A 287,376-nucleotide genomic window follows, 5' to 3' on the forward strand; every position below is an offset into this window, starting at 1 on the left:
TTCCTTGTATACAGATCTAACAATGCTTTTCTGTTTGCTTCCTTGTGTATAGATCAGTTCATCACTAACGTCCTTCCAGTTCTAAGTGAACTACAACAGTGCTAGAGGATTCAGAGTCAGGAGGAAGAAAAGCACAAAACATTTTAGCGCAGTTCTAAACAGCTACGTGACTATCAAGTCTAGATGAACATAAAATAGTGAAGTTTATATACAACCCTTTCGTATTTCAGTACCTCGTTTTATTGCCCAAGTAGTCAACAGCAAGTAGAGAAAAATAAGCTGAAGATTACACAAATCTTTAATTACAACTGACTACTTTGAAGTATGGCTTATCAGTAAATCAGAAAAAATGGCACATACTATTCTAACTATTTTTTTCCCTCCTTCGAAAGACTGTCACACTGAGGAAAGCTCTTTTACTTGATAATTCACAGGTGAGTATACCTGGTCATATAGTCATCATACATGATATGCATCTTAATTATGGCCAATTACTGGCATAAAATAATTACTGAAACAAGCAATAATAACAGGAGCCTAATCCTTCCCTTTAAAGCTTTCTGAAGAATTCCATCATAAGTATCATTGTATCTTCAGCTCACTGACATGATGCAAGCCTAAGGGAAAACAATTCCAACGGTGGTATACTCCTTACTGAAATTTTGCAGATATTCAGCTGTAAGACTTGACTTCATGGGACAGTGTAAGCAAAAGAAGTAAGTACCTGCCCTGGCTTATTAATGACATCATTTACAACAGAGTGGTGAAATAACCACACACTTTCTAGGACCCATCATTTGTCCTCCAATCCAGTCAATATATGAGAATTACATGGCTACCTGCTAAACCTGCTAAATGCAATTATTCAGCAATATACACTTAATGCTAGCCATTGACCATATTTGAAGCTATCTAACGTCTATGCAATACAGCATTTAATGTCAGTGAAGCACTTTAAATGCAAAGTAATCTTTATAATAACTCTCTAAAGAAATAAAAAGTATTAACTTCCCTTTAGAAAAACAGGGAGAGTGAATAACAGGTGAAAGAAACTGGCCAACACCACAGATTTATTTAAATGCCACAATAATATATTGACTGACATGGAGCTCAGTACTGCACAAAACAAGTCAAAACAGTGTCTTAAATTAAAGGCTACAACTGCCAACCTTCAAACTGGGAGACTGCATTGCTGACTCCCAAATCTAACAGCCTCTGTAGTGATTCTTTACCAATCAAACTAAAACCACGGCTCATTTTTACATTGTTGATTTTGTGCATTCTTCTGTCCAATGACTTTCCCTCAACTAAAACTGCAGGCTGTATTAGAGTGACTAAGCTAACCTAGCGTGACAGAATACCATTAAAATCCATTAAAACTCCAGATAGTACCGCAATTAACAGCTGAAAACTAGAATTACAAGTGCAAAATAACGTGAATTTCAGGACCTGTCTGCACTCAGATAACATACCTGAATTTAAATTACTACATCCCTAAGTGACAATGGAAACAAGAGACTACTTCAGGAAATACTTCTGTTGATTGAAGAGGGATAGTGAAGTTTGCTGGTCATTCAAAGCTTGATGTTAACTCAATTTTAGAAAAGCAAAATTGAAATATTGTTCATTCTGCTGTTCAAATGTGTGAAAAATGATGGCAAAGGGTCAGCATCAGGACCACACTTCCTGCATAACAGCGTGGCCATCAGCTTGCAGGTCACACTATGCCAGGATTCTATATAGATATTTTTCACCTCCTAAAAGTGAAAGTCACATGAGATCTGAACTTTTAAAATATTTACAGATTGACTCCAAAGATGAAGAGCTGCATCCCAAATTCCCCAGTTCCTTCTCAAGCTGAACAGCTCCCAGAGTTAGCAATTCTCCTACTCTCTATTCTGTGATAGATACTAACTCAAGTCTTAACTACAATCATGTCCCAGTTCACCCCTTGCATCCCTAATCTCTAGCAATCATAGAAAACACAGCCAGAAGGGACCTCAAGAGGTCATCTAGGCCCTGCTCTTACCCCAGCAAAAGATCATATGTCATTCTTGACAGATATTTGTTTAATGTGTTCTTAAAAGCCTCTAATGATGGAGATTCCACAACTTCCCAAGGTAATGTATTCCAGTGCTCCACTATCTCTACTGCTGGAACTTTTAAAAAATGTTTAACAGAGATATTTTCCTGTAATTTAAACACATTATTTCTTGTTCCATTTCGTATGGATATGGAGAACAGATTATTAATGATGCTCCCTGCCTTAAAACCTTCTGCATAATTAAAGACTTGTGTCTCCTCAGGCCTTCTCTCCAGATTAAATCTAGTTACTTCAACCTCTTTATGTCGCGGTAGGCTATCACCTCACCCTCATTTAAGCCCTGCAAATTGCAGTCAAGCATCTACATGTAATTCCTAACAACCCGTTTCAACCAAGTTGAATCCAATCCAAACTTTGTTTTTCTTCCCCTTGACCTAGCTCTTTTATTTCTGATTTTACTTACACCTCACTCCACATCTAAAGTGCACTTAACTCATCCACTCATGCAGCCTCTGAGAGAGGATTCTCTTCCATTACTGCTGTAGCTGCTGCATAAGTCAGCAACATCACAAAAACCATGTTCTAGGCAGCATTTTAGAGATGATGCCTTCTGGTATCGCATACACTAGCTTACTGCCTTTTCTTCCAGGACATCCCTTTTGTTTGACCTGACTATTCAAGTCTGCTAATTCAGTATCCGAGACCCAAGATCTCAGGTTTCATGCACTGTTAGATTTTAATATAACAGGTAGGCCCTAAGATCTCAGATGCAACTGTAGATCACTATTGTTTAAAAGAATGCTATGCACTTCCCATATAGAAATTCATATCCAGAATGTAATGCATAAAAATAACCTATACTGGAAAGGTGAAATGCTTAATACTTAGAAGACTGGTTCAATTACTGTTAAAAGCTAGTTTTGATTATTTTGGATGTTAGAAATAGCAGCTATTTCTAGTTAGCTTTGCACCCAGGTAGCTTTAAATTTTATCCTTAGCTAGTAACTGTTCAAGGATTTTGTACAGTATGATGTAGTTTTCAAAATAATTCAGGTTTGCCCATAAAAACTCATGTCAGACTGCCCTCTCCTGGTAAGCCAACATAACTGCTATCCCAAGAAGATTTAACCCAAGTAACTGTTCCAATCCTGTTTCCCAATCCACAGTTTTCATTGTGACACAAAAGCAAACCCCAAAATAAAATCAAGGAGACTGTTTGGATTAAAATGTTTCTAAAGCAGGACAAGATGAACAGCATTTAATTAAGTTCCTTTCAAGTTGCCTTAAGATTTGTTGTCTTGGGAAAAACTGATGATGCCTGCAGAGAGAAGTAAAACATGCATAAAAATGAAACCGTTCTGTTTCTTTTAAGCTTCATAAAAGCAACCAAGGACATAAAATACTTTATTCCACATCAATAATGGTAAAAACAAGGTCACAACAGAGATCATTTTCAACATGAAGTTATTTCCTGGAAGCTGGCACAGGTTTTTCACTAGGGCTGAAACAGAATAGCATCAGAAATGAAAGTAATGTAGACCACCCACAGTCATCATTTTTTATTACATTATTCAAACTAGACAAAAGAAAAGAATAAGATGACAGATCAACCACCGAATATTACACACTATATTTAGTACATATTTAGTACTGAAGATTGAAACATTCATCATACAGTAAAGCTGTACTTCATTTCTGGATACTTTGACTTTTCTTAGCCAAACTAATTTTTAAAAGTTAATGTTATATACAATAAAGATGTAAAAGTTTTCTTTTAAATGATTAACCTTTCCAGAGAATCATAATTTAGTAAATCCAATACAAAATTTGGCCCTTAGTTACATGAACTCTACCCCAGCTGGTGCCCAGAAGGTAAAACAAAGTCTCTGCAGAAGATGGGAACAGCTTCCCCCTTCTCCCCTGCCCCTCCAAGGCAGAGGTTTCTTCTTTGTTATCTTATTTGTAGAGAATTTCAAATTTTTTAGGATGTTTTTGCAATCTGCAAGAAAATATGGACTCCAAAAGCATTTATTTATAAAAGCAATATATAAAGAAAGATCTAGCAGATGGGAAAACATCAACATTTCAAGCAACTATAGCTGGAAGGGCATATATGGCCATACAACATCATGGTTTAAATACTAAAGACAAACTCAGATTTTATCTACTGTGATTAATCTTCAAAATATAATAAAACTTAGTCTTCAATCCTGTTCTTTCAAAAAAAGGAAAGAGCCCTATCAGCAAAAAATTGGACTAGTATCAATTCACACTTGTCTAAAATGTAGCTTGTCACTATAGTTTGTATTTTTGGAACTATCAGTTTTGTTCCTCTTCACTTAAAAGAGCCAAGAGCCACATGCATTCGCTGGCATTTCTCCATTTAACAACTTCATATCTTGTGCCTTAGTGAGTGGGGCACATGTGCCAAGATGGCCTATAAAACAAAACCCATCTAATAGTCACTACTAAGTTTCAAGGGCAAAAAAACCCCACACTGCTGTGCAAGTACCATGATTAAGTGTATCCCAGTTGGGAAGAAATTCATCTCTTCCTTCGTGAAACGACCGAGCTTGGCATTGCAGAAAAGATCAGTCATTTGTTGAATTTTTATAACGTGTTAGCAGCATTTAATTGCTATTGCTCTGAAGACAACACTACGGTATGAAAACACACAAGGAAGGATGTGGACTAGAATAAAGAGGTGGTATCAAAATTCAGTTCATCATGGGAGAAAAAGTTTTATCCTCCTGACTGCCTGTCACTACTGTCTCCTAAACAAATTCTTGAGCCAAGCTAGGTCTTCCTTACAGTTCTGATTTTCAAGCATTTTAGCGTCATCAAGACAAGGAAAAGCAACTTATTAAAAACTTAAAGCTATTCAGAAAATGAGTAAGGAAATAATGTTTATGTAATGCCTTTAAGTGGAAGAAAAAAGGAATGTCTTATTTCTTAACAGCACTTAGGATAGAGAATATCTATATTAAAATACTGACCTTTTCTTTACAAATCAGACGAAGCTGAAGTTTTGCTAAATGTCAGAGCAGTTTTCAAGAGAGACTTCTACTTCTTCACGGTGTTTTTGGCTACTTCCGTCTTTCCTGTATGCAAATTCTCTTATGCTCCTTTTCTGGGTTTGAGACCAATTTCTTGTTTCTTGAGGTGTGGATACACACATGCTTTTCCTCCTCCATCTTTTGGAAGGACCATCAGCAAGATGAACAGAGTTATTGTTTTCCTTCTCTGGTGCTGAAAAACGGATGAGATTTTCTTCTCTATGGTGAACATTCTCAGATTCTTTAAGAACAGATGTGCTTATTGTTCTTCTCCTAATTTTGCAACAGGAAGCTAACAGCAGAGGTTTTGTTTGAATCTCATTGGGTACTTGAATCCATGCAAGCCCTTGCGTTTCTGTATCTTTCTGTAGTCTCATGCTGCGTCTCACCCTCCTTTTCCCACCACTATCACCACTCATTTTTCGAAAAGGCTCTTCTAAGGAGTCATTTGTCAGTCGAGGAGCAGATAGGACTTCTTCTGCATTAAAAGAAGAAACTGGAAGACTGTTTCCAGTTGTTTCAAAATGGGAGTTTTCGGTATAAGGAACATAGACACTACTACTACTTCCTCTTCTTGGTTGTCTGCCTCTTGAGCAGTCTTTTGGTGAACACTCCATTCTTTGGGCGTCCTCGCCTACACCAGTGTTCTGAGGTTCCAGGAATTCTAGCCCTGTTAGCAGCTCTGCCTTATTTAGGCAATTTCCCCGTAATTTCTTGTTTTCTATCAATGAATCGCTTTTTTTCCCCTCTTCTATACATACAGTCTCTTCACCTTGCTGGATCTGGTCAGACGTATCAAAAATGCACTTTGCTTCTGGCACAACAATGTTTGGAAACTGCAAAAAATACAGATTTATTTTTTAATTACAGGTGAAAGGTAATCCACTCAAAGATAACTGGACTATTGCTACTTTTTTTCCTCACTAGTCTAATCATTCTCAAAAATCAGAATTCTGTATGTTGGAAGGAACCTTCTCCACAGTGGGAGCCACTTAGATAATGTGAGTCAAAACTCAACAAGGCATTGAACATCTCCAAGGTCAGAGATTCCATGGCCTCTTCAGGCAGCCTGCTCCAGTGTTTAGCCACCCTTACAGTTAATTTTTTTCTTGCCCCAGAACATTACTTTGTTTGATCTAACAACATAAATTGTAATTCGGACTTATTTTCTAATGACGTATCCTTAAACGGATCAGTTACCTTGTAATCAGTGCTTGAAACAGACTTTGGATCACCATCTGAAGTCTGAAACACTGCATCATTGGAGCTGCTGGCTTCCACAATGTCCAGGTCCTTAGAGTTTGGATATGTGTGAACTGCATGAATGTTTCTCTCTCTCATTCTTTCCACCACTTTTTTCTGTTGAACAGCCTCATAAACACTCCTGGATTTGGAATTATCTAAAAGTCATTTCAGTTAGAATAAACACAGAATTACTTCAATCTACTTGTGAACGCACACAATCATTTTTTGAAATACTATAGTAAAAACTACAGCATTTTATACATAAAAGTAACCTTCTAAACAATTATTTTGGATAACCAACATCAACAAAACCTCCCCATAAAGGTCTTGGTCATTATTCACCTATTCAGGCCCAAATTATCAGTTTTAAAGAAAAAGAAAATATCAGGGTCCAGTCAAATTAGAGAGGCTTTTTTTTTTTTTCCTTCGATCTAGCTGCCAGCTTTACACTGGAGTTCTGTAAGAGTTAAATTTATCCAGTTTGAAACTAATGACATGTTAGGTCCTCTGGGCTCTACTATTACAGATTACTATTTATTTCTCTTTCATTGCACTCCAGAAGCCATTAAAGGTCCAGAAACACACACTGGGCTCTACCTATGCACAGAACATGATAGTTACCAACAGTTTTATAAATAGCAGCGTGAAATAAAAAATTAGAAGCAATAGAAAAAGTAAGGTAAAACAAAACTAAGCAGCACATTACCTGGAAAAAGTGCATTTGTCTTGTGTTTGTCTTGCATTTGTCTTGGTGTGTTTGGAGATGAGGCAGAAGAGAAAACCTCTGGAATCTCGGGAATTGGGCTGAGGAGAGGTTTCTTGGAAGCCATTTCCCTTTCCCCATATAAAGATTTCTTTACCTTTTTCTTTCTTCTTCTTTTTCCAAAGCTTGTACGTTTTACTCTCTGAAGAGATCGAGAAGACTCAATAGAGCGCAACGCAATTATAATGATCCTTTGCAATATTTTCAAACGAGTCGCATCATTTCTGGATTTTGATGGAAAAATGACTTCCCTAAAATTAAGGTTCCACCTGTTTTACCACCTGCCAATTAACCTAAATCTGCAGGGCTTAAAAGAATTACTTCTCAAATATGAGATTCAATTTTTGCATCACTTAACCAAATCCAGAAAACGCAGAGAAGAGTTTTTGGGCACAAAATTATAGATTTTCCATTCACGATTATTTGTGTCTTTCCAGTTTAAAAATAAGTATGTGCTTTCCTTTCCAGAACAAGGAAAGCTCAAACACTTTAGAAGTCTCACACCTTTGCAATGCTTAAAACAAACTGGCATATAACTGGGCAAGTTTAAAGAGTTACCGCTACATACTCTTGAGAAGAACCTTCATTTTCTGTCAGTGAGGTCTGAAAGGTAAAGTATCCTTCATCTCTGTAAAGTATCCTTTTTGCCCTACAAGTAAAAAGTATCTAACCCGCGACTAGCCAACCTTAACAAACAAGAAGAGGTGTGTGGCAGGGAATCTATGTAAACAAGATAGAGCGGAAGGAGGAAGAAAAATACTGGCTGCAACAGGAAAACATACTTACTGGAAAGTCTTCACTACAAAGATCAAAACAACCATGAGAAATATGCACAGCAAAGAAAACTAATTGCAGAAGACACCTGCATAGAGAAATAAAGGTAATCACAAATTACAGTGGGTTGTCACTTACTGGTGTCTTCTTGGCAGCAGACGTGGTTATGTCCTTTTGTCTTTGAAACTTGTTCTTTCTTGGATTTTTAGCATCTTTAGTATTCTTAGCACTTGTGGCTTTTGAGATGCCACAATCAATCCCCTCTGAAATGGTGCTATACTGTTGAGAAACGTGAATTTTAAGTTGTTTGGGTGCGTGTGCGCGCACACATAGGTTTTTTTTTTTTTTTTTTTAAACAGTCCAACATCCAAAAGAATCACATTGTAATTAGTCTGAGATACTTTATACATGAAGTCATGGAATTTAAAGATTCAAATTCAGAAAGTAAGACTTACACACACAGTACAATACAGTTCTATTTGTGCAAAAAGGGTATTCTAATGAGAAAATAGTAAATGTTCATCTTGCCATTTCTTTCGGAATTCTGTTTTAAGACATAAAACTAATCATCATCACTAAAGAAACTTACCTTTCTTTTAGTACAGGACCGAGTTCTTCCCATAAAAGATCTGTCAGTTTCTGCTGTTATATATATGAATAAAATAAAATACTGATTCAGTTTTAACATAAAGTAAATCACATTTCAAGGAGGCTATCCAAATAGTTATCATCATCATGCATAGCATGTTGAATTATCTTAGCCTTGAGTAATGCACATAAAGGGCTAATATGAAGACATATAAAGCTTGGCAGTTCTCCTTACAAAACAAATCAAAACAGAAGGAAACAAAATCGGTAGCGATTTTTGGTAGGAATCCTTCCTTTCTGTTTTATTGTTTTGCTTGCTATTCTAAAAATATCAAAACCAAGATATTGGTATTGTAGATATTGTATATCTACAATATCAGAACCAAGATAGTAAGCCTGATCATCTGAAATTTCAAATGAATTTACAGAACATCTGCAGCTTAATGCCATTTGACTATGGCATTTGCTAGGGTCTACTGTATTCATCTTAACCCCAGGGAACTGATCCTGTACACCTGCTAGCAGTGCTGAGATGCGTGTACTCATTAGTAAAAGTTAGCACTGAATTTTAAAAAGTCTAAAACTGAATTCAAGATGATAAAAGCCTTTACACTCTTTCACATCATGTCTCTCATGTTCAGTTCATGTGAAGTCCTAAATTCAGTGCTCTGTTAAGAAAACAGTATTTCACTAATACGTAAGCAGCAAAAGTCTAATCAGATCAGTCAGATCAGCCACTGCCACAGAAAAATACTAGAAGTTCAAAAAACATCCATTCAAACTACTCAGTGAACAAACACTGCAGCTACAGTGAAGAGCTTTGTGAGAAGGCAAGACATGTAAATATTAGCGTTAAATTTCAATACATCTCATTCACATATATCAATATTCATAAAAATCTGTGGCATCTCTCAATTTTCAGATACAGAACGATGCATAGCACAGAGACAAAACGTGACTCAAAGTTACCTCCCACATTTTCAGTGGATAAGAAGTCTTCCGCAGCAACATAATCCTCCACTAACTCTTGAAGAGGCTCAATGCATTCCTTTAAGACAAGCAATAAAAATTAAAAGTTTAATTTACTACCAACATACTATACCGGAAGTATACTGAAAAACATTTTGTCCATTAGAATTTGGAACAGCCAGATAACATGTTCTGTCTTAAAGGATGATGCATTTGCTACATATAACAAAAAGAAACATGATATCAGAAGTGGACACATAAGCCAATTCATAGAGCAAAAAAAGAAAAAGGTTCTTAAAATGTCATTCTAAAGCATGAGGCAGTCTGTATTTTAGTGTCTGGCAATTTCTTTTCAAAAATCAAAACAGTCTGGAAATAGTTAAACATTCTAGGGGAGTGTAAGAAGCTGTTTTTATAGTTTTAACAAACTTACATCCCTGCAGTCAAAGTTTGGCTGGGATAATGGTTCTTCAGTCAAACTTGATCTTGTAAATGGACTGCTGCTTTGTGATCCTGGATGACGGACCGGCGTTGCTCCTTTGCGCAATGGAGTATTTGCGGGCAAAGTTTTGTCAAATATTTCTGGACTTAGATCTTCTCCAAAAGTAACTTTTTTCTTCTTTGACTTTTCAGAGCTGTGTTGTTCAGTTTTCTCTATTGTAAGAAGATATATTGACTGCTTAGTGAACTTAAAATACAACTTTCAATTCACAGCTCTCCTCCAGGGTCTTAATATTCTCTTAAAAACCGTCTCCCAACCAAAAAGCAAAATAACTCTTAAAGGCCTTTGGAGTCAAACAAAATTTTCAGTCTAGTTTTGTTACAGTACCAAGAATCAAGGAAGGTGGAAAACAGAAGACTAGAAAAATCAAGATCAACTATTCTACAAGTTCTAGTTGACAAAAGTGCAAAGTTTCTTGTAAAAACAGGTGATTCCATAACTCCTGCTATTAGACTCTTTCTGAAGGTTTTTCTTTTTTTAGCTAGACGTTATTTTCCTTTAGAACCTTATTTTCCACTTCACACAGTAAGAAGTCATACAGGAGCTAACAATGCAGGAGCTGTGTGGTTCATGTGCACGTTGTTCTTCAGACACTGTAAGGAGCAAAACTCCATGATCCTATGAAAGATGGTGCCCATTTACAGAAAAACACAAAAATGGAATCTGACCTTTTTGCAATAATTCAGAGATATGCGTAGGACTGCAGACTGTGAGAGATTCACCTCCTCCTCTGTCAACAGGATTGTTTGATACCTATCAGATTTAAGTGATATTTCTACTGATTGACACGCATATAAAGCAACCACCTATTCAATGGTATTTAAACATTGCCCTGGTTCAAATCCAAAGTGAAAATAATTTTTAAATAACATTTAATAATCGGTCCAATCATTTAACAAATCTACTTGTTTTCTAAACAAATAAAATTCAACAACATACACATACAGCTTCTTGTAACCTGAACATGTATCAGAAAAAACTTCTAAGATTAGCAAACAGCAGACAGAACTTGGTGCTATCCATGAATATCTTTCTGAAGCACGGTTTTATCAAAAAGTACACTTCAAAAGTATCTTTAACCATGATTCAACTTTCAGGAGTTCAATAATGACTGCAGAAGTGCATCCTTAGCATTAGTATCTACATACAAGTCAGTTAACCAACCTTCATGCTATCCATTATTTGCTTTACTGGTGTTTTCTTCAATACAGATCGAAGACGGGAGCCACCCTGTACAAGTTCATTTAATAAAACATTTCCTGTCTGTACTGATATGATAGGTGGCTTGGGTTCATCAACTGTTTCCAGGCTCAGTTCTTCTGCAAAGCTAACTTTCCTTCTTCTTAGACCTGATGTAACATTACTTCTATCTTCCTTAGTGACATAGTCAGGACCGAAATCTTCAGAGCAAGTACACAGATATGAAAATTAAAGACTGAAGTAAAATTGAGAAGACTTTAGTTCTAGCAATGCAATACAAGTTATAAATATACATGCCTCTGTTGACAGACTGCGTGCAGCAACACCACCTAGTATTTTATTCTTCTAAATTGCTAAATTCATTCTCTCTAAATTTCTGCTGCTGCTGCTCATCATCTACATTTCATATTTCAGAAATTTACAGAACATACAAAGGTGAAAAGGGAGTATTACATGAAGAGATTTTGCATAAGAAGGATCTATATCTCCTTCATGCAAACCAGCAAAAAAAATTGTATTCCACCCAGAAGGGCTCTCTCTAAGTTAACATCCTTCTCTGCTTCTCAGAGATGAACTGCTCAACTACACTTCCTTAAAAAATTGTCTAGCTAACAAAATTAAGGGAAACACAGAGCCATTATTTCCAGCCTGTGTTTAGTTTTGGGCTTGCTTTTGTATCAGAGTTAGAAAAGGGCTTTGCATACTCAGGAGCTTGCCCCACCACCCCCCACAAAACATTTCATCTTCTCTAATAATAGGTATTATCTCTCTCTGTGAGCTATCCTTCAACAGAACACCTGCATAATGCTACGCTGCACAGGAGCTATGAATTCAGTTTTTAAACTGGGACCTGAGCCTTTTCTGCAGCACCACTTAAATAGATCATTTACGGTACTTATTTTGTTCTTGTTATCATATACCCAGACAGCCTTTTTGCAAAGTTGCATCAAGTTTCTATTGCACTATAAATCGTAGACAAGACAACACACACGGGATCACTGCTTCTGAAACATTTCCTCACAAATACTCTAGCTTTTTTAGTTTCTGTTAAGAATATAACAACAGTTAAAATAGTGATGAATCCTCTTACCATGGCTTGTTTCTAAGATATCTTTAATTAGAACAGCCTCCAACAACTCAACGGGATTTTGCTGCTCACCAATCGGTTCCTAGAGATAAAGCGATAAGAAGAATAAAAAGGTATTACATGTAACGATACAATAAAGAAATTAAAAATATAATCTGTTGGCTTTTTGTGTGAAGCACTTGATATTAATCTGTTTGGCCTCTCTCCTCGTTATCCATTTTTTGAAGTATTGCTTCAAACGGTAATTTACTAATGTCACAAACGTCAACTACCATTCTTAAAAGGGAAAAAAGCACAGAAGAATACTGAGGTTTCTCAATCCTCAACTGCAATAACAGCTGTTAAATACAGTAGAAAAATATTTCTTTCATCTGCTTGCTGAACATTTTAACCTAAAAAGAATATTTCACACTTACTGACCAAAGGATCCTAAGTTTCTCAAATCAATCTCAATACTCAAAGAAAGGGCAGGATAGTGTACTATCACTACACACCATGAATAACCTGAAACCAGACAAAACACAATAAAGGATGAACTCCAAGTCTATTAAATACAGGACTTCAACAATAGGGAAGCACTCCTCACCATATCTGGTCCGTAACCACTTGCAAATGGTGCCTTTTAAAACAGCATGAACTACAGAGCTTTTTAACACCTTCAAAGATAAGGATTTCAACATTTTCTCAATCATCTACTGCTTTAATTGAACTAGTTTTCCCAAAATAGCAGGGCTAAACGCTTAAAGAATCAGATGTCAAAAATGTAATGGTTTTTCATGCTCTTTCTTTCATTTTAATCACTAATTTAGGAAATTTCTTCCTAATCTCCATACAACTGTTCACACTGTTGCAGGCGTTTTACAACTCAGGAGTCCCGCAACATCAGAGCAACGTGAACGTGTCTGGCAAAGACGGACCCTAGCTTCGCTATTTTTATGTATGACGCTAATAAAAAGATCACTAGAAATATTTATGGGCAAGATATTTCCCACAAATGAATTTCTCTATCTGTATGCAATACTTTGTTCTTGTCTTTGCATGGGATATCAAATAATTGCCAAACATAAAAGATGAAGATGAAAAATTGCATTCAAAGGTCATCCCAATGGTTAACAAAGTTGGAGCTGACTTTTGGAAAAAGCTGTACTTGCCAAATCTGTGGATTTGAGATTCCACACAGTTGCAGCTATGAATTCAAAACCAGAATTAAGAAATATTTACATTTTGTTAATAGAATAAAATAAATTTTCCCTTTGATTATCAGAATAGAACATAATCTTCTCGAGGTGAACAGCTTATAGCAACTACATTTAATATTTGCGCATAAAAGAAAACTGAGCATGGCCTCACAAGAGCCAGCAACAGATATCTTAGGTTAGGCTATATTTTCTGTCAGTCCAGACAAAGCAGTGTCCATACCAGATTGCTTCCATCGACTTTCCATAGTAAGAATTTACTTCTTACAAGGAAAATTTGCAGTGCCATTTATCTTCTCCAGGTCCTCTACCTACACTCGGATAAGTACCTTCGAAACAGCAGCAGCAGGTTCAGTGACAATCACATCTTGGTGTAAAGACCAGGTACTGCAAACCTTGATACCAGCCTCATCGTTGTTGGTGAAATTTTGCTTGGAATCATCTCCACTGTAGACAGACTTTAACTTTTCACTCCACTGATCCTCGTTGCGCTCTTTTGCGAAAGGTACTTTGTTCTGAGCTGCATCAGTTAAAAAAGAAACAAGAAAACCCACCAAGCCCACACACAAATACAAACGTCAGATTTTTCATAAATGCTATTTTTGTATTTATTTATCAAAGGGATGGTGAGATTCAACAAGCTGGATTTTTTCCCTCCCTCACTAGAAAATAAGCATGAAATTTTGTGTTTTATTTTGGAAATAACATAAATTACCAAATCTCCAAAACAGAGTCATCTTTTTCATATGAACGTTATTAAGAGCATCAATACTAGAAAAGGTAGAGCATTATAGTTTACTTTACAGTATCATCTGCCCGTAGTTACCACAGTACCACTGTGACTTGCTTTTGCAATATTTAATATTTTCATCCAGAAATAAGGAATCTAACTGAACACTGTAAAACACGGTTTCTGAAGTTACTGCACTTAACAGTTATTATACAAAAGTCTCCACCTTGTGATCAACACAGAGACCAGTTGCAAAACTTATAACAACTGGTGTTAGCTCTTAAAATCATTACTGCTTTTACGGAAGAAGTGAGAAAATGCAAATACACTAATGCTTAGTGACAAGTATAGTGGAAGTTATAAATCTAGAAAGTAAACCTTTTCTTCAGGGGTTATTCTGAGAAATCACTATGCAGGACACACTAAGAAATAAGACAAGTTTAAACCCACAAAAAAACCCTTCAAACTAAACAAAAAAAACCCCCACTATCAATCTGTGTAATGGAAGATATTTTTGTTCTAGAGTAAGTGCTTGTTGTTTCACTTTTTTTGCACTAAAGAAAGAACTAATGTTTAGGATAAACTTTTGACCAGAAATAATTAAATAAAACTTACAACAGCCTACTTCCTGGGAAGCATCAGCCACCTGTGAGAACCCAGAGAAGCCAGTGTTCCCTTCATCTTCTTGCACTGATTTAAAGGATGTTTGAAAAGCAAGTATTTTGTCCTTTAATGATCCAGCATTTTGATAGTTAAAAGGATTAACCTGCAAAAACAAAATTAAACCTCATGAGTCTTTTTTTCCTAGGATGAGGATTTCTTTATTACTTTGTATTTATACTTTAGCATAACACAAACTGGGAGAAGAAGCAATTCTTGTGTTTAATCTGGCTGCTGCTTTAGTTGTATAGTAAAAATATATAAGAAAAAAATTAGAACAAGAAGTCTGTTAAGTTTTATTGCCCTTTCACGTCTCCCTCTAGATCGTATTCACAATTTGTTTTCTGACAGCATCTGTTAGAGTTAAAAATGAGTTTAATTTAAAAAGTCATTTATGCTAGTATTTACTTCACTTTGAAGTATCAATGCTTTAATTACGTATAGATCAAGCATGACAAATGCAGGTAAATAAAGTTTACGTTAAAAAAATTAAAATATATGAGTACGTTGGACACGAAGAAAAGACTCCAGACTATAATCAAACAAAACCTATCGCATTCCCTATTTTAAAGTAAGGCGCCCAAAAGAATTCAACAAAATTAAGGCCATGGTTATTTATTATATTGCTTTCCTTAAAGACTTACCTTTTCTTCCCATCAGCATATATTAAATTTGAAAATTTACATGTTATTTCCTAGAGGAATAAACGGACACATTAGATATTTGACAAAGATTCTCACCTGTGTAAAAAATTCTTTCTGCCTGTTCTTTCTCTGCTGTGCAAGGTATCGAATAAAGGTGTTATTTTCTGGGGACCCCCGTACTCCGATTGTTGACCTTCGTCTAAACTTTAACGGTGTCGGAGAGTTCTCTGAAATCAACATAGGAGGAAAACATACTATTAAACGTCACATGTTAAAACACTTAAAGCTTTAATAGCAGAGAAAAAATAAAAATTAAAGATTTTTTTTTTTTTAAGGATCTATACTGTTTATAGAAAAATCCAGATTGAGCTGTTCAGCTCAGGAGACATTCCTTCTATGCTATTTTTCAACAAGGTCCCTAAAAATAGGTTCTAGAACTCTGTTCAACTAAGATAAAAATAAGAAACTGGAACATTCCTTTTCTATACAAATAGGAACTCAGACCTTTTTTTTTTCTCCTATGCACAAAAAAGAACACTGCAAAAAAACAAGTTCATAGTTACACTATATTTCTAGTGAAGGGCTCTGTCTTTCTCTTTTTCAATGGCTAATTGAGGAACTGCCAATAATACTTGCACAATTTTTGTCTTTCTACTCTGTTGAGAAAGTCACTGACACCAAGCTGAATAGAAAAAAGTTTAAATTGAGAATTAAAGCAACATTACATCAGACTCAAATCCTTAGATATCTGAAACTCAACTGGACATCGTCCTGAGTAACCTGAATCTGGCCTCATTTTGAAGCTGATCCCATTCTGAGAAGGTGGATCAGATGACCTCCAGGGTTCCCTCCCAGAAGCAAACACACTTCATTAGTCACCCCAGCCTTACCTATAGATTGTTTAGTAAAAGATTCTGGAGTAATCCCAAATTCAGCAATTGTTACAGTTGCAAAATCAACAGGCTTTCTCCTCAGTCTCTGTGATATTCCACAATCATGTTTTTCTTCTGCTTTATCTCTATTTGGTGTCAAGTAGCTTTCATCCCCTACAGAAACAGGCCCACTTTTTGAAAAATTTTCCTTATTGCTCAAGGGCAAGGTAGGTTCACCAAACGTCTCTCTATTTGGTGTATCAAAAAAGCATTCAGTGAGCGTATAGTTGACAACATCCTTGCAGTTGTGGTATGATTCTTTCTCTAGGTCTTTAGTGCATTTTGATGTGGATTTCCGCAACGGTGCTTGGTTCCCATCATTTAAATTCTCCTTCTCAGATGCCTTTGTGATTTTGGATTCAGTCACTTTGCAAATCTTCCGGTCTTTTGACAGAGCAGGGAAACAGGCCTCTTCCTTCTCTTCAGTACTTCTACTCTCATTTTCTTTCACTTTCAAGGTAGCATTTTTATTTTGTCTGTGCATTGTTAGTGATTCTAAGACTACTGAGATATTTAATCAGTCTCTGTCTTCCTGTAATTACAGCTCCCTACCAAAAGGGAGAAGAGATTTAACAGGTATTTGGTAAGAGCTACCGTTTGCAAACTTCTACCAAACCTACGAGTTTTCTGAAGGCATTTTCTAGAGCTAGGGGGTTAGCAGAACGCATGGAAAGGAAAAAAGCGAATCTCAGGAAGGCTACACAGAAAGGCTACCTAGGGCTGGTGCTAAACAGAGAAATTCACGCTAGGGTAAACCTATAAAAGAAATGTTACAGAAGTAAGGAAATACAAGGCTATTCTTTTATCCTATACCAAACCTAAATCTTACGTTAACATAACACATATTAAGCACAACCACTTTTGTGATTACTTTGTTGCAAAAACTGTTGCCATGGGTATCAGCACTTTGAGATTACCTTTGGCAAGTTTAAGATTCGAACATATTTTGCATTCAGCTTTCTAGATTTAAAAGCTATGCACACAGAGTTGAAGAACATCACTCAAACTTCAGCTCCAAAAAACGTCTGTTTCTGTATTTTGCATACCCAAAGTGAAGCCGTTAAACACCGTGTACACACTTTTTTCTTTTTTTTTTTTTTTAACGTGAACACCAGAAGTTGAAGCCAACACCTATCTGGTCAGAGAAACGAGACTCGGTTACCCAAGCGAGAAGCGTCCAACGCCGGCCGTTACCAATGACGCAGCCTTTTTCCACGCGCCCCTCCAAAGCGCAGCCCATACACCCCCTTCCCCAGGCACCCCGCTTCCCTCGCGCGTCCCCTTCCCCGGGCGGCCCCTCCCCGAGCACGCGGCCCCTCGCATCCCCCAGTACCCCCTCGCACTCCCCGGGTCCCCCACGCCCCTCCAAGCCCTCACCAGCGCTCCCCCATCCCTTTCTGCCCCGCAGCACCCCCCCCCCACCGCTGGTTCCCCCACCGCTGGTTCACCCCTCGCCGGTTCACCCCCTCACCTCCGCCCTCACGCCCGCCCCAGCGCTTCCCCACAACCGCCAGCCCCGCGCCCGCCTCCCACGTTCAAACCGGGCCGCACTACTGCGTATCCCTCCGCGCCTCCGCCCCTCTTCCCTCCCGCTTTGCGCCCAGCAGCCGGTAGGCGTCAGGGCCTGAAGCGCACGAGGAAAAGGCGGTTCACAGGGGCCCGGCCCCGTGCCTCCCCCCCCCTCCCCGCCCCTCACGCCGCTAGGGCTCCACAGGGAGGAGGAACTCTTTGTCTCCCTGCGCGGAGGCATCAATCACACTCCCTCACGCGGTGAAGTGTCTTTTCGATAACGGACCGTTAAACGAACACCGCCCACGTGGCCGCCCTGCCAATCAGGAACTTAGGCTCTACTTCCACTCGCATGCAAATATAGCACTTTGCTCCTCCCTTGATTGGCTACGAGCAGCGCTACTCCCGCCCCGCTCCCCGCCGCTCCTATTGGCGCATCGCCGCCCAACCCACCGCCCCTCCACCGCGGCGGGGCGCGGCTCCGGTTGGCTGCAGCCCATGTCGGTCAGCGGGCGCAGCCTTCTGGGTGCGGCTGGAGGAGCGGGGCGCTGCCGCTGCCGCCGCCGGAGCGGCAGCAGCAGCAGTATGAGGCGGGTCACGCTGTTCGTTAACGGCAGCCCCCGGAACGGGAAGGTGAGGGGCGGCGGGCGGTGGGGTTGGTCCGGCCCGGCCGGCACCGCGGGGCGCTGGGCGCTGGGGCCGCCGCGCGGGGGCTCGTCTCTAGCTTGCTGGCGGAATTGAACCCCGTTCCCCTCCCCGCTCCGCCCAAGCGCTCGGCGGAGCGCCCGGGCCGGGGGCCGCCGCCGTCCCGCGGGCGGGTTCCCCGCCGGTGCCGCGAGGAAGCCCTGAGAGAAACCTCTAGCGCGGGCGGCCGCCGCCGGGCCGGCGGGGCGCGCTCCTCCCTTCTGCCCCCGGCGCTGCTCCCCGGCCGCTGGTTCTGTCCCCGTTTAGGGCCTAGTCCTCGGGCCGCTGCAGCGCACAGAAAAGCTTGCGTGGCCCTCGGGGGCAGTGGGGTTTTATTCACCGTAGTCTAGCCTCGAGTGACGTTTCTGCACGTGAGCGCTGAAGAGAAGCACAAACAGCTAAGATCCGTTTACTAACGTTGCAGTGCAGTTAAAGTCACCTTCGTGCTGGCATTATTAATTCAGGCCCTGATGTTCTGGCAGCAACAGGAAGCACGTAAATTAAGTCCTGCGGGCTGTTTATGAAGCTGTTTTTTGCGAAACGGCCATCTGAGTCTGCATTGGCCGTTAGTCTTAAATTCTGCACAGCAGAAATGCCATCAAACCAGTACAGTTTACTGCAGGTCCTACTGCCAGGTCTCTGCCATGTCTAACCGGCACTGCATGTGAATGTTTTCTGTTGGCTAGCCAATAAATAATCTTGCTTAAACTTTTCTGACTTGTTAAAACCTATCTAGTCTCAAGAGTGAGCGTAGCTCACGTTTCAAGGTTCAGCTGCTGCACAAGCAGAACGGGAAATGGGCCCACTGTACAGTTCTACTAAATGTAATCCCTGATTTCCTTAGAGAAATTAACAGCTGAGTCATAACATCCCTATAGTACTGACATTCTTTTCCTGATGCTACCACTTCTGTACAGGGAGTCTTGGCTGAGAGATGTGTAATTAAGTCACCCCATTTTAAGGGACCTATGTTTCTTATATCGAAGTTGACCCTGTTTTTTTAAGGAAAGGTCCATACATGTCTTCCTCTCCCCAGGGAGAAGACATGGCTAGCCTACTACTCTGAAATGGCAGAAACTATGCATGCATGGTATCCACAGCAACCTCTCTTTTCTTTCACAGGTTGTGGCCGTGTATGGAACTTTATCAGACTTGCTGTCTGTGGCTAGTAATAAACTTGGAATAAAAGCAACTAGTGTTTACAATGGAAAAGGTGGACTCATTGATGATATTGCCTTGATTAGGTAAGGCTTGTCCAATAGAAGTTATCATGGATGAGGATTTAAGACACTCAGTATATCGTATTTATCCTCTGACCTTAATCAGTAACCAGTGCTTTCCTTAAATCATCTAATCACTTCCAACCAATATGCGAGAAGTCCTTTTATGCCTCCAGGAAAACAATAGTCTCTTAAACTTCTTAGCGTTTATATCTTGATGAGTCAGAAATTGATACAAGTTGCATTTTATGCCATTTAACATCACTCTGTGCTGATCCACAGCACAATGTACATACCAGGAGCATCCCACTATTCTAGTCTTGCATGTCATTCTTATTTTTCTGAAAATGATGGGATAGCGTTTGGATGAGGTTTTTAGAATAGGCAGACAAACTGTAGCATTGCATTATCTTCATTTAAAAAAACTCCCAAAGTGAGGGGAAAAGCAACTTCTGTAAAATTTAACTGGCTGAGTAAAGGAAGCGATCCCTACCAGGTTCGTACAGGTATGTATCGGTAGCATCTCTAGTGAAGCTGATAGTATTAAGCTCTGCTGAAACCTGCAAGAGTAAAATAAAAATGAGATACTGAACTAACTAATGGCAACTGATTATTATTTACCTGAGACTAATCAGGAGGGGATCCCACTGTCACTTATATAAAAGAACAAAAAAGCATGGTTAATAATTTCTCTGCTCTTTCTCTCCCCCCTGCCCCTCCCCTTCCAGGGATGATGATGTTTTGTTTGTCTGTGAAGGGGAACCGTTCATTAGTAAGTGTGTGTAATTCTTAACGTTTAACATTTTGCTTAATGAAAAGAGGTTTTTGTTTTGATGTAAATCTAAAACTTTATTTTCTGATATTTTTCAAAAGAGACCGTTACCATATGGAAGATTCAAAAATATTCACGATTCTTCTAATAATTACTGCGTTGTTCTCACTTGTGTAGATCCTCAGACTGATGTGAGACCTCGTGAAGAACTAACAGGATCACACACAGATTGGTTAACACTCAATGTTGGAGGCCGGTACTTCACAACTACGCGGTAAAAGTACAACTAGTTTGGTTGTATTCTGAAAGGACTTGATTTCAGTAAAGTAGTTATAGTAGGTTGCCATTAGTGTACGTTCATTTGGTGAGGCTTCAGATGTTCTTGAACTAGCAACATCTTTGTATGGGGCAGGGGGGCTTTGACTTCTGCAGCTTTCTCAGGATTAGGTATTTGCTACTGCAGTTTTGCAACAACGTAATCCTTTAACAGTTTACATGTGAAATAAAACTGGTGAAAAGGCTGAACAGGCTTGGAATTATCTCTGGAATATTTCAGTTAACTAAGTGCTTTGTGTTTGAGGTACTTTTGCGATACTTTAGTTTACTAGGTCAGAAATGTATTTCTTTATCACATCATATGAAATTAAATCAGTCTAGTATTGTAGCTGTTAGAATGCGTATCGTGTACCATTATTGCCGGCAAGCTGCCGAGGGGAGGAAATGCACTCTAACCAGCAAGTGCATCTCTTAAGCAAAACTTTCCGTTTGAAAAATAAAATTGTGCTGCCTTTATTTTCTAGGAGCACTTTGGTTAATAAGGAACCTGACAGTATGTTGGCTCATATGTTTAAGGACAAAGGTTAGTATATTGAAATAAAGTTTATCTTTTAACCTAGGAATTAGCAAAAGGCACTATCAAGGTAAAACTCCTGTTTGCATGTTAAAGTATCAAAACAGAACATATAATTTATTTCTCCAATGCCTATGTGATGTTTATCAGACATCTCACACACTGAGAATATAATTTCTACCCATAATAAATACTTTGGGGGTTTTATTTTCATATTGGATTTTCTTCTTTTTTCTTGCACCTTGCTCAGCTTTGTTAATAGTAGTCACAGAATCACAGAATGGTTGAGGCTGGAAGGGACCTCTGGAGATCATCTAGTCCAACCCCCCTGCTCAAGCAGAGTTGCCTAAAGCATGTTGCTTAGGATCGTGTCCAGATGGCTTTTGAGCATCTCCAAGGAAGGAGACTCCACAGCCTCTGTGGGCAACCTGTTCCAGCACTCTGTCACCCTCACAGTAAAGAAGTTTTTCCTCGTGTTCCGACGGAAGAACATGTCAACAGAAGCAGCTGGCAAACACTGTACAAGACAGCCTTTAGAAGCAGGGGCAGACTAAACACTGCTTTTATTCTGGCAATGGTTCTTGTACCTGTGATAAAATGTCTTTAGGTTATGTCTCTACATAGAAGAGAGATTTTTAAGGTGATTGTTTCCTTGCTCTTATTTTCTTTCCTTTTCTCTAACGAAATGCCCTTTAAAGTGAAATGTTTGTCATCATAATCCAGGACCCTATGGTAGTAACAATCTGAGACTGAAGCAAATGCTCCTCTCTTAATACATCAAATTTAATTACGTATATCTTGTGGAAACAGATGCTTGGAGAAATAAGCAAGATAATAGAGGAGCATTCCTAATTGACCGCAGTCCAGAGTATTTTGAGCCAATCCTGAACTATTTGCGTCACGGACAGCTCATTGTAAATGATGGCATTAATTTGCTAGGTAGGTACTACTTGTATGACATCTTCTAAATTATTACGCTTTAGAAGTTGAACTTTGCCTGCGGATAAACATGATAAAACCAGTGGGACTTGTTCACCTTAAGATTTGGTGCATTTTATTCTGGGTTCAATTCCACATGTTTGGCTAAATGAAGATATACTGTTTAAACTTATTTATCCTGAGAGCTTTAAAAATTCTCCATGTTGGATTAATGGTGTGGCTGTAATTTTGGATTTGCTATCTTTAACCTACTGCTGGCGTTGGAAACATCCTTTCTGAGTTATTTTTTCCTTTTAGCCGCAAGCAAACTAACTTTACCCAATTACACCTAATATAATGTATGTGGTTGACAGTTTTATTAGCTTAAGAATTTCTTAGAGACTCCTTAGACTTCAGAAAGTGATCTGCTTGTCTTTTTGAGTGTTGCTAAAATGAAGAGTTACAGGAAGAAGTGAAAATCTGTTGAGTTCATCCTTCTGCAACAGTAAGGATGGATTAGCCTAAAGTTTCTGGCATGTTCATGGTGTGGCTATACACTGTCTTCTCTAGTAAGGGAAGAATGTTATTTTGTTTAATGGCTGCTTGTTGTAAATAATTAATGCTGCTTTCCTTTGTTAGGTGTTTTGGAAGAAGCCAGATTTTTTGGTATTGATTCATTAATTGAACATCTAGAAATAGCTATTAAGGTAACTAATTTTTTTTTTGGTATGTGACTATGCATGTCCTGTTTTTCCAGGCAATATATATTTTTAGTCCTGTCCATATTAGTTCTTAAACAACTCTCTCAACAGAATTCGCAGCCAGCTGAGGATCATTCTCCTATATCTCGAAAAGAGTTTGTTCGATTCTTGCTGGCAACCCCAACCAAGTCTGAGCTGCGATGTCAGGTGCGAAACTGCAAACTTTGTCTTGATCTGTAGTGTTGGGGTTTGATGGTGATATACCCTGCCAGCGTCATGTGACAAATAACATGAAATTCAAGCCATATGTGTGCTTTTTTCCTCTCTTTCTCTTTTTAGTTGAGTTTGCATTCCGAGCTATGGCAGCCTGACCTTAATATGCAATTAAAGTATGCAGTTTGGGGTGCTTTCCTTTAGAATGACGGTTTCCTGGAGCAGCAATTTGTTAAGCTATTTATTTGTTAAGCTGTTATTTAAATGTAAAATGGACTAGCATAAGAAGGACAATGCTTGATAACTTTGCATTTGCATTACATTAGTCTTCTGTAGCAGAATAGCTAGTCTTGTTATATATATCTGATACAGGTTTTTTCCTGGTATGGTGTAAGTATTGCAAATTTTGGTTTGGTTTGGTTTGGCTTGAGGTGCCTTATATTTTGCTTTCTGAATATCTGAATTTAAGTATAATGAGCATATAAGCTTTCCATTTTTTTTTATATGAGAGAAGTTTGTACGTGGGAGACGGTCTTCTGAGATGGATTGTAAGAGTAAATGTCTGGTGTTCCAAATGCTCCAATAACTATTCTTACGCATGAATGGGAAGACTGTTGTAGAAAATAAATTTTACAGCTGAAGACAAGTACTGAAGGTTGTATTGCAGTTCTGATTCCCTTAACTGTTTTGGTGTCAGAGCTACACCTCATTTTATCTAACTTTTTTTTTTTTTTAAGGGTCTCAATTTCAGTGGAGCAGATCTTTCACGTCTAGATCTTCGATACATAAACTTCAAGATGGCTAACCTAAGCCGTTGCAACCTAGCACATGCCAACTTATGCTGTGCAAATCTTGAAAGAGCTGACCTCTCTGGATCAGTGCTTGATGTAAGAATTGTTGTGTCTTGGGCTGTCCTTCAGTTATTTTAAGGGAAGAGGAATTGGAACAAGCAGATAAGTGTAAAACACTTGTAGTTCTGTTTTCTTGAAATTATTGAATTATCTGCCTTCTTACAAAAATGGAGAAGTAATAGTACAGCAAGTACTTACACTGCCTCCCAATAACAAGACTATCCTGTGCTTTAATAGGATTCACTGCATAAAGAGAAATGAAGAAAATAATCTGATAATCTTTGCTTTGCTAATCCTTGCATTTTTATAAATGTCAGTGATACATCTGTCTCTTATCAGTGTGCCAATCTCCAAGGGGTAAAGATGCTGTGCTCCAATGCAGAAGGAGCATCTCTAAAAGGGTGCAATTTTGAAGATCCATCAGGCCTTAAAGCTAATTTGGAAGGTAAGAATTCTTTGTCTGTTAGCTACTGTGTGGAAACTGAACCACGTATGTTTTTAAATAAAGGAACTCCATATGGCATATGAAAGGCTCAGCCATGGTTTGTGTAATCCATGTTTTCATGAGAAGATGCTACAAATATGGGATTGAGTATGTGATTGTACTATCATTAAATCCCAAGTTCTACCCTGACCTCTATCAATTTACATGGGTCTGAGCAAGCCTCATTGGAAGTTATGGAGTTTCTGACTGTTCTTTCTCATAAAACAGTATACTCTTTATGTATTTTAGGGGCTAACCTGAAAGGTGTTGACATGGAAGGCAGTCAAATGACAGGAATTAATCTAAGAGTTGCAACGCTGAAAAATGCAAAACTAAAAAACTGTAATCTTAGAGGAGCAACTTTGGCGGGAACTGATTTGGAAGTGAGTTATGATTCATTTCATATACTAACTAGTCAAATGATAAAATTTTAGGGATCGCTGGCTTTTGGCTGACTTCGGCTTCAAACTAGTCATAATGCGTAAGTACTGAAGGAAAACAGATTAGCTTTTTATTACTCTTAGTGAGATATGCATTATCGGGGAATCACATTTCGTTTCTGCCTGAATTTGTAAGATAAGTCTTTAAAGTCTTGGATTTGCCAACTCCACAAAGGCACAGGAATGGCTTGAATCTTCTCAAAAATGGTGCATGGAAAAGCTAAACTTAACTGCTCATGTTAGATCATGCCGTCACTGAAGAGAGATGCAGTTGCTTGGGTTTGTGTTTTTTCTGCTGGGACAGCATTTGTACAGTAATGAGAGAATCTTACCTGACTGTTGGCACGTCATATATACCACTGTCTCTGTTACAGTAGAAGGACAAATTGGCTCATTTTGCAAGCTATTTACAAGGCAGTCCTTCCTCAAGTATTAGAGAAATATTCAGAGTAATAACTGTTGAGATTGCAAAAGGCAGTTTCTTTGTAACTTTTTTCAGTATGCATTAGTAACCCCTGTAAGATAATTTGATATGAAGAGTGTAAGTTTAACAACTTAAAAATAAATCCAGCCGTTACCGTGAAAAGCGACTACTCTCTTACAAGACATAACTAAAACTCTGAACTAGAATGATAGACTACAAGAAGCTGAAATTAATGGAAGTGTACGTGGCTTTTGTATAAACATATTTAAGGTTAAAATTTTGAACTAAATTCTGGGTATACTTCAACTAATACATATTTTTCCTTCTACCTTTTAGAATTGTGATCTATCGGGTTGTGATCTGCAAGAAGCTAATTTGAGGGGTTCTAATGTAAAAGGAGCTATCTTTGAAGAGATGCTGACACCTCTGCACATGTCTCAGAGCGTCAGATAGGGAAGAGAACTTGCTATAGATGAAGCAATCAAAACACTTATTGTGACTTTTTTCACCTGCTCCCCTTATTAAGTTAGAAGCAATGTTTATTAGACAATTTATCTTTGCAGTAGTGCCTAAGTAAACTCTTCTCCGATCACTTTTGGGGGAGGGAGCTTTTATTTAAGAGAGAGAAATAGATACTGTTTCTACCTTTGTGAACAGAGTGGGGAAGTGGGCCGGTTCTAGAACCGGAATATGTGGCTTTTAGTTTTTTTTAATAGATTCATTGTTTAGCATTGCCTCACTTGGGAATGCGTTTTAATTTATAAAGCACAATATATGCAATTCTATTTATTAAATCTGTAGCTGCAATATGAATAGAAAATGTTATTCATGTACAGTAGCAAAAAAGTTCAGGTTTACAGTTAGATTAGCGTATCTACAGTTAGTTTAATACATTGTGCATGAATGAAGAAAGGACAGATGTGGTTGAGACAATGTCCACAGGATACTTTCAGGTACTCTTTTCTTTTGGGGTGAAAACAGTAGATAACTGTAGTCATGGGTAATGTATTGCCTTGTAGTAGTTTGAATTCAGGTATAGAACAGCTCTATCATGTTCTAAAATACACAGCGGAAGTCCCTTCCGTTGCAGAGATCTGCATTTAAAAAAAGAAGATCTTTACGTACATAGCAGATTGTTATAACTAAGACAACACTGTTCAAAAATTGGATGTCTCATTTAATCCTTTCCAAACTAGTGTGGAATATTGCAGTATCACAGCGGGTGAGAAAAATCATCTTGCTTTCAAATATCCTATCTGCTCCCAGGCTTGAGTACCTGCAGATATTTTGTTCTTAGTGGGCAATTAAATGTAGAGAAATATAAACTACTGTCACCAAAGCAGAGATAGGCATTGGGGCCCCCAGCACATACTTCTTCCTCCCTGTCATTACTCCACTATATGCATGAATGGCACCTGTTTCCCTCAATGTACTATGCAAATACGCTTGTACACTGAATCCTTTAAAGCATAGGCATAACAACCCTTTCCCAGCCGAATCTTATATCCCTCTTTAGGCCTGCTTAAAGTGGCTGTGGAAGCCTCTTGCATGGGGCAAAGCCCCCTTGCTACAACTGCTTTACTTGTGAGCAAATAAGGAACTACATGACTTCTGCAGTGCAGAAAGTGGTGCACTTCATTTAATAGGCTGTTTCCGCTGCAGTAGCAATCTAGGAGCCCTCATCTAACTTTTATTTTATACACAATCAAAAAGCACATGAAGAAACTATACCAAAAAAGGTGCATCAGTTACCTCAGATGCTTACTCAAACTACTCCAAAGTTGAAACTAACCTTGAATCTAAGGAAATACAGCTATTACTGGAAGTTAAGAGCAAACGTATCCCAAAACTTGCAGACTGTGACACTGTTAGCAGTGGTTTGAATTTCCACAGCTGCTTCAGTGGGTTGCCTTTTACTTCTTGCAGTGTGGATTTACTGCCCTCTGAACAGAAGTTGTATTGATTCACTTGTAACTATGAAAATGCTGCTTTGTCGTTAATCTAGAAACATTAGTTTAGGAACGATATATGACTTCTATGGGGGAATTGCAGGATTCTCCCTTATTTTCAAGTTGGGTTGACTCAGGCATATCATGTGAACTTCTGGGACTCGAAATCCCATAGCCATGTGGTTCAGAATTGGGTTTTTTTGTTGTTGTTGTTGTTTCCAGATTCCCAGGCCTCTTGATCTGGCTCTAGGACAACACTGTGTCCTTGGTAAAATACATCTGTATGTTCAAGGGAAATGTTTCATTAGGATTTTTGGAGTCCTTTCTCGCACATCATCGCTTTCATTAAGAGTGATGTTTATGTTGTAGAGGGAAAAGATTCCTAGGGCTAGAGAAATAAATGATTTATTTTTCTTCATCATATTTTGTAGCTGGCAGAAGTAAAATACTGTATGGAAGAAATCTATTTTCATAATCACTGTGTATAAAATATATTGGAACTTTCACTGAAGCACTATGTTTTGAATAATCACAGCATGTGACATTGTTCATTCACATACAAACTTAAGGTACCTCTTTTGCTATGACAAAGCTGTATGAATAGCCTAAAGTGGCCTATTCAAAAATTGCAGGTTCCTGCCTAATTTAAACTGTATTAATAAAAGTGTTAAATATAAAAATGTCTTGGTGTTCTTAATTTAAAAAAGAAAATCTTAAACTTATTTGACTTTTAGTGGAACGACAATAAGTTAGAAGAGAATGGCAAATTTTAAGTTTGATAAAAAAACTGAAAGCTGGTGCTTTTCTTTGCATACAAACCTAAGATATTTCGTAGCTGAAGTTGGTATTTGCCTTTCATGAGTCCTTGACTGTCACCTTAGCCTGTATTTGTATGTAACCAACACTTTCTTAAAAGGACTAGTTGCTGTACGGTAGGAACTATCCATGCTCGATTACTCCTTTTATGAAAAGACTGAGTTTCAGATGCCTTTATTTCTGCACAAGCAATGTGCACTTGGGCAGAAAGCAAAAGAACCATTTTTGCTTTCAAACTTAAAGCTTATTTGTTAGAAAAACAAGTAAACGTACCTTGTGTTGTGGCAATTGCTGCGATGTTTCTGATTCATTCAGTTCTAGAACTTTGTGACCTCTTTCATGGTGCTTTGACTTCTCATTCATCTGCAACGTGTTTCAGATTTTCTTTGTCCTCACCCATCATACTTGCTTAATAAATATTTGGAGTCAGAAGTCATAAACACAATTTACATAGTGCACATGCCTATTTAAAGCACTCTTTCCACATTAAAGAGCATCATCACACAACACAAGCAGCTACCGAGCGGTAATCTTGACTATGCCTTACTGTACTAAGCAAGGAAGTGCTAAAGCACTTACGGAAGGAAGGAAGGAAGGAAAAACAAAAAAAACCCTTTGATTTATGAAGTACTTAATGATTTTAGTGTAGCAAACAGCAGCACTGCTGTGACAACAAATTCGGCAGATCTATATAGATGCTAGAAATCACTTGGAGAACAAAATTGGGAAAAACCTTACTGCAGTGTTTTAAATACAGTGCACTTCTGTGTTTGGAGTGCTCTCTAAAAGACATGAGAATGTCTCAGTATGTTGAGATATGCCTTTCCAGCATTTTTGATGGAAGAGATTTCTTGACTCTTGCAACTGAAAACCACAAACCCAGATTTTCCGAACAGCTCTTAGGCTTCATTTAGGTATCTAATTGCAGGGGCAGGCATTACAGTGGCTCTTCCTGAAAACAGAAGAATCTAGTGCATTTGGAGGTCTGAACTCATCTGAAAAGTCTACCTCAACCATATTTTCAAGTTTCTGAAAACTAAAGAGAAGTCATACTCTAAACCCAGCTTTGCACCTCGAATTTTTTTGACAGCATAAAGTTGGCACCTATCTGACAAGCCCAGACTGAAACGCTCCCAGACCTTGGATCAAACTTCCATTCGGACTCTGCCTGCGCCAAAATCTGAGCACAGCTAGCTGGTTTCCATTATGCAGGGCTGTAAAAGTATTTGTGAGCTGCTATGCCATGCAATAAAACAAAAAACGGTTGTAATTTTTTTTCTAAACTTCCCAGCTTCTTTATATAACTTGTGACTGCAGCCTACAGTCTAAGAGAAGACATAGGAACACTCACTATCCAGTGCAGTTCATAGTGCCCTTTTTGACGTGCTTCAGTAGGTCAGCTCCGTAGCTACAGCAGAATCCTGTGCAGAGATGTACTGTTGAAAAACGTTAAGGATAGGCTGTCAGTAGACCTCGCTTAACATGGTGGGTTAATAACAGGTGCAATTATTGGGCTAAACAGGACCCCTATGAGGATGAACAAAATCTTCTTTAAATACCTTTAAATAACCTTAATTTTTGGTAGGCTGATAAGGGAAGGCAGTAGCCGTAAAACACTACCACGGGAAAACCTCCCTTCTAAAGCGATTGCCTACCCTGAACTAACATTTCTCCAGCGGAAACAAACCATTTTCACAGCTTGATCGGTTTTATCAGCTGAAGTTAAATGTTGGCTAGTCTTGCTGTGATGTTGCATCAGAGCAGGAAGAATTACTTTTGCTAGAGTCACTAAATCCTCCTTAAATTATTTACTTATTCTTTAATCCATTAATCTGAAAAAGGTCATGTGGGGACCCCATCCGGGAAAGAGGAGCTGTTAAAAGACTACTAAATGTGATACGTTTGTATATTATTATATATTATGCATTGATACATTCAATTGCACATAAAATGGCACATAGCACTTCAAAATAGCTGTCAGAAGGATTAAAAAAATCAGATTTCTGCAGTCAAAATTACTGAATTTAACTCAATAAAGTGGCTACCAATCCCTTTAAAAAAAAAAACTACAGTGCATGAACTCTCAGAATGAAGAGCTCCAAAAGTCCATATATAATATTACATATGTATACACATATATATATAAAAAACGTTAGTGCCTAGGAGTCCTGTTCATGAAAGAGGCCCCATCTTAACAGAACAAAGAGAAGATCCCTTCCCCAGCATGTTTACAATCATCTATTCTAATTGTCTATTAGATCCATTTAACACTGCTTTGCAGTTTACAGAGCAAAGACTGTAAAGGCATTTCAAAAACTTTTAAGGGCTGGACTTTCAAAGGGGCATGCAAAATGCTCCGTGCACTTGTGCAAACTTAGGCTCTTTTTACGGTCCAAAAGGCTCTGTTTCCTTCAGGCCTGACACAGACTAAATTGAGTTCCTCTGTTTCAACTGCTGTAAGCTTCTCTCAACAAATTCAAACACACCAAATTTATTTATTTAACAAATTAGAAGCCATTGAAAAGAAAGTTTGTGTCTTTTCCATAGGGCAACAGCAGTTGGCTAGACAGGCTGTTACCTTTATGGATTTTAGAGAAAAGAGCTGAATTTAACAGCTACACCAGGGATGTTCCAATTATGTGCTTTACTTCTGCTGCATTACAGAAATTTTAAGAAGAAAATTGCAGTCCATGAGATAGAATTAGATTAAGTTACCTGCTGTGAAAGGTTTGGTGTTGGGGTGGTTGAATATAAAAAGGGAGATGAAAAGGACAACATGCAGGACATTTTCCAAAGGGGAGGAGCTGGAGCTATTCTGCAGCTTTTTTCATCAAGCAGGTAATGTGCTTGAACAACACACCACATCCCCTTTTACTTGGTCAGTCCTTACAGATGCTTGCTTTAGAAGTAACTTGCATTGGAAGAGAATGCAAAGAGCGCTTTTATAAAGAGTCGGGACGTTAGAACTGGCTAAACAGAACATATCTGTCAAACACTGGCAGGGACTTTCACTAAGCCTTTGAGGTTCCAGCCCTCCTAAAATTGTGAAAGGGTGCTTAAAAAAACCTAACTTAGAGCTCCATCCAACTTTTTCAAGTATCGGTTTCTTGATAATGGGCTAATCACATTCTGAGAGGCTCAAAATCCAGGTGTGGCTCACACGTTGGCATGATACCACCGGAACGCCGAAGATCAGAACTGAAGATTCACTCCAGAAACGTAACATTTTCATGATTCTGTAAGATACAAATTGACTTATAATGCCGGTATGATGGGAAAGGTGTTTTGCTTTCTCATAGAATGGAGAAGTCCAGGAAGATCTTTGTCAGCGTCATCCTGTTTATCGCAGCTGTGGAAATGTGTTTGGCTCAACACTGGTCTTATGGCCTGCAACCAGGAGGGAAAAGGAATGCCGAAAATCTGGTAGAATCATTCCAAGAGGTAAGTTCTAGATTTTTAAGCAACTCTGTCCTTCTAATTAGGATCCCTTGCACGTACAGGATGCAAGGAAGACAACCATGACACTATCAGAGGTGAAACAGGTTTTGCTGTGTATATATGTATTTTATATGCACACACTTCATTATTAATTGGAAAGCTGAGTGACGCAGTATTAGGGAAAGATGACATTTGGCAGGATCCGTGCTGTCTATTACAAACAGGTAGCTTGGGTAGCCTGCTCTAAAGGCAAGATGGAAGTTTTAATTCCAAATTAAGCCCAAATTTACCATCTCCATATTTTCAGCCAATAGTCTGAGTGGCTGTTTTATGACAATGTTCATCCATTTCAGTGTGAATGTAGCAATGAGCAGCTGTCATGTGCTAACTAATTAGATAGTAACCACTTAGATGAAGTATTCAAGCCATAAGGCAGATGTTGAAAGGCTCCATCCACCCGTTTTTCCTATGCTTTCTAATACTCCTTTGCTTCATCCGTAGTCCCTCAAAATAGCAGCTCCTACATCATAACTTTAAATTTACTGTAACATAGTAATACTAGTTGGGAAGAGGTGAATTTAAATCGTCAAGTGGAGCAGTTTCATTTTCATCTGTAGCTAGGGTGTGCTTGCTTTGGAAAAAGAATCTCCTTTCATGAAGGCTGCATCCTTTCCCAATTCAGATGGAAAATGAAATGGAAAAACTGGAGGAAATGCAGAAGACTGAATGCCCAGGCCCCCATCAGCCTTCCAGGTTTAGCGATCTGAAGGGAGCCCTGGTAAGTAACATGTTTGTTTAGCATTACGGGAAAATTAAGGGACTGTCTTGGGCTGGAAAAGGGTAGGGAGGGAGGAGAAAAAGTGGTGGAGGATGAAGAAAAGGCATCTAGGTTTAGTTCATACGTGGCAATACTGACTCTACCCTCAGTATCTGCATTATTATCAAGTACCTCAGAAGCACAGTCTGAGAACAGGACTGCATTATTCTTGATGCTCCCATTCTTGCAATGTCATTTACTCACCAAATTAAAAACAAAAAAATGAAAGGAGTGAAACACATTCTAACTTCATTCCAAATCTTCGCAGCTTTAGCAGATGCTCAGCTTCAAAGGCAGGCTTTGCCAGCTGAAGGATCAGGCCATATGGAAGCTGCTACTCCCAAGGTCCCTAGACTGGGAAATGTATTTTCCATTAGATGCCGTAATGCAATGACAGCAGAGACTGTGTACAGACTAACTGCCACAAAAAGAACACTCTTGAGCAAAAACGTGCTCTTTAATTAATGTAGCAACACCTTAACTAGGGCAGACGCTCACTACTTTCTGGGAAGTGACTCTGAGCTGCTCCTAAAAATTGAGGCACACAACCATCTCTACTTCATTTCTGAAGTCAAGCAAAAAAAAAAAAAATCAACTACATATTCTTGCCTTTCACTGAGGAAAGGCTGGTCTGAACAAAGGCTCATAAAGTCAAACATGCTAAAGCAGACTGAAGTTTAACTTCAATTGGATTTTCATGCACAAATTACCTCCAGTTTTGTTTAGATCATCTTTAACCATGTTTGTACTGAAAACATCATAAGGGGGCATTCATCTGGATCTCTGGCTTCTAACAGCACTAATAGCAGTATGAAGAGCCAACAACAGTAACTTGTTTAAACATCTTGTTTACACATTTTTTTTTTAATTGCAAGAGACTATATTGGGCAGGGAAGAGACACCAGAAAAATTGTCAGAATATTTCAGATGAGTTCTTTGATATCTCTTGCTCGCTCAGGGAAACTTGGCTTTCCTTTGCAGAGCTGAAGGCTCCCCAACTGGATGTTTAGTTTGCTGGTTAGAAATTGCTGGTAATCGTGCATGATAAGCATAAAAAGTGTTTGATTCAGAGGCTTAAGATCTATTTCGCATCTCCTACTCCTGTAGCATATTCTGAATCATGAGGCCTTCTCCTTGTTTTTAACTGCTTATTGACACTGAGAACAAATTAAACCTTTTCCAGATGCAGCTTTCCGGTGTAACACATTCCTGGAGTTGCTACAGGAATGTTGCGCAATGAGAGGGGATGTGTCAGGAAATGGTCCACCCCATGGAAAAAACTTTTCAACTTATCTTCATCATTTCCTGGAGAAACTAATAGTGTGTGCAAATAAGGATACACCTAGCTAACACATGGAAGGAAAAAGATCACATAGTCAGAGAGCACTTCTATGCAAAACACCTCCAGCTACCAACCCAGAGACAACAATGTAAACAAACACTCCAGAAGACAATCAGATCCAGTAGGATGTGATACAAGAATATGCTTTCCCTTCTAACAGCACTAAAGTTTGCCATGGAATGGTAGTAAGGCAACTGCCCCACACTCTAATAACCTTCTGACACTTCTGCAAGCAGAAGTCTCTTGTCTCTGGCATCCTGGCCAACCGCTGAGCTCACAGAGACATTTTACATACTGACGCTTTGTATTAGCCCATGCTTCTTGTTTGAAACTGCTGTTACAATGTGCTGTTCAACAGCTGTTGGGTTGTACTCCAAGAACTGCTGCAGTGGTGGGCCCATTAACAGATGATAAGTTGCTCATGCACTTTGGGATGAAAAGGGCTATTATAAGTGTCAGTTACATTACACTATGTTCACATCCACAGGCAGCGGCATGGAGATCATGCCGGGTCAGATTTATGTCATTCTAATCCTCCTTCCAATGGAGACCATAGGATGAACATTTCAGCACCTAAGCAGGCTTTAAAATTCCATCAAAGTAGCTTTCTTCCTTCTAAATGAAGTATATCATGTGTGTTTACAGGCAAGTCTGATTGAAGGAGAAGCTAGCCAGAAGAAGATTTAAACCAACAAAGCCAAATGGAACAACAAACTCAGAGTAAAATTTGAAAGCAACATTAAAAACAATTCCTTCTAAGATGACCTCTGCTTAGACTGCATTATGTGAATAAATATTCTGAAGTTACATTTAAATGGTGGAAGATATTGTTGCGTAGACTACTAGCTTACTGGTAAAAGAGAACATATTCTAGTGCAGTGGCAGGAACTTAGCAGCGTAACATCTGTGTCATGGCCTGCAAGGAAAATTCAGACCTGACAGCTTTTGTTTCACGTGTATAGACAATGCCCAGGCAGAGGCACTGTCTAATCTCAGAGTCTCTGGATACAACGGTAATACAAGTTTGCTAAAAATCAAAGATAAACTTACTGTTGGAACGTAACTGTAATTCCACTCACACTTCAGTAGTCCATGCATGTATGAAGGATATTTTTAACAGGTTTTTTTTTTTTTTTTTACTGGTTCATTCAAAAACTACATTTATTTTAAAAAGGTATTTACAAACTTTACAATAGTTAATACATTTTTAAAAAACACAAAAATGTATACACCTTGCTTTACAGTCTTAGTGAATGTCATTTACCCAGAGAGATGCAGACTCTCTTTCCAAAGCTTAGCTCCTACTCTTTCTTCAGTCAGATTAAAAGCTGTATTTTTTGCTGTTTCAACTGCAGAAGAATAAAGAGAGAGAGAAGAAAAGAAGGTATCTGCAGACCGTAGAGGGGAGTTTTTATAACTAAACCATCACATCCAGGATCTCAAAACATTCACAAAGGCATGTTAGACAACATACATATATTCCTGAATTCAAGACAGACTTGTCCCAAGCCTCATGGCATTAAACCCTTACAATACCAACAGTGAAAAACTACATCAATTAATACCATGCATATTAGGACTGAATTTCAGAAGTGCTGAAGGCCTATACCTCTGTATAAAACAAACAAAAACTGGAGACCATGCTTCTGAAAAACAGTTTCAAAGTATGCAGTCATGCACATTCAGTGTTTTCAATGACAGCCTTAGATCAGAACAGTCAGACAGAAGCTGCATAAATAAGTTCACTTTTTTTTTTTTTTTAGCTCCTCTCTTTCCCAACCGTTGTGAATCCTTTGTGTACTTACTACAGTGCAGATGCACACTATCCTAAGGGTGCTTACCGCATTTTATTTTCCGTACTGCCATTGGGCAAAGTACTCCTCAAAAACTGTGATATGCAGGCACAGATATTAGCATGACCTGGCTTTGTCAGCTGGGGTCAGATTTTCCAGAGCACCTACTAGTAACCTAACTGCTCCAATTAGGAAATGTACATTAGTATCAGAATCAGTTGAATATACATTGCAAGCATTAACAGGAATGTTAAGATGAGCCAGAATGAGGTGAACCTCATGTGCTTTTGAAAAGCCCACATCCTGCCATGCCATCAATGGTACCACTTTATGCCTTTTTGTTTCTGATTCAGTCCTAGGGAAAGCTCACCCTGGGCCACCAGATAATTTGCTCTAAAATAGTAAATATAGGATAGAGAAGCTTTTAATAAATTAAAAAAAAAAGGAGGAGGGAAGCAGTAATGGTCAGGAATGTTTTTACTATAAAAAAATTGCAGTTAAATTATAGCCGTCAAACTTAATATATTCATTTACAATTATATAAAATAAATAAGGAAAGAAAATTTGAGCCATTATCACTATGAGACTAACTTAGTGTTAATCACTCACTGCAGAACATACGCTGGGCTGCATAGCGTGACGGTTATTAGATGCAGATTCTCAACAACCGCTCCATAAACACTACTGTATTTTCTGCCACTGCAGATCACGGAGCAGTTCTCACTGGAATCAGTGTCCTTTCCTAATCCAATAATCCACTGAAACAGAAAGCTCTCTGCTTCTTTCTTCCCCTGATGTGGATTAGAGCCTGTAACATTTTTAAAGGAATTTATCACAGCATGACAAATTTTAATTAAAAGCTCCAGAAAACAAGTGCTGAGCATATTTCTCAAAAGAAAGAAAAATCCTCTAAGACTTGAAATTTAACACGAGCTCTGAACAGCATGGCTATGAAATGAGATTAGATTTTGCCTTCTCTGCAGACTGGCTATTTAACTTCCAGATTTGTTTTATTCACAATGACGAACTTGCTTTCACTTTTGGTATGCAGAAGTATCATCATTATGGACTGTTCTCCCCTACTCACATTTTTAGCCCTACAGTTTAGAGGACATTAGATGACATTTCCAAAAGCATCCAAGTAATGTGGAAAGATGATTCTTATTTTCAAAACTAAATAGTGATACCTTAGATCATCTCTGGAATTTAATCTCAGAACTTAAATTGGATAGGTACTGTAGCAAAAACTGATTACTAAAAATCATGACACAAGAAAACAGGAGAAATCAGAGGGCTGGTGGGATTTTTCAAAAGAATCTGGGCGCTCACTTCCACTGCAATGGACTCAGTCAGGCCCCATGCTTATTTACACACTTAAATGCCCAACTGCTTTTAAAAATTTGCCACTTTGCTACTTTTTTTTCCAAAAGTGGCAGAAAGCCCCTAAATCATCTAGGCACAGTACAGAAATTGCTGCTTTTACCTCTAAGGAAGCTATGGTGACTTGTATCAGCCAAGAACATGACCCTTCACTAACAACAAATCCCCCAACTTTTAAGTCCCTTTCTGGCATAGAGAATCTACCAGAGAAAATGCCCAAAACATCATGGGAGGGGAAGACTCCTCCTCACCCTCTGCTCTTTAGGCATCAAACAGTTGTTGCTTTCCTTCTAACAAGGGTGAGGTCTCAGCTACAACAGTCTCCTTGCTGCCTTTGTTGTCGGGCCAGCTGAAGAAGAGCCTGAACTGCGCAGACAGCATACCAAGAAAAACTCTAAGGTGAGACAGTGCAACTGCAAGGCAGACAGTAAGATTACATCTTCACCGCTTTTTAAGGAGCTTGGCTCTAAAGTAAAAGCCAAAGATCAAAATACAAATGAGAGGCCTGTATCAGGTGCTGCTCAAATTACACAAACCACTGGAGCTTCCTAACATTCCACCCACACTAGGATGGGTTAAAACAACAGCCCTGCTGGCTCCCCTGACTCTCTAGGTGGCTCGGGTGTCTTGCTAGCTCAGATATTAGCACCTAGGAGCAGCACACAGGAGAGAGGGAGAGAGGGAGGGAGAGGGAGAGAGGGAGGGAGAGGGAGAGAGGGAGGGAGGGAGAGAGAGGGAGGGAGGGAGAGAGAGGGAGGGAGGGAGGGAGGGAGGGAGGGAGGGAGGGGGAGGGAGAGGGAGCAACTGTTGATATTCCTAATGACTGGCAGCTGCATGATCCAAGGGAGGGGAAAGGGGAGGATAATTAACCACTTATACACCAAGTACTTTGTCCATAAATCTAGTCTATAATGATAGCAAAGAACAGGAAAAAAACTGAGGGGGGAGAAAAAAGTGGTAGGGAGATTACTAGCAATGGACTCCGACCGCAAAAAAGCAGTCAGAACCAAGTCTCCTCAAAGTTCAAGCACATTATGTTAAGGGTCATTAAAGATCAGCTGAAAAATCCTTCCCAAGGTCAGACTCATTCCAGTGCAGTCTTTTGGCTCAGGTCAGTACCATCCTCTAGGAAAAACATGTAGCGAGCACACAAGGTACATTTAAGAGTTAAAGTTATTAAAGCAGATCAGAAAGGCAGGGAAACAAGACTCCACAAAAGTTACCTGGAACTAAAACACCCAAACCCGATCCCTACAGTAGATAAACCATCAGCTGGGATTCCTGCACAGTCTCCTTTGCTTCTGCTGACTTACTGAAAGACTTAAGAGGCAAATCTGCTCTGAAGAGGAAATGCATGTAGGAATAAGGTAACTGACAGACGCAGAATGGAAAAAGAGACTGAATTAACAGTAGGTGATGTGAACATAAACATTTCTTCAGATTCCATCCTGCCATTCTGCCTTAAGCAAAATTTGCACCGAAGACAAAAGGTTCTCGTTCAAGCGAAGAGTTTGAGAGGATCCTTTAGTTCAACTGCGCGCAACAGCGGCAGAAGGAAGACACAGGTTACAAGAAGAGGAAGAAGTAGATAAAAATGAAAGAAAAGAAAACCCAGTGGTTTTCAAGTCAAGCAGTGTCTATGTCCAAGGACATAATGAGGAGCTGACAAGCCCTACAATTGGGGGGCGGGGGGGAGGGAAGGGGGGAAATACGGTGAAGCTGTCCAGAAAGGTTTCTAAGATTCCCCCTGAGAAAGCATCAGCCCAGAAGACTGTTGTATGTGCACTATAAGCAGACATGGCTGTGGATACATATGATGTGAGTGCAGTGCAATTTCCGATACGTCTACAACCTCTTTTGTGATGTGAATCTGATATGACCCTTTAATGAATGCAATGTGTTTACAAAGCCATAATACAGGCAGCGAAATAAATGCAGTTTCTGCAAGTTTCTTCAGATGCAGTTGCATAGAAGCCAAAGGAAGACACAAGGACTAAAGACAGGACTACTTCAGTCTGAACAAAAAAAACCTTAAGATTTGTTTTTTTGAAGGTGTTGTTTTGTCTTCTGAAAAAGGCTTTACTGAAAAGGCTTTAACTAGGTTTTGAGATCTTCAAATTTTCAGTTAGGTAATGAAATCGGTTTGAGTCACTTAAGTGACTCAACCTTATGGTGCAGTAACATGTAAAAGAAAAGTATATATATTGATTACCATAAGCTACATTTTCAGCAGAGTTTTTAATGCATCTCCACAGCCTATTCCCAGATAATCAGAAGCTAAATGACAGTTACAGTTAATAAGCAAAATCATTTCTTGGAAGAGACATCCTATGACAGAATCTTCAGTAATACTGATGGTAAAGAAATGGTCCACAAACTGCATCCAAATATCCCAAATTTTGCATGGGTTTGGATATAAAATTAGATCCAAATTGCTCAGCTGGTTCCTCTTTATTATGAGTTTTAAGAAACTCTGAACTTCTGAAAAAAGTTTGATCTGGATTTTGTAGGCAAACTCTTTCATGTTTCCACAGATTCACAGTGAAAGGGAACAACAGCAATTCACTGAGTGTTTTTTCCCTTCCCTGGTGGGGGGGGGGAGGGAAATCAGTGGAAATAGCAGCAGCTACAAAAGCTATATTTATAATATTTATAAATAGGCTATTTGCATAGGCAGAATAGCATGACAAAAGAGTCTGGCTGAACGTGACAAGAATAATTCTTACATATCAAAAAACAAACAAACAAAAACACTCAGGACCTCACTGGCTTTTCAGCTGGTGGTATATGTGGCACCAACTGGAAGTTGCAATTTTGGGGAGGTATATAAAGAGAGTTTTAATTATGTAGTTTAAAAATAAAGGAGGAGGAAAGTTCTTCAATGCATTAATTCTGAAATAGGCAGTTCAGGAATGTCTGCTCAGCACAGCAAAAAAAAGCTGCTGTAACTATATTTGGAGTGATCTAAGTCTTATAAGAGTAGAGCAGAGTAGAAACACATTTTGCAAGAGAGAATTTTAAACTGAATTTACTTCTGCCTTAAGTGCTGCACAAACCATCTGTAAGCCTGCTGCAGAATAGCAAGTCCCCACCCCAGGAGTGCAGCGGTTCTAACTAAGCAGCGCTGCCTGTACTCTGAGACAAGTAGCTGAAAAGAAGCCTGTAAGGTGCAAAATGGCTCTGCCAACTTTAGGCTTATTAATCATAAATGGTGATGTCCTATTTTTTTTTTTAAATCAGCAATTTTCATGTGGCAACTCAGGCATAGAGGAGTGCTTAATGAGTCTAAGGCCCATCTGATCCATAAATAAGGATGACACCTGTGCTGAATTTTCAATCACTGCACAATTGTGAGGAAACGCTACTCTAATGGTGTGCAACAGCTTTTTCCATAATGGATCACATGAATTTAAAAACATTAAAAAAAGACACATGAATTTAAAAACATTTTTAAAAGACACACGAATTTAAAGACATTAAAAAAAAAAAAACAAGATCATGTTATTTTTTTTTCTCTCTAGACAAATGGAAAGAATGATGCTGACATCCAGACAGAGCAGGGAATAAATAAAAGAGGAATTAGATTAATAACATACTTATAAACAGTACAACTATCCCCTCCTCCAAGAAAAAGCTGCAGAGAGCTGGAGTAATCCAAGCAACAGTAAACTTCGTGGTTAATTGTCAAGTCTTTCACATGCCTCCTAGATCTAAACGGCTCCTTATAGTCTAGCGACTGTTAAAAAGCTAGATCAAGGGAGGCTATAAAACACAAAGTGCAAGAACTGCAACAAATGGGAGCGAGGGGCAGGGGGGTAGAGACTGAGGATTGTTTGTTTGTGTGGGTTTGGCCAGCCAAAACACAGGTTACAGTAGTTATCAAACTTGGTTTCCGAGGTCAAGATATATAGCTAGCTTTACACACACTCCATCCTTGAAGTTGTTGATATCAATATAGTGCTGGTATCAATGCAACTTCCGCAACAATTGTAATGGGTTCACAGGAGAGAGGCAACTTTTTACATCCTATTAAAAAAAACACAAAGATGACATACGGTACCGCGTCCCAGATGTGTGCAGAAGCCAAGCAGGTAACATAATTCACTGCTTTGTAGTGAATTAAAACCAGAACAAACAGTGAAATTATGACAAACTACTGGTGAACCTAAACTCTCAGGAGTGAGCAACTACCACTACCGGAGCAGAGAGGCTGTAACGCAGAATGTCTGTCTTCACCTTAAATACACAGGATGACTGCCGAGAAGAGACTTCTTACTCTGCCAGCAATGCTCAGGTCTCTGCCTGCAATCTGAAGAGGCGACGCATCATATGCTGACATCTGACATCTCAAGACCTGACATTTTACAACTAGGAATGGCTGCGATCTGTTTCACTTCATGCAAACGAGGACTTCACTACGCTTTCACAGGCAGGAGGAAGGATTGGTGCGTTGGAGCAACTGTACAGCTGTAACGAACCTATGTGAAAATACCATAGGAAGTATATCATAATGGCGTGGCTTACCTTGGTTCAAATGCTGAAGCAAATCACTACTGTGACAGATTTATACTAGGAATGAGCTGATGAAATTGCATTGGAGAAAAACCCCAGGACAGACAAGACTATGAAAGACAGGAATTTTAGTAGTGCGACTTCTCCCCCCATGTGATTAGCGTCTCACTGTTGGAAAGGTAAATCAGAGGTTAGGAATACAGTTCCAATAACAGCTCCTTTTGGTATTTCCCAGGAAAAACTCCAAGGGAAGTGAACAGAATGGGAGGTGGGATCACTAGTCTTTAGGGTCGGAGAGCCCCAGCACGTCAGTAAAAGGAAAGCAGCCATTTCACTCCAGGCGTTTGCTGTTTTGCAAGCAAGTGATGATCTTCACTGCAATCCTTGCTCTGAAGAGAGGACACTGGATTTTCTGGTTTTTGGGGGTGGAGGGGGAGGTTTGGCTTCACGTCTGCTGGGCAGTGGTGGGGCAACCTGAGAAGATGAAGCAAAAATACACAGAAAAATAAACCATGACCAGGCAGTTAAGGCATTCTGCTTTCCTAAGCAGAAGACATCCAAAAGGTCCTATACTTCTTGACGTTTCTTTCGGGACTAAATCCTCGAATTCAACCTCTCAGTACTACAAGCAATCAATGAAGGGACAAACACATACACATCCCCAGGAGATAACAGAAGCAGATATGCTTTAGTTGCTGGAACGGGAGACTGCAATTCTTTCTGCTTCTGATCTGCAGTCTGACCGAGTCAAAGTCACTTGCTCCTCTGTCCCATCTTTTGTTTTTTAATAAAACGGAAATAAACCCATTTTCCCCTCAGCATTTTAAGGTTCAACTATTTTTATCTTGATGGCTTGATTTTCCAGCGAGTTGCATCAAGTAAGGGCCAAAAGGATGCAAAACACTACCAAATCAGAATGCTGCAACTAACTCCACATCCTTCTTGCCCAAGACAGGGGCTTCTAGGGTGTTCCTCGTTCTTGAAGGAAACTGCGTTAGTGGGTTCTTCCAAGTTTTCCCTTTGCCTGCTTTAAGGGGCATCTTGTAAACAAAGGATATGTGAAAAGGCCAGGTGAACAAGAGGCTTACGTGGCTTATCACCTGCTCAGCCTAAAACTTAAAACCGCCATGATTTCAGGACTATTTTAACTAAAGGAGGAGGGACTCAGCTGAAAAAAGAATGCCCAAACCCTTCAGAAAATACTTCTACAATCTCTCTTTATAGCCCTTTGAGTTCGTTCCATTTGGCTGCAAGCCAAGCTCAATGTTGTGAACCAGACCATGTTAGTAATTTGTTTTCTTACAAGACTCGAGGGAAGGAGTATCTTTATTAATCCTCTTGAACCAGTGACTCCCACAGCATTCCTAGAGCTGGCATATCTCCTGCAGTCATACCACCTACAGCCACTATACTGCCCCTTTTCAGAAGCTCAGTCAATTCTGACCAGATTAAGGTTTGAGCAGAAAACCTCCCACTTATCCCATGTTTCAGGGCTTCATCAGAAATAAACAACGCTGTCAGAGGTAACATCTTTTTGGAATGGATGTTAAGTCTGACCGTTCTTTGAATTCACTATTTTTGGTCAAGTTCCAGTTCAGCTTATTACACTACTCTGTAAATCCCCTTTGCAAATTTAACTGGGGAAGATAACCATCCTTTTCACAGTTCCAAAAGTTGGAACTTTCTGTTGCTGTGCACTAGTAAGCAATTACAGTTTCATACCATAAGCATCTACACTTCAGGGGCAGATGAAATGATTCTGACATGTAACCAGGGTATTTGCATATTAAGAGCTGCAAACCATTTGGAATTCTGCAAGAGTAAGAGACGCTCTAGTGATACAGCATAAAAAGCAGCAACATGATGGTCCTAGAAGGCAACTGACTTCATGAAAGTGAGGAAAAGACTATGGCTAAGATAGTGATATAATATCTGTTTTAAAAGACTGATGCTATGCACGCCTCGAAAATCAGATTTGTCCGATCTGAGGACTCAGAAGTGGAGACAGTTATTTAACACTTTTGAAAACACGGGAATTCTTTTTCCTCCTTCTTTTTTTAGTAACAGATTACTGTGATATCTTACATGTTGATCCTGGTTTTTAAATCCTTCAATCCTTGTGCCTGTTTTTGTTTTCTATATAAAATATACTTTAATCACAGAATTTGCCTAACCACGGACAACACAACCCTTTCACTTGGAAAAGGGACTGCACTTGATAGCCTTCTCTAAGTGAAAAACTTCTTATTCTTTCGTGGTTTCAGGGAGTGAACCAGTAAAATGATTAGACAAGTTTCAAGTAGCACCACCCTAGAAGTAGCTTGGAAAATTCCACTGGTCGGTCTCTCTCAAAAGCTGGTTTCCAAAAAAATGTCAGCTCTTATTTCCTTACCTCCACAGAATTCCTTGAGTTGCTATTCTCATAGGGTTTGCTTTTGGGTGGAGGTGGGGGTGGCGCGCTCTGGAAGTTGGCAGTTGCCAATCCATCAGCTTGCAGTGAGGGAAAACCTAGAAGCAACAGCAGAAAAAGGTATTTAAGGCAAAGAAGGCTGAAAAGCAGTGAGAACGGGATTGACCACATGTGATTTGAAGGGAGAATCATTTAATATTTGCACTTTAAGTCTGCTAACACATCTCTGTTTTAGCAGCTAAACCTGAACAGATAAGTCAAAGCAAAATCCCTTAAGTTCAGAATACCCAGAAGAGTTCTATCTTCGTAAAATGAATCTAAGCCCATCTGAAAAACGCACACTTGGGAGAACAGCAAATTGAATCCATTATCACATCTGAAGAGTTCAGGGGGGTTTCCTTTCAGCCTAGGCCTCAACCTGAGTATTCACTTTGATTTTAACTCCAGTTGACGGGGTAAATAGGCATCCACACTTTGGAAGAATTCCTGGGGAGCTGTCCTGCTACTAATAGCAACTAAAGCCACTTGCTAAGTAGTGAAGTAGTGAAGTTTTGGGTTCCTTTCACAGATCCTTTTTCACATACTGTTCCTGCATTTGTTTGCATTCCTGTTTTTTCCCCCCTCCACTTAAAAGCATTTTTTGTTTTAATTCTCTCATACCAGTTTTATGCTAGTTTATTTCATTATCTACAGCTGACTTGTTCTGAATTTATATCCATGTAAGAGGAAAGAGAGTCAGGTTCTACATATGAACTTCTGTCCCTTAAAAAAAAAAGGGGGGGGGCAGTAGGGTGAGAAATGCAAGGAAGAGCAAGAATAGCAAGGAAGTCTTCAGTGGTGACACTTGTCGCATTTTTACCTTGCGCGTATATTTGTATGTTGCTTCAGAGTTAACTACAGAGCCTACTGGATATGCAAGGAAGGTACTCAGCAAATTATTTGTTTTGCTAATTCTTCAAGACATATTCTCTCTCTTTCAGGTGTAACAGCTCTTATGAGCTGAATTTCCAGCAACATAGGAATGTCTCCTCCTAAAACATTTTGCCACATGATGGAGTTGGGAGTTATTCAATAATTAACATGAAAGCCTCCAAGGCTTGCCTAGAACATTTAGCCAGAGATTTGTTCTGAAACAAAACCACCACGCTGGATTGAGGCAGTTCCCCTTCTATTCAGTGAATTCACTAGAGGTATTCCTCATTTATGGTATCTGAGATTAGAAACTGGTTTTACGAACAGAACACATGCTGTTGTGCCATCTGACTTGACTTCCAGAGCAACAAGTTTTTAAAAACATCAATTACACATGGTGCTCACCTTGAGATTTAATATTCCTTCCCACAAGTCAATAAAGGAGAAAAACAAGATAGAAATTGAAAAAGATAAAATTTTATCTGAACTTCATCTGATTTCCTGATTTTAACAAGCGATATGTAAGTTACAAGTATGATATCAGCCCCTTTGAAAACATTACCAATGTTGCCTGACAAAAACTTTGACAGAAACATTAACAGCCCGGGATTGCTCTTGGTGAATTACTCCAGAGTAGTTCTTTCTTCCGTCCCCAACTTCCCAAAGTGAGGTTACCTCAGCAAATGGTGATTCCTGCTATCACAGATACTGTCCTGAAGGATGTGCCAATTGCCACGCGACAGGACTTACTGTGGGTTCTTGGGGTTTTGGGAGTGATGGGTGGTGGGCTGAGTGGCGTTGATTGCTGGAGTGAAGAACTCTGAAGCAAAGTCAGTCTGTTGTCTCCCAATTGAAGACTCTTTGGCCTCTGCGCTTTTCCTGACATGCTCTGGTTGAAACACGGAGTAAACAAAACCTTTAGCAGTCAGCAAGGTTGCTGCACACGTATCAGACAACCGAACCTGTCAGAAAGGCATCAACATGCTCCAGAAGAGCCATGTACATGAAAGAAAGATGCATTCAGGTGAAACAGAGTGCAACACACTCACAGAACTGGCTGAGCCATGTCAAAAGGCATAAACAGTGCTATGACACATCCAGTTTTCTGTGGGACCTTACTAAGAGGGTAGCAATAGCAACCTGGTTTTTATGACCGCAGCCTATTAACTAAGGAGGGAAGAGGTCAGAGGAGGTGAGGCTAGAAAATGGTTGTACTTGACTAGCAGATCTGTGAACAAACTTGAGAGAAAATGTTTCAAGAAGAGCAGAGGAAAAAGTAGAAAAAAAAAATCTGTTCGATGGGTACAATGACACACATTTGCTCTGTTGAGATACCATGGGGTATTGTTGTTACTCATCCTGACAAACTTCAATCATCACCCATGGGACATCTGTACAGAGGTCCTTATATAGACAACCTGCCATAAATTTGCTTGGTCTTAACAGTCTGTAGTGACAGATGGTGCTTTGGCTAGCTTGATGGAGACTGCAGTATTCATCTACCTTCAATCAGCAAACTTTCCTCCTCCCAAAGGTACATGTCAGTAATTTAACTGCCATCAGTAGCTTTATTCACAGCCTAAATTCTGCCTCAGCCTCTGTGCCCAGGGTTCCCTACTGGCATGATATGCCTAAAGATTTGGAGGTTGCCAAAAGGAAGTACTAGTCAAAGAGATAGAGGTGGAATTTAGGTCATCTGAATATGGTCCCAAGAGTCCACTATATGAAATATTTTGGTCCGTTTACATACTACTTTATTGCTTCACAGAGAAGGTTGTCACGCTCACACATGTAACTAAAGTCAATGGGCTCTTTTAGACATTAATTCTCCATTATTGAGCAACGGAGTATTTCTCACTGCACAGAAGGGGCAACACGTTGGTATACAACGAATATAAAGCATATCAATACCAAAGCTGCTGGACACACAGCAAGCCTTTGGTTCCCTCTGGCTTTCCAGCTCCCAAGCAACTTAGTCAAGAGCTGTATAATACTAGTCTGCCTAATTTCTGTGCTGCACCATGCTGCTATGGAACAGACCAGCTATAAAAACTAGGTTGCTGTGTGCTTCGCAATGTTCTTCAGCATGAATATAACCCTTAACTGCTCATATGCTTCAGCAAGCTGATCACACATGCCATTTGCCCTCAGAGATATGGGGGGAGAAAGGGAGCGGGTGTTCTGTTTTGCATCTCTCAGCTCTCTGCAGTGCTAAGTCTCGGCTCGGACAGGCACGTCTTACAGTCCTAGGAAACCGGCTGATACAAGTGGGCTTTCTTCTGGACCTTTTTCCACTAGTTTTACTTAACAAAGTGATCAGCAGCTGACCTCACAGTTTGTGGGTTAAACCCATTTAATTCAACAGCAGCACTTCAACGGCAGAGGCCAGGTATCCTTAATCACTAATATTTACACTCCCAGACTCTCTTCTTGGGTGGAAAGCCTGTCAATATCAAATGGATTCTAGAGCCACAGTTCCCTTCTTTAGAAATATCCTGCAGACTCCGAGTGCTGGCAGTATCACTGAGATTTGATGAGGATTCCTGAATCTAGCCAGATCCAGCTCGGAGAGAGCTGGGGAAGGAAAGGGAAACAGAAGAATTATTAATTATTTATACAGAATATGTTAGGTCAAATTAGTACTACTGAGCCACAAGCTTAAATACTCCGACACCTAGTTCTCACGTACTCTCTGACAGCGTAAGTTAGTCTTAGTGTAAGCCAGGATAAAACTCCAAGGTCATACAATTCTATTTCTGGGCTGAAACTCACCTATTCGTATTAGGTGATTAACTGGACCCCACTGTCAACCTGAATGCCTAGCAGTCTCCAATATATTCCTTGTTACAACACTGTCAGGGTGGAGAGTCTCTTTTATTCCTCTTTTGCAAGTGATTTGCATAATCATTTTGAGTAAATACTCATGCAGGCGGTTTGCAGCAGAGTTCAAACTTAAGACAATCAGTTTTTCAAAGTCCAAGCTGGTGACCTAACTACCAGACCATCCTTTTGCAACTCCCAGATCTCTCAGACTGATCTTCACCTTGTAGTACATTTGATTTGTGCAGTGATGCTGACTGATAGCAGCTGAGCACCTGGATTGCCAGCTGGATTTTGAATGGACTAGCAATATCTACTTGCTCCAACACAAACAGAACAATTCTACATGGTGCTGAGTGCATCGCATAGCCCCCAACTCCTGCAAGAAACAAGGGTTCTGAGCACTTAGATGAAACATCGGTGCCTCATGCTTCAAATCTGTACTTTAAGTCAAACTGCAGTCCGGTCTGACACATGTTTTCCAAATAAAAAAGCAAGCAATTACTCAGATGACCAAGGCTTTTGGTATTTGAGCCCCTCCCAGTATTTAATGAGCTTCCCAATGGCAAGCATGCCTGAAAGCAAAGGAAACACTAAAATCTCCTGCTGTGGATTTTATTACTATTACTATTATTTTTACCATTTTGGAATTGAGTTCAGTTTCTGGCTCCTTCTCTACAATAACCTGAGACTTGCTAATACTCCAGTCCTTCCGCTTGAATTTGTTAATCCGGTTATCACCATCTTCTTTGATGGGCAGTTCCTCAGCTCTGGAAGCTGTCGATATTCTTCTCTCCAAGAGAGGCTCCAGAATAGATCTGCAGCCCACACCGAAAAAGTGAAAAAGCAAGAAGCATTAGGCCAGTCAAGTCATTTCACGCACTGTCTGCGAAAAGGCGGTGATCTTTTATTGTGTGTAAGAGGTTACTGTAGAAAACCTGAGTTACGACAATGGAATTTTCAACAAGATTTGTGCTCCTAAGTTACTCAAACAATTTTGAGTATTGTGTCTTATGCACAGGACAAAGCGTAATCTACTTGCAGAGGGAGTAAGATCTGTATTTTATGCTGAACTCTGCCACTCAGTCTGCTGTGAGACCTTGAACGAGTAATCTAGACTCCCTGGCAATCACAGATATAAAGTAGATGCAAAGAGAAGTAATATCAGGAAGTGTTTCGTGTATGGAAGCTCCCTTTAATGCCACATAAGCAGCTGCAAGCAGGTGGGTGGAACTAGTACCATATGGTACCATTCCTCTTTGCAGACCACATTGAATTCAATCACATCACAGTAATCTTACACCTCTGTTTTCCAGGATCCCAGAGGAACAGAAACAGTGTACATCTGAAATACACTGCCTATAAGCTTCCTCAGTAAGGCCTAAGGAATTGGGTCTGAAGAGGCAGAGTCTCCTGGGTTTAATTCCCAGATCCATCCCTTTTCTACCCCTCAAAATCCCTATCTGTAAAAGAGAATAATTTGACCTCCATTTAAAAGCTCTCTAAAGGCATAGGTATCGTTATTTTTATGGAACAAATCTTCGTTTTTAAAAGTGTCTAATTATATTGAAAAGTCTAATTATTGAAAATACTGTAAAAAAACCCCAAAACATTGTGGTGAAAGTATATCCCCACTCTTGTAAATCACGTTTAAAAGCTGACTACTGACCCGTCTGAACCTGGCCTGGAAGAAGTGCTATCAGATGACGTGGAAGATGTAGAGACCACGGAAGAGGCCACAGATGTCACAGAGAGCCTTCTCAGTGTGGAAGACATGATGTAAGGCAACACGACAGAGCCGGACCTGCTCTGTTTCCTTTCGGTGAGGGAGGGAGGCTGCAGACAAACACACGATAAACCAGGTAACACTAACTTACAATCTGGAAGAGGAGAAGAGTATTTGAGTGTGTTCTTTTAAAGCAAAACACTAGACAACAAGATATGTTTACCAAAGTTATTACACCATATTGCTTCTCCACCTTCTTCTTCAGATCTTTGAAGCAGGCAGTTAGTCTCTCATGCAGAGGCTTCAGCTGTTCAGTCAGCTTCTCACCGTGGATCCTAATCCCTTCTGCCAACAATGGCATCTGAAATGAGCAGCAAAACTTTTGCTCCGAAAACTTTTGCTCCGAAAGGACTCATCTGCTCTCCTGCTACAGGAAGGAATTTTCTACACCCATCTCAGATGCAATTAAGGGATTTAAAGTCAATGTGTTTTAAGTTTGCAGAGGAGAAAAGCAATCATACAGTACTGAAGCTCAGTTCCTGACTCCTAACTTGTGCACGATAGTAACTTGACTATCTATCTGAGCTCTGTATGTGTACTACAAAGAAATACAAACTTTTTCCCCACCCATAGCCATGTGCCCTTCTTCCTGATACAGATTCTATATTCTGCTTCGGTATACATGGCATGTAAAATGTTACATTATCACTCCCTTGGCCTGCAAAGCAATATGACTGGGAAATAGCTGCAGCTTGGCTCTGTTGTATGGAAATATACAAAAACTGGTAAATAACCTGCATGGATGGAATTTGCATTACAAAAACAGGATGATTTTTTCACTGCTATTCACTGCTGTGCAGGTCAAAATGGTCAGAGTGACAAAATATTAGGTCTGATGATTTCATACAAAAGATAATAGACATTTTGTTAGACTCATAAGGGGGGGGGGGGGGGGAAATCTATGCCACATCGGCAAATATTCCAGAGTAACAGTTCAGAGCAACACAGAGTGAGTGAAATATTCTAGATCACAATTCTACAGTACGACAGTTCTCCTTAAAATAAAAAGAATCCTATACACACATTAAGACTTGTTCTTATAGTACTTATCTACAGTCCCTCCTCCAAAACAATAATGCTGGAAAAACAAAAACATCTGTACTCACAAATATCTTTCCCATCTTTCACAACATGATACCTGTAAAGCAATTAATTGCTTAAGCAGTTCAATTTTATCTTGGTCTTCAGGATGTTCTTGAAGATACTGATCTGTGAAAAAAGCCTGAAAGTAAAGAAGAGAGAAGATGATATCTGAGACTATGATACTTTCACAGCTAGCTTTGAGTAAGAGACAAAGATCCCTGTACTTCAAGACCAATTCATTATTGCCCTTATTCTTCATAACAAGATTGTTTTTAGTCTCTCCCTGCCATAAAGCTGAAGGATAAAGTGAAGAACCATGATTATTTGTTGAAAATTGGGAAGAAAAATACTTCTCTTTTGTAAAGACAAAAAAGAAAAAAAGATTTTACTATTTTTCCTCCGAACCACTGATATGTAAAACATTGCAGTTACTTCATCAGAAGGGTGTTTTTTCAATTCCAATTCCCTTCTCATAAAATAGTATTGATTTGAATAATCAAGGTTACATTACTTGTCATTCAAATGCGAATACCAGAACCAGTCTCAGCATTCTCACTTAAGAAATCCCTTTCATTTTTAGTATTCAATAACCTATAGTATACAACTGCATGTGAACAACCCAACCTCAGCTGCAGAAAAGTGAACAGGCTCTCTCTTAACTGCAATTTCCTTCATCAGCTCTATGATTCAAATCCTACACTTCTGTATGTATTTACCTTTAATCAACAGAATCATGTACAGGCTTAAAGTTGAACAAATGCATGTATACTTTTCTGGACTGAAGCCTTAAAATTGTGCCAATTCATACTATGTGCTATAGAGCGCTGCCTGGAAGCGTATCACAATTCCGAGTCAGAGGAATTTAATTGTTCTTTTCCTAGATAAAACATTTAATAATTTTTCATTCAGTTTTAAAATGCGCCTCTGACCTATTTTAGCCTCTGCATAAATTTTTTCAGTTCTGCATCCCATTAAGTGGACGGTATGCAGAAGTGTTTATAGGCCTGGTGGTATGATTCTGAAACAGGCTAATGTCAAGTGGAGGTTAGCCTGTGAAAGGACTGCCGAGTAGGTCCCAATGGATTTTTCTTGAAAGTGTTTAATTATTGCGAGAAGAAAGCCCACGTTCAAAATGCAGACTTTGGCTTTTGGCTACAATGAAACAATTAAAACCCAAGATTCTAGCCGCCCACAAGAGCCAAATGTTCTCTGCTGATCTTTAGTTGAAGTAGGAAAATATGAACCAGAAATGAGTATTTCCAGATGTGGTAACAGATACTTTGCCTTTCCTAGTTTTAACTGCTTTCCCACTTTCATAATTCTAAACTTTATGTCAACTTTAATTCATAAAAAGAGTATTTAGGGCCAAATTCACCCTAGTGAAGTTTGAGGCTCCTCTGAAATCAGAAGAGTTATACCGCAGGCAAATCAGACCCCCTCTCCCATTTAACTTTTGCACTTCACTTCATGTGATTGCAACATAGCTGGAAAAAATTAAACATTTTAACACCATCCATTCAGTGTACGGAAACAAACAATATATTTCATGCTGGGGTACCATAATTAGATACTAGAAATAAATAGCTTAAGTTAAACATCATAAAGGAAGAAGAACATATACCATGTCAACAACTGAACAAACCTGAATAGTAAAGACTGCTTTTATTCTGAAATAACATGCTCTTTGTTGCAACACTACAAAGACAGAGCATCTGCCGGAAAGAAAAAGCCTTATTTGCTTTATCATTCTGTATTAATACAGTGGAGAAACATAAGCCATTTTGCTTCTATTTCTGGTACTTGTACTGTTCACCGGGATAACTACGCAACTCCACAATGCCCCCATGAGTTGGGGTCATGCTGTTATCACCATTGTAAAGACTAGAAAATGAGGCCCAGAAGAGGTAGATCACTTCTTAATTCTAAAGCAGCGCACAGCTCTGAACCTAAACACTAAAAATGCGTGGGTTTTCCACATTCCAGTTTAGCGGATATCTCTCATCCTTGTTCTTTTCTCTCCATCTTTGAGCTCTGAGCAGATGCAGATAGAGCTACAAAGTACACTAAATCTGAGTAACAGTTAAGAATTGAACTCATTTCTCCCATGTCTCAATGCAGGCCTCTGATACTGCTGAGGGCAACAGACCAAGCTACAGATAAATAGGAAAAATAACCTTTTCATAGTTGGCATATCCCCCCATGACCGCTGGGTCCACAATCCCATTCAGGAGCATAGAGAGAGGATGTACAGGAAGACTCCGGTCCCAGACATGTTGTTGGACAATGTTGCTAATTTTCTCATTGGTTAGCTCCATGGTTTCTATGGCGTTCTCCAAGGGGCTGATCTCTTCCTGAGAGAAAGAGGAACTGGAATTAACCTTCATTCTCCTCCACTGAATATGAAGTTAAGGAACTCCCACATACCAATGGCAGCTCAATAGTTTCCAGCAGAGGATTCTGGATTCCCTGTGCTAACTACTTTGCCATTCAGAGAGATAAAGGCAAGAATGACCTCACACCTCACCCTGGAGAAGCAACAGTTTAGGAACTGGCTGCTGACTGTGGAGTGTGTTACAGAAGTAACCACTCCCCCAAGCATGACAGAGTGAGTCAATGTAGAACTTTACTGCCTGGGATAGAGCTGGCTGCAGAACAGTATAAAAATATAAGCATGTCAAGCAAGATACACGCTTGCTTTTGTCTAAAGCAGAAGCTATTGGTGTGCCACATCCAACAGCGGAAGAGGTAGTCCCAAATGTTGCAAGGCTCTTCACTCCATTAAAGACTGGGTGGATTCAGCCCATAGGCAGAACTCACCGTTGTAATCTGTTTGACTTCAAACCACTTGAGGATGCCTGGGAATGAATAAGCTGTTGTGTAGGTTGTCCTTTCTATCCACATAGTCTAGTTGGAGAAAGAAAAAATTCCAAGATATAAGGAAAATACTGGTCTTCCAGTTCAATTCTCTCCTCTACTACAGCATGGAACTAGGCTGCAAGCACTAGCAGGCAGGACTGAGGCAATGACTTTCACATTTCATTAATTGGGATGGAACTCTGTTTTTGACAGCAAATACCATCTCTACTACTTAAATGTTATCAACATAAGTAACAGTAGGCTGTTTTCCTCTGTGTGGACCACTACTGGTAGGAGTGTGATTACAACATATTTAGCTAGTTACATGCATCATGCACGATCACTACATGCAAGCAACAATATGCCTCACAGGCAGCAAGGAAACATGCTAATATGCTACACCCATGGCTTACTGTCCACTGCAAATCTTAAAAGTTGGCCTAAACTTTAACCGGTCCCTCATGGTTAGAGGTTGGCTTTCTTAAGGACAGCTACGTCATCCACAATTTACCAGGCGCACAGCTGCACTCTGCAGGAAACTGTGGTTAGAGAGCACAATATTTATGCCTCCTTAGATCAAGGTTTTTGAGCTTCAGCTATGGAGCTCCTCAACATACCAGATTGGCTCTGCATAAAGACTGCAATATAAAGTGCAACCCTTTGCTCCTCCTGCATTTCAGTAACAAAATTCCATTACCACAGGCAGAGAAAAAGAAATTGTGACACTGCTGTTCAAAATGCCACTGATATAATAATAAATAGATAAATACACAGAACAGTTTTCTCATCACAAACACTCCAGGCAGTTGGAATGAGAAGTGAAGGACTCACAGCAAATTCATTCTCTGGATCTTTTTCTCCTTTCCTGAATGGCCGGGAGTGGGTGAACTGCTGTACCTCGTTTGCTCTGTAGTAGCTACAAAGAAGCAGAGTAAATGGTGAGTCTTCTCACCTTCCCTCCTCCTTGCACTAATGTTCTTTTGTTTCTTTTCAAAAATAACCAAGTTTAAACTGGGCTGTGAAACAAATCTGCAGATGAGACACAAAAGCACTCCACCTTGTGCCTATGCTATTTGAGGAAAAAATGTAGAGAGAAAAGGAAATTACTTTAAGATCTGCTCAGGAACAGGTTTGTCTTTATAGTTAGGTGGCAGGTTCATCACAGGCTTCACTATAAAGCACTGCACATCTGAGCAGTTATGGTTAAGGATGAAAAACTATGAATCCTTTTGGAAAAATACAGGGAGAGAAATACCCTTCCTGTTTTCATCAAATGTCAAACTTCTCAACAAATCCCTGTGCTCTTGTCACGTTTAAAGAAAAATACTTAGCTGCTCATCAGCAATTCCTGGCATTATATTGCTTGTCGTGGTTTGTGTGCTAGTCATGAATGAAAAGCCCAAAAAGGTAAGGGCTCTAGGAATACTTCCAACTACTGAAATTCCCTCAGAAGCTTGAGTGTTCCAGATTTCTACTTTGGGGAAAGGAAAATAGGATTCTGGACTAGGTTCCATAACGGATCTATCTGTCTCTTCCCCCCTCTAATTCTGTGTCTCAAAACCTTCCAGTACAGTCAAAGCCTCTCCCAACCCTTGAGGCTCAATAAAGCTAGTTGAAGAATGCAGGCTATTATCAGTACACATCTATTCCATATTCAGCTTTTGCTTTTTGTGACCCTTGATAGAAATTCAACAAAATTTTGTAATAAAAGCCCCAAGCACAACAGCTTACAGTGTTGTTCCTGCAGCAGCCTGTTTTAAGGACTGTACTGAAGACTTTACAGCAGTAAAAACCCATATGGAAAAGCAAAGCATAAACAAATTGACTCAAATGAACAGATTCTTTCTGTGAATCACCTGCCAACTTCACTCTGAAATGCCAGTCTTTTACTGACAGGTGTGGTAGCCCCATAGAGCCTTTATTTCACTGAGGATATTTCTACATAGTATTTTGAAAGCAAAGGCAAGGTCATTCTACCTGCACTGAAGAGCCAGCTGGATATAGGCCAAATCTGAACCCCAAACCACACAGACACATTAGATCAAGCACTGAGCCCAAGCTAAAATACTTTCTCTCTCAGGAGAGCTCATTAGCTTGGGCTTTGCACCACGAGAAGCATACAGTTTCTAGTTCAGAACTGGTGCAAGACTAGCCAGTTTACGCATCTAGGCGTTCCCTAAGAAGTTGTACAGCTTAATTAATGCCTCCATTACACTATTACAAACAACCAAAGCAAGGAGGAGACACTGCATCATAAGAGTGAGGAAACCCATTCCAAGTGGGGGTGGGGGGGGTGTCTGACAAAGGAATAATAAGAAAAAAAAAAGTCCCATACACTACAGGACCATCAATCCCTGCCTACTGCAGTGATTTGGGTACTCAAATACCTTGTCTTTTCAGATGGTGTTTGCTAGAGTCAGAGAAGAACCTGTATCAAATCCAAACTATGCAGCTGCTCCCCCTTATAACAGGGCTATGCCAAAGACCTGGAACCAAACACCCCCAAACTTTTGGAATAGTTCAGATCTGGATCCAAATTTTGCAGTTCAGGTTCATCTTGAGCCAACAACATTAGAACAAACACAAACAGATGCAAAGGAAGTAGCTGAAACAAATGAGAAATAGAGGAGGAATCTTTAAACACCAAGTTTGGTCCTGAATGAATTTTCATTTCCTATGTGTATTTAGTGCTTGGCAGGCTCATTGCAAGGGAATCAAGCATCTGCTGTCACTGCTTGAGTTGTGCCTTTGTGCATAGATTTTTAAGGCCAAAATGGACCGTTAGATTCTCTACTCGCCTGTGCTATACAGGCCAGACAAGCCCAATAACTTGGTGTTTACTAACGTACACCTTCCAGCAGCACATCTGCTATCGACTTGAGCTCACAAAGAGAATTTGAAGCATCTTCACCAGGTTGCACTTGGTCATACTCACAACTGAGAGAGAGGTCTTAAGCCTAATGGTCTTCTCTGTTGTGAGCCAGCGTGAAAGCGTGCAACCAGAAATCTATCCCTAGGGCCATTCATCAATCAACATAAACAAACATATTAAACATCACACTTCCTATAAAGCAATTTCTAGGTGGAAAAAGTGAAAGCAGACACTTCATAAGTCCTTGTTAACTGCAAGGAAGTAGAGAGAACACCTCCTTTTTTGTATCCCGCTTCCATTGCTTGTATTTTTCCTCTTTGACCTGGAAATACTAAACCGGATCACATAGTACAGCAGTCAGTACTACCTGCTTCAGAGGAAGATACAGGAAATCCTGAACTGTAGCCTGCTAAGGTTTCAACCTAACAGCAACTCATTCAATCCTGACAACATCAAGTTCTCCTTCTTTTCCAGTACGTTTTTAAATTCACTATTCCAATTCCAGATATTCTTATTTTCATGTCCAGAGCCTGTTTCAAAGACCTCCAGGAGCAATACGTTCCTTGCTCATTGATCTGTTGCTTACTATGTCTGTTATTCAAGGAAAAACGAGGCAGACCAATGTGCCAAAACATATTACAACTAAAAGATACACTGTTTAGGAGAAGACTTGATCTCCTCTCCTGGGGGGGCAGTGCTGGTCATCTTCTCAGCGCTGGGAAACTGGGTCAACAGCTTCAGGTTGAAGTCTTCCCTTCGTTCATACTCTTTGCCACGGTAGATAAAGATTTTGTTCTGTGGGTAGCAGAAGAAAAGGCAGATTAGCCCTAAACAATGCAGTGAGAATTACCTTTCCAAACACACACACACACAGTAGTCTCAGAGGTCTAGTTTATGTCAAAGGTTGTTTCCTAGCTTCAAAGGCAGCTGGAACCAGTGAGAGAGAAACACCGGCTGGAAAGACAACAAAGCAACTCATAGGGGCAAGGCCCTGCAGCGACATCCTTACGTTTGTCTAGAAAGTTCATTTTTCCCCACAAACAAGCGTTACTGAACATGCTCACGCTTTCTGGTGATTTTTTATCCCACTCACTGTGTACTGTTGCATACTTATCTAGCACACATACTGGATACATTTGCTGCTGGTAAGCTGCAGCCATAATTGGTCTGCACACTCTGCCAGCAGTATTGTTTTGGGCCTATTTTATTTACCAAGCAGGAGGTTTCACCACAGCATTTGACACAGACTGCCCCATTGACAGCCAATATGGACATGCAGAGGCATATTTGGGCAGGTGAGATGATGCATTTTCTGGAGTGCCCCATTCCCTCCATGCCTCAAGTCACACCAGCGAGCTTGTGATCAGAGAGTAAGACAGCTCTGGGGCTCCCTAAACAAGCATCAAAGACACAACAATTGATCTTTAAAGGACAGAAGGTGGAACTAGGGTTAAATAGTCCAACTTTATCCTTAGCAAAAGTCACGATGTGATTTTGATTTTCAGGATGGGCATCATGGAACTTGTGCACTGTGAGATAATTCACAACCTAAAGCAAAGAATCTCACCTTTCCTTTGCTCCTCACTTTCAAGATCACTGTAAACTCCCCAAACTCACACATTCAATAGATCAAAACTCAGTCAGAGGTTTGATTTTTTAAGAGAATGTTGTGTCCCAGAAGGTTCTTTAAGGCAAGGAACTGCATGCTCCTTGCCAGTCCAATTTTGATATGACATGGACTTAGGGACCTCTTTACGCACAAAGATATGAGTTCTACCTCCATTCCATTTCTGGCTCTCTTCAGCTGCAGCTAACAAAATGATGAGTTGCGTTGGCAATTTTGCACCACAGACATAACACTAGACCATGGCCAATTTATTTCACGTTGGCCACCAAGCAGTGGCAGTTTCTGAAGGGGCTGGATTCAAAATACATGACCTTGAGGTGAAAGCCTTCTATACCATCCAGTTCCACAGTACTAACTTTTTTTTTTTTCTTTTTTTTTTTTTTTAATTGAACTTGGGTTCCATTTAAGGACAGCAGCTTCAAACCACTGCAGTCTGAAAACGTATATGTTCCTTGATTTTAAATAATAGCTAGGAATATTTTCGACTATGCTGCACACTCCCGATCTGACTTGTGTTGGCTAGCTTCTTGTATTACAGCTAGCATACATTCAACAGTGCTTAGCAGCGATATCAAAGAGGTAGCATCTTTGCATTTTTATTCTTCTGCATGGGTCAGACTCTCATAGATGTGCTTTAATGCTGAAATGATCCACATCCTTAAAAATCAGGTTGATTCAGACTGAAAAGAGATGGGTAAGTTCTTGTCAAGCTAAAGATATTCGAACAGCAATAACCATCTTTCTGAAAATCACTAATACCTAAGACAGATTCTAAGTCCATCTAAGAGCGTATTAATCATCTAACAAACCCAATTGCAACCCACTGACTTTAGCAAAGCTGGTAACACAAAAAATTTGGTCCCTTGTCTTTCTGTCTTTCATAGCCTGGAATGCTTCAAAAGCTTAAGGGATTCAGATCTCTGAGTTTAACTCAAAGGGAAAGTAGTTTGGTATCTGGATTTTTGGGGGAAGCTCTAAAAATTCATCAACTGGGGCTTTTGGGGAACCTGCCACTCCAGAAGTTGAATGCTTACCCGGAGGAAAGAGGGGAAGCCCTGACCATAGTATCCAACAGCAAAGTACTCTGGTTGAGGTCTCATTGCCTTCATGATATTCTCATAAAAAGTAGCTCGTTTTTTCTGAAAAAGAAAGAGGTCCCCAGCTTTTTCACTTTTGAGTTCTCAGAGACACTGCCAAACTACAGCTCACATTCACAGTGACAATTCTTAATCTATTAGTTCTCCTCTATAGAATATTTTTACAATGGGTTTTGGAATATCTCATATTTGTCTTCTTACTTGTTTAAATATGGGACTTGTTTGGGCCAGAATCAACTTCATTTCCTGGTTTGCTGATATGAGAACAATGCCATATTTTTTGAGATTCCAGGAAAATATTTAAAACCCTTGACTATTGCAACACAAATTAAAAATAAAAATGTTAGGAAGCTGAGCAGACACAACTGGTGACAAATGTCAGAGAACTGGCAGAAATAAAACTGGGCAGATGACTCTCATATGAAAGAACAAAGAGCAGCTGGTTACATCTTTAACCTTAAAAACAAAGCAAAACAAAAAAACAAAAACAAACAAAAAACCACACAACACAACCAGCACAGAGGCTATTATAATTCTATGTTTGTACATGAAAGCTTTACCACTGAAATAACAAGGTGAAGAGATATGTGGAACCTGATAATATACTATGCAAATGTTAGCTAATTTGATTAATAATAAAAATGCTAAACATCTGCACATGATATTATCATACTAATAAAGTCAAAAAATAAAGACTTAAAAATAGGAATTAGGAAAATACTCCTCTAATATTAAGCTTGAGTTGAGGAGTTGTTGAGGAGTTATGTTTGTTTGTTTTTAACATGTGTTTTGGACTGAACCTGCTCAAAAACAGTAATTTAAGCAGCCAGTAGCCTGCTGAAACAGAGAAAGAAACCTTACCAGGAGATTACCAAGTCCCTCATAATCAAAGACCTTGTTTTCATACATGTTAGCCAACTCCTTGCTTAGTTGAATGGCTTTTTCCCACATCTCCATTGGGGATGAAGGGAGGCAGGCGGGGAAAGAAGAGCACAAGCAAAATAAAACTCAGTTAAAAGCATTCATTTATCACAGAAAGGTAAGTAAAAAATTCAGCTGATTTCAATTCAAGTAGTATTTTAATGTTCTGCCAACTTTCCCTTAAGACTCCACGCTATATATTTTTACTACAACGATCATAGTCACACAGCTCTTAATTTATAGATCTCAACGTGATTTATAAAGTAATGTTACTATTGTATCTCCTGATAGGGAAAATTGAGGCACAAAAGATGGAAGGATATGCTTAAAAAGCAAAACAGAGAAGCCTCCTACACTAATACTTCAGTCCCTGTGTCACACCTCCTCAGGTGTGTCGCATTTAGCTTTTTCCCCTGCAACAGACAGCTTCTCATAAAAGGAAAAATAAAACATCTGTCTCTCATAACAGCCCCTTACAGTCAAATTCTCTTCTCAACATATGCTGCAAAGAACAGCCGCCTCAAACCTTCCCTTCCATGGCCTCCACGCTCACAAGCGGTGAACAAAAAGAGAAGATTGCAGAACCATCTATCCAAAGTGCAACTAACAAATTTCAGTATCAGCCAGACAAGCCACATTTATTGCAAAACTCTGACAAAAGCCATTGCCCAGGGAAAATAAACAAACAAAAAAACCAAAAACCCACCTATCGTTTTCTGATCTACTCAGTATTTGGAACGTGATTAATTTTACAGATACTCTTTGAGTAACATAGGAATGAAAGGATTCAATCATGTAAGACAGATACCCTGCTTGTGCTAGAACTCTGATCGTTCTTAAAAAGTCAAGCCTAAAGCATCAGACTTGTTGTGGAATCATGTTTGCTTTTCCCTCAAATCCTACTTCTACCAGCTATGTTCCCCAAGCTAAGTATTTACCACTCGCTCACTTAGACTTAGACTCACTTTGCCTCTGTCGAAGAAAGAGATAATTTCTTGGTAGAGTTTTTCCTTGAGTTCCTGTTGCGAGTAGACGTAGTAGCTGTCCCTCTGCAGCAGATGAGCAGCACAAGGCTTCTCAGACCACTAGTATACAGGAAAATAGGCAACATTAAAAGAACTGGCACATTTTAGGTAAACAAATCCTACAGTGGCTAGACTCACTTTCTGCATGGATGTTCTCAAGACAAACCCAGCATCAAAGCAAAGGGAAATCAGGTGATTTTAGCAGTGATATAAGCAGAGTTGGCTGATTAATATAAATTAGGAATGCACACACAAACACTGCATCTCAGCTGCACAGTTAGTAAAAAGGAGCCAGTAAGCAGCAATTTCTTAATCACTCCAGCCAGTTGCTCAGAAAAACCATTGGGATTATTATACCCGTTCTGCTACACAGATCAACGGTCAGAAAGTTTTTTCTGCATGCAAAAGTTAATATTAAGTGACTTTTAGAATTCATCTGAACTTGTACAATTTGTTTGCAATCACATTTAAAAAATCACCTTAAGATTTTAATGTAAGTTTTGTTGCATCTGCAAAATTGGTATGATTTTGGCTTAAGACACTATCATCAACTGAGACACGGTAGTTGAATGCGCATGCTCTAGTAACCTGTGGTAGACGCGAAGTACAAGAGGTTGACTTCAATCCAAATTAGAGATGACATAAACTAATGCAATTTTACAATGCAAATTGTTCACACAGAAGTGAAAGAAACAGTAACGTGACCCAGAAGATGTGCAAGCCTCACATTTCACAAAGACCACGTGATAAACTGATGCTAGGAATGTTACAAGGTTTTTCCTGTGGCTTTTGGTTTTTTGTTCCCCCCCCCCCCTTTCATCCATCTGTTCAGCTGCTATGTAATTTATAAAATTATGAAGCTCCTTAATGACCTCTAGAACCTAGGTTATGCAAAGCCACACAACAGCAGAGAATAAATTGTTTATTTTGAGCTGTTTGCGTTTCATTTAAAACCTATACCCTGACAGTAGAAACTGAAATTGCCTCTAATGTATTACCTGGAGCAGCTCTGCATGGAGGAGGAGAGTGTATGCTGCCTCTGTGAAGTTCTCACAGTCTGTGTGCAGGTCCCGGAGTTTATAGAGATACCTAAATGAATGAAAAGCAATTGTTATTTTGTAAGGAGGACTCCTGTAACACTGTACAGAACACCAGGGGAAATAAAGGCTTCTACACAGGTCTGTGGAGGGAGCCATCTTACCTGATATAAATATCCTCCCGTTTCTTCTCCTTATAAAAATTCTGCCAAGAATAGGAAAAGGTAAATCAAGCTGATGTAAGCTACCATGGCTTCCCATAATCATCTCTAGAAAAATAATTTAGGCATCACTCAGATGTTCCAATGATCTTCACTATCACTTTGCCCACGTAAATGCATATATCCCTGCAACCATCCCTTTGGTATAAAGGAGGTTTTGATATCATCTCTAGAGAAGGTATTCAGTCAAAGAGAGAAAGTGATTGTCCAAGGTTACACAGACTCTCTGTGGTGGAACAGGGACTTAAGCTCAGATTTCTCAAATTATCAGCTACCCATTGTTCCTGCCGGTATTTCAGGACCTCAGATTAAACAAGGACCAGCCACATGATTTCATTTTGGACTGTACATCTTTCAAAGGCTTATAGCTGCTGATAGCCAGTAGCCTGATTTCGGCCCATCATTAACCAGAAGAGGCACGAAGAATCATTTACAACCCTGAAATTTTCCTTCAGTAGGCTCTTATTCAATAGCTTCCTTCCTGGAGGTATACAAAAATTATTTTCCAATGAATTATTTTGCAAGGTAAACTGAGTTCACCATATTCATTCTAGTGCACCTCATCTTCCCCAGGATCGCATCACACAAAGCCAGGTCAGTAAGGAAGCACCCATATCCAAATTCAACCTTCCCCATACCAGCACGTTGACGGTGCAGCTCATACGGTTCTCCTTGCTTTCATCGTGCATGATCGTCCTGTAGTCTAGCAGATTCTCCAGCAAGCTGCTGACCAGCAAAGCAAACACTTCTCCAGAACCAGATAGATATTTATGTTTCCGACAGTGCTCCAAGAGACTGCAAGCATACCCGGAGAGAGCAAGAGAGATGGAAGGGGATACTCAGTTGAAGTTCTGAGTGGTGATAAATAGAACTTCAGTGAAGTTACCCAAATAGCCCCTCAACTAAGAGTCAAACACATTTCAAGAACAGAGATTCTCGCAGTGCAGAACAGGACACAACACACACAGGCCTGACATATCCTAGTTAGGCAGGTCCCAGAGGTCAAAGCTTGCCTTGTCAGTCAAAAACCCGGGTCATGCTTTTAGTGCTAAAACAAGGCTCTGATTTTGGTTTAGCCTCCAAGCCTGCTGTTCCAAGCTTTTCTGCTCACAACCACCTTGCCAGCTTGGCACCTTCTTCTAGGCTTACATCCCCCAGTTTAGGATTATTGTGTAAACTGCTGCTCTAGCATAAAAGTATCATTTTAAGGTAGTCGGGCTCAGCATACCTGCTTAGCATTAAGATTGCTGTCAACTACACTGTCTCCCTGCTCACTGGACTAATGAGTTAGGGTTTCCTTGCATTAGAAAAAAGCCAACTAGGCTGGAAACATCAAAGAGCCTCCATGTTTGTCACAGAACTTACAGTTTCTCCAGCAAAATCTTGTACTGTTCATCCCCTCGGCCACCCTCCACTTCCTGGTCCAGCTTGGTTATTAACTCGTTTTCAAACTGGAAAGACAAAAAACACATCAAACGGACAGTAACTCTCAAGAGCATGATTGGAACATTAGTCACTCTTGTGGCTGGTGTTTCTGAACTGCCCCACCATCAGGCACTGGTTTTACAGGCCAAGCTAGAGGATGTTTTCATTACTGGAGCAGAATAAAAATGGTACGAAGCCACTATAACAAGGACAGGGCAAACAAATGAGTCCTCTCACATCTTACAGTTGCTGGGAGTTGATGCTCTGGTGCAGTGTTTCTCCTTCTACCCCATCCACTAGCAGTTCAGTTTTGCTAGAATGGAGAAGCATCTGTAATGACCAGCCTACAGATGATAACAGTCATTCACTCACCCTAAACTTAACGATTACCATCAGTTAAAGGTAAGTCACAGTTCCCTAACCAACATAAACAGGTGCAGCTAATAATTAAAGCCACTTCTCATGCAACGATAAGCGAGTGCTGTGTGATTATCTGTGTTGAGCCACAGAGACACACCCCGTTATGTGCAAGCATGTCAAGTACATGAGTCACTTAGAATTCAGTTACCAAGATTTAAACATTCAGGCTCCAAACTATCAAGGACACTAGAGCTAGTATATAAATATCACTGGAATGGAAAAACCCACGTCACACATCCTGTTTCCTTCTGCTGATTCCAGAACCCCCGAGACCCTGGGAGCAACAGTGCCAAAGACTGATGACCCCAAGGGAAGAAAGACCCCATGCACACACTGAAGTTAGGGCTTAAGTTGGTGTGAGTAAGGTGCTTAAGGAAATTCACATCACATTTGACAACAGTCTGAAATGCCAAGGCGGCTGCCTCTTGGATGGATGGCTCCTACCCATCTCCAGGGAGAAGACTGTCTACAGCATAACTAGAGGGTCCCCTGCCTGCCAGCTGAGATGTTAATATCTGATATCCCTAGAGGAAAGCTGGGAGAAAAAGTCCGTAGAAACTGCAGCGAAAAGTTAACATAAGGGCAAAAGAGAGGATCCTCTTTTTCTTCCTTCCTGTTTTCTCAGTAGCAATAAGCAGCAACTTCCAGAGGAATTAACACAGGTTTGGAAGTCAGGGACCCCAGGTCCTGTTCCCAACTCTGTCCTTTGACTTGTCTAGCCCTCAGCAAGTCATTTCTGTCCTCTATATCTCCATTACATAATGAGGACGTCAATATTCACAAGTGTGTTGTAAAATTTAAAGTTAACGAAGGGTTAGTCAGTATGTAAATAGCTACGTGGTGTTATTAATAATTGAAGTGGGACACTTGACTGTCCAGTAGTTTTCTTTACAGAAACTTACATATACAGTCAAAAATACGCCTTAGGGGAATTTATATTGTTATTATAAATGTAAATAGCAGACATTACTTTGTAGAGTATCCTTTCAGGATCTCAAAATTGCTTCACAATTTAGATGTGGTATTTACACATCTGCAAATGCATAATGACTTGAAAACAAAGATGTTCATTCAATCACCCAAAGTCATGCAAGGGTACAGTTAGGGACAGAAGTGAAGATTCCTGGCTCTTAGTCTTCCACCTCAATTATTACGTCAAACCACTTGTCAACAACTTCCCAAAGTGTTTGGCACAATAGTTAGGCTTTTGGTTTGTTTATGTTCTCTCCTTCTTCTTCCTCCCAATGTGTACTGTGAAACAACTGCACTGAAGATACCAGGCTTCCTTACCATATGGAAGTTTCCATTGCCACTAAAGTTAAACTCGCACTGCATCATATCAAAGAAGATAGGAATAGTAGCTTTCCGTAGCTCAGGCTCTGGAACCAGAGTTACCTCCAGGATTGGGCCTACCATTGCTGGAATAAACTTTATTTTGTGGGGACCTGCAAGAGAGACAAAGTCAGACATAGCCTAATGGAACACGGCTGCTTGAAGGTATGCGATGTGTGGGTATCCACATGTGTAAGCACATTAGTCATAAAATAAAGACAATAAAACACAGGTATTCTGATTAGAAAGCATTTTCTATGTGGATAATGGCCATGTAAGGTAGATTTAATATGTTATAGCTCCAAAATTCAGAAATAGTCCAAAAAGGAAGGAACTGAATTGTATGCACGTTGTTAAACCATGAAGGCTCTTCAGAAAATTCTACTCTTGTCCTTCATATGGTAGAATATCCTTTATGTGGAATCTCTAAGAGATCATCTCACCAGCTGACATGGAAAAAATATCTGCTCTTCCAAACTGGTTTGTTTCCAGAAAAAGGAAAACAGACTTTGTGCTCTAGAACAGCTGAGCCTATGTACATTTTCCCCACATTAAACATGACTGGCTTTTATGAAGAAATAAGGGATTTTATTCAAGCTCTGAAGCTGGATTTCAAGATAACTGTCTTTAGATGGAACTCACCCAAATTATACCACATATCCCTTATTTTGAAGCCAATTTCTTTCCTTATGTCCCCGTACCTAGAAAGAAAAAGAACGATGAAAAGGCCTATACACTGGAATTACCTTTCAAAGGCTCCTGAAGAACTTTAATGGCACAACCACAAAACATAACCCTGTCTTTAAAAAAAAAAAAAAAAAAAACCCACGCATAAACCTGAATATGCTGGACATTTATGACAAGAATTTGAGCACTCACGGATGATCTTCCATATTAAGCATCTGCCAAAAGGTTCCTCAACACCACATACCTTCTGTTAAGGACAGTTAAGAAGTTCAACCCTTCCTTTTTAATTCCTCACCCTGCCCAGTACCAATGCTTAGTGCACAAAGGAAGAGACTGGCCATGTGCCCTTCTGGCAGAAGACTGCAGATTCCCTGAGAGCAGAATAAAGCTGCAGTCTTGCTGCTTCATGCAATTTTACCTAGAATTTTGCTGACATCAAGAGAACGGAAGAATATTTAATTACCAGGATCTCTAAAACCTTTATTATTGCAGAAGAATGCTGGCAAACATAAACAATGTATGCTGTCACAAAATTCCATGCCAATATCCACAAAGACATCTAGATATTGGATTCCAGTGTTAAGTATCTTTGCGAATTTGGTCAAGTTACTACAGATTACACATTCTGCAACAAATTATAACTATTTTGTTCCACTTAATTCACATAGCGTTAAGCTCATCTCATGACTTTTGGGGCTGATGAATGCTTCCTGAGATGCTCTGGCTTTCAAAGCAGAAAAAGCAAAGAGAAGGCTTTAGAAAGTTGCAGGGCTTTTAGGATTCTTGCTTACCTATCTTACGTTATGGGCGAGGACTTGCATAAAATATTGCTTTGAGAACTGTGGCAAGCCTTCTACTGCAGATCTTAGTGGAAAGACTCTTTTGACAAGGTGCTTAAATTCATCTCAAACAGTTTATGGTCTGTCTAACCAGACTTAGACGTCTACTGTGTAACAGCTTAACATCTGCACTAGTCACCCCTTCTCCTTTTATCATCATTCACTAATCGAGCACTTCCACGGCATGTTCATCTCACTTGAAGACTGTATAGGACATATCTGGAGAAGCACAAATACGGTTTCTTAAAAGTAAAAAGGCCTGGCCACTTCTTAACGCTTCTTAACATAAACTCACTTCTTGATAATTTTGTTGCGTTTGGCTTGCGAGAAGGTCTCCAACTGGAGGGATTCATGAGTGAGAAAGGCCACTGCCAAATGGAAATAGTTATTCCAGAGCTGTGGAAGAGAAACAAGTCTAAAATAGCAGAAGACAAAGGAAAAGTAACAACTAGCACAAAAGAGCTACGCAGCCCCAAAGGCTGCGGTCTCCCAGGTAAACGTTAATGAGGAAGTAAGTATACTGACAGGGAGTACAGCATAGCTCAGTCAGTGTTCGCAGCCATAACAGGCAAGCAAGAAGCATACATCAACTCAGAATTTTTCACTCATTTCACTTGACCCAGCAGGTCGAGGGAGGTGATCCTCCCCCTCTACTCAGCCCTGGGGAGGCCACATCTGGAGTACTGTGTCCAATTCTGGGCTCCCCAGGACAAGAGAGACATGGCACTACTGGAGAGAGTCCAGCAGAGGGCTACAAAGATGATGAGGGGACTGGAGCATCTCTCCTAGGAAGAAAGAGCTGGGCCTGTTCAGCCTGGAGAAGAGAAGACTGAGAGGGGATCTCATCAATGCGTACAAGTATCTGAAGTGGGGGGGTGTCAAGAGGATGGGGCCAGACTCTTCTCCGTGGTGCCCAGTGACAGGACAAGAGGCAACGGGCAGAAACTGAACCACAGGAAGTTCCATCTGAACATGAGGAAAAACTTCTTTACTGTGAGGGTGACCGAGCGCTGGAACAGGTTGCCCAGAGAGGTAGTGGAGTCTCCTTCCCTGGAGATATTCAAAACCCGCCTGGACGTGACTCTGGGAAATATGCTCTAGAGGACCCTGCTTGAGCAGGATAGGTTGGACTAGATGAACTCCAGAGGTCCCTTCCAACCTCAACCATTCTGTGATTCTGTGATTTCAGCTTGGACTTTCCACCTAGAGGAAATGACGATGGGCAAGTCCACACAAATTTTGTTCTTAACTAGCCATGCATAAGTCAGCTTTAGCCAGCATGCCACTGAACTTGAGCTTGTAAAGCCTGCAACAGTTCCATTTGCTTGCACTTGTTGCTGCACTAACCACAGTTCTGTAATTCAGAACTGGTTTGCATTCAGCTGCTTTTCTGCGCAAGACTACGGGTATTTCTACTCGCATCCTCTGTATCAACAAATCCAGTAACAGTAGGATTTGCTTGTTTGTACTGCCTTTCAGGAATCAGTAGGGTCCAAAGGAAAAATCCAGAAAAAACAGAACTACTACCTGGAGTTCAAAATTTGCCTGATCCAGAAAGAAACGGTTGAGTACAGATGTAAACTGGTTCACTGCGCGGAGGAAAACCCTGAAAGAGGTAAAGAAATCAATTAAAAAGGTGGCTCTTCAAAGAATAACATTGTAGTTCTGGGATTAACCCCATGACCCCTACATGCAAGCTCAGAAGGGCACAAGAATAGATGGTCCCAATGAGACAAGTATTCCATTATAATGCTATTTCACCTCTTTCCCATTATAAGGACATTCACGGAAGCTTATTTCTCTGATTCTGAGCAAAAGAAACCTTTACTGGGGGGCGTAAAACAAATGAAAGGCTTTTTGGGTCATCCAGTCCCTATGACAAGGCAGTGTCATTCCAGATGGTAGTTTCTCCTATGCTTAGCCTATCCTCAACACTGAAGCATCCAAATAGCTTGCCACCTTCATGTCCTTTTCCACATTGCACCCCCTACAATACAATGGAGCAGTACTGTCTCCATTTTGAAGATGAATGGTGAGAGAAAGAGGCAATGAGTGGGCCAAGCAAACAGCAGTTACACACCTGTTTCCTCACTCTACTCCCTGTACTGTCAGTACTACCTGTGGGAACATTAAACATGCAGGCATACAGGCCCTGCTGCGTCATGGATAGCAGGCTTTGGCCACGCTTTGGAATTTATCAGAGTAGACAGCAGGTGAGTCAAAGGCTTTCAAACTGTAAGGACTTAGTGAGAGAGACTTAATGTCTCACACATGGCCAAATAGAAAGCCCACAGCAGAGGGGAGAGATGAGCCTGGGTAGTTCCAGTGTACATGCCAGCACACTAAACCCTTGATCATCCTCTTCTCCACTGTAGCTTTGTTGGCCAAGCGGTGGTGATTCCCCCAGATCTGAAACCAAAAGGGCTTCTCTGATTTATGTTGCACTCTTTTGCAGATAAAGAAGTAACTGGATGAAAGACTTCATGGTTTGGACTGTGCGCCTTTGGGCGGAAGAAAGATTTCCAGTTCCATCAAAGAAGTGTTCAGGCACCAGACTTTACCGAAACCTAATCTAAATCACCCTGAACCTGTAAAAGAAAATAAGCCTACATAACACAAGCGATGTACAGGACTGCTAGTATGAATCACCCTACTTTTAGGGCCAGAAAGACTCCAAAGTAGTCACAGGACTTAAAATAGCAGCAACTATATACCTGCTCTGCATCATATTCATGACCATCCAGTCACTCGCGTAAACATTTTTTCCAATCAGATCCTTAAACATAATGAACGTTTCCATCAGGAAGTCCTGTCAGAAAAACAAAAAACCACAGCCCATTAGGCTGAAGAGTGTAGTCTTTAACCACATGAAAATACAGGAAAATACAGATGTGGAACTGCATTGATTAGAGATTGCATTGGTTAGCAATCAATACACAGTACTTCTAAGAAGGATCTTTTATTGTGGGAGTATATTCCAATAACTACATTATTTCTGACATCTCATACATCCAATTACAGTAGGAAAAATAATTCCACAGAACAGGCATCTAATCTTTTTAATTAAATCTGTCTTTACTGTTTTGAATTAAGCTGTGGCACAGGGAGCTCTGCTGCACAAAAGTGGATTAAAAAGCAAAACCAGTATTTGAGGAGTTGTTTCCAAATGTCTGAATGATGACAGTGAAACAGCCCAAAGCAACATCTTTTATAAACATGAAACTCTAAAACGCATTGTCACTTCTCCAATTATCTATGTCTTTTCTAGTCTTTTTTTTTTTTTTTTTTTTTAACAAGGGTTGTTAAGAACATGCGTTCAGATACGTGGTTTAGAACTTTACTGTAGAAAAGATACTGTTTTCACTTATGCAGAACTGATCCAAATAAAGCTATCACACCTTAAGACTTGGGCAAGGTAAGGTTGAATTGCAGGATTTATATATACATATATATATATGTATGTACGTGTATATATGTATATGTATATATACACACACACAGACAAAAGAGACAGAGTGATATTAGATAATAATATTGACCTTCAGACAAAAAAAAAGGTGATCTCTACAGATATAAATGCTACCTATGAGCATTTAAATGGATTCTGTTCTCTGCAAAGACAGCATATTTGCATTCAAAATAACAGGAACACATGAAGGTCACCTGAGAAATCACCACCTTGCAAAGATCACCAGCAAAGAACAAGTCCATTGAGCTGAACAGCTTGCTCTAAAGAATTGGCAAGCGACGTTGATGTAGGGAGAGAAATAGGCATTTGGTGCTGCCTCAGTAAAAATCCTTTAGGCATTATTAAATCGGAGTTGATGGAAAGGGTTGGACTTGAGAAGGGGCACCTTGAAGATGAGAATTAACTTACAACAGTGTTAAACCAAACAAGTAAAGACGCAATGTCAGGGCTGAAAATACCACACCAAATAAAAGCCAATAATAAACAACAAAAATAAACAGCAATAAAAACAATTACTGCAACAAAATCAAATGCAACTTTCTATGGGTAGTACAACACCACAAATATGGGCTTGCTTCTGTGGTAAAAATTAGATTGCAAATTGGTATTTTGGACCAGTATCTCTTTAAAAAGATGTTCAGGTGGTTTTAATGATTACATAATTCATTCTCCTGATATGTTTTACTGCAGAAACTGTATATATACACATATGTATAAAATTTAAAAGAAATATTCCTCTAGAAGATGCACAACTAAGGCAAAACAGGGCAAGTCTTCAACTTGTAAACTTCAGACTGAAGTTTAGTTTACATGCCAGGGAAAGCTTTAAGCAGCTGCTTAACCTTACCTCGAGGTCTGAAGTTATACTTGTTTCCTATTGACTTAACTGCCCTTCAGGAAAGCGGATTTCTGAACTGAGGCCCACTCAACATAAAATTTGTTTCTATTCTGCCTTGAATCCATCTTTGTCTGAAATCTATCAGATTCGCCTTCTTCATACTCTTCCAATGGATACAACATTTCTACATAACCCTGTTGAAAACCTTTTTTCTGATTTATTTGATGAACACCACTAAAATTCCTAAATCTACTTGTTTTTTGTTTTCTAACGAGCATGTCACAAAAAATTGTGTGATATAAAAAGCAATTCTAAACAAAAACTGAGTGCTTTCTATAGACTGTCCAGCTGAGAAGCCTTTTAGACACAGAAGTGAGAGAAGTGTGCGTGTCCTGCAGGTGGCTGTGTTGCTCAACAGATTGCAAGCAATTCCAACTGTGCAGGGAAACAAAGTAGTCACCTTGCCATCCACAATATACCATAAACACCTCCTTGTGGGTTTGATCTAGCTTGTACTGGAAGAATACAACTCCAGGCTCTTCCCCAGCCAGTATTTAAATAAGCAAGTACATCTAAGTTGCACAGCTAGGAGGAAAAAAAAAAAAAAAAAAAAAAGCCAGAACAGTTGCTGCGTCATGCTTTGGAGACTTGCATAAACACAATTTTTGGTTCTGACTTTTTCTGGGCAGTTTGAGACAAATCTAGACGTACTAGTCAGTTCTTAAGCCCACTGCCCCCATCATAACCTAATGTTTTAATTAGTTTCATACTGAAAGCCTTTGGGAATGTGAATTGTACAGGACTTCTAACATGTTTCTAATCTGCATTGCTGTCAACTGAAGCAGGACACTCAGCTCTTTGGTTTGAACGGAAATTCGAATTTTGGTTTTTGGCTACTATCTCATTCATTTATTAAAAGAATACTTCCCTGTTTTTAGAAATTAATATAGATTTTCTTTCACACTTGCCATCTTCTCTTTAGCTTAAATGTCTTTTTAAAAGCTTTCCAATCTCTTAATTAAACCCTAGAGAGGAAAAAATAAAAACGGGGTAGATAAACAAAACAGGGGCACAAAGATAAAGAAGGAAAAAAATGGGAAAATGAACTCTCTTCCCTTTCATCTTCATTCACTCTTCTGGTCTCTGACCTTTTACTTGTGCTGACTTAAAGAGCCATTAAACATGTTTTTCACTCAATGCTACAAATGCTAATCTCAGGCTCTACTGAGTCAGCAACAGCCAGCCTGTGTACCCAGCAGGGGTGATGTGAATATATCCCTAATGACTGTGGCATTAGGTGCCCATAACTCACTGCTGACAAATGCAGTATAATCACTCAAAATGGAATACAGTAACTTGAAATGACCTTTCAGAAGCAGAGAGCAATTCTTTATGGACTGAGCTAATCCCCCCAGCAAGGCTGACTTACAACAATGTCCTGCCTAGTTTTGAAAGTATTGATGTAATGGCTGTAATGGAAATCATCCATCTGTCTCATGATAGCTGTCATGCAGGCCACAAAAATACCCTAGAATAGAAATAAAACAAAACATTTGATTATTTTTCTGTGTTAAGCATCATAAGCTCAAAGTATAGCATGTGCTTTCAGGGTTCAGCCTAATCAAATATCAGAAACCAAAATCCTGCTGATCTATGTCCTGACATCACTTTGTGTAACTGTTTTCTCCTCTAGCCCTAACCAGTAAAGACTTGCTGAATTTCAAGTATGAAGCCTGGGATTAACTTTGTTTTTCCCCAAGGATCACAGCTTGCAAGAAAAAGATACCTTTCAAGCAATGGAATATACTTACATATATGGATGATATACTGGTATTAGCACTGACTTGACCTTTGTGCCATTAAAAATAAATACATAGAACGTTACTTAAGTATTATTTTTCTATTTTTCTGAACGCTAAGCACGGTGTGGATTAGGATACACAGATTTTCCTACACCTTCTAAGCATGGTGCCACACCATAGAGTTAGAAATGCAACTTAAGAGATGTCTCATCCTTTTAACCCTGTTTTAGCAAAGAGAGCAAACGTGCATCTTTTTGGCCAAAAAAGTTGTGTATTATTTCTTGTGTATTAGAAGCTGGGATGAAACCAAGTTCTCTATGCATAGGGGCCAAAGGCAATCTGAAATCCCAGTCAACTATGGCTCAGTTCAAACTGCTGCTGCTGCAGTAGGACAATTTGTACTTTAATATACCTGTTCCCAGAAAACCACCAAAAGCCATGCTTAGTGGCACAGAAACACTGCAGGAAGCAGAAAGATTATTTCAGAAGGTACTGCAACACATTGAAATTCCCCAGAGAATAAACTGTACCATAACAAAGTGTAATAGCAAGAGATTAAAAAGGTAATATCTGAAGTAAAAGGTTCTCACAATGTGTGGAGACTGCCTGCTCATTCCAATCACTGTGCGGTTTATTCTCCTTAGCAAGCGCTCCATGATCAGCTGGATGTGGACAGCAGTGGGCCCCTGGAGATATTCAGCAAGGACAATTTGAGACGATTCTTAATATGAACTGTTCTACAGAGAACTCCTTCATTGGGAGGACTGTCCTGACCGTGGCTAGCTGCTGCCAGAGGGGGGCCAAAAGGGGGCTTCCTACATATTAGCAATTGATTCAAATACTGCAGGTTTACACTTGGTGAAGAGCTAGTATAACTGATCTGTACTGATCTGTTGTTTTAGTTCACCCTGGCAGAGCTAACCTGAACCTGGCACCTTGATTTGGCGGTTGTTTGCCCTGAACAGTTATTCAGTTCCAACTGTTCTTTTCAAAGCAGCGTAGAATCAATTTCCATCCATGTCCAGCACCATGGGTGATTGTGCATTCTCCTAACTTAATAATGAGCGTTGTTCCTATTTCATAACAGAGGAAAACAAACTAAATATTTAGATGACTTGTTCCAAGTAATTCTACTAGTCACCAAAGCAACTGGGAGTAATATTTTGGTCCATAACAAGGACTGCAATTGCTTCTTGTACTGCAGTGGTAGCCATTGATTCAACCTTTGCACTGCTGCCCTTTAGGCACAGCTGATTTATCTGTAATGAGATGCAAAGTAGTGCATGGCAATACAACACAATTTCTGTAAACATCTGAACTTCGTAACTCTATAAAGCATAAGTCGAGAACAGTTCTTTGCCATAACTTCTCAAAAGAAGAATTATCCTCAATTTCCACCCCTCATAGTTCACACTCACCACATCTTTTCGATCTAGGACTTCAAGAACGTTGCTAAGTAGCTGTGAGCAGGCCTCATGGTCAGGCTTGTTTGAATTGTCATCCAATTGGCCACTTAGCTGGTCTATTAGTAGAGGAAGAAGAGCATCTCTGCATTCTAAAAAAAATGAAACGGAGCGCCACAACTCGTTGGTCTCAGAGTGCTCTTCAGCATTCAATTTACATAGGCCCTATATGATGACTTTCTGCTTGACTTTATCTTGGTCACCAAAATGCATGCTTAAATCCACCTGAGTTACTCTTGACAGACTAGAAGGGACGCAAATAACCTGTAATTGTATATGTTGCATCGAATAGCTCTGTCTCTCCTCCTATCTCTTTCTAAAGACATATATTGGATCAGGATCCTACTGATCCTAGGCGCTACATAAACACAGAACAACAACAACAACAGACTGGTTGTTCCAGTTCTGGTATCATTTTGCAACCACCACAGCAAGGAAGAATTTTAAATATGGATTTAAAGGTAAGAGTACCAATGATGACTTCAAGGACATGTGAACTTGAAAGACGTTTTTGTTTGTAAAGGCATATGGCTCCAGACAGAACCCAAAGACTGCAATTTGTTACTTACCAGATTGTTTAAACAGGTCACTCTCCACTATCTTGGTCATGCAGTTTAGCTTCTGCCGAACTAACTGGTTGTCAGGAATACTTTGGATAAACTTGCTGAAGAGGATGCTAGCATGCAAACCATAAAGCAGATGGTCAGCGTTTTTACCCAGTGTGATACCTTCTACACTCACACTCTCCTGCATCTGGGCAAGTCAAGCATTTTTGTCACTTTGTTGACATGTCACCTTCAAGTGGTCCACAGGCCAATTACTATGGAGCCTGACGTTTCATTCCCTTAATAGAGGGACTCGCACTAAAACCAAACAGTATTCAGAAACTGCAAAATGAAGCTTGCATCACAAGACACACAAGCTTATGCATTGGGAATACTATCTACCTACTCTTTATGGCTAACATAAAACAATCATACGTATATACAATGGGCAAGCACAATTTTGCAAAGCTTCAATACAGCGCTGCTGAAACTTGAAACACTGTTACATATGATGTCAAGAGCATATCCTTCCAGATGCCCCTCTCATCAAGAGTGATTGCTCATTTTAATCCTAGAATTCCATTAAATTAAATTCCACATACATTTGCTGTCTGTCTGCTGCTTACTAGCAAATTATTTGTGCCAGAACAAGGAGACGTTGGAACAGAGGTTCTAGGCAAAGCTATAAACAGTGACGAGGAGCAAGCCACAATGTTGTTGTTTCCTGAACAATTACAACAAAGATCCAGCCTTAGCCACACATTTGGATTTGCCTCAGAAGTAATGATTAAGAATTGATGAAAACTTGTATGGTCTTTCATGATACGGCTTCTGAGTTCTCAAAATTTTGTTTTTGAACAAAATCTCAAAGTTCATAAGAAAGTACAGTTGAAATGCATCGATTCCTTTGAACTAAACTGACGTCCTCCAAAGCCCTGCAAACAGCTTCCTCAAATTCATGCAGCATGTGCATCATCATGTCATAATCACAGTGGCTGGTTTTAAGAAAGTTTCCAAAATACTTCCCAACAGATGAGTTTGATTTGGAAGACAAATAAACTTAATATACCTGAGCTCAACAGGGTCAAATACTAGTTTGACATCATTTATAATACTTGGCAAGTACTTTAAAGCTGCACCCTGCAAGAAAAAAAAAGAACAGAGAACAAATGGAAACAGTTAGATTAGCTGGTTCATCCGTAAAGCCTCAACAACAACACACATAGCTCACATGACCCATGGCAAATCTAGCTTTGTTAAGAGCTAATATGCAGATATCCGTAGAGAACTGGCTCAGGACAAAATTTACACATCCAAAGAGCCTCCAGCAATCCCATATCTGCAGTGCAGAGTGGAAAAGGTGAAGGAGGAAGGATTCCTTGCCAAGTTCTTTAGTTTTTGCAAACATCCTGCAATTCCAGGGATTAAGCTCCTTGTAGTCTGACATGAAAAGCCCTAGTTAATTAAATTGACTTAGTGTTCTGTATACTTTAGCATCGTCTGTGTACCCAGTAATAAGTTATCTAGGTACTAGTTTGGCTTTTATCAGCGCAGCATCCAGGTACCTGTGTGCAACAGCAACTAAAGGTCTCTGGGTGATGCTGCAGAGAGGTGTTCTCCTATTTACTTTATTGCTCCATGTTTGCTGCCAGCAGGAACTCTTATTGCACAAGAATCAAAATTGGGCTTTAAATCACCCAAACACTAATTAAAAAGAGTTTAGAATCAATCTTTCCTGCAAACAGAGAAAGGTATGTTTGCTGAAAGAACTGAAATAAAGCAATCCAGAGGCCTCATCGCATGGCCGTTCTGTTCCTTCTCAGAGCCCAGACAGAAGGCCCATACTCCAGGCCTCACCAGAAAAACAATGAATTACAAAATCTAAGACACATTTATGAGCCACTTGGCTTGTCATTCCCTAAGTTATGTTGATTATTGCAGTGGCCTAACATTTCCATCTCCTTCACTCTGAAGCTTGTGCCACTGGCTAAACTATCTTCCAAACTGCACTATGTTACATCTTGGCTGGTTGTTAGCTTTCATCCTAGGAATTGCTGCAGGGAGCTAAGCTACAGTTATGGAATGGATAAAAAGCTCTCATCTTTATTTGATAAATTTTGGGGTTTAAATACTGTTTTCCTGCCACACACAGTTCATTGAATCCTGCTGACTGTCTGTTTTAGATAAAACTCATCTCAGTGGGTTTGCGTATCTCAAAGCTTGTCACTCTACCTAACCTCCAGCTGATCAACTGATCTAAAAAGAAACGTTACCTCTCCCTGCAAATTATGCATACCTTAATCTTGACAGCCTCCTCTAAAGGCCGGTCCATGAGGACATTGAAGGAGAGGAACAGCTTGCGTATTGCATCATTAAATTCATCCCCATCTTCACTTTTCCCATAAAACCTACAGAGAACAGAAAGAGCTAGTTGCACATGTAAATTTAGGCTAGGAATAGTGTCACAGTAGCTGAGACAATTTTGTCCTTTGGAATAGCATCTTAAAGCAATTTCCTTCTACAAAGGAACGAGTGTAATGGCGTTGTGGGATTCTGCTGTTACTGCAGCAGTAATTTCCTGCTGAAATCCTGTTTTAAGTGAAAAGCTGCACTTTTCTAACTGCAGTTAGAAAAGTTAGAACTGAGGCACTGCCAGCACCTCAAACTGCATTTGTCTGATGCAAAAAGCTCAAGGAAAATGAGAGAAGGCACTGCACACATCTTCCCTTTGAAGAAGATAGTATCTATGGGAGTCATTCTCTGACACCACTCAATAGAGTAGTTTTCTTCAGGATATTTGAAAGTATTGTTGCTTTTTAAGTAGTACACCTTGAGAAGTCTTTCAGAACGCGTAAGTTTTTTTAAAAAGGAAGTCATTCCTTTTTTTGTATTTTTAATGAAGCAACAGGTTCCTTTTCAGCAGAACACTATGCAGCTTATAGCATGTTGCAGATAACTAAACGGATTCTCCTCTTCGAATTAAGCAATTCAATCTTCACTCATCTTTTTGTCTCCAGCTATGGACAAAGGGTAGAAGGACACACTTCTTGATAACTCGAGGATGAAGGATAGGCTGAAGAACATCCTCCACAGTGGTGCTGATTGGAAGTAACTCTGGAAGCTACTCCACTGACTTCCAAAAGGAGGCAAAATAAGGATGGCAAGGACCTTTGCCTCACCTCAGGTACAATATTCGTGACTGAACGATGAATCGGAATAAGTACTTCAAGGCTTTCAGAGCAGCAAAGAGCAATTCTGTCTTGCTGGAGTCATCCGCGTTTCCCACATAACAGTTCAGCACTTTGGTGAGTTTCCTTTGAAAGTAAAGAATAAATATAGCCACAGTTAAATTTTGCTGTAAAAGTCTAGTTTCCTTATTCCAGAGATGAACCACAATCCGATGTTCAGATAACGGCAGGGATTCCTGTTCACATTTACTTCTTTCTGAAGCCTCGGGCTTCATGCAGTACCAGATTTTCAAAACCAATTCATGAATTCCCAGATATCTAGCCCAAACCACAGCTGTCAACTGCATCTACAAATTCCAGCTTCTTGATCTGTTTTTCATCTTCTCTAAAATGAATGGAGGCTGGAAAACCCTCTACTACTTAAGTGGGCCCACACCTTCTCCATATGTTAGCATCCTCATATGCACAAAGGAAAAAATTTATGTGGAGCAGAGAGGGCTTTTGAAGGAATATTTACTGAGTGCTTTGAGAAGTGTGGACAGAAGCTGCATGAGTACATTATTATTAGTTGCTGTCTGGTCTCTGCCCAAACAGAAGCTCAGGATCGTACAGCCCTTTATCAGAAGGGCAGTGAGAACTCTGGCAGTTAATATTCAGGCAAAACCCTCTTCTCTTTATTAAACAACTCACAGCATCCAAAGTGGTGTATGAGTGATAGCTGAGTATACAACAGATTTTGCTCTTGCTTGCTCTATTTGCCACCTTGCCAGCATCCAATTTGCTTGGTCAAATTTTGGCATGAGGAGCACACGAAGGGCACTACCTAATATTCTAGTCCACTTGGTGTTAAGCAGATATCACGTTAGCAAGCCAAGCTGGAAAGCAAGGCAAGGGAATGACAAAGCTAAGACACAGCGTGCCCATTAATCAGACAAAGAGGTTTATTTATAGTAGAGAGAAAGAAGAATGATGAATCTTCTTCCACAGGCTATCGGGAGAAGAAACCACACACAAGCAGTGATTGCGCAGCTAGGGCAGGGAAGAAAGCAACCCAGGAAGAGAGGACTACAGACCTTTGTCATATTGTGTTTACCCAGAGATTTCTCTTTAGGTTGACAGCAATCACTAGAAGAGGCTGAATGTTCAGGGTGGGAATTCATGTGTATTAGTAAAAACACAGAGAGATTTTAGAGGGGAAAGGAAGTTTGTTTTTTGGTTTTGTCCTCCCTACTGGACTCAGTTTTAACTTTTTAGTTTCCTGCTACCGTGACAGTAATGACCTTTGGGTTGAGGGCCCCTAGAACAAGGACAAGGGCTGGAAGCCAAGAGATCCGGATGTTACTCCTGGCTTCTTCATCAACATCCTGGGTACCTTTGGACATGTAAGCCATGATTTGGTGTAGCACTTAAATGCCTCACTTTCAAGCACGTGAAGTCAACAGGGGAACTAACAGGACTAAGTTTTAACAAGTATCTAATCAAATTCTGTGCATCAACTCTTTTCCCTTCCCTTATAAAACAGGGCTAGTGATCGTCAGCTGAATTTTTAAATTGCTTTGAGATCCATAGATGAAAATGCTACAGGGAAACAGAACTACTCCCACTGGCTATGCCCACACATCTGGATGTGAAGAACTGCAAGTTTCTTTTAACAAATGAGAGCCTATGTGAGAGAGTTTCATTGTAGAAATGTAATCTCCATGTTTAAACCCCACACTGATATTAGCACTTTTCTGAACTCTGTGGCCTCAACCACCTGCCTTGTTGTAGGCAGACAGTAGGGGCAAACACCTTTCTCTGCTATCATTAATGACAACGTCGTGCCTACCATTTCAGCCATGTATGGTTTCCGGTTCTCCTCCCCATGACCCTACTCAAACATGCACTTAAGACTGTAGCACTGAGTATACAGATTGTACTATTTCAAACTTTCTTCTGCTCAAAGTACTTAAAAAGGGTTGGGCTGACAAGTCAAAGCAGCTCCATGAGAAGCAGTACCTATCAGACATGACTTCTCATATATTCCGTGGTCAACAAATTTCCCCACCTCCCCAAAACTGAGTAACAGTATTTTCCATTACCTTCTGCACATAGCCATAAATTCCCCCATCCCAAATTTTTCAGCAGCAATATCAGACCAAAGTACTCAAGAGTGATATGGGAGAGATGTACACAGACTGACTGCAGTAACCTTGTTTTCTATATGAAACCAGGCTGCAAAGCATGAAGATGATTTTACCACACAAAGAACAGAGACTAGACTTTGGAAGGGTCTGAATCACACAGACTGATAAAGGATTTTCCATGACTGTATTATCTTCTCTTACAGAAAACTCTGACAATAAAAATTTCTTACAGTAGGTAGTTACAGGGGTTTTTCTCTCCTGAAAGGAGGCAAGAATAAGGTGGAACACACAGCTACACATTCTCATGCAGTCTCTGCTGCTGTTACTGTATCAGTGCAGTTTACCAAAAGCATCAGTGAGACATAACGCCTGTGAAGGTACCCTGTGGGTTTGTGGTTACCCATACTTACACATACGCCAGGGTTGCACTGAAGTGCTTGTAAATGTAAGTTTCAAGTACAGGGTTAAAATGCTGGAACTTGATGTCTCCGATCAAAGAAATAATAAATACCTGCCAAAAATTCAAAAAGAAACAGATGTATAGAGCTGCACAACCTTTAACTAACCGCAGCATAACTCAGTCTCTAATCAGGTTGTCTGTTTTGCTAGCTCACTGTACTTTTTTTTCCCCTCAATAGCATTAACGTTACAGATAGTGTTGTTCACATTCTAATAGCGACTAAATACTGTGGTGTGCAACCACATCATTTCTCAGACAGAAGGTAGATAGGTTACATCGGCATTTAGACAGGAAGTCTTAGAAAATAAGGCAGCTGCTCCTTGAAGTGACAATGGTGATATAGGAAGTGGCACTACCTGCAGTCATTATGTGATTACTGCCACAGCATAGGATTAAGTAGGCACAGAGCTGCTGGGATCGGGATAAAGAAAAGAAAAAAAGTTCTCGTCATTTATACTCAAAAATGAATCCACATGAGGTCTATAGCACTCCTAATTCTGCTACTACACAATGAAACGTATTAGAGCAAGGACATTCTGTCTCCCTGTATTCACCCTCACCACCAATGTCAGCTGCTTACATCTGACTTCATGTTTCTCCCTAAACTGCTGAGTACATACTTGTTGAGCAGCATCAAGCATACAACTTCCTTATTGTGCTGCACATCAAAGTAGTGCCTTTCAAACACATGTTAAGCAGCCTCTCTAAAGAAGCAGCAAACTCTTTGTGAAGTCTTTTGCTCATTTATTACAATCCTTCCGTAAAGGTTCAGGGAAGCACTGACCCGTATTGCATAAGCATTGGGGTAGAGCTTAGGGTATATAAGGGTTCTGTTCCCACCATACCAACAAACCCTCCACTGTGAGCCTGGGCAAATCATTTCCCTTTGTGCTTCAGAGAGATAATACTGCCTTTCTCTTTTGCAAATTGCCTTGATGAGAAAATTATCTGAAGAAATTACCTGTTTATGTAAATGCTTATTATTCTCATTGTGGTCATTAAAACGGTCATGGCATATCTCAGTCCTAGCTCCTGAAAATACGTGAAAATGCCTTAAAAGAATATCTAAATATAACCTGTTTCTCAGAATGAAGTACCAATTCACCTATTCAATGGAAGCAAGCAGCATGAAAAGACTGAAAATGGGACTTAAAAACAGATACTCTAAATCCACAGAAAAAAGTCACTCACCAGTGCATCAAACACAAGGAAGTCATAGGTTTCATTGTCTGACATTTCCATCATTATGTTGAAAAGCGCATCAAGGGTGTCTTGCAAAAACTAGAGAAAGAAAATACTAGAAGGGTGGGAAGAGACTACTGCTACTGGAATCCTGCACAAGAGCCTGCTCTTTTGGACTCTTTTTCCCCTTTTGGCCTAGCCCAGTTGAATTGTTAAAGTTGCACATGAAAGTGCATTTTGAAACAGGATCTTAGTACTGCATTCATTTACATGCTGGTCATGACTGCCAAGCTATTCTCCTAGTTATAGGAGCAAGGCCAGAAGGAATGCTGCAGGTAAACAACTTTGCTGCAGAAGGATCTTATCTAGCTGAATGTCCCCACCGTCTTCTCTGCCCTGCTGCAGAACAGAAGTGCAAGTGCAAAGGTAGCTGTCCGTACAAAAGCGCTATTGATGGCGCTTCATTTTGTCCATGCACAGTTTCAGCTTGCACTGGATCTAATCAATCACATACAATGTACCAAGGCATGACATTTTACGTAATCACTGGTTTGCAAATACGCAGCATTTACTTTAGTTGCTCAGAAGTTAAAGCAGGTAAAACTGTACCTTGCATAATCCCAGAGATCCACACTTGGAACCACAGGAAGTCTTAACAAATCATCTCCTACCTCCCTCATAAAGCTATGTGCTGTGCCACTTCCCCACATTTCAGGCCTATTCCCCAAGCTACTCTGACTAGAAGCTCTTTGGGCCTTCTCTGCATTCTGTTCCTAGCACAGCAGGACCTATTCACAGAGGAGGCTCAGAGCCACTATTGAAAACTAACAGTTGGGCTTTGCAGGCATCTCCTTCCCCCATCCCCCTCCCCCCCTTTTTTTTTTTTTTGTTTGGTAAGAATGCAAGGAAAAGTGAGGGATCACTCCCTGATCCTGGAAACATCAAACTTCTATGCAGATGAATTCCATTAAAGAGAGATCCTGGGCCAAAGGATATCTTTTTGTTCTCCTGTCGCTCAGCAGCTAGAATAATAGCTGTCCTAATTTACATACAGAGCTTTTGGATACAGCACAACTATAATCCTTCAAGGTTAACGTCAAGCACATATGTAAGTGTCTGCATAACAAGATGACTCAGATCTCTATACATACCTTTACAATTTCTCCTCCTTCCACCTCCATTAGCTTCTTTAGGTTGTGGGCTATGTTCTGAGAGTTAGAACGCCAGTTCAACAAACCTAGCAGGTCAACTAGCAAGGACAGAACGCCAGCAATTAGAAACAAATCACAACAGAACAGCTGACTTCCTCTAATGGTTGCAGGACAATAAAGTACTAGAGGTTATATTTAGATTCAGCCTAGAAAAAGCCACACTGCAACGTACAGAACATTACCTTGAGATGGCTCTTTTTGTCTTTGCAAGAAAGTTAATTTTGCTATTAATGGAAAACCTTGGTGTGATTTTATAACCTAAGCCATTTGGTAGACAATTCTGCAGGCTTTTCGTTCACTCAAGAGAAGATACCTCAAGCTGGGAAACTTATTATGGTGCACGACTTTTCTGACAAATGCTCTGTGTTTACTTCAGAGTAGCCTCTTGGAGATGTTTCTTCAAATTATAATTTAAACAACTTGTATAAAATACATTAAGCTCAAGACTGTTTATCATAGTTCCAGGCTATCTCAGGACCTCAAGTTTAGGTACAGACTACAGTTGAGGCTTTCAAAGTAGTTCAGCAGTTCACACACATCTCCAAGTTAATGAAAGATGTACACCAACGGCGGTCTGCAACTAAACTCATTTACTACCTTTGAACTTAAGAATACATGCGAAATATACAGCCTTGGCAAAGAACGTCATATTCAGAAATATAGTATATGTGTGGGGTGGGGGGGGGGGAGTGGAGGGAAGGGGAGAACAAACAGAGCAGTTGATGCCCATCTCCAGCAGCTATGTAGATACATGCTGATGGAGCTACAGCTGGGGGTCAATTTTCACATGGCTCTTTCCCAAAGTCACAGATTATGTCACACCAAAAGCTGAGCTACACTGGGTGCCTTAACTCATTGACATCTCGCATCATTTATGAGCATAAAATATATTCACTCACATATATACAAACCCTTTAATTTGGCCACTTTGGCTGTATGCAGAGCAGATTTATTGCATAACAACACGCTGAAGAGATCAGTTCTAATTGCTACACTCTTAACAGGCAGAGGTAAGAAGATAAGTAGCCTTTAATTTAAAGGAATCTAAAAACACATTTACACTGTCAGTGACGTTTCTATACAGGGTGACAAAATTGTTAGATTTAACATATGCAGTTCGGGTACAACATCTCTGTGACATGGTCCGCAGTGGCTGTATAAACATCTTATAGTTTGTACAGGCAATACTGACACACAAGAAGCATCAAGATTAAAGCTAAAGGGGTATGTCCACATGCTGTGCAATCCAGGCAAGCTTCTGGGTAAAGAAAGTGCTCTCTTACTTCATCAAACATACAGCGTAGTACTAGCAGGGTGCTAATGCAAGACCTACCATTCTGGGTGAGCTTGGTGGAGCAGATCAGAGTAGCAATCTGGAAACTGTCCTTTGTACTGTCTTTTGTGGGTGTGAAGGTAGCTAGATGGTGCAGATTTTTCCCTGAGGGAACCTCCTTCTCCTCCATCTCCATTTTTGTACAAGGAAGAGTTAAATAGCATTTAGCATCTTCCATTTTCTTGTTATCACCCTGTTGGTTGAACATAGCAAGGACAAGGGTTATCCTACACTTTGATCATACCTTATCTGACCTCTTGCAGTACTCATCTGCAGACACACTAATACCATAACACACTTCAACACAGTGACAGCCAGGGAGGGCTTTAAACATGTTTCCATGTCTATAGTTATTTATTCACATTGTCTGTTTGGGCATCTAACTTTAGCAAATGAAAGCTGCCCATATAGCCAATGAATTAAGCTCTTTTACGGAGTCATTCAAGCCACAAAAATCAGTTCTTTGTCACTTTGTAGGTTCCTGCAGCAAGGCATTAACTTTTTCCTGTTACTGTGATTAAAGACACCATGTCTCTCTTCTGGTCAGATACTGATCCTACAAAACAGGTGTTCACCAGGCCCACTTCTTGCACATGGTCTAGATGAATGATGCTAGACAAAAACATTCCATGCAGATGCACATACATATAAGGATGTAACAGATTTGTGTCCCTGCAGTCAGAAAACCAGTGAACCTAGAGCTGTCAGTGACTTACAAAAAAAAAATTACTGCCCCATTATCCTGCAAAATATTAAGAATCTCTGCACCGGTGCAATAGAATTTGTGTTGTTAGGAAAGAAGTTAGCCAAGAGTTTTTCTGGCTACTTAAATAGAAATGAAGATTGCAAATGCCCAAGCTACCTTATAAACAATCAAGTTGTGTTTGCCATCCTGCAATGTTGTTCCATCTGCATTCATCAACTTCACGAAGCTCATGCCAAAAGCTCTCTCAGACTTATCCCTAGCTGCAAACAAAGAAAAATCTTTACTAGGATCGGTCTCACGTCTATGCTGTTCATATGCAACTCCATAACTGCATGTAACTTCTTCTTTAACTGCTTTTCACTTTATGTGAAAGAGATAGCATACTTTGTGACCCAGTGTTGAAAGAACTGTCTGTCTTTCCCTCTCATCTCCAGGCTTTTAGGAAGTATCTGCAGTTACACAGAAAAACTTCCTCTCTGAAGCGTCTTTCTCCACACAATTCCATTGGTCAGCTGTCCTGCTAGATGGACATGTATAATTTCATAGCCAGCTTTTGGTTGGGATTTAATCTGTGAGACATTTAATCTGAGAGACAGATATTGAATTCAACAGTTTTAATCACAAGGTGGTTGACTGATTTTGGATGCTCTAATATTTTAAAAAATAAATTAAATAATACATTTTGAAAGGTAGATATTAGCACCACACTAGAATCTGGAATCCCCACAGGCAGGCCACATCACATTTAGCAAAACGAAAGAAGAGGTCTGAATGCCCAAAAAGTGCCCCTCCCCCCCCCCCTTTTTTTTTTAAATTTGTGTCTACTTGCTCTAGCTTTGAAAGTCTGTCACTGCATCTCCCAGTTACCTTAAGAGATCTTTTTCTTAGAGCCTTTTAAGAGATCAGTCTCGCATTATTCAGTTCATATCACCAGATTCTGAAGTAGTCCGATAAAACTTCTAGCTCTAACTTTCTTATTAGCCTGTCATTAACTTAACTGGAAATCTTCCCTATAGGAAGACCATTAGGGCCCTATCAGGTTAAAGCCTTGCACTGAATTTTGTGAAGGACTTGAAATGAATTAAGAATAACACCATACACCAAGAAGCCAAATTAGCAATAAGCATGGACAATTGTCTTTCAAGGGGGATAACACCTCGCTCTCTATATAGTTTCAGTTTTAGAATCAAACCAACACCAAAAGATTTTTTTTTTTTTAAATGTTGCAAACAACATTTTAATTTCCTGCTTCAAGGCGGAAATACCACAAGATAGGCTTCTGTTTTACTTTTGTTCCTGGTAGGAAAATCCACAACACTGGAAATAAGTAGAAATGCAAGGACTCCACCTTTGTTGGATTCTCAAAAAAAAAAAACCTCAAAACGAGACAAGGAAGAGTACAGTACCCTGCAGGTCTTAGTTTCTAATACTCACATTCCTGTGACGACCGATGACGGAAAGTGAATCTCAAATGGCAACGACTGACTTCCTCTATTGCAATGGACACCTGCACATGATAACACGAGAAAATGCCGTGACAGCATTCTATACCTCCAATCCATTTACAGGACATTGTTATAATCTACTGCTCTCATTTGCTACACAAAGGAAGCAAAACCAAAATACACACTCTTACCTTTACTGTTTCATACCAACAAGGTTGCTTGACTTGATAATACACAACAGATTTATATTCGGAGACACCTTCATCACCAGCACCTGGATGGATAGCTTTCTTTGGACAAAAGGACAAGGGGGGGAAGAAACATAAAGATAAATTATAGGAAGAAAGAAAAAAATATGTTAGGATGGAAGTTTTCAAAGAACGTAAATGGCAGGGTTACACAAAGTCCGTGTTTTTCACAGTCAAAGGAACTCAATGCGTGCCACTGAAAATTTTACCAAATCTTTAAATCTGTTATTAATGTGAAAAAAAATCAGTGAGTCTTCAAATTTGGTCACTGTGATCTTCTATAATTTCTTGCTCATTATTACATAGCTCTTGCATATAGCTGAAGAATGAATAAGATCCTATGCACCAGAGCTATCATATACCAAACTCAGCAGCCTTGCATCTCCTGCAAAGTCCATCATACCTCTTGCAGATTGCCATCTTCATCGTGTACAGACATGGTGACTTCTACATTCTTGGGAGTCTTCTTTTTCCCTTTGTCAAACTCCCCTTGCACCAGGGTGACATAGATATCATTTCGAACATCACCTACAATTCATAGCCCTTAATGAGTTATTTTTCTTGTACAGACAGCTCTAAAAGTTTATACAAGTTATATAAAAGTTTTTAAAATTCAGTCTCACCAAAAACCTCTCTGCCTTTACGTAACATTTATTTTTTGAAACGCAATCAGCTCCATAGACCTAACTCCGCTCTAAAAGGATTAAATAGAACAGGTTACAACTGTATGTGATAAAAATGGCTTTTTGACTAAAGTTTTCTTCCACAGAGTCCGCTCACTGTAATTTGTTCATATTTCTCAAAAGAAAGGAAGTTTTTCAGCTTTCACTTATTTGACAAGAGATATAGAGATCAGCTAAAAACTTCAAGGAGAATGAAAAAAATGTTTTTTCAGCTAGCTTTAGGATATATCTGTTCACAAAAGAAATACCAGAATTTCACCCGCCTCTAATTCATGGAACCATCCGGGTTAGGCATATGGGACCTACCAGGAAGGATGATCTCAGGGAAACCCATTTTGCGAGCCACAGCTGTTGATCTGTCTATAAGGTGGGAGAAATCCTTTTGAACCTGTGATAGATCGCCAGGAAGCAGTTTCAGGGAAACCCAGAGGCCTAAGGAGAAGAAGAAAAAAAAAAAACCCACATAACGCTTCCTTACTAAAAACAAAAACACCATGTGAACACACAAAATTAAAACCTATGCTCAAAGACAGAAAATTGTTGCATCGTGTGATCTCCAAGCTACGATATCTCAAACATCCCAAGCTGGTTCTCAGTTGGCCCAGTTCTACGAGTTTCTCTTGTGCTGAATAGGACCTCACTGCATAAGGAGATCCTCTGAAGTCAAACAAAACCCTTCTGATATGAACATATCTAGTGTATTTGAGTAAAGGCCAGATACATAGGCAAGAGCAGGAGAATCCAGGACAAAGCATTTCAAACCCACCAAAGCCCTTTAGAAGATGCAATCAGCTGTGTTCACTTAAAAATAGCACATGTCCATATGAACGGGCATATCTTTAAAATATTACATTAGCAGCAAATTAACTACAAGGAGTGTAATAGGGAGAGAGTCTTCCATTGTCTGAATAAACACCGAGTGACTGTCACAAGACATGTTTCATTCTAATCCAAATGATATGAACCGATCAGTCATCAGCTAGAGGAGCAGTTTTTTTTTTACCCAAGTAAGAGCAGCTCCTGCTTTTATTTTTTTAGTTCCCAGTGCGCTGGGATGACAGCCATCACAAAGAGTACAGGTTTGGCTCACAAGCTTTGATCTCTGGACTTTCACAAGCCATTTACTTTTCTCTGTAAGCAAGGGGAACCTTTCCCCACATCAGGTTTTTACACTAGCTTCTCGCCTGACTGGTGTACCTTGCCCTTTATGATTCACTTCCTTTGCAGCAATGACTTTGTTGAAGACAGAAGTGAGAGGCTCATTTTCTCCGATCACATGGGAAGTTATCAGAGGGGACATGATTAGCTGTCGCTGTCTGATGTATGTTTCCACGGCAATCCTGCGAAAAACAACAGAGGCTGAGAGGCTGACAAACACCAAGAATGTGCTTTGCAAGACAAGGGGTGGCCAACAGCAGCCTTTGTTTTCTTCTTGTTTTCCAACAGATTTTTTTAAAAAAGATTCCACAAGAATTATTTTTCCCCTCACCTGCACAAACCCAACAGAAACGCTTTTAAACTCCTGAAGTATGAGCTACATAAGTGCTTGCTCAGGCTTAGAATAACTACTATGGGCCAATCCAAAGAATACCTGACTACGTTTCTATCACATTGAAATAGCAGCCTTCAAAACAACCGTAAGCACTGCCTGCACTCCTTTTTGTTTTTCATCCACAGATTGCCTTGCAGACCTGTGAGAACAGGCGACACGTAACTTGCAGGAAAAGCTCAGCACATAGGGCCTTGCACTCCCATCCCTGACTTCAGGTGTGCCTCAGAGCTGTCTCCGGGAGACTAAGTAGAGGAACTGGTCTTCAGATAACGTAACTCAGTTACTGACTGATGTGAGATCACAGGAGCACTGAACCTATCCCAAAGGAAACCTTCGTCACAAACACGTCTAGTGAGCTTTGGATCTACAATCAGATTTCCCTTCTGCTCCCACACCATCAGTAATGAACCCAAGTACATATAAAACAGTTTCTCCACAGGCTCCCTGTCACTAAGGGAAAAACGAAAAGACAAAAAAGGTACCAGACTAACATCATTCTGCAAAAGAAAAACGTCCTTCTTTGCAACCTTTCAGGCCCTGAAAGGTAGGGAAAAAAAAGCAATCTCCCCTGAAAATAATGACACACAGCTTCACCAAATAGATTGCTATATTTAAGACTGTAATAACATGATTGAGTCTACTCAAAGAAGCTTATTGTTTCTGTACTGTAACGTGCTGAAAAAGTGAGCAGTCTAATCAGAAAGCAGGAAGAACATTACAGGTCGTTCCAGAAATGCATAACATAACACAGTGGGGCTTGAACGTCTTTCCAAGACAGAGGAAGGTATCCCTTTCCCAGGGAAGGATCCTTCCTCTCTGATTCACCCTTTCAAGATAATACGGAAAGGGATAGGCCAACAATACACAGGGTGCTGTACAGTAGCAACAATAAGAAGCTGTGCTCTGTGTGCACTCAGGTGTTTCTGAAAATCTTGCCTCTCACACCTATAATGGTTTTTAAGGGACTCCACATCATCACTTTGCCTTGTGCTCTTCTTATATACCTCAGATGATATTGGTGTCTAACAATTTCAGCCGCAGTGCCAAGATTCTCTAAGCTGTTTAGCTTACCATACAGATATATTAATCAAGGAGAATGAAATCTTGCTGATAATATAAAGGATCTTCTGGTGAATGTGAGGCTTCAGAGGACTGACAAAAATCTTCTTGTTCAAAGACCTGACAACTGCCATTAGCTAATCTACTTGTAGAGGTGGTCTTGGTACACAGCCAGGCTCCCACGCAAATTTGTCCTTCTCTAAAGGACAACTGTCCTGAATAAGCCAGAGATGTCATCAACTCTGAAGTCTAGTACTTACTGCTGAAATGGAATAAAATGTTGCTTTTCCTCATCGTCCACCTTTCCATGTATGATATCAGTTATGTCCATCACTGCAACAACAAGTTCAACACATAGTTCTGCAAAGTTGCTAAAGGGAATCTAAATGGAAAACAATCTTTCCTCAATCTAAAAGGAAACAGCAGTTGCTTAGTTTTGGTCTAAAATCACTCATGACAGCAATACAGAGAGCAACTCTCATCTCAATTTTTTAAATAGAACCTGCTCATGGATGCATAAATCAGCATATGGTAGAGAATGTGAATACTCTGTTGAAAGAGACAGGTGGGACTCAAACATTTCTATGCAAATAAATTATATTTAGGTTTCAAAAGCTTGTTATTTTGAAGTTGTTTTCCCCACGCAATTTCAAATGAAGGAAATCGCAAGAATTTAACAGGAACTGGATGTCTTATTCACTAAGGCTCCTTTGAAAACTTCAGCTTTATCCCATTAGTCATGAGGACCAAATCCCTCTTTAATAAAGACCTGAAAGTCTACCGCGCTGATGGGAATGCATTATCTTTTAGGGGATGACAAAACCAGCAAGCAGAGACAGTATTTCACCTTCACATACAACTGTCATTAAAAGATCTCAGAGGAGAACCATATGCAGAGCTCAGTATCAGCATCTCCATTCTGGAGAGGGAGAGATGCTGACACCAAGAGGCTGATAGGCTTTTGCTGGCATATAGCCTAAGTTTCCTAATTCCTAGCCTACCGTCCCAGCCACTGGATCATCACGCTCTTCTCTCCAATGAACTAATTCAGCAACCGAGCGTTTCTCAGTTTCATACCTGCCACACCAAATGGTCTCCGGAGTCCACAGGTATGTTTCTTCCCATCTTTTAGCTCCATATGCCCTACTCTCACGATCTGACACACCAAGCTGATCTTCGGTCTGATCAAGTCAGAGCTGCTTAAATCCTAGGAATCATTTAAAATAAAGCAAGCTACATCCATCTTCTTCATGAAGGGGGGGGGGGGAAGCAGACAGAGAGACTAAAAAACTTTTTTGTTAGGTGGTACACATTATGAAAGGAAATCTTTCCAAAATAGATTTCCAAGGAAACCTTTCCAAAAAATTTTCCAAAAAGGAAAAAAGTGTTCCCTTTTTACCCCAGGAAAAACATACTGCAAAGATAATAGCAATTTCCAAACATCCCATTACTCTTTGATAACTCATCCCAGCAACGATGCTGAAAGGAGACTAAATGATGTTAACTGTCAGAGTACTATATCCTGACAGAGTACTATATCCTGATGACAAGGCAATTAGTTTGTGTCACCTGCAACTTGTCAAAGATTACTCCATTCATGTGTTAGTCTTCCATTAACATTTTGTTGCAAATGACAAACGCCAAAACAGAGGAGGATCAGCAAAGCAATGAATAAAAAAAAATTATGATCTCAACTCTAGATTTTTCAGTACAGTTAAGCTCCAAGAAGAGAAGTGTCTAATAGGATTTTCAGAAATGCAAGAAACACCTATTGACAGTACCTTTTCAAAATAACGTCCCTTTACTAGAGCACTGTGCTGACATAAAAAACAAAAACCTTTTCAGAAGCAGTCTTCTGAGGCTGCCTCCAAGATCTTAACTGTCCACCAACCCCCCCGCCCCCAACCCCCCCCCACATCCCCTCTCTATTTTGGGGGGGGGGGGGAGGAGGAACAGGACAACCACAATTAAAAACAAAAAACCACGAATACTCAAATGTCTGCTATATGGGAAGAATTTCAAGGATACAAACACAACTTACGGTAAAGACTGCTTGAAGATTATTTAGTTTCTCGATTTCTTTAGGCATCCCATTACTGCCCCAACGAACCAGGTAATTTTCACTACAAATAAAGGCAACAAAAATAATCAACACCTGATATTCCCATTTCCTGCATAAAAACTCAAAAGCATTCTGATCTTGCAGTAGGAATATTTGAAAATTGCTGCCAAAATCCTCTATCCCAAGTGAATCCTCTATCCCAAGCGGAAGTGATTTCAAAGTGACTCATTTCACAGAAGGCAGCAGCAGGCAGGCACGATGGGAACGGGCATTCACAGTTACTTCTCTGCCAAATGTCTCTGGCAGCATATGCGATACCCAATAACTTCAATGAGGGAGACAGAGGGTGCCTGACACCATTGTGCCTCCTTGACAAAGTTCTTCATTTCTTCACCTGCTGGTGTACGACACCCAGCCCTTAGATGTGTGAACCTGCACTGACTTGACAGCAAACACCATGCGTACATAAGTTTAAGGGAAGCAATGAATCAAATACATCAAGTCTACTGACAATAATAGAAAAACTTATGAACATGAAGAGATAATCTGGGATTTGACTAACGTATCACGGAAACACCCTGCTTTAAGAAGGGGAGTGAACGGGTTCAAGATCTTGACTCCCTATCTCACATGAAATTAAATAATCCTTCCCAAACCACCAGAGGGGGCAGAAACCAACAGAACTGATAAAATGTTATGCCAGTTCATCTTTTTTAACCTGTATCCTAGGTTCTTTAGAAAGAACACTATTATGATTATGCATCTACAAAAAAACACCTGATGAATTTGGAGAGGTCAGGATCGTAGAGGCTCATTAACAGTTCTGCATCTTCTCCAATATTGCAGACAAAATTCTTGAAGTTTACATACAGGCTATACGTGTGTGTTGTGTTGAATACCGGCTGCCCTCGAAGGTCCAAATTCTGTTGCAGGGACTGCAGAGCATAAGGAGAGTACGCCCATTAAAAACAACACAGAATTTAGCTCTGCTACCAAAGCAGCACAAGAGAGATGTACAAATAGAGCGGGCACAAATTCCTTGAAGAGTACTAAGCTAGCAACAAGAAGTACCTTCTCTTCCTGGATTCTTTCATCAATCCTTTTGGATGCAGTTTCATGGGACTTGAAGAGAGAGATTGTGCTAGTTTCATCTGGATCCAGGATGTTTCCATTGTCATCTCGTACAACCAGATCCAAGCCTAGGATCCTGGGTAGCATACAAGTCAGAGAAGGAAAAAAGTGACACAGTCTGTTGGAATCAAAGATAACTGAAAGAGCACAAAGAGATCCAACTGCGGACTTGCACCAGACAGCCAGTGAGAACTGACTCCACTCCTCGCAGCAATCACGTTGGTGGTTTTCCTGCCCAGAAATCCTTCCCCGCCCCACTATTTTCTCTTTAAAAGAAAAACAATTATCCAGTTATCCAATGACTTAATTTTCAGATGGTATCATCTTTGTTCTCACTTCAGGTGTGGTTTTTTTTTTTGTTTTTTTTTTGTTTTTTTAAGTTCTGTTTATCTTTGCATCTCTTGTATCTATGAAGCCTATGGATGATGGCTAGTTATTATTCTTTGCCATAAGCTTTCTTTTCAATAGACTTATTTGATCTGAACGGTGTCTGACAGGCAGATAAATGAGCTACGGAGACAATTCTTATTCTGCACAAACCAATGAAAGGAGGAGTTTTGGTGGTGTATAGAATTGTATTACTTAACATGCTAATAAAGCAGTTTAGTTCCTAACTAGCATCTAAATCCTGGCTCCAGCTAGCCAGCACAAATGGTGCTCCACGGGAGATGCCATGTGCCAGTATGTCTGCAAAATTAAGACAGGTAAGATTTCCTGCCAAGTAATGGAAAGTGTTGGCATACGAAGAACCAAATGCTACACGCCCATCTGATAGGTTAGTCAAATTCTGAGGGGGACTGAAAACCATAATTATCTCCTTTCCAAGAAAAAATTTAAGGCCTGATTCAGTGTTGCCATTGCATGGCCATTTTAAAAGTCAAGTATCAGAGCCTTTACTGGGATTTGGGATTCTCCCCTGCCCTCAGACCATAGTTTGGAGTTTACCTGTTGCCGTAATCAATTTTAGCAGTGACTTTCTTTTTGAGTTCAGCCAGCTCGTCTTTAGGAAGGGTCCCAGACAGTATCTGTGACCTCCATTCTATCAGGCTGTAAGTCATTTGTTGTACATGACGGAACTGTGTTGTCTTGTTATCCTACAGGGGAAAAGGGATAGTTTCAAACTTGCAGTAGCTTGAAAACTATGAGCTCAGTAAACTTTCTGAAATGTATTCTACCGAATCACTAACACCAGTTGTGTTTAACTGAATAAAATACCTGTGAGACTGGTACTGCATGACATTGCAAGATTAGACCATGGAGAATATTCTCCAGCGCTTTGCACTCCCAGGGTATAAGTGTCTCAAGATTTAGGGCCTTCACCATTTCAGATTAAAAATTCTCTGAATCAATGCTGTTAATACTTAACTATGCATCCCAATTGCTCCCAAATAGCAGAGGGAGAGACACTTATTTCAGTTATTTCCCCATTCTGACCTCTGCAAAGAACAAGAATGATATCAACTACTCATAATTTGCCCCTTGAGAACACAAATCGAAAGGGAACTATGAAGAGCCACCTTCCATTTGATTTGGGAGAAAGCGAAGGGGCAGAGAGAAGCTAGATTGATCTTTAATTTCTATAGGGAAGACACTACAGACATGTTTACTAAAAAAAAAAAAAAAAAAAGTGTGTTCTTAACTCAGGTTCAAATAACTATATGTTATTTGCATATGATCTGCCCTGAGTTATCTCCACAACTGTTTAAACTAGCTAAGGCATGTTAACTTAACATGTTAAAAACTCCCACCCATTTTTATATTTATTTTGCAGTGGAGATATAACCACTGGTACAATGCTTGCTGGAAAATGCAGAAATTAAAAACGTGACATGAAATGCTGCCAAAGGGAGAAATCCCCTCTATTTCCTTTCTCTCCTCGTGTACCTCCCTTTTCCTTTAGCGTTTTGTTTTTCTTTAATATATACTGCAGGAGAAAATAAAATAAATTCAAATCCATTTCAAACCACAGTATTTTCCAAGACTATTTTAAGACTTATGTGGGTTAAGCAGAGACACACAAAAGATTTCTGCTCTTAAGAACAACAGATTCTGAGGCTAGGACCTTAAAGTTATTCAGAGAATAAAAAAGCCAGGAACAAAACTCTCTCTTCACACAGTAATTACGTCACATATGGCTTCTCATTAAATTAAAAGGGTGGAACAAATTCTTGTGGTTTCATGGCCTACAAACAAAACATACTTACGGCTTGGTGAAATTTTCAATAGGAGAGCTTGCTCTGGTTAAACTAAATGTTTAGAGCTAATTTAAAAAAATTCTCTCATCTTACTTAAAGTCTCAGAGCACATACTGGGCAGGCAGAAATCACTACTGACTGAAGAAAAATCAAGTTTGAGTGTTTTTAATCTGCCTTAATAATCAGCTTTGAAAGAAAGCAATTCATTGTGAACTCCAATTCCTTGAGCAAGCATTTCACCTACCTCAGCAAAACTACCCAATCTGTGCAATACCTCGGGTTCTGACTTCTCTGGGATAACTTTATCATATGGCTGGGCCGCTAAACAGAGATTTAAGAGATGAGAGGTCTCTTCCCAGCTCGACTGAGAACTAAAATAGTATGCGACTACAAGCAAGTCAGTTTTCCCCCACCCCCAGGCCCTAGTTCTCTTCCCATCCTTTGTCTATCTTGTCTATCTGAACCAGAGGCATTCTGGGGTGAAGACAGTCATTCCGTTAAGTATCTACAATGCATTTAGCAAAGATGGGGCTCAAACTTGTTAAAGGTGCTGTTTAAACAAGTGTGGTTTCTGCAGACACAGCCAGTGGTCTGTGGGGGCCCACATGAGATTCTATAAAACTGATACTTGCAATTCATAAGGAGGGTAGACAACAGATGCTTTAAGATGAAGTGTAAAGAATTGCTTGTTAAACAAGTGTTAAGGGTCAATTTAAAGATCAAAGACAAGCATGCTGGTTTGCTGAGGTATCCTGCCCTCATACCAGACAGATGGGTGCATAACAAGCAAGGCGGGAATCCTTATTCTGCTCGTGAGCTGTGACTCAAAACACGTAGTCCCTACCAGCTGACACGATGCTGAGCATGACTTGTGCCAGTCAATGCTGAAAGTCAAGTGTGTGTAGTGCTGTATCATCACACAATTATTCAGGTACAGCAAATCCTTTGTGGTACGGACCAAATTGCAGTTCTGTCTGCGCTCACACATCTTGTTCAGCGGAGAGCGGACAATTTTTAACCTTTCTTCAGACCTATTTTAGAGTAATGGTAATTTTCAATTCTGCGTCAGGTTCTATTCAAAGATCTTAAAGTTCCACGCAAAATGTTCAGTCTCAACTCATCTGAGGTCATTTAATATTCTGTTCATTCATCAGAAAACTGAAATGCAAAGAAGTTATAAGCCAAAGTACAGCAAAGCATATAAACTGGTTATTTACTCAACAGCTGAAGACAGTTTTGCTTATGGATATGCTCAAGACTTCCTGAATCTTGTATTGAGTCTTACATGACTCAATATCACCTGCTGTGCTACTAAGCAAGCAAAGCTCAGTTAATCTAAATCACAACTTGCTTTCTCTAGTGAGCCTATCATCTAGATAACACTGCCTCTAGCTAGAGACCCTTTCCTAAAGTTGGGAATGATCCAGCCTAACCCAACCAGATCCCTTCTGCCCCCCTTTCCTCCCCGTCCGTAATTTGAAATGCAGATCTGAGTCTCCTAACAAAAAGCATTATCAACTAACTGGACTCTGAAACTCCCACTCTTAAAAAGCCCTGATGCTTGCAATGTATGCACAAATTTCTGGCTGCACAGATGGCAATAAATAAGAGCCTTTAAGTGTCTTTCACATTGTTTGCATTTCAGCCTGCTTACCTGAATGGAGCAGCGCTTCTCCCTCTCCCTGCACCAAATACCAACCACTGAAGAAAACTTACCACGTATAACTTGTGCCAGATAACTGCCCACTCCCTCAAAGTGGAAGCGAGTTCTTGCCCGAGGGGCAATTCACCTGGAATCACTGTTTCATGCTGTCTAGAGGAAAAAAGAGAAAATAAAAAAGGGTGCTACACTCGAGATTAAAACCTATTAGTAAGACATCCTTTTTTGAGAAATGCTTAATTAGAAATTAGAAGCTTGTATTTTCATACAGTTCCTTCACATACGATACCAGATTTTTAAGACGTTCAATTGGTTCTCCAACAAATACACGCACATTCGTTATCCATTTTTAACACAAATGTATTTCTAGTTCCTTTTGGTCTTGTTCGTCCCCATGGATTCACTCTAGAAATGTAGCACTAAAATGGACAGAACTTAACTTTTGAAGAAACACCACTTGCAACGGTAACTTGGCCACAGTGGTGGTGGTAATAAAAAAAAAACAAAAGTACTTTCTAAGGTCACTTCCTGTTGCTACTGCTGTTTCCCCCTCACTAAAATGATCAGAGAATAAGCTGTAAGAATCCAATGAGGAGTGATTTCCTTAAACGTTTTTCAAGACAGGAAGAGATCCACACTCCTGCTGGATACTTGGCAGCAAGCAAGAGAGCGTGATGACTTGAAGGAGTCCCCAGAGGAGCTAAATGTAACTTGATTGACCTGCTTCACTGCTAACGCGTCTAGCAGAGCTTTATTTTTGCAAATAGAATTCTTTTGCACCTATGCCTAGAGCTGTTTTGGGAGGTACAGCATTCTGGGAAAAAGGAGAAGCTATGCAGCTCCAGAAGTCTAATGTTGGTGAGATCCCCTGCTGCACACCTGCACCAGTAGCATTCATTACAAGCAACACTATTTAAGTTTTCTTAATGAAACAGCATTCTATTTTGCTTCCAATGGTACATCTCAAGAAACTCCAACCTACCCCCGGTCCTCCACAGTTGCCTCTTTTAAATGAATATATGTTTCTGGGAAAATACCCTAGAAAAAAAAAAAGACAGAGGAAGAGAAATCATTCTCTAAAATGACATGAGAAAAATGCATTCAACAGAAAGCGACGTAAGGGGGTAAGACCACGATCAGCAGAACAATAACTGACTGATATTATTGTTTATCTACAATAGAAATATGTTAGGTCAGTCAAACAGTCTGGACATCACAAGAAAAAAAATAAAGGAAAGGTGCTTCAGGTTACAAATTTGAGCTCTGTCTGTGATATTAACACCTCAGAGAACTCACTTCTTTGCTTCACTGTAATGATACTTATCTTCCTGTATGAAATGCTGTAAAATCTTACAAACTATCAGTCAAACTTGTTTGTCCTTGCTACAAAACATTCCAATAGTAGTTTGTCAGGTTGCTCTGGACCTGCGGTTGTCTACAAAAAGCTCACAAATGACAACATTTGTAGGAATCCATTATTTAAGTGAAATAACCCTTCTAGGAGTGTTGCAGTCCTTCCGCAATTCTATTTTCTTTTCATTCCCATTTAGGCCTGGAAAAATGCAGAGGTACTGTGAAGGAGGTTATCCCATGAGAGGTGCCAGGATTCCTATGGGAAACCAGATTTCTGTGCAGTTTTCAGTCTGGTCTTGCAAACTTTAAGCAGTTTGGCTGAGATCCATCCGTGCATAACTTTTGGAATATTTTCCAAGTCAAATCCAAACTCTAATCTCAGCATTATTTATAACCAGTGGTGCATGTGTACAGGTCCCAAGACCATAATCACATGGCAAAGAGCTGGTGCACATGCATATGCAACAGTCGACTTTATAAGGAAGCGCAATGTAGTTTGAACCAGTAATGGGGAGTACCCACTTAATGGCTCTGAAGCATTTAGCTCAAGGATGTTTATTTCTACCACTAAGGAAAAGGACCTTGATGAGGAGACCTGCATAATATCAAGGTAAGAAATAAAACAGGAGCATAGCTGATCACAGCAATGGATGGGGTCTGGCAAGGTGTGAAATAAAAGTTACAGTTACCAAAAAGGGTGGTCATACCTTCTTAGATTTATTTCGGAGCGTGTATCCTCGGTACCAACCTGTCGAAGGGACACAAATATTTTTCTCTGTATGCAGCAATTAAATATCCATCGTCATTCTCATCACAGTTCAACAACATAAATCCTATTGATCCTGCTCATTTGAGATCTGCTACCACAAAGGCACCTCTACCACATTCGTGGGAGGCTTTGTTCCTAAGACAGTAGAGCAGAGGGACATCTCTTTCTACTGTGAACTAACACTGTCATTCTGCTTTGTATTTCTATTTGAGTTGTACCAATAGGGTTGAAAAGAGAAGCAGGCCACTCCGTACTATATAGTGATAGCGATGATCCTTGCTCTGCAAAGCTTGCAAATGAAATACACAGAACAGAACTACTGCTATGATCATTTGACAGACATGGAGGGAGGAAGGGAGGGAGACACAGCTGCAGGCCCACAGTCACATAGGACATATCTGGCAAAGAGAAATAGATTCAAGTGTCTTAAGTCCAATTCCATTCCATCCACTGTAAAGTCTCCTTTCCTACGAAGTGTATTTTCATCCAAATCAACATACAGATTGTGCTGGAGCTTCATGTTATTAGGTCAATGACCCAGGCAAAAGTCTGAAGACTGAAAGGGAACACTTTATTGGATAAAGAAAGAGATGAGAGAGCGGGGAGAGAAGGGCGAGGAGGGGAAGAATTGCTCGCCCCTGTACAGATACTGTTTTTCAATATTATTTTGACAAGATCTAGTAAAGTTTAAGATACAACGTAATAACTGTGCTCCTAAAGACTCAGAAGCGTATGTCACTTTCAGATGCACATTTCTTCTCTCTTCACACTTGGGGTTTGACCAATATTTTGATTTCAAGGACAAGGAAATGCAAGTGTATGAAAAGAACTAGTGCATTCTGTTTGTCTGCCCTCAAGTGATCCTTGCTTAATGAGAGGAGCACAGCTGTGGGCAAGTCACTCCCGTTCTTCTTCTGCCATCTCTAAACTGTGTGAGGTAAAGGGCTTTTTCCTCTCCGCTCTCAATTGTGTCATTTATCTCGACTACTTCAGAGCATGTGCATGATCAAACATTTTTCAGGGTCTTGCACCTTGCCCTATGCAATAGTCTCAGTCGCCTTCAGGCCTTACAAAGTAAGGTACTGCAAGTAACAACACTAAACATTTCAAAAGAATCTGTCCCATTTTGAACACCTATGTGCAGACAACATCCCTTGTATTGTTCTAGAATAGGACGTGAACTTGCATTTTCTTAGTGGCTCTTTGCCACTAAAAATACCATTCAAGACATGTCGAGACATTTTGTTGCCTCAGCTCTCAATTAACCACACTCCTAGCACAGGGCTTTTTGAATCTCTCCTAAGCTTCTACTTGCATTGCAACTGAAAACATTAACCCTAGCTGCTAGCAAATATGAAGGGTATAGATTATGGTCCACATTGCATGAATAACGTTCAGAGCTACGAAGCCAGACAGTATCGCTAACCCAAGACGACTATGCCCGGCTGGTTGGCAGAGGGAGCAGCACCAAGAAGGCAAAGGGATTTACAGAATAATCAGACAAAGAAGAGAGGAGGAAAGTTTAATTATTCTATTATTTTTTATTTAGCAAAGAAGGTTCAAAGTAGAATCACGGAACTGAGAGCCACCACACTCAAATGAGGTTTGTATTCTACAGTTTTGGCCCCTTTATCTAGCAATAATGAGTATGTCAATCAGCTCGACTTCATAATCCCCCGTGTTCCAGTGGAAGTTAGGGAAAAAGATGAACATTCCCTTCCTTCCACAGGATGAAGGCTTTAAATTGATCATGGACCAATGGATAAGATACTGGATTAGGGATGAGAAGATTTAGATTCTATTTTCGGCTATGTCAGTAATTAATTGAACGGTCTTGTACAGGTTATTTATGTGCGACACAAGGGTCATGGAACTTAACAAGAATCTTTTCCAGTGATTTCAATTTGCTTTGACACAGGCTCAGAATTAACCCTTCCATATCACAGCTTCCTCATATTTCAAATGGCCTGCTGGTGTTCACTCTAACCTTGAGAAACATTTTTCAATCATTGCATAAAAAGCATGTCATCTATTGTTATGCAAAAGTATTTCATCAGCACTCATCTCATGCAATCTTTTGAGAATTCTTCTCCAATTTTCAATAATCTTACCTGCCCTTTTAAAAATAACAGAAGTTTTTTTGACAATGGCCGCTGGACTACTTTGTTTTTTAAAAACATACAAGCCTAAGGCTTTAGAAGAAAGGTAGTTTAGCATCAACAGGTTCACCTGTTAAAATGTAGCCATTTCTAGGACATTATAAAGGCCTGTTAACAATGCTGAACACCACTACATACCAGTTCATATCAATGTGCTAAAAGGAGAAAGGCTTTTCAGTCATAGATGACAGGGCAAATTTCAGCTACTACAGCGCTCTTTCCAGCTGAAGTCTGCTACAGAAAGGAGGGCTACCAGACTGCCTCTTGCATACAAGTGCCATAATTTTTTTTTCTTTAATTGAACACAAGTCCTCAACTTTTACCTTTAATTTTACCGTTTTTATGCAGTATGTAACAGAACGTTAGACAATCCAAACAATGTTGCTCATATTAAATTAGTTCGGACAACTGGAAGTTGGGCTCAGTGATGCAATCACAGAGACTGTCTCAGGTCACACGCTTAACCACAAGGTCTTTGTTCCTCTTCCACTATAATGCACTGTTTCTCAGTACCACAATATACACCACTGCACTGGATGGCAATAAAAAAGGGAATCCTTAACTTACCTATGGCAATCAGAGGAATGACCAAGACTGAAGCTAAGAAAAAATTATATGCAAGTTTATTAGTATCAGGAGGTGAAACTGGTCTGAACCATGGTATGTGGGCACATATTCCCTCTATCCCTAATTTGGCTATTTCCCACAGCTTGCAAAAACTGTATATATATACACACACACACACACACATATGTATATCTGTCTGCGTATACAAACGCACACACTGCAGACTAGAAAAGATTCCCCCCCTCAAGCAGAAGTGTATCCTCCCTAGCTCACTACTCAAGGACAGATTCCCAGAGCGAAAGTGAATCCACTGAAGAAGCCCTCCAAAGTTTTGGAGGCAGCAAGTTTCCTTATTTTCTTGAATTTTGCAGCATATGCCCCATCTTGCCAGTATTTGACAAACAGGATAAGTAGTGCTTATCCTATTAAGAAGGGGGAAAGGCCATTCCATACAAAGACCTCATTCCCTTCTGAAACCAAACAGCCAACCTTGCTTTGCAGTTTACAAGAGAGTATCAAGCCCAAGACACCCAGACTAATGTATGCTTTGTTGAGGGTATGCGTGCATTTTTTTTTTCCCTAAAGAGAAGGTAAGTCTAAGAAAACTGTTTTCCTCCATATGTTCACGTGTAATAAATACACCATGTTATTTCAAAGCCTGCTGGAAGCCAAACTAAGACATCGCAGAAGTTCTCTAAAATCAGTCTCAAAGTAGGCAATGAAGCATAACACTGAATATGCAAATTCAGACCTTCCCTATGGTGCAAATCTACCTCATTTAAAACCGCACCTGACAGGAGACTGACAAAGACGCAACACGCCACAATCTCACTTTTCCTGGATTGAAGCAAATAGCGTACGGTCTAAACTATGGAGTTATATTACCCCAAAATGAATGCCTCTTACAGGTTCTCCCTTTCCGGGCTCAAGCTGCAGCGAACGCTAGCATGTTACAGCCTCAGCTATGGTTTCTGCTCTGAAGGACCTCAGTTCAACCTCAGATGTGCTGCCCCAGTTGGAATAACTTTTTACAGGGGTAATCATCCTTTGACAAACCATTGACACAGACAAGCTGCAGCCCAACAGTACGAATAGGTAATCTATCGCCTGGTATAATTCCCTTACTTTCTTCCACACACTCCCACTCCAAGTGGGACTGTGGAGTCATAATTGGGACTTTGAAAATGTTAGCCAAGGTATCCATTCAGCGCATGAGAAAATAAAGCTTCACTAACAAAACTGCAACATTAGGGCCTCTTCCCAAACTTAGCCAACTTTCCATGGACTTCCAGCCTTTGCAACAGGCCTATAACCCCTGACAGCATGAACTTAACCAGCTTAGATTAACAGGGACTTTACAATATAAAGCTGCCTTCTCTCACTGTGAAGCCATGAGGCAGTACAACAGCAGCACCCAATTGTTAGGCACGCTGCCTTAGAGTTCGCCAGACACCGTCTCTGACAAAGCCACATAACGTCAGAGCTTTGCGCTGCGGGCCTCTGTTAAGCAAACTGCACCCACACCTTCTGGCTTGCACTTTAATTCCCTTTATTGCTCTTTGCTTCTCACACACCTCCCCCAGTGGCTCAGCTGTATCAGTGTTATGTCTCAAAGCTATTCAGTCAGTTGAGAGTCAGATAACATTTACTGTTAACACCAAAACCCTATGCAAGCTTCAACCTTGCAGCCTCCCAGTCAAGGAACAAACTGGGCACTTCAGTTCTTACAGACTGAGTGGAGCCAGCCAAGACCCCAGATGCAGAATACAAAGAGCTTTCAAGTGAAGGCTGCTTGATACACAGAGACTCTTCACTGAAGGAGGCTGAGGAAAGGACACCCGCTGGCTTCAGCCAGGAGGAAAAAGAAGGCATGTTCTAAACGACGGACAGAATGGAAAAGCAGACAGGTACAACAGTCCTGTTACCTTCTGGTAACTCACAGAAGATACTCAGTAGTGCATCCTAAGGTATCAAATAACAGCAAGAAATAAGGTTTTCCAAGTGACTGTTACCATCACATGAGATCCCCTGGACAGCCCTAAAAACGTCTCCTTTAATTTCGTGAGGAATATTACTGATAGCCTACAGAATGCCCTCAGCTGAGAGCTGGATGGGAGCTTACACTGACTGAAGAAAGAACTTTTTCCAGGGCACCTCCAAGCCTTTCTTGTTGCAAGGCCAACACCCTGGTTAAATCGAACCTTCTTCTAAATTGAGACTCGTGTATTCAGATAAGAATGGTGATTACCGGAACAAAAAAACAAACAAAAATCTGAAACCCTTCCACTTTCAATGGACTGGAATTACATTTGTAAGCGTCATTAACATAAGAAGAAATTAAAAAAGGGTTTCTTGTAGGAACACTGTAATTCTCAAAAGTACAATCCACAGATGTCTGGAACCGAAGTTGAAAGTTAATGTCTGAAAAGAAAGAAAAAGAGATATAATAAGCTAGGAGAGTTTCCACCCAAATAGAATATCAGAATTTGGAGTTTCTAAATTGAATTATATTTACGGGAAATAAGAGAGGACCTACAGCAGAATTACCATCTAAGAGGCCATTAGCACCTTCTCTCGATTCTCAAATGCCTGGACTGAGTTTTTGGTCCGTCTTTCCAGGAAAGATATTTAATTGTACTGCAGTAATTCCTAGGTGCCCCAGTCACAAACTAGGACTCCACAATGCTAGGCTCAGTATATGAAAACAGCCAAAACATGTTCGTTTTCCCAAACAACTACAATCAATCCTACCAAGTTAAAGTTACAAATTGGGAAATTTCAGGTTAAAAAAGGAATACTATTTGAGATTCATTCCCTATTCTTGACCATCTCTCCATTAAATAGCTGAATAAGCAGCAAGTTGCAGGACTGAATAACCACCTTGCTAAAAACAAACACCTCCCAACACCTTCCTGCCAAAAACCACTGCCACATTTTGGAAAGTATAAGATGCATCCTCTTTATGAGAGCATAATTTAGCATTATTGCATACTTAAACAAACAAACAAACAAACAACCCCACACCCAATACCACAAACATCAGTGTAAAAATACACATCAGCAATTCGCTTTGACATGTAGAAACCGGCTGGCTCATTCCAGTGTCAAGGTCAAAGACAACTGGAAAGAGAACTACTGGCTAAGAACAAATTGTTAAACAAGCAGCATGCTGTGCCAAGCAGAGATACTGAAAAGATTTTATATGTTGTTTCTTTTTCAAACTGCTGAGGGCTGTGAAAATGACTTGAGTTTATATTTTGGAAAGAGCATTTATATTTTGGAGAAGATAGACACGATCCTCCAAATGAAGAGGCAAGTAGTATATTCTCTAAAATAATTAGATAGCTGCATTCTGTTCCTAATAGTGAAATAATCATTAAACAGTATAGTTTGTAAGTAGATATGAAGCACAAAAATGCCATCTTCACATAGTCTGAAGCAGAAATTTTGTTTCCCTTTCTGCAGGATAACACAGATATTAGGAAAAACTTACCTGTAAAGTACTGGGAGAGACAGCCTACTGGAGGCTTTTAAAAGCATATAAAGACTGTTCATTATATTATGGCTTAAACCAGCATTACTGTTTAAAAAAAGGTAGATCTGCCCTTCTCTTTTCTTTCATCTACTGCCCCCCTTGTCTCAGATCAAAGAACTAATCCAGGCTACAAGCAATTTTTTTGTTTAATTGGGTTATTTTTCAGTTGGATCAGCTCATCACAGGACTGCAAAAGTGCTTGGGATGCTAGGAGGAGTTGCTAAGGAAGACAGGTAATGGTGTAAGAACAAGAAAGAACAGCCAGAAGTAAAAGAGAGCATTTCTTTCCCTACCAGGGCTGTCTTGAGATCTTAGCGAAGAGGTACCTGCACAAACCTCTTGTTAGGAACAGCACGAGTATGACTGCCGTGCTTGTATTTTATGTACTTTTAATACTGTTTCAAAACTCAAAGGTATCCAGCAAGCACTACATAGTGAGCTTTGGGAATGGAAGACATACCAGAAATTGAAAGTCTAGATCGGAACTTTGCATTATGTTTAAAAAGCTTGATTTGTTATATTTAATTTTAAAACCTACTGCAAAATACTTGGAAGTGATCTGAGACCTACCTTCATGCATCTCCAAAATGTGAACAGTATCACCAACTTGCAAGGAGAGTTCCACATCCTGGGTAGCATCATAATTGTAGATTGCTAGAAGCAGGAAGAGAGGCAGAGAAAGGTGAAAAATAATCATTAAAGTAATGAAGCATTCAAAATCTGATTACATCTATGCTATCTTTGTAATCTGGTTACAAAAATCATATCATATCCTTACAAAAGCAGGATATGATTTTGAAAAAGCATTATAAGTTACCTTGTATACATAAGACACTGGAAAAGTATGTACCATGTCTATTTCCAGATTGCAGCCTCAGTTCCCACAAGGATAAGAGACATTACTCTTACCAGCCAACAAAGTTAGTCTTTTAGGATACAGATCTGTGATACCAGTGGAAGAAGCTGTCTTCAGTTTACTGACAGCCCGCTCAGCAAAGGGTGCTACTACTCCTGGAGGAGGCTGTGGATCAGTTAAGATAGTTTTTATTTTTATTAATGTTTCACAGAGCTAACTACAGTGTAATATTCACAAGCACAGGCAAAACAAAATAAAAATTGTCTTAAAACAAAACTAAAAACCCTGCTACTATTCCGTATTAAATCCCTCAAACTATTGCTACTAAAGAACCTTCCCTGACAAGAACTAATTTTAGCATGAAAACTTGAGATTCACTGCAAATTTAATCCCTACGAAAGATAAAGCTAATCTGAATACTTATCGGATTTCCAGTGGGAATAGGATCAAGTCCAGCAGCCAGTGCTTCTGAACTGCCTTTCCTCGGGAACCTTCCCGAGGTGCAGTTTCACTGCTCTCATTACAGCTGCTGAAGGCTTGTCAAGGTGAAGTTGCACACTCGCACTTGAACTTGCTTTCAAACCAATACAAGTAAACAAAAAGCATATAAAGCAGGGAGAAAAATGCTTTGCTATGGTTCAATGAATTAATCAGGTACATCAGAACAGATCACTCCTTTACCAAAAGGAGACCACCTTCTTTATTTAAAACTCTGGTTTAAGCAGAGATGATGAAATTCATGCCTTAAAATGCAGCAGTGCAATTTTCTCCTACAGATAAGTGTTTAATGATGTTCCTTGGATGCAGAGAAAGTAGCAACTCTTATTTAAGTCTCCAATTGTTCCTGAATAACTGTTCCCCAAGAAAACATATTAGTGGATTACAGCACAACGCTTGTTTTTTAAAAAGGCAAATAAATTAGACAAATGTTTTCAGGGGCTCTGGGAAAATCATTCAGCGTTCAGAGGGTTTGTATTTGAAGAACACTCTGGAAATTAAATAAAAAAAAAAATTATTTGCTATGTCAGGAAACTCGCATCAAATGCCTATCGTTTCCGTCAAAATGAGGTATATTGCCTCCTGGCAAGGCTCCAACTTAAACAAATGACTATAGCTTACCACAACAGAAATTATCTAACATATACTAGCTTTCTTTAAAATATCATAACTATAAATAAACCGACAGGAGCAGGCAGCCTATGCGAATTCCCTGCAGTATCTAAAAAAGACCCTGGTCAAAAAGAGATGCTTACTCTGCTAAGCTGCAGGGCCAGTGTTTGTCCACAGCGGCCCTTACTCATGCCTGCCATAACTCCAAGGACTGCAGAGATACGCGCAGAATGCGTTTAATCTATTACATTGTTTTCCAGAGGGTTACAGGAATGTTTACTAGACTTTTTTCTCCTGAGGCACTAGTTGCTTTAATATTCCTGTTCCCCTTCGCTCCCCTCAATGGTGTTCTAAGCCAAGATACTTAGAACTGACTGGGTGATCTGCATGTCCAATCTAGACACCTAAAAGGCCCCAGAATAGATCCAAAAGTATAATCCCATAAATATTATTGCAGAAAAGCTTGTATAACATTTAGGGGCAGTGAGAAAGATGAATGTTTACAGGAGTAGATGAGAGTCTTCCATTAAGAACTGCCATGTATTGACATACGCTGAGATCATAAGCTAATCTGAGGGAAGAAACGTATTATTGTATTTGATTCGGTTTAAAAAAAATTCTGCTAGATACAGCAAATAAGTCCGCAAGGATTTGCGGAGGCCAGCATAAGAAGTATAACGCCCAACCCAAAATAAAGTAAACTCCCTGCAGCCATGTCTTCTGTTGCAGTAAACCTGCCAAATCACTAACATTAAGCAGGGATGTTGCAAGCCATTACTTGGATGGGACAGCTCCAAATCTCCCCAAGGTGCAGCAGGAAGTGGCATGGACGAATAAAACAATCTAGGCTTCCTTCTGAGTCACTGCTGAACTGTTAGCCCACAGTGTGCTAAGAAAACACTGTGCCACACAGGAGGTGTCATTTCTCAGATGCAGTCCAAGTGTCAAAGAGTCTATGGACATTAATAATGCTACAGCACTGCCAAAGTTAGATTTAAACCACAGCATCTTACCTAAATTCTAACTTGGCTGATTGCATTCTGCCTACTGAAGCTTCCTCCTGTGGTTACAGCTGGACTGCCTTACTTTGTCTTGAAATACTATTCGAGATTCCCGCTTCATGGCTGTGCTCTACAGGAGAAACGGCTGCTTTTCTGAAATGAACATGTGCTTATATGTATAGGAATTCCTACATACAACTTTTAGATGTCTTAGGTTTCTTTGGGATAGACACTATAAATACAAGTCTCCTCTATTTTTCCATAAAATGCTGCCTTAGCTTCAGACAAAAGCAGTCTGAGCAACACCAAGCGTCTAACAGAAAGGTGGGCGGGTATGAGACAAGCCTTTCTTTTGAGAGCACAGACAGTTAATTCAAAACCACAGAACACTGCAGCTGCAAGAAGAGAGAGTACTAAACATCGCAGTTGCCTTCCCTTCTCTTTCCCTGCTTAATGGGAAAGGTTTCGGATCCCAGTATCTACCAGTTACAAGCAAAAGGAACATGCTTCTGCCAGTATAATTCAAAGAGAGGCAAGATTTGTAGTATCTTGCTTTGCTAGACTGAATGAAGCAAGAACAGAGGGCCACTGTATACAAAATCTCCTACTCAATGATTACGTGCAAGGTTAAAAAAGACAAATTGCTGGCATATTTTCCCTGGGAGCTTTACTGTTTGCAATTGATGTGCTCTAGTGCTTGAAGCCTGCCCCATCCAAAATAGTTCATCCCCAGTTATTTAAACCATTTAGCCTCTTTTTCATTGTGTGTATTTAATCTGACCTTTTTCAGACTTAAAAGAAAAAGGAAGTTGTACATAACAAACATGACCCTCGTATGAAGAAATAAAAATCCTTCACAGAAGAACTTAAAAGTGCAGCAACGAGGGAAGGGAAAAAAAGGAGATAAGTGACTTTGGTCCCTAAATTTGCAGGAATTACTGCAGATAGGTCTTTTCCCTTCAAATCAAATTTCTACTGAGATTGTGTCTTTGAAATTCACTTTAGGTGGGTGAATTTGTTCCTTTTACCATCGTGAATGAAAACTAACGTTGAAGTCCTGAAAATGTGACTGGAATTAAAGAGCCAAAGAAAAACACAATCTACAAGAAACAGATACCGCGTTCGTTTTAATGATCATATTCTTTGAACATAACTACAGGCAATGTATTATTTTGTTTAATTTACATCAAGGAGGTCTCCCATTTGGATTAGCAAAAAGTAAACTTAAGAAATGGCTTTTCCGGCAGTGCATCCAACCTATAGTATTCATTAGGAGGGAAGAATAAATATTGCAGCTGGTTTGAAGAGGAAAACAGATAACTTTATGACCAATGAGAGCAGCCACAGTTATACGGGTGAAGATAAGGAGAAAACTTCATGCTTCAGGGCAGAAGGCGATTCCTCACCATGGATCAGGAAGGAATCTAAAAGCATTGCACAACTGGCCAGGTACACTTGAATGTCAAGGGATACAGCGCTTCGTTCTGAGGCATCATGCAGTGGTCACCACCAGAAACAAGGACTGCAAGCATGGCCACAGAAACCTCTGAGGCATCCAGGGCTTTCCAGGGTAGCCACAGGGCTCCGAATAATTACTACTAGTGAGCTGGAAGTTTCTGAGAGCAGAGTTTGATGAGGGCTGGCACATGGCAGTATTATAATGGGAAGAGCAGGAGAGCAGGTTTAGTTATGTCACTCTCTCCAGTCGTATGAAGGCACAAGAGTAATCACAGCACATTCCTGATCTGTGAAACACCAGCCAGCGGCACTTAAAACAGTAGGAAGCCTCCATGCCATGCACAGGGCAGAAAATCAGAAGTAAAATTGTAGAAAACCTTGAAAAACCACAAACCTTCACTGTGTTCAAAAGTCCTGGGAGATGTCTTAATTTGTAGGAGGTCTGTCAGCAGCTCATTGAGCCTCATATAGCTTTTACTGGAACCAGTGGGATTTTTGGCACACGTTTCAGTGCAAGCAGCGTCAAGCTCGTTCCTTCAGTTCCTGTCAACAACCTCCACTTGGAAGGAAGGCGACAGTCCAGTCAGCTCCAGTGCCACATAAGTGTTTGGCTGCACTTTAAAGAGCCAGTACACATCTGGACCAGTCATCTCCCACACTAATGCGGTGTCTTTCACATAATAGTACCAATGTGTGCTAGAAAGGTGACAATTGTTCTTCTGCATGCAGGGAAACTGAGGGACAAAACTGAATGCCATATACAGTTAACCTGCAACATACTCGCAGACAAAAACCAAAAATTTTAATTCCTAGTCCCATTTTAAGCACAAGACCATAACTCCTTTTCAAGCCAGTTCTGAAAGAGAAGCCTAGCTAAAATGGCTGAAACTAAATGAACGAGGCAGAAACTGTCAGGTATCACTTCGCGTGTAACTCAGAGCAGAATGAAACTGCATCCTTTCCTCAGTACCTTGCTTAAATGCATTTGAAGTGTAGATTATTGGCCTGAAAAAATGCAGCTACTGCAAGATCCGTTATCTCTCACTTGGCTCAAAATAACCACTCCTCCACCCATTACAAAGACACGATAACAGCTTCCAAATACCATGTCCCACTTCTGAAGTCTGCCCTCACAACTATCTGATAGGAGAGGGCTGTGCCTTGCTTCCTCTGAACAAAGAATCACATTCAATGCTTTAGCAATAAGCAGACTTCGTCTCATTACATCTTTCAACCAGAGTCAAAAACTATTGTACAGAAAGAGAAGTATGTGCTTTTATGCTGTAATAACCCTGTATTAAGAACCGGCATTTATGCTGGACAGCCTCGTTTGGAGAAGGCTGGTATGCTGTCCGTTGCCAAGATATAACCAAAAAAACAGTGGCTTTATTTAAAAAACAAGGAACTGCCCAAGGAATTAATTCTTAACAGGAACAAAGGTTTTTTTTGACATTCGGGTGAAAAAACTTCCCAGGAATTCATGTCTGAAAATTTGAAAATAGCTTAATTAAGGGTTGTGTGTCAGATTTCTTCAAAAAAACCGTAAGTCATGGTTCAGGACCGTGAAACACGCACATTAACCAACTGCTATGCTACAAATGACTACTCGTGAACTGGCTGATGCTGACGTTCAGTTTCCATTTTGCAAAGTTCCAAGTGAACGCTTAGCATTTTGAATGCAAATAATCCAAAATAACAGGATTACTCAGATGTAAACACTTTAACACTCATCATTATGCTTCAGAGTCAATCATCTGAGGCACTAAAAGCAGACCCTTAATCTCTCATCTAGTTGCTGTTTCAGGCTGACCTCACACACAGAACACGTTTGGAAGGAGTTCTACTTATCCTTAAATTATTTTGGTTTGGTTAAAAAAAAAAAACAAACAAAAAACAAGAAAAAAGGCATTAGTTCAACTGAGAAATTCTACAGTCTGCCTATGCAAAAGGATATGGCACGACCTTCCTAACTTGGACTCCGTACATGTCAGTCTATGTTCATTCCTTTCGTTTGAGAGCCACGAGAAAAGCAGGAAGATCCACACTGTCCTCAACATGTTTCTAACATTTCCAGTTCCATCCTAAGACTATGCTACTAACTAAATCCGAATCAGGGTGTTAGCTGCTCACCTGCATGGTCAAGAAGGTGCGTTTTCCACACACACAACTGATCAGAAAAATCATAGCATACTTTTGATTTCCTCTGAATCACAGAATATTATCCTGGAGATGGGGAAAGCTAGTACTCTAAGCTTAGTTTTGCAGAGCATCCTGCACAAACACTCTAAATAAAACTGACTGCCAGGTTTGGGACTGGGAATGACTTTCTTTCAGTCATGCTATCATCAATGTTGGGTTATTCTCGTCTTTCTCTTCACTATACTATAGAACATATGCTAGAATCAACGGTTTAGTCTCCTAGGGCCTGCGCTGCTTTAGACAAACCCAACTTACCACACTCAGCCCATGGCAAAAGAGATGGCTTCACAAGTGTTATAGCAGTGCTCCAACTAGATGATGCAGTGGTCTGTTACAATGTTAAACTTTCTACAGGCTAAAGCCATAGTCAATTCCACAGCAGGGCTCTGGAGCAAGTGGCAGATGCAATGACAAATTAGCCCACAGGTTAATTAGAACCTTTTACTGGATTCAGATCAGGCACGCTGAGATGATTCAAGACTGTTGAAACAAGAGACATACTGAAATAATCTCCATCTTTTCATGTCTACAGAATCCCCATTAGCCATCTTCCCCTCAACTATGTTGCAGAGCATTTATGCCACAACAGCTTCCTGAAAATAAAGCAGACTGATCTCTGAGCACATCTGTACTGCAATATAGGGTAGAGAGAGAAAACCTCGGACAGGCATTCATACAGACGTTAGAACCCACTCTGACTTCACCCACAGAAACTTCACCCACTGACTAAAGAATCAACTCAATTCAGAGCTTTCAGGGTTTATAATAACCCACTCTGCCTCAAATGTTACATAAGCTGTAGAATTTCACCCCCACAAAAAAGTTCAATCTGCCCTTCTACCCATCTCAGCCAAGACTTTAAGGTTCAGCTGTTTTTATATGTGCAGTAATTTTCTGAATCTTTTATGGATTATTCTCCTGCATGTCTTCAGAAAATGTTTCATAGTATATAAGTATGCATTTATCTTCTATATAGGAAATGCACACATAAAATTTTAGCTAAACAGATTATTTTCACAACGTACTCTGCTTCCTTATGTTATTTTCACTCTAAAAAGTCCTCAGGGATTTTAACTCAGATAAAGAATTATTCTAAATCAGCTGTCTCAGTTCATGCCTGGAGTAAGAGGGACTGCTACGAGCCAGTGGAGGAATACATCAGTACAAGTAGCATGAGAGCCAACCTACTCCTGACTGTACTACCTCTGACCGAGTCCAGTGCTTGACATACCAAAAGGTATTTCCTTCTACTAGAACTGCAACTCCAGTTAGAATATCATGAAACGTCCCCTTTTGCAGAGACCTAGATGGAAAAAGAAAGAAGCCTGATCTACCACCTCTTGGAGATTTATCATTTTGTAAACTTTCATCAGGTCACCTTTGATTCATCTTTCTACAACAGTCATTTAAGGTTGTCTGCACACTTAACTAGGCTCTGGTTTAGAAGAGCGCCCTCAGCTTTTGTTCTCACTGCACTACCAGCCTCCATCTACGTCCCGCAGACGATTAGAATAGCGCCTGTTTAAAGCGTTCAAACATATAAAAAGGGAAGATAAAATCATGAAGTGTTAGCCACGGCGTAGAACAGCTTTTACGGCCACAGTTTATTTCTGGTCTGTATAATTCAAACTAAATAACATGCAATAGCATGCCAGCGTTCAAGGGGAACAAACAGATGCAGGAGTAGCCAACCTGGAGCTCAAGCCGCCAAAAGTGGCTTCCAAGCATATAAAGATGACAACGCATGCCTTGTTGGGTCTGAAAGACGGCCCTTCACTTCACATTTCTCTAACCTGCTGCCAAAAGATCTTGCTACTTCATTAAGCCAACCCTCCCTTAGCTGACGCTGAGAAAAGGAGCCAGTGACACCAAATCGCCATTCAGGTTTTAGCAGTTGGTCTGTTCTGAGCAGCATAAAGCTGAGTGAAGGAGGAAAGCTGCAACAACAGTTACCAATGTTGTAATTACAACTGTGCTACCCAGAAACCTCAGACCCTGGTGCTATCAAAGCTGCATCTTTTATCAGCTCTACTATCACAAAACACATCTACCTACAGCGCTAATAACTTTATTTAGCGCAATATACATTCCAATGCTCTTTCATTGTGACACAGCGACCTTCCCAACATGCAGGATACAAGACAAGACTGTTCCTTTGCGTACACTGCTGAGGCTATGAGAATGAGATACCATAATGGCAGGTAAGTTACAGATCTTATTAGGTTAAAGGGCGATTGATATTACTCTAAGGTGCTTATCTTCCATGCCCTGTGGGTTTATTTTGCGTCTTTGAAATCCGAGTAGTAACGTCTACCCTGAAAGATGAATATTCTCCCAAAAATATACTAAATCCTAGTGTTGTCCTTTAGAGTAATAGCTCTAACCCAATAACATCATCTCATCCATCACACATCCACAGAAATTCAGTTTTGCCACTGACTTCTAATGAATCAGAATCTGGTTTGTACTTAGGTTTGCCTACTGGTATCAAGAGAATTCAGTAAAACTCTTAAAATACCATGCACACTCTTGATGCTTCATATTTTGGAGAGACTTGGAAAAGAATGCGCACATAAGCACTCTTCAGGTTGTCCTCTGCAAAACAGGTTTCATATCTACAAAATTATGAATACCTACTGTGGTACTTACATTCCAGTTCTGACCACTGCACACACCTATTAGAGGGTATAACTTGAGTTTTCACAGAAGCAACCTCCTATTTTGAATGTTTCCATTTTTATGGCCTGTGAAGTAACTGAGGCTCATTTTACAAAGCACATACAGACTTTGTGGAATTCAGTTGGCATTGTAGGTAATCTCCTGCTCTTTCCCTCCCCCCCTCAAATCCTGCAACTGTTCACTTTGTTTGGATACAGAAAGTGCAACATCAATTTCTGCAACAAAGTTTTCAAGCAGATTTGTAAAAACAAAAATGAAATCCATCACTTGGTAAATTGGACCACTCAGCTAATTCCTGACTTGAAAGTGGGTGGCACTTTCAAAAGAACTAAGTGAACAGCAATTTAAAGCCACTGGCAAAAATTCTAGTTCTTACTGGGCAAAACATCAAAGGAAATGAAAACTTGGAATTACTACTGTATAGAACTACAAGTGTTACTATCTAATGAGTTTTCATTGCACGCATTACTTGCGGTGGGAGCGAGGGTGGAGATATGACAGGAGGTCTAACGGGTAAAGTATTTGAGCATGGAGCCCAAGTGTGCCTACAGGATAGTTTTCACCATAAAGTTCACTTGAGGTTAAACTGAAGCGTTGTCTCTTGCTAGCGTCACACCTACACCTACCAACCCCGAACTCGAGCCAACGGACCCAGAGGGAATCTAAAGCTGAAGGGAGCCCATTTCATCAGCTGCAAACACAACTCACCAGAGATACAGGCAGAAACTAATGTGGCACAAGCGTTCTCAGGCTTCCTGTACGTTCCAGGTTCCACCCATGCGCTCAGGAAGGGACAGACAAGTTCTCCCAGAATTTGTATGAGAAAATATAAGAGTGGCTTGGCTTACTACAGTTCAAGGAACTTGAGGATATGCTGCCAGCAGCCTCTTTCCCTCAACAGGACAGCACCACGATGGAAACTCCACCTTGGGCTAACTCAGGCTGCAGGACTAACACAAGTAAAATTTCTCATATGCATTACCATAGGGATTTCAACTGGCCTGTGTACCTTCAGCACTTCTCATTCAACATGGGCGTCAGAACAGATTACTCTCCCATAATGGATGTCTGTGGTTTCACTGATTCATGTTTGCAAAACAGCACAGGCTCCGCTCACAGAGAAGTGACGCTGCACAGAGAGATATACAATTTCAGATTCCCAGAGACCTCTAATCCCAAAGCATTTTTATCTTGCCATCCATCTCAGGTAACACGCAAATGGCAAGCAGCGAATAGCACGAAAAGAAGAACGGGAAATCTTGGCTGGAAACTAAGGGACTCATTCTGGAAGGAAGAAGGCCAAACAAGAATACTGATCAGAAAGGAGGAAGAACAAGCTGCTCTCAAATTTGCTGCAAGTACATCAATCTCAGTTCAAATGCATAAGATGCAAGGAGACGAAGAATTTGGTACCATGCTAGGTAACATGCACTGCAGTCTTTCTCTTTTTCTAGAGCCACTTTATTCCTTCCCATTAAGCTTCATTTCTATTCAGTTTGCAGCCCCCATTACATGCTCAGAACGTTGCAAAATTGGAGTGCTGCAAGACACTCCAACTGAAGCTAATCCTGCATTTTAAAAAAGCTTTTTCAGAATAACTTAGTCATTATTTGCCCATGACACTGAAGCAGTATTAGAACCATACAGCTGAAGTAATAAACTGCTTTATTACTAGAGAGGCTCAAAGTACCAAGTTTCCCAAGAGCAAAAAACCTACCCTCTCCACTATCTCTCAGTCTTTTTTTTTTTTTTTTTTTTTTGCCCAAATTGAGCACTTAACAGATGGAGGTCCACTTTCATTGCAGCAACACATCCAAAAATTAGAAGATATGAAAAGGGGCAAAAGGATAATGTCCATAGAACAATCACTACTTCTAGATAGCTGCACATTCTGACAACGTGCTGGACACCTATCTGAAAGCTTCAAGAGGCTGCCAGAGCAATTCATCCTTTAAACAATGCTTCCCCGCCTCTATTCCTGGCGGATCTTCCCAAGAGGTACGGTCTGTACCATACCAGAAAGACATTTTTATCATTTATACTGAAAACTTACACTCTATTTGCAGTTGGCCCAAACTAGCACTATTATCTTCAGTCTTTGAAGCAGACGATGAACTGGCCACCTAGAAAGCTGTCTAGTAATTCATGTTTATGTTCTGGTTTTATTAGTACAGGTTTCCTGGCAAATGCACCAGTATTCATTGAAGTATTTTAGGCATTCAAACACATATTAAATGCACTGAAAACACAGCCTTTATCTTGGCAGCAAGGGGATAAATGTGTTTATGACTTTGGACTAAGGCAGTTTTAAGCTTGGCTGTGATTGTCTTTAACGTGTTTGCATAAACAGGACTTTTTCCCCTAAAAAACACTAACTAGAAGAAATGTCCGATCAGACAAGTCAAATGCATTAGCAAGAAAGGAAGTGACCTAAACAAGCTCTGTCAAGCTTGTAGGTAGAATTCATGTAAATTTTTCTACTTTTGAATGACATGGAAAAATTACTACAGGTTTACTGCTTCTTCATCAGTATGGTATTGGTTACAGTTTTCTCCGTTTATGAACTTTGGAAGTTAAAACCAAAAAATAATTAATAGCTCCTCTTTGCATTTTGCAGAATTACAGTCCTATGACAGAACCACCACAGGAACATGCATCAGACATTCCAAAGTGGCATGCTTTGCTCCAGCAGAAGCGACTATTGGTACTCACAGGCTCTTGACACTTCTGAACAACTAGGCCCACATCTTTTAAACAGGAGACAGCTCAGGAAAACTCTAGAAAACAACTAGCAGTTCTGGATACCCCACAAAAACAGATTGAGAGCCTTTGTAATGGGGCCCTGATTGTTAGGAAGATGAACTGTATGATGGTTCTTGAAAATCAAGCCTGCTAGCGGTGTTCCAAGATGGATATGCAAGAGCTAAACCATCCCAAAGTCAGAAAGCACTTCTAGAAGTGTTGCTTCCACTTTTCAAGGTAAGAATAAGCAAAGGAACGGTTACGAGTCTTGTTCATGTCAGCAGTACCTTGGAAGTCCACAGGGTTAGTTTCACAAGGAACTACTTAATAAGTAGGATAACAATCACCAAAAGTGAGAAGACAGACTCACGCTAATATGGATTAACAAAAGGACTATGGAAGCAAAAAGTAGCACAGACAACTTTCATACCAAATAGACTTTGGAAACAGTAATTAAAATTGAGGAACTAAATTAAGTACTATCACTAACTAAGCAATAAAATGTTGTGTCCCGCCCTGAAAAACCTAACTCTTAGCTACCAGTGGTGTCAGGATTTTACTTTTCGGGGCAACCTGTAGCCACAAATCCTAACAAAGCAAAAAGAGTAGTCATAGGGAGCATTTCTATCAATGCAGAGAAAGAAGGTCTCTTCTACAGTGGGAACTGGATTTGCAGTAGTTTCCTCCACTCTTGCCAGCAAAGCTGTTTTTTGTTTTGTTTTTATAAATAAATAAATATAAAAATAAAACCACTCTGCTCTGTAACTACATCATCTCCAGATACTGGTTCCAATACAAACACTGGAGGTGCATGAGAACTAAGAAGTTCAACTAATTTTATTTTCATTTTCTATCATGGAAAGACATAAGCATCAGCAAGGTGCTATTTGGTTCTTACTGAAACATATTAAATCCCTAAAAGCCTAATTTTAGGAAACTGGTAAGTAAAACACTCAAGTCAAAGTAGTGCTGTTTAGCCTCCCCGGAGAGCAGATCCTAAGGCTATTAAATTCTAGAGACTGAATTTATATCAAATTTTATTAGCAAACAGGTAAGTTTTCTTTCTTTTTTTTTTAAAAACCTCTAACCTCACTTTAAATACTGAAGTTTAGACGTCCTACTATCCTTAATACACAGGGAAATTCCGTCCAGAGCCAAAAAAATCTGCTACAGAGTATAGCTAAATATGGTTTCTGCAACTTATTGAGTAAGGGAGAAGATTTAAGTAGTTCTCTAAGCATAATCTGATACACGTTTTATTAGTCTGATACACATTTTATTTATATTTACTTCAATAAGAGACAGTAAGATATAACATTACTTTTTCTTGCTCCCCTTTCAATCCTTTTGTCCAAATTCAAAAGAGGAAGGTTGAATCCCATAAAAACAGGATGCCTAATATCATGCATTGCTAAACCTGGTGCACAAAAAGTGTGCACTGTACATAAACTGGTACTGGAGGGAATGGAGATTTAAGTTTTATTTTTGAAAAAAAAAAAAGAAAAGTGTCACTGTCCACATGGCAATGATTAACTGTATAGAATGGGCCTTCAGTTCAGCTTGAACCTATTCCTAATTGAATTGACTTGCATCTAAGTAAGCTTGTTTTAAACTGAAGTGTATCCACGCAGAGTTTTGTGCCAATTTAAATAAATAAATCCCCTCCCTTTTTTTGGAGCAACATCTCACCCAAAGCTAACTTGCTGCAGTGCTACACTTGCTGACTTTGATGTCCTTAAGCATACTTTTCTAAAAAAGGGAAGTTTTACTTAGTCTGGGCTACTCATACAATCAGGTTGATGTAGCCAGACTCTTACCATCCTTCTGCAGTCCTTCTCAGGAATCTGTTGCATAACAGTGGACTTCAGTTACAAATCAGAGGCATTCTGCAGGAGACCTAGTGCAAAGCATGCAGCAAGTTGAAACAAATATGAGTTTTGCTCTAATTTGACAGTGCATCATCATGATGTACTATCAGTACTGTGAAACTCTCTTGATCACAGGCTGTATTTCAAGACAACTTTACAGAAGAAGTATGAAGTCTGAACAAGAAGCCAAGCATATCAGAAATTACCACAAATCAAACCGTTAGTAAGAAGACTTTATTCTGCAGCACTCTTCCTCTCTGATCCTTTGCAATCCTGCTCACATAAATCACAAACGTAGCTGACAAGCCCTGGTTTACATTTGAAAAATTACTGTCATTCCTAAGACATGATGCAGCTGATTGTAACTCAACCACCACATGGTATTTCAATAGAGTAAATACTTCTTTGCTACAAGAATAGACCTATGCCCTGGCCCCTGTAGCAGGCAAGAATATAATGGGTTTAAAAGGTAACCAATAACTATTAGGGGTAATTATCTGTCAGTTTACCACAAAATCCACTCAAAAAAACCCAAAACAAAATAAAAGATGACAGACTGAAACTCAAAGTCAGCTATTTGCCATCGTAACAAATAGTTTCTTTCAGTTACATGGCTGAGGTATTTTATCTATGCAAGTGGCCATGCTTTTTTTGGAACTGGATCAAAACAAGCCATCACCTTTCAAACAGCCACCCGTTTATTTGCAAACCTAAAGCGTAAAATGGAAATCCCTAAATAGGAGGTGAAGAGGCAAAGAAAGCTTGGGAACTAAAGATGCCCAAAAGTTTCTCAGTTTTTTAAAAAAAAAGAAAAAAAACCACACACCAGTTGAGATCAAGACACTTTCAAAACACAGAGTGACTGAAAATGACTTCGATCAAGTGGCTTCCCTGCACCTGCAAACTCAACATGTTGTTAAGGCAGTTTCTAAAAAAAACATGACTCTGATTTGACTCAGCACCTATGAGGTTTACTAAAATACAAACAATGCATTAATATACCTCACTGACCAGTGAAGTTTTTGTGGACTTTTAACAACATACTAAGTTATATATTTAACAATCTGGAGAGCTCATAGGCAACAAATAATGTCTTTGCTTTCTCTTGCTCTTTCTGAGCAAGACATTACAATTTGTGGCTTTTGGTCTTTTGTTGCAAGCTCCAAGTCTGATGCTGGGTTGAAGCATTTTGTGGTTTATAGAGTGAATTATGGCTATAAGTTGCCAGCGGCTGCAGAGGACCAGACACCATAACCTTTCTGGTCCTCTCTCAGTCCTAGCACACAAGCACTATGAAACAGCAGCTATCCCAAAACTAAGGGTAAATTTACATTTCAAGAGACAGTCATACCAGTGAATCCAGGTACAAGCCACCACCCTTACCAGAATACAAGCTGCTCTGGACCTCAAGCCTTAGAGCTCTTTCAGTAAGACCCCAGGTAATAATTTCTTATCTTAGAAGATCAGATTTGTGAACTGGTTGAATATAGGTGCATGCACAGATCAAACTACGTAACTGTGAACAAACACATCTCATCCTGTTATTTCCCAGTCAAAGATGACATAGACAGTACGCATACCTGAGGCATCATCATTTTCATCTGGAAACTGTTCTGGTTGAAAACTTGCCACTTTATTTCCCTATTTGCTTTGGGCTTGCTCAGTTCCCTGATCTGGCTTACTACACTGCTATTGTTTGCTTTCTGAACTGTTATTGCAGGAGGCAAGAAGCAGAAAGAAGGGTCAGACTGCTTTTTCTGAGAGCAGCCTGGATTTATACTGGAATGGAGTAACTTATGATTCCATAGACTCCAAATACTGGAATAGTTGGTGTTAAAACTGTTAATCCAATCTTTTCCAGTCCACAGAGAGTACTTATGTGTTAAAAATAGATGACAACCAAAGAAATAAGAATTTTTTTTTATTTTTATTTTTATTTTTTTTACAATGCAAGTGTAATAAACTTCAGTTGAAGGGTTAGCGCAAACCTGCGTTACTCTTTCAGAGACTTTAAACTCTTCCAGAATACAATTCACTTCAGTCACGACAGCAAACACTCCAATTGTTTCTGAGGAGGTAACGATAATCCCTAGCAATATTACTGACATACCTACTTCAAAACAAGAAGAGTAAGAAAGCATGCAATTCCACCCTGACTTTTTAGTTTCATTCCTGAGGCACCACGAAGGGACGTTAACACACTTCTTCCACCAAAAATTTGGTGGAGAAAGGGACACTATCTAAGGAACCTCAATCAGAGTAACCTTCAGGCAAATTAAGCTCCATTATCAGACTTTGCTTTCAAAACTGAATTTGGAGGAGAGGATCAGGTGGGAAAAACAATTTTATTGTTGAAATCTTTTGCTCTAAGTTAATCACTCTAAACTGAGCAGATAATAAAAGTGTTCCATTAAAAACTGCAGGAAGTCATTCAGTTCGTCCTTCATCCAACACAAACTCTTTTCACTGAAGCAGGTACAGGTACGTTTGTGTGAAAGGCATTCTGCAAATGACACCTTTTTGAGAGAAGTAGTCCATGGAGAGGTTACTTCATTTACTTGGCAGAAAAGACTGACAAGCTTTCAAGGAAGATGCACCAGATAGTAAGTGTTTCCTTCCAACATGCTTAACCTCTAGTTTGGGAAGGAAAGATACAAAGACCCAGAAAACGCTGTTGCTTAAAGACACAAGATGTTGCCCATCAGACGATCAGCAGTCTTTTTGTCCGTTTACAAGGCCAAAGCTCCCCAACTCCCATCTGTTGTTGGGTTGAGAACTCAATGGGAGCAAGAAAACGCAAGTAGTTTGTCTCTCACATGCGCTTTTCTTAAGCGGCTATGATTTCCAGTCTAATATTCTCTGCTGTATGCTGTTTCAAACTGCTAAAGGTAGCAGTCACCAGGTTTAGACAATTGAGGAAAAAAATTTCTAGTTGGCAGCACATCAGTTTGACCCTGCAATCAACAGACCTGTAGAAAATTATCCAGGACAAACCATTCTGAACTGAACTCCAAAAAAATCAGATGAGTGACAATGAATCACATTGCTCACTTCGTGGAATTTCCTATTGTGCTGGTATGATTTACAGGGTTGTTTTAAAATAAATGCAAATACTTCTGTATTAGTTTCAAGAGAACAGATTACTAATAGCCACAATGGTTGCATTTTTTCTTTAAAAAGAGAAAAGAGAACAAAAAACCTTGTATCTTTCCACTTCACAACTATCAACTTGCCCACGCTATCAGTGAATGAAAGCTGCTACCATCTAATGTCTCGTATCATACAAATCAGTGGCAACGTCTAGTCCCTCATTACAACCACCTTGGTAACGGGTACAAAAAGGCAAGGTACCTGGTTAGCAAGCAGATTACTCAAAGGTTAAGCGGCCCAAGGAGCTCACACTCTCCTTTCAACCCTTATCAACTTGAGACTGAGTCATGAGGAGAAAAAAACTTAATGCCTCTGCTCTAACTTGGTCTTTTCTGTACAGCAGTAGACCTCTTCTATCTCAGGCAATCAGTCCACCTATTCCAAACACCAGTGAGCCTACAAACTAGAATCTAGATCCTACAAAACAACCACAAATATGCCTAACCCTTCTACTTGAGCAGGTACCATTACCGTTTCTGTCAGAAAAATTAAGCACAAAAACAAATAGGGGACTGGTACCGAAGTGCAAAGCTTTAACAGCACGCAACTATAGAAAGCAAACTGACAAAATTTTAAGACTCATTAACACCATGCAGCAAACACTGCTCGGTGAAGCCAGCATCTGCAAAATAACTGTTTACTGCCTGTGGGTTAACCCTACTAGTTGCGCTTATGAATTAAATGCAAGAGCTGAAGCATTACAGACAGTACTTCAGTTTGGTTCCCATGTCTGCATATAGAGGAAATAAATATCCTTTTCACACAGCTGTCTGAAACCACAGAAGTTAAGGGCATACTTCTCACTGGCATACTTCTCGATCAGGCTCATAAGGGAAGTGGCAGTTCTGCCTCCACCCCGCTTACTCACAGGCCAGCGCCCTTTGCGGGAGATGAGATGTCATAATCAGCAGTTGGCTCAAGCCAGCCAAGAAAAAAAAAAATAAAAAAATCACCCCGGAAGCAAGAAAAAAATGGTGATTACAGTACTGCCTCTGATTTATCCTACTGCCCAAGGCCATTCTTGAGATAGCACAGCCTCGCATAAAAGTACACTTAAAAAAAAAATCCTAATCTAGTCCAACCATTCAGATTAAGGTTATAATTTTTAATGCCAACATTTTTAAATCCCTGACGCTCAGAGTAACCTCATCAAGTCATACACATGGGCTCCCACGTCACAGTAAACAGCCTAGGCTGTTACCTACACAGAAAGAAACAAAGTTCAGGGTGTACACTGCTCCACACCCTTCCAGCTACCAGAGCAGAAACTAGATAAGGTTGTGCTGCATGTAGTATCTCTGAAGTTATCCAGCCAAACTTCAGCCACAGTCCTGCAAGAAGTGGGCAGTCTTTCTGCAAATCCACTTTAAAATCAAGTAAGCGAATTTTTTTTTTTTTTCAAATGCACTTTATGCAAAATCATGCAAGATGAGGTTCTCTGTTTTTAAACTCGCAGACTGAAGGGACTTGAATGAACCACCTCAAGGGAGCCAGAGTAATTAACACTTTCCAAACATGGAATTACAAGTTTCCCTTGTATCAAAAAAGTCCACTGGACAACACAAGAGAACAAGATCATTCTTCATTAAAATAAACTATAAGAAGTTGTTTGTGTCATTAGTGGTTTCCTGCCTACTGTTCTCTGTCCAATTCTCTCACGCAACCTCAAAATTGTGTGGTTTATCAATTTGTCACGCTCTCAAGAAAAAGAGAGCTTATCAGCAACAGTATTGGTTATATTTCTCCTAGCGGAAAGTGAGCCACCACTCAACCATCTCCTTTTAAACGTAAGGAAGCGGAAGGAACAGAAGGTACAAGGTATCAGTTAAGCCTTCACTGTTCCTTCCCCTACTCCAAAACACTACTTTGTCAAGATTCCCACTCCCTGCAAAAACATTACCCGCATCCTGGATTCTCTCATTTCAATGCTTATGTCCCGTCATTATCTTCTCCGCTCGTATCTTTCTTTGGGAGCAACACTAGACGTTTTTGCCACTACTTTAGAGGTCGCTCTTCACTGTAAAACACGCTGACAAGGAAAACTTAAAAAGGCCAGCCCCGAACTTGCAGGACTATGGAAACCAGAACACCAAGGGTGTGAATCGAGCATATACCACCACCCCAAACCCCAAGGACAAATACAGTTCCAGTGAATACCCACAGCCCAAACCTGCAAGTGGAAGAGGGCAGAAACTTAAAAAAAAATTTTTTTTTAAGTATGTTGAGGAGAGGAGAAACCAAATCGAGGGCTCCTGGGTGTGCAGGAGAAAAGGAACGACCCTACACAAGGGAGGTGAATGAACGTGCAGCACAGGGAAAAGGGAGAGAGCAGCCGCGGAGCTGCGGGAGCAGGGAACCACAGCGCAGCAGGGAGAGGAGAGAAGAAAAGAGGAGGGGAGAGGAGGCTCCGCGGAGGCCGTGCAGGGCGCGGGAGCCAAGGGAAGGGAAGCCCCGGCGAGCTGGGCAGGGCCGCCGGGGGCTGGCACTCACCGACCCCGTACTTCTCCCGCTTGGTGGGGATCCAGCGGGCCATGCCGGCCGGCAGCCGGGCGGGCGCTTCCCCACGGCGCGGCTCCGCTCGGCGCGGCTCAGCCCCTCGGGCCGGGCACCCCGGGCCGCTCCGCCATGCTACGAAACTTCCCGGCAGCCGCGCAACTTTCCTGCCTCCCCTGCCGCGCCGAGGGGAAGAGAGGGAGGGAAGGAGGCGGCTCTCACCCGCCCCGCTCCGCTCCGGCGGGGATCACCTGCTCCCTGCCCTCCTCGCCCCGCCCCGGGCAGCGCTCCAGCCGCGGAGCCGCCCCGCCCGGCCCGGCCCCTGCGCTCGCTGCCGTTTCTGCTGGGGCTGCGCGGGACGCTAACGGGGCGCGGAGGAGAAGTCAAGTCAAACACTGGGGAAAGCGGGGTGGGAGGAGAGAGGGAAGTCACGGTTGGCGGGAAATGGTCCTCATTATTGCTATTTAGTATACCAGTATAAGTTTTATGTGTGGGGATCTTTCCCCACCGTTAACAAAATTATATATTTTTAATTAACAAAAATAAAAGGGTTATTTAAAAATTATTCCAGGCATTTGGAAAAACGGTCACAGGACTGCATTTTGCAAAAGACATGGTGTTCTTGTTTATCTGATTGACTCGGGGCCTTATAATGTAAACTTCCATTTGACTTCAGTGCTGTGAACTGGGACTTGGTAAATTATTTAAAATTGGTGACACAGAGCCATATTCTGTGTACCCACCCTGATCCTGCAATGCAGGTCTGAGGTTCTGACCTGAACCAGATTGTCTGTGGCTTCTGTAGTTATGTTGTCTGTGGTGTGGCAAATTGTCTGGGAGAGGGGTTTTCAGTAACACCTACTACTTATAGCCTTAATTAACCAACACCTTGGCAAATCACACTGGTAGATTCTTTACAAAAAGGTAGGTCTAAACAGGGAAGTAGGCTGGACTTGAAGAGACCCAGGTACTAATTTCATCTCCAGGGTCTTAAGTAACCACATCTGATTTTTATTAGTGCCCGAGTTTTGCAGTTTGCCTGTTTCCCATGGAAGTCAATGAGAACTGTGATCACGAAGAATATTTGAAAATCTAACCACCTGTTCAACTGCACGAAAGCCTGTACATTTGGGGGGGGATAATCCTTTTTATTATTTTACATTACAAGTAAGAAGCACTTTGGGTAGCTCTATTTGCTCAGCTGTTGTGTGGCCCTGGGCAAATCACTTCATCTCTCTCTGATTCCCAGCCTAACTCTCTTGTGTGTTCAGAACAGCATATCATACTACTGACTCTCTCAGCTGTGTTTCTACTAGGTTTAACTTGCCTTGATCTTCACTGGTGCCTCTAAGTGGTAGAGTCATACAAATATGAAGCAGCTGGATGAGTTATCTTGCAGATGACAAGAGAAGAAGAACTGTGGAGAGCGCTTAGATCTGAGGCCAGAGTATTAAAGAAGAAAATGAATTTTTGAAAGGAGGCCTACGTTCCAGGTGCCAAGACCTTTGGCTAGAGGTTCTCTAATGAAGAGTTTAACTGACAGCCTAGAACCTTGATTTTACTTTAAGCTTCTTGATTTTATAGTTGAGGTGTGCCAGTATGTTCCAACACAGGTAAAGTAAATTCTTGGCAGCAAATGAAAAACAGAGCAAAGCATGAAAGACAGACAAGCAGTAACTAGAGTAGCTGGTTTTATTACTAAAGTAGGGAAAGTTGGTGAATGATTCATTAAATGTAATGATTCGCAAATGTCAGGGCACACGGAATAAGCAATCTCAGCTATTGCTGAAAGTAGTTTTTATTTCAGAAAGTCTTTTATTTTAGTTTGTAATATTACCAAATGTATTGGATGATCTTTTCTTTCATTCTCTCTTTTCTTTCTTTCTTTTAATGTTTAAGTATTGCTTAATCAAGGCAGTTAATGGTGAACAGTATGAACCCTGTTCTTCTTTGCCCCACATAGGAGCAGGATAGCTAGTTAAATTCTAATTGAGGTTGTATCAGAGATTAACTTGGTTTACATATGTACCACATCAAAACCACAATACTGAGATCATGTGGCAGATCAGAGCTGGTAGAGAATTCCAGTGACTGGGATTCATTCACATGTTTAGTGCACTAAAAAGTTATATTGCTTTTGGGTAAAGTATCAGACTGCTGAAGGAAAACTTCTATCTAAATTTAGCACTTCACAATGTTAAGTTAACAGAGTCATGAAAAAGAACTCTGTGTCCTAGAAACATCTTTGAAGTGCTATCTAACTGCATCTCTTTTGTGGCATAAGGGGAGTTGAAGAAACGTAGTTCTGGTGCCCTCGTCTGTTCAAAATAAGAACTACAATCGTGAAAGAATGTATCAAACTTTATTGGATGAACGGAAAAGGGAAGAAAAGAATGACGTTTCCTGTGGCGACATGGCAACTCTTCCAGTCACCAGCCTGGATCCTATTTTGCTAGATTATGTGCACATACCAGCCAAAAAGATGATACTTGAATCAAAGGGCTTGTAATCCAAGGCAAGGGAAAAGCAGCAGTAAGAGAGTGGAGAAAACAAGGAAATCATGAACCCGTGTTGTTTAGCAAAACATTAAGTTGTTTTAGTACACCAACTCAAAAACTACTCCTACAACTAAAGCCCTCTGGTCATTAATTTAACTACACAATCTCTCCAGCTGATGAATGAGCTGATTCAGATTTGGGGCCCTTATTTTCTGGCCACTAGCAGAAAAACCATAAATAAAAGGTAGCAGTGTACGCTACATAAACAATTAAATATGCAAATACATACACACATACATACACCACAAATAGGAGAAAACAGTGTTTTTACCCAATCTGTCTGTACATGCTTTATTATGAAATAATATTTAACGTGTTATCTCAAGATCTCAGAGCTGAGTTTTATATACATCCACATACGCACACCCAGAGCTGAATATTTCACTGTGCATTTTGTTATCCAAGTAAGTCAATAAATGTTTATATGATAATGCTAGTTCTGTTATTTGGTTTGCATTATCATTTTGGTAGTTCATTTTTGCATTCTGTTAATGGGCTACTTCTAAACTACTTCTCAACTAAACCACTATTTACCTGGCACCAATACCATTGGCACTCTTATCTCTGGATTATTCTGCACTAGCACAGCTGTGAGAAAGGGCAAACATCCATTATCTAAACTGAGGTTTATAACTACTGCAACCAATCTTTCAATTATCACATGGGACTACAGTTTGACAAACTCGTACAGAAGTTATTTCTCCTTTTTGGGACTAAAGAGAAAACAAAGGACTGTGTAACTGACACCACTTCATGCATTGCAAGATCCATCTCCTGCAATTACATCTCACAGTTTGTTCTACCTGCAGGGATGGGAGGAAATCATTTCTTCACTGAAAGAAATATGTAACAGATCTGTGCATCGATCCAAGATCTAAGATGAATGGGTGTTCACTGGTTCCTCATTTTATTTACAGGACATAGGATAAATTGCTTGTTACGCGGGGCATACAGTATTTCTCTGAAGAGGCTAGAGTAGCAAACTCCCCTGGAGGCTAACTGCATAGAATAGCAAACTGTTATCCTGCAAGATATCCTAGGATTACAAACAAGCAGAACTGTGGGTAAACAATATTTCTGAGAAGATGAATAATGGAGAAGACGCGATGTAAAAGTTGTTGCTTTTGTGTAAAAATCCCCAAAGCAATTATGTGATTAGGGAGCTGAGATTCCATTTCCACAACTGATGTACATCTTGGGGACAGATTTGTAAAGGTATTTAGGTGCTTAATGATGCTGATAGGTACGTAGCAGGAATTTCAAAAATGCCTCCAAAGCTAATTCCTACTGAAAATAACGTAGGAATGGTAATTTTCTCGGAAAGCCATTCAGGCTTAGATTTGCCAGTGTATGTCTCAATTAAAAAAGACCTGATCAGATGCTGCATAGTTAAATGGCTTATTCAGTTGAGTTCAGCAATGTCCAAAATCTCCCAGGGTTAATGGCTTCAGGATCTGCATTCAAATTATAGGCAGGCACAGATTTCTTGGAGAGGTCAAAGGGATTTTACTTGCCATTATCAGCAGCAACTGTCATGGCTAGTATCCCTAGCATGGGATATGTCTGCAGGCACACAGCTATGTAGCTGCCCTGGATTCCTTCCAAATCAGGACTACGTTTCTTCAGTCGTAACGGGCTAGAGCTGTTGCTTTCAGAACTATTATGCCACTGTTGAGCTGAGGTAATACAGTGCTCAGTAGGGTAATGGTTTGTTAGACAGGTTTATCACTTTTTGTCAAGGGAAATTGTAGATGAAATGCAATCATCTCTGTTTCATGTTTTTGTACAAAAATTTCCAAAGCCGTCTGAATGCTGAAACCTGACTCCCTTTCAGTTAAACAGGAACGGGGACTACAACAACCCTTAGGCAGCTTTGAAAGTCTCTGCCTTGATGTATCCCTAAATCAGATGAACAGGTTCTGAGTAGTCGCTTAGCACTTCCATTTTAATAGCTTTGTATTTTTATGTCTAAGTTTATTAAAATTTCAAAGCTTAGCTTCCCTACCCCCCTCTGTGTGTTCCTTATTAAGGAAAGACAGAAGAACCTTCCCATCTAGTCTGTAGTTTATCCAGATGGTGATCTCCCCCTTTGTTCAGGCATGAATCTCATCCATGCAAACCAAAGCACCAGTCACGAAATCACACTTCTGTAAAGCTCAGTAGGATTTTTTGTTTCGTAAGGAAGCGCAAGGTGTGACACCATGTTTACAACGCTGAAAAATAGGTTCAGAGCTGCAAATGCCAGCATGATGCATGCATTTATCTGCGCCAACTCAACGTGAAAAGGCCGATACCTTACTTCTGTAAGTACTTTAAGACCCAAGCCCAATATTCCTGAAATGAAACATAATGGGAAATTGAATCTGAAGTTTTAGACCTTTCAAAAATCTCACTTGTAACATTGCTTTTAACTATCTTCATCTATCATAATTCACTCGAGTCCATTTATTGCTGCCATATGCAGTGAGAAAGATTCCCATGGGCCAGAAGCAAATCCACCTCTTCAGCTCATGAATGAATTACTGCTGGAAGTCATACTTTATTATTCATATTAGTAACTCATTCAGTGATCTTGTTCCTCAATAGATGTAAATCAGCACAGCTCCACTGAAATCAATTGTTTTGCTTGCTATTCACATTTCATGCACCAAATGTTGGTCTCAGTGATGTCAAAAAGGGTTGTGACAGTAACTTCAGTTGGAGATCATCTGATGCTGTATTTCAAGTCATGATACCAAGACCTTTCCCAGCAGCTGGATATTAAATTGCTTTATCTTGCTTTTGAGCTTGCTTTTTGAGGTCAGAAAAAAGCATAGGCAGAGGTTATCTTGCAATTCCCTTTGTCTTAAGGACTGCTTGCATGTTTGATGAAAGGTTTTACAAGTCAGTGGCCTTAGGTAAAATCTTATAATTTGAACTAATTCAAAGTTGCTGGAGTGGCATTTGGACTATTTCTTGGGAGTAACAGAATGAGAAAGCTCAACAGAAATAGATCTTCAGTGCTTCAAGCTTTTATTACAAAATCTGTGAAGAAAGAGAAAAGATCTCTGTAACCTAGTCCTGTCCACAGCTGATCTGATGAAGTATGAGCTTCCCAGAGGAAGCAAAGCCATCAGATTTAAGGAAATAGTAGAATACACAGTCAGCTGCTGTAAATGATCATTTCTCCAGTGTCAGTGTTTCTATGTAGATTTACATTAACTTAGGTTCTAATCTACTGCCGGAGTAGCAAATGCGTCATATCTTTAGTGGGTGACTGAGATAGCCTAGAAACTTCCACAAAAAATGACCATTATCAACTCACGTGACTTGTTATTTCACTAGACATCAAGAGAGAAGGGAATCTGAGTATGTGTCTGAGTGGGACTTGTATCTAGTTACATTCTGGGTTATTTAAAGCTTCCTCAGTTACTGCCTTGAGTAGATTTGAGCTTTACAAATTAGGAATGATAAAAAGCAAGTAGCAAGTGACTCTCTTCCTTCAAAAATATTGATGCCATTTCCATTCCATTCTTCTCAGTAAATCAGCCTAAAGAACAAAAGACCAGGAAAATACAGAAAGTGGTCTTAAAGCAACTCATTTCACTGGTTCGTAAAGGGAAACTAGAACTTGGAGACGAAGAACAGTTGAGCTGGCGCAGCCTTTCAAAACTACATAGTGTGGCTAATTGCTGTGAAGGGAGAAGGAAAATCTCTTTTTTTAAATCTTTATGTTAAAGAAGCTTTCAGAGCCTGGGACACAACCCAGGGATCCCAAACTCCCATTCTCTATTAACCATTGTATTTTACTCTTTTGCTATTTTATTAAAGACTACGATGCTGGGGGAAGAACTCTATAGATAAATTCAAGAAAGATCACTTTCACGACTGCCGGGTTCACTTAAACTCCTCTGGCTCAAACTGGTATTGGTCTATGAAAAAGGCATAATAGTGATGGCTGTTCTTCCACCTAGTTGTTGATTGTTTGTACAGAGCTAAACGGTCACAGAGTTATGTTTTCTGCCCCTTGTTCCTAATTATATTAAAAGCATATTCATTCATCTTCTAATATTGTTTTCCATATAAGCAATTGCATACAGCAGCTCCATAAAGGGTCTGCAACCGTGAAAAGGATTCTGCTAAGTTTGGAACAGTAGAAAAAATGTCCCTAGGGCAAAATCTGTTTTATGACACCATTCACACTATGAATATGCTTGGGAATCCTTGCCCTATCTTACTGAATAATTACTGTGGAGATAAATGTTTTGTTACTGCTGATAAAATACCTTAATTTCAATGCCAACATACTGTGGGTTTTATTATGTTATATTATTCCCATTTTCTATGGAAAATTAAACTGGTTTTATAATCAGTGAGATACAACAGAGCTCAGTTAATTTCCTGACAGAAAAATAAACGTCGTTACTGCTGCTATTGTGTCATTCTTCATTCATCCCTAAGAGACAATCCATTGCTAAGGACGAAAGGATAAAGGAAAAGATTACTGAATACATAATTACTCTATATTTACAAAGATTGGAACAGCAAGAAAAGCTGCGATGGAAGTTTGTTTTAACACCAGAAATAGGTAGAAAGGTGTTTTGCCAACACTCGAGGAGTTGAGAGATGAAGTCAGTAGTAATGCTCAGACTGACTTTAATAGGATCCACGTTTCAGCAAAATTCTTCCTGAGTGTTAACAGCACGAACAGCAAGTCATGTTAATCAGTGAGGGATACGTTTAGCTGTAGCCAGCAGTCTGGTATTTTAGACAGTCTGCTTATTTACACCACTATGAATCCTGGCTGAGTCTTTCTTACCTCTCTATACCTGTTTCTCTTCTACCATGTATGCCAGAACCCTCAACCGGAGCCGCTGTGGCGCAGCTGCAATAAAACAGTAACTACCAAGACACATCCTGCAGTCTCTGGATTTACATTTTACTTTTACTTTTGTTCCACCGATCGTGTTCCTCCCTCCTTTTTGAGATCCTGTGAAAAATTAAAAGGAGGAAGTGCTGGCAGGCATTTTCATTAAGAATCACTGGCTAATTCCAAAGTGCCTATTAGTAGAAGCCCCTTGCAATGCCTGTGGTATCTATCCATCAGAGCCGAATCAAGGATATCGACTGTTTTATATTTAATGTCTCTCTTACATCTTTAATGTCTGAAGAGCTTGTTCCCGAAAGCGTCCTCAGCAGGGGGTAGTGTGGTAAGATTTAATCAGAATTTCCAAGGCTGGAAATGAGCTTCCAATCATTCTTAAGAGACATGTGCAGATGTCACAGTTGTCTTCAGCATACTGCGATCAATAAATCCTTTTTTAAAAGCAGTACTCTTTCTCTTCCTCTGCTCCATGGGAAGTCTAAATGAAAAGACTTACTACAAAATCAAGCCTCTGGTTTCAGGAGTCAGGACATCTGAAAGCTCAAAACACCTTTGTAAGTTGGAAGCCTGCTATATGCAGGAGTAGAGTGTTTTTTCCTAAAGAGTTCAGATGCATTTTATAAAAAATAGTTGGTTTTGCTTTATTTCAAAGGTTGCTTACTGACAAAACCATCAAGGAGATTTGTTTGGTGATGGGAAGATATAGATTTAGATGGATGGAGAGCAACAAAAATGGAAGGACCAAACTCAATCCTAAGTCCCTAAAAGGGAGAATTAATGACAAATATATCAAAGTTGAAGAATAGACTCCCTAAATTTAAGAACCAAAGGAAAGTACTGCGATGCAGGGAAAGGGAGGGCATTAGAAAACGCTTCTTTTAAACCGTCTAAGCCTACAGCCCTCGTGTGGGAGTGGCAATTCTGCATAAGAAGAGATCTACAAATGCTTTATCTCCAGGGAAGTCCTCAAGGTTACTGCAGTCCCAAACATCCGGGAGAAGATGCTATTCCATCTGTTAAACACTAGATGCCACTACGAGATCAGCACGGAAAACAACAGTCCTGTCCCAGACTCAGCAGGGAATAGTCTAATCTCTGGAAGGACAGAACGCTCTTCACTGCAGAACGGCAACAGTCCTCTGGACCATTTTTTGGCAAAGCTACAGCACAGTCTGCAATCCTCGGAACCTGCGGGCTGGTTCCCCAGCAGCAGCAAAAGAGAACAGTTCAACATAAATACATGGAGAAATGGCATTTTGCATGGCTGACTAGCTAGCTCGCAGAATTTAATTTTATGCAACGTTATTTCCCATTAAAGTCCTTGCCTGCTTCAAATATTTCTGCCACAAACACCAACGTTCACCTCACATTTGCAGGAGCGATTCAACCTTCTACATGAAAAACTACCTCCTCAGAAGAAAGAGACACAACATGAGATGAACTTGTCATTCAGTGATGTTTTCTCTGTTTGCGCTGTGTGAAAGCAAAAGGGGTATTTGCACATCCATGGTTTATAAGGATCTGTATAGATTTGCATGTAAACTGTAACTCAAAACATTCTTCACTTTTCAACGCCATAAACAGCAGTACAAAAGTTTAAAAGTGGGCAATTGGCCACTCAGTTTTTAAAATTAACGTTCAAGAGAAATTTCAAGGGAACGCAAAAAACACTCTCTGCAGGCTTCTCTCTCTCTATCACACCACACCCGTTTTATTCTGAATATGTCATATACCTGTTGTTTTAGTAAAACGTCTATATTCTGAAGACCTGTGTGTGGGAACCTAGAACAATCAGAAGTCACTGAGACGAGACACTCTCAATTGGCTGAGTTTACCTCACTAGAGTAGATTGCTCCACAGCGCCTGCAGGAACTGGGAACCATTACCTTGCTTGGAAATAGCTCCTTAGTTGTATTTTGTTCTTTTGAAGATTATGGCTCTTGTTTCTGCAGAAGACCGCTAAGGCTGCATTCAGAACCATGTCCTCAGTGATGTACCATCTTCCCACCTCCAGTATTGTTTATAACCCCCTCTCTAGCTAGGCCAAACACCTTGTTTCCAGAGGTTTTTACTTCCCTATGCAGTCAGGAATTCTGAGATACAGCCTATCCCTGCATTAGCATAAGGGAGAACACACTGACAAGGCGCTCTGATTCTGTTGCTCAGGAGTGTGCTAGACTGACGTCAGATCACTGTTGCCAGGCATTTAGAAATGTATGCGCTGTCTGTAGCAAAACAAAAGCAACCAACCAAGCAAAAGAAAATAAAATTACTTGCTGGCAACTGGTAACTCTCTATAGTAGGTAAGAAAAAACTTCCCTCTGTCTTTCTGTTCCTCTGGATTTTAATTAGTGAGTTTAGTATAGAAACCCAAGAGGAACACATTGTCAACGCCCTAGAAATTCAGCCCAAACAATACTTAGCTCTAACACAGCAGTCTAGAAAGACTGACTAATTTGTTCATCAGAACTGCACTACAAGGAAGGCAGGACAACTTGACTATATTATTGCTTTACTGACATTAAAGAATAATCTGAATAAGACAAAGAATGTGATCATACACCAACTTCCACGGTGGAGGATTAAGCACTGTAGTATTCCAGGATCAGATCCACATTCTTTTGCAAGTAATATGAAGTAACGGAAGTAGAGAGATGACAGCCTTTAGCCTGGAACATTAGTTCAGTCATGAAATATAAATTAGAGCCATGCCAAAACTGCAGAGCAAATGAAAAAAAAAAACCTGCCCAAAAAGGATGGAGCCTTTTGTCTTAAAAAAAAATGCATGCCATTTTTTGTGTGTGCTTGTATGCTATCTGTAATTACTAGTCAAAAGTCTGTATTAGAAAGCAAATGAGAATGCTGGATCTGAGCAGCTGTAAATCAGCATCGCTCTGCTGCCTTCTATGCCGTGCTGACACCTCTCAGGTCTTTGAATGTTTCTTACGTCTTAAGATATAAATTTATCAGTTAATTCTAACTCTTTCCAGTTTAGTGATCCAACTCTCTTTGGTGTCGCTGAGCGCCAGATGGGATCACTGTTTCACAGGTAGCAGCTCAATGTATTGTTTTAGGGGAGGGAAAGCAGAAGCAGACTTGATGAACACGGAAATGTTTGTTTCAGCACTGCAAGGAACAGACAGATCTGTTCTGGTGAGGTACACCATCAGCCTGCCTGGGCTAAGGAACTCTGCATCCTTTGCTCTCAGATAGAGAAGGAAAATTCACAGGGTCTTATCTACCACTTGGATACTTCCAGTTTTTGCCCATGTAGGAAAAAGTCAGTTAGGCTTATATGCAAGAAGTGACTAGAAAATACACTGAAGGGAACAACTTTTTTATTGGGCTAAAGGCCCCATCCTGAGAGTAGGTGATCTACTCCTGTAAAAGACTCAAGGCTATCTACTCACATTAGAGTTAATAGGTGTAATTTCTCTTTCAAGTATTCCAGTCTTATTAACAGGATTGCTGTAGTAGTACAGTGTAATCACTCAGTATAAAATACTTCAAATTTAATTCAAAAGAAATCAGGCAATCAAGCCCTATAAAAGACTAGACTTTTGAATAACATACAGCCAGAGATGGTGCAATCCAGCAAAACTCTACTGAAGAGAACAGCAAGAATTTTTATTACTTGAGTTCTAAAACCAGGCATTATTCCCTTCTCATAACATGGAGGAAGACATGCAGCTCAGACGTTGTTTTTAAGATCTTCTGATCACCTTGAGTGGTAAAGAAAAAAATAGCAGCACAGTGAGTCCTGGCAGATACAATCCACTTGAGAATCAAGAAGAGTTTACACCTAAAAATGTTCCAGCTCTCTATTTATGTCAGTTTTGGCAAGCTTGCTTCTCTGAGATTACATAACCTTAATGCATTCATATGATGCATTGTCTCATCCATCACTGCTTTAAGGCTGCTATAGCTTCACCTTAACATCATCTCTCCTTTCCTTTACTTCATCTGTCACCAGCAGAACTAGCATTTCAGAGGCCAACAGAATAAGATCCAAATTAATGTGAAATGTCTCTGCCAGACCCCTGGTTGGTTTTGAAGCTGTTCCATGAGCTACTCCTTAAGGTTTTTAAAATAAATTTTTAATTGTTTTTAGAATAAAGTTATTAATATATTATTTGGAGTAGGCAGAAGGACTGAAGATTGTGTTCCTTGACTGTTTCTACTGGCATGTAGTACCTGACGTCTTTTTCAAAACTATGAGGCATTATTAGTGAGTGACAGTTCACACTCTTTCCCCCTTTTCCCACGATACAACATCCAGCCCAGACCCCTCATGTTTGCTTTCAGGCCACCCCTCACAATTCTGCTGAGAAATCTGCTGAATCTTTTGTTCGTGAGAAAAGGAAGCGCGCAGGAGCAAAGCATTTGGTACTTTTTTGATGTGGACTGTGCATTAGCATTAATGTCTGGTACATTAAACTCCTGAATCGTTCGTTCTTTCTTTGCGGTCGACAAATCTGAACTGAGAACGTGGCTAAATCTGTTTTTATAGCTCCATTAGTGAGCTTTAAGGCTTTGGAAGAATCCATGTTCTAATCTCAACTTCCAGCCTCTCTGTTTCTGTGTTTCAGAGAATATATTTTTGCTCTGACCCCACCTGCTGCAGATCACTGCATTCCCCCAAAAATCATTTAGAAGTTTTCTGTGTAAATCCGGCAGGGCTGCTTTCTTACTGTGGACTGGCACTTGGTGGCACTAGAGTTCACATAAGTGAAAGCAAAGCTACAGATAAATCAGCAGCATTTCACTGTTCATGTAGTTGATGCACAGAGTCACCTAAAAGGCTTTGCTCTATACTAGAGGTAACATCACTCAATCAGCTTTGAAGTCTGGCTCTGCACTTTCTTTGAAAATATACGGGCTCTATAATTCTATGTGAAACGCTATCCAATTACAGTTTTCTGTGGAGCTTCTCTGAAGTCTCCACAGGCTTTGGAATTGTGAATTCTTGTGACATCTGAGAAAACTGAACAATTGTTTCATTTTCAGTGCCAAAAGTACAACGGACACTTCACAGACAAGCAGAAATCATGTTTGCTACATTATAATTACAGAGACTAATCTTGCAATCAGACCTACGAAAATTGTCCTTAATATCAGCAGGGAGCCTGATCAGCTTTAGCTGGACTCCACACGTTCTCCAGGACCCCATGCATACCAATGAGCTAGCAGCATGAGTTCATAAGAACTCATAAGTTGCTATTAAATTGACAGTCGAAATTACAGATTTGTTTTGGTTAAATTTTACCTTTTGATTAAGGTTAATGGGATTTTTGCCACTAGCTTCAGTTCAGTGGAAGAAAGATCAAGTCTTGGCTGCATATTATGATCAAAACTTCAGTTAAAAAAAGGATGGGATCTAAACATGAAACAGAAAGTGCATACGGTGACACTGGAACCCTTCTTATAAGCACAGTATGTCAGGGAAATAATAAATTACAAGCTAGTCTGTAGAACTAGCTGTCTGTAGAAGTAGAATAGTGTCTTCTCTTTACTTAAAAAAATAACTGCGAGCATTGTCTATCAACTTTGTAATACACAAATTCACAATATTTGAGTCTGGTATTTCTGTTACAGACAGATGCTTATATATAAAAAGACGTGGTACTCCTGAAACTATGGAAGGCTTTGTACAACTAAACCAATCAATATCTATGTATGTGGCTTTGGACCTACTCAGTACAGTATTGCCAACACTGCAGTTATGAAGGCAGAAGATACAGTTGCAAAATCAAAGAATTTCAAATTTCAAAGAATTTATGTCTTTCAATCCTGTAGAAACTGCTTCTCGGTACTTTAAAAATTCAGTGTCTTTTAGGACTGCAAGCAAAATAAGTTTAAGGCTCTCTTAAAAATCCCAAGGAACTTCAACAGCCTAATAATCTCCTTTGTTGTAAGCTCCTGTTTGACTCAGCAACATTTAGCAACTATTGCACAATCGGTTTGATGACTATGGGAAGTTACCAACAGGATAATGTGCTGCGGAGTGCTGAAATCTCTGGCTAGCTCCTCTTTACATACAGTAGCACCTTTTAGCTCACTGAACTCTCAGAATCACTGAAAAAGTTTTTTGGGACTAAGCAAAGTAACGGGTAACTAAGCTGGGGATATGTGCTATGTATAGTTTCTCATCCTTCACGGACTAATTGCTGGGTTTAGATCAATAGCTGTTCTAGCACAACGTCTGAGTATGATCACTATCTCCAACTGTCATTAAACAGGAGGGTTAACAACGCAGACCGGCCAAGTCCAGTTTAAACCTCACTGCAGCAGAGACTGCAGCAAGTGGATTGGACACACCCTATTAAAGATGCAGTACCTCATTTCTGCCCTTCAAGCTTACTTCATCCCCTTTGCTGCAATGCTGTCGACAAGCACAAAGCTTAACCCTTTTTAGAACAAACTGCCTCAGAAAAGCAGACATCAAGTTGTGCAGTATTTAAGCTAAAACAGCCAGCATACAAATGGTCTGTATTCACTGTAGATATCCTCTTGCCTCAAAACAAAAAAAGTTTCCATACGTTTGTATTTATATGTATCCAAAGAATATTCTGGTGTGCCACTTTTCGCACAGGAAGTGCTTGCTGCAGAGAAGAGGGTTTGTGAATGCCTGCCTGAGAATCTCAATTCCGGGATCTTCATCGCAAAGATCCAACACAAGGCAAGCATGACAGTGCAATTTTTCCTAACCCATCCAGGTTATCTGGCAAACTCTGAAGCACAAGGTCTGCCTGAATTCTCCTACAGGCTTTGGTGAAACTTTGTTGAAATTGACAGGTGCAGTTTTGATGAAAAATCAACTGTTTGTAAATTTAGGTCAACCTCAGTAAATACTTTCAGTCAGAATAATGGAGAAAAAGCAGAACTTTGGAGAAGCTACAGCAGAGAAATGTTTTCTAAAGGAATGCCTCGACTTTTCACTTCACAACTGACCTGAATTTCTGCCCAAGATAAAAATTCTGTCTGCCTCAGATTGCCAAACAAATGAAACTATGCACACATCTCTGACTGCTGTTCTTACCTGCCACTGACTAAAGCTCCTGTGCAAGGATTTAAGGAAACCCTGACAAAATATTTTGTAGTTCAGCTACTCTAGGTTGTCTGCGGCTGGCTTGCAAGGAAGCTGCTGTAGACAATAAATTAGAGCAGTCCCAAAGGTTAGACCTATTTGGATTTGGGAAGAGCTGAACCTGCGGTATCTCACTCCCCTGTGAAGGGCAGCCCAGATTCTGATCCTGACAGCACGTTGTGAGAAACGTAGGGGACTTCATTAATGACTATGCAGCATGGACAAGAGGGATGCACTGCAGAATCGTACATCTTGCTGTTCTGTTTCAGTGCCTCGATTTCTGCCTTCCTCTCACCCTTCACCCAAAGTAACTATGTTAACGGTCTTATCAAATAATTGCCTGAGGCTACAGAAAAAAAAGAAAATCAAGTTAAAATGCAGTTCCATGTGGAGGGAAGCAGAGTGACACACTTTTTTCAGAGAAATATCCAGTTACAGGGTAAAGAAGAAAAAGAGATGATCTGTGAAAATGCAGACTAAAGTGACATTGAGCCCTTAACGCATAAGCCAGGCACAGTTACCTGATGGAGAAACGTATGTTCTTTTCTAGTCTCATCAATGCCTAAACCTCCCAGGAACAGAAGTAACAATCTGTCAGTAGCTTCTCAGAGCCCTTGCTTGCCTGTAGCAGCTTAAAGCGTGATAGCCACTGTCTCATTGCTGGACAGCACTGAATCAATCCTTCTTGCATCAGTCAGAAAGAAAATAAAGTACAGTGGCTTCCGTTAAACAGCTGGCCCTCATTCTCCTTTTACACTCAGGTAATTCAGCAATGATTTCAGTCAAGCTAGTAGAATCAGTGGTGGTTATGAAGATGTGTAAGAGAGAGGGAGGGATTCAATCCAATAAGTGTCATATAAGGATGCTGTAGAATTTTTACACCTATATTTAGAGATCTTCTTCCAGATAACTGTGCCTGTGAAAGCAAATCCTTCTAAAAGCAAACCCAATAGAAACTATTGGCTGTAGGACTGTGTTGTAGGCTGGAGAGTAAAACGGTAAGGAAGCAAAACTGTAGAGGGTTCCTTGGATCATAGTTGAGGACATGAGCACTTGCAACGGAGGCACGCATCTACTTTTGCATATATAGGTCCTTTCCATTTCACAGGCAGAAAAATTCAGCTCCAGACTAACTCAGAATTCAAGGATGTTTGCATTTTTAGCACAGATCAATATAAACTTAACATGCAGAACCAGTATTTTGTCTCAGATCTTCAAGCAGTTAAAAATTGGATTTCAGCAGAGCTTTCCTGCTTCACCACATCTGATGATACCCATTATTATATTTAGTGATTTATAAGAAGAAATCAAATAATTTTGATAAGGTTATGTTTATTTCATCTGCTTTTATTCCTTCTGCAAAAACTCTCTCTTACTGGGGCTTCCTCTCTGGACAGGACAAAGTTAACTGGACTAGAAAATGCTTCCTTCCTACCCTCCACACTAAAAAGACAGTGTCTTTAACCTCTGCTGGCTAAAGATGCTCTGCTTGAGACTCTCATTTTTGTTCCATTTCAGTTGTTGCCTGGACACTTGAAAAGCGAATGTCCTCTGGGTAGCCAGTACAAGAATTCTGGGAGTTGACCACTGGAAATTCTGGTCACTCAGCCCTCAAGGTGAATCTGAAGGGGTCTATCTGATCACAGATCTCATGTTTGAAGGAATTAAACCTAGAGATCAACATTCCTGGTTTCTTTAATGAGCTTTGGGAATGCAAACAAGTGATTAGGGCAGGAACTATTGAACATCTGAGCTAAAAACAATTTTTGCATACTTTGACCTTGTGATTTCCAGATTTCTGCCCATATGCCAAGGATGTACTTTGCAAGTTGCAGCCTCTATTTGGCTCCCAACCCAGTTTTTCACCTCCAATCCTTATCTGAAGTTCAAATGCCAAAATTTATGGCTGCATGTCTTTTAATTCTTCTGGATGTGATTAGCTGCAATGTCAAAATAAGATGATGCATTGGTGTTCTTTCAAGACCAGTGAAGCTAAGGTACTAATTCATTTAAGGCACTACAGTGCTTAATGATGTAAATCATGCTAGCAAGAAGCACAAAGACACTGGCATTAGAGTGCAGATACTCCTGATCCTAATCACTAGGTACGCTGCCTGCCTCGGATTTTCTGAATAATGTATTGTAGATGCCTTGCAATACTGAACCTCTTAAGTCTCAGCTATGCAGGCTCTTATATACATTTTAGCCTTTGCATGACACAATGTAATTCAATTCGAAATGAGAACTGCTCATGTACTGAGGTGACTGGTACAAAAACACATATTGCACAGCATATTGCACAAGTATCATAAAATAGAGCATGTGGTAGAGAAAGCGTGAATCTGCACTACACAAACTAAATCATCCTGTTTTCCGTATATCTTTTGGAGAAGAATAAAGGGCATCTAAAGAGACAGGATTCTGCTTGTAAAAGACCCTATTTCCTGGTCAAGTTGCTTGTGTACACGTGGGAGTAACTGACGTACCCCAAGGTTAGATGATGTGCTGAAGGGTAAAATAGGTCTCAGAGCCTGGAAAACACGCAGCAGCCACTAGCTTCCAGTCCACAGAAAAAAACACTCAAAACTGAAAGGTTTAGAGCTTGATATATGAAACCTTTCTAAACTAAAACTGAAATGTCTAAATTGCATGCCGTTGCTTCTACCTCCTGAAAAGAGGGAAAGAGGGGGAGAGAGAGCAAGAGAGAGTGCATGTTTATTTTCAAAAAGAATAGAATGGCTTGGTTTAGTGACACGCCTGACACGTAAGGTCAGTTTGTTTGCTGTTATCTGCCAATGCACAACAGCATCATGTTTTGCTGTCACTGTTGATTGCTACACAACTCACAGACACTGACGGTTCTGCAGATATGCTACAGCTAAGCTAAATAAAAATGATCTCGTGAAAGATACAGGGCCAAATCCCTCTTGAACCTAACCTTACAAAACATTTTTGACTAAAATGAGAGAAAAGCAAGCAGGATCTGGCCCATGGTAACTTGGTACTAAAAGTTCAAATCCTGTAAGATGATTCTTGATTATTCACGTAACATTTTCTAACGTTATTTACAACGGTCCTGTAACCTATGGTCAGATATCCCCTTCCTTTAAAAATAATGGGATCTGCAGGCTACGGCTGAAATGTAGTGTCTACTGGAACAAGATGTTTCAAAGCAGTTGTATTTGAGATTGCAAATGTTAGGAGCCTGACAAAAAAGAGACAGGCCTTTCTTCCTCAAAAATTTTTGCTTTCATGTTTGTTAACCTAGCTGTTATTATATTAAAGACTCATCACAGCTACAGACTCCAACTTAAAGTTCTCCCTACACAACAGTTTCTACCACTGTTTTGCATTTCAAAGGAATATAATTCTTAAACATGAAAGGGTAAAATATAGGAAATACTAGGTGTAGAAAAGAGAGTAAGGACGGACTCTTAGGTATGCAGAGCTGAGCATCAGTGAACACTGAAACACTGTATTGAATAGACAAATATTTGGAAAAGAAGGTAGGTTTAATGTCTGTGCTTCTACACACTGCTACTATTGACTTAAAAGCATTGGCCTCACAGCCCAAAATTTCCCAAGCATTTACGACCCTTCCATAGGAGAACGGTGGAGCAGGGTGGGAGGGAGGGGCAGAGATGTCCCCTCTTCCACAGCAAGTCACCTGCTGACTTAAGAAGAAGACAGGAGCATAAACATCCTGAATTTTTGAGAGGAACTGCTGATAAAGCCCTCAGAAACTCTAATTGGTCCAGGGTGGCTTGTGTGAGGACCTAATTAAAAGTCCATAGAAAGCAATAAAAGAGTCTCACTTACTTTAGTTAATTTAGGATCTAGTAATGTGCTAGAACAGACTGCTGATATAGATGGAGTTAAACTACTATGGGTAAGACAGGAGTCAGCCTTGGAATATGCTTTCTTATATAGATACTACCTTATTTTGTGAGATTGTAATGAGGACAGTAGCACAGGTCAATGAATAGTTGAACTTAACACCCAGGTTCCGATTGGGCTTCCTTACTGCATTGTGCCATTTTGGGCAAAACCTCTTCCGTTATTTGTTTACCCTGTCAATTTAAACTGTTAACTCTGGACACCTGTGCCTGTACAGAACCTCCTACAGATGTGCTTATCTCACTTTCAGTTTTTGAGCATCATATCATTTTAACATTTGAAGGGCCCTTAAGCATACTACAAGAATGTCAACATGACAGATAAGTCTGTATGTATGTATGACTGTGTGTCACAAAAATGTCTGTTTTGTACACACAATGAAAGGAAAGAAATCATGATTATGGCACGATCCACCAAACGTTCATCTCCATTCAGACTGCACTGAGTCAATGTTGTTTGCAGCTAGTACCTTCAGGAGAGGATTCGGGCAAAACAATGAGAGTTAATTGCTTTGCCAGTGTATATTAGGTCACTGTGTCCAATGATATTGATCAACAAAGATTAGGTAAAGTAGGATTTTCTGATGCGAAATTCTTTCTGCCTTGTGCAAAGAGTAGAACAGCATGACATGCTAAAACAAATTTCTAGTTGTTCCAGATCCTTCCAGTAAAACAATGTTTAAACAAATGCAATCTAGCAAAAGATTGAGTGAATAGGCCATTTTTAAAACCAGAGAGCTGAGATGCAGGGAGGCACTGTTTATTTTTAAGTCACATTTGTATGCAAAATCACAGCTTGCAGCCACATCTGCTGAACCCACAATAGCAGTTGCCCTTGTAATGTGATCTGCAGACTTTTAAAAAAAACAGTCCATTGATTAGCTGCAGGACTGCAGGATGTGATTTTATTTATTTATTTATGCCTGGAGCAGCACACTTAATCAATGAACCCTGGCTGAGACCGGTAAGGGAAAAAAAAGCAGCAATAATCTAATATCAAAGAAGGCTTCTATGACAAACACTACTAATCAAATTGGCCTTCATGACCACCTAGAATGAAATTTAATGTTAAATATGACTTCAGGTTACTTAGAAGACTGCAAGTAATTATCCTGTAGATAGCTTCTTTCTTACTGTTATTTAGTATTTCTATTTTGGAGGAGCACTGGAATCCTGTCCTAAGCCACTGCACCAAAACATGAAATACTGAACACCTCCTAAAATAAAAGCAAGATAAGGTAGTCTGAAAAAAAAGGAGTTTAAACTAGATTGGAACTCTCCAGTAGAAAGCTTTTGTAAGCAAACAGTACAATCCAGTAGCTAGAATAGGGTCTGCTGGTAAAGATTTCTGGATTTTACTCCTAGCTTTTGGAAGGTAAGGAACAATTAGAGCAGCCTCAGGACTTCTGACTATATTTTACACTCTGGGCAGGAAGACAGACCAGCAATTAGGTGACTACGTGGGAGAAGAGAACCGAGAGTCAGGATATCTGAGGGGTGTTTCCCAAGGTGTAACCCTAGAGCAGTTATTTTTAGAGCAGAGGATAAAATGTGGTAACCCAAGCTTACCTTTCTGTAAAGCAGGGACATTATTATGTGTAGAGGAGTATGTGCAGAAGTGTTGTTACTGGTGGCTTTGCATCTCTTAAAAAGAGTAGCAGCAAAGATAGCTACTATGACAGCAGCTGTGTATTAAGGATATTATCCAGAGTCTAATTTTGGGCCTTACTCTGCTGTCTTTCCAATCAAGGCAAAATTCTTGCTGGATGCAAAGGTGGCAGATTTGGCTCATTAAACTTTGAATAAATTCACAGCAGCAAACTCGGCATGATCCTCTCTTTTCAACTGTTGTTCATGCTGTAATCAGGCACATCCATCACACAGCTTTGCATCTGCCTGTCCTCTCTCCCTCACACAACCCTCATCCCTTAATCTGTATGAACAATGGATGTGATGACCTAGTCAGCCTCTTCCATATGAGATAACTAAATCTGGGAATATGCCTTTATTCATAACTTACATTATAGTGCGGACGTGAGTGAGGTTAGCATATGGCATTTGCTAATGGTCCCTCCTATTCCACATCTCTCATAAGATGATTATAATAGAGATTACGCCAATATCCCTTAACAAATTGAATTAAAAATGTTGCTGCAGCTGCACATGTAATAGAATCTACAAGCTCCTCAGTAACCTACTTAATTATGGAATAACGTTTCAGCCAGTAATAGAAGGTGCACAGGCAAAGACATGCAGAATTTGGGATCACAGTTGAGAAGACATCTGCCTTTTACACTATCACCATTTATCAAAACTTTTAAAGGCACTTACCTCGCCTCTGTGATGAATGTTGATATGCACCCATTCAACTTCTCACATTTCTTTTATTATAACCAATATTTATATATCACAAGAAGAGGGTATTCCTGGGGTAATAGTGCTGATGTAAAACTTCGGAGAAATTAATTGAGTTGCCTGCTCTCCCATGGACATCCTGGGAAAATCACTTACAGCCATGACTACAAAGATCTTTAGGACTATAAAGACGCTAAAAGATGCTTTGTGAGACTCACAGGCACGCAGAAGCATGTAAGTGACTAACTCACTTTGAACGTCCCGGGTATTTATATGTCTGCTTCCCACGTGCTAAACAGGTGTAACGGTGTGAAGTTCAGACATGACAGAAATGGGACTCAGCTAGTTCATCCTCTGATGAAAAGTGTTCATTAAGCTCTTTATATTATTTTTTAAAGTTAGTCTTGTGCTTAAGTATCTCTTTCAACTGGGCCTTGCATGACGGTTTTTTCAAGCTATTCTGCCAATAGATTTACAGCTAGGAGGGAGCGAAAAATGTAGCTGTTGCACCCAGCTAATAACAAATCCACTGTGATGGGCTTCAGTAAATTTCCTCTTGCTACAATTCCAGCTAATAGATGACATCCATGTAGGTGGGCAACCTACAATGGCTTGTAACTAACTCTACTACCTACTGATGCATCTGTTTCATACACCATTTTACTGTGGTCTATAAATGAAACTGCATACTCAAGCTTTTTTTTTTTCCCTTCATCAAAGCCTCCAGGACGACAAAGAGATGGCATAAATAATTCACAGCATGTTACCAAGAAAAGCACTGAAGCTGCAGCACTTACTTACCTTCTTATATGCAGTATTAGTCCAGCGATGCGACATGTAAGCGCTAGATCTTGGAAAACACTGTGGTTGGAATGATTTCATCCTGACAGGCAACATTTGGAGCATCAGTAGATATCCTGGCTGAAACAAACACAAGCCTGCTCAGTCTTTCTGTTATTTACTTATTGCTATGACAGGCCTATTATTTATTGGTTTTAACAGGAGTTATCATTTTTAATAGTTTACAGCAGTAACCGGTGCCCAAATTAATTCCCTGTACAAACCTTTTTAATCTTTTCCCTTTGCCTCCAGTTCACTGAACCATGCAGGCTTGTCTGGCAAGATCTCCTAGGTGGCCTTGCTCCAGGGATGCTCTATCTATCTTCCTCCTTTGCTTTGATCTAGCAGAAGTGAGTGACAGCTGCTAGTCCAGTGCAATAGAGGAAGAAGCTCCTCACGCTCTTCCAACTCTACATCTCTCTTCCCCCTTAAAAATGCATAAAGATGTAGCTAGAGCCTCAAACTTGAGACCAACTTCTTCGGAAATTAATGCACAAGTATCTGCCACAGACTCCTGCCACGTCTGGATCATGAGGTCTAGCAGCAATCTTTGTTTCCCTGTGAAGGGGGGGGTGTGCTACTGTCTGGAAGGCTTCCCTAAATACTACTACTGCTACTTGTAAAACAATTACTCATGCCTGGACTTGCTGAGGAAGACAGGTGAAGGGAATCGGGTATCTTAGGCAACACGTATCTGGGGCTTAGTTCATTAGCCTGAACTGCTTATACCGACGTCTTTGGCCCTGATGCTCACAGATTCGATTCAAACTTTGGCCATGAGCAAGGTAACAGGTCAAAACAGACAATGGCATATCCATAGCGTACAGATAGCCAAAGATGTTAACAAATGAACGGTGTCTAATATGTTGATAGACAGACCCCTAACTTTGTATTGCTAGTTTATGCTTCCTTTCCAATAAAGCAATTACATTCAATCACCATGTGCCTCCTGACATCCATTTATAAATTCCCCGACTGATAAACTGTACCGTGCTTTCACACACAAAACATCTGGGAACCAATTTGAATCCTGGCACCTCTCTGACTCTTCTCAATTTCTCTTTTGAATTATCTCATATAGATGGAGAATTGTAATTAAACCTGTCAGATCCAAACACATGCAGTGAATCATTTTCAAACACAATTACTAGAAAGTGGGTCTCTGGTGGGTAAGTTGCAGTGATGGGAAATAGGAAGAGAAATGTTTCACAAGGTGAAGCAAACCAGAAGAAATCCAGGCATGGGTTAAACGTCATTCAGCTCTAGTGCTCTCTATGATAAATAGTTTATTACGACGAGCTAGGCAGCATAATCCTGATACAGAGCTGGAGTGGGAGGGAGCCATACCTTGGGTAAATTTTATATTCTCTTTACTTCCTGAACATAAAAATGGATTTCTATAGCATGGAAAACATAAATGAAGCTACTTTTTATTGTTAAAATTAAAGATTCACATAATGAAAAGCTGATAAAGGTTAGCATAAATATGACCTGCTCTATCTCCTGCTCAGCCTCTGTTCACATCTGCCTGTTTTGCCATACAAGAGCTCTGGGCATTTTCAGGGATTCTGACGGGGCCCATCTGTAATCCTCCAGGCCACAGGGCAGGTTGGTCTGTACATGCGAGCAATTTTAACATAGCACATGTACAAACCTTGCAAATCTCTATCAGCATCAGTGATTAAGCAAGGGCTCAGATGGTAGATATTTATTCCAATTATTCATGGGATGGCAAGCCAATTTTGTGCCTTGTTAAGTAAATTACTCTAACAGGATAGATTTACATATCTGGTGTACTAGCCTGAAGAGATAAAGAGTTTGCTTTTTGCACGTAACTTTTCCAAATGTTGCCTATCTCTGCAAGAAAGATGCAGCTAGTATTCTCCATTCAGAAAGACTGCACAATGATTAGGTTCATAACCAGAACCAATAATCAAATGTATTAACCTAAGAAACTATCAAAAATATCCTCGTTTTGCACTCTGCAGTGTAATTTTGGAGCAACTCATGAGAAGCCGTTAGGCGCCCATGCTCTTTATATGAATAAATGCAATAGGATCATCTTTGGAAAATATTGCCAGTACAGCTTAAATGCTCTTTAATTACTTTTTCGGTAAGAAAATCCAAATTTCCTTTGAAGCTAACTGAATAGTATTTGCGATGTACCTTGAGATCTGTAGATGAAAGGCTCTAAAATGAAAACGTTTTACTCCATTTTTATTCAATCAAACATACAGAAACACATACTGAAAAGAAATTGCTGGAGGAAAACCTTTATGCTTCCTCTCCCTTTTCCTCTCCTCTATCCTTTAGTTCTATTTCTCTGATAAAGCAGTACACTTCAAGAGCCAGGTCTTAAATGCTCCATTAGTAGCGACACAAAGTGTACTAGGAATGATCTGCCTATTAGGTACCAGAAGAGATTCACAGGCATCAATTCCAAATGTTCTAAAGCAGTTTACTAGGCTCAGAGACTTCGGTGATAAAGCGTGGGAGGAAGACAAAGAAACATAGAGAAGGGAAAATTGCAGTCTTCCTCCTGCACACACTCCTTATTCACTTGAGTAACCCCTTTAAAGCTATTCAAATGAAACCCTGAAGAGCTGATGTTACAGGCAGACAGACAGATACTTCTATCCATATAAATAACTTTATAAAAATTGCAGAACTTGACAAAAAATGATTCCCCAGTTCCAAACCCTCTGTCTTTCTACAAGTAAAATGACTTATTCATTATATAACATCTGCATATTCCTAAGGATGCACTGCTAGGAATGGCTGAGCTAAAAACAGACTTGAAAAGGGAAACAAGTATACAATAGGTATGTGAATAGATTCTGAAATATAGGCTGAGAAAAAAGGGAAGTGTTTTTCCTACATCTAACTAGCAGCTCCTGAGAAGTCAGGTTTTCAGAGCTCAGAGACAAGTTCCTAAGTACTCATCCATCTAGCAAATTCCCCCTGAAAGTAATGCTCCCAAAAAAGTTAGGATTAGGGCTGTATGAGATTTAGAGCAGATCTGTGCTGGGGCCAACTGCCTAAGTTCATATTTGGGGCTAGCACAGGTCATTGCACTAAAATTAATGCTGGAGTTCGAAGCAGCAGGGACTAACAATCAAGATATTTTTGTGTGTAGCTAATGAAGCCTGCTGGCCTCATGGCTGTTTTTAAGGCTACGGTCAGATTTCAGACCACCAAGGGCCAATAAGACAGACTTATTGTGGGACTGGCCACAACTGGTCTTGCTTTGTCACAAAACTTGAAGGAGGGAGAACTGTTTTTAATGATTCATTAGATAATAAAATGTTAATTCTGACATGCATTTCACCATTTTATGGCATTTAGAATTAATTACAGTCTGATCACCATGCAAAAAAACCTATAAAAACTAATGGCATTCCATGCAGAACTTGGATTGCATGCTGCAGACAGTACATTGGGCTAAACACTACAGGAAGAGGATAAAAAAAAATGTAACTATATTAACATATATACTTGAGTGACTTGTATAACTCTATAAGTATTCTGGAAAAAACAATGTGATCACTTAATTCATCCTAATGCATAGGCACAAAACAGGTATGATAAATAACACACACCATTCTCAAATTTCAAGGCTCTCCTTTATAATATGGGAGGGCAAAAGAGCTTCTAAAGCAAAATTTATTTTAATTTTGTTTAAATATTACTTTTAGAAGAAGTTGTGAACAAAAGAAAACAAGATTTTTAAAGGGGAAGTATGAGCTAATCTTAAAAGAACAAGCAGTGCTAACATCTCCCTTTGTAATAAGACGAAGGAGGTAAGATTACAGGATAGTTCAGAATAGAGCTGTGAGGCACGAAGCAAGAAATCATCATCCACTGACAAGACAGCTTGCTCAAACAAGTACTTAGGTTTTCAGGAGACCAGGACCTTTCATTTAATAAATTCATATCTGGTATCGCATACGTTAAGTTCCCCTCGTATTTTTGGAAAGAACAAACAGTGAAATGCTGATGGAAATTTTTCTTGTGTCACTTGTCAGTGTTCAGTCAGCACCCATTTCTCCCCAAGCTCCTGCCTCTGTGAAACAAGCACAGTTCCGCACCGAGATTCCTGTTTCACCTTCCTGCAGAGCATCCTCCCCAAAGCTGCATGCCAGGCACTTTGGAGAGTTTTACTGAGATGTTCTGCAGCAATCCCTGAGGAAGAGGAGGTTAAAGGAATAGCTTGTACAGCAGTCAGTGCAAAGTAGCAGTACAGTGTTTTATTGCTGCCTATTCCTGCAAAACACACAAAAAAAATCATGTCTTCCACACCCCAGCCCTTCTTCCAAGAAATGCCTGCCTGATAATCATTGCTGATTCAATGCCCAGGAGAGCTCCTTTAAAGAAGAAAACTGCTGCAGTATACACTCTATTCATCAAATATTATTGCTGCTCTCTAGCGTAACAGGAAGATCCATTAGCAAAGGAGGAATAGATTCAGCATCACCTTATGGTGGCTACAGTGATCATTTTTTATTTTAAAGCAATGACTTCTTTTGGCTGGGATCCAGAAGTGGGGAAAAAAAAGAGAGAGAGAAAGAAAGAGAGAGAGAAAGAGAGAGAGAGAGAGACAAAAAAAAAAAAGCCAGGCTAGCAGACAAGAGGAGCCTGAGTTGCCTCCATCAGTCTCACTGTGGGAGGCTAGGCAAAACTATGAAGTTCAAAAGGAGGAGCAGGGCTGCAGAAGTGACTCAGCATCCTTCTGCGGCAAAGGGGAGCATGTCGGCAGCCACCGCCCTTCTCTGACTGCCAGCGCAAGGCCTGCCCTTCCCTATCACTGAGAGATGCCAGAGGGACACTGCAGTCCTGCCAGGCCCCCTCCCGCGGAGGGATGTTCTGCAGCCAAAAAATCTCCCTGGAGATAGCCTCAGGAACCACAGCTCCCTCCATAGCCAGTGCCTTCCCCAGAGCCAGGCCCCAGGGACACCACCAGCAAAGCTACAATACCCCCTTTCCTTGTTACCTCCCCACTGCAGACTAGAGACACCATTACACTCCCTCAGAGCTGCAGAACAGCTATTAACTCCCACTCTGCCGTGTTTACCTCCTACTCACTGGGAGCAGCAGATACCCTCTTTTCTGCATGCAGTCTAATTCTCACATAGCTATTCCTATTCCTCAGCTATTCCTCACATAGTTATTCCTCACAGAGCTGACTGCAGTAATGTTCACAGGATAGAAAAGAACAAAAGAGTCAAATAATATTGCATGTGCAGACCCATAGCTGAAGCTGCTCTCTCTAAAGCAGGTGCGTATGACGGTATATCTTGGAAAGGAATCTTGTCCTTTTTTTGGACAGTCTCCTAAGAGTTGCACAGTGTACAAGGTCAGTCCCAAGCAGAGAACTCAATCCTCTCATGTGGATCAGAGAAGGAAATCAGGCTCTTCTCAATCCCACTGCAGAAGTGGGTGCAGTTCCTTCAATCTGGATGAGGTAGGGGGGAATCACTTGGTGCCCACTGCTTACATGTCAGTGCTCGGCAAAGGCTGTAGGGAAGCAAGTGAGAAGAGACCGACCACTGCTATAAAGCCCATTCCCGCTTCCTTCTCAGCCATTTGCTCATTTCCTGCCAGGTTTGGCTTGATTTCCTATCTGCTGACATTCTCCCTTTCTATTCCTTACTTAACACTTTCTTCTTGGGCATTGTTGTTTTTTGTTTGTTTCTGTACATGGACTTTTTTCTTCACCCCCCCCTCCCCCCCCAAATCTCACATGACCCCCTTACTATTCTCAGGATGCTTAGGAAAAAAAAGAAAAAAACATTTCTGAGAGAAAATTTTTCTGATCCCATAGATCATCCAATCACCCCATCCTGTTGCATCACTTCTGGCTACATTTAGGAGTTTTATGTAGTATAAACCACAAACAGTAGCTCTTGGGGTGAGTTCTGGGAGCCACCGAAACCGTCTGTTAACTCTGTGAAAGCTGGGGCAAAGCAGTTGTTGCTGCTGAATGGGAAAGGGAACGCTTGCTCTTTCTGATTCTTTTCTTGCTTGCAGCAGTTGGGCTGCTGGCCACAGCAAGCCTGGGACATGGTAGCTCCTCCTCTATGCGGGACTCTCCTCCTCTCTCCCTCCCTTCTCCTCTCCCTTTGGAAGTTGGTGCAGTGTTGAACTTTTGCCAGCAACGGGACCTGCTGCAGAAGCAGCAGCTTCCCACTGGGAGGAGGGAAGAAGTAGGCTACGCTTTGAGCTCCATTTGACAGCAGCCCCTCTGACGATCCCGTCTCCCTCTTCCTTCCCCTCTCTGCTTACAGCAAGCCTCTATCAGTCCCCACTACAGGGAAGGCTGGGGAAGGTCCTACCATCACATCCCTGTGGTGACAGGCAGAGGGCACTCACTGTCAAGGGCTGATGCAATAGAGGTTGCTCTCTCCTGTTCCACTTGCAAAAGGTCAAATTCCCCATTATGATGTCCCATCTGTCCCTAAGGATGCACAGAGAAACCTCTCCTAAGTTTTCTCCTTGGGCTGCAACTGCCTCTGCTGCTATCCCTGCCACACCAGTCCTACCTAGGCTCTGTATTTCACCTCATGCAGACAGATTCCACCTCCTTCCCTGAAAAACTGGAATAAAAGGTTTCTCCCCTCCCATCTCCCCCTAATTTGCAGCTCCATGGGGGTAAATTCCCAGCAGGAGGCGCTGAAGGAGTACATGGCATCAGCAAACTACTGCAGTCTTCCTCCAGGGAACTGTAAAACCAGAATTAACCCTTCCTTCAGCCTTTTCCCTTCCCACTGTTCCCAGCATTTCTCAGTCCAGTACAGGCTGCTCCTGGGATGACAAGCCCCCTGAAGGAATGATTTCGGTCAGATTATACGGATAGTGAGTCTGCCCCTCAAGGCAAGCGCTAGATGCAGCTGAACAGTCTTGGCCGAGCTGAGTGAAACCTGCAATGCGTTCTTTCCCTGCGCTCAGCAGCAGCAAAAGAGGTGGGGGGAGGGCACTGAACTCACTTGTTTGCCTCCCGTTTCACTCATCAGGCTGCATTACTAGAAGAAACAACTCCTCCCTTCCCCCTTCCTCACCCATCCCACACATTTCCACCTTGAGCAGGCACCCCAAAGATGCACCATCACCTCTCTCTGACTGTGCTGTGCCTGCAAACAAAGGCACTTGCTTCCTACTGGCTGTGCTGCGCTGCAGGAGCAGCTGTTTCCAGGGCTGCTGGCTGACAGAAGGGCTTCTCTGTCTTCAGCAAAGTGTGCAGACTCAGAGCATCCGATCAGCGTTCTGAACAGCTGATCTCCAGACTTACTGCTCTTAACTCAAACTTCAGATGTTACCAGATCTAAAGATCATATTAGTTACAGGAAAAACCCAGCTTGCCCCACTTCTACTCTCCTCAGATTAGTGGAAACAAGAGCACTGCCCTGCTAACAAATCACTTTAACAAATAAATCAGAAGGCACATCCCAGCCTTACAGAGTTACACATGTCCCTTACTTTGATTTAATGGAACCAGACACTGTGGGTCTTGTGACAATTTCCTCTTTGCTATCTTCACGTACATACTTGAAGGAAGAAGAGAGATGAAAAACAAGTCACATGTAGCCGCTGTTGAAGTAAAAAACCAAAAGGAATTAATGAAGCTTCTTTCCATTTTGAACATGCAGTGGGTATTATAAACAGATCAGGAATCTTTTCCTAAAATCATAACAAGTAGCTTGAAACTCTTTTCCCAGTACTTCAAAGGCAAAAGCATATCTTAGAGCTTGTACAAAGTTCTTTACTGAACTCTAATTTTTGAAGTGTATTCTTCTTTATGATGACAAACCATTGTCTTAACTGATCAAGAGATACTACTTCTAAGCTTTACTTTTATTTATATTGCTATTCATTGCAGATGCCCATTGGTCTGCTAGCTGCTGTAGCTATACAAATTTGGAGAGAGGAGGGGCTGTTGAGTGCTTGCAATGTAATTAGGCAAACAAAAGCTTAGAAGGGAAAAATGTTACAGAAATGTGAGGCATGGAAGACCTAGTCTCTAAGCTGTTAGCTTCAAGAGTAAAGGAGCTGCATGCATGTTTCAGGAGTAACTGACTTGCCCAAGACTACACTACGCACAAAGGCTTGGTTAATTCTGGCAACAACCATTTTTGGCCTGGGTCTAGGGACTGTACTTAGATCTCTGTTTTTCTCATGCTATTACAGGCCTTTTTAGCCCAGGAACATAAAGGAAACGTTTCCTAGCAATAGAGTAAAAATGCATACACACTGGATTATTCATCTAAACACAGTGACGGCATATAAACCACTACTAGTACCATTTCATAAATGCCACTGAAAGGTGCAATACGCTCTCATTAATGTCACAGTATGTGGTGCAGTAACATAAAGAGGTTAACAGTGTTAACATTTTATCCTGTGTTAAACATAAGAGGCTTGACTCACTCATGCTGGTCCTGAAGAAACAAACTATATCTTTGGGCAGATGAGGTATGCACATCTCTCTGCTTGGAAGGATTCACCAGAGAAAAGTAATTTTAATCTCTGGTTTTAGGACCACAGCACCTCAGCTTTTGGAGGCTGCTTGGTAAATCTGCTGAATCAGAACATCCTCCAGATGCTGTGGCTGCTCACCAGATAGCCTTCGAGATGTTCCAACGGGCTCTACGTTTCCTAGTGCAGCAGGGCTACGGGTACTTTTCACTTTTTAACTGAAAGCTCCTCTTCACAATGAAACATGCCCAGCGCATACAGCCTCACAGCCTCTATCTTGGAAATGCAGAAATCAGTTTTATTCTGCTGCTGGCGTCCCCTCTAATCCCAATAACAATAAATTATCATAAAGGCACTAAACAAATTGTATATGGGATTTAGTTCTTAAACAACCAGAGAACTTCAGATACCCAGCACCACTTTGGCTCAACAGAAACGTTCTTCATTCTGATTTACTACATCAGACTGAACGTGCCAATCCTAGGATTTAAAAAAGATATTGTGTCCTTGTGTCCTCAGGGCAGAGAATCCCTTTACCAGTTGAAGATTTCCAGGAATTTCAGACCAAAGTACTGAAAGAGATAATCTTGGCTGGATTTATAAGGCACAACTGATGCAACGTGGCAATTCATAAACTGGCAGAAAAGCTCCTGGTTTGATAGTTTCATGAATTACTTACTTCAGAACTCTCTGCTACAATCTCCTGTCTTCTGGGCAATTATTGTTCACATCCATTTCATAATTTTGATACCCACATACCAGAAAAAGAGCATTATTCAAGGACTTGTAACCATTATGCTAATGTATAGCAGGGTAGGGAGCTCTAACCATCTCTCAGCTTTCTCAAAGGTTATCCCATCTGCACCTGCACAGGAGCCAGGAGTCGCTGATAATCCACCCCTAAAACGCTTACCTGCAAACAAGTAGCTTTTACACTGCTGCCCAGCTCTATCATTCTCTAGTGCAGAATACAGCACTGAAAGGTGAAATGTGACCTTTCATGTTTGACTTAAATATTTGAAATATGGTTACTTCATAAACATCCACTCATGTGTTCCAGTAACAGAAGCAGAGAAATGACAGATAAAAGAATCTATTTGACTATCTCATCTTTCCTAATCCCTTGCCTATGCAGAGCTATTCTCTACAACATCATCTCAAGTGCTTTCTCCTGACTCAGAATAAACGGCCAACACTTTCCTTGAAAAGTAAAGGTAATGCCATTTCTGATAGCCATGCTTCTGAACCAGCAGACCGTTGAAGATTTACCTCTTATTCTACTGTGAAAGCCTGGTTACCGCACTCCTTTGAGCTGCTGGAGGAATTTCATCCCAGCTGCAGCAGAGGAACTAGATAAGCCAAGTAATCTTCTACATCCCTCCGAGTTAAGTACTGTGGCCAGAGAAAGTGCACATTTCACCATTTATGCTGATAGACAGGAAGCAGACTATCACTGAGAAGGTAACACTTACTACCATCTGCTCAACAGCCACAACATCCCTTTGAGATTGTGGAGTAATTAAAACAAATGACTGAGTGGCTGTTGGCAAACCCAAATATAGAGACAGAGGTTGGTTAGTTATAGACATAAATGCTTCTGAAGTTGTTATTTTGAGAATACAGTTATTTTATACAGAAACCAAATTCACGCTGCAAGTTGTTACTAACCTGAGGGATTTTCAAGAGTCCAAGATAATGACAATGAAAGTGCTAAAAACACTAAAACTGAAAATCCTTAAGATCCAGATCTCTGGAAAAATATAGGCACCAAACTCCCATCGGCATCAATTAAGTATAGAGGGAAAATACCCTGGGAATAGTATTAGACTGAGCGTAAGACTGCGAAATCAGTTAATAAATGTACCTTTAACAAACTGGAAAAATACGATTATGATGATTAAGTCAACTGAAAAAATTAGTGAAGATTTATTCACACAAACATTTTGCAAATGCTTAGAAGATATAAGCAAAATGTCTGGAACAGCTAAATTTAGCTCACCATTTACGTTTTTATCACTAGTCTCAAGAAGGGCCAAGAGCATATCACAAAGATATTAAAAATTTTTAAAAGAATGAGTATGATAGATCCTGAGTTAACCAAGCGTGGCCTTCTGTTGTGAGAAGCATGGAATGCCCAAAGGCAGCAGATGTCGCTTAGTACCTACACAGGACTCACTGATACATGCATTACGGTTTTGCTACTAACGGTGGAACAAAGACTATTCTCAGGCTGAGCTGATTCTCCCACACTATGGGGCTAACCATATTTTAGTCCTAGTAAGCACAGGAGACGGTTGTCACATAACATTATAGCCATTCAGATTTAGTAACGTAAGACAAAAGCCTGGGAACTTGTCAAAACCCCAAATCCTGAAAATTTGATCTTTTTTATTACTCAGCAATGAAAGACCCCAAAATCTGCTTGTGACTCATAAAGTTTCAGGATTTTAGTTCTGAGCAATTCCCTTTTCACTCCCCCATATTCAGAAAGAAAAAAAAGAATTATATCGCAGTTTAGATGGAAGTGAAATGTTTCCATTTTCCGGAAATATTTGCACAAATGAAAAAACAACAGTAACTTCTCATCTGCCCTTATTAGTAAGATCAACAGAACACCTGAATTCTCACAGCTAATACATGCCAGGAGAGTCTCATGGGCACTCTAAATCAGGTTGTATAAATTACAAATAGCCCTGCATTAGAGTGCTGCAAAGCCATTTTCACTCTAGGAGTAGTGCCAAAGATTACACCTCTGCAGACACAAATGTTTCAATGAAGTTATACTAGTGTAAAACTGGAGCAAAGGGCTGCTTTTTGTATTTCATCCCACATAACCAAAAGCCCTTGTCTCTCATCCTTGCGAGCCAAATACAATACCAACAATCTGATTCATGAAAGAAGATCTGATGTAGGAAATTAGGTGCAATGGCTGCAGAAGTTTCGTAGTTTTTATTCATAGACTGCAGAGCTGAGCAACTTCAGCTCCCCGCTATGAAACTTAACCAGTCAACACACTGCAGTACAACAGTCAGACAGTTTTACTGCTCTCTTTTCATCTGTGTTTCATGGTCAACAATACATGCCAGATTACTAAATAATGGGGCGCTTATATCTTCCTAAGAAAAGCCTGTGTGTATGGGGGTAGGGGGATTAAACATACATTAAAAGGTACAGCTGGCTTTCTGTGCCCCCTATGTACCTATGAAACAAGAAGAAAAGTCTCTCAAAGGTTTAAAAAATAATTTAGTTACAGGGGATGAATTCCTCAACTGTTCACCCAGATTCTGTGATCAAAGGAAGAGTACATCACTGGACTAGGAACCAGGAATTCAAACCCTGCTGAAGTTCCCTTTGTGACCACAGATACAAAATCTCTTTGTGTTTTAACTGTGCATGCAGACCACAAAGAAATATTCCTTTCACCCACTTTTATCTTTATTGTCTATTCATACTGGTAAGTTTTTGGAAGGAGATAAGGTCTCTGACTATCTTATAAGGCTTTCACATGCTCTGAGATGTGTGGTAAACTCAGTCTCATCTCTTTATGGATTTCTACCCACTGTATCACAAACAGAAGCAACTTCAGCTTGCACAGCCAATATGTGGTCAGCAGAAATGGGAAAACAGAAAAGGAGATATTTACAGTTTGCCTCTGGATATTGCTGCTGGTATGAGCATCCAGCTTGAAAAATATGAGTGAGACTAAACTTCTCTTATTTTTACCATCTGCAATTGCTCAAGCACATGCTTTTACAGTATACATCCCTTGCACAAAACTATATACACAAAATTACATTCACTGAGCATTTAAAACTCTACAGTTGTCACAAAGTTGATGTCCCAGAGCAACTCTTTGGGGCATACCAACACCTACGGTTCACTTTTTCTTTGCCCCTTAACACTCCGGTCTTTAACCAGGTCCGTTGCTTAAGACGGAGTACAGACCATAAGTAGAAAATAACACCATATAACACCATAAGGAAATAAAATTTTGTGGGTGCATATATTCACCTGCTCCTACAGTTAAAGGTAAGTGCACAAACACATATAAAAGTACTCATCTATTTCTGCAAAAACAAACACAACATGCTGCAATTTTCAAAGGACTTTAAAGGAGTTTTGTGTCCAAATTCCTTCAGGAGTCAATGGGAATTGGGCATTTAGAGACCTGTGAAAATCTCATTTAAATCATTACTCTTGGTATATTTAACCTATGTAGGCAGAGAACTATACTCTCAGTCAGCTAAAACAATTCCATTCTTTTTAATTTATTATTGCTTTGAGAAGGAATTGGGCAGGAACAATAATGGAAGAACGCTCAAGACAGAAAATTATTACACCACGTTGTAAAGACCATAATTAACATTGTAAAAAAGATTTCCAAGACAATGATCAAAGATGCAAAGACAGGCTCAAGGAATGCCTTAGAGAAGGGGAAAATATCCTACAGGTTACAAATGACAGCAAGACAAAAGGACAGAAGTTGATTCTGCTGCTTTCTTGCAATCCCAGCACGCTACTGCTATGGGATACATACATGATACGCCTATCGGTTGGCTCTGTGATGTATCACAAGATCTGACTGACTGATTCCGATCTTGCACACTCCAGTGTAAACTGGAAGTAACAACCATTAAAGTTGATCAGTTAATACTAATGAAAATATAATTAGAATTGGACTCTATAACTCACTAAATCACGGGAGGAAAAAAGGTATCTCTGTTGCAACCCATCAAAAGTTTATTCAGCTGAGAACTGTCATAATTATTCTTTCATCTTTTATGGCATTATAAATTACCACTTTCAGGTGACAGCTTTAAGACAGGTAAGATCGTTTACAAGGAGACAAAGTGAAAAGATGAAGCTGAGCCCAGCTAGCCTAGACTGGCAAGGCTTCACTGAAGCCTGTGGCTCAGTGACAACTTGTGCGAGCTTCTGATGTGGCCTTTGGTCTCTTGAATCTAACCCTTTACTTTTCATGCTGCCAAAGGACCGACTTACAGCAATGAGACTTTGCAAAGGAGTAAATGATCTCTTTGAGAACGGGCTTGTTCAAACCGTGTACGTTGCTTTGCAGCTGCCAAGGTAGGGGAGTTTCATCTTGTTTGTCCAAGAGCCTTTTTGTTTACATTTAATGGCTGGAATCAGACAAAAGCAGAACATCTTTTTAAATTCATCCTGGTAGCTAAGAACTAGCCCCTGAAGCTGAAAGGAGGAAAGCGCCATGAGATTTTGTGGTCTAGTTTGGAGTCCTGATCCAAAGAGTAAACAGAGCTAATGAATCTTAATTAAGCATTCATTGATAGAGTTCAGATGAAAGAAGCGGCTGGTTGCTTCCTCCGGCTCTTGCAATCAAGAGGCAGAACAAACCCGGAGTGAGCAAATTAATGTTACTGTGTGCAGCAAAATAGAATTGGTGTAAGTTGTAATAAAATAATGAAAGCTGCTCAGGCACTTACTATATATAACACAAAAAAGGCAAATAGCAGTTCAAAGGAAACAGATTAAATACTGATTAGCATTTCTTCTGTGCCTTCCAGATACTATACTTCAGTTCTTGCAGAAAAATTCCCCACGGGCTTCAACAATTCTTATTAGTGTTGTCTCATATTAAAAGGGCTGTTTGGAATACAGGAAGCAAAGATTTCCTAAAATGTAAGATTCATTCCAATTCATAAAGGAAAAATGCAGCCGGATTAACAGAGAACACCAATAATAATAGTTTAAGAAAGACAGAGTATTTTCATTTGCACTTTTCAATTCAGTTAAGTCAGAGGTCTTGATAAAATCTGCAGGCCTCCGTTCATCACACAGAAGAGGGGAATTTTAGACATATACATAAGATCTAGGTTCCTAAGTTCAGGATAAGTCAAAGAAAACTGGACCTCTGATTCCTGCTTGTGCTTTTCAAGATCTTCCTCTGACAGGTAGAGCATTAGTGACACACAAGACTAACTTTCAAGTGTGTTCAGCACAGGGTTGAAACCTCAAAAGAACACAGAGAGACATATAGGAATTTTAGCGTAAACGAGAATAAACCCCAAACCCCAAAGAAATGTCTTGGTTTTCCCTTTTTTCCCTAAAAAGCTTTAAAGAAAGAAATGGCTATAAACCCGGAAAGCATTGTCGGGAAACACGGAAGTTCTCAACCAGACTGTTCTCAGAGGTAGTTCCCCAAGTGTTTCAATGAGAAGTCCCTTGATCCGTTTTTGCAACAGAACTCTCTGGTCAGATCAATAAAAGGACCTATAGGGACAGCTCAGCAGTAGGCATGTTTTACTGCATTCCCATAGCAATAAAGTACTGGCACAAAAAGTCACTGCTACAATGGACCTGTTCCAGCTCTTCCCTTGAATAGATGAAGATTTCCTTCCTCCTACAGAACGGCTCTGTTCAATCTTTCTCTTGCAAGAAAAATATATGTGAAGATCACTTCAAAACCAATGGAAAAGTCACAGAGAATGAAAACCGGGCAGGTCAAAGAGACTAACAGAAACTGTTTTGCAATCACAAGAAATCAAAACAGGAAAGAATCTGAGCCCTTTTGGGAGACTGAATGTCTCAGAGTACTGCCAAGAGCAGATCAAGTCTTTTAGTTGGTTCTGTAACCCTTCAGTGAAGTCCATGTAACTGCGGACACCAAGGCTTCCCATTTGAGACTTGTCTGAAATACTAGCAAAATTGGACAGCAAGGAGCATCGACTGTCTTGTTCACAGATTAGGTTTGCATGGGGAGGTTTGGGGCTGACCGAGCAGCCCCATAGACAGATATTAGATGACTCGTGACTGTCATCTTTTCCATCCTGGGTCTGCCACGTGGGTCAGAATACAACAGAAGGGTAACGAGCACAATTCTCCCCAGCTACTTCTCTTACCCTCATCCTCCTCACCTCTGGCCAGTGAGGCTGCAATTAGACACAGGCTTAATAGATACGTTTTGCCCATCTTTGCCCATGGTTTGATGTTGCTGGCAGTCTGCTAGCCTAAGTTGCCACCTATTGTCTATGCCTAAGACTCCAGTGAGGCTCCGTTCAGGCCCATGACCCAGTGTAGGACTGAAGCTGAGTTGCCACATCGCATTCAGTGGAGACTGACAGGTATTCCACCTTCACTCCTCAAGGCCAATGACAATGCACTGATGGTTTATGTCCTAAATTTGCTAACAGTGTTCTTGGCATAGGAAAGAAGTCAAGGTCTAAATGAGCCAAGGAAGTTAACTTCTCTTTTCAGGTGCAGCAGTAATCAGATTCAGATCTAGTTCACTTCATGCATTTGGCATACTGGTGAAGGCTGCTGTGGGAAAGCCACTGTTCTGCATCTAATTGCTTGACTGCAGATGTAAAATAAGACACAGGGTCACTGAATGTCGATATGTCAGTTTCTGAACTTGCAGTGCATTTACGAACAACTACAAAGCACAGGGAAAGTTCTTAATCATACTTTACAATGGACGGTATCTCTCCGATGCCTATTTTTTCAGTATAGGTACCACACATAGAACATCAAATTGTGTTACTATCTCATTTTGTACATTGTATAACATATGACATAACACATCAGACCTATGTAACATTTTCACCACTTGGAAGAGCCTGATTCCCCATTCTATCAGAGCTGTGCTTTTACAGAGTGGAAAAAAAGCAAGTACAAACAACGATTTTGCTTTTCTGATTCAGAACTGCTCAATTTATGTGCAAATTAAGACCAGGCAGGCACTGCTCTTTATATGCTTCTGGGATAAGCTCAAGGCCAGACAATGCAGACTTCATTCCGCCATCCACCTCAACCCCAAACATACCCCTTACCCTTTCTGTTGGGGAAAACGTTCTTTGATGGAAAAAAAAGGTTTTGGAAAACCCACCAGCTTTCCAATGCCTGAGTGTTTTGTAGCAAAAGGGAATCGTTCACTGTTTGTATCTGGTTGTATTCAAGTTACCTTCTGTGTTCAATGAAGCCTCAGTACAGGAGACACTTTGGTCCTAAATCTAAACTCTTCCTTGTGAAAATTCCATTGCTGGATTGGGTACCTTAGTTCCGTGTTAGGCACATGCTAGTTACAGAGCGGGTTGCAGAGGGAAATTTGCAAACAGGAATTTATTGTCATGATGTTGTTTGCTTTTGCCTATGCGGCACTAGTACATGACTGCACAGCTGCCATTGTTTTGTCATGTCATTACTGTCATTTCTGTATCATTCATCATAATAAATGCCATCTAATAGGGATGCTCAGGGATGCTTTCAAGCACTGAATCTGGCCTTGGGATTGTTCTGTCAAAGTCTGCATTAGATGAAATCATGAAACTTTCCTAATTAAAAGAGCAAGTGGGCAGCTTTAGCTTCAGCAGATGGAAAGGGAAGTAATGCTAAGCTGCTGAGTGACTCAGCTCATCTCTACTGATCGCCTGCCTGCTTTTTTTTAAATGCAGTCTTAAACATAGATGAAGCAAATGGCACATACCATTTCATTCTAACTGGAAGCTAATCTTTATCTTGTTCCTCTGTTCACCACCGCTGCAAAGATTTTTTTCCTAACAATAAAATATCAAGGGGCTAGATTACACTCTGCATTATGGCAAAAAGCAACTAAAAGGAGACAAAGGGGATAGGGAAATCAGAGTCAGCATTACCTTGTACCTGGAAATGTGAGTTTCTAAGGTAGGCTGTCCTGAGTAGTGGCTTTCCTTTCCTTACAGTAACAAAGCTTCATCCTTACCTCTGAATCACACAGAAACTCAGCACTGCAGGGCTGTCTGCAGACACACTTTCCCATCTTCCTGCCACACACTGCTGGCGAAGAGGAATGGGTTTTCCACTCATTTTCCCTCTCTAAAAAATATGAGAAAGAACATTAACAGTCCACAACTACAAAACTTAATTCCCAGGGATATGAAGTGGAGGTATTTTAGAAGCTGCGCTATAGTAATTCATTTATTAATTTATTACTATATGGTATAGTAACAGATACCATTAATAATTAAATCATATGATAAAACTGAATGTAGGGGAGGTTAATCCATTAGCATGAGAAAGGTATGCTAGTTTACATCAGCTGAGTAACCTGTAACGATTTGTATTTAGAAGCTCGCTGAACCGCTGACTGAGCCTGCTGTTTATCTTGCCATTTGCTTTAGATCCATATTGCTCAGCTCTTCCTTGGGTGCTCTGCAAGCTACCTCTCTAGGGCAAAAAGAAAAAAAATCTCTTAATTAAAGCTTAAGTTTACCAGCATATAAAACCATATACGGGCTTGGGTATTTTTGCATATTCAGTGTCTGAATAACAGACAGTCGCTCTAACATGCATGAATGCTACTGCTACTTAAATTTAAGTCACAAATTTTGAATACAATTTTGAGTAGAAGACTCACTTTTGAGTGCTTGTGAACAAAGAGCAATTCCATCCATCTTAATGAGGACACTTTAGATTTACAAAGTGAAATATCTCCTCAGCTCTGCTGTGCTGTAGCGATGCACAAGCCTGTACTAGCTCTTTCCACAGAAGTTCACTCCAGCCTCTGTGAGTCCAGCTGAAAGAGCTCTGAAACTCTCATAGGCCACTGCCCTTCACCGTTTCATATCCCTCATATTCAAGTACCCTGAAACCTGTGGAAGCAACACCATAAACAGGTAATGATCTATGAGAGCGCTACAAGGTAGTGGGAAACACGGTGAAATCATCCCTGCTCCGCCTTTATTACATGACTTGCATTAAGCAAGCGTGCCTTTATGACAGTAATACTGAAGTGCCATTGCAATTAGTGAGAGACAGATTCATTTACCAATACTCTTCCCTTTTTTAGGAAGCAAGTAAGCATCTTTGCAGCATCGCTCTCTAATAAACATTACCAAACCCTGTAGTCTATGTTTATTCCTTTCTCAAGAAAAACTCTGCGAAGAGTTTTGTCATTAAAATTAGCCCTTCTGACTCAGAGACAAATTATCACCTTTTGGGGGGTATCCCAAGACATCTGTACTCAGTGTATTCCTATCTTACTATTGGTACATCTCTGTTGCATGAATATTATCTTGTTTTAATCAACAAATGGCTAACAATCTAGTCAGAAGTAGCTGCAAGGCAGCTGTCCAGTGTATTAGCCAGATTAGGCAAGGATAAATACTCAGTCCCTGTGGACCAAGCCTCTGAAAGATCTGCCTCTAGATCAAGGAGCAGGGAAAGCAGAGCTAGACAGCTTGCTATTAATGTATTTTGCTGCAACACCAACCCCCACCTTTTTTTTTTCCTTCATTCATACAACTACCCGGTTATTAGCAACCACCCTCTAACGAGGGTCGTGGCGAGGCCTTTAGAAGCATCTGGGACAACAACCCCAAACTCAAAATGGTGGTGATGGGGGGCGTCCGCCATTTTGTGCGCGCACTTCTAGTCGGGGGTTTTCAGGTGCGGGCGAGGGCTGCGAGCACCTCGGCCGCCCCGAGGGGCTGCGTCTCCTCCAGAGACCGCGGCCGCGATGTATGCCTGGCGCCGAGCCCCGCGGGGGTTTTGTCAGGGCCGCCTGAGGGGGAAGGAAGAGCGGGGAAGGGGGTCAAGCACAGACCTGGCGGGGGGGACGGGCCTGAGGTGAGGCTGAGGCGGGAAGCGGGGCTGGGGCGGGAAGCGGGGCTGGGGCAGCCTGAGGCGCGGCGCAGCCCTCAGCGCACCCAGCAGCGAGCACCACCCGCCCGGCCGCAGCCCCCTCGAAGCCGGCAGCGGAGCGGGGCGGCCCCTGGCGCGGCTCCCCGCTCCGCCCCGGCACCGCCCGGCGGCTGCGCCTGCCCGCCCTCCCCGCCCATAAATAGGGGCGGCCGGGCAGTGCCGAGCCGCAGAGCAGTCTCTGGCCCTCCTGCAGCCATGAGCTCGTACGGCTACGACCCGTTCTTCCCCTCCTACAAGCGGCGCTACGCCGAGAGCCCGCGGCTCCACATCGCCGCGATGCGCGGCAGCGGCGGCTACGGCGCGGCGCGCTCCGCGTACTCCAGCCTCTCGGCGCCCGTCTCCTCGGTGTCGGTGCGGCGCAGCTACGCCGCCTCTAGCACCTCGGGCTCCCTCCTGCAGTCGGTGGACAGCCTCGACCTGAGCCAGGTGGCGGCCATCAGCAACGACCTCAAGTCCATCCGCAGCCAGGAGCGGGCGCAGCTGCAGGACCTCAACGACCGCTTCGCCTGCTTCATCGAGCGGGTGCACGAGCTGGAGCAGCAGAACAAGGTGCTGGAGGCCGAGCTGCTGGTGCTGCGCCAGAAGCACGCGGAGCCCTCGCGCTTCCGCGCCCTCTACGAGCAGGAGATCCGCGAGCTGCGCCTGGCCGCCGAGGAGGCGACGAGCGAGAAGCAGGCGCTGCAGGGCGAGCGGGAGAGCCTGGAGGAGACGCTGCGCGGGCTGCAGGCGCGCTACGAGGAGGAGGTGCTGAGCCGCGAGGACGCGGAGGCGCGGCTGCTGGAGGTGCGCAAGGGCGCGGACGAGGCGGCGCTGGCGCGGGCGGAGCTGGAGAAGCGCGTGGACAGCCTGCTGGACGAGCTGGCCTTCCTCAAGAAGGTGCACGAAGAGGAGCTGGCGGAGCTGCAGGCGCAGATCCAGTACGCGCACCTCTCCGTGGAGATGGACGTGTCGGCCAAGCCCGACCTCTCCGCGGCGCTGCGCGACATCCGCGCGCAGTACGAGAAGCTGGCGGCGCGCAACATGCAAAACGCCGAGGAGTGGTTCCGCAGCCGCTTCACGGTGCTCAGCGAGAGCGCCGCCAAGAACACCGACGCCGTGCGCGCCGCCAAGGACGAGGTGTCCGAGAGCCGCCGCCTCCTCAAGGCCAAGACGCTGGAGATCGAGGCCACCCGCGGCATGAACGAGGCGCTGGAGAAGCAGCTGCAGGAGCTGGAAGAGAAGCAGAGCGCCGACATCTCCGCCCTGCAGGTGAGCGAGCGTCCTTCTCCCCCCCCCGGCCTTGGGTGCGATGAGTGGGCGATGCTCAGCTGAGCGCTGGGGGGTGGGGGGGTCTCGACCGCCGCCGGGGTGGGGGTGCCTGGCAGCATCGCCCGGAAAGCTAGCACTGCTTCACCCTTCATGCCCGTCTCATAAAAATGCGAGGTATCATAAAAATCGCAACGTAAAATACACGGTTCATATAGAGTCTCTATATAAAATAGATGTGCACGCTTAAGTGCATCAAAATATACATATGCACACAAGTTAAAAGGGTATCCTCAAGCTAACGCTAGGGAAAACACAAAGGCTAAAAGCAAAATGAAGCAATGAACGAATCGCAAGAATACCTTAGTCCTTGACAGCCAGAAAACTGGGATCGTTTAGGCTCTTAATGTTGTTAAATAGAAACAGGATAAAAGGCTATAGATGGTGGCAGGGGGAACCCTGCCAGGGAAGGTGGCCTCTGGTAAATGCTGTGCCCTTATGTCTGAGGCTGGGGCTGGAGCGGTTTGATCCTGCTGTCTGCTAGAGCAAGGTTGAGTTAATGGGATGGGCGAATTTCCTTGCAAGGCGTTGTTGCTAGACATGGGAGAATTTTATGCGCTCAATGTTGTTGCTTCCAACAGGATACAATCAACAAATTGGAGAACGAGTTAAGAACCACGAAGAGTGAAATGGCTCGGTACTTAAAGGAATACCAAGATCTACTTAATGTGAAAATGGCCCTGGACATTGAAATTGCAGCATATAGGTATGATGTGGGGGGGGGGGGGGGGGAGAAAGATGGTTAAGCAAATTAGAACTCGGATCAGATTCCCCTTTTCTTTCTGACTTGATGAGAATGCGTTTTATTTTTCGTTCCTCCAGCAGAAAGCTTCCTAGATAGGCAGGTGCCAGTTTTATCATGTCTTCTCTGTTTTCTTGCCATCAGAAGCAGCAAAGCTTTTTAAGGTGGAATATTTGCTTTAAGTGAATTCTGCACTGTGCAGCAAACTTCAGTCAATATAATATGCATGTATATGAAAATATTAGTTCAGCACTGGAATCTGTCAGTTATCTATCTCTACAGATAAAATATTCCTGCCCTGTGCTCCAGATTTCTGAGCTATTGAAAAGTGGCTTTGTGTCAGGAGAATGTCTAAATACAGATGGCTATGTTCTCAAAATAGTTAAAAATCATGTGAGAGACTTTTCAGTGGGATTTGCTTCCAACTCCCAGAAGCAAGCTCCCCCAAAGCAATTATTTTACAGCAGAATTGCTGCTAAGTTGCTTTTTAATGTTGTATCCCAGATGCTATTAGAAGCTCTTGTTTGGCACTTAACATTTCTAGTGAATGCTGCAATGGGAATGTTGAGAAAAGCGGCTCTAAGCCTTGTCTCATAGTTAAGTGTAATATCAAATTGTTACATCTGTATAGTTCTCTGTATACAGACGACAGGTTCGCAAAATACATCTCTAACTTCTGCTGTAAGAATTTAATCCTAGAGATATTTTTTCCTTTATTTCTCCTTACAGAGATAAGTACAAATTCCCCAGTAGCACACATCTCTGGAGCTTCTTTTAAATTCTTCCAAAATGTTGTGATGGCATTTCCTGTATAGGAGCGCAAGCACTAGCCCATAATGAATAAGTAAATACACAGCCTTGGGGGTGGGTACGCACCCTACTTGTGCCGCTCAAAGTACAACAGTATCTGGGCCTGTAGCTGAGTCTGCTGAACACTGCCACAGCATAGCTTAAATCATTCCTGTCTGTTTCTTCCTCTAGGAAGTTACTGGAAGGTGAAGAAACCCGACTCAGCTTCACTAGTGTTGGAAGCATCACCAGTGGCTACACCCAGACTGCCCCCACTTTTGGCAGGTCTGCCTACAGTGGTCTCCAGACCAGCTCCTATTTGATGACAACCCGTACCTTCCCCACATACTACTCCAGTCATGTCCAGGAAGAACAGATTGAAATAGAGGAAACAATTGAGGCTGCTAAAGTGGGAGAAGCCAAGGCAGCTGCCCCTACAGAAGAAGGTGAGGAGGAGGAGAAAGGGGAAGGTGAGGAAGAAGCAGGAGGTGAAGAGGCTGAAGAAGAGGAGGAAGGTACTTAAAGTTGCTTTCAAATCCCTCTCTTCCACGCTTCGCCCTGCTTATATGGGGTAAACCCCACGAATTCTGATGACTAGGTCTAATGGTTAGACCTCTCTTGATATCAGCTCATGTGAGCAAAGGATTGTGGGATTAAGCCCATAGCATATGAGCGGGAAAGTCTGAATATAGAGCAGAAGATCTGGTGAATATTCAGTATCGGGCAGATTGTAGGGCTGATTATACACGCTTGGAAATCACTGGGAGTTTTCCAGTTTCCCAAGAGAAAGGAGTATTTTAAAAGCACATAATACTAAATTTCTAAGGTATTAGACAGTACTTAGCTATTACAAGTATCCTTGAAAGGAAGAAACAGGAACACCTTGAACTAAATACTAATTCCCAGAGAGCAGCCTGGGATAATTGGAACATCAGCTGATGCTTGTGGGCGCAACTCTATTGGGTTTAGCGTGCAGTAAGTTATACTGCCTGAGGTCTGGGTAATTATTTCCTTGCTTTCTTCAGCTGAGCCACACGCCCTTTCCTTGCTGCTCCATGAATTATTTACCAAACTCACATTTTTAACAGAAACGTTGTCCAGGGTTGCTTTTTCTAGATTCGGTTGTATAACTCTGCAGAAAGATTTAACCTGAACATGTCTGAAATGCGTTGGTTACCGCTGGGCTGTCTTATGAGCTTATTAGTGTGAAGGTTACTTATAACCAAGTGATGGTTAAAGATCCAGTCTGAAGTTCACAGAAGGGAATGGCAAGATTCCTTTTGAACTCTTTGGAGTCCACAATTGACTACTATTTTTCAAGGTCAGGATTTTCCAGAGACCTATAAATATAAGGTCTTTTGCTCCCTCTGAAATCTCAGGTAGGTTGGCTGTGTAGTTTTGTTAGTCTCCCTTGAAAGTCCTAGATAAAACAAAGGCACCTGCTTTCATGCAAAAATCTGTTAGCCCTGTCAAGCTTTGGCCTACTGCCATCCCAAGTGTGTGGGTGAAGGGTGCAGGTACGCTGACCCCTGTGAAAATGGGTTTAGGAGATAGCTCTAAGCACTGTGTTGAGGATGTGAAAAACTTTGTCTTTCGAAGGTGCCAAGGAAGAATCAGAAGAAGCCAAAGAGGGTGAAGAAGAGGAAGGAGGAGAAGGGGAAGAAACAGCAGCTGAAGAAGGAGAGGAGTCCCAAGAAACTGCTGAGGAAACTGCTGAGGAGGAGAAGGAAGAGAAGGAAGAGAAACAACCAGCAGGAAAGGAAGAGAGTGAAGTGAAGAAGAAAGCTTGATTTAGACAGTCCAGCTTCCTCATCAGATCAATAGAGTAACCAATAATTGACTGAGCTAAAATTGCAGTCTCACATATTTAATTCAGTGACCACTGAGGTTTAGTTAATGATCTATGATGTTTCTCTCCATGCAGAGTATCAGTATGCTTGCAGAGTGCCCACTGGCTTGCTTCCTGAATGCTGCATGGTCTACACGTATGAATTCAGGAGTTATGTCCTGCTTGGGTGATTCAGAACCTTACAATTAAAAAGGGGGGGGGGAAAAAAAGGTCATGGGAATGAAAGTTATCTTTAACTTGCATTTAAAATAATTACAGAAACCTTGGGTGGGTAAAATAATGGAGGCTTCAATAAGTATGTGCAATAAAGCTAGTCAATAAAGAAATGCTTACACAGAGTCCTTGTGTGTCGTGTGTCACTGATGCATTTAACAATGGGTAAAGTGGTATATCACTGTGTGCATAATTACAGCAGAATACTCATCTTTGGACTCTGTGCAACAAGATATGAGACACTGGTTTCTGTCTCTTTCTAACTCATGCTGGGGGTCTAGTATGCAGACAAAGTGGTATGGTAACTTCTTAATGTAGGTGTGAGTAGGTAATGTCCACGTGGGAATTTGACAACAGTAAAAAGACGCTGTGGTCTGACTCTGCTGTTGGCTTTGTGTGAGATCTGACTGGGCTGTTGTATACACAAACGCCAGATCTTTTTTGCCTAATGAAAATAGGAAGAACTTTACTTCCATTTACCAGTTAAAGTTGGTATTGGTAAAGAGAAGAAAGTGAGGAGAAACTAATGTAAACATGGGTGTTAGGCATCAGTGTGAAGTTGTTCACACTTTTCAATGAAAATGTAGTCAGTGACAACAAGGAAGAATGACTGCTGACTTGAGTGAGACTTGGAGCAACCCCTTTATGAAAAGAATAATTAAGGTTGTGTCCTGTGGTGAGGTATTAGAGGGAAAGCCAGAGTGGTGAGGAGAGTTCTCCCTGCTATGTGAACGTGAACTGTCTTCACACAGTGTGTCTTAAAACCTCATGCCACTATGGGCTGAAGAGGCTTACTCCATTGAGAATTTGTCAGGGCATTTTAAGCTTTTTGAGTATCAATCAACAAAGGAAAGGTCTAATCTCATCTGTGATCAGACATGAAATTGGAACAGTTCAAAGGGCCAGAAGAGCAGCAAAGCCTGACAATAGTTCTGAAGACAGTGTCAATGTTGTGTTCTGTACCTGAGCCTATTTATTTTTCTATAGGCTAAAGTTAGTGCATAGAATTAAACCTTACACTGAGGGCAAGTGCTAGACAAATGCTGCAAATTAGACCACTTTAAATAAGCTGAACGTATGAAAACTCAGGCTAAAACAGGTAGGTTCTCAGTCAAATGTGGCTAGTGGGATTTTGCATGAGAATTTGGGATACTCTTTAATTCTGTGCACTGATTTCATGGGACTGGATGATTTGCGTTACCTCTCCTTGATGGCCCATGAAGACAGAAAGAAAATGTCTTTTATATATGTTTTGGAGGGAGGGGGTTCTGTAGACCTCTCCCTTCTGAGCAACGAGAAAAAAAAAAAGTGGGTGAGTAAGCACTTAACAAATGTCTTTCCTTCCAAGCTCCCGAGAGAAACAGTAGGAGAAAGAAAAAGGAACTGTGGCAAAAACATTCAGGAAACAACTTGTATTCATACATAATAATTCCAATAACTCCTTTCCAGGGAGTTCCTGTAGCATTTCCTAATGCTTTTTTCCCCCCTCCTTTTCTTGTATTTTTGATGCTTTTGAGAAGCAGAAGGCAAGCAACTCAAAATTAGTTTTCCTTTTTTTTTTTTTCCAACAGTGGGTCTTCTGATGACAGTTTCTTTTCAAACTTCCATGGTTCTACTCTTAATAGAAATTTTTCTGTGTGTGTGTTTATGCAGATGTGTTCTTACAAAGCATGTTTTGTCTTCCCCCTCAAAGCAGTGGACAGCAGTGGGTGGTAACTGCAGTACAACGGACAAGAGACTCACAAGCCAAGCTATTTGCTCAGCACTTTTAAGAATTATCGATTGGAATACAGGAGACCTGCTCCTTTTGGTATGTGATATCCCTAGTTCAAGCACAAAACTTTAACTACAGCAGAGTTTTGAGTGTAAGAGATGAGACTTGCATTTTCACTTGAATGCCCTATCAAAAATGCTTAGCATGGCAGTTCAGTGGGAAGAGAGGATCTGACCCTACAGATCAAAAAGCACTAGCTATGCACTAGATTGGGACTCATCATGTAAATTAAAGCCAAACCACTGTGAAATAGATTGGCGTTTTCCAATCCACTGCCCATATTCTGCCTTTCTGCAAGCACTATGAGCTCCTCATAGCTTCTTCACTTTACAGTACCTGGTTTTGCTGCTTCTTTCATGTCCTTTCCTATGCATAAGCCCCTTCTTCATTCAGTCCTTTGCATCCATTTCTGTTCTGGGGAAAGAATATAGCTTAACCAGGTCTTACTTCACCACAGCTTCCCAGACCCTTGCAGTCAGATGGCTGGGGACACCCTCAAACCAGCACAGGGAGGAGGTAGGTGTCTGGAGACTCACCAGCAAACATAGATTTCTCCCTGTTCCTTTTTTTTTTTTTTTTTAACTATATTGCAGCTAAAGGAGAGATTTCACTAGACTGTGCAGGCAACGTGTGAGTCACAGTGACTCAGTGGTGTTGAGCTGCAGAGTTAGGAGCTGCGGGGGCTGCCCAGCCTGGTTGCTACCCCCAGCCCCGTCTCGCTGCTAAGGTAAAAGGCTGAGAGGGAGGGTGGATGTGTGTGTTCGCCCGCCCAGATGCTCTCAGGGTTGCAGAGATCCTGCTGGCAACACTTGTTTTACCTTTGAAAATCCAGGAGCGCACTTTGACGCAATGCAGTAAAAGCAGGCAGAGGGAGACAGGATAGAAACTTTCCCTTGCTTTAATCCAAGTTGCAGCTGCAAGTGAAGCAGCAAGCCTGTCCCTGAGTTTTCTCATGCTGTTTAAAAGACTGGGTCCAGCACAGCCGAGATCTCGTCACAGGGAGGACGAGCAGAAAGAGGTCCTGAACGCTTTTCTTCTCAAAATGCCCATACCCATGTACGTATACACACACTCAAGCACGCTCCCCTTCGTGTGGCAAGAGGAAAACATTGTACAGACATAACATCCAGATTCTAGGAATTTACTTTTCAGTAGCTAAATAATTTGTGATTCATTATTTGCTGCCTTCCTAGATTAATTAAGGGTAATTCAATCCTGAACTGAAAAGGAAAAAAGCCTGCCGGTGAATGGGAAAAACGCAGACCCTGATATCTCGAGAAAATTCTAGTGCCTGACTCAGCACCCTGGCAAATGCAACCTAGTGCGTTTTGTAATAGTGGACATTTTGTTTCCATCTGGATTTTAATTCTGGGATGCTGGAAATCTCTGTATCATAGCTCTCCAACAACCTGCAATGGTACAAAGCTCTGGTTTTAGAGCCTTCTTCCTGAAGTCACTGGGGTCTTGATGGCCCACCTTAAATCAGATGCATAAATTTTCACAGCAAACTTCCTTTAATTATTATTTTTTCCTTCACTAGCTTTTGTATCGATTAATGAACTTCTCTGGTGTTTGAAAGTAATTAATTCCTTCAGTGGTTATGCAGAGTCAAGAAGTAATTGGTGCAGAACAGGCAAATAACATAATATTTATGCCTCTGTGCCCTGGAATTACACTATCTTCTGAAACTGTTTGATTGCAGATGTCAGCAGACAAAACCTCTTGGCAAAATTAAATATTAATCAGATCTTGTAGTTTTATAAATATTTAGAAATGTGTTAACCTGTTAATTATTTCTCTTAGGATTTGATAGAAACATGTGCAGTGGGAGATAGACTAACTTAAGAATTTAATAATAACGGAAGGCTGAAATATGTTTTGGGTAGAAAAAAGGGGAAATGAGAATATCAGGAAGTATACCGTGAGAGTGGGTAGCCTGCGAGTTTGCTTTCACGCAGGCTATGTCATTGCTTTCCGTGAACCTCTCTGGTCTGTTGGTTTCATTTAGCAACGGCCAAAATTTCTGACCGTCCTATTTCCTGGAAATAGTTTAGATAACAGTTTTTGTAGCATAAAGACATTCTCTAAATGGAACAGTGGCAGCAAAAGGAATTTTATGCCTGTATGGTCAACATTTAATTCAGTGCACAAGGTCATCCTTCGTCGCTCTTGATGCTGAAGATGCCTAACTTTCTCTGTGAGCAAGTAGCCCATTGGCTTTGTGACATTTTAGCAAATTCTGAGACTTATTTGGAAGTGTATAGAAAGAAAGTTTTATGTTACGTATTGATCTCTGTTTTAGTTATTGTTCTAGCGTTATTACTCTCAAAAATTTACATTAGACCTGAGAGCCAAGAGACAAGTAAATCGCTTCAATGCTCATGGTCCACTGGAGATTTCTGATTTTAACAGAACTCGGTACCAATACTTACCATTCTGCGTTACTTCTGACTGTACTAACAATAGGTGTGGCTGGGCTAGTTAACAGCTTATTCATAAATAGATAATTATTTTTATGTCCATATACCCATGTAACTTTCATGAATAAGCTTGCTACAGAGAAGCTGCCATTTAATTTGCTAACTCTGCTTTAATTAAATGTCGTTCAACCAGCAATCTGTTGAGCGCAGATTTCCATTAATGATATCAGCAGGAGAAATATTCATTACTTTGCTACACAAAGGCACTTAGATTTATTTGAAAGAATTATCTGCTGTGGACTTCTTACATTTTCTCCAGTGGGTAACATATGTAACCCTTTCAATTAAAAACTCTTTGATTTTCAATTATTGATAGGATGAAGAATTAGAAGGCATATGCAAATCATAGATTTTGATCAGACCTTCAATTAGTCAACAGATTTCAGATGCTTCATATGCTGAATCCAGGCTGCTGAAAAAGTGATTTGCATTTCTTCACTCTTTATGGTATGTAAGGCAGTAGCTGCGCCCTTTCTTTGCTTCCCCTTTAAAATGGGATGGAAGTAAACATAATATCAATCCCCCCAAAAGACATATAGGGGCAGAGTGTCAGGTAACAAAAAAAGCCAGCAGTCTACTGGCCTCAACAGAGGTGTGCTGAGCATTTTTTGAGATTTTGTTATGCATATTAGTTAAGCAACCTCTTGACAGGACATGGACTTAATTCCCAATAATGTTGAAAGTTGAAACTTTGTGTGAATATTTGGCTAGATAAGGAAAAATACTGCTATGTGCAAAATGCGTGTGTAGAACGCCACCAAAACGGAATTGGGGCCCTCCTCCTTTTTCCCTTTTGTTTCATTTGTCTCCATTTGTTTTATTTATTTTCCATGTAGTATGGATTTTAGATGACACTTTAGTTAGCTTTGTTCTTAATAAAGCCCATCTGTAAGTGGCAGCAGACACAGGCCCAATGCTCAGGAGGCCTGGAAATCACAATCTTTTTCCCCCTTTTATTGGAAATGAAAAAATGTTTTCATTTGGTTTTATGCATGAACCATACCAGGTGTAATCTCAACCCTGGTTAGCCTAAGTTCAGACCTTGGAATGATCTCATTTTTCCATTTATTTTTAGATGGACAAATATGTAAACACAAACTCTATTTTTGATATTTGATATCAGTGTCATCTTTGGGATAGTTTCCTTTTTTCCAGGAATGTATTTGCTCTCAATTTTGAAACTTTGTGTTTAGAGAGAGATTTCACCTGTGGATCATTTGAGAGAGAGTGTTGATGAGAAGGATGTCACCTTATAATTAAGACAGAAATAAGTCAGAAGTTACAATGTTCTAATGAATACATGGTGTTTTGGTTGAAATGACTTAATGGGTCTCTGCTCACTTATTAAGAGAGAGGACTGTCATAAAAGATACCATGACCAGTACCCGTTCACATACAACCTATTGCCACAGGAGAGCTATGGAATGGATGGTTCTGGAGATCCCCATGTCTTTAAGACTCTCCTTACATATTGAGACTAGCATGTACAGAGGAAAATTATTACTTCTTTTATACTTTGATTGACATTCTTACGCTCAGTGCTATGCAAGCAGCATTACTCAGAGAAGTACTTGTGGCAGCACATGGCTTAGAGACCTTTTCATTATTAGGAAAAGCAATTGCGACCCCTTTATAAGCAAGCATATGAAGGCCAACCTAACAGAATGCAAGAGTTCTCTTTATTCCAGAAAGCATGGGGTATGGCTCTTAAGCATTTGCTTAAATAATGCTAAAGCACATGAGCTTATGTAGCCGCATAAAGTTACAGGAAGTTGGTTCATCAAATCCAATTCAATCTGGATTTCTAAGTGAGGAGATGGAGACAGAAAAGCAATCTGGAAGCCTGTGCAACTTCATTCCTGCTTAGGACAGCTTAAACTTCACGGAAGAATTTTAGTTGGAAGAGAATCACCAGACAAGTCATGTTTTCAGTATTGACCTTTATTGAGCAAGAACTGCTGTGACGATTTTACATCAAACAACAAAAGGTTGCGTACTGTGCATGTCAACTAGGTTCTCCCATGAGCAAAAGTCCACCCTAATTGCACCAGTGAGGTAAACATAATTATTTATAAGTAGCTTTAAGGCTAGGAGAGTTCTGTTTTTCTCATGAATATTACTATTACTGTTTTCTGTTTGGTTTTGGCTCAGTTGGTTCTTTGCATAATACATCTTAAGTCATTCCTCAGATATGTCCCTCCAACAGCTCAGGAAATTCAAAAGCTTCCTTTGCACATTTCATCTCATGCACTATTATTATTATTTTTTAGTTCCCCAAGGTCTGTGGAGGGAGTACATCTTGAGCCTGCATGCATTCCCCCCCCCTCCCCTATATTGCACAAAAAAGTAAAATACTGTGTGTCTGGAGCCTCCATGAGAGAACCCATTCTGCTTTAAAGCCGTCACTCACATGCATTTTGTAGCTGTCATATGGCTTAACCTTTTGCACCGACCCAAGCTCTTTAATTTTATTTTGCTATAATTTGTTTTATTCACTCTCTTTGATCTCCTTTACTACAGCATGTGAAGTAACTTTCTCCACTTTTTTGGTGGACACTAGTTTCTCCTCAAAGCTTTCTTCATGTTCCTCTACCTTCTGAGTGACTGTCACGGACTTTGTGATATATGTGGTTGTACCGTCCCCACCTTCACTAGTGATTTTCTCTTTTTTGGTTACTACAGCTTTTTCACCCTTATCATCAGTTGGGCTCACGTCTAGGCCGTTGGTGACAACTCCCTTACCTTCTTCCTCAGCCTCCTTCTCTTCCTTTTTCTCCTCCACCTCACCATTTACAGCAATGTCTTCTTTCCTGGACCCCTTGGAGGCCTCTACCTCTGCACTAACTTTTGTTACCTTTGTGACAGTGATGGTCTCTTCCACCACAGGCTTTTCATCTTTGACTGGGGAGGCTGGCTTCTCCGGAGAACGGGGCTTCTCTGGGGTCACCGGCTTCTCCGGAGAACGGAGCTTCTCTGGGGTCACCGGCTTCTCCGGAGTCGCTGGCTTCTCCGGAGAACGGAGCTTCTCTGGGGTCACTGCCTTCTCCGGAGTCGCTGGCTTCTCCGGAGAACGGAGCTTCTCTGGGGTCACTGCCTTCTCCGGAGTCGCTGGCTTCTCCGGAGAACGGAGCTTCTCTGGGGTCACCGGCTTTTCCAGGGCTGCTGCTTTCTCTGGAGTTGCAGGTTTCTCTGGAGATGCAGGCTTTTCTGGTGTTGCTGCCTTGTCTGGAGAGGCTGCCTTTGGTGTTGCTGGCTTCTCCACAGGTGCTGCTTTCTCTTCCTCCTTGGCTGCTTTCTCACCAACTTTTTCCTCTTTCTGTTCTTTTCCTACTTCTGCAGCTGGTTCCTTCTGTTCTCCCTTGGCCTGCTCTGTTACAGGAGATTTAGGTGGGGATTTAGGTGGTGACTTTGGTGGAGGTGTTTTGATCTTCTCTACTTTGGCTCCTGCAACAGTTGCATCTGCTTCTTCAGCTTCTCCCTTCCCCTTGGCCTCAGCTTCTTCCCCCTCTTCCTCAGCCTCCTCCCCTTCTTCCTTTTCCTCTATCTCTTCTTTTTCAGAACCTCCTTCTTCTGCCTCATCAGATTTTACAGCTTCTTCCTCTTCTGCTTCTTCTTCCTTTTCTTCCTCAGGTGCAGCTGCTTGTTCTGCAGCCGCCTTCTCTGGAGCAATTTCTTCTGCTACAGCTTCTCCCTCCTCTGCCTTTTTTTCCTCCTGTTCTTGCTGAGCCTTTGCTGCTATTTCTTCTGCAATAGCTGCTAGGGCATCTTCCATTTCAGACTTTTCATCCTCTACTTTTGTCTCTTCAATAATTTCTTCTACAAATTTGTGCTGGACCTTCAGCTTTGGTGGTTCAGCTTTTTTCTGTATTTTACTTGTTATTGTGACTGATGGCTGCCTGTGTGTGAACAAGGGTCCAGTAATGCTTCCAGAGAAGGCACTGAATCTTGTCTCTTCACCCTCCAGTAGTTTCCTAAGGGAATCAAAAGGGGGGGGGGGGGAGTGAGCGTAGAAACCGAACATAAGGAACAGCTATTAGAATATTTCCCTTTTCATCAGCAGGATGAAAACTGGTGTTTTTTTTTTTTTTTTGCATTTATAGAGCTGATCAGCATAATCTGTCATCCTCAGCCCTGCTTCTGCTTTCCTTGGATCAGCTTTTTTGGAAATTTCTTATTCAGCAAACAGCTCTTAGCTTGGTTTACATGCGGCAAGCATAACACCTTTAGCTAATAAGCTAAAATTCATCCTTAAGGTCAAGAACTTTAGCATGGCAAATTGAGTAACTTCATTAGATGCGTTATGACTTAGGTCAACTGAGAACTGGATGCAGCCAATGGACTCACATTAAATATTGTGGTTAAGATTTTCAAAGTCTACTGGAGCATACAGTCTAGTTCTCAATAGTTTGGGTATCTGCCTTTCCAGTCTGCCTTTGAAAATTAGAGACTTAAGATTTTGTCCAGTTAACCTGTCTTTGGCAGCAAGCAGCCATAGAACCGAGGGTTTCTGTTGTCTGTGTTCATCTGTGAACAACGTCAGAACCTCAAGGATCTGAAGCTGTTTTCTGACTTGACTCCCTTGATATTCAAAAGGGAGTTTCTTTCATCTAAGCCTGTGACCCAGAAAAATCTGTGGTTCTCTGATTAGAGTTATGAAGTGATGCAAAGGTGGCTTGAAAAAGCCTGCCAGGTGGTGGCAATAGCAAACAGCGTTCCTGCTCCGGAATCAGTTCAGAGCGGTTGCCAAAGGAAAGTTGAGCAAGAAAGCTAAAGTGTTTGTGACAAGCAGATCGGCACTCCCCGCTTGCAACCATGATCAAGCAAGTGCACCTTGTCTCTCAAGTGAGAAAAGGGAATTCAAATGACAAGTGCCACTTGCTTGGCATATGCAAAGTGAAACAAACAAATTAAAAATAACCTTATATTTTGCTTCATCTTCTGCTTTTGTAAACAAGGGCAGGTTGCCGCATTAGGGTGCTACTGTATGAGTCACGCTAGCCTGTTCCCACTGGGGGCTTTACCGCTGATTACCAGCGCACTGGTCACTAATGAACTTTGATTTCTTATGGTAAAGACTTCTCGGGTCTGCATAGATTTTGAAAGTTGTAATATGTTTGGTCAAGCTTTAATTTCACTTGTACTCAATGCATATAGTTATTTCTTATCCATGACAAGGCTTCTCAGAAGCAGAAGCATCTGCAGCGCTATTAATATTCCAGACACATCCGCAATGATCCTACTGTACCTGTATGCAGCAATTTCAATATCCAGGGCCATCTTGACATTGAGGAGATCCTGGTATTCCCTCAGATGACGTGCCATTTCCCATTTTGTTCCTCTAAGCTCGTTTTCCAGCTGATGAATCGTGTCCTGCAACAGACGCGCAAAACCTCGGTGACAAAGAGCTACGTTTCATGCAGAGACACACGGCCAAAAAAGTTCCTGAAAGTCCCCGCTTTGCCAACTCACGCAAACACGCCGGGAGCGAGGGTCGGGCGCAGAGCGGGGCCGCCTGCGCTCCCGGCCCCCCCCCGCCGCAGCCGAGCCCCGCAGCCCTCGCTCAGGCGGCGGCTCCGGCGCCCCGCTGCCCCCGGCGCTGCCCCCGAGCCCCGCGGTACCTGGTAGGTGCTGAGGTCGTTGTTGTGGCGCTCCTCGATGTCGCTGAGCTGCCGCTCCAGGGACTCCTTGGTGCCGCGCACCGACTCCAGCTCGATGCTCTTGGACTGCAGCTGCCGGCGGTACTCGGCGATCTCCTCCTTGGCGGAGCGGATGGCCTCCTTGTTCTGCTCGGCCGCCTCCGTGAGCTTGGCGTAGCGGCACTTGAACCACTCCTCGGCCTGGTGCATGTTGTGGTCGGACTGGCACTCCAGCTGGGCGCGGATCTCCTTCAGCGCCGTGGTGAGGTCGGTCTTCAGGTAGTCCTTCCTCTCCACGGTGGCGTGGGACGCCTGGAGCTGCGCTAGCAGCTCGGCCACCTCCTCCTCGTGGTTGCCCCGCAGGAAAGCCACCTCGTCCTGCAGCGACTGCACCTTCTTGTCCAGCTCGGCCCGCATGAGCGAGGCCTCCTCCATGTCCTTGCGCAGGGCGCGGATGGTGGCCTCCGTCTCGTCGCGCAGCCGCGCCTCATCCTCGAAGCGCTCCCGCAGGCGCTGGATGTCCTCCTCGATGTGCTCCGAGTCGAGCTGGATCTGCGCCTTCTCGTGGCTCACCTGCTCCAGGACGCCGCGCAGCTCCCGCAGCTCCTGCTCGTAGGCGTCGCCCAGCTGCGCCCGCCCGGCGTGCTTCTGCCGCAGCGCGGCCAGCTCCGCCTCGATCTCCTTGTTCTGCTGCTCCAGGTAGTGCACCTTCTCGATGTAGCCGGCGAAGCGGTCGTTGAGCCCCTGCAGCTGCTCCTTCTCGTTGGAGCGGCTCAGCTTCAGCTCCGCCGCGCCGTTGAGCAGCGAGGACTGGCTCACGTCGAGGCTCTCGGCGGAGCTCAGCACCGTGGAGCCGTAGGCGGCCCGCGGCGCCGCCAGGTTGGGGCGCTTGTAGGAGGAGGAGACGGTGCTGCCCGAGCCCCGCGACCACGACTGCGAGCGGAAGCCGCTGGACGGCGAGGCGCTGGCGCGGCTGTAGGTGGCGCGGGTCTCGGTCACCCGGCGGTACGAGGGGTTGCCCAGGGCCTCCATGGTGTAGCTCATGGCGGGGCACTCGGGGGAGCGGGCGGCGGCACGGCGCTGCTCCGGCCGCCGCCGCCTCTTATATAGCCCCGCCGGGCGGGCGGCGGCGCCGGGGCGGCCCCGCACACGTGTGCGGGGGGCGGCCCCCCCCCCGGCCCCGGCCCCGGGCCCGGCACCTCCTCCCGGCACCGCCTCCCCGGCCCCCCATCCCCCGCCCGGCCCCCTTGCCTCCCCCCCCACCCTTTGCCCTGCCCCTTCCTTCTCCCCCGCTCCCCCTTCTCCCCTGCCCGGCTCCCTCCCCCAGCCCCGGCTCCCCTTGCCTCCCCCCTTTGCTCCCCTTCTCCCCCCCCCGCCCCCGTTCCCTTCTCCTCTCTCCCCTCTGCCGCCCTTTCCCCCTGCCCCGCTCCCCCTTCCGTTACCCTGCTCGCCCCTTCCCCCAGCGCTGCGCCGCACCCCTGCCCCGGCCCCCCTCTTCTCCCCTTGCCTCCCCCTTCTCTAGGCCATCTCCCTTTCCTCGTCCTCGTCTTTCTTTCTTTCATTCTCTTTCTTTCTCTCTTTCCTTCTTTTTTCTTTTTATTTCTCTCCTTCTCTCTTTTTTCTTTTTTTCTCTTTTTTCTCTTTTTCTCTTTTTTCTCCTTTTCTCTTTTTTCTCTAATTCTTTTTCTCATTTTCTTCTTTCTTTTTTTATCTTTTTTTTTTTAATCTTTTTTTTTCTCTTTCTTTTCTTTCCCTTCCTTGCCCCCTCCCCCCTGCTCGGGCCCCCTCCCTCCCCCCAGTCCCCTCCCCCTCCTCCCGCAGACGCTATGGCGGAGCGGAGCGCGGGGCCCGGAGCCGGGCCCGCCCCGGGCCGCCGAGCAGCGGCCGCCGGAGCCCGCAGGGTAGGGCCGGGGCCGGGGGCAGCGGGCCGGGGGCAGCGGGCCGGGGGCAGCGGGCAGGGCCGGGGCGGGGCGGGCCGGCAGCCCCGGCCGCGGCGGCTTCAGCACCACGGGCAGCTCCGGGGCCGGGCGCGCCGCGGCTCCCGCAGTGCGGGGGCGGCGAGCGCTCCCGCAGCCGCCCGGCCCGGGCAGCCCCGGGGGGCTCGGGGCGAGCAGGGGGCCGGGGGGAGCGAACAAGCACCCCGCCACCCTCCCCTTCCCCCAGCAGGGCCTGGCATTTGAAGGTCAAAAGTGCCTGAGAAGGGGAGCGGGGCGGGTTCGCCGGGTGGTTTTGCGGCAACGAGAGCTCCCTGCAACCGCTCCCCCCCGCCTGGGGTAGAGGACAAGCGCAGGAAGGGGGACTCTGCAGAGGGAGGCTGGCTGCGTTTTGCCGTGAGGCCGTTGCAGTGCTAGAACAGCCAGGCAGTAAACAAGAGTTTAAAAGATCCCCTGGCATCCATAATCCTCTGCCTTGATTCTTCTTTCTCTCCCTCTCTTCTTCTGTTTTCCTCTGACCCTGACATTTTAACCTAATGCTTGGTGCATTGCTCAGAAATAAGTTCTCCTTCTTCGAAACCTTGCTAAGCATTATGTTTACATGGTACAACATACTTCCTATGGGTTGCATTACAGTGACTAGCTAACATCCAGACTTTGAACTTCTCTTGGATGGATTACAGCTACATGGGCAATTGATTAGTAAACTGTAAAGGAAAAAAAAAAAAGAAAAAAAACCCCTGCTGGTGCTAGAAAAAGCACTGCTACTGCTCCCCTAGCAAAGGGAAGGAATGCTGAGGCTGGTAGATTTTAACTCCTCATTCGGAAAGGTGCTGAATATGTGTGTCTGCTTGTGCAGCAATCTGTGAATTTTCAAGTAGGTGATCTTGTTAACAGGCAAAGTCCTTTCCCAAAATTGCCTTCTTGCCTTGAAACTGGGACATATGCAATTCCCATTTTTGATGCTGCTGTGGCTTCAACGTGGACAGTAAGGGAAGTCTGAGGGACAGGGTTAAACTTTGCAAACCACATGGAACATCGGACCTCCATGGGCTCATTAATATGATGCTGTCATAGGACTGCAGCATTGCAGTCAGTGGCAAAGAGAAGTCAGAATTATCCCAGGTATCTCCTGAAACGTATTTGCAAACATAGGCTGTTAGATGCACCGTTAAACCTCCCTGGAGTTTAACATGACAAGCATAGAGAAAAGGTTGCATTATAATTGAAGCAATTATGGATTCTAAATATGTTCCATTAATTTTGGCAAAAGTTTTCTCTGTAGGAGAAAGACATTATTTTGAATTTAAACAGTCTATTATGGCATTGCATTTTGTTTCTTTTTAGGCAAAAAAGATATGCTATGATCTGCTTTATTACTGTTCCTTCCCTGTTAAGTAAAGACTGGGGAGGAGGCAAAGCAGAACATGTTTGTATACATATGGACAACTTACTGTAAAAGAAAACATACGGTTAACAGAGGTGCTTGGGAAATGTTATTACCCTTTTAATGTTCTGAAAACAAGATAATGGTGTTGAAAAACAAGTAAGAAGGGGCTTATTTAACTTCGCAATAAAATTCTTTCTCATTAAATACATTGATGCGTAGATTATTTTAAATCCTTTCATCCAGTATGCAAAACATACTGTTGGTTTATAATCAAGCAGTGATAGAATTTGGTTTATTCATTGCATATTTAAATTCAAGCAATCCAAACCTCTGCAGGATACAATCATTTTAATAATACATATTGATTACCTTAAGAACCAGGATATTCATATCAGAAAAAAGTTTACTTTCACATAGACACTTATAAGCACCTACGGAAATCTTTCTGAAACAAAATACATTGTTTTTATTTGAAACACATTCTGGTAACATTCACTTCTGATCTATAATGAGATGTAGGGGAACAATGCTCATGCTACATTATCCTGAAGGTGATCTGAAGGTTAGAATGAGTCAGGGAAATCAGTCGAAAATGTTGCCTTATTTCTGTTGGGCAACTAATTCCCTTTTCCTTTATATCAATCTCCACTATGGAGTTTTTGAAATTAAGGTCAGTATTTCTGCCTATGGAGAAGTTTTTGCCTCAAAGTTTAACAAACAGGCATTGCTACTTCGGAGCAAACAGCAACATGATGTCTCATGCTTTGAAGCAAAAGAATGCAAAGAACAGCCACTCGCACAGAAACGAGAAGCAGCAGCATTGATTTTAATCCTGATTATTGACAAACCTGCATTAAAGAAATACTGTAGAAGGATGAGCCTGAGTTCTGCAGCTTCCTTAAAAGAAAGAAAGAAAGAAAGAAAGAAAGAAAGAAACCCAAAACACAGGAAATAACATTGCATGACAGGCTGGCTGCTTCCAGACAGAGGAGTTTAAAATACATTAAGTAATGATTACTTAACTTGAAAATGCTAGCATCAGAAGAAAAGGTGTTGTGTTGTATTGTGTTGTGTTTTTTAGGTTACAGAAAGACAGAAGAATGAATTCAAAGGACTGGACAGATAATGCAATGCGGCTGGTTGGGACCCTAAAAAATTATTTGCCAGCTTAAAGGGGGTTTCTCTTGGGAAAGTGGCTGCCTACTTTCAGTATAAGCCTGATATAAGAGGAAAAGGTATAAGCAATATGCATGCAAGGAGGGTAAACTCCAACTTCAGTAGGAGTTTTGTCAGACTTAAAAAAGAGTAAGGAATCCAGAATTTGGCCACTCTCTGTATTCCACCCCACAGAGCAGTGTAAAGTGGTGTAACTCTCTGAGTCAATGAAGTTATACTGATTTTTCTTAGCTGAAGATCTTGATGTCCCAGAATCTTAGTCGGCAACCATAAGCTTATCATAAATAATGGCCCAGATAGTCAGCTAGCATAAACTGGTCTCCTTGCAGTGGAGTCAACAGAGCAAGGACATTTCGCTCCAGCTGAGGGTACGTCCTAATAATATTTATACAGTGACAGCTATGAAAGAAAATGCTTAGACTTATGCACTAAGGGCCTAGTCTTAGGAGGTGCTGGATACTTCTTGGAGAAGGCTTTAGGACCTGAAATCCTGATGAAGGCAGGGGTGATCAGCAGTCAGCGGGTGTGCACAGTGCCCTGCAGGATTGGGCTGTGGCATGAGTAAGCAGCGCCGGTGCTCAGCTTCGCAGGCAGCTGCTCAGGAGCTGCCTCGCAGTGAACAGCACTTGCCTTTTCTTTTTCTTTTTGTAATTTTTTCAGGATCCTGAGACTTGAATATCAGGTTGTGTATGGGGGTTACTGACGGATTATCGTTATCATTCACAGTTGGGCAAATCGTCTTCAGCATTGTTTGAAGACACGTTCAGTACAAAGAAGCAAAAGGAGAAAAGCAGAGGGGTGGGGACTGAACGAAACGTGGGTATTTCATTTCAGAGTGTCTCAAACTTCCTGGGAGTGGTGACGAGGCACAATTGCCTGACAAATGGAGCTACTCCCAGCTTTTTGCTAACATGCCATAGGATAAAACACAATGATCCCAGTGGGGAATGTTTGTGCTTTGAAAAATATGTGCGTTCATTTTCTTTCTATTCTCAACTAGACTTACTCAAGACAGAACTATGAGACAATAACATTTTCCTAGCATAACCGTGTTTTTCCTCATTCTCATTCAGCTAGTGATTGTGTTTTAGAACTTTAAATCAAACAGTTCCTGACACTGGCATTATTTTCTGTATGCAGAAATGCTTTGTGTTGCCTTTGTTGACAATAAACTGCACTTAGAAAGGAATAAATGTTTGAAAACACAGTCCTAAACAGTATTCGCATTCGGTTTATGAGTGAATGAAGATTTCTTGCAAATTTCTGCAGATCACCACGAAGCTTATTGCTGTTACTCACTTTCCCTGATGTATTTGCTGCAAGGGCAGTTAGACTACAGACCCAAGTTTCTTTCAATGTCAATACCAAGGATGATTTCACAGCTACAAGCATACTTCAGGAATTCACTACCTTTAAAAAGCTAACATTCATTCGTCGGACCACCCACAATTTTCAGCGTTGTTTTCCTTGCATTTTCAAAACACCGCATTGCACATTTTTGATAACTTTTGGAATGCAGTGTTCATTCTCACGAGCCTCCCTGCCTTGTTTCGAAGGGCCGGTTCTTCAGCCTGCGAGAACTCACAGAGCACCAGCAATACCCAATTGCTTCAGTGAAGGACTCCACCTAGAGTGTTATGATCAATAGCAGAAAGATATCTGTGAGTCAAGAAAAGTTGCAGATCCTTGTTGTAAATGAACACAGCTTTGTAAGGCGTTACCTGGCATAACAGCACGCACTTGGGTGGGAGGGAAAGAGGTAATTTTGTGCCTGTGCCTCCAGCACAGCTGTCAAAGCCCTCCATTAGCCACAAATATATTCTAGCACCATACTGAGTCCTTGGACAGCTGAACCCCTGTCCGTGCTACTTAACTGGATGTTGAACTCAGTACCACTCTTTCTTTGAACCGCTCTTTGACCAATTAACTATAGATGTGCAAAGAGCTTGCTAGGTGAAGGGGAGACTCAGCATACAAATGAACCGTGACCTTTTTTAATGACAACATTTCTGAAGTAATGTCTGTATGCATTAAAGAGATATTGGGGAATTTGTTTCCCGCCAGAGAATTGCTTTGTAGACTTCCATTTCAAAGATGGCAAAAATTGACAACGCAGCAATCAGACTGGCTAAAATAGTTTTCTTAGGTGGAAAGAGTTTGGAGGTGAAGGTTAATGAAATAAAGTCAGAAGCAAACTCAAACCTACTTAATAAAGGAAAAGAGCTCAGATGAAGGCCTTGAGCCTCAGTTTCCTTGCCAGTGCTATTCCTCTCTATCGTCGGTGCGACAGAGATGCCCTTCTGATGCTGCAGCCCTGTTATAAGGCCAGACTGAGGAAAAGAGATTTGTGTGCAGGATTAGATTTAGGTCCTCTGTCAATCAGAAAATCTTGAAAAAAATGTAACAGCTATACAACTGCTCTAAGGACTTCAGACCTAGGGACGCTTGTTAAATATTACCATCTTTTTACACATAACAGCACTATTTTGTCACAGGCAGCTTTATTCAAGCACCTTAGTAGAATTAACTCCCGTGCCTGCTTGGAGGACTGGCTTGAGGTGCAGCATGAACGGGTGCGGAGAGTGGCAGGATGCTTCTCAAGGATAGTCAGCAGCAGTGAATGCCCAACACAGCCTTTGATGAGACTGCAAGTATTTGTTCACCCCTGCATTGGCAGAGTTTGCCTGTTCTAAAATCAGAGTCCCTGGGGTGTTGCAAATCACATTTGCAGAGAGAACTAGAATAGATGGGGGCGTGTTTCTGCCGGGTGAGCGGGGGTATAAATGTACATTTAGAAGGATGTGCCTGGGGTTAGAATAGCCCTGGGTCTGGAAATCATGATTGAGGTCCATTAGCTTAAGCTGCCTTGCCTGTTTGGATATAATTCAGATCAGAGTTTCTTGATCTCACACTGAACTACACACTGAATCTCACATGTGACATCTCTTTAAAGCCATCACTCTAACAGCAGTTGTATGCTGTTCAGAAAACACAGAGCAGTTTGCAGTAACCTGTCATCTGTGGTCATAACTTAGAATAACAGAATTAGCAGGAGGGTAGAGGAAGCAAAGGCGTGTGATGCAATCATATAATAATGTTCTCTAATCAATAGCTAGGAAATGGTTGATTTCAGATTTTTTTGTTCCTTCTTGGAAAAGTTATCAATTTCCAAGGTATTAAATCACCTAATTCTACTCTTTGTAGAGCTGGCTGATTCAGGCATGCAGGAGAATGGACAATGCAAAGTGTCATCCTTGTGTTGCTAAGCCATGGTCCAGTCCAAGAAAAATTCAAATTTAATTTTCTGCAAATGAAAAGCAAAGGAAAGAACGTGTCTTTGGTGTTTCAATGCTTCTACGCTATGCTTGCTTTTATGGGTCAGCGGTCATTTTTCCTGTGTGTATTGTCTGATGTTTCAAAAGGAACTGTCTCAAAAGTTGGCATACAGAAAATAGCACAAGTCAGGGTAGCAATCTTTTAGTGATAAAGTGATCAAAAATAGCTCTTCCTACCTAGTTCGGAGAGGTTTTTCTTTAACCTTCCCTTTCTAAAAATAGAACTTTGAAAGTGGCTGCAATGCTTCTTTTTATGGCCACTTTTCCTGAAGGGGTACAGATCATATGGCGATGCTGCCGTATTGCAAAATTATTTCTAGAGTGCCGCTTCCAAGGAATAAAATAAAAGCTGCAATAAAAGCTATTGCAGGCTGGAAATCAGAGAAAGTTAGCCATGTCATCAGCTAACTTTGGTATCAGCAGTTGCAACATGTATGTCCTGCTAGCAGAGGCACTGATGGGGACAGAAGACCCATTATTCAAGACAGTGAGACACGCTGCCAGGGAGGTCTTGCCAAGAAGCGCTGTCGGGTGCTTTCACCGCAAGGCGGATGTACAAAGCACACCTACAGTGAGGACTCATTTTTCAAAATACCTCCTCGCCGGCCAAGCTTGCCCAGATTGCTCAGAATATCCTGAGCCTAACACCCAACCTGACACTCAAGTGGAAGTTAACACAACCAAACTGCTGATTGCATTAAAAAAAAAAAAAAAAAAGTAATCGCTCATCTTGGCATGCGAATGGGCTGAGAACTCGGTAAGATCTAGTCCCAGAGATGTGGAGCTCTTGGGCAAACTGAAAGCAAATATAAAGCCTTGTGCTCCACTAGTTTCACAGAAACGCTTACGTTAGCTTGAGCTGGGAATGTGACCCATAATCTAGGAGGATTTATGTTTATAACGCATGGACCTAATTCTGCAGGTGCTAGACTATATATAGCAGCTGTTGCTGATTTGTTTGTGGGCTTGGCTCCTCGGCACGCAGTTGTGTTTATCTCCTCTGTTCATTGTCACGTTGCTTTTGCGCTCAGCTTTACTTCAGCACTTATTACTCAAAAAGCAACAGCTGTATCCTGCTTCTTCACCGTGACATTTGATTTTTTCCCCTTTATTGACTTGTTTTTAGCTGAGGCAAAAAAAAGTGCACTTAGATATGGATGATTCCTCTTTCTAAAATAAAAAGGCCTGATACAAGGAAGCGTGTTCTCTCTGCTAGTTTAATTTGTATCTAGGTTAATTGCTCTCCTGGTGGATGTGTTTAATTGATTTGCATAGGGAAAGCCAAAGAAAGTCTGCAGCTCAGTGATGACTCTCCACAACTGCAATGTCTCCTTTTTTGCTTTTAATTAGTGCTAAAGGTGGAGTCTACCTTGCAGAAGGCTACTGAGATCTCTGAGGGATCAGTTGTAATTTAGATGCCGTGTGTTTTCTTTCTCTGATGCAGACTCTCCAGTAAGTGTTGAACAGAACCAAAGAGGATTTCAGGTAAGAGTGTTTCAAAGCAAAATTGAGAGTGAAGGGAACATCACAGTAGTCCTGCTTGGAGGGCTTAGCTTGGATGAATTGTTTATGGGTGAAAAAACTGAGAATGTCATGATATGAGCTATCTTGCCGCTTTGGCTGGGGAGCCCCAAGGAGCCCACGGGACGTAGTCATTCTGCTTTGCTCTGAGTGACGGCAGGGTGACGGTATTTCACCTCTCAGGACTCCTTCCTGTGACCTGCCTCAGCTTTCTGGCCTGAGCAGATGCTAAGTTCAGACATTCCTCCTGCAGCGTATCAGATATTGCTGGATCTGAATCCCCTGATAAACTGCAAACGTAAAATCACATGAGGGCAAATACGGACGGCACCGTGCGGCAGCCGGACCAGCTTTCTGATGTGCTGTGGCAAAAATGCACCAACAGAGGCCACGCTTTACTGCATCGCCTAGTGAAACAAGTCCACGGTCTGATAAGACTGCCCCAAGGCTTGTTTTTATGATGAAAATGTGCAGAGTGGAGAACAATGATGAAAATGTGCACAGTGGAGAACAAGTTCATGACCTCTGTTTGAATTGGATAAGTAATTATGGGGGTGGGCATCCTTTGTAAGATATTCCTAATATTTTTAAGGCTACATTCAGAAGTCTGAGCTGCTTTTTGGCCAGAATGTCAGTTCAATTTCCCCAGTCTTATGACATATGAAGAATGTTCTTAGTAGAAATAACTATAACCTGATTAGGAGGGAAGCAATAAATACAAATCAAATGGAATTGTGCAGACACTCACGGAAGGAAAATCAATAATTTTAGTAATACACTTTGCAAACTCATTTTATCGTAGACAATACATAGCTCCTTAGATGTCTTGGTTAGTGGAAACTAAAAGTCCTCCTTCTTATCTCAAGGTCCTCCACTGCAATAAATTTGTAACTTTTTAAACAAACTTTTAAAGCAGTGGTGCTACATCAATTTGTACCAAGTAAGAGTGGAGCGTACTGACCATGCACAGGAAAGAGCAGCAAGGCCATCCGTCCCGAAGGGATAAAGGAGAAGAGAGACATTTACAGGGAGCCGCCTGAGGCAGTTTTGAAATGATTCCATTATGTGATTCAAAAATGGAAAAAAAAAAGGTAATTTTAGTGGTTTTTTTCAGTCACTGACTTTTCTGAGCAGATGTAATTTGATTATATCGATGACTGTGATAAGATAGAGGCTTGTTTTTTTCATTCAAAATGGAAAGAAACGTCATCAGAAATGTGTTTTTCAAAATCTGCTCGTATAAAATGTAACTGTATATTCCTCGGAGCAATTACCTTCATTGGGGTCCTGCAGACGTTTCACCTCTCGGAGGCTCCAACATTTCTGCTTTGTAAGTATTTGTCTAGCTGATCTTCTATCAGCGTGTTCACCTCGCAGATTTTTTTTTCTTTCTTTCCATTAAAGGTAAGTGTGAGAAGGACCTACAGGGTAGAAGAGATATCGATATACAGAAATACAAATGACCTTCAGCAATGCTGTGGTCACAGTGATGCTGCAAGACCACGGCATGCAAATTTAGTGGGATTTGCTGCATTGCTTTTTTTTTTTTTGGAATGTCCAAACTTCAGATTAGCATTATCTCCTCAGTAACTGACTGCGTGTCTCTTAAAGTGTTTCACTAATGTATTTGAGAAAAGAATCTAAATGTTTTGTCAGGTGTAAAATATGTAGCCTTTATAATTGTAAAATACAACCAACAAAACTCCTCCAACTGATCTCGTAACCTGACTTTTGTAAATACCCGGTGCGAGTTATTTAATATTTGTGGAGAATGAGAGGAAGCTTTATCTAATAATCCCATCTCTCTGGCCTGCTCCCTCTACCCCGATGCGGCCGTTTCCCTTTGCCTCTGCCTTGCAGTGATCTGTCCGTCATTATGCTGGCGCTCAAGATTGCAGCAGACTTGGTCTACTGACTCGCACTGGGTTTTTTTTGGCTACTGAGATTCCTGTTTCAATGCACTGTCCTCTCCCATCACTAGCAGAAACAACATCTGCAGATGTTGCTCTTCTCTCTTAATGCTTCCTGAAGTACAGTCGTGCCCTCCTATTTTAGGTGCTTCCAATGGTTATAATTTCATAGCCTGTAACAGGCATCACACTGGGGTCTGAATTCGTAGAAAATTATGTCTCCTGTTCCTGCAAAAAGATTCAGAAGAGAAATGGCAAATTTGTAAGAAATGGCGAACTCTGCCTTGGGACAGTGTCACCGAGCTTGAGGCTTAGGCAGCTGGGGAGACGCTGCCTCACCGCGGCAGGGTTTCTCACCCTCTCTTACCCACAGCTCTCCCTGAAATCACCAGCTCCCGGTTTTGCCTTGGAGCGCGGCTCTGACCGCCGCGGGCAACCCGGCCGCCGGCCCGGCCGCCTTGCCCGCTCCTCCTTGGGGCGCGACGTGCTGGGAGTTTCCCGGAGGCCAGACTGGGGCAGCTCCCGAGCTGCAGCTGGGACTTTAATGATCCTTTCCGAGCTAAAAACCTACCGACAAAACCTGCCGGCGCTATGCTGGATCTCGCACTGCCACAAACCAGTCTCCCTAACTAGCTTCCCTGCTCTGCTCAGAAGCTTTTTCTAAATGAAACAACTTATTCTGGTGTCGCTGCCCTTTGGGGAGTGCAATCTTTATGCACTGAAAACCTCAACTCTTTTGCTAGGGGCGTTTCTGCAGTACTCCCGAGCAAGCTCTAACACCCCCTCAGGAGCGGGTGTAACGCAGCACCCCAGACAAAGGCGCAAGCGTGAAGGGGCCTGACTTCCGCTTGCAACCGCGCTGGCGCTGGGGAACGGAACAGGCTACTCCTGCTCATCTCAGCCTAACTCAGGAGTAAATTTCATGCCCTTGCTAAGAGTGACAAATTGTACAACTGCAGTGGAAAGAGAACAAAATCCCAGGAGCTATCTACTAACGTCAGCGGCGCCGGTGTAAATGGGAACAGCCTGCTGCCGGACGCCCCGCGGCCGGCGCGCCAGCCGAGGCAGCGCGGCCGGCGAGCGCCGTGGAGCTCTGCTCGCTGCGCTCCCCGAGCCCCCGCAGCCTCCAAGCCCTGGCGAGCTGGTTGCAGCATGGGCCCGGGGTGCACAGATCAATCTCATCTTCTATGTACTTTTGTTTTCTTCCCCTACTGCAAAAAAGCAGTACCTGCCTGCCGTAGCTACTTAATTGCAGCAGCCACTTTGGGCTGAAATTTGGCCTAAGTGTACCGTTCCTCCAGGAAGGAGTCCGTCTGTGACGGGAGCATTACTCCTATCTCAGAAACGTAGTGCACAGCGTATGCTTATGTGCAAGGCGCAAAGTAACTGAGGCTGCTTTTTCTTCTGTGGGCTTGAGGCTGCATCAGCAGGTCTTATTTCAATAGCTGCTGTTCTTGCTAATAAAATGCATTAGTCTTTAATCTGATAACAAAGCAGCATAATTTGCATGGTGGATGGTGTAGTGGGCTAGGACTCAGACTCTGGGCCCTCTTTCCAGCTCCATCACTCGTCCGCCGGAGAACCTTGGCCACCTCACCTTGTCTTGCTGTGCTTCTGCTCCTACCTATTGAATATGAGGAGGATGAAATGAATGAAACTGCCTGAAATGAATGATCCACTGATGAGCAAGAGTGGAGAAGAGGCTGGCGTCCTCATCAGTGTGGTGGCTGGCAGTAGTGAGAACAACTCACATATGAAACCCTGCTTGAAGTAGTACTTTGGTCTCATCTTGATCCTCTGCATCAAAGTGCGTGTTCCCACCTATGAGCAGGGTGTGCAGAATCAGGTCCCGTGAAGATGCTCCATTCCGGTGATTAAATGCCTTTCCATAAACCAAGAATAACTTAGTGCAATGTTATTAACATAGAACTTTATGGGCCATAACTTGCCATCATTTCGTAGGCAGAGCTCCTGCTGAGTTCATCAGGACATCCAGGCACAGGGAGCTGGCCGGGTGGAAATGGCCCTCTGTCTCCTCTGCTGGCTCACTTGACCTTTCCCGGGAATTAGGTTGTCTCGGAGAAAAGCAACCATGCGGCATGGCTGCTAACCATGCTGCAACGGAGCATGCAGCGAAGCCACTCTTCTAAGGAGGCTATATGTGATAGAAAATAGAGAAAACACTTAAAATACATGATTGTGTTTATCAGACACATCAACAAGCTTAGAAATTTTCCTTGGGGAAAAAAGGGTCACTTCTCTATCATCTAATTTTGCTTTCTTTAACACTGAATGGACTACTTGGAGATGCTGCCTTTAGTATAGCTTGCTAGTAGCACTGCATGAACACATTTACAAACAAAAGCTAACGTTTTCAATGCTTTTCAGCTTAGAAAAAGGTTGATTGCTAAGGATATACTCGCTGTATTAAAAAAAAAAAGTGTTTAAAAAAGTTTTTTTCTTCTCCTGAATATTTTGGCAACGCGGTATCATCATCACTGTTCCCATCAGAAGTAGGGATGAACAGACATCTCATTAATTTATACACAAAAATGTGGGTATGGAAAATCTATACACAAGTATGGATCTTCTAGCTGCAAGCCAGCCCGGAGAAATTGCTGCTCGCTGTTACTCTGTGTTGCAGGGAGTATGTCACTGCCTCCGAGGCAGCTGGGCTGATAATTCCTCTGCACAACCCACCAACTAAATAATTTGTTTACTCTTGTGTGGTGCATTCATTAGATTTTAATGTTCTCCACCTCGTTGCGAACCCTAATTATAATATTATTAAAAGAAAAAACTCACCATGAGTTTAGTGGCTCTGAAAACTTCTGGGAGGGCAATGAACAGGTTTATTGGATTGAGCTCTTAGTGCATTTCCCTCACAAGCCAAAACCACCCCCCTCCCATTTTAATTGTTTCAAATAGTTGTTTGAGCAGGTCAGTAAATCAGAGGATGCCATATGAAAGTCTCAGTCAAGATGAAGGGATATAATAAAAAGCTAATGACTTTCATCAGTTTTCCAGCTTGTCTGGTGTTTGGTCCTGACGTAGACTGGTCACAAGGAAAAGTCTCTCGCAGGCGAATGCCAAACCATTACACGCTCTCAAAGCTTTAGGAGCGTTTTTAATCGGCCAGGGTGCTCCGCTCCCACACCTGTTTTTTCCCCTTCTGAGGACGCAACGGAGCCACGTTACCTATTTAAAACCTGCAAAGGGAACACTCCGCATGTGAGATCTTATCACTAGCAGCATTACTTCCACTCCAAAGTGTCATTTGAAAATGCCTTTTAATTAGGATGAAGACATTTTGAAAACAATATGAGAAGGAAAGGAGGCAGATTCATCTGCAGCAGCAATGTGTGATAAGTCTTTGTGTGCCGGGGTTTGAGATCATCTTTGAATACTGTGCTGCAGCAGCAGAGGGAGACTCCTTCTGTATACAGGGAGCCCCATTTCTTTTACAGAGCAGCAATCAATAGGTTTCTGAAGTGAAGGAAATAACTTACGTGCTTTTAACATCTTTTTTGAAGTGGGAGAATACAAGTAAGGTCAGCAGCGGCAAACAAGGTGGAGTGTGCAAGCGCTCCGGGGCCGGGCGAGCTCTCCCTCCAGGGACATCGGCAGCAGTTTTCTCCTGGCAGCTCCGCACCGGGAGCCTCTCGGTTTTACACGGCGAAGCACTGCTCTCCTGTGGTGCTCGAGAGACTGCCAGGCCTGGCAGCAAAGCCCTGCTGGCTTTACAGCATACCCTCAGGAAGGTCTTTTAAAGAACTGCCTTTCTTCTGTTACACAGCAGAACAATGTATTTCCCTCTCTGAATAGTGTATTAATTTTTTTTTCAGTTGTACTTCAGAGTATTGAAGTAGGACAGTGGTTCCTAGCGAAGCCCTTTTGCAAGCCGGGATGATTGCAGATGCACTTCACGGACGAAGACACGGTTGCCTCAGCCGCACAGCCACGAACTCAGGGCGATGGACGTCTCCGAGGAGAAGTCACTTGACCGAGTCCAAGCTGTAAGCCGGCGCCCTCAGTCTGACCACTGGATAAGGATCCAGTTGTTCCCCCCGCTTGTCCCCTGGCTTTACTCGGTCCCTTCTGGTCTCTAGAAGCCAGGGGCTCATTTCTGTTCCTTCTGCATGTATTAGACTCTCAATACAGTTCCCTTCCCAGAGCACTTTTCCATCGCAGAGGCATTTCCTTTTGCTGCAGGTCACCGTGCTGCCTCAGCAATGCAGGCAGGAGCCTACCGCCTTTTTTCCAGGCTGGGTGATTTTGGAGGAAATTGGGTGCTTAACTTGGTTGGTTGAAAAGCAGGATTAAAACCTCCCGGCCAAAAAGATTGCTCAAAGTAAAACCAAGAAGTCAGAGAAGTTCACGAAACAGAAATGCACCGTGGCGGGGAGGACGGCACCCTGCAGGAGGTACTAGGGTGGGTGCACGTTAGCCTTGACCGCAGGCTTTGCCCAATACGTTCAGCTGTGAAATACGATTTTCATGTCCCCATATGTGACGTTTCAAAGGAATTTGCTTTTTGAGAGGTTTTGAATTCCCTACTTCGGCTCCCCAAAGACACCTCTCGGTATCAGGTCTTTTTAAGGCAACTCATATTTAGGATCAGAAATAACTAGTCACAAACGAAAAACAGGGGCTCAGCGTACCCTCCACTACACTGCTTCCTGGGGTTTTGCTTTGTTTTGTTTGCTCCCTCTTCCGAAATCTGGACAGAGACTGGGAAAGCCTTGTTGTGCCCTTTGCGCGCGCCCGAGTTGGAGGGAAACGGCGCCCCGAGAGCGGAGCCAGCTGTGCGCAGCTGTGCGCAGGGCTGCCCCTGGTCCTGCTGCGCAGCCGGGAGGCCGGTGGGACTCGGGGGATGCTGAGAAGAGAGGTGTGGAGGATGTTCTGGCTGATAATGGCTGTGTCTGAGCGATAATGGGCTTGAGGCATTATTAATGTTAATGGATATCATTTATAGCTCATACAAAGAACATACTCTGAAAGGCAGATATAAAAATAGACTTTTTTTTTTAAGCTATGAAATTGAAATGCTGAGGACTAGGCATGGGAGCTACTATGCAGTTATTTTATGTGATTTCTACGGAAAAACCTTGCTGTTTAGAAGCTTGTGGGGACTGGGAAACGTGTGCCCTGTTTGTTTTCACACCCTGACAAATGAGAGATGCTGCATCTACCTGGCAACGTCATTAGGTTGGTTTGGCTAAATAGCAATTTTTAAATGCTCTTTTTGCGCCTGTGTTGAAATCCAGCAGCAAAGATGATCAGAGCTGGAATAATAAAAATACAAGTGAAGAGGAGTTCTGTAGGGGATGTAAAATGTCAGGGAGGAGGCGCTAGCAGCAGTGAGGAGAAGGCGACTGGAATGAGGAGCAGGACTGCAGGCGGTGGCGGTTGGTGCCCCTCTGGCCGTGCTGGTTGCCCTGCTTCCCCAAGACCGGTCTGCTGGGACTGAGCCCTGCAGGGGCCCAGGAGGAGCCGCCGGCCCCGGCTCGGAGGGCCGACGCGGATGCTCTTGGCGCTGGACGCCGCCGATGCAGCACCAGCCGCGATTCATTGCGGCAGTCGTTGGACTGGACACATAACTTTCCTGCGAACTGTAATGCTACAGCTCCCCAGCGCGAGCCTGCTGTAGTGCGCTTGCCATATTGCCGCCCTTGCTGGCCTGGTCTCCCCTAATATTTATGGATACGGTGTAATACTTCTCCAGTAACAAGACATGAAAAGAAAGATCCGCGCCTCTGCATCGTGAAATACTTCCAGCGAGGCTGCACAAAAGCGTATTACGGCTTGCTTTGTATTCCTCGGGTGGGTGTTTATTAACGCTCACTGTATATTTCCCCCCACAAATTTCATGCCTGGCGTATTTCCATGAATATTTACTACCCGTACTCCAGACTATGTCCTCTCCACAGCAAATATTTTGTTACATTTAAATTTTGCTGTCTAATTGTATAGGGTTTACAATTTGTTCAGAAAGAAAAATGGGCCTAGAGCTGTAAGATAATATTATGGGCACAAAGCTTTTTTTTTTTGTTGTGTTGAATTCTTCAGAACTTTAATTTCACATCATTAAATGAAAAACAAACTCAGGCTTTACTCATTTGCCACCTTCCTCCTGGGACTGTGCTGGAGCAAGCCGGGGTTCCTCTTTATTTGTATGAGGGCAACACGAGCAAAGCTGAGGAATCAGAGCCGTCAGTTTTACGTTCCAGAAATTAACTGAAATCTTGGCGCCCATCGGAGTGGTTATTTTTTGCTGGTCCCTCAGGCGGGCAAACAGCCTGCAGGAGCTTCTGCTGCCGTGTTATCGCCCTGCAGAGCACGAGGTCGCGTTTCATCCTTCCTTCCTTGCCCAGACAACCCCACCGGGGAAAGGCGCTTGTTTGCTGTGAGGTGCTGGGTCTTCCAAAAGCCTGGTGCAAGATCAGCCTGGCTTGGGGAGCTGCTGTTGCTGTGCACGGACATTAATGTGCGACACAAACAATCAAAGGCTGAAGCAGTCCAGGCAAAGCAGGCAACGTGAATAACTGCCGAGCTCTTTTCTTCTGGTGGCTGACTCACTCCTTGGACCTCTTGCCTTTTTATTGATGGTTACGGTTAGGTTTCTGGCCATTAGCATTTTATGATCCTTTTCTGCAGTGACCTTAGAGGCCAGTGCTTGAGATGGGATTAAGAGCAGTTCAGATTTAGCACCAAGCTACATGAGATGGCTTCAGCTCCGCAGAGCAATCGCTGATTAGGTCCTCGGACTCGGCGACGTTCGTGGCGTAACTCGCCTGACGCGAGGAGGAGGAACGCTAGCTCAAGCGTTAGGGGGGACGACTGGTGCCTCAAGGCCGGCGCACGGAGAGCTGCTGGGGAGCTCCCAAGGGCTGTGCCGAAAGGCACGAGGGCTGTTGCGCTCCCGCGTCTCCTGGAGCGCCCCCGGGGAACAAAAGCCTCCAGGAGCAGCTCGGGCTGCGCAGGGCGAGCCGACCCTGGCTCCGCTGCCGGCGGAGCGGGAGGGCGGCAGGGGAGACCGCCGCTGTGGCTGGCTCACGCGGGACCTCGTCTTTTCTCCTGCTTTTTGTACGAAATCGCTCCGGGTGCACGAGCGCTGCAACGTGTTCCCTTCCTGCCTGCCTTCCCGTAAGCAGCTGTCCTTGCTGCTTGTCGCCGCGGGGTTGCTTCACCCCGGGGTGCTCTGCTGTCCTCGCGGCAGCGCTCACAGCTCTGCCACCCTTCGTGCCGCTACCGCGGGAAACGCCGCGCGTGGCCCCACGGCCCGTGCAGGAGCGGGGCCGGGCGGCTGCGGCTCGCCAGCGCCCAGCGCCGCGGAGGAGAGGGCCACGTCGGGTCCCGGGCCACCCAACCTCGGGAGGAGAGCAGGCTTCCTGCCAGGTCAGGAGAGCGAGGGCTGCGCCGGGTCCCTGGCGTTAACGCGTCCCGGCTGCGGAGCCCGGGCAAACGCAGCGCTGCTGGGGCCCGTTTAAACTTAAATATTAAATCGCTCTTAAGCTCTAGACCCGTTTCTTAGTGCTGCCGGCACACCCATGCCCACGGACGCTAGCTGCCTCCTCCCGCAGCATTTTTCATTGCTCATTCTCAAAGAGACTTGGGGGGGGGTCACTGTCTTTAACCCCCTTGCACGAGCAAGGGAAGGAGGAGAACTAGAGCAGGGGCTTCTGCGTCCGGTGCCTTCCCCAGCAGGAAACGTTTCTGCTGCACAGCGAAGAAGCCGTAGACGAGCCGCCCGAGACGAGCTGGTCTGATTTCTTTTGTCAGCGCCGGGGTGTTCACAGCACTTTGCTGGCACCTCCTTTGGGAATTACGGGCAGATGCTCGCCAGCCCGGTGGGAACGGCACGCGCCGCGTGCTCCTGCCTAGAGGCTGCTGGCAAACCTCAGCTCGCGGTCAATCGAGGCAGGATTTTATAACCACTTCTCAGCCCCCTTCCTTTCTCACGCCCCTCGTTTTCCTCCTTGCTCTCCGGAGCAGCATGATTCACACGTTATAGTAACCTACATTTGCCTTGGCACCGCTCGTGGGCTATAAATAGATGCCAGAGTGGCCCTGTTCGATTCATCGTGCTCGGTGCAGGCAGCGCCGGGCGCCCGGGGCGGGCTGGAGAGCCGGCCGGCCGCGGGCGCCACGCCGGGTGCAGCCCAGGGTGCTGCTGCGGTCGGTGGGCGCCGTTGCGGGGTGGCGGCGGGGACCGCGGAAGGGGTCCGCGTGCCAGCAGGCTCCCCGGCGCTCTCCTCGCAGCAGCTGGCTCGCTCCGAGCCGTTTCAGACCGAGAGCCTGAAAACCAGGGAGAAAGGAGATGGCCGGCGCTCCGCGGCACGTGGCGGGCAGCCTGCTCTGCCTTGCGCGCTCGCGTGGCTGCAACGGCTCTGCTGTTATCGATTGGGACACCAAGCGCGTGGTCTCCGCTCTCCCCCCACCCCAAAAGGCGGCCCCGCTGCTCGGCGCGACCGGCCGGGGACATCGCGGCTGCCTCGACGCCGGCGCGATGGGCCGAGGCGCTGCCCGGCCGGCTCGGCGGCGGCTCCCGCGCACCCTCCCGACGGCCCCGCGGCGGCCGCAGGGGCTGCGACGGGCAGCGCGGGGGCGACCCCCTGCCCCTCCGCCCGCGGCGGTCGGTACGGCAGCGCGGGAACGGTCCCGATGACAAATCTGTCGGCAAAGCCGACGTTTCGCTGTTGGGAAGCGAGCTACCTGCCAAGATCTGCGAGGGGAATTCAACCTCTGGCTTTTAGCTGCGTAGTATTCATTTCAGGCAAGGGGAAAAGACAGGATGAGATATGTATGTAGGAGTGGGGTCTACTGGCGTTTTCTTAGTCCTGCCACAGTCTTTACAGGAGTCAGATGCTCGGGCAGGTGTAAAATGACATTGCTGTAGAAGAGGTTTGGGCCAGGGAGCTGCTCGCGGGGGGACCTGCCCCCCGCACAGCCCCTCACAGCTTTGCAGCCTGTCTCATCCCTGTAGGTTTTCACCACTTGAAATATTACAGCGTGTCTCAGGCCAGAGCGCGCTTTCCTGACTCAAGCGTTTTGCTGTTTTCTGGAGCCGACTCTGCCCCTTCCCACTAATCAGAAATGTCCCAGTCATCCAGCCGCGTGCTGACCACCCCGTCGAAAGGGCTGCAGGACGGTCCCCGGGCTGGCGCCGGCTCGGAGAAACCTCGTCTGCCTGCACGCGCCGGGGAGGGAGAGCCCTTTGCACGGCCCAAATCCGCGGCCGGGACCTGGGGGAGAGCAGGACACGGGCGCTGGGCTGAATTCAGAGCAGCGATGGGGTCTCATTTTGCAGCCTGGTTCGTACTGCACCGTCTGCATCTCCTTCCGCACTAGGTGCTGAGCTCCAGCGAGAGTTTCTGTTTCTTCAAACTTTGCAGGTGTTTTATCAGACGAGATCTGTCCTGGCTTTCCTGCTGGGCCCTCACCTGCTGCTGAATGACTGATGCCGAGAGGGTCCGTGAAAGCAGCTGGTCTGGGGCCTCCCCTGCCCAGGGCCGGCGAGGTGCTGGGACGCGCAGGCCTGGCCCCTCGGGGTCCGGAGACCGCTCGTCTTATGACAGCAGCTGTGCGGGGCGAAAGGTCAGTGCTTTTAGCCACAGCTGCCCCCCTCCGGCCCCGGAACAAGCAGCGGCTGGGGAAAAAAAAAAGCAATCCTACCAACTTCTTGACTGACTGCACAGTTTTATGCACAAATCTAAGTGCCGTGCACTGTCAGGATGGACTTTGATGGCCGGAGCAGATGGGCACAACAGGCAATATTTTAAGATGACCGCAGGAGACGGACGGGGGCCTTGAGAGCAGGCAGTGAGTGCCGCCTCAGAAAGCCCCACGTAGCAGGGTCATGTTCCCCAAAAGCAGAAACCTGCCAGGTCCCTCTGAAGCCGGGGCCACGGAGGGAGCGGATGCCTTGCTGCGGCAAATCACATCAGGTTCGTAAAATCGATCACGATTCCAGCGGCTTCCCAAAGTCATGCCAGGGAAGGTCCAAGCCCCGTGGGCCAATTCTGCCGCTGCCCGCGAGCGGCTGGAAGCCTCGGAGGGTGCTCCGTTTCGGGCCAGACTCTGTGCCCAGCGTGTCCTTAAGGAGAGCAGCAGCCGGGTCGCTAGCTGGCTGCTGCGGCTCAGACGTCAGCGTGCTGCCTGGTGGCAGGTCACCAAAACCTCCCCGCCGCGCGTGGGCTGCCGCACGGGAGCAGCGCTGTTAGCAGGGCAAGGGCCCGCGCGGCGGGCAGGCTGCCCTTGCCGACCGTTGATGTATTATCCTCATTCCCCTTTCCTGCCCTGAGATGTCGCTGGCAGGGAGTTTTCTTTATTGCGCATCCCTCGGTGAGCAAGCAAGGCTTGGACGTGCTTCAGCTCTCATTAATCAGGACAGTTCAATGTCCCCCACCGCAGAGCCTGGGCTTTTTCCTCCCTTCCCGAATGCTCCCCGGAGCCGGAGCCGGACAAGAGCCGCAGGCTCCTCCCAGGGCCCCCCCGGCCCCAAGCGTCCGGCGGCTCCGGGCAGGACGAGCGCGGCGCCCACGGGGCCGAGGCAGCTCTGCACCAGCAGCTCCAGCCCCAACGCCCCAAGGACGCTGCGGAGGCAGCAAAGGCGCCTGCCGGGCAGCGCGAGGGCTTGGGCGAAGGGGGCTGCTTCTTTTTTAAGGTGCTGCTACTCGGTTGCGGAGGAGATTTTTTCCTTTGAAAGGGACAAAACCAACCAGATAAATAAATAAATAAATAAGCCTTTCCTTTTCTATAAGATTAAATGCTTTCATGTAATTGTGCATTAACCTTTGGTCCTGCATTAGGCTGCTCTTGCTTTGCACCAGTGATGCTTTTAAGCCAGAACTGCAATTAGCCAAAGTGGCTCTCAACAGCCTTTGAGGCAGGCCGGTGCCGGGGGACGGCGGTCCCGCGGGGAAACAGGTCTCCGCTCTTCCTGCAGCTCGGCAGAGGCTTCCTGCCCGGGGGAGGCTGGAAAAAGAGGCTCCTTCTCTGCAGGCTGGGACCATGCAGAGGTTTTGCTTACCCTGGAGCGGACTGGGGGCAGTTTCGGGGCAGCTTTCCGACCAAAAAGCTTCCTGTTTGGGTGCGCTTCCCCACCTGGGCTTCCCCCCTCCCCAATTAAATCACAAGAGCGCAGGGACCCTGCCCTGGGGCCTTGATATACAGCACAGATATTTATAGGAAAAGCTTTTTAATAGCCTGAGTGGCAAAGCTCATTAAAAACTAACCCATCCCCAGATAATTAAATAACCGGGCTCTGATTAAGAGTATTGATTAGGTGCTTGAGCCTCCTCCCACCCTCACCTCCGCGGGGGACAGGAACCGCGCGCCCGGGTCGGCCGAATCGGGGAACTGCCGCCGACTTCAGCAGCGCGAAGATGAGCCCGTGGGCTGCCACGGTGAATTCATAGCCAGTCCCTCGTCTCGTCCGGACACAAGTACCGGCTGGCCAGGGGCATACAGCTAGTTGCCAGCTTAAATCAACTGTCAGCTTTACATATGAGAATCTGTATCCTTTGATAATCTAAATTTTTATTGGGTAATAAACGTTAATCACCAGAATTGATATTGACATTATAATATTCCTCTTCATTTTATAGGCTCATACATGCACAGTTGCACAGAAGAATCCTTTATTTCTGTTGGCATATGATGTGGCCTAAATGCTATAATATACTTTATATTATCTAGGTCACATATTTGCAAAGGGTAACACATAAATGCAAAACTCTTTCGTCAAGAAACCCTGTGCCTGGTCCAGATCTTTCTGAAATCCATAAGAGATTTTTCATTAATATTAGTGCAAATGGTATTGAGTCTTCAGCATGGGGGAGCATACAGAGCACTCATACACAAAATCTGTTTGCAAAATATACCACCGGCTTTTATCTCTGGTGGAAGTATAGAGATTACAGTGCGGAACAGAAAGTGAATATGTGCGCAGTGAGTCTAAGTCCATTCCTATCATGAAAAAATGTGAGCCATACTTTGGAATCGGTATCTGTTGTTCTATGTCACATTAAAAAAAGAAAATGCCTGGAAGCTGTTCACCTGCAGCTGTGCGTTTTGGGCTTCCAGCAGAAAGGAGTCTCCTGCCAGTCTGTTTGCGATATAGAACGGATCGGAGCTGGTATAATAACAAAGACTTTACAAGGGGCTTGCGTTAGGCTTGTGTTCCTTGATATTCTTTTGTGTGCCAAAATATCCCTGAGGATGAAGGCTGGGTCAGAGGCACCTTGAACTCTATTGAAAGGAATTGCTTAGTCCATGCATACCTCACCTGGGCAATCTAACAGGAAAGACTGACGCTCAATCAAAGTAACTGTTTACCTCAGCCCCAACCACAGCAGGATCTTGAAGGTCAAACTGCAGCTTAAAATGTTTTTTTGTTTGTTTGTAAAGCCAGAAAATGAGCAGATCACAGTAGAGCCATGCTCCACAATTCCTTGCAGTTGCAGGGAACAAATGACATTGAACAGGATTTTTCCAATGGCAACACGGGTTTCCCACTTGTCCCCCAACACTACCCCAGTGACAACAGGGTTTTTGGTGTTGTTTTTCGTGCTCCTCTGATCACAAAGCTTCACAAACTGTCTACGTTTAGCACCGCTGGAATATGGGCTCTTTTGGATCCAAGTGACGTAAAGCTGCTGAGAAGCTGGGGTGTGAGGGGTCTGAGGATGTGGCTGAGCAGGGAAGATTCCCACGTGGAATAGGTAGCATCTCAGCTTCTTTCCAAACGTCTTGTCTGGCACTCCATTATCCCAAAGTGGGGTTCATTGTACAAACCTCAGGAGCATCAGTGGGGTCCCCATTCGACTCATGGCTAATAGAGACTCTCTCAGCCTCCGAGTGACTAAGAGGATGGAAGAAGATCAAATATGATCAAAAAGTGACTCGAGCAAGTTCAACAAAGCAAAACAAAAGGTACCTGCTTATGCTTGAGCAAACAGGAAGCTTGTGCTGAAGCCCTCTCCCTGCAGCTGCCCAGCAGTCCAGTGCGGTTGTGCATATTCTGCTAGTCGGGCAAGAGCAAAAGGACATCACATATTCAGCCCGGGTAGTTGCATTAATTCAGTGCCTGTCCTGAAGTAATGAAAAGTTCTAGCGGTACTTGGCATCTGTTGCTGGTACTTGGACATAATCTGCTTTTTTCCAGCTTATAATATGACCTTGGAGGAGTCGCCTCACCTTCTTGTGCATCAGCTGCTCTGTTTGCAAGTACTCAATCATATTCGTAAAACAATTTAGGCTCAAGAGCTGCAAAAAGCTCTGTCAGCAGTGTTATATTGCTGGAACCCGTAGCCAGGAAAGGGAAGGCTGCGATTTCCTAAGCAGACCCCTTATCCAGCGGGGCTCCTACTGAATTACTATATTTGTTAGTTCAAATTCTTTGCTGTTAAAACTGAGCTTTGTTAACAATGTGACTATTAGATGGAATTAGTGTTTTAATTGACAGATAGCCACTCAGTGGCTCCTACTGTTTGGTAAACCTCACAATTAGCTCTTTGTCCCCTGATGGTCCAGTGATCACAACAGGGAGAGAAATGCTAGCTTTTACAATGACTAGCCATCACACCAGTGACTGATGGAGCATCAGCCTTGCTCTTCAGTGCGGTCCCTGATGGGACTGGGAAGCCATTTATTGCCTTTGTGAAATGAAGCTGAAGGTAAAAAATGTTGCAGCTTTCAAGCCGCAAGGATGTTCCAACAATTCCCTCCCCCCCCCCCCCCCCCCCCGCTTTTGACTTGTTTGATATGTTGACTTCAGGAGACACATAAGAAACAATAGAAAGTATTTGGGTACACACAATACATTTTGGAAACTGAATTATAAGTGGAAGCATCAAGGGTTAGACACTGAAGTCTCAGGCCTGAGCAGGAGACAGAATTTCAAGCTGTTCTTTCTTGCTGAAGCATTATGGCACTTTTTGAAGCTTGTAAGATTATTTGCGTCTATTAGTACAATTCACTGCCTCACTGCCACTTTTATGAAGGACAAATCTGCAAGTCACAGATGGAGAAAGACAAGAAAGAAGGAAATCAGAATAGCCTTATCTCAGCCACACAAATTTAACAGGGAGGCTGGAACAAGGGCCCAGGGGCTTTCTAAGAAATATGTTCATTCCTGACTACCTGGGGCCATGGCAAGATAATCGTTAGCAAGGGGATGAGGCTCGTGATTATTTTCTGGAGATGAACAGGCCCATCTAGGGGGCCTGGCTCAGCTTCCACTCGGACCTCCCATGAATGGCTTTCTGCAGTTAGATGGGAAAGGTGATGGGTTTGGTGTCCATCACCTTCCTATCTTCCCTTCTTGCATTGGTCTGGTGGTAACTACTTGCCAGGCAGATGCATTAGAGATTTCAGCCACTCCTGGCTATCTGCTCTTCTGCTTCGCACCCGCAGAAAAGCTACAAGGAGCCTGTGGGAGGGCTGCGTATGCAGAGCCGCTTCCTTGGCTGGTCACGACAAAAAGCTCAAATCTAGTCCTTGGTGAGCATCTAACAGCCTGCGGGTTCAGTATGAGGCCAGATCAGCGACCCCCTGGACTGTAAAGCAAAATTTGCCTCAATGTCTCTAATGGTCCTTGCACCTCATTTAATATTCTGGGTGACTTTCAGTTAAATTTTAGTACCTTTAAAGACTCCAATTCTTCCTAACTCTATGGAAGATCCTCAAATGTCTGTTCCATGATGAATTAACTCTGTATGACTATAATCTCCATCGGGAAAATGCAACTTTAAAAACGTTGAGTTTTAGGACTGTGGAAATAAGGCTCAGGACACGTTTGTTCCTTTTCTGTCTGCACTACTCTTTATCCAGTGAGCCAAAATCCTCTATTTTAATTTTAGTCTGATCTTTCCTCCCTGCCAAGATTTAGCGTTCAGTTCAGAGAGTATTTGTTTGTTTAGCCAAGGTATAAATCCATGAGAAAGCAGTATCATAAAGGAAAATGTGGCTACGCTACCAGAATGAAAAGAGAACTTGAAGTCTCATATTGCTTTGTCTGTACGGGATTTGTTTTGTTTACAAAGTAGTGAGAAGGAAATAAAACAGTAAGTCAGGCGCAGTCTCTCCTGTTCATGTATCTGTATGAGTTCCACTTCTCGAATGTAACTGTTTCTGTCTCCTTTCTTGCTTGATCTGGCTTAAAACACAATGTATTTTGACTGAACCATGAAAACTTTAAAAGAGGTGATTAGAGACGGAGGAGAGAACAAAGCTTACTTCTGCGGTGGTTCAGATCACGAGGGAAGTTCTGTCCTTGAAAAAAGGCTGCTCCAGGATCAAAATTTAAGTATTGACACTAACTAAGTAATATCAAGGACATTCATACTTTAAAGCAATTTAAAAGTGTTCGTATAAAGTCCTTGATAACCTTTACAGTTTACTGCTAATAGTCTTTCTGGTATGAAAACTGAGACCCCATCTCCAGCTGCGCTCGGCCCGTTTTGCCAGCTGGGGTCTAGCCCTGACGGTGGGCAAGGGCAGGTGCTTCTCACCCACACGTTAGCTAGCTGCTGCCTTCCCTGGGGGCCGGGCCAGCCCTGCCCTGCGCTGCCGGCCCGACCCCTGAGCAGCCCTGCCCAGCCTCGTGCTGCCCCCGGGCAGATATAAATCCCTGCAAGAAGGTAGGCTCCCATGACCTTGGGGGCTTGGTTTTACTGGGATGCTGTGTGGCCAGTAGGCATGGTCAAGGTTTCTCCAAGGTGAGTCTCTGTATTTGTTTTCTGGGAACAGCTTGCCATGCCTTGAAGAGGCTGTGATTTTCAGCATTGTGTAATTTGGGGAGCAGCTAGTTGTGAGGTGTCTGTGAGGGTTTGTTGATAAGGAAGGAGCTGGTTTTGGGGTGATTGGGTGAACCGGTGTCCCTGGGTAATCTGTTGCTGGCCCTGCAGTGTAGATTTTGGAGTCTTGTTTGTAATCTTTGGCCCAAATATAGCAACTGATCTCTAGCTTGGAGAAATTCAGAGCCTTGTGGGTGATCTTCTGGGGGGAAAGGCTTAGACACAAGCAATAGCTGCCCCTTATGCAACATGCAGGTAGTGGCTAAGGTGGTGTTTCTGTGAGCCTGTAGCAAGAGGAGGGGAGATATCAGAGCTATAGGCTTATGATCTTCAGGAATAACTCACCCTGCCAAACCCTTGAGAATGGGCTCCTTAAAGGTCCAGAGGTGATCAATACCACATCCTATTGCTGAGACTTTAATGCCTCTAGGTTATTTTCCTGGCCTAAGACTTCCTGTTTTGAATTACAGCAGTCCTAATAAATGTTCTGACAGTGTAAGCTTGGTTACAAGGGAGCTCAGGAGGCTCTTATTAAGGGACACATTAGTACTAGTTTCAGATGCAACAAGTGCTTCACAGGCCCTTGTTCAGGCAGCTCTGAGGAATGGATCATCCGCAAGTGCTGACTGATCTCAAGCTGTGTGAGGGGTTTCCAAATGTTAATTAGTTTTCCCTTGCAGGTCAGTGGGGAAATGCTTGCTGCCTGTTTTAACTTGGCTTTTCTCTTTACCAGGACACAAGTCAAACATTAAGAAATTAAAAGATGGTGTGAGAAAGATGCAATAATGAAATCCTTTCCAATGTGGGAGTGACTTCCTCTGAAGGGACACTCAGGAAAACAGGAGCAATTTCTTCTGCAGATTAAAGGCGGAGGCAGATGATCTCATTAGCATATCTTAATGAGCTCCTGCCCTTTTGGCTGGGAGATGGTGACTTCACTGTGTGCAAGCTGCTGGCTTGCTGGGGAGGAGATTGCCTCTAACTCGCCTGTGCTGTCATGGGGGGCTACTACAAGCCTGCAAAAAAGCATGTGTGCTGTGTACTAATTCGAGTCTGAATCCAAGCTTTCCTAGGGTTTTGGCTTACTAGTGCCCTGAAAGATCAGCTGTGAAGCTCAGGACTTCAGCTCAGGATTCCTCTGTGAAGATACTTTATTCTTATTTATCTTAGTCCTCAGTGCTTATGTCAGGTGAGATATCCTGAAGGCTGAATAAAATTGTTTCCACTTATCGGCTAATGCCATCTCTTTACCTGCGCTGAATCATCTTACAATAACAGTGCAGAAGTGATTGGCGTGGCTTCCTGCTCAATATCCTTGAGAGATATTAAGAGCAGCCGTGGGAGATAAAGGGTGGTTATTCACAGCGGGGGAGCTAAAATGGATCCTGCCCAAGACTAACAGTCAAATTAAAAATAAATGATTCTGAAACTGATATGTGACACACAAGCAACATCTCTATCCAGAGTTATTCTACCTCACAGTTAAAATGCTCACCTTCAGAAGACTGTTTTATAAATCTGTTTTAAGCCTTCTGAAATTCATTTGATTTTTTTTCTTTTTAATTCAAGTAGGAAGTCAAGAGCTCATGGATTGCCTTGCTGCAATAGCAGTTATTTCTTCTGTGCTTCAGCTTTGCAGGGCTTTTTGAGACAGTACTAAATCAGTTGCTACCAGTTCAGGATTTGGTGGCAAACTGTATCTTGCTTACAGGAGCTGAACTACTTTCTCTCTAGTCTGCTTATATGTACTATTTTTACGGGGGACCTTGGTTGCCAGTAACTTTATTTTTTCACTAGCAGGGTAACATGCAAGGATTTCAGTCTGTAAAAATGATTAACTGAGTTCAGAATAAAACCCACAACCATGATCACAACTGATGGATTTGGCTCTTTAGCAAGGCAAGTTAGGGAAATTTTTAAAAGTCAGTCCTTAATCACCATCTCGGCAAAGATGTCATACTGGAGTACCTGAAAGTGTGGGCCCTCAAGAACTGACAGCACTCTTGTTAGTGCTGTAAATTAGGGCTTTCTGTTGTCTAAGCAGCTGATGAAAAGCTTTTTGTTAGGAAGGATTAGTTAGGGAGGGAAAAGCTAAAAATCTCAGGCTTAAGTAGGCAAGCTGATAAATAATTTTTCACTTTATCCCTGAATCATCCATCAGTTTGTTTTCCTAATCGGGCTGATGCAAAGGATGGATGAGCTGTTTCTATCCTATTTGCTTGGCTCACATGTATATGGTAAGTGTCTGTGTAGGTGCTGGTCTTGGTTCTCAAACAAGCCCCTGGACTGAGTAGGAAGAAATGAGAATTTAATACCTAAATGCATTTTTCTACCATTTCAAGTCAAACTCCACTGTATTTTTGAAATATGCTGGCAAGATATTTCAAGGTTTTTTTTATGCACTACTAACTTGCGAGAGATCACGAGTGTATTAAATAATTATCTATTAATGCTGTGCAAGGCAACAGCAAAGAAAGTACAGCAGTGCTACTTAAACCCATGCCTTAACCTCAGGCAGGGGTTTCACTGGGCTCTCCTGTACATAGCCAGGGACTGAAGTGCTCTGCAGTGGCTGGACCTTGGCCATGTTCTGCCACTGACTGTGCAGGGATGGAAACACTTTTACTGTGGCTACTCCTTCCCTCCTTTGGTTAAAACGTAGACTGGAGATAGTATCCACTCTAGGTTTGATCCTTTAGGTGGTAATAGCTATGTTTGGGCACTTACCTTCACAGATCCTCAGAGGAAGTTAGCTGAAGTCAGCCATAGGTGTTTATATGCTTGGACTCCAATTTTCCCATATTTAGGCATCAGTTGTGGATACAGGTACTTGGCTTGAGGTATATACTGCTCAAAATACAAGCATCGATAGGAATGTTTCTCACTTGACAGTAGGAGGATCAGTCCCTTTTTCATTAGTCAGTAAAACATATAAAATATGCTCCTGGAATATTCTTCTAAACAGTGAGTGGAACTGCATTCGTTTGACTTCTTTCCTCCAGTGAAAGCATATGTGATATTTAACACTTGCAGTAGCAGTTGAGCAATCAGATAAACATATCAATGCAAAAAGCAGACTATTTTTAGTTCGTGGCTTGCTTCAACTGCCTTACAGTTGATGTCTTTATTTGACATGGCCTTCAGGAAGGATTTCTTTAATTCACTTCTAGACCTTGAAGTGTAAAATTGATCTCTTCTGGCTGTTTCTGCTACTTCGCAGCAAACAAATGCTTCTCCCCCTGGAAAAGGACTTTATACACTTAGATTAGTGGCATGTGGAGTAACAGAAATACTTCAGTTGGCGATCTAAAGGCTAAGTCTTAAGATACAACTGTTTTTTTTGTAGCTTATTAAATAAGGAATGCTTTAATTGAGGCAAACAAGAAACATCCTGTTGTAATGTTTGTCTTGAGTAGTGTTATTTATCTAGATGCTGTGAGGTCATTTGGTTATCTCCTTCCATCTTCGATATACAAAACAGGAGGTCAAATGCAGTATATGGGCACAAATATGGATTAACTCATTATTGGACTCTTTCAAAGGTTATTTGTATAGTAGCTTTCCTTTGTCAAAATAGGAAGCACTATACTTCAACTTTCTGGAGTCTCAAAGAGCACACAATCTTTTTAGGAATAAATTCAGAAGATGCATAGTCCTTAATCTTTGTGAGAGTCAGCAGTGTCTATCCTCTTGAAAGAAAAAAAGTTAAAGTCAAAATGTAATTGAAACACTTATAAACAGACAGGGATAGCTCGTATCATACAGTTCAGTAATTATATTACAGGCCATTGCATTTCTGCTTGAGCTGCAGTGTATTTTTAATTTCAAAGTATAACTCATGTAGCCCTTGGCTTAGGCAGGGTACAAATGAAGTTCTCAAAGTCCCAGACCATCTAGCCTAAATAGTGACTGCTTCATGCTTCCAATCATGTTACGGACAGTCAATCCCTGGTGCAAAGCTTAGTCTTGTCCAACAAAGCTCAAATATGGCCGAGACGCCTTGGACGACTCAGTCTGAAGCAGGGCCTCAGGTGGACTTGAGCGTTGACATGCACGTAAGTACTTGATGTAATAAATCCATGCTGTCAGAACCAAATATGGATTTGTTTTGTTTCTAGATGAATTTGATCTTTCTTCCTGTAAGAGCTGTGAGTGGCACGTATAAGCAGCAGGAAAACACTAGACAGCAAGATAATTCCACTGGGGAAAAAGAAAGGAGGGCAAGTCAACTCATGTATTTTAATTTCCATTCTGAAAGAAGTTTTACCCTGACAAGCAGATAACATGTCAATAATGACACAACAGAAGTAAAGCCTGCATGGCAAATAACCTTGCTCTCTTCCAATTAGCAAATCTGCTAGAAAATGTCAGGCAGGAGCTATTCAAGGGCGTCTTGTCTTGCTGACACCTCTTGGGATGATAGCAACATACAACGTGTGGTGCAACATACAATGTGTGGTTCAACATGGGCTGTGCAGATGAAATAGAGTTGAGACACTACTTACATGGTCTTTTTCAGTAGTTTCTGGAGATGGGAATAAAAATTAGAGGGTTCTACGCTGCAATGCTTTGCTGGGGATTAGACCTTGTTTTGATTTCTTCCCTTATTTCCCACTAGCTGTCCATCTGTAATCAGAAGCCACGTTAACTCAACTGTGACTTAAATCAGAGGGGAACGTTTCCCTTAAACTTCTATATTGGGATCTGGGGTTTGGTGTGGCCCGTATCCGTAATAGACTATCTTACTTGTTCTTTGGCCACTGTAAATTGGTGCCATTGCCCTCATGTTGTGAAACAAAAGCCATCAAAACCTGCCTATGAATATACAACTCAAACGCTTCCATAAAAGCAAATGTGGAAACAATGAGCCTCTGAAATCACTTAAGTGGAAAATAAGCCAGAACATGATTGGCCTTGGGGATATTGTATCTGTACAGATTGTTCTTGAAAAAATTTTATGATGTGTGGAATTCAGCATCTTACTAAAGCCTTTGGAAGAGGAGATCTCAGTACTGGAAAAGCATTTGCTGAAGTCTGACTGTTTTTTGGTGCTTGTTACATGGAGCCAAGCCCTTAAAGCTGATAGGGCCACTAGCAGGCAGAGTTCTTCTGTAAAAACCTGTGAAATGCAAGGACTGTAATTATTTTACCAAAATCTAAGTCTTACTCAAAGCTCTAGAGCTTTTAATCACCAGTATTTTGTTTTTTCAGATTCTCTATGAAATACTTGGAACCATCACCTGTCTAAAGCAAAACCCAAGGGGAGATGATGTTTTGGAGAAATTTCCAATGAAAGTGCTTCTATATCTCATCCTCTACTGAGTTTCAGCTATCAGACAAATACATAGATGACTGCACATCTGCTAAGAACACAGCAAGGACAATCTTTTTGCTTGCTCATCTTAAAGAACCAGTCTATCTGAAGAGAAATCCTAGCATATGTTCTGCCTCATTACATGTTTGTTTGCATGCTCTAACCAAATGAAACAACCTGATGTCCTAGGTACCTATCAAGTGTATAATAAATATAGATTTGCAGAGCTAGAAGCACTTCTTACGATGTCTGACAAGATGGTCTTTGACAAACCATATAGCCTTTAGGGAAAGGGGGAATTGATGTAAGTCACTGAAATAGTCCTTGAATAACGCTAAAGCAGCCACTGAGTTGCTCTACTTGGTCACAGCCTATAAAAGCCTCTTGGCTTCTAAGTTGAACTCCTGGAAGGCTTCAGTTCGGAGATCCATTACAAATGATTGGGCTGAGAGCTCAAGAAAATTGCAGCAAAATAAATGAGGTAGTGAGTATAGGGGGCAGAATCTCAGTGAAAGAAAAACTATACTGAGCTAACCTTTCAAAAGAAAAAAAAAAAAAAAAGCAATTCCTGCTCTGACTCCCTTTCCTGGGGGCTTAGGAGCTGTGTTTCCATTTCCAATATAGACTTGATTAGGGGGTTGAAGTGTCAAAATTTAAGGGGGCCTAGTAGTTTTCTGAAGTATCTAGATGAGGACCCCCCACCCGCAATGATTCAACAAAAATAAGAATGTGTTCAATGTGCGCAGAACTGTGCTCTCCCTTGCAGTGAGGAAGGGAGATTTTTCAAAATAGTTATTCTTTGTCTTGCCTGACTACAACAGAAATGTTCAGGCTGAACAACCATAAAAATAAATTAATTTCATGGACTCTGTACAGAATTATGATGAGTTTTCTAACTAACATCCTTTGACAGATGGAAGGGATAATAGAAATGCAAGTGTGTTCTCAATCAAAGAAGCAACAAAATGAGTTTTAAAATGATAAACCTTGTGGCACTACAGCTATCCATTTGTTTTGTAAAGGAAGCAGTTTCTGATTGAGTGGGAAGGGGAGCTGGGGAGGTCAACGGAACAAACACGCCGCTATCCTGCTCTGCAGTAAGCAGTGGTGTTTTCCTACTGCAAACAGTCCAATTCAGAGTGGAATTACTGTATGGAGTAGGGTATTGAGTGATGGTGAGCAAAGAAAACGTGTTTTTTTTTTTTTTTTTCTCCCCGCAGATCACTATGAGGCTTTCAATATCAGATTTTCCTATAACCAGGTGCCAGCTGCCTGGAAAGTTCAGTGTGAAACTAGATTGATTTGTGTCTGACGCAGGGAAAAACCAAATCCCTTGAAAAGAAAACTGAGGAGCAGAAAAAGAAATGATGTGAGGTGATAAAGACAGATGATGCTTTTGAGAATTAGCCCTCAAAGGAAATGCCAGAAATGACAGTTTTAAATAGGTGGATTTTTCCAACTCAGCAACAAGAGATTAATAAAAAAGGCTATTAGATTAACAGGTTGGGGAAAAAAATGGTGCTGAACGGGTAACGTTAGTGACGGGCCCAGTTTTGTGCCCCTGTGAAGTCAAAAGTTTTACAAACGTTTTCCAGTGGATGCTGACTCAGACACTAACATTCTGCTTCTTGAAGAGTTATCACTTAAGCGATACGCTGGCTGGACCACTATTATCCTGAGTGTCTTTGCAGGGAGCACAGCGACATGATAAGTGTGTTATGGGTAACTCAGATCTGATAACATTTTCTTACCCAGGATGCCTTTTACAGGAAAGAAAAATAAACCTTTTGAACCACAAGATGAAGAAAAACCCTGGGACTGTTGCTAAATATAGCCGTGTTTGTGAAAGCAGGAGAACTTGATTTGCAGAAATTCTCTGAGCTAGGAAACTGCAAGACTGCACATAGATTAATATGGCAGGGTAAAAATCAGCAGCATGCATACAAAATGACAGAAAAGGAGGAAGAAGGCAGAAATCTGATTGCTGCAAATTTCAACTGAGCTGGACTAGACCACGCTTTTAGCTAAAGCTTGAAGCCGGAGGTGGTGTATCTGCTTCATCAAGATGGCAGCAGCCATGGGAGGCGTTTGAGCTTCAGAGATTTTTGTCTGCCAAAAACATCAGTCGCTTCTTCCTTACTCTGGGGTATATAGTTTTGCACTGGCTATGTGTCTAAAGCAATACCATATGTTTCAGTGGGTCTGTACTTAATTTATGCCTGTTGAAGTGATATGCTTATAAGTCTTAAATGACCCAAGGGCCAGATCCAGAGCTTATGGATTTCAGTGCAGTGTCATTAGTCAGTGAAGCTACAAGCAGTTGAATGAACTTAATATATTAAATGCATATCCCCTCCCTTGCAAGAACACTGCAGCATTCTCCAGTGCTGGTCCTAAACACCCCTATTTATGAGTTTTGGGACTGCTACAGTATACTAGTAATGATGAACACTTTGTATAGGTCCTAGGGAATGCTGTAGAGAAAATCAGTGGTCCAGGGGAGAATATAACCTGCTTTTTTTTTTCTTTATGCAGCAAAATATATAACTTTTAAACACACACAGAAGAAGGCAAGAACATGAGAAGTCTAAGGAATAGCCATGGAAAAGAAAGGTATCAACCTAAGCCGAAAATAGCTACAACAGAAATAAGTCTAAAAGACATTAATTTAATGTTGTCTAACATGAGTAACTATGTTGAGCCTGAAACTTTAACCAGAATAAAACCTGAAACTGTATCGCTTTAGCATTGACTGATTTTTATTCTTTCTCTCGGTACCGGAGTCAATGTTGAGACTTTTGGAGTTTAGTGAATCTGGAGGATTTAGCACTGGATATCCCATTACTTTTTTCACTGATTTGTGGTGTAGGGACATTAGACATGTAATTGCACCGACCTACCAGATATCTGCGAGGTCATTTGCATTAGGTCTGGAGACACAGTCACTGCCAAAATACAAATGTTCGAAAACCGCTAGAGGTTTTCAAAGCACAGCTGAGGCAGAAATGCATATTCTGGCTCTTTATTCTTACAGTGACTGCACATCCCTTGAAGTCTGATTAAACAACCAGCAGTGCTCAACCCTTACAAGACCGAGCAGTAGTAGCGTTGCAGTTGAACTGCTCCTAAGAAACTACTAGAATTTCAAATCCTCAGCTGTTTTCCTGTAAACTGATGCTGTCCCGGCCTGTGCGTGCTGAACCAAAACTAGCGTTCTTTTAACCAGAAAAGAAAGTGAGAAGAATCAGGCGTCCTCATCCTGTAAAGCCCCTCTTTGTAGTTGTAATACCTCTGTGGTACAGAGACTTTACAAGGACGACATTTAGGCCAGATCTTCACCAGGTGTAGTACCACAGATAGCAACGGGGCAATATTTGTATTCACCCTTCAAAGAGACTTAAAGAAAAGGCTTAAGTAAAGGTTGATGGTGAGCTGGCTTTTCCTTTGACGGCTCTCTACCTAGCTGCTGGCCGACGAGCAGCCAAGGAACCCAAGTGGGACCCTGCTCTGATGGGGGAACCCGAGCGGGACCCTGCTGTGATGGGGGAACCCGAGCGGGACCCTGCTGTGATGGAGGAACCCGAGCGGGACCCTGCTGTGATGGGGGAACCCGAGCGGGACCCTGCTCTGATGGGGGAACCCGAGCGGGATCCTGCTCTGATGGGGGAACCTGAGCGGGACCCTGCTGTGATGGGGGAACCCGAGCGGGACCCTGCTCTGATGGAGGAACCCGAGCGGGATCCTGCTGTAATGGGGGAACCCGAGCGGGACCTGCTGTGATGGGGGAACCCGAGCGGGACCCTGCTCTGATGGGGGAACCTGAGCGGGACCCTGCTGTGATGGAGGAACCCGAGCGGGACCCTGCTGTGATGGAGGAACCCGAGCGGGACCCTGCTGTGATGGGGGAACCTGAGCGGGATCCTGCTGTGATGGGGGAACCCGAGCGGGACCCTGCTGTGATGGGGGAACCTGAGCGGGACCCTGCTGTGATGGAGGAACCTGAGCGGGACCCTGCTGTGATGGGGGAACCCGCAGCTCTGTGAGGGGTTTCTGAGGAAAACGGGTAGGGAAATACAGAAAAGAGAGCTGGAGAAAACGGGACCTCCGATGGCCTTAGAAGGGCCGACAGACTCTTTTGCTACAACCTGCCTTGAAAGAATAACCAAAATACCCACAAATTGTACGTCTAGCCGAGACACAGGCCATTTAAAAGCACAGGTGTCGAAAGGCTTCTCTGTGTGTGTGTGTGTGAAGAATTTGGTGGAAAGGCTTTTACAATTTTTATGCTGCTTATAAAAAGCTAACGAGACTTCTGCAGTGCTCAGCGGCGCCAGAAAACTAGGCGTTGTCATTAGAGCCATAAAACGTCGTCCACCCAAGTCCAACGGCTTATCTGAAGCAGTTGGAACGTGTCAGACTTCTGGCAAATTTTTTTTTTCTTAGTGGTATATTCGTACCGTAACGTTTTGTTATAAAAAGCTGGGTGGGAATCTATCCCCAGCGACGCCCCAATGCATTTATGGGGTTTGCTCCTCCCTTTCCTTCTCGGTCATTTCTGGGTGGAATTCAAGGATTTGAGGAGTATTAATGGTACCGTTTCTTTTAACATCTCCCTTTAGATTTTTCTCCCAGATTAGCTTTGCAAGAGCCTCTATAAATTTCAGAGCAAGCCAGGCATGAAGCAGCCTGAGACTAAATATAGACCCTAAGAAAAAGCCCAGGCAGAAAGGACTACGGTAATGAAGAGCACGCCTTGGGTTGACGTGACAGAGGTTGCACATATCCACAGCAGGGATCCCAGCTTCTCCGCCGCGGCCAGGGCCTCTTCTCACCGGCGCTGAAGGCTTCAGCGAGCTAAAACCGACCGGCCGCTGTGTGACAGTAGACAACACACCCCAAATGCAGGATCCAGAGATGCAGTGCCAGCTCCGGATGTGACTGCTGCTGTCTTTAAGACCGTTAGGTAAAACCCTTGGTAGAAATAATTTGTGTGGGGGAGCCCTTCATCGGCGTGCCCAGCGTTGCTTCTAAAAACATGAGCGTGTAAAGAGATAAATTAGGCAATTCCTGTTGATCCTGAGATGCCTAAAAGGTTTTTTTTTTTAAAAAACAGAAGTAAAACAGATTGATGTGCATTCCACCACCCACTAAATTCCATGGATTTGTTTATATCTGGGATAAATTAGCAAAGATCACATATAAACAAGGTATTAGAGTTGGCAGCTTGCAAAAAATCCTTGATACAAGACATTACAGCAGGTTTGGGCCAGGGGAAAAAGCAATGAAAACGGGTGTTACGGAGGGTGGGCAGGAGGCATCAATCACACTGCCCTCCGCGGGACCCCGCGGGGCTGGCGGGAACCCCCCACCGCCACAGTTTAAAACGATTGGTGGAGGGCGAGCACGTGACCGGGGAGCGGCGGCCGTCCCTCAGGCAGGAACGTTCCAGAAGGAAGGCGGGGCCGCGCGGCCGCCGGCGGGCAGGGCCGCATGCTAATGAGGGATTGAAAACGGACCAATGAGAGCGGGGAGGGTCCAGGCAGCCCACCAATCACCGAGCACGAGTGGTCTGAGGGCCTGAGGGGCTTTGGTATAAAAGGGGCATGTGCCGGGTGTGGTGTTCTGTTTGACGAAAGGAAGTGAGGGGCGTGGGAGTGCCGTGGAGTGGTGCTTCGGGCAGGAGAAGCCTGGGCAGCCTTTGTCAAGGCTAGTCTCGAGTGAAGAGTGGTTTTGCAGGCGCCTGTGGGACAGGTGCTGCTGTGCTTTCTCGTGTGGATGGTGGGTTGTGTGGCTCTGTATTCCATTATTGTGGACAGTGGATGGGTGGGTGAGCGTGGCCCAGGAGGGCAGTGGTGGAGGCCCTGGGGCACGGCCAGGCTGTTAACTGGTGGGGCTGGCTCATGGTGTGCAGCGTGTGCTGCCAAGCGGTGGGGAGTGCCTGGTGCTGCCTGTTTGGGGAGCCTCGGCCTTGCAACAGCACCCCTGCTCTGGGTATGACCTGCTTGTTCTTCCTCCTCCCCCAGTGCCACCTGGTGCCTTTTCCTTGGGTAATGAGTAATGACATGGGGAAGTGAACTGCTCTGAGCTTGTATTTAATAAAGATGGTGCCTGTTGTGTGGAGTTTGATTTTAATCATTGTCACTGTTACTGCTAGTTCTTGGTTGCTATTATTACTGTTATTAGCAATACATAGGAAGTTCATTTGTTTTGGGCTGTTAACCAGTGAACTGAGAAGCGACTGGGACACCTATACCACCACCCTGAATTTCTCTTGCAGTGTGGAATACTGTGGGGGCCAGGGCATTAGGATGCTTTGTGGTTGGCTCAGCTGCTCCATCCATGCTGTCTGTGTCATGAGGATTAATGTGCTATTAAATCTACTTTGAGAATGATGTCATTAAACTGGTCAATTCAGGTGTTTCTGTCTGAAGGTTTTTGTGATTTGATCGCTTGGAAGATTTTTCTGAGAGAACTGAGGCAAGATACAAAGCAGTGAACAAACAAGCTGTGAAATAAAGGTTAATATACTTTGACACTCAGTACTGAAGATGCCCCATGAGCTGTGTGGGGAATTGGGGTCTTTCATCTCTGGGGTGTTTGCCAGGATATAGCGGATATCCCACTGGATTTGCATTAAAGAGATGTGTGACTTTTCTGTCCTACGTGTTATTTATCAGCTTTAAGTATAAATGAGACTTGCATATATCAGACTTGGATTTTCAGATCTTGTTTTACACTGAGGGAGGCCTCTTTCTTGCAACATTAATGTGTGGAGTGGGTAGCAGTTTAAAAGCATGACTGCAAGTATATGAACTGTTCCTTTAACAAGTGTTCCTGTGAGATGTTGATATGGTGTGGCTCAGGACCAGTCCAGTTCTTCTGCAGAGATGTTCAGCATCTTCCAATACCCTAAGAACTTGTCAGGAGCTGGCAGGTAACCAGGACAACTATGAATTCACCTTATGTATAATTCTTCTACTTCATCTGAGTTCAGCACTCTCTTTTTCTGTAATCTTGTTACTTTAGGAGTGATTGCAGGCAAGAACACAGGTAAGGATAGTCCCTATTCATCAGACCCCTTGGATTTGGTGTTGTCCGTTCTGGTGGTACTATGTTTACAGTTGGTAACACATGTTTTGGAAGGCATTTCTTACTGGAGTTGTTGCGATTGCTTTTAACAAGCATAAAAAGTAGAACAAAACCTTACAGGGGCAGAGAAGCAACAGTTAATCACTCTGATAGTTTATGCAAAAAAATGACTGCAGGCAGATAAACTGCAGAAGAGGTTACTGGTTTGCCAGAAAATGTCCTTTGGCTGTTTGATTTCCCTGGATGGCTTTTGTTTTGCATGGGGAACAAGTTTGCAGTTTAAGATAAATTAAAGCAGGTATATCTGTTTTGAGTGTCAAAGAACTGCAGCATGAAGGGCTGGAACCTCAGCTGCTGTAAATCGACTTATTTTCATGATTTCAGCAGCCCTGCCCAGCCCAGATAATTAGGCTTCAATTACACCTTAATCTACCAAACAAGGAAATGACAGCAGAGAAAGGTTACTGCTCCTGTTTGCTCAGCCTTTCTAGCTTTTGGTTGTGCTTTGGGTCAACTTTAAAGAGGAGGCTTGTCTCCTGATGGCTAGAGAAGACTTGAAGATGGGTAACAACCCTTAGTTTCACTGCTGTGATGTAATGACTTCATTACATTATTGGTTGCCTGCAGATGGAGGAGTAAGTTGTACTGTCCTCAAGGATTGAGCGTACATCCTAATCTCACTTATTTACTCTTAGTTTGTTATCATCTTCAGAGGAGTCTTTACTACTGTAGAAGCTATGGAAGAGTGCTGATTTATGAGTGGACCGGATATGGGGAGAAAGTCTTCTGCCCTACCCGCTGCTCAGCTGCACTTGGACCATGAGTGTGTGGTTTTTTTGCCTTGGCCATTGTGAACTAACTCAAAAGGTGTTCTTGGGAGCCCTGTGGTACAAGGCACTCTTTTTCTGTCTATTGAGCTAATTTACTGTTACAGCTAAGCCTCTGGAGGGGTTATCAGACATTCATCTGTTAGGAGTATTTTGGTCCTGGAGGGATATGTATCAGTTGTCTAAAAAAAGTAATGAAAACAATTGTGTGGGAGGAATCTCACCCAGAACAGTACCAGGCAAGTGTCTGGCCTGAGGGGTACTGGGAAAAGGGTAATGATACAGACACAGTGCATTTGCTTGCCTCTCTGGTGATGTAATTAGGTAAAGGAAGAAACGGGAGTGAAATCCCATTGTTAATTCTCTTCAGAACTCGTTTTGCTAACGCAGCGCTGCCTACGCTACTGAGTCACTGGTCTCTGTGGAGCGGAGGGCTACTTCCTTCCAAATGGAGATGATCAGGGCATGCAGGAGTGTTTCCAGGGCTGTGTAACAGGCAGCACTGATACCTTCCTCTCTCCTGGCTTTGCCTCTAGACAGGTTTTCATGTAGTCCTATGAAGCAGGCAGCAAGGGAGAGAAATGGAGAAGAAGAAATCTGAAATTGGAGCATCAAAATGAAAGGTCCTGATCACATGATGTGATGCACAAGTCAGCCAGGCTGGCAATGCTTTTGCTCCATGCCTTGCCTGTCAGTAGAAGTTATTGTTGCAATATTGCAAAGGTATCTAACTGCTGTTCTGAGCTGGCTGGCTGCCTGCATGGCTATTGGGAGCCTGGCTGTCAGGAGAGCAAGAGCAGGGTAATCTATGCATGGGAGGATGAAGCTGTGAAAGAACGGTTGTGCTTCTATACGCATACAGCATCTGTGACTGCAAAATTACTTCATTTTCTCTTTTTCCAGCACCAGCAAAAATAAGGGGTGGGGGGAGTACTAAGAGGGAGACTGATTTTCTGTCACAGCTGACAGTAATGTATTTACTCATACAATCCAGAAAGCCAGGTTTGTATATCTCATTACTGATGAAGGATATGAATCACACCAAAACTATTATGTATATGTTAAAGACCTACTACCAGCAGTGTTAGTAGGTCCTGGTATATACTAGCTGTTCTCAACTGATAGGTCTCTCTGGGGAAAGCCTTCAGTTGGTGCAGAGTAAGAACCAGCTCTTCTAAGGAAACAGTGCTGGATTTCAATAGCTTCTAGCCAAAGAAACCTCTTCCTGAGGGGTCCTTAAATGAGGTGCATCTACCAGTGGACTCCCGGCTTTCTCCTTGCTCCTGCAGGAGAGTAGAAAGCTAGTACTAATTAATAACAACAATGGATTGCCATCTTTCTTATGCTGAGTTGTCCACACAGGTCAGCAAACATGAAGGATAGCATATGAAGGTGTCTGTCTGCTGCCCCTTTGCTTGCTTGTTGCCAATGAGCTCTCAGCACAGAAGTTAATTTAGGAATAAGTTCTGCTATTCTGTTCACTCATCTCCAAGGGTAGGAAGTTATCTTGGGAAATCAAATACAGACTCTTAGGAATGTTTGAAGAGCTGCTCTGGTACTGGAACTACCCTGGCTGCTGCTGGCACTGATTCCTGCCATTCCTTTAACTGTTCCTGGCTGTACAGCCTTCCGGCAGTGAGGTGCTGCAGGGCACAAAATTTGGCAGGCATGAGACCTGTTACCCCAGTGTGTGTGCGTGCCTGGTGTGTGGGGGATGTTATTCATGGAGCAGGCAGGAAGCTGGGCACCTACAACCCTTGTGACACAGCGTCTCCCCAGAGCTGGAATGGCTCCTTGGGCATATGCTTGTACTTGGCTATGGTACAGACTGGCTGAAAGGCAGTCGGAGTAGAGATAACGAGGATAGGGACATCTGAGAGAAGTAATAAACCCTTCTGAAAAAATATTTAACTCTCGGCATACCACCTTGATTCCTCTAAATTCAGAGTTCACTTTTTAGCAGTCCTGCGTGTCACTGTTCTCCATGGGCAAATGCTGGATTTCCTCAATGTGCCCTGCTCACTGGATGGCTTGAGTCTGTACAGAACTGAAGAAGCCCAGTAGTGAGGGCCAGACTTTTCTTTTCTTTTTTTTCCAGATGGCTGAGGTTCCCAAAAGCCAGGACTTTCGGCTGCAAAGCAAATATTTGGGGTATATCAAATTCCTAGAATAAGCAACGCTGGAATTAGGCATCATGTATCAGCTCTGCTAGAAACTCGGTGTTTCTGAGCAACTTAAACCCAGGTTTACAAAACTATCCCCAATAGGTGCCTGTTTTCTGTGGCTTCTGTGTTGTCTATAGGGTTATGTATTTCTGGGCCTGAATTCCGCTTTGAATACCAAATTCAAGAGATCAGTGGCAATTCAGAACCCAAGTGGTTTTATATCTCTGGGCTTCGGTCTCCCTGTGCTGCCTTTGTCTGTGAATGGAGCTCAATCTTCCACTTGTCCCACCCTTCACACTTGTAATTCTTTAAGCTGTTTAGCCTATGGTTTCTTTGGGAGAGCAATTGTTTTTGTTGTTGCAAGGGTCCTTTACTGCAGTTCAGCTGTAAGAAAGGCCTTAACGAGAACAGTTTTCAATGCTATGCAGTGCCTAGCAATGGAGTAAGCATCTCAGCTGGTCTAGTGTAACAGGAGCATTTGAAGGCTTGGACGCTAAATATTATGTAGGAAGGCTTGGAAGACCAGTGCAATTAGGAGGTAAGTGTTTCATGCCAGGGATGGAAACAGTCTTTGGGTAAAAGAGGAGTTTCATTAGACTGGATTATTAGTATTATGTAACTTAATGTATTGCAGCAGCATGACTCTACAGTTCTGTTACAGCTCTCTGCTGGTTAAAACATTTTATTACCCTGTGGATGCTAGGATTGGGAGATGGGATTTATTGATTGTTATTACAGTAGGCTGATGTTCAGCCAGTTGAAAATGGTTTCAAAGGAGGCTCATCTTGCTGATGTGCAGTTTTGCCTTAAATCTGATCTGTCTGGTGTACTCATGCTAGGCTTGAACGCTGTAAGAGACCTTTGTGTGAAGTTGACTGGTGTCAAGGAATTCACATAAATAACGCTTAAACTTTCCTTTACAACAGTAGATAAAGGAATCTGGTATGAGATATTGCACAGGCTGCTGGCAAAGGCATCAGAAAGGTTGACGTTGCAATTCCTAAATTTTCAAAGTGAGCTTGAGTTAGAACATCACACAAAGAATCAAATTCCTACTGCATGGAATTAATGCTGGGATGGGAAAGAGCAGGAGTTGAATCCTGAAGGTTTTGAAGAGTCAAGACTACCAGGGAGCCAGCCCATAAGGGGGTGTAACAGCAGGAGGGGTTGATTGCTACGAAATAATCAAGAGTTCTGAATGTGGGTAAATTAAAAATAGAAGTGCTTTTGAGAATTTCTTTCATGATAGTTATTAACTGGTGCTGCAGAATGTGAGATTTAAGACATACAGTTCCCTTCCCACCCCTACTGCCATCTAACACTTCCAAACTGTCCAGGCTTTCTAGTTACTCAACAGCCTTCCAAGTCTGGCTGGCTTTGCAGTTCTCTGAGTTTGCAGATCATGTGGAACAGTAGCTCTGAGAAGTGTCAAGGACAGGGAGAATTCTTTAAAAATGTTGGGTATGTTTTTCTTCAGGTTCTCAGTTTTTTGTCTGAGGCAAGAAGCCAAGTATAAAATAAGGAAAGAATAGGATTTCTTTCTCTAACAAACGCACGTTTCTAGATAAACATGAAAAGGATACTCATTTTCAGATCATTAGTTTTGTTCTAGCACGTTGTGCTGTAGCAGAGTTAAAGATGAAATGCCAAGTTAACTGCTGGATGTGGGTCTGGATTCAGTATTTAACTGAGCTAATTTGAAAACAAAGAGTAAAGATGTTTTATGGGGGGAAAAACATTTTTCTAAAGCTTGAAACTTTGCAAAACTGTTGCAGTTTCGTATGTTTTCCCTGATCAAGTAAAATAGGAAAAATGCATGCAAAACATATATGGTAGGTAAGAATGTTACATATAGGGAAAATATTAACATGAAACACTTCAGCAGCCCTAGAATCTCTGAACTAGACAAAATTGAATCCAGAATTTTCATGGGCAATGCTCTCCTCTGAAAGTAATAGTATTTTGAATATTTAGATCCTTTGGGGGTTGTGAAACTGGAATGGGAATGATGCAGCGAAGCCCTTAAAATAAAATTTTCAAGCTCTGCTCAGGCCTAGACGTTAGGAAAGCAAAGTGCATTTAAAAAGATACCGCCCTGAGCCAAAGAAGTGTGAGTAAGCTTGCTTCAGTCTGTTTCATAAAAGCACGAGTGGAACCTGACTTCACCTAAGCGTTTGCTGCTGCAGGCGCTGTGGAATCGCAGCGGTACTCCGCTCCCTAGGGCTGGCAGAGCTTGAGAGGAGATGCTAGAGGAAGCTGTCTTCATCTCAAGTCATACAGCACAGGAGAAATTAACTCTCTATTCACTCTTAGTGGCTTCACTCTAGTTAGGAGGCAATGTGATCCAGAGACCATGTGAAAAAGCTGGTGTGAGTTGTTACCTGATCTTTCACCTGTTTCCCGTGACCTTGCTCCTATTGATAGTACCTTTTGTCTCCAGTTTCAGTGGCAGCAGGGTCAGGCTCTGATCTGGGACCTTGGAGGAGACCATAGTGTCACTTGTATTATTTTGTGTTGGTTTCCCTGTGTATGCAACTGGGCTAGAGATAATTCTGTACCGTGCCTTGAGGACTATGATTAGCTGTTATACAAATGGTAAAATGTACAATTAATTATATAGGACTGTTACCTAATTAAATGATTACATCTCTTCTAAAGACAGTATTTAATGTAGAAGGAGGGTTGGATCTGAATACCCCAAAAATTTGAGCTTTGTGAATCTGCCGTAGGGTACTTGCATGCATGTATGTTCTAAAGCGAGTCTGTTGAAAATAATTCTGACTATATGGGACACACAAGGGAGGTGAGGCAGGAACATGTGTTTCTCCCCCCCCCAGAGGCAGTACTCCTAACAGGCTTACTGCCAAAACAACATGGCTGATCCACATTTTATCTGCAATGCATCAATAGTTTAAGTGCAGCCCCCTTTTTTGGCACTGTTCTGATTGCCTGTGCATAGATGCAACCTCACCAGCCCACCCCATGAAAATGCTGCATTCATCTGTAACTCTTGGATTGCTGTGTATTAGCCAGCTGATGCCTTCCTGTGCTGAAATAGCTGTTTTCGAGTAAAACCTAAAGGCAGGCATCTTTACACAAAAGAGATTTTCTTGATGAGGTTATCTGGAAACCAGTATAGCTATGAGAAGAGACTATTTATATGTAGAAGCATTTTTAAGGTGGAGTGCACAGAAGGGGGAAAAGGCTATTCAGTGCATTGACAAGTCCTCAGAGCTGCTCCATCAGAGCAGTCCTGTGTGTCAGGTGGTTTGTAGAGGTTATTGTAAATCTTTGCTTGCATCAGTGCATCCCAAGTCTGCTGTGATTTGAATGCATGTCTTGTGTTTGTTTTGCATAAGGTGTATCTGCATTGCTGTTGGGAGATGAGACTGCCACAGTGTGTGTGTGTGGAGCCACCCAAATACATTTGATTTGGGACAGGCTAGCTTTTGGGAGCAATGCAACTGTAGCATGAAGACTTTTCATGCTAGAAGTTTGAGGAATAAAATAACTACGAATCGGACCTGTCTGCTATCCTGCATCCTGTATTCTCTCTTAAACTGGGGCAGAGAGGCAGATCAGGCTGTTTTACATGCTTTTGCACTGGTATTAGATATGGGAAGACACAGTTGGGAGAGAAGTTGACATTGGAACTGAAGTAAAATTGAGAAGACTTTGCCTGCTAGCTCATCAGGATTAAGTTTTCCTAATGGATGTTAATCTATAATTAGTGTCTTCTACAAGCCAGAAAATAAGTGTGTTTTAACTATTCCCCACTGGGGTGGGAGGAAGTATAGAACAATGAGGAACTGGACCCTAATAGCTTTTCAGTCATTTAAGCAACAATCATCAAAAAGTGCAGCTCCTCCTTGACACGAGAAGCTTTAACTGCATTTTGTTAGGATGAGCCTGGAAGCTGGTGAACCGTATTGAGATGGCTGCGTTTTTGAGATCTATAATTTGACCTGCTGCTTTCCACCCCTGGAAGGTGTTTAATGAGGTTATAGAAAAAGCGTTTCAGACCCGCGCTTGGGGTGTGATGGGAGAAAATCAGATTGCTTTTGGAACAGCTCTGTGCAGCGCTACAGCAATGTCATTGATATCCTGAGATTTCAACTCAGATGCTTAGTTAAGGTATTAAGATATTAGGCAGTTTATAAATAGTTGAGAGGAGCTGCTTGGGCAGGGTGCTGGACTTGGCTTTGCTCTTCAGTGGCAGTGCAGTCCCAAAAACAGCAGGAGGAAGGATTCCATCTTGGTTTCTGGCGTTGACCTTCCGTGAGAATTTAGCTGAAATAGGGGACCAAACTTGTATGGAGATTCAGCAAATTTCTTCTAAGATGATAGAGCTGATAGGTGAAGAGCTTCTATCTAGATGAAGATGATAGGTCTTGTGTAGGTGAGACAGAGGGAATTCCGTATTATCACAGCTAACCTGGAAAGGACTAAAGAGTGCTTATTTTCAGGGTATGCAGGGTAACTGATCAGACACTTCTCAGACTGGGTGGAGCAAGAGCAGGAAGGTTTGTCTGCAGTTTGGCACCCTTGGTGTTTTGGTTATTCTAGATGAGGAAATCGAGGCAGAGGCCTGTTTTTTAAGCTTCTTAGAGGTACCAAGTCATAAAAAATAGTAAGACTGACTTGAAAAGGTTGCAGGCATTAGATACTGCAAAGAAAATGGTTTGACCTCCTGTATTTAAAACCTCAGCTGTGTATCTTGCCACACAAGTCACTCTTCATATTGATGCTGGCAGCAGAATATCATTTAGCTATCATTTGATTAAATGGGGCACATCTGAGCAAGAGATGAAGCAGCTTTAATCAGAATGGGAAGAGAACAGTGTCTTCATGCATGGCTTCTAATCCCCTTTTATGCTGAAAGCGGTTCATGTTGGGTCAAGATATCCATTTTTGGCATTGAGGCTCATCACCACTCGAAGTGCTTAACTGTTTATGACTAAACTGCTCCTCTGTTTTGTCCCTAAGTGGGAGCAAAGGAGGTAAAGTGAGGGACCAGACTGGATGGAAATTATGCAAGCCCTGCCTGGTCTCAAAGCACCAAAATGGCTTAAGCAGCTGCTGTGCAACTGCTTTTGCTTGGGCTCTTAGCATGATATCTGGTTTTGTGCTCTACAGTTGGTTTCAACATGGCACGCATCTGGAGGAGAAGGGCCTCATTCAGACCTGTCAGAATTTGCTGCGGTATGTATGAAAGCCATGTCAAACATCTGTCACAATCTGCATCACATGTTTAGGCTTCAGAAGATATTCTGTGATACATATCAAGATACAGATACGGGTTTTTCTAGCTCAAGAACATCTTGTTCTGCTCAGTCTCCTGTTCCACCTCAAACAGTTAGGTGTGGGTAAGTGAGGGACAGGGTTTTCTGAGGAGGGACAGATGATTCTGGCAGCTCTGTGGTTCTGTTCCTAGTTTTACTTCTGGTTTCTAATGTTAAAAAGTGTCCTGAACTTTGAGCCTTCTGTACCGCTCTCCTTTGGGTCAAGATTTGTCCTTTAACTAGGAAAGGAGTTTATCTGTCAGGTAGGACAACCTCGGTGAGGCCTGGAAAAATTCAGCAGAGAAGAAATCCCAACTAGGCCGGGTCTGGGAAACAGATTCCTTGTCCAGGGCTCCCTCTTTTGTACCACAAATCAGCCCCGTGTTTACTCATTTCTATTTTTAGTCTATGCCACAAAAATAGTCCTGTTCCACTGTCACTGTGTTTGCACTGGAGCTAATTAGAAAATGTAGTCATGTTTGTGTTGTGCTGACTGTTGCATGCATTTCTGCAGCTCCCCTAGCCCATCTTATCCTTGCTCTGTTGCTTTTCCTGATGTTTAGCTTTTTCTCAGGGATTCCTCTAAGCTTGATCCCTTTAATCGTAGGAGAAGTTTAAACTGTGACGGTAGATGGCACTATATCAATCCTTCTCACAATATGTTGCGCTGGTCATAGAAAGAGCTGGAGGCAGAAATGTGTTTTTTAGATGCTATGAAAGAGGTGCAAATAAGCTGAGAGAGTCTGTCCATGGCACAAGCTGTGTCTATTATTTTGGTAGGGTGCCAGTAACAGTTAAGGATCAATATCTTCATATTCAAACTATTTTTTTCCTCCTTTGAAGCATATTTTGGTGTTCAGCCTGCTTGAGTTTGAAAGCCATTAATGGGGACTCCAAGATGTGTGTCTGTGGGTGCTGTGGCTTCCCACAGCACTTCTACGTGAGCTGATTCCTCTGGGACAGCTGCCCTGCGCAAGGCAGAATTGATGCGGCATGTTGTCCCCAAGATTGATTTTGTGCGTTTCAGGAAGACTCTTGCTCTGGCTCTTCACTTTTTCCCTAGAATGAATAAAACCTGTCAGGCTAAAGACATTTTTTCCTTTGTGCCTATAAAATATAATCCATCTCTGTTCTCTGTGGAATAGACACTGTCTCTTCAGCCCGTTATTAATGGCTTCTCATTTTTTGTAGCCATCGCAGAGATGGACTTGTACTTTGCAAAGGCTTTGTACAACCCCCTCAGCATGCATTTTACACCCGTGCCTCTTTGCTGATTCTGCATTTGTTCTCAGCAATGTATTGAGGGTGTATAACTGAAAAGCTCTACAGCGGAGTTGAGAGGTATCATGAATTCAACAGCCCTGTTGTCTAGACGAAGTTAATGTTCTCTAAATAACATTAAGTCAGCACCCCACTGCACTGGCCGCGACCAGTGGTAACAAAGCGGATCACAAAGGGGATGGTTGAGTAGGGTGTGACTAGTTTAGCATCCTTTAAAACTTCCTCTGAGACTTTCAGTTGGTCTCTAACTTTCATTGTTGTATATAGGAGCTCCTTTTTTTAAGGGAGCTTTTAAAGGACTACTTATAATGATTTTCTCCCAGGTCATTTTCACTTCCTTGGGAGAACGTTACAAAATGAAGAAATCTCTCGTTCTAGCTAAATTTTGCAGATTTCAAGTTCAGGTAAAACTGGATGTTGATATTCCACCTTTGTGTTGAAGAGATGCTTTTAATGATAGCAATTCATTGAAATATCCATGGTTAGAGATTTCCTCAGGGTTGAAATAGTAATTTGCAGAAGTGTTTGGAGGCAAACTGGCATCAGTGAAACCTCTCACCTTCCAATGAGAGAGAATGTCATGGGTTTTCTGCAACATGTTTTGGAACTTATTTGCGTGCTCTTGAGGGATGGCCAGGGAAAACTGGGAGATTAAGCAGCTGAGGGAAGTAGAAATCAAGCCACAGGCTGCTCTGCAAGGTGATAATCTATAGTCCTCTGGCCTGAGGAATAGAGTTTAGTTAATGGGAACAGAAGCCTTGCTCGCGAATGCTAGTCAGTGAACATTACTTTCATTCTTTCCTTCAGGTAAGTCCACAGCATTTCATCAGCATTGTTCAAAGCTGTTTTCTTCCCTAAGATCACAAGGAAGCTTGTATAACAGTTATTAAGCTGGCTGGGAGTGTTTCATGCGGAAGATATTAGTGGAGGAAGAAAATTTCCATAGATTTGAAGTGGAGTTTAGACAGATTTCAATGATGCCTAGAATGTGGTGACAGTTCAGGTGCAACTGGGGAACTGTGTGCTGCAGTTAATGTGTATTTCTGTGTAGCTAGCAATCCCGATCGGTACTGTGAAAATGAAAAGGCTATGTATGTAAAGGTTATAATTTGAGAGCAAATCTAAGAGGATTTGAAGTGATGTAGTATGTTCTTTCATAAGTGCCAGGAAAGACACGTATTTCATTACATTCTATTTCAATTTAGTCTATATATGATCTCACACTGTTTGGAGGTTCCTATCTCCACATACTGGATTCTACTTCCCGAATTAGCTAAAAAAAAGTCTTGAACTTCTTCTTTTTCTTCCTTTATGATTTATTTTCTGTTTTCACCTCTTCTGGGTCTGTTAAAGCATAATCTTAGACTCCTTTCCATCAAGTTAGCTCCAGCAATTGAAATACAAAGATGACATGGAAAGGCATGTAAAATGCTAATGACTGAGCCTGAGGGAGATGAAGAAAAGGTGGTATGGATCAAAAAAGATAGTTGTGAGTCCCCTGTGTTAATGAGGATGAGTAGCTAAGTCTTGTGGAGCGTTAAAGTCTAAGCACATTAAAATGGGCCATAGGGTTTCTCTCTGTCTCTCAAATGACTTTGATAATGTATGTAGGCTTAATCCAAATGCAACAAAACAGCAGCTGTTAATAAGATTACACAGATAACTCCCAAATAGAGATAGCCAAGCTAAATCAATACAGATTTTCCTTGTCCTTATTCCTGCTTTATATCCTGTTATCTTCCATCCTGCTAGGGAAGTGTTTTCTTTTTAAAGTGGCCAAACATGCTTATTTATGTTCTGGAGTATACTGACTGCTGCTGCAGTCTCAGTATGTTATGTTGAGTGTATATATGCATACATATATTTAATAATTAAATGCAGTACTGAACTATGACTTACATATATATCTGTTCACTGGGTAAATATAGATGAGTAACTTTCTTGAATACAAAATTGAAGTCAATGTGAATTTGTATGAAGATACATGTACAACACTGTCTTCCTTCCTGCTCTTCCCCATCTTTAAACACTACAAAAATGTACTTGCTTGACTCAGTTGTAAGTCAGTGGCAAGGGAAGTAATTTTTTCAGCATCTCCTGCTAGCTGAGAGAAATGACAAACTGATGAGGAAGTGTGAGTGATCTCAGTACAGCAGGCCACCTTGACAGTCCATTCCAACTCCACTGATTCCCTCTTAAGTATTTCTCCTGCTTTTTAATCGGCTATAACTGAGCCTCTTACAATCAGAGTAAAATTCTGCAGCTCCTTAGTCACATGAGTATCCCTTATTAATTTTTCTAGTTCCATTGGAGTTCTTGTCAATAGGTTATTCATGTTAATCAGGCTATTCAGGATCAACCCCTGTATTAGCCATGCATAAATGTCATATAGTCATTGTTGAAATACATCATTTGTGCATTGTTAGTATAAATATGAGATGCTTATCACAATCAGTACTGTGTTTATAGATGTTATCTTTATATATATCCACATCTAGGCCATTCGTGAAAAGAGGTATCAGTGAATTTAAGGCAGACTTTTGAGTCTATTTCATGTTATTCCTGTTTTGCATTTAGATTTAGTTTCTTGACAGGCAGCAGGTGCTTGTTTGTTCTTGAAAGCATTTGTTTCATTGGCACTTCTAAAAAGATTACTGAATTAATGGACCACAGTATCCAAAAATGCTGTGTGAACCCATTAGCGCTCACCTCGTGTGAAGTGAGTAGCCAGATAGGAATTACCATATTGATCAAAGCAGTGCTCCAGTTAGTCCAATATCCTTGCTCTGACTGTGGTCAGCATCAGCTGCTTCAGCATGAAGTGGAACAAGCCCTCTGGAGAAATTGCACAATGACTTGCTCTTAGGAAAAGCTGCTGCTTAACCCTCATCTACTTCTAAGGCAGGCAGGGGTTCTGTTCACTCTTAAAACATGCAACGCATGTATAGCGAAGCCATTCAGATTTATAGATACTTTAAAAAAAACTTGTTAAGCTATCAAGTGTTTTTTTGTCAGTTTTACATTTGCTACTGTCCAGTTTTTTAGTCTGGCTATCAGTCTCTAGGACAAGCATCCTAGATCTGTGCTATCATGCCATGCCTATGGGGAATAATATATGCATATAACCAGTAAGGGGCTGCTTAGCACTGGGCTTAGGAGTTCAGTCGTAGTCTGATGCTAAGCAGAGAAAAGTCACTGCAAAGGCAGTGGCATTGGGATCAGACAGATAATGGATTATGAGGGTGAAGACTGTAGGAGTCTGCTGCATTAGCAGAATATCAGTTCAGTGTACAAATATTCCTTTATTCGCACAGGAACTTTTCAGCGTAATAGTTGTTTGCAGGATTTTAACCTTTTCCTCTGACAAACACAATCGATTATTATTTGTTATTTAAGCAGCGGCCCCAGAGGAAACATGACTTTGCTCTAGGAAGTAAATAGCCCACCCTCTTGGCAAAATGTTAAAACTGCCCTCTAATGAGAAATCTGGAACTCTGAAGCTTTATAAAAGCATTGTTGGGGGAGAATCTGAATTAACATAATACAGACTACTGCATGTATACAGCTCTTACTGACAGCACTGGGTGGTGTGTGTATATAGAGGAGTTTTCACCCTTGTGCATTCTCACCAATCTTGAACCTCTTCATGGGGGAGCGTTTTACCTGTGGAAGAAAAATATAATTTACCGCATTTGAATGTGAAGTTTGTATGTTTTTGCTAAAGTGCTGTAACAGCTTGTCTTAGAAGTTAACTTAGAGCAAGATGGGATGTGAATCTAAGACAAAACAGTTATTTCAGATATGAGCAAGTTGAAAGTTTAAAACAGAATGGTTTAGTCAAAAACAACTTTGAAAGGTTTTTGCTAATATTCTCTTGCCCATAATAGATTTCCAAAAGGAAGCTATTCTTCAAGAGCTCTTGAGTCTTGGTACTCTTTCCCCTCAAGGATAAGACCTTCCCGCATGGGCAGCCTGAACTGAATGATAAGTTCTGATCTCTGTGTAGCTTGAAAAAGTGTGATCTTGGTAACTGGATGTTTTTAAGATCTTCTAGTGGTCACACTTACAAATCTAAGCCCTTGCTCTTAAAGATGTCTCTGGAGCATTGATTAGGACACATGGGAGACAAATTCTGACCTGCAAACTGGTCCTCTAAGTGTGCTTTATGGGTTTGTAAATGATCTTGAGTGAAACTCTAGTTCTCTCAACTTCCTCTGTTCTGCTTGTACTAATTGCTAAGTCTAGGGCTGGCTTTGTCACATCTTTTGTGCATCTTTGTACACATCTTTTGCTGCACTTTCTTTTTTAAAGAGATTTTGGCCTATTGCAATGAGAAACTATCAAGAGGTGATGGCCGAGTGTCAGAAGTGTAGTAAATCTGCAGTTTAACATACCAGCTTATGACTGTTCTTGGCTAGCTTCTGCTCTGCTCGCACCTTTTGTGTTATGATAATACAAGCTCAGCATTGCATGTTAAAAACAGAAGGAGAAAGGTTTAACTGTGATACGGTCGGAGTCAGCCAAAAATAAATACGTGACTTTACAGCTCCAAATGGAAACTCCGCTGTTCTGCTACTCCAATCTGTTGCATCGGTTTTATCCAGTGTGAACTGAGTGCAGTTTTCTGCTGTGAATCTGGAAGAAGAATGCAGAATCGGATTCGGGAGACTGATCTTAAAATAAAGAATTAAAAAAGGGAGAGCAAAGTTCAGGGGGCATCAGTACTTCATCATGGTGCTAAATAAATGATTTTGCCTGGAAGCACCAGCGCTTGGCATTTTGCCTGGCTGAATCTCTCACATCCTGGAGCTGACGAAACAATACCTATTAACTATCACAAATGGGTTTATTTTCCTGAAAACAAAATGGGCTCTTTAAATCCTGTAAAAACTCTCATGTGTAGGCTGTGAGTGAAGTGGTGCAGGATAACTCCTTGTTCTTTCGTGCTGAGAAATAAAATGAAAACTTTTTCTGACTGACTTTAATACTGTGCTGCTGAACAAAACATGACTCAACAAAATGCCTCGCAAGTATATAACAGTTCCTTTGACTTAAGCTCCGTTTAGTGGTCTTATGAGAGATTTCTGTACCTTTTGAGCTGCATAAAGGCTTTTACGTGAAGGTGGGTATCCCCTTAGCTAATCAGCCATATGTGAAAGGATTGCATGTAAGGCCACTCTTGCTTTCCTTGTAGGGATTCCATTCTCTTCCAGTAGAACCAGACCCTCGTATCAGATGAGGGATAAAGTTTTCATGACTTAATTCATTTAGGAGCAAAAATTCACTTTAAAATTACCCTAGTCGTGTAGCTGCCAAAGGGATTTTTCCAGAGGCACAGGTTTCATTTTGGTGCTCTGTTCTCCCTTGATGGGTGTTTACACCTCCAGCTTAAATACTTTTTTCTGTCTTGCCCTGACTTCATTAGCTTACGGGGGAGATTACCTGGACTTGTTGCGTTGAAAATCGGCTCTTTAAAGTTCTGGTGATATCCAGTGACTTTCAGTTAAGTGTACTGCCTGTTAAACTAGAACAATGTTTTATAGTACATTAGCTACTTCATGGTAATATATAGTGTACTTTTAACTTGGTAACTGTCCATGTGCATGTTCTTACGCTGGTAAATGCAAAACTATTTACCTAATTTTCATGGAGGACCAGGCTACCTCCTACTCACAACAACATAAGAGCATTGCAGGGTAGCTACAGAGAGGCTTAAAGTGTTACTCTGTGCTAGCTTATGCTACAGGTACATGGCCATGAGGCAAAAGTACCGGGTGACCAAAGTGCTGCTAGTTTTTCATTCAATGTTTCTTCAAATGTGTTTACATTGATCTCATGATTTCCACTTATGGCATATGTGCATTACTAGTAGGAAAGACAGAAATTTGCTTACTCTATTGTATATCATTTTTGTCACTATACAATTTTTGATTCCAACTCAGAGTATCAAAGCAGACAGTTCATTGCTTTGAAATATGCTTTCAGCCTAATGCAAAGAATGCAATTACTTTTCAGGGGAAGATTGTTTTTCTCGATAGAGCTTGTCGCAGTAATTCCTCTGCCAGGTCTTAACAAACAGTGTATTTTTTCTGGAAAAACAGTTACATCTCTGATGTGGAATCAACTCTGAGGTTCGCTCCCATTCTGGATGTACTGAGTATTATTTATAATGCATTAGAAAAAAATCCTGACCTTATTTGACTGGCAGGATATATGCTTTCTTGGGGTCACAGCTTATAATGGTTATCTGCCTTTTCTAATGACTTGGTGATTCACAAGCTAATTATTCTTCCACTGAATCAGCTGAAATCTGGAAAAAATGAAAGACGTCAAGGATGTTGCCTCAGCAAACTATGGGCAGGTATTTAGATGAATAGGGCCTATTTTTCAAACATCAATTAGGCTTTCCAAAAGATTTTTGTGACCTCACCGTTAATTCAAAAGGTTACTGGCGTGATACAGAAGAGACCTTGTTCTCTTTATACTGGTATAAATAATCTGCAAGTCCAATGAAATCAACAACAGATGCTGCTGATTTTGGAAAGCCTAGCTCTGTTATGTGGGAATTCAGTAACAGTTTTTCTAATAGTCTGTGTGCCTTGAGGATTTTCAATATGTTCTGTGAATACCTTTCTGCCACTTACGCTCTAGAAGCCACCTGAATCCTTTTGACCAGTCATGCAGATGCCCAGTGCAGCTCTGAATGCATGTATATTGCCAGAAAAAAGTTACTTAGCTTCCTCATGCTCTCCAAGATCCAGTTTTACCTAGTCTTAGTGCTAGTAGCAGTGAAAACTATAGCGGAAGAAATTCTGAAAATTTACCTCTTGTTCCTCGTTCTCCTTGTTTAATACTTGTAGTTAATTGAATAGAGATGGACTGGTGGATTTTTGTTTGCTCCTCATCCTTTCTTTCCTAATCCTTTCACACCAGAAAAATGCGGATGCTTTCCAATAAAAGGTATGGCAGAACAGACGGTTTTCTGGACAAGTGAAAGAGGCTTGAAATCACTGTTTGGTGTCGTCGTAAGTTCTGTCTGTTGGTTTGCAGAAGTGGCCAGGTGAAAGTTTGTCCTTTGGCTGACACCCAAAGCCTTATGCAGGAATTAAACCCTACCCTTAAAACAGGCTTGAAATAGTGTATTTGTCTCTTAACTTCTGCATGAGGTTGAATTCGAGTTCTTTTAACTCTTTTTTTGCTTTATCTGCCCTCTGTTGGATTTCAACTTACATTTAAGCACCACAAAATAGTAACTGTGATCTCATCGTTTAGCTCTAGATAGCAATTTTTCCAAGCTCACTGGTGTTTTGAGATCTGCCTTTGGGGAGATGATTCTAACTTGCTCAATGAGTTTTGCTTCTGACCTTAGGGCTTCCCAGGCGGGCATAGCTGTCTCTGGGCTCTCGTTCAGCAGTGAGCATTGCATGAAGGCGTTCCTGCTCTGCGCGAAGTTCTGTTGACTTCAGCCCGTTCCCCCAAGTGTGAGAGTCTGCTTGTAATGATACCTTGCAAAAATAAGAGCTGCTTTAGTATCTCTAACATTTGTTCTGAGAAAGGAAAAATGCATTTCTGCTTTGAAAAGCAGGTTATGTCACTTCAGTTGACAGTGAAGTGTGTTGAACATGGAGCAAAGCATCCATGAGTATTCAGCTGAAATAATAATGGAGCTTTGACAATGTGGAATGATGCAAATTAGTGTCACTGGCTAGGTAATGGGATAGATTTTTGCTACTAGCCTAAAGGGACCCATCAGAGAGCCACTTTATATATAAAATCAGGCCATGATCTAGGAACTGATGTCTTTGCTTGAGACAAAAAAAAAAAAAAAAATCTTTAACTGGCTAGTTACTATCCGTAAATGGAATCATTCTTGTTTTACTGGAACTCTGCTGGGATTAATGGCATCAACTTTAAAAAAAAAAAAAAATCAGGTCTTCTAGACTCATATGAGACACTGCTACAGCTAATTGAGGCTAATGTCACTGCAGAAATTCAGTGCAGCAGGGAGCGTGCATGTGTGCATGAAATGGGGAGGGTTTATGAGAAGACTGGAGAAAAATGTTAATAATTTCCTGCAGTCGTCTTCTGTGATGTCCTTGTACCCTTGTACAGTTACTATAAATAATGGCAACAAAAGATATCCCTACGTGCAAATTCCATGGTAACTTACAATAGAAAACTCAATTTCTTCTGAACGCTTGTGCTTTGGCATTGTCTTGGTCAGCTTTAAACCATTGCAATTTAGCATATAGTGATGGACTCGGTGCTTTGTCTTCCCTGTTGTTTGGGTGGCCTGAAGAACAGACATTGCTGATCTAGGGAAAGCTCCTGCGCTGTGCTGAAAGCCAGGGATAGCGTCTGGGAGTCACATTCTTGGCTACGCTTTGTCAGCGCAAATAACGCTGCATATCCAAGAGATACAGTCACTAGATGTGTGGGGTTTTTTTTCAAGTGCAGATGAAGGGTTTTGGGCTGGCAGTACCTCTGTCCTCAGATTGGGTGCGGGGCTAGTGCAGGCAGGGAGCAAGGTTCCCCCCAGTCTTGTGCTGTGCCACCTTCTTCCTCCGCCCTCGCCCCCACTCTTTCCCTGGGTAACCTTTAAGAGGAAGAAGGTCATTCCACCAACAACCTGTTAATTCAGTAACTGATGATGAACAGTACCTCTTTTCTACTGTCAATGGCTTGCGTAAAGATGGGCCCTCATTGCTAGTCTAGGGGCTGTGTGGCTGGGGAGCTGAGCTGTGACAGTGAGGCTGCTCCTGTGTCATTCTTGCGTAAAAATGCTCGTATAAAACACAAGGCTGAAGTGAACTCTATAAACTTTTAAACAGCAATTTCACTGTCCCAGGAAGTCTCTTGAGAATGGCTAAGGCCATAAATATATTTTTTAAATGGGCTAATAAGAGCAGACTCGTCTAGCTCAGGGAAAACAGGAAACCTCTGCCAGAGCCTGTGCTCATGTTGATCTGAGCTGGTTTTTACCATTGCCAGACTCGTCTGTTCCAAATGAGGATGTGGTCCAGGGTTTTGTCTCAAGTTAAGCTGTTCTAAGACTTGATATATTCGGCTCTATCATGCAAATTTTTAACTGAATAAATTTGGTTATATGTAGGGAGGAGGGTTCACTGAAATTGTCACCGGGGGCGGGGGGATATGCTACCTTCGGGAAAGATGGTAATGGTGTAGATAAAGAACCCTTCATCCATCAGGATTTCTGTGAAAGATGTTTGCTGTTAGCAGCCACATCTTGTTGCATATGTGTAACAGATATCAGACAAGCTTGCAAGCACATGCAGGAAGTTTGGGAGCTAGAACCTGAGTTCTGCTCCTAGCTTCACCCTGGCTTGCTGTGTGGTCTCTTAACTTCCGCTCTGGTGTTCATCTTGCACTTCAGCCTGTGAACACTTGAGGTCTTGGATTGTCTCTCTTTTCATGCATACGAATAGTATCTGGTGGCTGGCAGATGCTCCTGGAGCGATACTGGCAGAAGTGTTGCCTTGCCTAAACAATCTGTCACTACACAAATCTGATCGTTATTAAAAGTGTGGTTCTGCTGGAAACCCTGATGAAATATAGGATTCTCCCATGGGCTTAAAAGGCTCTCTGGTCTGCATGCAAGATCAGTGCCAAAGACTGCATTGCATTTATTTTCACAGGCCTCAACTGTTTGGATATTAGAGCGCTAGATATATCAAGGATATTAAGGCGGTACGGGTTCATTAGCCATTTGGGAGATGATAGAAGATGATAATTCTTATCAGCACAGTGATGCAGAAGCTTATTTTATTTGGGATTTTAAGCCCTTTGTATGCAGTTATGAACAATATTGATGAAAACTAGACTACTGCATCAGGCGTCATTAGGTGAATCAGTTTGGGGCCGCTTATTTGCTTAGGCATAAGCATATGCTTAATGTCTTTACTCTTTCAGGGCGAGCAGTTACCTCTTACGCTCTTCAGCTATGATACGTGGAGGACAACAGTCTGCCAAAGAGCACGTGTGTAACCCGTTGGTGAAGATGTGCTTGAATTCCCTTTCTCTTTTCCAGTCACAGAGTATGTGACTTGCTCTTGCCCCCAGCTACAGAGCCCTGACTGTTCAACTGACAGTACAGCAGATCATGCCTTTATTTCTGCCAGGCTGAGACATGACTGTCAGCCAAGAATTGGTGGTTGCGCAAGCGCAGCAGCCCGTACGTTACAGCAGGGATGGTGTTTAATTTCCTCCAGTAAAGGCTTGTGGAGCACAGAAGCAGAGGAGAGCGCAGCTGGTTTCCCACTGCTTTGGGGCTGCCCTGAAGCCCCCGTAAATCAATAAGGAGGTTATACATTGCTGACCCTCATGCATGGTTAATAAGCAGGGGAAAAGGCCAAGTCTTCTTGCTTCTGTAAAACCAGCTGTTATTTTCAGAAGGAAAATCAGATTTGCAGGGAGATGGTTAATTGGAAATGGATCTGTCCCCAGTTATGTGTTTAGGCACCAGGAACATCTGACCCATTAGCTGCAAGGGAGGGAATTCCTGTTATAAATCTTGGGAGTCAGTAGAACTGATTTTTACATGCTCTCTTGCATAAACTGTTCATTCATCTTCCTGTCCTGGCAGTCCAAAAATCATTAACGTTTGTCCTGTTCTTCGTAAAGCCCTCTGGAAAGCTAAGCGTGGCTGTAGGTTGATTATGTTTTTAAGCCTTGAATATGTAGATCAAGGTCTATAATTTAATCCTGAATATTCTCCTCTTTTGTGAAGGAAAAAATATAAAAGGTGAGCACATGAGAGCTATGTGATCTCGCCAGGCAGCAGTAAACTACTTTTTTTCTTTTCCTTAATTAAAAGGAAAAACTTCTCATACCGAACCAGAAGAAAATACATGCAAGAGTTCTGTTCTTGCATGACTCATTCTCTGAGCAGTAGTAGCTGCACAAGGAGATTACCCAGCTTTGAGAGCTGGCTGAACCGAACAAGCCTATGCTTAACATCATGTCCCATGGAAACCGAAAGGGCTCAAGTATGTGCCCAAGTTAAGCAGGCCAGACTTTCCTTTGCAATGCACTAAGCTACTCAAGCAGCGGAAGAGCACCTTGAAGTTATGTGAAAGTAACACTTGTAATCACTGTAAAGCAGTACCCTGGCACTGAGGGGCTTTTTCACACCTGAGTCATATCCAAGTACCTGCAGAATTGTTTAGCCAAATCAGGATCCCAGCTGAACAAATGGAAGCTATCCTCAAATAATGATTAATTTTTTAAGTGTCTGCAGATTGTAACTGCTTCACTTCGGGGCCTGGATTTTTTTTTAGCAAAAAGGAGATTTCCTGCCTTCAGAACTCAAAGGAAATTATCTCCAAGGGAAGTGTCCAAGGTTGCGGCAGGAGAATTGTCCCTGTTAAAGTCAGTGTAACAGTAACTATTATGGTACTTGAACACCTTTCATTCTTGTAACTTTCTGCTTCTGGAGTCAGTATCATAAATTAGAAGCAGCATGGACTGATACTGGCTTAGGATAAAGTGACTGGAGGTTTTTTCTTTTTTCTCTGCAATGGTCAATATGATACAACTCCATTACACTTTGAAACAGCCTCTCTGCTTCTTCCATTTCTTGCACTTTGTATTGTAAAATGAAATGTAAAACTGTCCTTACGCCTCTTCCTTCCCATTGCTTTTCTAAGAACAGGATTTTGGCGTTTGTTGCCGCAGGTCAGACAGAAGATTAGATGCTGCCCTTGTTAATATAATAAAGGGAGTAGAGAGCAATATATGCTGCCTCTCTCTTGGTCAAAAGGGGAAATATTTTGACTGTGAAATTCTGTTCTCGTATATCAAACTCTGGAGACTTATCCTGCACCTGGCATTCAAGTGCAGGGTAGCTGCTCTTTAAGAAAAGGAAAGGAAGAAAAAACCCAAACCAAACAAAATAGACAAAGCTGGGACTTGGTCCATGTGGAAGCTTCCCGTTTAATACGCTGTTGGGGTCAGAAATTAGGCAGACAGAAATGAGTACAGTTCTGCGATACTGTAGAGTAGCATCAGTTTACACCTGCGAAGAATGAATCTCCTTTGAGTTTCGTTAAACACAAGCCAAAAAGTGAAAGCAGTGCAAAGAGACTAGAGGTGATTGTTTAGGGGACATAAGCGATTTTTCAGCTTTCTATGCCTGAGGAAATATTTCAAAAAATAGTATCTGAAGTCTTAACAGAAACTTAATTAATGCCCTTGTTAATTGCATTTGGAAAGTATTTCTGGGGACTTGGAGCGCAGGAGGAGGAGGATGGAAGTTTTTAAAAATGCATGAGGAGTCAAAGCTGCAGAGGCAGAATTGCTCATTAAGAGGGAAAGCAGAGTCACTCTATACTGCTTTGTGAAGTAATGCATGTTGCTGTGTCCTTAAGAGGTGATTTGTTCTATGATCTATAAATTGTTCTTCTACTGACACAGTTGAAAGGCAGGATATTCGCACATAAATTATGTGTTAGCCTTTGTTAAACTCCTTTAATTAAATACTGTTTTGGGATGCTAATGGCTACGTAGGACAGCCTGTGGTAAATTTGCTCTACAGTACCTCTTAAATGAATGGGGTGACTTCTCCTTTCGTTGTAGTTGGAAGGTTAAACCTAATTTCCTTCCCATGGATGTTAAATGGCTGCGCAGCTCCAGGACTGAACAAGAAATGGTTAAATCTGATCTAGTAGAATTAACTATTAGTCTCAGCTTGCTTGTGCATTGCCTGCTGAATTCCCTCGCTTTTCTCCAAGCGTGTCCTCTGCTGGACTGCTGCCGCCTGCTCCCTTGGGATCAGCACTGCTCTTGTTCAATGTCACAGGTTCTCCCTCCTCCCCCTGCCGCTGCGGGCTTGGGTTGGGAAGCCCTAGTCCTGGATAAGGGAAGGCCAGATCATACTGTCTCCCATACCGTGATTCAGAACCGTGGGAGAGGGAACACTTGAGCGGTAGTGAAGGCATGCCCTCATATGCTTGTGGTCATAGGGGAAGCCTGGGGAACAGTAGGAGATGGATTTAGACAAGTGACTCTTCCTTTCTGTCTGGGGATTTCTGAAAGCATCTAAATGATTTAGGGGCATGAGATCCATGGATGCACCCAGTAAGGGTGAGTCACTTAAAAGAATTAAAGTAAGATTGGCAAAAGCAGCTAAACTTCCATATTTTTTGCTGCTGAGACATGCTACAACACTGATTTATGTTGTTGCCTCCTCTATGATAAATGAAGATACCACTCTCCCACAATGGTAATTAGAATCTGCAGCGTCCTAATGAATGTGGAAATACCAGTTAGATTTGCTGACTTTTGGATAACGGAGCTCGCAACGTTTAATGTCACAGGCAATGTCTCTAGAGAGAGAGATTTAGTCATGGGTCAAGAGGGGATGGGGTTCTTGAAGTTCAGAACCTACAGGGGGGGACGTACAACAGCGGGGTGGGTGCATCACCATTCACGTTTATGCTCCAATTTCACCTTTGTGTGTGACTGAAAAGCAATGGCATGGTATTTGGCTCTCCTCAGAGCCCTAATGTGTAGTTGGTGGAGCTCACTGCCTTTCCAGAAGAAATCCTGTCATTAATAAATAGTAAAGCTGCATTAATAATTACAAGAGTCTATTTTTTTCTGACTTTATGCAGAGATCTGTTTCACTTAGTATTTACAGCTGCGCAGTGTTGTGCTAATTGTGTTGTGATTTTATTTCTGTTGAAACAAAGTGAACCCACCAGACAACCCCTGCAGGCTCCTGATTCAGGAAAGAACTTGAGAACGCACTTGATGTCAAGGCTGTATTTATGTCTCTACAGTGTGAAGGTGTGATACTAATACAAGTAGAGAAGTGTTAATTTTGCATTTAATTTGTGTAATCAGCTGTTTGCCAGAGCAACATAAAATATGAAGCGAATCCAAGGTGGGCCACTATGGTATTCTGAGCAGTGCCTGCAATGTCGGTGAGGAGGAGGAGGAGGAATGAAAGCAAAATCCACCCCGCTTACTTTCATTGTTGGGCTCTGTTCCTTTGTCTTCCATTAAACGCATGATCAGGAGCTGTAACGAAAGAAAACATGCTTATAGGATAATTGCTTTTAAACATGTATCACTTCTAGGGTGCAAATGAGTCCTGAGTAATTTAGTCTAACTTAAAAAAAAACAAAACAAAGCTACTATACCAAAAAAGTAAAGCAGTTTCATGAAATTCACAGAGAAAGATCAGCTGCGCAGTCTCAGTCAAGCTACCGTAACAGATTAATACTTTAAAAGATGTGCACGTGGTTGCTTTTCATGCTAAGTAATGTGTCCTCTTAATTTGACTATAAATCATATTTTGTGCTCCCTTAAACAATTACTGACTTGGAACTACAGCTTTCTAATTCTAATTTCATTTGACTTTGTATTGTAGTGCTTAAAATGGTGTGCTATTGGTTGTTTCAATGAATGTTAGAGATTACATTTTCCTAGGGAAAGACATACCCGTTAATCTTATTTAGCCCTATAAAACGTTTACATGAAAGACGCTCTTAAGTAACAGCTCCTGAAGTCCTTGGGCGAAATCTCTAATGGAGATGATGGACCGTGGGATCTGCTCCAGGAAGACAGAGGGAAGAGCGTGCAGTTGGATGCTCGCTGTGATGCTTTGCATACCATTATTTTGGGGCTTGATGCTTGTCTGCAACTTTAGAACATTAAAGCCTCAACCAGAGTTGAATAGAAATTTCTTGTCAAAGTATTTTTCATCAAAAAAGTTGCTTCCATCAGAGTTACCATTTCTCAAAATGTGTCATTTAATTTAAATTTTACTTAAAAAAAAAAAAATCCAGTTGTATTGTTGTGATAATGAATGAGATGTTTTAAAATGGGAATGCTTTGGAGAAAATCTCTTCTTTCTTATTTTAAAAATCAGAAAGCAGGAAAGTAGTTTTAGCCTCTAAATACAGATCCTTCACTTCCAGTCAAGACCAGAAGGTAGTCCTAAACTCTTTACAAACAAAAGCAGGATTATAAATTACTTTTTATGTTCAGCGCTTGTCTGAGATGAGCGTATATGGTAAAGCTGGAAACTTGCTTGAGTGCCTCTTACGTCCTGGTATAACAACTCACTGTCAAGACCGAGTTGCTGCGTTAACAGAATTAAGAGATAATACGGAGAAACTCAGTATTATCTAAAATAACCCAGTCAATGAAGAATGCTTCCTCCATTAGCATCAGCCTAGCCTGGGGACAGTCATTTCTGGATCTCTAAAAGATTCACTTTTGCGTCTCTACGCATGATACAATTACACCCTCAACTCTACAGGGAATGTCTTATTCAGATCAAGAAGTAAGAGATGTGTAGCTGAGCTAGCTCCTAGGGTGTTTTTTCTTAGGACGCTAGCCTTTTTGATCAAAAGGTTTGTAGTCTTCCAATGGAAAAGTAATCTTTTGGGAAGTCTGATTAAAGCATATGACTTTCTGTAGCTGACAGGGGTATTGCTGGTATCAAATCTGGCTGCCTTTGATTTCTCACCCTGAGGGATCTGATAACCGTTCATGGCAGACCCGAGCAAACCCTGTTGTAATGCTGCTAGCGCCATAGTGAGATGCTGCCCATCCTTTGCTTTATTCTCTTTTCTGTCTACTTTTATATTGACAGGTGCTGCAGGGGATATGGCAAAGGTACCTGCCAAGTGCACAAGTAGGGAGAAACTCAGTTCTGGTGAGTTTATCTCCCCCAGCCTGGACAAGGAGGTCGTGGTGGGATGGGGTTCAAAAATAAGCCTGGCTCACTGCTCTTAGTTGGAAACAGTAAAGTTGCCTTAATTTTTCCTTATCTTAGAAAACGCCCAGTACTCTGGTCTAGGAGCATTGGGTGGTGAGTGGTAAGAAGTCTCGGTGTTGTGGATTTGTATTTTCTAATGGCTTTGTTGCTTGCTGCTTTGTAGCTCAGTGTTCAGCCTGTCTCCATTGTGTTATCTTCTGATCTCTGGGTATTACTACCCTGTATCATCTTGAAGGGCACTGAAAGTGTGCAACTGCGTTTGTGAGGAGCGGTGGTGATGGCAGCAGGATGTGTAATGGATGTGAGAAGGTACGGGAAGGTAGAGCCAGCTTTCAAGGTCTATAGTTGTAGCTGAGGGTTTGTAAGTTCAGTGATTTTACTCTGCGATGCATGTGGGCTGAATGAAGTAGGTTGGGCTTTCCACGACTTAGCACTCTCTGGAGAGATCTCAGTGCAAGCTTCCAACCTATTGCTGTCAGATTCGGACCTTTTCAAAAGACTCATATGGGGATTGGTTTGCACTTGTTAGTGTAACAACGCGCTGGACTCTTCCGAATATATGTGGGATCAGTGCACTACTTGGGTTGCTAGCTGAACTGGGATTGTACTTTGGGAAACAACAGTGGAAGATGAACGCTTGCTTTGAATGCAGGAGAGTAGTTAGTCCCATCTGAACCCCTGGACACCTGGTTGATAGAGATACAAGCATTGCTATGGGACAAGCCGCGCAGCAAGCATCACTACTAAGTAAAAAAAAGATTTAAAATACTACCGTCCAGTTGCTCGCTTAACTTTGCATTTGACATGAGGAATTTCCACGGGTTCAGAAAGGTTTTACATGTGGAAACAAAATCAGGAGTTGATTGAATGCACTGTCCTTTCCCGTTATTTCCTTGATGAGCTGGGTTTGTTCCTGTCCTGAAAGAGATGGCAGCTCAGGTTATTTGACCGTAGAGATTGGATCAGGCGCTTCTCCCCTTAGCTGCAGCTTTACAAATGCAGTACATAGCCCTTTTAATTGAACACCCGTTCTCATAATCAAATGCTTGGCTTTGGAGATGTCACCTTGTGTAACTTGATTAGGTTTTACTCTGCTAGAGGATGGAATCAATTTTTCTTCTACTTGTTTGCTAAGAGGTTTTTTATTAATAACTCAAATGGAAATTTAACTTGGAAGGTCTCGTCCTCATATGGATTTGGTGGTTCTTGCCAAGTCTATGCTCTTGGCTCTGTAGCTGGCTCAGTGATAACTTTGGCTTGCTCTGGGCCTTGGTTTTCCCTATATCCTCCTATTGTGCCAGTTCCCTGTAGATGGAATGCATGCAGATCTTCCCTAAACTGATCAACCTCAGTTAGCGTCAAGTATCCCAGCTTTAAGGTAATGAGAGCTACCTGTGTAGACAAATATATCCTGACGAGGGTTTGTCCTGTAAGGTTTGCATAACTTAAAAGCTCACGTTACTGAAGGCAAACTGAGGAATTATAAAAATACATTGGAAAAACAAACTTTGACACTTAAAAAGCAAGGAGGCTTTCCTAGGGTAAAGGCAAGCCTGTCTGGATTAACTCGCTCTGTCATATTGCGTGACTGCTTCTTTCTAGAGCTCTGATTCATTTATGCAGTAAAACATTTATGTTTTACAGCAGTAGGGAATGTTTGCATAGGTGAAGTAAAATCACTCAGATGGAAAACACTGCTTTGGGCATCTGTCCCCTGTAGACAGCAAATCTGTGTGCAGATGCTCGGCCTAGACACTTGAGAAACCTTTGCATTTGGTGCCTGCCCAGTGCTGTGGAGGTCTAATTGATACAGAATTGTATCCTTGCTGCAGGTTCCTGACAAGACTCTCAAACATGAATGCATTGTTTTGCCGGACGACACGGGCTTACGGTTTACAGGCCCGTGGGGTAAACCTGTAATGTCAGCTCTTCAGCAGTAACTTCCATAGGCCTGCTTGTCTTGCATGGGGTGGGTTGCTTTCTTTCCCTGAGGAGTAAACTACTCCTTGCTTACTGCTAGGAGAGACATAGGCATTAACGAGGAAACAGCTGATGTCCGAAAGACTCTTCTGATTGCCTTTTCTGATTTCCCTGTAACTTCGAGGCTAAACCTCAGAGGGCTGGGTAAACGTGTGTGGGACCACTGCAAAAAAGCAGGTTAGCCGATGCTCACCCAGCTAATCCTGGCTATCCTAGTGAAGTCAGACCGTCTTTGAGAAGTCTCATGATTACTAGTGCAGCAGAAGTTGGAAATATTTAATGGAGCTGACTAATTCGATCAGCAAAAGAGACCGCTCCTCAGCGGAGAAAGAAAATGGACTTCCCCCTGGATTGGAGTGCTGCGATACATAATTATCTCATTCTAGCTGTTGCCCTCTGTGCCCACAGGTATTCAATCATTCTCACTTAGTTCTGGCGCCATAAGGATCTGTCGCATAGTAATTTACTTTATCAGAAGGAAATGGCTGGGAATAAAACAAATGTCAGATGGCTTTTCTTGGGCATTTTTGCTGATGACTTGATCGTTTTAAAAAAAACTGTTTAAATAATGTTTCTGTATTGATTAAATTAGCATAAAGAGGGAAAGTTGCGTATAAAAGCTGCCATAAATTAACCGCTTTATTTGTTTTTTGTGCTTACCACTGCTGTAGGCTTTAGGAGAGGTCTCTATTGTTTAATCCTTACTGATACCTTCATATAGGAATCATAAGGTTATTCGTCAACTGCAGATGTGTATTTATGTTGGTAAAAGCTTTAATTATAGTGAAAGATGGGCATAGGTGTGAAATTGGAGGTTACCACATAAGAAAACCCCCTTGTGCTCACCTGAATGCAGTAAGAAAACGGTATCTGACAGTAATCCCCATATATTTAAGAACTGGATACTCCTGCTCTCCTCTATTTTGAGAGGAAGTAATGGTAGCTTTTTTCTTATTGTGGTCAGATGTGGAGGTTTGCAATGCTGTACATGTTGTTCTGTATGTCGTTTTGTGTGCGTGTATTCAAAACCCTACACGGCTTAGGGTGTACAGAGTGCGTCTGTATGCTGTGTATGAATTATAGATGTTTAGTTAAGATTTTTACATCTCTCTATCAAATCTGAGAGCTTGTTAAAACAAACCGAATGCAATCAATCAAACCTACCGGTAAAATCTTGACAGGCATCTACACTGAAGGATTAAAATGATAGATTCTTGGAAATGCTCTGAATCAGAATGATGCTAGGGTCTCTGTTAAAAAGCATTGCTGAAAGGGTTCTTGCTGAACAGCTGACGCAATATCATATGTAGTAGTATCTCACGGTAAGCCGGTGGCCTTTAGGTCAAATTGTATTTTAAAGGAAAAATCTCAAGAGTTAATCTGGCTTTCGTTTGCATTTTAAACTCATAATCTGTTCTATTTATTTTTGGCTGAATGCCATGCAAGATTGGTAGGGTATATTCATCAGAGTTTAAAGATGCACAAGATAGACACGAAGTTGTGTGTAACCTTATGGGACAACACAGCAAGATTACGTAGCAAAGTACTACAGCCCTGCATGGAAATCTGTTTTATTAGAAAGGTAGGTGGCTAAGAAAATACATCAACTTTTACAATCAGCCGTGCTTCATATGGCTTAGGCAGTACAGGATCACGTCGGAATTGTGCTACATAAGATAGAGAGTAAATAAAGGATAATGGTGCAAGTATAACTTTGCATTCTGTTCAGCTGTGGGCTTGCCCAGAATATAAACCATTAGCCTAGAATTTCTCAGAGTAATCTAAATGCCAAGATCTGAAGGAATTTCACTGGAGTTTGAGTACTTAAATCCATTTTTATCTTTTGTCTCATATGCTCCGTTTTCCCTCTGTATTCTAAGGATGATAATGCTTTATCCCTTCGTCTTTTTTGTAGACAAGCACGTGACCTCAGCATCTCTCTCTTCCTCTGTCTAACAAGGCATTCTGCAAAATGGGATTTTACTCCCTGGCTGAGGCTTTTAGGTGTGGATTTCGCATTCTGATAAGTGCTGAACAGCTCTTAGTAGCCTGAGATGATCTCATACTCCTTTTTCAAAAAACATTGTTATCCCCAGGTGGGCTGGCAGCTTTTTCAGACAAACTACGTACTGAATGGCACGAGGTGGTTTGTACCAGCTACCCAATCCCCAAATGTACGTTTCCAGGCAGGTATTAAACAAAATAGTGAGTATTCCATAATGGAAGCCCCAATGCTACGCCTTATCCACAGCACGGCTGGAGATCCGTCTCGTGTGTTGTCTTGTGTGCTTCCTCTTTCAGCAGCTTTTGCAAAAGATCCCGTTGCTTAGTTCTCCTTTTGGTTTCAAAGCCCGGTGACAAGCCAAACGAATTTTGCTGCAGTATGTATTGGTATAGAGTTTACTTAGGGAAGTCACAAACCTTTAATAATGCACTAGATTTGTTGTGCTGAAAGATGTGGTGTAATTGTTATAATAGTGTAGATAAGCATATACTGTAAATAAATGACTTAAATTTAACCTCACTTAGCTGAGGGGGGGGAAAAAACCCCAATGCTATCATATATCTTTATTCCTTGATTTACATTAGTCCCAAATATAAATAAGGCGGGTTTTCAAATGCATGGCTCTAAACTGGAGGCACAAACCTCGCCTCTTAATGCTTTGAATGTCGCTTTGTTCTGCCAACCTCCGCTTTCGCATGTCCAAAGTGTTCATCTGAAGGGCGTATTTTCAAACGCAGATCAGGCAGTCTTCACTCATTTCGTTTGTCTGCTTGGCCTCCAGCACGTGGGTGCTGGAACCTCAGCTGGGGTTAATTGTCATTGTCCGATTAAAGTCAGTGTAGCCATGCCAATTAATGCACTTAGATTCATTGTCTTTGGATAAAATAACGCAGGCCTGACCCTCAGCTCTACGCACCAATCAGTAACTCCTGCGTAGTGCTTAATTCTTCTTTAAACTGCAGCAGCATATGAATGTATGCTGATATGTATCCGCCTCTCATGAAGCCAGCTTTAGGAGGAGTGCCCTTAAATGCCTCAAAGTCAACGGGATTAGAAAGGTGTTCCTAGATCGAAAGGGGTGACCCCACAGTTCATCAGTTCAAGGGGTACCTGTGTCAAGGCTCTGCCGCTCGCCTGGATGCTGTCGAAACCACCCGGCACGCCGGGCGCCGATGTCCTCGCTGCCGCCTTGCGGCTCGGGCTGGCCGAGGTCTGCGCTGCGAGCGTGGTGGCCCCGAGGGCCCCCCGGGGCCGTGCGTGGCTGTGGCCTGGGCTGTAGGTAGGGGTGCACGTGAGACTTGAGTTTTCATTCATTGCTGCCATTTAAGCAGTGTTCTGCCTTGTCTCTTGCCTCCCTTCCCTCTTGGCCTGTACATTAACAGGCGGAGCTACCCACGGAGCAAGAGAAGAAGGAAGAAAAGGCAGGTGTACTCGTCTTCCACAGTTGTGCTCTGCATGCAAACATTGAATTACTGCATGTATCAAGCTAATTGCCGTAATGAATGTATAATAATAATTTTCTGCCTGTGAGACTGCTTGATGACATACTGGGCATCTCCTAGTTTGTCACTAGTTGAATCCATGATGACTAATGTAGTACAATCCGAAGCTCTTTGTTAGGAACCCTTTTATTTAAACAGTTTTGCTCAGATAGCTATTTATTATCCAGTTCCTGTTCCGGTTTCAGGTTGCTTTCTGCTGTACAGGTATGGCTGCATGTTTAGGTAAAAGCTTCGACTTTTAAGTTGGTATTGCTCCTCGCGTAGATAGAAATAGCCATTCTGGCTGCGGGGGAACGATCAATCCGGGGTCATATTCTACTTGTGCAGCTGACTTACTGCTGACGTTCAGGTAATGAACATAACTGTGCGTGTAACTTCATTAAGGGTGGGTATTTTCTTCCTGAAAACTGTCTGGAAGCGGGAGAGCAGTGGTGATGCGCCGCTTAGAATTGCACTTCAGAGCCACGCACGATAAATGGAGCCAAGAGTGTGAGTTGCTGAGTCAGTACAAGCTTGAAATAGGGTGAAGTTACCTCTTCTCTGCAGACTGCCGCTCGCGTCTGTGCTTTGCTGTCTGCTGCACGGAAAGGATACCCCTCTTATAAGGGGGCACGGTGGACTGAAAGATTGTTAAAAACGAGGTAGGTACAGTGAAGCTGATAAAGACCCGGAGGTGCCACCGTTGTCCTTCCGCCCTGTGAGTTATTCAACCCCGTGTAGGGCCAGAGTAAGGTGGAACTAAATTAGCGCAGCGGCATGTTGCCCCAGCGTAAAGGACAACGCGAGCCGCTGGACAGCGAAGAGTCCGCCCCACGGAGTGGAGGAGTTTGTAATGAACCTTATAAAGCATTTCTTTCCTAGAGGTGCTTTGGATGTACCTGTGAAATCAGTATGAAAATTAAGGCAAGCACTCAAAGTGCCATTTTCCCTTGGAAAACTCGAGCGTGGTTTGTTCCTGGCTATGAAATATCAGAGTAGGGTGGTAAGAGGGGATGTTATTTATGAGTCGGCAGTGCTTCATTTTGTACTTACTGTTTAGTTCCTAGTGATTATATTTTTATTACAGCCTGCCTGACCTTGACTAGCAGCGCTAAGCAAGCGTGTGTTTCTGTCAGTACTTACCCAGGAAGATGGTTTCCCTGTGCTGGGCAGGGAGCGGCTTCGGCACCATTCGCAGCACAGTTCCAGAAAATTACAAAATCCTTCGTTAGCACAAGAGAGAGCACTGTGGTTCCTTCCCATAATTAGCTTAGTTGTTAAGTGCCCGAAATAGTTTTTCAAGTGAAGAAAGTAGCAGAAAGCAGGAACTAATGGAAAAGGGCTGAGAGAGAAACAAATCCCCAGCCCGTTTCCAAGCTGAAATAGGTACAAGCGTGCCTGTTCTTCACTGCCAAGGCTTCAATGAAGTAATAACGTCTGCAATTTACGGCCTCGGGGTATGAGCTGAGCAATGAATTGCAGGTGACTCTGTGCCCCAGAAAGCAGGCAAAGGGTTAAAATTGCTGCCAGGATTAAGCACAGTGTGTTTAAAAAAAAAAAAAAAAAAAAAAAACAACTTGGAGTAACTGGAAAATTTTCTAGTTGGGAGGTAAAAGAGTGCAAGATGCCCCTTATTGCTTCCCAGACAACTGCAGAGCGCCGCGTGTCTCCTTTTGCCAAAGAAGCTGGGTCCTGCGGCTTGTCTAACCCCAAGCAGGTTTATACCAACACCGCTCCTGCCAGTGGAAGCTGTGTTGAAGCGGCCCCGTTCTGAAAGGGTGCTGCCATGGGAAGCAGGCAGCTCGGTCATGCTCGTACTGTGTTTCGTATTCAGAACAGGGCTGCATAGATGAGAAAGGGATTTTCACCAAAGCACACAGCTGGTCAGGCTTACTGCAGCATCAAGCTGCCTCGGAGAGAGGGAGCGGCTCTTCCCTTGCAAGGACAAAACCCTCCCAACAATGCAGAAATGGCTACCTATGATTATCTCCCTTGACTTGCAGTTTTCTTGTAGCTGATGCAGTTGTTGCATAAAAGGTGCAGACCTTTGGTATTGCTAGCGCTGCAGCCTAGTCTAATAGAGCACTGGTGGCTGTGGCCGCTACCCCAGGAGAGAAGCGGTGTCGGCTGGGGCCGGTTCCCCTCGCGGGAGCGGGCAGTAGCCCTGCTGTGCCCTTGCAGGCGAGGAAGGTTCCTAAACAGCAGAAGTTGTTCTGTGCGTGTGAAGGTGAAATTCTAACTGCCCAGAGCAATTTTCTTGCTGATCGGTTTGTCTAGCCTACTGCTGTTTCTCGTGTTATTTTTAAATCTTCACCGTGTAGGGTGGGGGGGGGGGGGAAGGCTGCCTTAATTACTGCAGATAAAATAAATCAGGGAAATCTCATTGCAAATGCAGAGAGACGAGACAGCTCTAACTACAGCTCCCTGAGTCATCCTGCCAATAAGGCTATTAATTTTAGTCTGAGGGAACAGACTGCATATTCAGAGGCACAGTTTTAAAAAGTATTACAGGCTTCCAGATCTATGGGATGCTTGTTCCCATACTGATGGTTAAAGGATCCAGCAAGATGATGTAATGCTCTCTTGGATGAGAGTTGCCAAAATGCAAAGACAGTACATGGAAAGACACCTGGGTGGAAGATCTTAAACCAGTTTTCCTTTGTGGCAAGACTGATGGAGGGAGTCTGCCGTATGCATATCTTCCGAATACCTCTTTATAAGATGCACTTGTTGTTTAGAAATGTGTTAGTCCATGCTGGGCTAATACATGCATACGCATTAGTTTCCTCCATTCTTGCTAATGTGAGTATAAGAGCAGGTGAATTGGAGGCAGTATAACTCGGGGCTGGAGCTCTGGTTTTAGAACTGAGGGAACATTGTGTTCATTCCCAGCTCTAACATTTGAGTAAGTCACCTTTCTCATTACGTTACTCTTTCCCTCTCCCTCTGAGATCTCTGAAAACTGGAGCATCAGGAGTGGTCCTAAATCATGTCCTCGTGATCTGGTGCTTGGCTTATCCAGAGCATGGAAGGACTTGTGTCTTGAGTTCTTGCATAATTTATTTTGCTGTGACCGGTTTTGGATTAATGGGTCTGCTAGCTGCAGTCTCATGCGGTATTAGCCAGCAGAAGGGATCATGCAGCTACCAAGATGAGATCCAATTTTTGTATGAAACTGAAACTTAGGACCAGAACAAGCAATCTAAGGTGGAAAAAAGAACAAAGATAGGAGGCAGTTGGTTATGTTAGTGCAAGAATTATGTTGACTTCTTTAGCAGAAGTGAATCCACAAGTACGGAACTCTCTGCCTTCACTGAAAGCAGAGAAAACCAGAAGTCCCCTGCACTTGCACTGTGACTGGGTTTCACTGCACTATTGACTGGATGTGCCCACCTTCTCATGATATATGCATCTTGAATTCCTGCTTACTTATATCCATTTATGGGTATCTTCTTTCCTGCCCCTTTTGAGATATAGATATATATATATCTATTTTTCAGCTGGTAAATTCTCAATAAGGTGTGTGTTTCTCTCCTCTTTCTCTCTCCTGTGGCTTACAGAGGAAGTTCCCTCCCATCTGTTCCTACCATATGTTTTTGATGGCAATTTGCACACTGGATTAGAACATGGGGGTGATAGGGACATTGTAATTTTAAAAAATATTTTCTCTTAGGAAAGCAAGATTTAGCTGCATGTAGAAAAAATGCAAGCTTACTGTTTTCCTCAGTCTGTTCACTTTTCACATTCAAGATCAGTGATCAGCTATATTAAAACAAAGATGAGGCAGCTTTTAATTACCATTATTTAAAGGAATAAAAAGTCACTGCATAAGGCTATGGATCATGAATAACCCAGTTTAGCCCTAGATGTAGTAAGTAATTGCTTAGAGTGTGTTAACTGCAATCATTGTTGCAGTTCCACTTTTTGAAATGCCCAGTCTGGGAAAGCTAACAGGCTGGAGAAGTGGTCCAGTGTATTTTGACCATACTTCATACCTGCTGCATCGCTCCAGCAGGATCTCTTTTCTGCAGTGGAACAAGAAAGCCTCCATCACAGGAGCTAAACTGAATAGCTGTGCTCCTGCATGGCTCGCGTTTGTGAGGATATTCTGTCGCTTTAAAAGGAGCGTTTTCATTTAATAATACTTGTGATATACTGGTGGTATTTCTTCTTTTTTCCCCTCATCTTATCTTAGTGTAGATTTGTTTCTTTGCTTGCACTCTGTTTTCAGAAACAACATGCATTGGGCATTTATGCGCACTAAAAACAAACTGATGGTAGAATTTACTTGCCACACAAAAGCAGTGTGGTGTCAGCTCATTAGTTAATTATAATTAGCACTGCACAGTTATTAACACGGCGCAATCTTGCCAAGAAATTCTCACGGGCTACGGATCAGTCCTGAGTGTCAGCGAGCTGTATTCCATTTGTCTATTAAAATGAAAACCAAGCTTAATGCCTGATGCTGCTGTTCTGAAGACAGTGTTTTCTGTTTGCTTTGTATAGATGCAAGTCACTGCTGGTACAATAGCCTGTGGTGCCAGTGGAAATGTAAAGGATGGTACGTGGTCCTGGCTGGAACACCGACCCAGGGCATGTGAACTGGGAACCCCCTGGTATTGCCCAAATAAGGAGGAGCAACCTTTGCTTGCCTGCTTTTACCTTTACTGCCAAGTCAAGTTTGTAGAGGGCTGCAAGAGCCTCATTCAGTGCCTTTTGAGACTGATGCGAGTTGGTACTGATGAGCTTTGGGTCATGTGCTGGAGGCCCTGATATTCATGATATGTGTCTTCATTTCATTCCCTAATCCAAGTGGAGAAGGCTCAGAAGAGTGCTAGGATGTAGATAAGGGGAGCAGAGATCCTGTTCTATGGGAAAGCTCATATTTAGCTACGCTAATGAAATCCCTGCTTATTTAGCCCAGGACAATGAAGGATAAGAAGGAATACGAATATACTGTCTTTATAGAATGGAGGTAAGCGTGGGAGAAGGAAGAACTTCTAAGGCCAGCAGATAATGTTGGCAAAACAAGAAAAACTAGTTGCCATAAATCAATTTGTAATTTGAAAATAAGTTTCGAGTTTTGTGTGACTAAACTTGGTGGTCACCTCTGATCAATCGCAGGAGCATGTACACTGGCTAGGAGATGGCTTCTAGTCTTATGGTCCTATAATTACTCTAGAGAATACTGATTGGTGTGGCTCAGCATCTGAGAATAACGTCCCAAGCAGAGTTTCTGGTGAGTAGCTGAAGATAACCAAGACTGAGCTTGTTTTAGGGTTTTGATTTGTTTTTCCCAAGGGCCTCAAGAGGCGTATCAACCTGCTGAAGGAAGTGGCGTCCAACTTTCACAGGATACTTTGGGGAATGCAACCGCCGCTCCAAGAATGGCAGGCAGTTTTTTGGTTAGCTAAGGCAGCTTGTTTCCCTCTAGTTGTCTTTAGGGCTGTGCTTTTGTGTGTATTCTCCAAGGTCTCGAAAGTGTTGTGCTCGTGTTTATAGTCAGTCTCTCAGTGCAGGTATTATAATATGATCGTCCACCTCTGTCCAACATTATACTGAAAACTTGTAGGAATAAGCACCTTTGCCAAATCTGGTTGCAACTGGCCCATCGATTTAATGGGCTAATAACTAGCCTGGGTTTTGGGGTGTTTGTCAAATAGTTCTGTGCAGTTTGGACTGCTAAGAATCCAGGTGAAGGGGTATCTTGAGAGTAATTTTCATACAAGGGGGAAGAAGCACGAATGCTTTGCACACAAGGCACTATGTGCGCCATGCATTTCCATATCCTAGAGTACAGAAAGATGTAACCCAACGGCACAAGAAAAAATGCAAGTTGATCGTTCTTTTAGGCTGCCACTCCTGTTCTAGGATATTTTAGAGAGCGTATACCTGTGTCTGACACTTTGAATCCAGACCATCTGCTAGCTCAGTTATTAGGGACATGCTTGCGCGCAGCAGGATCATGTAAGCCTCATTTGCTTAAGAAACTCAGCTGAAAAATATATTAAAACTGAATGCACTCTGTGCAAGATTAGGTTCCGTTTCTTCTGCTGGTAGCAGAAGGCGACAGTAAGCGCAGGTATGGGATTGCTGTGCTATGTTGCCGTGCTTTGCTGGATTTCTTGTTTGCTAACTGCTTGAATTTGAACCTTATGAAACAAATGAAAAAGCTGTCTTTAAAATAATTTTTAGTCTGCATAATATAACCCTAATTTAAGTAACTTTCTTCTAAGACACAGACCTCTGAGCTCTGTGACTGGGCAGTGGTGTGGTTATATCTTTAAATCTCTTCATTGTACAGTGGATTTTTTTTCCCCATATAGAAAACCCCACCCATATCTCTGCAGTGTCTGCAGCATGAATTAGAAGTCCATTGGGACATCTAGGTCAGCATGAGCAGATCTGACATCAGCCTGCAGATTATGCCCACAATCAACAGTGCTGCGGTTGTTTTTCTTTCCTCCCTCCCCCTCTTTGTAATAAGAGAAAATTATTCTCAAACGGCAATTCTAAGAAATGTTAAAATGCCTCCACAGACAGTCTTGTCAAAATGCCTCTCTCTACATCAGATGAAACTCCCTTGCCTTGTGTGTGGAGAATATAGATAATCCAATAATGTATACTTGCTAATGCAGTATTGACCGGAATTCAGGAACCCGGCAGAGAGATAGAAAAGGAAGGAAGATGAAAGCTGATGATGATGCAGAGAGGAAAAATGAGACTGTATTATCTGGTAAGAGCCTCAGCAGCAGAACTGGTGGCCAGAATCTGAGCTCCGTTTCCATGCTGTCTAATGAGAGCTGCCCCACTAGCCTCGTGGAGTTACTTACCTACTTTTATAAATGAATTTGCTCCGAATTGGCAAATCTGTACCAAAAAGCCACTCCTCTCTTCTGCCTCCTATCTGCCAAGCAGACCCTGCCTGCGTTTTACTTGATTCTTTTTCTTTTTTACAGGTGTATATTAAGATATAGTTTTGAAATCTCTTATTTCCTGTACTCTTCAGCCTCAGGGACTCTCTCTCTTACATCCTTCCACTATTTTTTTTTACGATACTCTAATTATACTAGGCTCAGTGGAATTATGCCTGATGTATCCTAGGGTAAAACTAAACTCAAGCTCCCTGATCCTGAACTCAATTATATATTGCTGTAATTCAGTAGAATTAACCTTAATATATCATATTGCGCCTTGGGACAAAATGTATTCCTAAGAATGATTATAAAGCAGCTGGGAGTAGGCATGTTCCCTAGCAATTTGCTTTGAAGTGAGCTGGAAACCTTAAAGATTCCTGTATTCCTTATAGAAGGCGAACTGGTATGCTTCCACTGTAGGTCATCCAAAAATGGAGTAAGATACAGTCGTTATGGCCAAGAGTTTCTGGTTTAAATAGCTGTGACAGGCAGAACCTGGGGAGGGAAGGAAGCTGATACAGAAAGAAGTCAGAGGATTTGTTCAGGGTCATTCTGCAGATCAGTGGCAATTCTGTAAATACAATTCACAGTGTCCAAGTCATGCTCCCTGTTGAAGAATATGCATATTTTTTTTTCCTCAGAGAGCTGCTTTATACTCTGCATAGCTTTTCCCTTCTAATCCAAAAACATTATTTTCCAGCGCAGAAAGTCTGTGGGAGATGATGCAGGATTGTACCCTACCATTCATATGTCTCGCCTGGTAAATATCTGTGTTCTTGCAATAAAGGACAAATTCTTTAGCAACCTCAGGGTGCCTATGTTTTAGGTAGTCAAGCTATAGCTATCTGGTACTTGGCTTTTGGAAACACAGATGTCTCTATACTTAGTGTCCTTAAATACTGGGGCTGGGTTGAGGAATTTACTTCTGGGTATTTGAATTTAGGCACTATAAACTAAAGTATGCTCAAAGAGAGGTCATATATGAAACCTGCATCACTTCATGTCAGTCTGTGAAATCAGTATGACTTAATTTGTACAGCCGAAATAAGAAAGATAATCTAGTGAGGTATTTCTGTATCTTTTCCTGCTGCTAGATGCAGAATAGCAGATCCACATCGAAGTTAGAGATGCTGTCATGTTGCGTATTGTGGGATAAATAATAAATCAAAGCCAGATGGGATGGCTGTTCCTTAACCAGGGGCCAGTGCTGGACAATGCTTTTCCATCGCTTGAATGGTGACATGCTTGGATTAACTGTCCAGAGGCACCTTTGTTCCCCTGCAGAGTCCCATTAATTTCCTGTGGGCATAACGGTCTGTCTTTGAGGACTTGGTTGCAGACTTTATCCTCTGCTAGAGATAAGTACTTCCTTTTATTCGTTTTCTAAATTGAACACCTTCCAACACTTGAATGCAGTAAAAATGACATTTAGAGAGAAAATTGGGACACAACTCTAAGTTCCGAAATACATTGGAATAGAAAGCTACGTGGAAGGACAGCGTAAGGAAAAAAATCCTTCTACAAGCCATAGCTTTTCTGTCCCAAGAGGAGGAAAATATTCTGTGCAAGTTTCTCTTACAAATACAGTACGCTAACTTTATTTTACTTTTTTTTCTACTGGAAATTTTAGCATGACATAAAAGAAAATGCAGCTAAAGATCAACTGGCAAATCAGGCTAGTTCTTTCTTCTAATGTGTTTTTTTCTGATTATGGATTGGAAGGAATTAAATCCTTGAATGTTATCATCTGTAAAAGGCTTCCATTAACATTTTTCTTGCAATACACCATTATATGCCAGTAAGGAAAATACAGGAAGGCAAAAGTTACTACCTTGATGTAGTTTCTGTACGCCTAGATCAAACAGGAAATCTGTCTCTAATTACTTCAAGTTCTTCAGCACAAAATGTTTATATTCTTACTTAGGTGTAAGGAGTAGCTTCATAATTTGGTAGCAATAACAGGTCCAGAAGAGCTCCCACAAGAGACGTGTGCCAAAGCATCAGCACAAGTACTACTTTTGACAGAAATATAGCTATTTCAGATCTGGATACTAGAAAAGGGGAAGAGAAAGTTTTAGGGTGAGGATTAGTGAGGAAGACCGAGTTAGCACTGATAACTTTGAGTCTTTTGATAGGTAGTTTATGAATGTTAAGAAAAAACATGCGATTTGAGGGAGAGAAGCTTGCATCTGTCACAGTCAGGCTGTTAACACCAAATTCTTGCCGTGTACTCAGTCTCAGTGAGTATGAGAGAGGGTGGGGGTGTTTATGCGCCAGCCCAGTTCTTCTGAAGGTGGTCCACCATCCTTTAGGGAAGAACTCATTTTCTTCTGTGCTGTTCTTTGTTGCATCTGTCCTCCTGTGGACTAAGGCTGTGTCAGGTGCTGTGAAACTGTAGAACAAAAAGAGCCTGGTTCCTCAGTGCGCCTTACTTGTCTGATCACTTAATACCTGTACAAAGTGTGAATACTTGCATAGTGTCAGGCTCATGGAGTTTCAGCAAGCAAAACCGCTGCGGAGGATCCTCCTCTGGCTACCTGTCAGCTACAGCAAGTGAAATTCCATTCATCTACATTATGCTCTGGCAAATTGACTTTAAAAAAGGCAGATAAGGATGTGTGGGTGGCTGAAGCATGTTTAGATTTGTCTACCTCTGCTGCCTGCCTTGTTGCTATCTGACTTGCCTCTGGATCCATGTCAGGGATTTGGTGACTTTGAATGTGCAAATAAATTGTTTCATTTAAAGGTGACGTCCAAAGCTTTCCACTGCCAAGGAGAATTCATGCTTAGGGGAGGTCTGTTCTGCCTGCGTGACTTGCCCCGAGGCTCCGGGGACATTACCAGTTGTAAATGTCAGTCTACATTTATGCTACTGCCCAGTTGGCACATGCAGTCTACACATACTGATGCTGGAAAGCATTTAATCGTCTTTGAGTTTTCTTTGGCTTGAGCTGCAGAAGAAACATCAAGCCAGCAGGTCTCGAGTTTGACCTCAAAACTGTGTGACTTAATTTTTTTTCTTCCTCTGATCCCCTTTGTGGTCTTGCCCAGATCTGCGTTCCTTTCTGTGCCTCCATTTCCTCTCCCACCGTTTGCTGAGGCCGCCTATTTGGACTTTGCGCTCTCTGCTGCTGTGGCTGGCCCTTCCTCAGAAGAGCACTCCTGCCTGCTCACTTCAGTGCTTTGAATCACACACTGGAGGGGAATAGATCAAATCTTTTAAAATAGTAATAAATTGATTCTTAGGCTTGCTGAAAAATATTTCTCTTTGCATTCTGTGATTCCAAGGCGCTTGCACGAGTGATTTAATTTGATCTAGTTGGATCAATTTTCTCTCAGTTGCTATCAGAGAGGTTATTTTTGTCTGTGGAATCAATTTGGGAACAAACTGCCAAGGCTTAATGACAAGTAACTGCGTTTGGGGCCCAAGAGACAAATTTGGGGCTCGCTTGCATACTGCGTGCATCTCTGACTGTCTCCTGCATTTGTGCAGTATGATTACTCCTTTTAAAACCGCTTAGTAGAGGTAGTAGTGGTCATCTGAAGTGGAGGATAGAATCGTATCACGCTTGCATGGCTGGTTGAAGAGAAAGGTATAAATCACTGGGATCTGCAGACATGGTGCAGAGGGTGAAGTGACTCACTGTGTATGAGTCCTTTCAAGCTATTTCAAAGTATGAGGTGTTCATAACCTCTTTGGACTAACCCACTATTTCAGATAATCATTGATTTCATGGAATCCTAAATCTAATGTCAGCTGAGGAAGCCTGGTGACTTTTTCTCCCCCTGTTCTAAATCCAGAACCAAAATATACTCCTTGAAGACCATCTGCCAGCTAGAGCTGTGCAGTGGGCAGGAAGGATGTCAGAGATTGCTTTTCTCCACTTTACTATCAGAAACTGTTTTATACCTGCACTCTCCTCTTTTCTACATATGCCTCAGATGTGCTGTTGTGTTTGAACTGGAGTTGCCTGTAGGTTTTCATCAAGAATGGGCAATAGTTTTTAGTTAGAGGTAGGGTGAAGTGTAAGGCATAGAAGCTGTCCCCTGAAGGGTTAAGCTAAGAAAACACTGAACTTTGCCAACCTGCACTTTGAGAACAGATTGCCATAAAGGCTATTTGCGCTTTTCCTATCCCAATCTACATGCAGTGTAAGCCTTAATTCAACAAACATGAACGTGCCTGCTTGAATTCAGATATCCGCATGCAAGAAGATCTTTGCTCCCTCTGTAGATCAAAGTGTTTAAAAGAAGCCACACAGGTGGATGGGCTGTTCTGTTATCTCAGCTGCAGGGCAATGAAAAGGGCTGAGGTGGTAAATCTGATCCAAGTAACAATCTGAGGCTTCAGTATTTCCCTTTAAGCCTTCAAACTGCGTTTTAACTAAGAGTCACAGGGCTCCCAGGCTGTGGCTGAATATGACCTGCAATGAATATGGATTATCTCATTTTGCAGCTCCTGTTTAATAGATGCAATTAGAATAAAGTGTTTGGACTCACCTGGTGCTTTGAGCCATGCTGGGAAGCATTTGTATTTGCTTTTATTTCTGTGTGACTATTAATTCATTTTCCATTTCATATTATGAGGCTTCATTAATTGAAGCACCTTCCTCTTATGAACGCAAAGCCTTTTTTCAGTGTTAAAGGCTATTGGGCTGAATATCCCCAAAGAAGATACCATGCAGATAGATACAACATTAAGGACCTGATTAGGTTACTAAAAACTGATGAGCTCAGAAGTCACTATTGGTAGCAGAGTGCTGTTAAAAAATAAAAACAAAAGCAAAACGGGAGGAGGCTGGGATGTACTTTGCTGCAGCCTGAAGGGCAGTAAGGTGCTCCAGGCGATGAGGGTTAGTATATGAATCTGACGGGCGTGCAGAGTGGCAATCCATAAGGTACTGTGGCCATCCCTCCTGTAGACACCCCTCCCGTATTCCTCATAGGTTGCATTGATCCGCTGCAGCAGGAAGAGGGGAGTTATGCTAAATTACATCTCGCGGGAGCTGCTATTGTTTCTGTCACTCAAGAGCCTGTTCTTGCAACTCACTTTTGCAGCCCAGAGAACTTTGTGTGATTTATTTGCATTTTTAGAGGTGAAAATAACTCATCTTGAAAGATAAGTTTCTCTGTGGACTATATCCCTCAGCAGGCAGCTCTACCAATTGCAGGAGCATAGTGCAGCTTAGTCAGGTCACAGTTAAATATCAAGTAGTAAGACTACATTTACGCTAGTCACTGTGCAAACAAACCTTTCCCCAGACAACTGCTAGACTGAGCAGATACAGGATTGAAAGGAAAATGTTAAAAGTCCTGAGCAACCCAGCGGGCAGGGCTAGGCGCCAGGGCTTGTTATTTCAGGTGTAAGTTCTAGGCACCCCATAGCGATGTCGAAGGCCGATTGTTTTGAAAGTGGCGTTAATTTGAGGTTACGTTCTCCATCCATCACAGCCGATTCAGTAAGAAGCATGTTCCACTGAAATATTTGGTGTGAAGGCTTGGCCTCAGGATTGTAGATCCCAGGGCAATATCAAATCATCTTAAAACATTACTGCTACTTAACTTGCTTTGGTTATCATATTGGAGACCAAGCAATGTGAGTCAACATTGAACTTAATACAGTATCTCTAAAGACTGAGCCAAAGCCTAAAAAGTGAATGGGGGTAGTTTAGTTGATGTCAAAGGATTTTGGATCATCTGGCCTGATGCTTTTGTGCTTTTGATAGTTATCAGCCCTTAAAATAATAAAGTTACAGTAAGGAGTACATGGTTCCTGATCCCCGAACTTGATGTGAGCGCACCGTTATCTGTCTTAATGGTGCCTTTTAGTTTGCAGCCTGGGGGATTAACTCAAGTCTATTCAAAAGGCAAGAACAAAAGGAAACTTAGGGCTTTGAGAAAGTAATAGCCATTTGTATCATCTTTTTCAAAGCTATAGGTGTGGTACAGCAGTGTTAAATGTCTGCTAGTATCCACACATTTTAGTCTGAATAATAATAATGATACATTTGTTACGAAGTATTGGGATTGATCTCTCTTGAACGTGGATTGGCAAGAATCGCAGTGCTGTAGTCAAGCGTCCTCAGCTATTAACTGAATAGCTGAGTCGGTAATTTTTTTTCCTTCTGGCTGATTTTCGCATCTCTTTAAATAAAGACAACTCTGGCCCCTCTCACGTTAATTGGGCTCCACAGGCACGACTCAGGAATTATACCAGTGCAACGTAGTGGAGAGCCAAGCCCATGAAATCATATCTCTCCAGTAGTGTAAATCAACACATCTGAATTTGTGAGCGATTTCTGCACCTGCAGGTTTGGTCAACAGCGTGCATGCAAGGTCCCCCTTCAGGGTTCACTGAAGACTGGCATTTAGTCTCTTGCTGCAATGACTGATCTTGGGGTCAAAAAACAAAACAAAGCGAAAAAAACCTGCTTGCATAGAAGTTATAGCTGCCTGGAACTGCGTGTTCTTTGCAGACAAATATGGCCTCGTTAACAAAGCAGATGATGATAACTTAAAATTTCAGCCTGGGTCTGTCTTTGAATCAGTCTTAATTCTGAGTGGGTTTTTTCTTCTCCTCTCTTCTGGTAAGCTTGGAAAATCTCCAGGAATGCTTAATTGGCTTCGTCAATCTGTTGAATTCCTTTGTGTCCAGAGCTTTTTAATCTTTGGAGCACCGTATTAATGCACTAAATGAACTTTTCTTTTTCCCGTGACTGTACCAGTCCAGTGATGAGCAAGTGTGACCTGCTGCTCTGTCCAGTTGGGTCTGCATTTTCAAATAAGACCTTTCATTAGGACTTATTTCATAGAAAGCTTATTTAATAACTGTCAGAAAAGGGAGTCTAGGTAAAATCACAAAGCAAGCCTTTATAGATATATTTTAAAACCACTCAGATACTGCAGTTACCAAAATCATGGTTTATTCTATAACTCCAAGGAGGAGGCATTGCTCACATCTGCAATGGATTTTTAGGTTCAGTTTTTGGGGAACACTTGTTGCAGCTGAGGCAACTGAGTAGCTGAAGTGCTAAGGGAGTTCGTAATGGAGTGGCACATCCACTCCAACCTGATTCTGCAAGATTTTGTATCTTCACTTCCTATCGAGGTCCCTGGCTTATTCCAGGGTAAGCGATGTGGAAGGCCGGCAGATGGTGCTTCTGACTGCAGCTAGCTTAGTTGTATGCACAAAGTCTGTTGCTGCAAGCTTTCAGTGCTTTAATGCTCGCTAAACATCCAGCGCTCTAGTTTGTCTGAATCAGCAGAGCTTTGCCACTTCAACAGAATTGTGCTGGAGGAGGAACTGATGCTAAAAAAAGCTCTTGACGTGGACTGGGGACCCTAGTGACTTCAGATGAAAAAGTCAGACCTAAGTGGCCATAGGCGTTGTATAAACCCTACGCACGGGGAAGAGTTTTTCCCTTAAAGTGTTAGAAGATAAAAGGAGTGTGCGCAGGGGAGATCTGCATTTAGTTTGGGGAGATATTATAAATGCCGTGCTATCTTACGATGTGCTTGGTATAATTATTAATTGCGTGATTAAGCATCTGTTCTTCATAGCCAAGTTATCAACGTGTTCAACGTTAATTTTGCTTGTACTGCTTTATGCAGCATTTATGCCCCATAAAATGCATATTAAGTGCTAAGGATGCTTAATAATGATGTTTCCACTAGGGCATGATCCGAAGACTCCCTTGGGCTAAAAGAGAGGAAAAATGGCAATGACTAAACTTTCTTTGACAGCGTAGGTGGGGAAACGGAGCCAATTGTTATTTAAGAAAGGATCTTGAAACAATAAAGGTAAATGGTGAAGGAGCTTTTATTTACTTTCAATGACATGGGTTTGAACCAGCATCTAAGTCAATGTAGTGATTGGCTTTCCTTTCATTTATGTTAAGGAGCAAAGAGCTCTTATAAAACGCTGAATAATGAAGTGCTGAATAATGAAAAATCGTATTCAGTTGGACCCAGGTCTTTTTAGTTATCTCTTCTGTTGTGCCTTCTATTGCTTTTGATAGCAGGAATGATTTCTCTGCTGGTCGTTTTAGGATATATCTATTCATATATACACGTGCTCTGCATTGGCAGCTGTTAAGTGGGTAACAAATTGGTGGTACAGCTTCTATTTAAACTGCTCATTGACAAAATGAGGTGGGGAGGATTCTCTGCTTCAGAATAGCTGGGGAACATATAAAAACTTTAAGCAATGTTGTCTCAGATTATTACTGCAATTTTATGGGCCAATGGAAAGCAAAACACCTATTTCTTATACTCTGCTACTCAGTATAGCAAATCAATAAATAACTAATGGTGGTCTTTTAAACTCTGTCCCTAATAGATTGTTGTCCTATTACAAAACGTGTGCAAACTGAAAATCCAACTAAAGGAAAAAATGGTTTTATGTGAGTGTCAGTTTCCCCAGAGCTACTAGAAAATACTAAATATAATTCATGATTTTTTTTTGATGTAAATATTTGTAATGAAATCTGAGCATCAGGAGGAAACTGAGCATTGGAAAGAAGAATTTAAACTCAGTGCTTTATAACAGCAAAGAACAAATAAAACTTGGGAGCTGGTCCGTCTTGAAGTCATGGGAGAAGCTGCTGCTGGCACTGGTGCAAATGGGAATGGCCTTTGGGATGGCCAAGGAGATGTTAAAATAAAAAGGAAATAAGATGAATTGCAGTTTTGAATGTTGAAGTGCATTTATTCTGCAGTTTCAGCTAGAAATACAATTTGCCTTCATTTCGTACTGCAACTGGATTTTCAGCCTTGCCATTGAGCAACTTTATTCCCATCTAGCTGTCTCTTTCAGTGTTTGATAGAATGATTTCCTGATACTATAGACCGTTTACTCTGTAAACGTACTACGCCTGTATTTGTAATGTGTTGTTTTATGAATTTCCCTGATGTGTTTACCACGTGTCAAAATCAGCTGCAGAAGTAGAATATTAATCAGCTGATATCTATGCCTGATACTTGTTGCACCATCTCTCAAGGAAGCAGGGCTGTGGGATTACTTGGGTGTAAAAATTGCAAGCTGTACCCTTGAGCTGAGTTGATGTATTAGCTGACTGACCTTCCGACTTAGATGACTTGAGTCGTAGTGGAGAGAGAACTGTGTCATAATCCACTGAGTGTAAACGTTTTCCAAGGTATTGAGTTTGTTCTATTTTTCAAACTCTTTTGTAACTACAAATGCTATGAAAAGTTGCTTAAGTCATCCATGTCTTCAAAATGTGATATTCAGTTCTGCAGAGAAAGCCTGTCATTCATTACTTCTGACCTTTTAAAAAAAAATAAAAAAAGCCAGCATAGCAACAAAACTCACCACTGATGTTTGTGGGCTTGCTGCCATTGTCTTCAGCAGAGTTGCATCTTTTTCTCCAAATGGCTCAATTTGGCTTTGAGGTTCGGTCTTCATTTTCCTTTCTAGCAGTGATGACTGCTTTTCCCTGATTCCCTGCAGACAAAGGGGATATTGTCTACACAGCATGATAGAGTGCCAAGCAAAGATAGCTGAGCTAGCTTCGAGAAAGCTAACTTGAAATATGCATATAGCTTCTCTGGAGTGCACTATTTCTGATACCCCCTGTAACTTGGTGAGATCTTGTTCAATTGTTTCTGCTTGGCGCTGAAGCAGCGGCATGCTCAGAGCGGATACTAGCTGAACCTCTGTCGTCTCGCGGAGTGAAATACTCCTGCACGTGATAGGGACTTGTAGGTTGATATTTAGTAGATAGGTTTAATTAAATCCATAGTGAAATCAGTGCGCAAGAGAATTAAATTTACAGTGGGGTGGTATATATGATTTCACTGATCGAACACTTGTTAGCTCACTTCTGCAGAGTAGTTTTAACAAATTGCCAGATTGCTTACGAGTGAGAGAACTTCTACAGAATAATTTAATGTATTTGACAACGTTGCAATATGCAACTGTTTTGTTCCTGCAACTGAGACTTATCTTGCCGCAGTGCCAATACTTATTATTCAGCTACTCTTGTACATAAGGCTGGACCTTCTGTCTAACACAATCTCCTCAACCTTCAAGAGCTTGTCAAGAGTATCCAAAAGTAGGACAAAGCTGTGCTGTCCTACTAATGTGTTGTAACATTTGGTTTCAGTTTTCTGCCAGTCTAAATCGTGGCTCAATGTATAAACATCTCTGTGCAGTCATAGTAGCAAAGTGTCATGGTCTAACTTCATGCAAATAGTGTAGGTAGTTACAAGAAGCTTTGGAGTAAAAGTCGTTGCTGGACTGTTTCTCATATTCCTTTTGTTTGGAGACCAGTGGCCCCTGTGTCTGCGAGATAAAATAGCTGTCGTGAGGGTTGCGCGTGGCTCTGACCTTGCTGGCTTGTCATTTACGGACTGAGGCGTCTAATAACTCCAGATAGATTTAGCTCAACAAATGAAATCTATTACTCTGGCTCTTATTGATTTGGAGATGCTTGTGTTGGACATCGCAAAGATTTTCTAACAGTTGCTTGATGTGGCCCATATAGAAAATTTAAGGTAGTTGCCCTTCAGATGACATTCCCTTACCCTGCAAATGTGCCTAATATAGTAGGGATTTATAGCCTTAATATATTTAAGGCAAGTTAATGCAACAAGCAGATAAGTAACTGCTGTTTCACCAACTTTCATCACCTATGTAATACAATCTAAAATCACCTGCTCTTTCTAAAGATCTCAGACAAAATTTGAATGGTAAACCAAATAATCAGGAAAAATTCAACCTGATACTTGAATTCTTTCACTCAGTCCATTGATTTGAAAAGAAATTGGAGAGCCACATATTTCCTTATCTGGATCCCAGTTCGAAGAAACTGTGATGAACGGATGAAAATGTTTCTCCTTGTACAGAGCTGGTTCTTACAAGTTTCCCAATAGCATCCATTGCAGCAAATTATTACCTTTATCTCTTTTTGTGAACTAGTGACTACATTTGCACTCTGCAAGAGAGACAAAACATTAGAAGGAATAATTTGTGTTGTGAAGGAAATTAGTGCATCTTACTTTTTCTCACGTATCGCACCCCTAGCAGCAAATATCTAAGTTGATATTAGACCTACCGAATTCCAATCTGCTTTGCCTTTTAAAGCAGTGCTTCTGCCAGGCGCTTGCCAGACTCCGTTGTAAGGGTGTTCTGTTCTTACTCCGCTCAGCACTGATCTGTCCAGCACTGTTTAATGTTAGCGTGCAATTCAGGCAACTCTGTTTCATTGTAAATCAGTGAGACTTACGAGATTGTGGTTAAGTCACTTCTTAACTAAGACTTAGAGCACAGGAGCTGGTCGTAATTAGGTAAACTGAGATGCATTTGCCCTGTGCTAGGGCAGGTGAATACAAGGTAGAGGGCCTTCAGTGAAGTAGCGGTGAAAAGTCTCGCTGTCTCCCCAGCATAAGGTACTAGTAAGTACTTCACAATAATTTGATGTGCTCGTGCATTTTATGGACCTACGTCCTGCTCGCTAACGCCAGGATGCTTCTTGCAGATTTTAATGGGAGTGTGTCTCATCTGTATCAATAGCGTAAATACAAGGATTGAAAAATCTAGCTCCGACTTTGGTAGCTCAGGCTTATACCTATCCTTCCTTAATGCCCTGGTCTTTTATTGTAGGCCTTTCTGCTAAAGGTGACAACATCCATGGCAGCCCGTTTTGTCAGGTATCAGGAGGAAAATAAAGCCACCCTGAGGATCAATGACAAGTTGATTCAACACTGAGCAGTCTGCTGCTTCTGTGAATTCCACCCAGCTGATGGCAAGAGAGCTTATAACCAGCTTAACAGGGAAGTCCAGCAGTGGTTTGACCCCAGCATAAAATATTAGCTTGTCTGACAGTAATGTAAAGTAGAGGGCAGTTGCAAGCCCAGATGTCACAGCAAGAGAAAAACAATTAGGATCTTGGTACCTGAGTCTTTTCAGATGCCGATGTGCGTGCTGGCTGCCGAAGCAGATGTGTTTGCTAGTGAAGCAGGGGAGGAAGGGGACCTGTGTATTGCTACTGTACTAAGATAACTGTGCTGTCACAGTGTCTTTGCAAGTCTGGGGCAAAGGCGCTTAGAAGCGGATTGCTTTGTGATTGGCAGCGTAGGTATTGCTTTGTGCTAGCTGAAGTTCGTTTGAGCATTTTGCCCCTTGAGTGGGGAGGAGGAAGGTCAGTTCTCAGCTTGCTCATCTCTGCCACTTCTCTATGGCAATGATGGTCTGTTTTGTGAGTCTGTGGGAATCCTTTTGTGCAGCAGTCCCTTACTGGGTCGCCTCTAGGTATGATGCCAGTGTAAACAATGGAGAACAAGGCGCTCTGTCTGAGCCAGAAGACAAGAGGCTTTTGTCTGGTTTGCTTTACTCTGATCAGAGAGACAGAAACTTGGCACCTGAAGGCTCCTTGGCTCCAGGCCTTATGTGCGTGCAGAGAAGACCTGACAGCATCGAGCACTGATACTTCTCCCTGTTTCCACTCCTCAGATTGGGAATTGGCTAGAGACACTGAATGAAGGACTGAACTTCTCTGACTTTATGGTAGAAAGCTTGGAGTGTTTGTTAGCAATGGGGAACGTGCTCTTCCTTGAGGTATATTTGGTAACTGAAGTTTTGCACTGATGCTACATAGGACAGATAGATTGTTCATAGCCAGAGGTACAATGGAGTCACTGACTTCAGCCTGTAGATTAGCTATGGTAATCACTTTTCTGGGAAAGTAGGTGGTGGCGGTGGCATCCTTATAGCATTTTATATATGTATATATAAAGTGAAAAGTATATATATGTATACACACACACACACACACATATATATAATGAATGCTTTCCCAATACATGCTAATCTGAATTGAAAATTAAACCCAAAATCTGATTAAGAATTTCTATCTTTGACTTATAAATCAGTATCATCGTTTACACGAAGAAGTCCAAACCATTGTCGTCATGAGACTTGCATGCTTACACTTAATCCCACGTAGCTTTCCAGCCAACTTCATTGCCTTTCAGTGCCTTCAGTATTGTAGGTCTTGATACATTCCTTATAGGGATTTGTTTTCAGGACAGTAACTACTGATGTAAATCTGATGCACACATGAAAGGTGAAACAGGATTGAAGTTTGAATCTCAGAGAAAATATTATGCTAGACCCTCAGTGTGTGAAGATTTAATGGACACTCTGAGATTCATTTTGGAATCATGCCTTTTACAGTGAGATCGGACTACCGATGCTGTAGAGCACTTCTGTTTGGTAGGACTCCAGGCCCTGTACGGAGTGGGCAAGCAGCATGATGTACAATTTGCAGGTAGAGAAGAGCTTTTAGAAGGTGAAATGTTGGTTTCTGTCCTGTGTACTTCACTGTTCTCAGGCTTTCTGGGGTGTGTAGTGTAGCTGGATTCATGAACTTTAAAATATTTTTGTCTGCTTTTCAGGATTAATACTTTACTCATAATTAACCTTTGATTAAAATGAATTGTTTCTAAATCCCATTAAGAATATTCTTAATGAAATGAACAACCCGCGTGGGCTTTGTGGAGCTGCAGGCAGCAGTGTAATGTATTACAGCAAGGCTTCAACTGCAATGCAGAAGGAAAAAAAAAATTCAATGGAAAATCCATGATTTATGATATGTTATTCAGAGTTAATTTACATTGAACTGTTTTCCTATATCTATAGAGCAGAATCTTTTACAGTAATGCATGATTTGGCATTAGTAGGCTGCTGCTTTTTTTCCCCCCTTTTGAGGGAGGGAAATGCAGTTCCATGTAGGTGAGTCATCTGCATTGTATAGTAAGTAGTTTAGGACAGTCAGCTGCAAAAATGTGATGTCATTTGTCCTATCAGTGTGAGGGACAAATGCTGATTATGCGTATTGCTGTATCTGCCTTACTGAGATGGAATGGAGAAATGCAATAAGATGAGTATCTAAAGGTGGGTGAGACAAGGTACGGGTTAATTAAAACTGAATCTATGCTAAAATGCTACGCTAGGGTGAGTCAGTTTAGTTTCAAACAAAACTTCTGAACTTGTTTTCAAGGTTGGGATGTGGCTGGAAGGAGAAATACCAGCAAACCCAAGGAAAGTGTGTGCTTCTGAAAAATCAGCTATGATTAAGAGAAGCCAACTGTTGAGCAATTTCTGGTTGCAGGCTAAATGGGCATGGTGCAGTTGACACAACACCCCCTGTATGCAGAAGGAACCATAAGGATTTCAGGGAATTGGAACAATTTGTGCAACCAGTGGTTACCGTTTACAGCCCCAAAAGGAGTAGAGCCTTTTATTGCTGATATCGGAGAGCTAGTGAAGGTAGGTGGCGAGGAAAAAAGGATGCAATGCAGATAGGCAACTTATTTCCAGTCGGGCACCCAATCTGCTGCAGATTCATACAAGTTCCTGCATCTGGGCTCCCTTTTTTTCATAGCCTTGTGCTACCATGTTGGATAAACGCATTGCCTCTCGATTAGTCTGTGCAGGCTGCGTTCCCCACTTGGAGGCACTGCTTATGAGAAAGAGGTGCTGGTTTAGAGGTGCAGAAAAGATCCCACTGTCTAATGGGAGGCCAGGATGCTGTTATGGTGTGTGTGTGTAGGGGGGAAAGGCAATTCCGGACAATCCAGGTACTCCAGCTGCCCTTATGTTGTAAGCAAAGAAGCAAGTGGCTTTTTAATCTTGGCTGAGTTGAAAGAGGTTCACAGTAAAATTGCTCCAGTTAAGGGGATCTTTTAAATAGAACTATTAGGAAACATTTCCATGTGTCAGTCGGGTGTCTCTACACTTTGATTAATGCATAACACAAAGCACATGCTATGGAAAAATAAGCCTGCTGTGTTTGTTTATCTAATTCTTCATCTATCACTCTGCACTGTGAAATCAAGTACCATAAATTCTCTAAATGAAGTAATTGGAGTGCGGCTTCATTTAATCCGTCCATTATTTTTAACCTTGACATGAAGTTTCTTGATGCTGCTGCTTTTCCCTCTTTCTGTTAGTATTTCTTAGCTGTTTGTCTTGGCTGCTGGACATTTTGGCTATCCCAATGTAATCTACAATTCCCTTGGGGAACGTTTCAACAAAGGTTTCTGCAGAGTCAGCCTTTCTGAAAATAACAAAGCAGAGACTGAGGTTAACAGAGAGGTACATGCCTTGAGGTCAAATTGTGTCTTTTTTACTGCATATAGGAAGGACAAAATTGCCTTGAAATCCTGTCTCTCCCTGTGTACCTTGATAAGAAAATTATCTTAGATGATGTTAAAAGGCTGCTTGGTTATTTGGAACCTACTCATTTTTTCTTAGGTTATAATACTTGCATCATCTTGAAAACTAATCAGAGATTTTCATCCCGAGTCCTGTATTATATCAGAGCAGGAAATGCTTCTGTCATTTCATTCTATTCTGTTCCAAATCATTTCTATTTCTGTTTTAATCCTGTTTTAAAGGTGAAATGGTGCTTTTAAAAGGGAAAGGGGTGTGAACGGCATAACCTTTGAGCAACACAAACATCTTCAGCTCTGACGCATAACATGATAAATTTCAGAAAGATTAATTCTTTGAAATGAAGCAGCCTTCTGTTCTCAATGGCTTTCGATACCTCCTGCTGTGGAGGGACTCTCATCAATCATGCTATTTTGAGACATTAACAAAGAGGTATAAGGTATTGGGTTTAAGCAGGGGACACTTTCATCTTGGACCTGAAGCAGCCAGAGGTATTCATGCCCCTCATGCAGCAGGTGTTTCATTAAAGACAAACCTTATTAAGATTTATGGGGCATACACTCAGCCTATTTGTAACAGATGTACTTGTAAGATAATAGCAATTCATCTATCTCCTCACTTCAATGAAGTATTGAGAATCAGCTCCAGTATATCTCCTCTTTAGCTTCTCTGGCTTAGCTAGAGTTCTTGATGTGTAGGATTTGTTAGGCATCTATTTTCCTTCTATTTAGGTTTGCCACAAGACATTGTAGAGATCAAGAGCTGCTTGTGGAATGGATGCTTATTTTAGATAAAGAGAATACCCGGAGTTAAAAAAAAAAAATACGAGGTTTTAAAAAGTTTGGAGTCTTGCTGAGAAAGCAGACCTGCATGTTTCTGCTGCAAAATGATCAGGAGCTGGAAGAGCTTTTCCCCCGGTTTTCTGTAAGTGCCTGTAGCAGGGCTCCTCACTTCTGGAGAAGCTGGGGGTGGCCACTGCAGAGGGCAACATCCCAGGCTGGAAAACTTCCTCAAGATAGCAGCTCCCACCTTAATAACACACTGACTGTGACACTGTGCATGTCACTCAGTGAGATGGTGGATGGAACTTGATATCAGTGATATATTTTAGTTACTGTAAAGTGAACCTGTGGGATTCACTGCTGTATTGCAGGTGTATTTCTTAGTGTGATTGATCATGCTATGTTTGATGCTTCAGGAACTTGTGCAATTCTTTGAAGTGAAATGTTTCCTCACTATGCCCGCGTACAGCCTTGCACAGTTTTCTAAGTCACTGGATTTCTTGTATCTCTCTGAAAGATCTGATCCTATAGTAGTTTTGGCTACCACCTCCTTTGAGGATCGAGACCGATCTACACTGACAAACTGTACTTCTGAACCACCTCTTTGGAGTCCTTTCTTCCCTGCTGTGACTGAAGTGCTATTTTTAAGAAGTTGAAACATCTGTCAAATGAGAAGTGTGAGGCTGCCTGTGAAACCTCTGTTTTCAGGTGTCTCTAATCTAAGTGCTTTTTGCTAAAGCAACCCGCTCATTTCAGGTTTGTTCAGCTACTCATCTTCCTCTTTCTGATGATATGGTGAGTGAAAAGGTGGAAGGAAGTTGCACCAGATCACGCATTAGTGTAATAAGGTTGCGTGAGCTGCGAAGTAGATCCTCTAGTCAAGTGAGTCCTGTTAAGCAAAATAAAGTTGGAATATAGTTATGTGCAGCCTTGGATTTTGATAACTCTATAGGAGTTGTATTTTATCAGAGGCATTAAGAAATGATGTTGCTGCGTCAGTGCAATCACTCTGGGTTCGACACTGGATTGTCTTTAAGAGGAACTGGTCCTATGCAGTCTGCAAGCCAGTTCTTGGGGATGCTTGCCAACGTGAGTAAAGGATGCTGCAGGGAGCTGCAGAGGAACCTGGCCTTGTGCATGTGCTTCTCTCCATCCTCAGCAGAGCACTTAAGCATGTACTTAGCTTTGTGTGAACTAAGCCCCTGTTGAAGTGCTTTAACAGACAGGGGTCAGTGAGAGGGTGCCTCTGCATTTCTCTGTGAAACATCTAAGCTTGATTCCCTGCAGCGTGACACCCTTACGTTAGTTCTGACGGCAGAGAACAACTCGGGGTTCGGCACAACAACGCAGTGAGTATCCCCTAGTGCGCTACAGGGCGTTCTTCCCTCTTGTCCGTATGGTGATATTTACAGCTCGAATTTTATCTGAATTTACTCTTGCTTACAAGGATGCCATTGAAAGAGCACACTGCAGGTCAAAAAGACAGTATTTTAATTTAAAGGTATAAATACTTTAACCTACCATACTTAACAATACCTGGAATTAAGATCACTATAATAATTATAATATCCTACAAAATACAAAGTTAATATCAGTAATAGTTGCTCCCAAGGCTAACTGATTAGGAAACAGTACTTTTCCTATTGCTCAATTCCTTGTCTGTCAGAGTTGAATAAAAAATTCACTACAGTCAATGATGGTCTTTACTGATTTAAATGAGGTTTAGATCAGCTCCGCAGTGAGACGTTCTCTTTTCTCCCAGAAAAGAAAATGCCACTGATGTTGTCTTTGAAAGCTGATGTTACAGAAAACTACTCCTTTAATTGACAGTATAGATGGTTTGGGTGTTTTAATTGATGGCTTGAAAGGTCATGCCCCTGCTCCTGTGCAATTCAGCACTTCTCCTTCCAGCTGACCTTACTGAAAAGCACCCTCTTGTCTTGTGCTTGGAGGTGAATACAACACCAGGCAAACGCCCAACTCGGCATTTCTTTCTTGCAAAGCAAAGGTTTTCCTTGGAGGATAGTGTTGATAACTAAATCAAACTCGGAAAGCAAGCAGGCAATGGAAAGTAGCACCACCCTTGGCTTCAGCAGACATGTAGCCTTGAAAACAGACTTTTCACTTTCTACAGGCCAAAGGACCAAGAATTGGGACTGCATACAAAAGAGGAGAGCAGGCTGTCTTGCGAGCACAGGTTTAAGTGAGACTGAAATAATTTCTTCCTCAGGATGCAGTCACAGGTCGTAGTTATATACACCTGGATTTTAACAGGCTCATATTTTGCCTTTGGCAGCTGCTTCCCCTGTGAATTTGGAAAGATTGCATAAAGTTTTTGCCTTGCTTTTCCCATCTGGAAGCCTGCAATACTAAACTGTGATATGTTGACTCTGCGGGCTTATTTGGAGGATTAATAAATATTTTCAAAGTATTTTACAAATCTTATTCCCTAGTCAGGTTAAAACAAAAGTGAGCAATAGTCTGATTTATCCAGTATTTGCTACTCCAATATTGAGTAGTTCTGTAACATTTTTACATCCGCCAGGCTATATAGTGGTTTCTACTTGTTCTTTCTTGACATGCACAGTGCACGTTCATGTTCATAGGACATAAGTAACAGAGCAGGATGAAAAATCTGTGTTGCTGCCTTCCTGTCACTAAATCTTGGCTTAATTTTTAGCCTGTGGTCTAGACTGGGTTCCAGGTTGTATGCCAGGAGAAGCCCACGTTGCTTCCGTGTGAATTGCAAAGGGCGTATCTGGGACGTTTTCTTTTTTTTAAAAAACAGTGGAATAAGCTGGGGATCTGGTAGTTGTGCGTTAAAGTCCTCATGATACTGTTTGAGTTGAATTTTTGAGGTGGGATTGAAACAAAACATCCCATGGGCAATAGTGTCCTTTCTAAGAAACCACGCCTGGCAGACTGCTGGGAAAAGTCTTAAAGGGTGACATCCCTCCCTGTGCAGGGTCCAGCAAGGTTTTACGTGCTGTGGAAGCCCACTTGCATCTTGCCACAGGAACTAAGTGTCTCATCCTTGACCAAGAAGGTCTTGTATGATGGTTGCTGCTATATTAACGAGGGCTCCATAAAGAGAGCTGGCTGACAAATTTCTGTAAACATATTTCTGTTTCTTAAACAGCAAATACATTGTCAAGTAAGCGGCACCTGGCACAGAAAGTTATGCTTATTCACCAAACTGATTTTTCAGAGATTAAAAAATGTGAGATGAGTGTGAAGTGCTCTGGATTTTGGAGTTGCGGGGTTTGGATTTTTTTTGGCAAAGTTACAGGAAAATGTGTTTTTCTTATCACAAGAAAGTTTTTTTTCTTTTTGCAAAACACCATGTAGTTTGGTAGCGGAACCTGTTATTTCTCTGTTTAGTGCTATACCTCTACAAAATTACAAAGTAAAGCTTCAGTAGAAAGAGGTCGACACTATTTCATTATGCTTTTTTGAATGGAAATAATTTCCTGGAGATCAGTCCATAATCGTTCTGCCTTCCCAGGCACAGGAAAAGCAGCATGCAGCTCATGCACTACATGCTGTGCTCTAGCATGCTGAGGTTTATAGGCAGGCTAATCTTTGCGTGCCAGACACGTGGACGAGTTCAGATAAATGCAAGGTCTTTTGATCAGGCGTCAGCTTGGCTAAAAGCAGACCAGCTCTGCTCTGGAAGTTGTATCTCTTGAGTTAAAATGACAGAGAATAGATTGTGCTTCTTAGACTCGCATTATATCAGTGCACATACATAATTTCAGGATTGAATCCAGCCAAGTGCAGAGCTCAGGGTAGTGCAAGACCACATTTCACTGCCCTCATTTGATGAGCAGTCATCAGCTAATGAAATTCCTGAGAATGCTCAAAGTCAAGTGCTGAAAATTCGGAGTGTGGCATATCCAGCTTGATCTGATCGCCCTGACTTTGGAAATGATGTGCTCCACTGATTCACGGTACTAGCATGATGGATTGAGGTCTTGCAAGCTTTGTGTGAGGCAACGCTGCCTACTGACGAGCATTGCCATCAGCAAGAATGAGACATGACAAGCTGGCTTGTGCAGAAAAGAGCTGTCCTCCAAAGAGATTGCAGCTCGTGGTGTTCCCCTGTAGACTGGGGTTAGACCAGGTGCTTGCATGGAGATGTTACATGCACTCAAGGCTGGTGCTTTTAAATTCAACGTAGTTAATGAGCTTAAAGCTATAGGGGAAAAAAACCTAAAGCTTTGGCCTAGTCTTGACATCGTACAGGCAAGAGCCTGCCAGTGCCTATGGGAGCTAAGGAATGCAAGGCCAGGTTGCTCCTGATCTTTCTCCTGTCTGTCTTTCTCTCTGCTTGCAGACAGGCCTAGGTAGTCATTTGTAGCTGAAATAAGACTTTGTGATTTCCCTTCCAAGGAGTGGGAGCAGCCAAGGCTGCGAACCTGGAGAGAGATTATAGCTTGCATGCTTCTGCCTGCTGGGACAGAAGCTTCTTTCACCTCTTGCAAAGCTCTGCAGTGTCCCTTGCAGTGCCTGGGGGGCAAAAGCTCCTAGGAGGCAGGTGGTGTCATCTTTATTTAGCTTTTGGGAGCACAAAGACATGCAGAAGAATGAAAGCTACATGATTTAGGAATTTTCTATTGCCTGAACACCCTGAAACAAGAGCCGAGTATTTCAGATTAGTAGCTCCTCTGCAGCCTTGAAAATTGGACCCTTATGTGTTCTTAAACGCTCAAAACACAAACATAAGCTAAAGGTTGGCGGGGGGAACCTTTCCCTTTTCTGTATGCTCCACCCAAGGAGCTAAAACTAGTATGGCATAGCGAAGGTGAGCGACTTTTGGCTAGGCCTCAGTGCAGCTGTCTGCTCCACGTAGCCTGGCTGGGGGTCCCTAGAAGTCCTTGGGCCCTGGGTTGTGTGTCAGCCTACTGGTGCATGTTAGCTTGCAGAAGCGGAAGCTCATCTTAGCTGGTGTACTAAGGTCAGCTCTTCAAAGACATACATAGATGCTTAGCTTCTGTGTTCATCTAAATACCTTGGCTTTGGGTTTTATAAGGCTTTCATTTTATAGCAAATTGTTCTTAGCTAAAATCGTTTTTATTGTTTGCAGAATAACCCTCCCCGCTTCGAATTGATCTCCCTCCGTTTTGCATGTCCTTTGCAGATCCTTTCCAAAGAGTGTATTTGAATATATTTACTACATAGGTCTGTGTCCCCAACTAATGTGTTTAATATAAATTTACTGTCTGTCCTTGCCGATTATTTTATGCAGTCTGGTGTGATGGACTCTTTAATAAAGTGAATATTAGAGGCGGGTTTGATAAAAGACATGCCACATCTAATCATGTTTAATGAAAATAAAAGCTTTTGGTTTTGGTGTCCTGCCCACTAACTTAAGTGTGATTATATTTATTGTCCATCGGGCAGCTCAGCACAAGTTCAGTCAGAAAATGAAATTCTAGTGTTACACTAAAAATAGAAAACCGGATGAATATTTTGATAGGGGAACAAAGAGGATTTGTTAACATGGTATGATGAAGGTCGTGTTAAGTGTATGAAAACATTGCAACTGACCGTAGCAGGTTGCAAATGTTGCCGCAGAATATTTAAGAGAAGCATTTCAAATATTTCTGATTATGGTTGAAGTTACATGTATGAAGACCCTTATATTTTCCCTAAGGTTGTTTGCCTGTTTCTGGTGGCTCTTTCTGGAGATACTGAAGTATCTGAATGTGTCATGTTCCACTTTGCCTGTAGCTTTCCTGGCTGTGGTGAAGACCACGGGCTAGGCAGGATACAGGCACAGCCCAAGGTGCTGGGCAACATAGCACATAACTAAAAAAATGTAAGACAAGCAAAAGCAGTGATGCTGTGGACAATGGAAAGAGGTTCTTACAAATTTAAGTGCTTAAAAATAAGCATTTGCTTAAGATTCAAGGGCCAGAGGCTTAAAGGCATTGGCTTCCTTGGTGCACGCATGCCGTGGGCAGAGTGTTTTGCTGAATTGGGACCTCGTCCCTGGTGACAGCCTGGGGAGTCTGGCGGAGACAGACCCTGAGCGTGGACTTTCTGACTAGTGCGTTGGTGGCGTCGTTGACGGATCATCTTTCCTCTTTTCCTGACCTCTGCTTCCTCTTTTCCTAATGTGAAACCAGACCCACGTTAAGAGTTTCTAGAGCTGACTGTAAAAGCATAAAAGGTGTAGGAAATGTAGCTTTTTAAAACTTCGCTGCAAAATGTTATAGAGTTTTCCAATTGTTTCAATGAAAGCTGATTATCGGGGGGGGGGGGTCAGTTTTGTTCTTTCCTTTTTTTCCCCCTCTTTTTCTCCCTTCTCCTGTCTTTTCTTTGTGTGTAAAACAAAACAGCAACAACAAAAGGAAATGCAGACACTGAGGAAAGGAAATTAGGGAAGACTGGAAAACTGGGAATAAAACCGCTTTTATTCTGCCTTTAAAACACAGAAATTCTGAAAAGGTTGAAAAACCCTTCAGTAGTCATGTTGGGAAAAAGGGCTATTTTTCACTGGATGAAATTGGCCATATTGATTTCGGAAGTACCACAAGATGGAAGTAGATTTTGTCCGGCTAAATGTAGTTAGCCAAAAGCGTACAGAAAAAAAAGAAAAAAAATATTTTTTTCATGTGTAACAATTACTTCAGTTGCGCAGCCGGCTCAGAGCTGATCATAGATTTCATTTTTTTAAGAGAAATCAGATAGAAAATTTAAATTATTTTCAAGTTCTTTTTAATGAATACCAAGGACAAAACACAGCAGAACCCCGGGCCAAATTTCAAAGGATCGACTGGAAGAAATACTAGCTGGCTATAAAAGAGGATTTAACCCATTGAATAAATACAGATGATAGAAATAAGGTTGACCCAAACCATAACAATATAAAAACATTTTGGAATAAAGCTGTCCATGTTATGTTGAACATTTTCTGCGTGAGTATCTCCTATGCACATAGGAGGTGTAGATATCCAGTGTTCTGTATGTTCACATACAGCTTTGTATGGTTTATATAGGCATGTATGTACAGAGGCAGTTACGCGTGTGTATGTAGCAGTCTAGACGTGCAGTGGTCTCTATCTTCAGGTACAGTATTCTTCCACAGTCTGTATTCTACACAAGCATCTACGTAGAGCTGACAAGCCACCTCCTTTGGTGGTTTTGAATATGCAATGCTCCATAACCTGGGCTATCCTGAATCTTTGAGACCTTGGGGGTACATGGCACGCTCTGTAACGATGACAAGAGCGGTAATTGCTGCTTTATTCCCCTAGCAAAGACCAGCGAGAGTCTCTCTGGTGTATTTTAGTTTGTGGGCAAGATGTGTTGTGTGTTGCCTCTCTGCAGGCTGGGTTGCTGCCAGCTGCCGGGAAGGACGGTGCTGGTGCAGTGGGGTGGCTCCATCCAGCGGTGGCTGAGAAGGGAAGGAAACCCCTTCCCAGCTGCTGTGGCGAGCTGGGCTACGGGCCCAGTTCTCAGCCTAGCACAGGCAGCTGTCAGGGCTGGGGCTGCCCTCCTGCCACCCTGCGTTGCTCAAGGGGGACAGGGCAGTGCTCTGCGACTTGACAGTGGCAGGAGCCACTGCACCACCCACGCTTCGCAGCAGGGTCGAGCACCAGCAACTCTCGTTTCGCAAAGAAATAGTGGCCCCAAATCCTGGCTTTTGCAAAACCTGAGATAGTCCTGAGATACAGTCTGAATGAATCCATTTTGCTAAACGTGTCAAAATCAATTTGAGTGAAAGATGCTATGTGAATTTGGGGTGGTTTTCTTTACTAGGATCATATGGTTATCACACTTTCCTGACAAGATAGGATGCATAAACTTAGCAGGCCAAAAATTACTACCTTGTCTTATTTTAAGTAGCATTTCACACCAGGAATAAAGTTTTAGAAAGAGGTAACTGCTAACCAATGAATTTTTTAAAAATAATATAGGAGCTTCCGTGTTACTCCTGTGCACAATCGATACTCTGCAGATGCTAAGAAGGTGCATATTCCATTGGGCATATTCCATTCAATTTGCTATGTATATCACAAACATCCATGCTGTTTGGCATATTTTAAATAAGTAATGAGAAGGCACTATCCTTCTAATTGCAATGTTCCTAAGGGTGGCAGTGATTAAGTAAATGACTCTAACCCCAAGTCAGGATAGCTTTTAAGGCAAGGAAATGGCTACATGAATAAGGAATAGGTGTAAAATTGATAATATAATCATTCAAGGGAAGCAGAAAACATTAGTGCTGGTGTGATTTAGAGCTCTTGCGCATTTCTGACAATACAGTCTTGGGCTTCCACTCTGGTTAAATTTAAAAGAGTTTTGGGTCAGGTCATATCAGTGAGTGAGAAGTCTGTCTGATGGTTTATAATGTCTAGACAGTTGCTTAGAAGTATCAATTTGTGCAGAACCCCCCCCCCCCCTTCCTCTTTTCTGTATACTTTGTCTGCCTTGCGACTTGGGCTATTGAGATGCAGGATTGGGAAGGAGATGGTACCTCCTGGCACAAGGTGCTAATTCTAGGCCAAGCCATGACTGAAAAGCGCAAGCGATAAACTGGAAGGTTTAGCTAATGTGAGTTCCCAGTGGGTTCCTCATGCAGAGACCAACTGGTGAGCGTGCCAAAACCTGGCATCTGTCTCTCTCCAGTCGAAGGATGATTGCTCCAAGCCTCAGTTATGCTGCAGATCAAGGGTTTTCCTGTATTATATAACTGAGGCTTCTAATAGCGCCTAGTGATTAAATATGTTCTTGCGTTTGGGGCAAGAAGACGGTCTTATTGTCAGGAGTGCTTGGCCTCCTGCAATGTTCTTGGTGCCTGTGAAGCAATGTGTGCTCATTGTAACTCACCTGCGTTTTGGACAAGAAGAGAGCCATGCTATCCGGCTATCTGAGGTTCCCTGTCCTCATTTGTAGCTCTTTTCCTGCCTGCACTCTGATGTGTATCATTAATATTTCAGGTTTATTTTCCATTCGGCTAGGTGCCTGCAGCACACAGCTGATTCTAGCATGAAAAATTCACAGCAAATTACAGCTATCTGGAGGTCTGGTGATTGTCGGATGATTCAGGCGCATGGTCCTGCTGTGACTTCTCCCTCTTTTTTGGATGCTGGGCTGCTGCAGAATGTACTTGGAGCTGTGCAAATTCGCTTGTTTTCTTGCTCAGGGCTTTACCAGAGGGATTTTCAAATAGCTCCAGAGATCAATCTCAGCAGAGCAGCATGTCAGGAGATTGCATGCTAGAGAGATGGTTGCATCGAAGTTCTTTAATATGCACCTCAGCGTCGCTACTGCAAGTCCTTCTTGTCGTTATGGCCCAGAAGGACTGACTAGCACCCAGGCCCCTTTGCGTGGGCTACTATAAATGCACAATAAAGAAAAGCGGATCCAGAAAGGTACTGCCACACAGCAGGAAGTGTTAGGCACCTGGCCCCTGTGGGCTCATCAGCTCTGCAGCCAATGGAGGGAAGTGAGGGCCCCTGAATTTCAAGAGAAGGCAGATAGGGAGCGGGAGGAGGAGCTAGTGCCCTCATTTCACGCGTGCAGAGCTGAAACACAGGGAATTTGAGGCTGGAGCCTGGAATTTAGTTTCCAGGCATGTGGGCTTAACGTGCTGGGTGCACAGCAGATGCTAAACTCTTCTGAAAAGGCAGTCCTTGACTGCAGCTGCTAAGTGCCAAGAAATTTGACCACTGGCGTGAGAGTTGGTCTCTTAGCTCTATCTTAGAGTATAAGAGAGCGATGCCTTGAAATCTGGCTCAAAGCTCTGTGAACAGTGTCACGCAGGCAGTGGGAATTTCCTTGCTGTCCTCCTCAGGTGTCTCCTCCTCAGGAGAAAAGGTGTCCTGTGCAGAGAACGGAGAGGGTAGACTCGTAACAGAAGAAAAGCACGTGGGTGGTCGGGCAACGTCTCTGAAGGGAGTGAATCGTGTTTATCCATTTCAGTACCTTGACTGGGAGACTATGCTTCCTTCTTTCTCCTCTGTTCAAGTTATCTCATGGGTTTTCTACCGTTATGGAGCCTGATCACGAAATGGGCCTGGGTAGCAGGGGTCTTTGGATCAGCTAATCTATAAAACATGCTTAGCAATTGATTGCAGTACTTTAACGGGAAGTACCCAGTCCTGGGATTCAGGACATGTCTCTCTGTGACAGCTGCAGAGAGTGACATGGAAAATACATTATTGTAGTGCACTTAAGGACGCGAAAATAGGTTTGGTGTATGGTGGAAGAGCAGCTCATTTCTCTCTCCATGCATGAAATGATGCAAGAGAAAAACCTTTTCTGTATCCGCAGCACAGAGTAAATCCAAGCTCTGTCCTCCCCTGTACCAAGGCTTGCTAGAAAAGTTTGTCAGTCTTTCCCAGTAGTTTTCAAGGGCTGAAGGGAGGATGCCTCCCTTTCTGAAGTCGTTGAAGTTGTGTCGTTCCTTTCGATTGTCCTGCTGCTTGGGGCTGTGGACTCTATAAGGCATGTGACCGAGCTTCCCTCCGGTCCTGGGAACGGTGGCTTAGACCAGTCCCGTGGAAATTGCTTCCCCTTTTTTTCGTGGTGGCCTCAGACACATTTGTCACTATTTCATCCTCCGCCTTTTTCCCCCTAGGCCTTCTAAAGGCTGGGGCTATGCATTATGCAGAATTATTTATGGAGCTAATGTCAGTAACAGCCTGTTACTATCTGGGCCACTCTTCTGAAGATTGCTCTAAAATGATCCGGTGGCCGTGGCAATTGCTGGCAACCTTTCAGACATCCTTCCTCCTTCCCCTGGGCCTTCCATTTCCTCGGCACCAGGGAAGGGTAGAAGCATCCAGCAATGCCGTACTCAAGAAGTTACCAATAAACTGATGGTTAAAGTACTTCTCATCCACTGGTAAATAGCACTAAGTAGCTGATGGCTGAGGTTCACGTATGCTGCTGTGATCAGTCTGTGATGAATGACACCATAGCAAGAGCCATTTCTGTTTTATAGCGATGGAAAACCAGTTGGATAGTAGATACTGGGCAGCAGGGCCTGAATTCTCGAGGTTTGTCAGCTAGGAAATCTTAAATGTTTCTATGAATTTACCCCAATTTACACATCACTAGATTCATCCAGCAGTCTTTTATTCACTTATTTAAGATGATAATGATTTATGTGGTACTATGAGGCTATGAAAGATCTCCTGAGATGATAAAGCAAAAGAAAACCGTTCATCTCCAGTTACAAGTGACATTTACTTCCTCCCTGCAGTAGGGGCTGAATATGGGGCAGGACTGTATTTTCGTTTCTGGTCAATAAAACCTTAAACAATTAGGGCTTCCTATTGCTGTCCGGAGCAACGTCTGGGGTGTCACGTTTGAAGGGTTGGGTTTAACCTATTTATTAGTTGTCTGGTGCCTCTGTGTCTGAAAATCTGAATCTGCTCCAGCCTCCGCACCCTCCCAGGCTGTTGATGTCCTTGTTAATGTCTCTGAATCTATAACTCAAGGTTAGAGGAAGCAGTCAATTCTGAGCTATCTCATTTGAGGTGATAGCAGGCATCTGATAGCCAGCAAGAGAAATTTCTTCTCTGTGCCCCATTGCCCTCTAATGGACGGTGTTGCATTTGCACAGGACAGCGCACAATTAAGAGAGCCAGATAGGAACTACAGAGGCAATCAGTCTGATGGTCCTCCGGTGCGTGCCTTGTTTCCAGTGAACCCCGAGCACTGCACAGCGATTTGTGGGAACAAAGAGCAAGAGATTTGCACGCTCTTGGATGAAAGAGTGGTCGATTCAGAGATTAGAAAGACGCAGAAAAGAGACGTTTTGCCCTCCCTAGGAGCAAGGGGAGCTGAAAGAGAGGAGGGCTTACTCTTGCCAGAAGAAGTAGTGGGAAACAGCTTTGCTTTTGGGCCGGGAGGGAAAGAAGGGACCTGCACACCACCCCTGCAGAGCACATGATGGTTCGGTCAGCGTTAATTCCCTGACGGTGATTGCACTGTGCCGAAACCCTTTCTATATCTTACTGTATCGTGCCAGTAGATGGCCTTGCTACTCCCTCGTACAATGTGCGTAGGGCAAATGGTGCTGAGCAAGAAGCCGTTAAACCCGAAATAAGGGCACAGCTGAGCCCAGGTCAAACTGTTGCTATTTCGTGAAAAGTTTGAAATCGGAGAGGGAGAAGTTCCTTAGGATGAAGCGGTGCTGGAGACTAGGTACCGCAGGCTCCTGATGCTTGGAGTCCTGAAAACGTCAGAAGTTTTCTTGGATTTGCTTTCCTTCCTGCAGTAAAGGCTTTTTGACGGTAGATGTCACGTTTGCATAACTGAACAACAGGCTGCAAGGCACAGACCAGCCCCTGGCTGCAGGGCCTAGCTGGGGTCCATGGAGCACATGCTCAGCCACATCGGACACTACCACTTCCCGTCTTTTGGATGCTGAGGCCAGGAAAACGGTTGTGAATCGTGAACTCCTATAGGTGTGCGCGGTTCTGTTTTCCTTTGTTGCCTATTTGCTGCTAGCTACTGCTGGAGAGTCTCAGCGTAGCACGCACACACTTGTGCTGGGTGCAAAGGGGATATTCGCCCACCCAGGTCACGCAGAGTACTGGTCTTCTGCAGGAGAAAGCAAGGAGAAACCTGCTCCGTGGTTTGGGAGTTGTGAGGGCCTTGGAAAGGTAAGGAAAAGCAAGTCTCTCGTCAGCAGTGTCAACTTGCTTCAGGTCTGTATTTGCTTGTAAATGCTTACAGCCTGGAAAAGGTTGAAAACTGTGGAAAAAAGAGACCATAAGCAGGTGGTCCCTGGATGTGATGTGGTATCTTTTCCTTTAGCGGATTAAGGTTTCCTCTGTTTAGGATGTCAGCCATTAAAGTCAATTTAATTCAGCAGAGCTTTATTGGATAACTTTGGCAGGCTTGCATGACACTTCTGACCTTTTTGATACAGACTAGGAGTTTTGGGGATTTGGCAGTGTTATAAATGATCCTAGTCTATCCTATTTTCATATGTTTTATGTACAAATTATCTTTAAAAAACAAAACAGCCATCTCCCCTTAAGTTAGAACACTTTTAATACAGAAATCTTTGTAAATACATTAATTACAGTTCACAATAATAAGTTCTAAATCTTTACGCCGTAGTCACACATGGATCGGTTAAAATCCCTTTCCGAATAAAAATAAAGACTCGGTTATCCAAAGCGGAAGAAAGCAATGCTCTTCCAGTAAAATCTATCCTAAAAAAACCCACCTCCCTTCTCGAAACTGATGGTTGTAAGTTCATCACATCTGTGTTTTTACAGGACAGACAGTACTTATTGGCAACTTCAAAGCAAAAAAGTTGTGTTGTTTTTTACGTGCGTTACTGTATTAAAGAGACAACAGTTCTGCAGTACGCAGCTGTAGTAAACAGCCACTGTAAATAAGGTTCTGCATTCAAAAACCGTGCACTTTAAAAACCCCGTTGTGTCAAGCGTTGGGGCAGGATCATGCGGGTCAGGCTTTCAGCGTGTGTGTGAATTGCTTTGTGGACGTGAGGGGGATTTGTGCCCTCTTTGAGGATCAGGCTTATTTTACAGTCCTAATCGGCACTGGTCAGAACCAAGCCCAGATTGA

General features: G+C 42.1%; 7 protein-coding genes and 1 long non-coding RNA gene across 32 annotated transcripts in view; 4 read left to right on the forward strand and 4 right to left on the reverse strand.

The window, feature by feature from the left end:
* Window positions 1-227: 227 nt before the first annotated feature.
* On the reverse strand, window positions 228-18,239 carry CDCA2 (cell division cycle associated 2). Of its 17 annotated transcripts, none has more exons than XM_068920743.1 (17): window positions 18,087-18,168; window positions 17,437-17,525; window positions 16,349-16,938; window positions 15,555-15,685; window positions 14,770-14,920; window positions 13,754-13,944; window positions 12,232-12,310; window positions 11,106-11,341; window positions 10,610-10,694; window positions 9,873-10,093; window positions 9,440-9,518; window positions 8,472-8,524; window positions 8,021-8,161; window positions 7,052-7,250; window positions 6,301-6,500; window positions 5,041-5,936; window positions 228-4,043 (listed from the first exon to the last, which is right to left on the reverse strand). In XM_068920743.1, exons 3-16 carry the CDS (start codon window positions 16,872-16,874, stop codon window positions 5,076-5,078), a joined length of 3,153 nt encoding a protein of 1,050 aa, XP_068776844.1. In that variant the 5' UTR covers window positions 16,875-16,938; window positions 17,437-17,525; window positions 18,087-18,168; the 3' UTR covers window positions 228-4,043; window positions 5,041-5,075. The 17 variants fall into 17 exon arrangements, with proteins under 17 accessions (XP_068776844.1, XP_068776843.1, XP_068776842.1 ...); XM_068920742.1 differs by lacking the exon at window positions 18,087-18,168 and adding an exon at window positions 17,942-18,070; XM_068920741.1 differs by lacking the exon at window positions 18,087-18,168 and adding an exon at window positions 17,924-17,956.
* Window positions 18,240-18,358: 119 nt separating this feature from the next.
* Window positions 18,359-28,077, forward strand: KCTD9 (potassium channel tetramerization domain containing 9). 2 transcript variants are annotated; one of them, XM_068920440.1, is made up of 12 exons: window positions 18,359-18,532; window positions 19,706-19,827; window positions 20,532-20,575; window positions 20,753-20,849; window positions 21,376-21,434; window positions 22,236-22,364; window positions 22,983-23,050; window positions 23,156-23,251; window positions 23,995-24,144; window positions 24,448-24,553; window positions 24,842-24,975; window positions 25,793-28,077. In XM_068920440.1, exons 1-12 carry the CDS (start codon window positions 18,398-18,400, stop codon window positions 25,907-25,909), a joined length of 1,257 nt encoding a protein of 418 aa, XP_068776541.1. In that variant the 5' UTR covers window positions 18,359-18,397; the 3' UTR covers window positions 25,910-28,077. The 2 variants fall into 2 exon arrangements, with proteins under 2 accessions (XP_068776541.1, XP_068776542.1); XM_068920441.1 differs by lacking the exon at window positions 24,842-24,975 and adding an exon at window positions 25,027-25,073 and having other exon boundaries at window positions 18,367-18,532; window positions 25,793-28,076.
* Window positions 28,078-30,997: 2,920 nt separating this feature from the next.
* On the forward strand, window positions 30,998-34,826 carry GNRH1 (gonadotropin releasing hormone 1). Of its 2 annotated transcripts, none has more exons than XM_068920442.1 (4): window positions 30,998-31,059; window positions 31,521-31,662; window positions 32,342-32,437; window positions 34,464-34,826. In XM_068920442.1, exons 1-4 carry the CDS (start codon window positions 30,998-31,000, stop codon window positions 34,503-34,505), a joined length of 342 nt encoding a protein of 113 aa, XP_068776543.1. In that variant the 3' UTR covers window positions 34,506-34,826. The 2 variants fall into 2 exon arrangements, with proteins under 2 accessions (XP_068776543.1, XP_009663950.2); XM_009665655.2 differs by lacking the exon at window positions 30,998-31,059 and adding an exon at window positions 31,071-31,440.
* A 135-nt stretch (window positions 34,827-34,961) lies between these two features.
* Window positions 34,962-125,409, reverse strand: DOCK5 (dedicator of cytokinesis 5). Of its 4 annotated transcripts, XM_068920436.1 has the most exons (53): window positions 125,168-125,408; window positions 106,185-106,268; window positions 99,292-99,332; window positions 98,214-98,269; window positions 97,362-97,384; window positions 95,816-95,892; window positions 94,322-94,470; window positions 93,317-93,452; window positions 93,023-93,180; window positions 92,225-92,306; window positions 91,261-91,390; window positions 90,444-90,516; window positions 88,770-88,912; window positions 87,879-88,004; window positions 87,293-87,417; window positions 86,833-86,931; window positions 86,631-86,703; window positions 85,353-85,456; window positions 84,491-84,683; window positions 83,098-83,195; window positions 81,956-82,045; window positions 80,715-80,815; window positions 78,170-78,304; window positions 77,287-77,398; window positions 76,060-76,130; window positions 75,015-75,121; window positions 74,401-74,537; window positions 73,573-73,668; window positions 72,610-72,708; window positions 69,588-69,682; window positions 68,401-68,479; window positions 67,169-67,269; window positions 65,990-66,048; window positions 65,306-65,460; window positions 63,536-63,621; window positions 62,809-62,965; window positions 62,114-62,154; window positions 61,911-62,001; window positions 60,853-60,972; window positions 59,828-59,917; window positions 58,904-59,008; window positions 56,896-57,037; window positions 54,478-54,559; window positions 54,202-54,286; window positions 53,332-53,418; window positions 52,689-52,865; window positions 50,570-50,653; window positions 49,595-49,732; window positions 49,315-49,481; window positions 48,286-48,463; window positions 45,576-45,714; window positions 43,896-44,011; window positions 34,962-41,977 (listed from the first exon to the last, which is right to left on the reverse strand). In XM_068920436.1, exons 1-53 carry the CDS (start codon window positions 125,208-125,210, stop codon window positions 41,876-41,878), a joined length of 5,637 nt encoding a protein of 1,878 aa, XP_068776537.1. In that variant the 5' UTR covers window positions 125,211-125,408; the 3' UTR covers window positions 34,962-41,875. The 4 variants fall into 4 exon arrangements, with proteins under 4 accessions (XP_068776537.1, XP_068776539.1, XP_068776538.1 ...); XM_068920438.1 differs by lacking the exon at window positions 59,828-59,917 and having other exon boundaries at window positions 125,168-125,409; XM_068920437.1 differs by lacking the exon at window positions 95,816-95,892 and having other exon boundaries at window positions 97,288-97,384; window positions 125,168-125,406.
* Window positions 125,410-166,016: 40,607 nt separating this feature from the next.
* Window positions 166,017-170,915, forward strand: NEFL (neurofilament light chain). Of its 2 annotated transcripts, none has more exons than XM_068920443.1 (4): window positions 166,017-167,140; window positions 167,779-167,903; window positions 168,921-169,243; window positions 170,328-170,915. In XM_068920443.1, the coding sequence occupies exons 1-4, from the start codon at window positions 166,088-166,090 to the stop codon at window positions 170,516-170,518; spliced, it is 1,692 nt and encodes a 563-aa protein (XP_068776544.1). In that variant the 5' UTR covers window positions 166,017-166,087; the 3' UTR covers window positions 170,519-170,915. The 2 variants fall into 2 exon arrangements, with proteins under 2 accessions (XP_068776544.1, XP_068776545.1); XM_068920444.1 differs by having other exon boundaries at window positions 166,036-167,140; window positions 168,921-169,174.
* A 6,052-nt stretch (window positions 170,916-176,967) lies between these two features.
* Window positions 176,968-181,776, reverse strand: NEFM (neurofilament medium chain). The gene is made up of 3 exons (XM_068920876.1): window positions 180,663-181,776; window positions 180,290-180,414; window positions 176,968-179,015 (listed from the first exon to the last, which is right to left on the reverse strand). The coding sequence occupies exons 1-3, from the start codon at window positions 181,722-181,724 to the stop codon at window positions 177,533-177,535; spliced, it is 2,670 nt and encodes an 889-aa protein (XP_068776977.1). The 5' UTR covers window positions 181,725-181,776; the 3' UTR covers window positions 176,968-177,532.
* Window positions 181,777-182,474: 698 nt separating this feature from the next.
* LOC138062484 (uncharacterized) lies at window positions 182,475-198,595 on the forward strand. 2 transcript variants are annotated; one of them, XR_011136491.1, is made up of 3 exons: window positions 182,475-182,581; window positions 189,960-190,000; window positions 195,792-198,595. It is a non-coding gene; the product is annotated as an uncharacterized lncRNA (long non-coding RNA). The 2 variants fall into 2 exon arrangements; XR_011136490.1 differs by lacking the exon at window positions 195,792-198,595 and adding an exon at window positions 193,505-194,401.
* An 88,220-nt stretch (window positions 198,596-286,815) lies between these two features.
* LOC104138186 (zinc metalloproteinase-disintegrin-like NaMP) overlaps window positions 286,816-287,376 on the reverse strand; it is a 25,375-nt gene continuing 24,814 nt past the window's right edge. For both annotated transcript variants that reach the window (XM_009665653.2, XM_068920810.1), the window contains one exon: window positions 286,816-287,376. This exon is cut by the window's right edge and continues 1,582 nt beyond it. The gene's annotated coding sequence lies outside the window, so the exon portion shown is untranslated.

The sequence above is a fragment of the Struthio camelus genome, chromosome 27 (assembly GCF_040807025.1).
Source record: "Struthio camelus isolate bStrCam1 chromosome 27, bStrCam1.hap1, whole genome shotgun sequence".
NCBI lineage: Eukaryota > Metazoa > Chordata > Aves > Struthioniformes > Struthionidae > Struthio > Struthio camelus.

What these genes read in the sequence shown, in the direction of transcription:
- NEFM (XM_068920876.1), bottom strand. Translation starts at nt 181,724, where the DNA reads ATGAGCTACACCATGGAGGCCCTGGGCAACCCCTCGTACCGCCGGGTG. An exon ending in ACGACCTCAGCACCTACCAG is followed by an intron (nt 180,415 to 180,662) that starts GTACCGCGGGGC and finishes CGTCTGTTGCAG; the next exon opens with GACACGATTCATCAGCTGGA. An exon ending in ATTGAAATTGCTGCATACAG is followed by an intron (nt 179,016 to 180,289) that starts GTACAGTAGGAT and finishes TGATTCCCTTAG; the next exon opens with GAAACTACTGGAGGGTGAAG.
- CDCA2 (XM_068920746.1), bottom strand. Translation starts at nt 16,874, where the DNA reads ATGCACAGACAAAATAAAAATGCTACCTTGAAAGTGAAAGAAAATGAG. An exon ending in AAATAATGGATAGCATGAAG is followed by an intron (nt 10,695 to 11,105) that starts GTTGGTTAACTG and finishes TAAATCTGATAG; the next exon opens with GTATCAAACAATCCTGTTGA. An exon ending in TTTCAAGCACTGATTACAAG is followed by an intron (nt 5,937 to 6,300) that starts GTAACTGATCCG and finishes TATTTTTTGCAG; the next exon opens with TTTCCAAACATTGTTGTGCC.
- NEFL (XM_068920443.1), top strand. Translation starts at nt 166,088, where the DNA reads ATGAGCTCGTACGGCTACGACCCGTTCTTCCCCTCCTACAAGCGGCGC. An exon ending in ATTGAAATTGCAGCATATAG is followed by an intron (nt 167,904 to 168,920) that starts GTATGATGTGGG and finishes TTCTTCCTCTAG; the next exon opens with GAAGTTACTGGAAGGTGAAG. An exon ending in GGCTGAAGAAGAGGAGGAAG is followed by an intron (nt 169,244 to 170,327) that starts GTACTTAAAGTT and finishes TGTCTTTCGAAG; the next exon opens with GTGCCAAGGAAGAATCAGAA.
- DOCK5 (XM_068920436.1), bottom strand. Translation starts at nt 125,210, where the DNA reads ATGGCCCGCTGGATCCCCACCAAGCGGGAGAAGTACGGGGTCG. An exon ending in AGGAGGCTGTCAAGATTAAG is followed by an intron (nt 76,131 to 77,286) that starts GTATGCATAATT and finishes TTTTTCTTGCAG; the next exon opens with GGTGCAGCTTTAAAGTACTT. An exon ending in TTTGACCCTGTTGAGCTCAG is followed by an intron (nt 75,122 to 76,059) that starts GTATATTAAGTT and finishes TTTGCATGCTAG; the next exon opens with CATCCTCTTCAGCAAGTTTA.
- GNRH1 (XM_068920442.1), top strand. Translation starts at nt 30,998, where the DNA reads ATGCAGGACATTTTCCAAAGGGGAGGAGCTGGAGCTATTCTGCAGCTT. An exon ending in CAGCTTTTTTCATCAAGCAG is followed by an intron (nt 31,060 to 31,520) that starts GTAATGTGCTTG and finishes GCTTTCTCATAG; the next exon opens with AATGGAGAAGTCCAGGAAGA. An exon ending in GCGATCTGAAGGGAGCCCTG is followed by an intron (nt 32,438 to 34,463) that starts GTAAGTAACATG and finishes GTGTGTTTACAG; the next exon opens with GCAAGTCTGATTGAAGGAGA.
- KCTD9 (XM_068920440.1), top strand. Translation starts at nt 18,398, where the DNA reads ATGTCGGTCAGCGGGCGCAGCCTTCTGGGTGCGGCTGGAGGAGCGGGG. An exon ending in TGAAGGGGAACCGTTCATTA is followed by an intron (nt 20,576 to 20,752) that starts GTAAGTGTGTGT and finishes TCACTTGTGTAG; the next exon opens with ATCCTCAGACTGATGTGAGA. An exon ending in TGGCGGGAACTGATTTGGAA is followed by an intron (nt 24,976 to 25,792) that starts GTGAGTTATGAT and finishes TCTACCTTTTAG; the next exon opens with AATTGTGATCTATCGGGTTG.